Genomic DNA, 217,410 nt, shown 5'->3' with positions numbered 1-217,410 from the left:
AAAACTAACTTTTGTTTACAACTGCGTGTTGTGTGTGCATGTGGGGCATGCGCACACGTAGGTTGTGGGTGCACACATGTATGTCTACCCTGGCACGCGCACGTGTGTGAGTGTGCCCGGGTGTGGTGTGTGTACATGTATGTGTGCGCACACGCGTGTGAGTGTGCACGTTTATGTGTATGGCCTTGGCCCTACTGGGACACCTGACTCAGCTCCAGTCTGGCTGGAAGAAGCAAGGCCCAGGCCAGTTGGGTGCCTTTTCAGTGTTGGGTAGTGGGCGGGGCAGGGCTGGATGGGGGGCACAGCCGAACACACAGATGGTGACAACAAAGAACACAGCCTGGCGCACATACCCAGAGCCTAAGTTCAGCCTACAGTCACAGGCATGAAAGGCAGAGTACAGTGGATGTCATTATGTGGACGCTGGTCACAGCTTGTAGCGTGAAGGGCGGAGGTGGGCACATAGGTGGGGAACCCCATCGCTCTTGACCCCAGTGGTCCCCCAGTCCCCTTCAGGCCCAGAGCACCCCTCCTGGCCTGCAAACCCTCTTTGGTGTCCCCAGACCAAACCCCGATCCCAATGTCAGCCTGCCTCTGATGCCAAGAACACGCTGGGTCCCCTGGGGGAGCCCTGTCCCAGGGAGTCCCATAGAGCTATGCCAATCCAGATTCAGAGCAGAGACACACCTTGCATCTCCAAGACAGAAAGGGTCACGTGACCAGCAGTGTTGTCCTGGGGGAGTCAGAGTCTCTGTGTGTGGCTCAGACCTCCTCACAGCACAGTGACTCAAGAGTACCTGGCAAAGGCCAATGACTCTTATCAGCAGCCCCCAAGTGACACCATTTCCACTGCAGCCACAGGCCTGTGGGATCCAAGAGCAACCCGGATCCTTCTGGGACCACCAGGGTTACATTTTAAGAGGTACATGTGGGATAGGATCTCTGTGGCCTCATGGAGAATGCCATCAGCCACATGGACCCTGCAAGGCTTAATCAGCTATGCCCCCCCTCCGCCATAGATGAAGCCCCCTGACCCCACGCCGGGGACTGCTTTTGGGAATTTGCGGCCACTGACCCTTCTTAAGCCGCAACACTACCATCCTCCTATAAATCCTCTCAAGGGTATAGCCTGTACGATTTCTATATCTCAGCCCCCCTCCCCCCGCCCACTCTCAATTGGTCTAGATACAACGTGAGGCAGTTTGGGTCATCAGGAGGAGGACTCTTCCCCAGGGCGCTGGGGAAACTGGTTTGCTGTGGGTCAGGCTGAGTATCTGTGCCCAGTGGTTCCTGCCAACACCAGTCTAGATGTCACGGTGAAGGTGTGTTTTTAGATGAGATTAACACTGGCAATGAGCATTCTTTGGTAAGGCAGATCGCCATCCCCAGCGTGGGTGGGCCTCATCCAATCAGGTGACGGCCATAAGAGCAAAGACTGAGGTTCCTGAAGAAGAAGCCATTTATGTCCAAAGTGCTGCTGTTGGTAATATTTGTGTCATCCTGATTGGGCCCTAGGATTCCCAGAGTGAGCATAATTCTGGGGGTGTCTTTGAGGTGATTCTGCATGATATTCACACTGAATCTTTAGACTGAGTGAAGTCCCTAGTGTGGCTGGGCCTGACCCAATCAGATGAAGGCCTGAGTAGTGAAAGGGAACTCATTTTGCCTGAGTGGGCTGGGACATTGGTCTCCAACCTGCAGACTCACTCAGGCTGGGCCGACAACCCAGCTCTCAGGCCTCCAGCCTACCCTGCAAATTTCAGACTTGCCGGCCCCATAATGACATGAGCTGGTTCCTTAAAATAAGTGTCTCTCTCTCTCTCTCTCTCTCTCTATATATATATATATATATCTATATATATCTATATAAATATCTATATCTCCTATTGCTTCTGTTTCCCTGGAGAACCCCAGCTAATACACATGCTATCAGCCAGAGTGTGTTAACAGGGCATCCCGTTTCAAGGCTTGGGGCCTGCGGATACCACTGGGGGCCTTCAGTTTTGTGAATTTTCCATGGCCATGGTTTAGGTTCCCACTGATGCCATGCCTCACTGACGTCACGCCCTCTCCACTGATGTCACTGGCTGTCCCCAGCCTCAGCGGACCTGTGCATCACCCAGGGTCCTGCCTCTGACACCCTGTCATTGCAGACACAGCCCCAATGCCACGCCTGAACCAATCCTCTGAAGGACGCGGCATATAAGCTGCTTGGGGCTGGGAACTCCCAGAGGCGGTGCTTTATGCTCACTGTGCTACTTGGACAGACCCCTCTCAGTGCGTGCCTTGGTTTCCCCATGCACCTGGCATGGCATGAGGATGAAGGGCTGAACCCAAGGCACAGAGCCCAGGCCTCCCTGCCTCACCTCACTGAGTGGTGGTGGTGGTGGGGGGTGGTCCCTGAGCTGGGCTGGGGGGTGGCCAGAACAGGAGCAGACGGGATGGCCTTCTTGTCTCACTGTCATCCGTTTCCACGGCCGGAGCCAAACGGCCGGCTGTTTGGGGAGAGCGGAGGACCGTGGGGGGGGGGGGGGGGGCGGCTGCTTGTGCGCTCCCAGAATGGAGGCAGCTTCCTCTCTGCCTTTGGGAAGGGAGGAGACCGTGAGGGGAGAATAACAGGAAGCCACCCCTGGCCCAGTGGCATCTGGGAAGTAGGGCCCAGGACCCCCACGCCTGCTGGGTTCCCAGCTCTCCACCCCTCCAGGGCTCATGGCCTCAGAAGAAGCAATGGCACACAACCCAGGTCCACCAGTGCGGTTCCCTGAGAGGCTCTGCGGCCAGGCATTCCCCCGCTCCCCTGCAGCCAGGCAGACCCCAGCCACCGTCCCCAACAAATGCGGAGCTGAAGGCGCAAGGCAGGGGGCACCTGAGAAGGGGCAGCCCATGTGCAAGGATCCCCATTGCCAGGCTGGCCCAGAGATCTGGGAGGGCTTCCCGGAGTAGAGGGCTTGGAGAAGTGCTAGCTGGCAGGTGCAGGCAGACACTGGCCACGTGTGGTTCTGGGCACTTCAGTGTGGCTCTTGCGAGAAGCTGAAAGTTTCATTTAACTTGGTCTGAGTTGCTGTGCACTTGACCAGCCCTAGTGTGGGTAGTTGCTGTGCTGGACAGCGCCAAGTGGACTGCGCCAGGAAGGTCGGGACGGTTCCCGGTGGCGCCGGGCGGCAGTGCTGGTGGGAAGCAGACTCCTCTGCTGGCCAAGGGGCCGGCTGACGTGAGGCTGGAGGAACGCGCCCCCCCCCCCCCCCGTGTTGTCCTGGCTGCTTCCTCTCCATCCTCCCCAAGCTGGCAGCGACGTGCCGGGTCACCTGTGGAATGCCAGGCCAGGCAGAGGAAGACCTTCTCCATGAATGGCAAGCAGCCAGTGGCCAGCGGCCAGGGGAGCCACATACCAGGAATGGCAGGTCACAGCCAGGATGCCAGCCAGCCAGCCAGGAGGGGGACCGAGGGCCTGGGAGACACTAGGGGGCTCGGGGGGCCATCCGCATCCCTCACCATGCTGTCAGCCAGGCTTGCCAGGCCCGGCTGGGAGAGACCCAGTACCTCACAGGTTTGGGCAGCATGGCCTTGGGTAGGGCTGGACAGGACAAGGGGGAGTTGGGCAAGTAGGGGGGCTGAGCAGCCTGAGGCTCAGGGATGGGCGGGCACCTGGCATTGGCGCTCCGACTGTGTGCTGATGGGCCGTTCACGCTGAGATGGCCCATGTTACCCGTGCCCTGGGGATGCAGCAGGGAGCCACATAGGCACTCAGATCAGGTGAATCAGCAGAGTATCCAGGGCCTTAGGAGGAGGCCAGGGTGAGGGGCCAGTGCTAAGACCTGGGGTGGAAGGCCATGGGGTCACTAACCATGGAGCCGCAACCCCTTTATAGTGGGGTGCGCATTAGCATTCACAGTTGTTCTCACGTGGTCCTTCAGCATCCAGTCCTGAGAAGACCACCTGATCAATCCCAGGGGGATGCGCTGTGGGAGTGAGGTGTCACACAGCCACCCCACTTCCTGGATGCAGGTGTGTGGAGGGGAGGTGTCAGATATGGAGCTCTAGGGCCCCGGAAAGGGTGTGCAGGTCATGTTTGTGCAAACATGCTTGTGTTTCAGGAACAGGACGTTCAAGGGGGAATGCCCAGCAGGCTGTGGGTCTGGACTTTTGGGGAAATGCCCTGTGTGCGGACACAGACTTGGAGTGTGGTTGGGGGAATTGGTGACGTGGTGGGGACGCACGGAGCTGGGCCCAGGATGGCCCTGGAGCCCCACACCGGGGGCTGGCTCGGCCTCGCCTCCAGCCCTGTTTGCACACAGCGTTGGGACTGGAGCTCAGAGAGCTCGATCAGGACAGGAGGGGCAGTGGGCAGTGGAGCCCAGACTACACAGATCCAGGGTGGGGGCAGGAAGCCAGCTTCCATCTCCCACCTTGGCTGGGGCTCTGGGGAGTGCAGGAGGATTAAGAGGCAGTTCTTATGTAGCACATAGTCTCTCAGTTTCCCCCAAAGGGGAGCAAAAACAGGATAATAGCTGATGGGGGAAACAGGGCTCAAAAGCTATGCCCCCCAAATACCCACATGCGAAGCTCTGGTCCCCCGTGTGACTGCGTCTGGAGATAGGCCCTCCGGAGGTAATTAGGGATCCCCGAGCCCTGGCCCTGCAGGCCTGGTGTCTTCTCAGAAGAGACACCAAAGGTGACAAGGCACCATGTGCACCCCACGGAGAGAGGCCTCAGCAGACACCGGCCCTGTTCCTGGACCTCCAGCCTTCAGAGCTTTGAGAAACAGGTGTGTGTTGTATAAGCCACCCAGTGTGTGGCATCTGTTGCACAACTGATTCACACACGTAGGAAAACAGTATGGAGGTTCCTTGAAAAATTAGACACAGAATTACTGTATGAACCGGCAACTGCCCTCAGGGTACATGCCTGTGATAGTGTGATTTATAGTAAGAAATACGGACTTGGCCCTTGTCACTCTTTCCTGGCTCAGAGCTCCTAAAGCCCTTGGGTTTCCCAACTGAAGACAGCAATGAAGGTGTCATGGTGTTCATAACAAGCCCGAGTTCATGTTGTTGCGGTGACTTTGGAAAGCCCCTGGGGGGGCACCTGGGTGGCTCAGTCGGTTGGGCATCCGACTTCAGCTCAGGTCACGATCTCGCAGTCCGTGAGTTCGAGCCCCGCGTCGGGCTCTGGGCTGATGGTTCAGAGCCTGGAGCCTGGAGCCTGCTTCTGATTCTGTGTCTCCCTCTCTCTCTGCCCCTCCCCCATTCATGCTCTGTCTCTCTCTGTCTCAAAAATAAATAAACGCTAAAAAAAAAATTAAAAAAAAAAAAAAAGAAAGCCCCTAGGGATGGCGGCTGGTGGCCTATGGACCCCACCGTGGGACCAGAGAGTTGGAGGCTTCAGTCCTGCCCCTGACCTCTGGGGAGGGGAGATGGAATCAATCACCAATGGGCAATGGATTAATCAATCACGTCTATACAATGAAACTGAGAGGGATGGTCTTGGGGTTGGGGGGGGGCTTCCAGGCTGGGGAGCACGTGGAGATGTGGGGAGAGTGACATGCCTGGAGAGGCATGGAAGCTTCCCACCCCTTCCCCAGTGCCTCACCCTGGGCGTCTCTTCCATCAGGCTGTCCCTGAGTCATATCCTTTTGTAATAAACCACTAATCTAGAAAGTGAAATATTTCCCTGAGTTCTCTGAGCCCCTCCAGAACATTCATCAAACCTGAGGAAGGGCCGTGGGAACCTCTGATCTGTTGCCTGTGGCTCAGAGCACAGGTGTCATCTGGACTTGGGGTTGGCGCCTGAAGTGGGGGTGGTCTTGTGGGGCTGAGCCTGTGGGGTCTGACGCTGACTCCATGTGGACAGGGTCAGACTGGTGTGGCAGTCTGGTGTGGCAGACTTCCAGCTGGTGTCGCAGACTTCCCCTCAAGCACAGGGGGTGATCCTAAGTGTCAGAGAGAAGGGCAGAGTGTGAGCAGAGGACACACAGGAGCATGGTTGTACACACAACACCCAAAGGAACTGAGAGCAGGGTCTCTGAGAGATGTGCATACATATGGCAGCAACATCTACAACACCGAAGGGGTGGAAGTAACACAGACATCCGCAACCTGTGGGACATCCATACAACAAAATCTCACCCATCCTTCAAGAGGAAGATCGGACACCTGCTACCGAACAGACGAACCTGGAGAACTGGCATCAGCCAGTTACAGCACGACACACACTGTGCGATCCTACTCATGAGAGTCAGGTTCCCAGAGACAGAGGGGACTGGGGACCCCACGGGCTGGGGGCCTGGTGAAGGGGATTAGTGGTCGGCAGGAAGATGGCAAGTTCTGGATAGAAGTGGGGGACGGCTGTACACGATAAGCGCGCGCTGGCTGGGGCTGAACTGTGCGCTTCAGATTTCAGCGATGGAGACCCTCATCTTACATGCACATCACCATAGTAAAGCAAGAGGAAACCTCTTGGAGACCAGGAGCAGGGCAGGTGCGTCCTACGGAGGTGCCCAGCCAGGACAGTCAGGGGGCGGGGCAGGAGGCTGACGGATAGCGCCTGGCCACGCCCCTCAGGCACAAGCCCCACCTCATAGCCCCGTCCCCGCCCCTCGCCGGCACAAGTCCCGCCCAGCACACTTCGTTCCCGCCCCTCTCGAAGCTCCGTCTCGCGCGCAGGCCTGCCCTTCTCCACACAAGTCCCGCCCCGCACGTCTCGTCCCCGCGCACGCCCCGACCCCACGTGCAGCCCCGCCCACCGGCAGAGGCCGCTGTGGCGCCCACCCAGTTGCCAGCGCCGCCGCCCAGCCCGCCCCTTCGAGCCGCCTTACTCCTCCCTAAGATGGCGGCCGCGGCGCTGCTCCGGGGCGCGGCTCAGGGGCGCGGCAGCCGGGCCTGGCGCTGGCGGCTGCGTGCGACCCCGAAGCGCCGTCTCGCCCACGGTTCGAGCCGTCACGGCGGCGACCCCGCGGACGGAGCGGCCTGGGCCTGCTTCCCGCTGGGCGAGCGCACCCTGGTGCGCGTGCGCGGGCCAGACTCCGCGCCGTTCCTCCTGGGGCTGCTGACCAATGAGCTGCCGCTTCCGGGTCCTGCGGACGGCGCTACCCCGCCTCCGGCGCGGGCGGGCTACGCCCACTTTCTCAACATTCAGGGCCGCACGCTATACGACGTCATTGTCTACCGGTGAGAGCGGGCGTCTGCTGTACCTAAAGGGAGGGGGAAGGCGGAGGGGCGGGAGCCGGGGCGGGAACCGGGGCGGCAGCCGGGGTGGAAGCCGGGGCGGGCGGGGCCACACGGAGGAGGGAGGAGGGAGGTGGGAGGAGGGAGGAGGGGCGGGGACACCCAGGGGGAAGGAGGAGGGGCAGGCCTCTGGGGGAGGGAGGAGAGGCGGTGGCACCCGGGGGGAGGGAGGAGGGGCAGGAGCCGGGGCGGGGCCACCCAGAGGGGCGGGGGAGGGGCGGCCGCACTCAGGGGGAGGGAGGATGGGTGGGATCCGGAGCGGGGCCACCCAGGGGGAGGGAGGGAGGGGCGGGAGCCGGGCCGGGGACACACAGAGGAGAGAAGAGGCGGGGACACCCGGGGGCCGGGGGGAAGAGAGGAGGGGCAGGCCGCCGTGGCGGGAGGAGGGCGGGGACACACCGAGGAAAGGAGAAGAGGCGGCCGCACCCAACGGGAGGGAGGAGGGACGGGAGCCCGGGCGGGGCCGAGTCACTTAGGTGGAGAGAGAAGGGGCTGGGCTACCTAGGTGGAGGGAGGAGAGGCGGCCGCAGCCAGGGGGAAGGTCGAGGGGCAGGGGCACCCAGGGGGAGGGAAGAGGGACGGGAGCCGCGGAGGGGCAGGCCGCCTCACGGGTAGGGTGCGGATTGCTAGGGGTCACCCGGAGCCCGGGCACCTGGCGTGAACTCTCAGAGGCTGCGAAAGGATCTTCAGGGCGGGTCACTTGGGGAAGGACATGGGGGGCCTGGGCATCGAGGGGAGGACACCTGACCTGCGGCTGACTGGGCTGCTCTGGAGAGAGGGCCACCCTCCTGGGAGCCCAGCGCTGTCCAGCTTTCTGTCCCTGCCTGGTGTTCTCTGGAGTTTCTCCTTTTGGTTCATCTACTTCCTGCCTCGTGGCCACCTGTTCTGGTTTCCCAGGCGTAACACCTTGTTCTAGGGGTAGCTTGGGATTTTTGCTTTGAAAGTGGACTTTAGTTTTTGCAGCCCATTTAAGTTCACAGCATGACCGCGGGGAAGGCACAGACTACCTCACGGCAGCGTCCCCACCTGGGGGACCCGCACTGATGCTGCAGCACCCAGGGCCCATCCTTTCGTGGGGAGGACAAGTATGGGATGACATGGACCCATCACGTGATGGCTGTCACCACCCTGACAGCCCAGCCCCCCTGTGCCCAGAGTTATCCCTCCCTTCCCTAATCCCCGAAGCCACTGGGGGGGGGGGATCCTTTTCCTGTCTTCGTGGTTTTCCTTTTCCAGAGAGCTGGGCACTTGGAGTCCCACAGTGCACAGCTGTCTTGGATTGGCTGCTTCCACTTAGTGACATGTGGTTAAGCCATTTCTCTTCAGCGCTGAGTGATGTCACTTGGCGTGGATGGACCGCAGTCTCTTCACCCGTCACCTCGTGGAGGACGTCTTGTTTCTTCCAAGTTTGGGTGGTTGTGGGTAAGCTGCCGTAAACATCCGCGTCCAGGATTTTGTGTAAAGGCCCAGAAGCTCGACTGCTGGGTCGCACCATGCAACAATGTTTGGTTTTTTGAGAAACCACCAAACCCTTCCATGATGGCTGTGCGGTTTCGGGTCCCCCCCAGCAAGCAATGGCTTGTTTGCAACATGCATACTCTGTGGGGAGGTGCCTGTTAAGGTCTCTGGCCCATTTCTAATCGGGGTGTCTGTTTCTTGACCCTTGAACTTTTCAGTGTTCTTGTGTGTTCTGAGTGATGGCCCCTGGTCACATGTGCTGTTTCAGGTCTCCTCCCCCTGCTGTCCTCGTTCCCTCTGGCGAGGCTGTGTGTGTTCCTGTCCCAGCCACACATGTGCTGTCTGGGGAGCCTTCCTCAGGCACTGGCTGCATACAAGGTGCTCTGGGTTCCGCTACGGACGGTATCGCTGGCTCTTGTGGGAAGCTCCCCAGTCTGTGTCTGCTGCTCTGCGGATCGGGTCGGTCCTCTGCTCCCTTGTTTCCAGCAGGACATGCACCTCGCCTTCCCACCTCTTTCCCTTCGTGTGGATCTCAGCAGTTCCTGGGTGGTGCAGTCTGGCCTGTGTGTGCTCAGTGGAATGGGGGGCCAGGGACACCTACTTCCAGGAACCTCCCATGTGGCTCCCATGTGGCCTCCGCTCAGTCCCCCTGCCGTAGTCTCACTCCTTGGGGCACCTCTTGGGGACCTTGGAGGGCACTATGTCCTCAGTCCTCCATGGGCACCTGGTAGGCCACTCCCCCAAGTGCCTTGGAGCACACCAGTCAGCCTGACTCAATTCTCCAGGTACAATCCTGTTCCTGCTGGCCTCCTTGTGTCCCATACCTGCCCACACTTCACACCCTGACACCTGCCACGTCCTCGAGGGACTGTATTTGTGTGATCATAGGGTAGACCCCCTGTGTTTATGGGTGTCGCAGATGACAGGGTGGTGGGTGCTGTGCAGAGAGGACATCAGACTCTTGGGGGAGGGGTTTCCTTGTGCTCTGGGCATGGGGTTAGGCGGGCCCAGGCCTCCCTTTCTGGTGTTCACACAGCCTGTGCCCTGACAGCCAGGCCAGCTGGTGAGGCCGCAGCTGTTCCCCAGCCTCCCTCTTCCTGCAGCTGCACTTGTGACCCTAGGAGGGGCAGCCATGCTTAGCAACAAGAGTGCAGGGCACGACAGACAGTGGGTGACTTTTAGAGTAAGGATGTTCTCTGCAGTGTTTGGAAGGTGCTTTTTGCTAAAGACATCGTTCACTGTTTATCTGATAAATTTACCTGGCAACACTGGCCCAGAGGCAGTGCCACCAGGCATCTGGGGACATTTGTGCTTGTGACTCAGGGCTGGGGGTGTTGGTGCTCCTGACATCGAATGGGTCAGGCCTGGCAAGCAACCCTGGGTACAGGTGCACCTCCTCCCCACCACCCCCTGTTCCTCATCTGTAGCAAGTGCAGCAGACAGTCTGATTTGGGGGCACAGGGGGGCCAGGGTGCACTCTAGCTTTGTTGGTCCCCAGGGTCTGCCTGGCGCACAGTCATGGGCACAGGTGGCCAGGGAAGTGCCTGAGCCCAGAATGGGCCTGCCTTGATCTGCCTCAGCACCCCTGGGAACCTGGCTCCCTGGCCAGGACCCTCAGAGGCTGGTGCTCCCCAACGACCTCACATTGTGCCTAGCCCTGCCTGATTCCTCCCCTGCCATCTTTCATGTTGTCTCTGAGGGTGGTTTTTACCCGAGACTTAAAATGAAAACACAGGTGCATGTGGCAGAGAACCCTAATGGTGTGGGGCGGTTTACGGTGGGAGATACCCCTTTGCTGCTTCCTCCCAACCTGCATAGACATCCGGAGCCCCGTCCTCTGAGACAGCTTCTTTTCCTTTATGACTCTTTTGAAATAATGGTGGATTCACAGGGAGCACGGGAAGGAGCAGGGAGGCCTGTGCACTCTTGCCCCAGTCCCACAGGGTGGTGTCTTGCCTCCTGGAGTCTGGGGTCACGATCAGGGGTGGGACACGGGCCACTAACAGAGCTCATGCAGGATCCCCGCAGACTTGATGCGCCAGCACGTGTGAACACACTTGCCGGTGTCTGTGCCTTGGTCACACGTGTGGCCCCTGTGACCTCGATGAGGACAGCTGTTCCATCACCACCACTGGGTCCCCTGTCCCCTGTGCAGCACACCTGCCCTTCTCACCCCAGCTCCTCTCCTGGCTTTTTACCATTTGTCTGACCAGTAGGTCACCTTGAAGTCTGACAAGTGGAACTGCTTGGGATTGGACTCACACACCTTGATACCCTGTGGTTCTGCCCACTTGTATCAGTGTGACCCATGGCTGCTGTTTGTGGTGGGAGTGGGGGTGGGGAATGTGGACACGATAGAGTGTGCACTGTAGGGTGAGCCCCCAGAGGTGGGACCCCAAGCAAGTCCTTGCTTTTCTTTCCTGTGGGGGTAACTGGTTTCTCCAGGGCAGCACTTAATCCTGTACTGTCTGGGGGCACCAGCTGATGGGCTCTGAGGAAGTGGCCATGGACATCAGCTGGTGGGCTCTGCAGGGAGGGGTGGGTGGCATCAGCTGGTGGGCTCTGGGGGAGGGGTCAGGGGCACCAGCTAATGAGGTAAAGGGTAGAGGTCAGGGTCACCTGCTGATGGACTTTGGGGGAGGGGTCAGTGGCACCAGCTCGTGGGCTCTGGGCGAAGGGTTGGGGGTACTAGCTGGTGCCCTCTGAGAGGAGGTAGGGGGGCACCAGTTGTTGAATCTGGGGGAGGGGTCTGGGGCACCAACTGGTGGCTGTGGGGAAGGGTTCAGGGGCACCAGCTGGTGGACTCAGGGTAAGGGATCAATGCCATCAGCTAGTGGGCTCTGGGCAAGGGGTCAGGAAGCAGCTAGTGGGCTCTGGGGGAGCAGTCCAGGACCCCAGCTGGTGGGTGTGAGTGGAAGTTTCCGGGGTCACAAGGCAATGGGGTCAACGGTAGAGATTAGGGATACTAGGTGGTGATTCTATGGGACTGGTCAGGGGTACCAGCTGATGGCTGCTAGGGGAGGGGTCAGGGGCACCAGCTGCTAGGCTCTGGGGGAGGGGTCTGGGCACCAGCTGGTGGGCTCTGAGGAGTGGGTGACATCAGCTTGTGGGCTGTGGGGGCATGGTCAGGGGCACCAGCTGACGGATTTGAGAGGAAGGTTCTGGGGCACCAGCTAATGGGGTCAAGGGTACATGTAAGGGACACCAAGTGATGGGGTGGGATTGGGGTCACAGTAGGTGGGCTCTGGGGAAGGGGTCAGGGGCACCAACTGGTGGGCTCTGAGGGGAGAGGTGGAGGAGCACCAGTTGTTGACTCTGGGGGAGGGGTTGGGGCATCAGCTAATGGGGTCAAGGGTAGAGGTCAAAAGCACCAGCTGGTGGGTTCTGGGGGAGTGGTCGGGGGGCACCAGATGATGGGATCAAGGGTAGAGGTCAGCGACATCAGCTGGTTCCATGAACCCTCCCCCAAAAGTATACCAGCTGATGAGATAGTCCAATCAGAACCAGGTGGCCTCTGGGGGAGAGGTTGGGGGCATCAGCTGGTAGGCTCTGGGGGAGCAGTTGGGGGCACCAGCTGGTGGGCTCTGGGGGAGGAGGGGTCTGGGACATCAGATAATAGGCTCTGGGGGAGGGGTTGGGGGCACCAATTGGTGGGCCCTGGGGAGGGGTCTGGAACACCAGATGTTGGGCCCTGAGGAGGGGTCTGGGACACCAGATGATGGGCCCTGGGGGAGGGGTTGGGGGCACTAGTTGGTAGTTTCTCAGGCACGCTCATGGAAGGTGTTATCCGTTCCCCTTTCTGTTTCCACTGGGCTGGGGATCCTAGTCCTGTCCACATCTATGACCAGGATCTTGGTTATATACTCTTGTGGGTCCTGAACGTCTCCCCTGAGGTCCCTGTACCAGTCTCTTCTCTGTGCTGCGTGTCCCATGTGGTTAGCACACCAGGTTCCAGGGTTGCTGCTGTGGCAGTGGGGGTCCAGAGTACAGTTAGGGTGGTTGTGGGGCCCTGACAGGGTTCCAGGGCTCTCCTTGGGAAGTGGGAGGTGGCTCTGGGCAGACTGTATGTGGCCTCACAGCACATCCCCGCGGCTCTGTCCGCTGCTTGCTGTCCCACCTACCCCCCAGCCTGCCCCCCATCGTGAGTGCTGAGGGCACCACCTCAGACCCTTGGCTTCTGTGGGCCAGAGGAGGCAGGTCCTGGTCCTGTGAGGCTGCCTGCAGCTCTCCCCCTCACGTGGAGGACCAGACCAACAGCACTGTGGTCCCCGGACCTGGGTCCCACCTGCCCAGCCACGGCCTGTCTTCCACCAAGTGGACCGCTCCCTGTGGTTCGCACCCCGGGTGGGGAGGGTCCCGCAGCAGACCTGGGGTCTGGAGCACGGTGGGTGGAGAGTGGTGGCCCCAGGCCAACCCTCAGGAGCCCCTGCCCCTACCTGCAGGCTCCCAGAGCATGAGCTCGCTGAACAGGCGCCCGCTTTCCTCCTGGAGTGTGACAGCGCGGTGCTGGGCGCCCTGCAGACACACCTGGCACTGTACAGGATCCGGCGGAAGGTCGTGGTGGAGCCGTGCCCCGAGCTGCGCGTGTGGGCTCTGCTGCCTGACTGCCCCGAGGAGGTCTGTGGGGCCGCGCTGTTGCGGGAGCGGACCGACAGAACCAGCGTCCTCACCCCCGACCCCCGGACCGCCCGCATGGGCTGGCGGCTTCTCATCCGGGATGAGGGCCTGGTGCCGGTGCCCAGAGGCCGGCTCGGAGACCCCCGGGATTATCACAGGCACCGGTACCAGCAAGGTAGGGACGGGGTGGGGCTGTGCTGGTGGGGGCAGGGGGAGGGCTCAGGCGCTGTGTCCAGTGTTGGCCCTTCTCCACGAGCCCACCACACCCCAGCCCCCGAGGAGGCCTTAGCCCTCAGAGAGCTTCTCCCCTCCCACCCCACAGGCGTTCCTGAGGGGGTCCGGGACCTGCCCCCAGGAGTGGCCCTGCCCCTGGAGTCCAACCTGGCTTTCATGAATGGTGTCAGCTTCACTAAGGGCTGCTACATAGGCCAGGAGCTGACCGCCCGCACCCACCACATGGGCGTCATCCGCAAACGCCTGTTCCCAGTGCAGCTGTTGGGGCCTGTCCCTGAGGATGGCATCGCTCTGGGCGCCCCAGTGCTCACTGAGTCGGGTCAGGCCGCCGGCAAGTACAGGGCTGGCCAGGGGGATGTGGGCCTCGCCTTGCTGCGGGCAGAGAAGATTAAGGGCCCTCTCCACATCAGGACCTCCAACAGCGGCCAGGTGGCCCTGACTGTGTCTGTGCCAGACTGGTGGCCCACAGTCGCCAAGTAACCAGGACGTCCCTCTGCTCCTGCAGCCCTGGGGCTGCCAGGGTGCCCTGGAGGGCTCTGTCCATCTGCTGCACTCTGCAGGCTGGCCTCCTAGCTCCCAGGGCTGCAGGTGTGGCTGGCTTGTGTTTCGCGTCCACCGTGCTTCCCAAAGAGGGTCCCACGGGCAGCTGTGGCTGTCATCCTTTGCTGCTCTGTGGCTGTGAGCTGCAGGAGTCCTCCTGGGGACCCAGGAGGAGGAGCCAGCCCTTCACGTGCCCCTGTGCCAAGGTGAGCTGCAGTTTCCCTCCGATGGGGAAGGACAGGGTCCCAGCTGTGTGGGTTTGGAGGTGGTTCATCTATTGGCTGAGGACAGGACGGTCCAGAGCCTTGTCCCCAGGCTGCCTGCATTCCTCTCCATCTGGGGTTGGCTGAAAGGGCAGGTGGGCCCTGGGAACTGGTGTGCCATGTGCTGGCTGTGGGACACCCTGTGAATTTCACATGGGGGCCCCACTTGTGCACCAAGGTTTCTGCTGTGCCCCTCCCCCTCCACCCCAGGAGCTGCCCTGGGGTGGGACAGCAGGGCTCTGACAAGGAGGAGCTTCTGCTTGGTTTACTTGCTGCTTTTCTGAGGCGTGGCTATGTTTTCACAGTAAGAGGTTGACTTTCTTCTCTTCTTGAAACCACTGACTTGCACTGTCCCATGCAATGTGAATCTCATGGTTAGGGGTGTCCCGCGTGATGCCCCGGAGTGGCTATTAAAGTGTGATGCACAAGCAGCATGTGTGGAGCTCTGGTTTCATTTTGGGTGGAAGGTGCTGGGACTCCGTTTTGGGTACAGCAGATACACCGAGAGCACTCCAGGTGAAGTATGCCAGCAGAGTCCCAGGAAGAGGCCTTGTTCTGGGACAGCAAGGGAGCTCCAAGTCTGTGGTGGATGGCGTGGCTTGCCTTCGTATCCACGGAGGGGAGAGGCTAACAGGAAACCGAGTTAGTGCCAGCATCTGGGCCCTCACGGGGCGATTCACTGGCAAGTATGCACTGCCCTCCCTCAGCCCCCACTGGCGGGTCTCCAGGCCAACACTCAGACCTCACATCAGGACTTTGTCTCCTGTCCAGCTGCAGACTGTGCAGCGCCCCTCTGCATGTGACCTGGGGCCTGGGAGCCAGCCTTGCACAGTGGGTGTGTGCCTATGCCCAGCACCTGTGCTGTGCTGGACGTGCTTGGGCTCCTCACAGTCCGTGGACCCACCCGCCGAGTGGGTACCTGGAGTCCCATGCCGGGAGCCGAGAGAGTAACCGGGAGGGAGGCTGGCCACTGTGGCGGAAAGCTCCAGCAGCTGCCCAGTGAGATGCTGCCTTCCAGATCATGTGTCCCCTACTGTCGTCAGGCATCCAGGTCATTGGGACCTGAGACACTCTGTTCAGTCTGAGTTCTACCTCAGGGATCATAACCGAAAGCTGCTGTCCAAAACAAGTGTTCCTTTGCTGGACAGACCTTGTCACTCCTCACAGAATCACCAGGGCTTCCAAGAGTCTGCGGCTTTCAGAGGCTGTAAGGTGCGCTGCCCAGTGTACATGCCAGGGGACCAAGGGGTCCCGTCGAGGTTTGATGCTTACATCTGCTTGTCTCCGTGTTCGTCAATGTCGAGCTCCAGGAGGACGGTGCAGGCACTCGGGAAGCCCCTTGCTGGTTCTTGGGTCCGCCTCATTTTGTTTGTAAGAAGTACGGAGTTCCAGGAAGCAAGTGGTCTTATGCTCTGCCCCAATGCCCTGAGAGTGTGGCCAGTGGGCAGATGGCAGAGGGCGCTGGGTTCTGGGGACCTGGCCCTCCTGGGGGAGCCCCTTGCCCCCACTGTGAAGCTGGTTAAGACAGGCTTCCCCCAATGTTTCATCATGAGCACCCCGCACGGAACGTGAGAGTTTGCTGTGAGCACCGGTGCACGTGCCCGATGACACCCCACTTGCCAGACCCCATCACCTGGCCCTCCCTCAGCCTTGGTTGTGTTTTGCTGCATTTCCAACAAACTGGCAGACCTCACACCCTCACTCATAATGCCTTCCTCATCATCAATGTCTTTCGTTCCCTGGGAGGTAAAATTTGGCTACCATGAAATGCACCAATCTTGCTACTTCCTGGATTGTGCGGAGTGCATATGGCTGTGCACCCAAGACCAGAGGAAGGTCTGGAACATTCCATCCCCGGGCAGCACTCACTGGCCTGTCCCGGCCAGTTCCTGTGCCCCAGCTGCCACAGATGTGCAGAGCCTGGGGCTTCAGGTGGGGTGCTGCCTGGCGGGTGGCTGGACCATGGTGAGCATCTCTGAGTCCTCCTGTGGGAGTGAGCCCTTTGTGGACACATGCCTCATCTGGGGTGGGATCACAGAGCTGCGGGTAGGGGGAGGTCCCCAGTAAGGAACTGTCTGTGTTCTCTGGGTGACCTGGCGACTGTTCCGTTTCCTGCTCCAGCCAGCAGCATGGCCTTGCCACCATGTGGTGTGGTCAGCCTTCGTAATTTCCACGTGGAGACTTGGTGTTTAGATTTCAGTCATCGTGGGTGGATGCCTGCCTGTGTCTCAGGGACGGTGGGGAGCCCTGTCCACTCTCTATGGTCTGGGCACCCGGACAGTTCAGGGTCCCTGGCTCCACTTTCTTCCCAGAGGATGTTGATCTAGTGTGGTCATGTTCGTGTTTGCGGGAAAAATGAGTGATTTCCAAAGGTTTTGTTTTGTGTCAGCCCTCAAAGGGAGGAGATGGTCAGGGAAGGTCAGCAGCCAGCCAGCAGGGACCCTGTTGATTAACAGAATGTTCTGGAGACTGCTGAGTCCTGGGCTACCTTTCACTCTCTCATCTGTTCACTCAGAGGCTTACTAAGCGCCCACCAGCCATGAACTAAAGCACAAAGTATGCTGGGTTGTGTTAGCTTTTCTGTGATTAAGCTGGGAACAGGGCAGGCTGTGTGTGGAGGTGGGGTGCATTAGGGGGATGGGTGTGTGTGGGGTCAGAGCACATTGGGAGACTGGGTGCATTGGGAGGATAGGCTGTGTGCAGAGTCGGGGAGCACTGGGGCCCTGGGCTCATGTGCAGTGGGGTACATTGGGAAGATAGGCTGTGTGCAGGGTTGGGGCACATTGGGGGGCTGGGCTCATGGGCATTGGGACACCTTGGGAGCTTGGACTGTGTGCAGGGTCGGTGGCACTGGGTGGCTGGGTACGTTCAGCATGGGGTCAAGCATTTGTGGTGGCTGTGTCCAGACAGAGGGCCCACCGTGGGGGAAAGATCCTGACCAATACCGCACCTTGCATGCCCTTCAAAGAGCTGAGGCTAGTGTGGCTAGGGGCAGGGCTCTTGGGAAGGGGTGTGGGCAAAGGGCAGGATCCTGAGGCCTCAAGGGGCAGAGGTAGAGTAGGGCAGAGTTTAGGGGCAGTGTGGGAGAGGGGCTGTTGCCATGTAGGGCAGGAGCTGCGGGAGGGTTTGTGGCGGGTGGGGGCATGGGGACAGGGTTCCCTGGTGAGGAGTCAGGGGCTTAGACCTCATCTAAAGCATGGGGTTTGGAGGAATGGGGGACGCTGCCTAGGGCTGCCCCCTGGGTGGAGGGCAGTAGGGTGTCAGGTGGCCTGGAAGTTCTGAGCACAGGAGGTGTGGCAGGATGAAGACCAGTGGGGGCCATGGGACTCACAGGTCCTCTCTGGACCTGCCTCAGGTCCCCCTACACCTTGTGTGGACCTCTGGCTTAATGGGAACTGTTACGAGGTCATCGCCACCACCAGGTCCCACTTCCCTCTTCCCCAGCACCCCTCCCACGGGGACTGTTTGCACATCCCCCAGCCACCCCCTCCCGTGGAGACTGTTTGCAAGTACCCCAGACCCGCCCCCAGCCCCTGGTGTGGGGACTGTTTGCAGGATCCCCCCCTCCCAGTACCCCCCATGGGGACTGTTTGCAGGTCCCCCAGCCACTCCCCTTCCGTGGGGATGTTTGCAGGTCCCCCAGCACCCCTCCTCCCTGGGACTGTTTGCAGGTCCCCCAGCCTCCCCCCACCCCCTGAGTACTGTCTGCAGGGTTCCCCCCCCCCCCCCCCCCCGCCAGCACCTCCCTGCCCTGTGGGGACTATTTACAGGGTACTCCCCCAGCCCCGCAGTGGGAACTGTTTGCAGGCTCCCTCCCCAGCACCCCCCTTCTGCCCCCCGTGGGAACTGTTTGCACCCAGACCCCCGTTGGGGACTGTTTGCAGGGTACACCCTCAGCCTTCCCCCTGCCTTGGGAACTGTTTGCAGGGTTCCCCCCAAGCCTCGCGGTGGGGACTGTTTGCAGAACCCCCGCGGTATCACACAGGACCCGCTGGCCTCATGCAGCCCCTCTTGCACGCGCGGTCCGCGTGCCCGTGAGTTGTTAGTCTTATCACCAGGGGGCGCTGCTGTGTCTCGTGAGGTTGCTTTGTGTCCTTATCTCCTCGCGCAGCTTGGTGTAGTGGTCTGTCACGCTCTGTTCCAGCGCTGCGGGGGCGGGGACCTTTGGGTGGTGCATGTTCACCCCGGGTTGTGTGCGCACGGTTGCCGTGTCCCTGGGATGCGGGCCCGGGAGAGGCCAGGCTGCCTCACGTGGTGGTGGCGGCAAGCTTATTGTCCCGGGAGTTGCACGTTTTCCCAGCACTGCTGCACCGCAGTGCGCTCCGGGGAGGGGGGGGTCTAGCTGCCCGCATAGGTGTGTGGTGCTGGTTTTGGTCTGAACTTCCCCCGCGGCTCCTGGGTGCATTCACTGGTGGAACGCCTCCTCGGCACTGGGGTACAGGCCCTCCTCCCTTGTCCGAGGCCAAGGGTACTCACGACCTGCGGCAGGTGCTGCAGATACTGCCACCTTGCTCCTGGGGGACCATGGCCCATCAGTAGGCAACTTGGCATGCTGTGCGCTTGGTTCACCGACGCCTGATGTCAGGCACAACACTACCCCACCCGCAGTCAGCAGATGAGGCCCAGGGTGGCCTTCTTGCACTGAGGACCACCAGACGGCTCTGCATCCTTCGCGCTCCCGGGCAGTGTGAGTAGGGAAACCACCAGCAAAGGTCCAGAAATGCAGGCGGCATGGCCCTGAGCCAACCACCTTAGACGGGGAAGAGGACACTGGTTTCAGTGTGGAACAAAGCACCCGCCCCAGCTCGGTCTCACCGCTCTGAGCCTATACGCAAGGACGACTGATAAGGGGTCACAGACACACCGGACCAGTGGGCCAACTTGCACCTACAGAGGCCAGAGGAATGAGGGTCGGCTGTGGTTTGCAGATACTTTCTCCCTGGATAGCTAGACCTGCCATCCTTGCACACAACAGAAGCTTTAGGTTTTGACCTGGTGCAATTATCAGTGCTTCCTTTTTTATTTCCTTGTTTTTTGGCATCTCTGTTGTGGAGACAATAGTAGTTTATAGTTTCATTTTATTTTTTAAATTTACTTTGAGAGAGAGAAAGAGTGCGCACGTGCATGAGCGGGGGAGGGCCGGAGAGAGAGAATGCCATGCTGTCAGCACAGAGCCCGACATGGGGCCGGAACCCACGAACTGTGAGATCATGACCTGAGCCGCAGTCGGACACTTAAGCGACCGAGCCACCCAGGCGCCCTTGGTTTATAGTTTCCGTTGCTTTTGGCCTTAGGGCAATGCTGGCCTCACAGATGAGGTAGGAGGTGTCTTCGTGCTCTGCCTCCTGACAGGCTGCGGAGGTGGTGTTGTTTCTCCCCGAGATGTATGGTGGAATTCACCCATGAACCCCACTGGGCCTGGTGCTTTCTGTCGTGGAAGGTTGTTAGCTACCAGTAGATAGAGGCCCATTTGTGCTATTTGTCCTTCAGAGGGTGTTGGCAGGTGGCATGTCAGGCAATTGGCCTGTTATACCTGGGTTATCAGCTTTGGGGCACAGGGTTGTGCACCATATTCTTGTTGTCCTCTAACGTCCGTGGGGCCTGTAGTAATGCCCCTTCTCTCCCTCGCCTCTCATGTATTTGTTGATTCATTTGTTTAGCATATTTATTTTTCACCAAAGTGTAGTTGGCACTTAGCGTTACATTGGCCTCAGCTGTGTGCCACACTGATCCAGCTCCTCTGCCCCTTACACTGTGTTCCCCACTCCATCCACACTACCACAGAGCCACTGACTGTTCTCTGTGCTGTGCCTTTCATCCCTGTGACTTACTCGTGCCATACAGGAAACCTGGATCTCCCACTTCCCTTCACCCATTTTCCCCTCCCCTCTGGCAGCTGTCTGTGTGTTCTCTGTATTTGTGGTTCTGTTTCTGCTTTTTGTTTGTTTCTCAAATTCTGTGTAGGTATGAAGTCATATGGTATTTGTCTGTCTCTGACTTATTTCACTTAACATATTACACTCTGGCTCCATCCGTGTCCTTGCAGATGGTGAGATCTCATCCTTTTTTGTGGCTGCATACTATTGCACTGTCTGATGTATCCATCCCTCTGTGGATAGACCCTTGGGCTGCCTCCACATCTTGTCTGTCATAAACACTACTGCACAAGACACAGGGGTGCATTTGTCTTTTCTGATCAGTGTTTCACCCTCTGTGGGTAAACGCCCCATCGTGGTGTATCGATGTCCACTCTACCTTTTACGTATCACACTTCTGGGGTCAGGTGCAGGAGCTGTTTGCCGAGGCCCTAGATTCTGAAAGTTTTCTCCAAGATCTTTATGGTTTCTGTTGTGTGTTTAGGTCCATGGTTTGAACCAGTTTGGCGAACATGAGGTATGGGATTTGTGGGAAGGTGCCCAGCACCATCTGTTGAAAAGGCTCCTCCCTTGGGTTGTGTTTGCACCACTGACAGGGGCCAGGAGGTCATGTCCGCGTGGATCCCCATGTGGGCCCCCGTGTGTGCCCCATCCTGCTCATCTGTGTGGCTCTCTGCCACACCACGCCTCTTGATTCCTGTGGCTGCACATGTGCTGGACGTCAGGCACAACGGTTCTTCTACCTTCTTTTTCAAGATGTTTAGGCCTTCTAGGGCCTGTGCCTTTCCATATGAATTTTGGATTAAGTGTGTGCCTGCAAGAAGCCTTGTGGTGGTTTCCCTTCTCCCCTTCCTTTCCCTTCCCTTCCCTTCCCTTCCCTTCCCTTCCCTTCCCTTCCCTTCCGTCTCCTCCCCTCCTGTCCCCTCTTCTCCCCTCCCCTTCCCTCTCCTCTCCTTTCCTTTCCCTTCCCTCCTTCCCTTCCCTCCCCTCCCCTTCCCTCTCCTTCCCTTCCCTTCCATTCCCTTCCCTATCCTCTCCTTCTCCTTCCCTCCTTCCCTTCCCTTCCCTTCCCTTCCCTTCCCTTCCCTTCCCTTCCCTCCCCTCCCCTCCCCTCCCCTCCCCCTCTCCTCTCCTCTCCTCTCCTTTCCTTCCCTCCTCCCTCCCTCCCTGCTGTTCCCTTCCCTACCCTTCCCTCCTTCCTCCTGCCTCCTTCTTCCCTCCCTTCCTTTCTCCTTCCTCCCTCATCCCTCCTCCTTTCTTCTCCCTCCCTCCTCCTTTCTTCTCCCTCCCTCCTCCTTTCTTCTCCCTCCCTCCCTTCCCTACCCTTCCCTCCTCCTTCCTCCCTCCCTCCTTCCTCTTCCCTCCCCTCCCCTTCCTTCCTCCTTCCTCCTCCCTCCCTCCCCTCCTCCCCTTCCCCTTTTTCTCTCCCTCCCTCCCTTCCTTCTTTCTTGTCTTGAAGCATGGTGATTACTGTGTAAAAGAGGACTATGAATTTCTCTACCTACACTAACGAATAAATTCTCTTCAAGGCAGTTTTACTTCGGCATAGAATTCAGGTATGCACACTAGCTCATCTAAGTACCTTTGCAAACACATGGAGGAACTTCTGAGTGCAGGCCTTGTGCTGGGTGCTGGAAATCTAGCGGTGGACAGTTGGCACACGGTGGACAGTTTTCAGCCCATGCCACTTGTGAATGGACTCTTTGTATTGGTAGACTCTCTGTACAGCTGATCAGTTTGGCGCTACCTTATTTTGTAGTATTTGAATATTGGAAATTAAGAGGCTTGTCCGGTATCAGTAAAAATTTGTGTTGGGGGCACCTGGGGGCTCAGTTGGTTAAGCGTCTCACTCTTGATGTTGGCTCAGGTCATGATCTCATGGTTCATAAGCTTTAGCCCCGAGTTGGGCTCTGTGCTGACAGTGCAGAGCCTGCTGGGGAGTCTCTCCCTCTCTCTGCCCCTCCCCTCTCACTCTCTGTGTCTCTCTCTAAAATAAATAAATAAACATTAAAAAAATTTGTGTTGGAATGCATCACCTCCGTGCAGGGTCTGATGTTATCACCTGAAGCACTGAAGATGTCAAGCACAAGACAGAGTGACTGAAGGTCTGAAAGACTCGAGTGATGATTTAGGAAAATCTCTGACCCACAAGGCATAATTGTAAACAGTATTTTCCAGTATATAATGGGGAAGACTGTGAACTAAGTTTTTCAGCTTAGACTTTTCTGCTAAGGAACCTATCTATAGTATTCATGTAGTTATGTTATGTTATGTTATTAAGTAGGCTTCCCACCCAACGTAGAGCCCAATGCAGGCTTGAACTCATGGTCCTGAGATCAAGACCTGAGCTGAGATCGAGTCCGATGCTTGACCAACTGAGACTCCCAGGCACCCCTACCATATTTATTGTAAATGTAACTCATAGGAAAATTGTGATTCCTTCTCCAGAAATTTACTTTATGGCTAGAGGTAAGACAGGTGGTGGAAAGTCCATAGAGAGGAGTCCCCGATGGGGGGGAGGGGACACAAGGGAGATGGTGACTTGGACTGTAAGTTGGATCCTCACAGGCAGGTTTTGTCCTAAAGGGAAGGGGACAGACGGTGTGGATGATGGGCTGCAGCAAACCTTGAAGCTCTGCCAGGCTCTCAGAGGCGGAGAACCAGCAACAAAAATTCAGACCTAGAGCCATCCACTGAAACTTCACCCTCCTGGGGAGAATGGAGTCAGATGCCAAAGCTGAATTCTGTAAATGACATACAGTGCCATGTAGGGTGAGAGAGGGGGAGGGGGAGGGGGGTAGATCAAGCAGGGGTCAGGAGAGAGGAGGAGGGAGGGGAGGTGGATCAAGCAGATGGCAGGAGAGGGGTAGGGGCAGGGAGCTGGATCAAGCAGGTGGCAGGAGGGGGGTGTGGGGGCAAGGAGGTAGATCAAGCAGGTGTCAGGAGAGGGGGAGGGAGGAGGGGAGGTGGATCACGCAGGTGGCAGGAGGTGGGGGCAGGGTGGTAGATCAAGCAGCTGGTAGGAGGGTCGTGGGGACAGAGAGGTGGACAGGCACCTGGCAATAGCGTCCTGGAGAGTGCATGCACCTGTGTGTTATGAGCAGGGGCACAGAGGCAGGGCTAAGATGTGTAGGAATTCAGACTCACAGAGCATCAGTGTCAGGCTGCAATGGGTTAAGAAGCCTGCGGATCTGCAGGGGTTGTGCGATCTGGGAGTAATACAGTCTTCAGTTAGCTCTACCCACTTTAAGACCATGGCTGATCTTTCTGCCGCTGCATTGACTGACTGGTTTGGAGAGCATTGCTCTGTTCTGTGAAGCTAGGTGATGGCTGTGGCCCCAGGGCACACAGACAAGGAAAGGCAAGGGCTGGAAAAGATACTCTGTGGGAATGGGAAACGAAAGGGAGCCTGGGACAAAGCAGACTCAGGAGACCCAGAAGGCCACCGCGTGTCCTGTCAGGGGGCCATGGCACTGTTGAGTGTGTATGCACCCAGCACTGGAGCACAGAACAAGCACTAGAAGGTTCCCAGGGCGGGACACACAGTAAACACCAGTGGGGGCCTCATCTCCAAGCTCCACAGCGGACAGATGGTCCACACAGCAGCTGGCCTGCAAACAGTGCGCCTGGCCTGTTCCCCAGGCCACATGGATCCAGCGCACAGATTCTTTCTCCATGGTGCCGTCTTGGGACATGCATGTTTTACTGGGGCACAGTTAACTTTTATTAGCATCTTTAAGGTGTGTGCATTTACCATGCTTAAAAAATCGGCACCACCCTAAAGGTCATGACGCTGTGACCCTACTACATTGGTTTCTTTTCTTTCTTTCTTTCTTTCTTTCTTTCTTTCTTTCTTTCTTTCTTTCTTTCTTTCTTTTAAAAGATATAGAAGATTTTATTTTTTATTTATTTTTATACTAAATATAATTTATTGTCAAATTGGTTTCCATACAACACCCAGTGCTCATCCCAACAGGTGCCCTCCTCCCTCCCCATCAGCCACTTTCCCCTCTCCCCCACCCCCAATCTGCCCTTAGTATGTTCTCAGTCCTTAAGAGTCTCTTATGGTTTGCCTCCTTCCCTCTCTATAACTTTGCTTTTTCCCCCTTCCCCTCTCCCATGGTCTTCTATTAAGTTTCTCAAGATCCACATATGAGTGAAAACATAGTGTATTTGTCTTTCTCTGCCTGACTTATTTCACTTAGCATAAGACCCTCCGGTTCCATCCACATTGCTGCAAATGGCCAGATTTCATTCTTTTTACATTGGTTTCTGATACTTCTGCAGTTGTTCTTGCCATACTGACATTGTAGTTTTGGGGTTTTTTGTTTTTGTTTTAAAAATTTTTTTAATGTTTATTTTTGAGAGAGAGAGAGGGCGAGGGAGGGGAAGAGAGAGAGGAGACACAGAATCTGAAGTAGGCTCCATGCTCCGAGCTGTCAGCACAGAGCCTGATGTGGGGCTTGAACCCACGAACTAGGAGATCATGACCTAAGCCAACTAAGCCACCCAGGTGCCCCAGGATTTTTTTTTAAGTGTATTTATTTATTTTGAGAGGGAGAGAGCATGGAAGGGACAGAGAGGGAGACAGAGAATCCCAAGCAGGCTCTGAACTGTCAGCACAGAGCCAGATGCAGGGTTCAGACCACGAATTGGCAGAAGTTGGATGCTCAGCCAACTGAGCCACCTGGGTGCCCCCCACACTGAGGCTTTGAGGCTTTAATCTTCCTCAGACAGATGTGGGTGAGTGGTGTGAGGTAGGGGTCAGCTTTAACACAGACTTCCACATTGTCCCTTGTGGATGGCCACTTGTCCCAGTGCTGCCCACCGAACCATCCTTCTTTCCCTTGTCCCTGTGTCTGTCCGAACCTGGGCTGGTACCATGTCATCTTAATTTCTGCATCTTGGCGATTGTTCTTGGGAACTGGTGTGGCCCTAGAGCAAGCTAAGATGTTGAGAGAGCACCCAGGCCATTCTTTTCTAGAATCAAAGTATAACTGACATACAAGATGACATGAGTTCCAGGCGTACAACATGATGGTTTGATATTTGTAGGTACTGTGAAGTGATCGCCACGGGACGTCTAGGTGACATCATCACCACAGTTACTTACAGGGCTTTTTTCCTTGTGAGTAGAACTTTGAAGAACTACTCTCTTAGCAGTATTCAAATGTGCACTACAGTGTTCCTCCCTAGGGTCACCATGCTATACGTTATGTCCCCAGGACTGGTTCATTTCATGACTGGAAGTTTGTGCCTTCTGTCCACCTTCACCCATTTCATTCCCCTCCCCAACTTTTGTCAACTACCCGTCTGTTATCTGTTCTCTGTATCTATGCGTTTCTTTGTTTTTCTTTGCTTAAGGTTTTTTTTTTTTAAAGATTCCACCTATAAGTAAAGTCCTGTAATTGAGAACTAAATGTCTGTGTTAGACTTATATCACTTAGCATAATGCCCTTGAGGTTCATTCATGTTGTTGGAGGTGAAAAGTTTCCATTCTTTTTATAAATGAGTACTATTCCCTTGTATATATACACCACATCTTCTTTATCCATTCATCAGTCTGTGGACACTTGGGCTGTTTCCCTGTCTTGGTTGTTGTCAATAACGTGATATAAACATTGGGGTGCAGATATCTTCTCAATGTAGTGCTTTAATTTTCTTTACATAAATACCCAGAAATGGATACTAGGTCATATGGCATTTCTAGTTTTAATTGAGGACCCTCCATGCTGCTTTCCACAGTGGCTGCACCAGTTTGCATTCTTACCACTGGTGTGGAAGGATTCCTTTTTCTCCACATCCTCACCAATGCTTGGCATTTCTCATCTTTTTGGTAATAGCCACTCTAACAGGTGTGAGGTGATATCTCATTGTGGTTTTGATTTGTATTTCCCTGATGATTCATGGTGTTGGGCATCTTTTCATGTGCTGTTAGCCATCTGGATGTCTTCTTTGGAAAAGTGTCTATTCAGATCCTCTGCTCACTTTTTAATCATACTGTCTTTTTGTTTGTTTGCTATTGAGTTATATTTATTTTTTATTTTTTTAAATATTTATTTTTGAGAGACAGTGTGCACATACGTGAGGGCAGGGGAGGGGCAGAGAGGGAGGGAGAGAGAGAGAGAATCCCAGGCAGGCTCCACGCTGTCAGCATAGAGCCCGACATGGGACTCAATCCCATGAGAACCATGAGATCATGACCTGAGCTGACATCAAGAGTTGGATGCTCAACCAACTGAGCCACCCAGGTGTCCCAAGTTATATTCATTGTTTTATATATTTTGGATATTAACTCATTATCAGATATATGAGTTGCAAATAGCTTCTCCCCTATCATAGGCTCCCTTTTCATTTTGTTGATGGTTTCCTTTGCTGTACAGAAGCCTTTTAGTTTGATGTAGTCTATTCCCTTGATATGTGTCTACTTTCATGCCAGTACCATACTGTTTTGACTACTGTAGCTTTTAATACAGTTTGAAATCAGGAAGTCCAATGACTCCAGCTTTGTTATTTTTCTCAAAATTGCTTTGGCTATTTATGGTCTTTCATGCTTCCATACAAATTTTAGGATTGCTCTTTTTCTGTGAAAAGTGCCTTTGGATTTTTAATAGAGATTGCATAGAATCTGTAGATTGCTTTTGGTAGTATGCAGATTTTAATGATATTAATTCTTCCAATCCATGAGCATGGTATCCATTTCCATTTATTTGTGACTTCAATTTTTCTTTTCTTTTCTTTTTTTTAAATGTTCTTAGTCTTTATTTATGTTTGAGAGAGAGAGAGGGAGCAAGCAGGGGAGGAACAGAGAGAGAGGAGACACAGAATCCAAAGCAGTCTCCAGGCTCCGAGCTGTCAGCACAGAGCCCGATGCGGGGCTCGAACCCACAAACCGTGAGTTCATGACCTGAGCTGAAGTCAGATGCTCAACCCACTGAGCCACCCAGGTGCCCCTCATTTTTTCTTTTTTAATCAATGACTTACAGTTTTCAGTGTACACATCTTTCACCCTCCTTGGTTAAATTTATTCCTGAGTATTTTATTCTTTTTTGACTCAATTGAAATTAGATTGTCTTATTACTTTCCCTTTATGATAGTTTGTAATTAGTGTATAGAAATGAACAGATTTCTGTGTATTGGTTTTGTGTCCTGTGACTTCACGAATATCTTGGCTCTTGGTGCTTTGCTGCTCCATGTGAATTTGAGTCAGACTGACTGCTGTCTGTTCTCACACATACTCTTACACACACACGATAGCATTTGACCAGCATTGCATTAAATTTGTCAAGTTGAGAACTGTTACCCTAGTGCTACTGAATTTTCAAGCCCATGGACATCATGTATGTCTTCATGTATTTAAATCAACTTTAATGTATTTCACAACAGTTGTATCATTTTCCTAAAGTTCTTACATATTTGTTTTATTTATCCACGTACTCTTAAAAATGACTGCATTACTGGGGCGCCTGGGTGGCTCAGTTGGTTAAGTGTCTGACTTCGGCTCAGGTCACGATCTCACGGTTCGTGATTTCAAACCCCACGTCCGGCTCTGTGCTGACAGCTCAGAGCCTGGAGCCTGCTTCGGATTGTGTGTGTGTCTCCCCTGCTCATGCTCTGTCTCTCTCTCTCTCATTGCAGGGAGTATGGCTGGAGTCACAAAAGATGACTCTGCAAACAAAGTGCAGTTAAGTAAAGGTCCTCATACTTGAGTCTCGAGTCTTGTCTAGTCATCTGGGAATGATGCTCCGACTCCAGAATAAAGCTTCTTTTTATTAGGATAATTACTAAAGACTACATGCATAAAGTTAGCTAAGCAAGTGTGTTAATCAATTTAATGGTTTAGCTTTTCAAGGTTGAATTCCGAGTTAGTTGGTTTCTATAACACTAGGAAGGGTCAGGTGTGGAGGAGGATCTGGCCCTGGACAATGTTAATGGCTCTAGACGTTCCTTATGAGCCACAGCCACGCTTAGCTATGTAAACATGTCCTAAGGCCTTGCACCTTCTCCAGCCCTTCCCTTTTGAAGTCTTTTCCTTTGATGCTTCTCTCCTGCATCTCCCACACTCTCTCAAAAATAAACATTAAAAATTTTTAAAAAATGACTGTATTGCTGCCACAAATGGCAGCTTTGTGAAACTGCATTTATGTTTTTGTTCATGACTGTGTCAAAATAGATTTGCAAAACTGTAACTGATTCTTCATGACTCTTTTTTTTTCTGTACGTGGTCCAGGGCTTTTACTGTAGACAGTCCTATAATCTGAGATGAGCGACTGTTTTGTTTCTGGCAACCCTCATGCATTTACCGCCTCCCTGCCTTCCTGCGGTGTGTTGAGTTAAACAGGGATGAATGAGGTGCCCCCCCACCCGCCATTCTTGTTCCTCAGTGAGATGCTATTGCTATTTTTTTGGTGGATATCCTTTTTCAGGCTGAGAAAGTTTCCATAACTGGAAGTCTAAGTGTGTTAAGGTTTTTTTTCCCTTTAAAGTCATGAATGGTTGTTGGAGTTTATTGATTTTTGTGGGCACGTGTTGAAATAAATGATGCTTGTCCTTTCTGAAAACTTGTCTGTATCATCACATTTTCAGATTTGTTGTGAAAAACGTTGTTCGTAGTATCATTAAGAACATAAGCTATATTGGGGTGTAGCTGGTGTGCAGTAAACTGCATCCATTTAAAGCATACAATCCAGTGAGTTTTGGCCAGTGTCTTACTGTCTTCTGTTTCTTTAACCATGCTGCACATTAGATCCTTGGGACTTTCCATCTCAGAAGGGACAGTTTGTGTCCTTGGCTGACAGCGCCCCTCTCCTCGTCCCCCAGCCCCTGGAAGCACAATTTTACTCTCTGTTACTGTGAATTCGACCTTTGTTTCTTCCCCAGTGGGGCTGTATGAGTTCATTTTGGATGCTACCCCCTTGCCAGCGACTCAAATGTGAATTTGAGTCAGACTGACTGCTGTCTGTTCTCACACATACTCTTACACACACACGATAGCATTTGACCAGCATTGCATTAAATTTGTCAAGTTGAGAACTGTTACCCTAGTGCTACTGAATTTTCAAGCCCATGGACATCATGTATGTCTTCATGTATTTAAATCAACTTTAATGTCTTTCACAACAGTTGTATCATTTTCCTAAAGTTCTTACATATTTGTTTTGTTGGATGCTACCCCCTTGCCTTACAAATGTTTCCCCCGTTCTTTGGGCTGTCTTTCCCCACTTATGGATGGTTTCATTGCTGTACAGAAGCTTTTTCTTCCATGTAACCCTCCCTCCCTGTTAATTTTTGCTTTTGTTGGTGGTGCTTGGGTGTTATGTCTAAAAGATCATCGCCAAGACTGGTGAATAAAATCTTTTCAAATGACTTCTAAACTTTAGTTATTATTTTCCTACAAAGCCAGTTTAGTTTACTGGTAATACAGTTGCATCAGCTTTCTCTTGGTTGACATTGCCTTTTCTTTATTTTCCTTTTCTTTGTCTTTGAACTTTTTTATATGCTTATATTTCCAATGGTTCTCTAGTTAAAAAAAACAATAACATCATTTCAAGTTTTCTTTTTGTTATGCATGCCCCAGATCTTTTCTTGTTTAGCTGAAATACATGTCTATGTGTGTACATGTAAAACCACACATGTGTATGTGACTCTGGGTATATTCCTGCCTCTGGCACCAGCAGCTGCTCCTTGAAATCTGTTGCTCTTGTTTAATGCTGTTGCCTTAGGCTAATGTCCTGTGCAAGTCAGGGGTCCCTTGGAGCCTTGTGGCCTCAGAATTATGTCACTTCTTAACACTTTCACAGATGCCAAAGAGCTTTAGTCCCTGTAGGATAAGTCTACTGATATCAAAACAGAAAAACTGTGAATGTTTATTAATTAATCTAATAATAAGTAAGCCCAGGAGATGTTAATGTAAGAGACATATTTTTAATGAGAAAAGAATCATGTTTCCCAACAACAACAATGCACAAGTGGCATTTGTCACATCGTGCAGATCTCTCTAACAGCCAGCTTCACACACAATGCTGGGTTCTCTGTTCCAGAGCCCCACAGCCTCGGATGATGCCACAAATGTGGGAGCATGTGTAAAATGCAGATGACATTTTCCATGGGGACTGTCCTGACTGCCAGGTCTCTTGCAGGGCCTCAGAGACCCATGAGGTATGGGGACCCCACAGTGAGAGCCACTACCAGCTTCTTATGTTGAGCTCTGATTAAGATTTCATTGAAAGAAATGCTCTGAAGGCAGGTTGGAAAGTGCTTAGTGAAGGGGATACCTGACCCCAGGCTGGGCCTCACAGCTGCAGTGAGGCCACTCCTGCCCTAGCCCAGCTGGGCCTGCCTCGTGGCCTTTACTGAGGTCTTCCCTTTTGCCCTCACTTGGTCCTCACCATGGTCTTCCCCATGGGTCTCCCCATGGCTTTCTCCATGGCCCTCCCCTTGGCCCTCACCATTACCCTCACCATGGGTCTCCCCATGGCTCTCTCCATGGCCCTCACCATGACCCTTACCATGGCCTTCATCATGACTCTAACCATGGCCCTTACCCTGGTCCTCACCTTGGTCCTCATCTTGATCCTTCCCTTAGTCCTCACCATGACCCTCACCATGGCTCTCACCATGATCCTCACCATGACCCTCCCCTTGGCCCTCACCACAGACCTCATTTTGATCCTCTCCTTGGTCCTCACCATGGCCCTCACCATGGTCTTCCCATGGCCCTCACCATGTTCCTTACCTTGGTCCTCATCTTGATCCTTCCCTTTGTCCTCACCATGGCCCTCACCATGACTCTCACCATGACCCTCCCCTTGGCCTTCACTATGACCCTAACCACGGCCCTCACCATGGTCCTCCCATAGCTCTTGCCATGGTCCTCACCTTGGTCCTCACCATGGCCCTCACCTTGGCCTTCACTATGACCCTAACCATGGCCCTCACCATGGTCCTCACCTTGGTCCTCATCTTCATCCTTCCCTTAGTCCTCACCATGACCCTCCCCTGGCACCATGGCCCTCATGTTGATGCTTCTCTTAGTTCTCACCATGGCCCTCACCATGGCCCTCACCTTGATCCTTCCCTTGGCCTTCACCATGACCCTAACCATGGCCCTCACCATGGTCTTCCCATGGCCCTCACCATGACTCTTACCATGACCCTCCCCTTGGCCCTCACCATAGCTCTCACCGTGGCTCTCATCATGGCCCTCATATTGATCCTTCCCTTGGCCCTCACCATGGTCCTCATGTTGATCCTCACTTTGATCTTAAATTTGGTTCTCACCTTGGCTCTTACCCTGGTCTCATCATGGCCCTCTTTGTGGCCTTCATCTTGGTCCTCACCATGACCCTCATCATGGCCCTCTCCCAAGGCCTTCTGTCCTTGGACTTGGACTGGAACATTGGCTCTCCTGGGTCTCCAGCTTGCTGATCCAGATGTATGTATATGTATGGGCACCCCATTGGTTCCGTCTCTGTAGAGAACCCTAACACCAGTGTCTTCCCATGTGAGTGGGTGAGAACCTGCCACATTGCCTCTGTGGTGGTCCCCTGATTTATTGGATTCTCCTCAGGTGGTTGAGACATTGCCGCTGTGGTGGTGCCCTGATTTATTGGATTCTTCCCTGGTGGTTGAGCTTGTTGACAATGTTTTCTCATCGTGTGCCACCTTGAACATCTCTGTATTGTAGTGCACACATGTTAGAAATCCCAAAAGCCTTGAGTGTGGCAGGTGTCATTTCCAGTCTGTTTTTGGTGTCTTTTGTCAGGCAGCCATTCAAATTAGTTTTTTCTCTTTTAGGATGGCTGCTGTTTTGTGTCTTGCATAAGAAATGTTTGCATATAAAACATTAAAAAATTAAAAATCTCTGCATACACATGTTCTTGATTTTCTTCTAAAAGTTTTTTGTTTTGATATTAGAGAGCACGAGGGGGGGGGGGGAGAGAGAGAGAGAGAGAGAGAGAGAGAGAGAGAAAATCTTAAGCAGGCTCCATGCTCAGCATGGATCCCATGACCCTGGGATCATGATCTGAGCTGAAATCAAGAGTAGGATGCTCAATTGGCTGAGCCACCCAGGCGCCCCTTGTTTTGATTAAAATTTTTTTTAATGTTTATTCATTTTTGAGAGACAGAGAGAGAGTGTGAATGGGGGAAGGGCAGAGAGAGAGGGAGACACAGAATCTGAAGCGGGATCCAGGCTCTGAGCTGTCAGCACAGAGTCTGACGTAGGGCTCGAATTTGCCAACCATGAGATCATGACTTGAGCCGATGTCAGATGCTTAACTGACTGAGCCACTCAGGCGCCCCTTGATTTTGTAAGTTAGGTTTTAAAATTCAGCTCAGCTTGATTATTTTTTTGAAGTAAGATTCATATAACATAAAGTTAGCCATTTTATTTTTATTTTTAATTTTTTCATTGAGATATAAATGACATATGATATTATAATGATATCAGGTGCACACAGTGACTGGAAAATTAGCCATTTTAAAGTGTACAACTTTGTGGCTTTATTACATTCACTATTGTGAAACCATTACCTGTATGTAGCTTCAAAACATTTTTGTCTCCCCAGAATCAGGCAGTCATATCCTGCCCCCTTATCCCCACCCCACCCCCTCCCCTGACCTTGGTAACCGAGAACCCACCTTCTGTCCCTGGATCTGCCTGTTCTTGGACATTCACATGTGGCCTTTTGTGTCTGGCTTCTCTCACCAAGCATCTTGTGTTCAAGTCCAGCCATGTTGCACCAGGTGACTGTGCTTCTCTCCTTTTGTAAGGAGAGACCACACTGTTTATCCATTCATCAGCTGAGGGGGACGTCTGTGAATAGTGCTGCTGTGAGCATTTGTGTACAAGTTTTTGTATGGACAGGTACACATCCAGGATTGATGGGTCATGTGGTAATTCCTGGGATAAAAGTCATCTTGAATTTTATATGTGGCATTGTATTCACTCCCTAGGGCTTCTGTAATAAACTGGCACAAGTTGTGTGGCTCTAATCAGCAGAAATGTATTGTCCCAGCACCAAGGTGGGGGCAGGGCCACACTCCCTCCAGAGGTTCTGGGTAGGGGCAGGGGGCTTTCTTGCTTCTTCCAGATCCTGGTGCCCCAGATGGTCTCTCCCTCTGTCTTTACATGACCACCTTCTGCCTGTGTGTATCTGGGTCACCTTCCCTCTCTGTGCACCTAAGTTTCCCTGGATGCCATTTCTTGGGTTGGGGCCAATCCTGATTACCACATCCTAACTTGATTGCATTTGCAAAGATCCTACCTCTGTATAAGGTCCCATACATATTCTGGTGGTAAGGACTTTGACATATCTTTTTCTGGAGTCACCATTCATTCCATGCAGGTGCAAAGTAGTGACCTGATGTTTGTGTCTTCCAAGGAGAACTGATAGTTCTTGTTCCCAGGCTCTCTGTTTGTTCTATTTTCCATTCCATTCTATTCTACTTTATTATTCTATTCTGTTCTGTTCTGTTCTATTCTATTCTATTCAATTCTACTTTATTATTCTATTATATTCTGTTCTATTCTACTTTATTATTCCATTATATTGTATTCTACTTTATTTTTCTATTCTGTTCTATTCTATTCTACTTTATTACTCCATTCCATTCCATTCCATTCCATTCCATTCCATTCCATTCCATTCCATTCATTTGCCCACCCCTGAGCCACTATCTTCATTACTGAGCTTTCTGATAAGGTGTTAGCACATCTGAGAGTCAGTGTTTAGAAAGTAGGGTGTGTTTCTTGCTTGGACAGTAACAACTTTGTTGAGAGCATCTCTCAGTACAGCCCTTGTGTAAAAGACAAGGGTAGGCTTTTGAACGAGGTGACTCTGAGATTGTGATGCTCAGGGGATAATGAATGGGGGTCTTGAAGTTCTTTGGGAAGGCCAACAAGGCAGTGACTGATCGGAAATTATGGAGTCAGTTAGTAGCAAAGCTCTGGCCGTGAGAAGAGCCACTTTCTGATTATGACAGAAGGGGCAGGATTGCCAAATTAAGTCACCCGGTTAAATGTGGCCCTTAATTTCTACTCTAGGAATTTGCGCAGCCCTAATCTTAGCCCTTCCAGGGAGGGAAGGCAGCTGTTGGAAGGGCGGGTGGCTCCATGCTCCATGGCAACTCCCAGACCCTGTGGGCTCTAATTTTAAACCATGACAATGGTGGGGGGGGGGCACACAACTGTGCTGCTGACACCAGTACCAGGGTGCCCGGGGGCTTGTTTTCTTTGGGCACATCAACAAGGTTTTCCAAGAGCCTTTTCAAAGGTTTGGCAAATACTCTGGGCCAGAAAAATTTCCACATACATTCTCTGGCATTTGTTTTAGCAGACACAGTTTAGATCCTCAGAATCCTTGCATTTACTTTGTTAAAAGTCTTGCCTGGTGTTTGCTCCTGAAACTCTCTGTCAGATTATGGACTCACTTTTGGGTTTTTGCCCAAGTTAGTCGCTGCAGGTGAATTCCTCCTGAATGCTGTTCAGAGCATCTCTCTGCTCTGAAACTTTCAGGGTTGATGAGAATGTCTACACTGTACCCAGCAGCACTGCAGCCCCCCTCCTCCTGCAGGTGGGCTACCCGTCTCCTGCCATCCTCTGCAGGTGGCCTACCTCCCCCCACCACCCGGAGGCAGGCTACCCCCCTCCAGCACCCCCCACCCGCAGGTGGGCTACCTCCCTGGCACCCCCCCCCCACAGGTGGGCTATCCTCTCCCTCCCACCCCCACAGATGGACTAGCCTCTCTCACCCCCCCACACAAGTGGGCTATCCTCCCCCCCCCTGGTGGGCTATCCTCTTCCCACCCCCTCACAGGTGGGCTATCCTCTACCCCCGCCCCCCCACAGGTGGGCTATCCCTTCCCCCACACACACAGATGGGCTATCCCCCCCCACCGGGTGGGCTATCTGCTTCCCGCCCCGCCCATAGGTGGGCTATCTGTCCCTTGTCCCCCCCACTGGTAGGCTACCCCCTCTCACCCCCACCCGCAGGTGGGCTACCCCCTCTCCTGCCGCCCCCCCTTCAGGTGGGCTACCCCCCTCCCACCACCACCCCACAGGTGGGCTAAAGCATGTAAAGCAGCCTCCCCCCCCTCCCCCCCATAGGAAGCCTGTGTTGAGAACAGTTACTACCCTGAACAATAATAACAATTGAAAGCACACTGCATTTATTTTCGTGTTCTGACTCTACACTTTTTAGGATACCATTTGGCTGAGCTGCTGTTTCGTGTTCCACTGTTTGGGGGAGAGAATGAGTGGTTTTCCCAGGAGCTGTGCCCTTTGTCATGTACCTGGCCAGTGCCTGTCTCTGACCTTGTGGGTGGTCTTCTGCCCTTGTCCACTGGGCGTTGTTTTTACCATGTGTGTATTGGTGTGCTTGTTGGGTACCGTCCCGCATTTCCCCAGGACTCTCCGTTTCCCCTTATCCTTTATTCTCTCTGTCGTTTGTACTGCACGACCTGTTGCAATCTATCTTCAAGCTCACAGGTGCTGTCTTCTGCCACTGAGCCGCTCTCGCGAATGCTGACTTTTATAATTCCTCTGTCTTCGTTGGTGTTCCCTATTTGATGATGCACAGCATCACGGCCGCAGTCTCCTGGTGCTCTCAGAGCAGTAGAAATAGCAGCGATTGTTTCTGTGGTCTGCCTTCCCCTCCTGTGTTGGGGCCAGGCTTTCCTGTTCTTGGCATGTCTCCTGTTTGTGGTTGAAAACTGGATACTTCAGGTGATACGTTGTACAACAAGTCTGGACACACTCCAGTCCTGCTTGTGTGGGCTTGTTTTGTTTTCGTGGTTGCAGGTGGGCATGTGTGCTTGGACTGTATCAGTGGGGTCTCTGTGCCCTGCAGGGTGAAGCTGCTGGTGTCGGTGCCGAGTCAGCATGCAGCTTGAGTGTGAGCACCGCCACCGGGTGCAGGGATTTCCGGGGCCTCTCTGCCCATCGCTTTTCCAGTCCCTCCATTCGGAGGCCTGTCTCAGCTGATGTCTCAGTCAGCCTCGGGCCCCCTTGATTGCTGGCTGACTGATCTCTGTTTTCAGCAATGCTCAGCCTCGGGCAAGCAGCGCTTCTCAAGGCCAGTGGGTAGGTTCTGCCCAACCCCGGGAGGTTCTCTTGAGCCAAGTCTTTCCAAGGTTCAGCTTGTTGCTGTTAATTAAGACAAGCTAATGTTTTCAAGGGTAGCCTACAGCCTGAACTTTCCTGCGCTCTGTGTCAAAGGAGGTCAGTTCCTTTGGAGAGCCCCTTGACTGGCCTCTCCTCCCTAAGGCGGGGTCTCAGCAGGCCCTGGGCAGCGGTCCTAACCTTCCCCGTCTGCTCTCCTGGGGCAAACCCTGTGCTCCGCTAGTGCGCTGGACTGGGGGCAGCCAGGTCCCAGATAAGCTCAATCTGCCACGCCTCCGTGCATGGGGTACAGCCTCCAATGGAAGACTCTGGGCCACAGTGCTGCAGGGTTTAGCCCCCTTGACTTGGATGGGGAGCTGAGGAATGTTGCTCTGATACCACATCTGATCAGGAGCCCTGTATTGGCCACACCAACCACGAGTGGCACTGTGTCCCGCTTGAGCTGGAGGCAGAAGCTCATGGTTCTTACCAGGTTTTAGCAGATGTTCCTGAAGCGTTGGCTGTATGCACTGAGGACAACTCCGGAGATTAGAAACGTTTTCTCTAATTGGCTCTCATCACTTACACCTGGTTTGCTGCAGCGCTGTCCCCGGAAGTGGGCCTCTGCACCTGCTGTTTGCACTAAGGTCGATGCCCATGGTTATGGGACAAGGCCTAGGACCCCTGCTGCCTGGACTCTGCACCCCAGGTGTTGCGATCTGGTTGTCCCGGGCTGTGGCCTGCTGTAGGGACGATAATGTGCACCCAGGGCTACTACACCCAGGGTTGTTCAGCACTACATGAGCCACGCGGGGTATGTGGGATCAGGTTGTCCCGGGCTGTGGCCTTCTCTAGGGACCGTAATGTGTGCCCAGGGCTGACTGCACCCAGGGTGTTCAGCACTGGGTGAACCACACGGGGTTGGAGATGGCAACTGATGGGGGAGCTTCTCCATTGGTCTCTGGACACACCAGCCTCATCCCAGCGCCGATTGACCACATTCAGCCTGAGGACACAATGCACCTTTCAACATTCTTTACAATATGTGTGACCTCCCCTTAATCTTGGTTATAAAGTATTTTCAAAGGCCACAGGAGTTTTTCCAGTGACATGAGGCACAGTCTCTTAGCACCAGGTAATTTCTGCAAGTGGCTGATGCTTTGGAAAGCAAAAAAGCTGATTCATTAAAGTGCTCAGCATTTACAGGGGCACCTGACTGGCTCGGTCAGTAGCACATACAGCTCTTGGTCTCAGAGTCTCGAGTTCAAGCCCCACGTTGGGTGTGGAGCCTGCTTAAAAGAATGTTTGGCACTGACAACATCCATGCTACAGTAGTGGTTTCTCAGGATGCCAACAGGGTGAAGATGTGAAATTTGGTGTTTTTCAGTGGCTGTAAGGAGTGCCCGTGGGTGTGCAGGCGACAAGATCTGTTAGCTTATCTTCGCGGTTTTATTTTCCACAAGAGTCACACGTGTCCTCAGGGAAATTTTCTGTTACAATTGCAGTGCCCCTTGAGGTTTTACAACAGATGGGTGTGTTGGTGTTTTCCGACAACATCAACCAATTCTCTGATTCTCCACGGATGCCAGCTGGGGGTCCAGCAGTTTAATTCAGCTCTGGTCCCATCTCTGTGGGACCCACAGGCTCGGGGATCCATCCCACAAGACCACCCCACTTCAGACGCCAACCCCATGTCCAGACATCACCTGTGCTGTGACCCATGGGCGACAGATGAGAGGTTCCCACGGCCCCTCCTCAGGTTTGATGAATGTGCTGGAAGGACTCACAGATCCTAGGGAAACACATATGGAAAACTTAGCGGTTTCTTACATAGGAAAGGATGTAATAAAGGGCACAGATGAACAGCCAGATGAAGAGGCACACGGGTGAGGTCCGGGAGGGTCCTGAGCCCAGTGGAGGCATGCCCCAACCCAGAAGCTCCCTGAACCCCCCACTACTGGGATCTTTGGGGTCTTTGCCACATAGGCACAAGGGATTGTGATAGCTCCCTAGGGGACGGGGGTGGGACTGAACGTTCCAGGCTTCCAGTCAGGTCTCCATCTTTCTGGGGACCTGCCCCCACCCAGGAAGGAACCAGCCAGGAGTCAGTCGCCTGGTTACATCAAGAGACGCTCTGTCACCGGGAAATCCCAAGGTGGGAAGGAGCTTGGTGTCAGGACCAGGATGGAGACCAGATGTGCCACCTTCCTTATGCCACAGGTCCTGAGCTGGGCAGCAGCCCACACGCCGAGCACCTGACCGTGTGCACACCTGCTTTTCTGGAGGACTCAGTGATTGCCTCCGAGTAAACCCAGCAGGGGTTGTCTAACCCTTTAGAACCCTTTCACTGAATGCTTCACTGTGAGGATGTGAGAGTCATGGTTTCAAGCATGCGGGCGTGGCCTTTCCAATGCCAGGTCAGCCAGGGTGCTGTGCCCAGACACCACAGACCAAGGGTTGTGAACACACTTCTTTCTCAGGGCTCTGGAGGCTGGAGGTCTGAGACATGGTGTCTGGTGAGGCTGATTTCCTGGTTCATGGACAGCATCTTCTGGAGGTGTCCTGTGGTGGAAGGGGCAAGGGTGACTTCCTAAGGGCACTGATCCCATCATTGGGGCTCCACCCTCAGCACCTCATCACCCACCAAAGGCCCTGCCTCCAAGACTGAGGCCCTGGCAGTATGAATTCGGGGTGGGGGGACCAAGGTATCCAGGCTGTGGAAGCCGGCTCAGGTCCCAGGGTGGTGCTGGGTGCCTGCTAACTGGCCGCTTAGTCTTAAGCCCATGTGCCAGTCCCTTCGGTCTGTGCTGCGGCCAGAAAGGCTCAGGTTCCTTCTGGGATAAAGGGTCTCTAGGTTCCGCTCACACTTGAGTTGTCCCTGAAGAAAGGGTGTCTTGCCCCAAATGTAGATTCATTCACGCTCTGTCTGGATGGGAGAGGGCACGGCCGACCCCCAGCCTCACCCTCCCCCAGGAAGGTCAGCAGGGAAGCGGAGGCTTGGCCTGCCTCTGTGTTCGGCTCAGTGAGCGTTTTCCAGATGATAATGTTTGCTGCACACTTGTTTCTCGCTGGACATAACCATATGAGGCCACACTCAAAAGTTAGCAGGTGGATTCAAAGGGCCCGCGTCCTCAGCTAGGACCCCACGTAGCCGGCACTACTTAGAAACGCGTATGTATTGCCCAGGGGAGCAAGTCTTCCCAGAGGCCAAACCTACTTCCTTAGGAAGGGTCTGCCCCAGCGCATGTCGCGGATAAACTTTGCAGACCCCTGCGCACGGACTCAGCTCCGCAGACACGAGGCTGTGCTGTTTGGGGTGCGGCTGGAAGAGCCCAGGGGCTTGAGTGAGCCCTGCACGCACCTGCAGAAGCTCGGGTCATTTCGGTCGTGCCGCTGTGCTCCCTTCTCTCGGGGCCTCGCTGCTGGCAACAAGGGCAGTAACTTAGAAGATTTGGGGGCCTGCACCCTTGCTCTTGCTATGGAAACTAAAATGAAGTATCTTTGGGAGGAAAGGAGGGGGATGGGAGCCGGTATCCTCCACAGTCAGGGTTTCTCCTGTTGGACGATGCGCAGAGCCAGAGAAGCACACGGGCGGGAGAAGGAACGGGTTCAACGGCATCCATCAGGGGCTACCCAGAGGCACGCTGACAATGCGGGGTGGGGGGGGGAGTAGGAGCGGATGGGTGGGGGGGGGGGCTCTGCTCTCCCCACCTGAGTCGGGCTGTTTGCATGGGCTGGTGTCCCCCCCACCCCTTCCCCGGTGCAGCCTCAGCGCCCTGGGTGGGGGTACAGCCTCAGCGCCCTGGGTTGGGGTACAGCCTCAGCACCCTGCGGTTGGGGTCGAGCTCATTTGCTCCAGTAGATCTTACCTTGTTCCTGAAATACTCCTGGGGAAAGTACACTTGAACCTGACTGGAATGAGTGGGGGGGGGGGGTGTCCCTGGAAGCCAGCAGCGTGGCCCACTGGCGTTCACAGAAGCCTTGTGGAGAACTGCGTTCCTCGCCCCCACGGGCCGCCAGCAGGACAGGGGGGGGGACCCCCCCATACCCAGGTGACTTGCATCATCACCTGTTTTTCCAAGAATGGATTTTTGTCTCTCACTTCTTTCCTTGCAAAGAAATACATGCTCGGAGTCTGGAGTCAGGGTAACACGTGGGCATGTTGGGTTACAGCACAAGGGTACTGGTGCTGGCCACCATGGCCTACTGATGGCTTTCAGCTTCCTGGCCTTCTGGCCTTTTTCCCAGTCCTGTGGCTTCTGGCGGAGGGTCGGAGGCAGTGTGGGCTGTTGGGCTCCCTTCCTGCCCCAGTGGTGTACCCCCATGACTCTGGAGGCCATTCCTCCCGAGGCCATTCCTCCTAGGCCTGGGAGGGTTGGGACACAGCCTTCTGCAGCTGAGGAAATCACACGCTTCGTCAGGAATCAGACCAGCTGGAGGCCTCCCCTGGGGCCGAGTCTGGCCCCCCATTTCTTGCACACAGTGTAATTGTGTGACAACTTAGTTTTGTAGCCCTTGTGACCTCTCAGGCTTGCAGCTGCCCTGAGCTCCACTGCGGCATCTCCCCTGCCCTTGGTGGCAGGGCCCAGGCCTGGAGGTCAGCCGTGCATGTCCTGAAACACGCTCCAGGTGTGGCTGTGGGCATGGGTGGGGCCACATAGCAGTGTGTGCAGGTGCAGAAGGAGACGGGCCCCCACAGGGGTGTGCCCAGGGTCACACAGCAGTGCTGGCAAGTGCAGGAGATGGCCCCGATGGCTTTCCAGGGGAATTCTACCAGACATTTAAGGAAGAGTTAACACCTATTCTCTTGAAGCTGTCCAAAAAATAGAAATGGAAGGAAAACTTCCAAACTCTTTCTGTGAAGAGTTACCTTGATTGCAAAACTAGACAAAGACCCCACTGAAAAGGAGAACTATAGACCAATTTCCCTGATGAACATGGATGCAAAAATCCTCAACAAGGTATTAGCCAACCAGATTCAACAATACATTAAAAAAATTACTCACCACAACCAAGTGGGATTTACACCTGGGATGCAGGGCTGGTTCAATATCTGCAAAACAATTAATGTGATTCATCACATTAATAAAAGAAAGGACAAGAACCATATGATCCTTTCAATAGATACAAAAAATCATTTGACAGAATACAGCATCCTTTCTTGATAAAAACCCTTAAGAAAGTAGGGATAGAACGAGCATACCTCGAGATCATAAAAGCCATATATGAATGTCCCAAGGCTAATATCATCCTCAATAGGGAAAAACAGAGCTTTCCCCGTAAGGCCAGGAATGAGACAGGGATGTTCACTCTTGCCACTGTTATTCAACATAGTACTGGAAGTCTTAGCCTCTGCAATCAGACAACACAAAGAAATAAAAGGCATCCAAATCAGCCAGGAGGAGGTCAAACTTTCACTCTTTGCAGATGACATGATACTCTATATGGAAAATCCAAAAGATTCCACCAAAAAACTGCTAGAATTGATTCATCAATTCAGCAAAGTTGCAGGATATAAAGTCAATGCACACAAATCGGTTGCCTTCCCATACACCAACAATGAAGTGACAGAAGAGAAATCAAGGAATTGATCCCATTTACAGTTGCACAAAAAAACATAAAATACCTAGGAATAAATCTAATCAAAGAAGGGAAAAGTCTGTACACTGAAAACTATAGAAAGCTTATGAAAGAAATTGACAAGACACAAAAAAAATGGAAAAAGGTTCCATGCTTCTGGATAGGAAGAACAAATATTGTTAAAATGTCGATACTACCCAAGCAATCTACATATTCAATGCAATCTCTATCAAAGTAACACCAGCATTCTTCACAGAGCTAGAACAAATAATCCTAAAATTTGTGTGGAACCAGAAAAGACCCCGAATAGCCAAAGCAATCTTGAAAAAGAAAACCAAAGCAGGAGGCATCACAATCCCAGACTTCAAGCTATACTACAAAGCTGTAATCATGAAGACAGTATGGTACTGACACAAGAACAGACACTCAGATGAATGGAACAGAATAGAGAACCCAGAAATGGACCCACAAATGTATGGGTAGCTAATCTTTGACAAAGCAGGAAAGAATATCCAATGGAATAAAGACAGTCTCTTCAGCAAGTGGTGCTGGGCAAACTGGACAGCAACATGCAGAAGAATGAACCTGGACCACTTTCTTACACCATACACAAAAATAAACTCAAAATGGATGAAAGACCTCAATGTAAGACAGGAAGCCACCAAAATCCTTGAGGAGAAAGCAGGCAAAAACCTCTTTGATCTTGGCTGCAGCAACTTCTTACTCAACACATCTCTGGAGGCAAGGGCAACAAAAGCAAAAGTGAACTACTGGGACCTCATCAAAATAAAAAGCTTCTGCACAGCAAAGGAAACAATCAGCAAAACTAAAAGGCAACGGACAGAATGGGAGAAGATATTTGCAAATGACATATCAGATGAAGGGTTAGTATCCAAAATCTATAAAGAAGTTGTCAAACTCAACACCCAAAAAACAAATAATCCAGTGAAGAAATGGGGAAAAGACATGACTAGACACTTCTCCAAAGAAGACATCCAGATGGCCAACCGACACGTGAAAAAAATGCTCCACATCACTCATCATCAGGGAAATACATATCAAAGCCACAATAAGATAACACCTTACACCTGTCAGAATGGCTAACATTAACAACTCAGGCAACAACAGAAGTTGGCGAGGATGCGGAGAAAGAGGATCTCTTTTGCATTGTTGGTGGCAATGCAAGCTGATGCAGCCACTCTGGAAAACAGTATGGAGGTTCCTCAAAAAACTAAAAATAGAACTACTGTATGACCCAGCAATTGCACTACTAGACATTTATCCAAGGGATACAGGTATGTTGTTTCAAAGGGACACATGCACCCCCATGTTTATAGCAGCACTATCAACAATAGCCAAAGTATGGAAAGAGCCCAAATGTCCATCAATGGAGAAATGGATAAAGAAGTTGTGATATATATATAGTGGAGTATTACTTGGCAATGAAAAAGAATGAAATCTTGCCATTTGCAACTATGTGGATGGAACTGGAGGGTATTATGCTAAGTGAAATTAGTCAGAGAAAGGCAAAAATCATATGACTTCACTCATATGAGGACTTTAAGAGACAAAACAGATGAACATAAGGGAAGGGAAACAAAAATAATATAAAAACAGGGAGGGGGACAAAACAAAAGAGACTCATAAATATGGAGAACAAACAGGGTTGTTGGAGAGGTTGTGGGAGGGGGGATGGGCTAAATGGGTAAGGGGCATTAAGGAATCTACTGAAATCATTGCTTCACTATATACTAACTAATTTAGATGTAAATTTTAAAAAATAAAAAATAAAGTTAAATTAAAAAAAACAGGGAGGGGGACAAAACAGAAGAGACTCATAAATATGGAGAACAAACAGAGGGTTACTGGAGGGGTTGTGGGAGGGGGGTGGGCTAAATGGGTAAGGGGCAGTATGGAATCTACTCCTGAAATCATTGTTGCACTATATGCTAAACTAATTTGGATGTAAATTTTTTAAAAATACAAAATAAAACAAGATAAAAAAATTAAAAAAAAAAAAGAAGGAAAAGTCCCCGCAAGGGTGTGCCCAGGGCCACACAGCCATGCGGGCAGCTCCAGAAGGAGACGGGCCCTGCAGGGGTGTGCCCGGGGCCACACAGCAGTGCAAGCATGGCCCCCTCCCCTTGGTGCCTCCCAGATGGGCCTCTCCCCTCAGACGGACCACTCACAGCTCAGCCAGGCCCATTGCTCCTGTCAGAGCCATGAGGAGGACGGGACAGTCCCATGGCATGCAGCCAGCATGTGGATGGTCTGGCACACCACATGAGCAGAGTGTAGATGCAGGGAGCATCAAGGAGGCCAAATGTCCCACAAGAGCCCAGTGATGTATGGGCAGGGGCTGCAGCCGGTGGCCTGGGGTCTGTCCACAGGCAGCAGATGGGCTGGTGCCAGGGGTGCATGGCCGGGGGGATCCTGATCTGCAGGTGCCACTTCCTAGAGCCAAACTTGCCTGTCTTTGACAGGGCATAGGGACAAGGGACTCAGAGAGACTTATGAGTGTGAGCTATGGGGGGTTACAGGTCAGAGAGGAGGATGAGCATGGGGGTGAGCTATGGAGGATCACAGGTCATGAGGAGGACAGAGGAGGAGGGTAAACTATGGAGGGTCACAGGTCAGGGAGGAGGATGGGGGAGGGTCTCCAGACCCCTCTATGGAGGGTCACAGGTCAGGGAGGAGGACTGGAAGAGGAGGATCCCAGGACTACAGGAAGTCAGAAGTCAGGGGGTAACTGCTAATATGCTGGTGTCAGGGGATCATCAAAGTTGAGATCATTCCCGGTCCCCGTGTGGCATCAGTGTTCACAGAAGAGGAAGAAGGACCCTGGAGGGCTTGCCCTCTGTTGGCTACAGCGTGACTAGCTATCTGTGTCTGTACCACCTCGGTGTCCAGGATCTTCAGGCACCTTCTCAGAATGTAGCTTCCCAAACCCTGAGAAATGAATGTCTGTTGAAGCCTTCTATTCTGTGGTTTTATCATGGTGACTGAGCTCAGATTTTGGGCACTCTGGGTGCATCTGGTCTGTGCTCAGATCCTCGGTTTCCCCAGCAGACACAGGGGTGCTGGCTGAGGGCAGGGGTGAAGCTGAGTGTGCATAGAACTCCCATCTTGCTGGCTATGGTGGGTCTGCTTCCTCCCTACCCTCCTTCCCACCTCCCTGGGTGCTCTGGACCCCTGGCCCTTACACCTGGCTGTGGTGAGGGTCAACTGGTGGACACACCTGCAGGAAAAGTCCTCAGATCAAGCAGGTGCAAGGGGCATGCCTGCGTGTCTTCCCCTGGTCCCTACCCTCATCTGGGGTTCCTGAAGGGGGTTTCTCAGACCTGGGCTGCTGGAGGCGGGGATCAACCACTTCCCAGCAGGTGGCCCCTCTGGGTCCTGGTTAAGCCCCACCAGACAAAGGCCACCTTTCACCCAGGCAGGGCTGGCCTTTTGTCCCTGCTTGTCCCTGCATCAGGGAGATAGCCATGGAGTTGGGAACAGTCTTCCTGGGTCATTTGCAGCACACACATTGTCCTGCCGGCCCACCCTGGGGCCTGGGGCCCTCCCTTGTCCATGGCCAGCAAAGGCCCCTAGCTGGGTTCTCAGGGGTTCCCATTTAAAGGTGCCATGGACACAACAGCTAGGCCAGGTGCTGCCGGAAGCACCAAGGATACAATACCTGCCCTAGGCCTGTGTGTAGCTTCTGGCTGCCCACCTATACCCAGAGTCTGCAGGACCTTCAGACGGCCAGTGCACTTGGCATGGTCCTGGGACCCCTGTCCCCTCTGGGCAGTCCTGGGTGCCCTCTGTGTGGTTTCTGGTCCCCCTCTCCCCTCTGGCTGGTTCTAGTCCCCTCTGGGCAGTCTTGGATCCCCTCTGGCTGGCTCTGGGTCCCCTCTGACTGGTTCTGGATCCCTTTCTGGGGGAGGGGTCCCAGGTCCCTTCAAGGTGATCTTGGATATCCTCTGGGGGTCTCAGGTCCCCCTCTCTCCTCTGGGTGGTTCTGGGTCCCCTAGGCTCCTTCCTTCCCTGCACTCCGGGATATTAGTCTGAACAGGGTTCCCCACAAGATGGGGTCCCTGCCCTACCCACATCCCTGCTGTCCCCCACCAAACACCTGGCCATGCAGAGTCTGTGCCCTTTGCTTCCATGGGGCTGGGGGTGAAACCAAATCCGGGGCAGTGACACCCGGGCTATTTTGGAGTTGGGCTGGGTTGGGCTGGCTGGTGGTGGGGGCGGGCCCAGCCTTCCCCAGCTGACAGCGTCCGCCTGTCCTTTCGTCCCTGTCCAGTCTGAGGACCGGCTAGAGAGTGGGCTGCTGGGTGGGAGCCGTGTCGGTCCTGGGCCCGTGGAGGGAGGTGAGACCCAGCAGCCCCTGCCCTGCCGTCTGAGCCCCCCGCCTGGGTGCTGCTCCCAGCCTCCCGTAGAGACAGGTGAGGAGGCAGGACAGACAGGGGTGGGGGCCATCCTGGGCCTAGCCCCTCTCCTCCAGGACTGCTCTGTTGAAGGTCAGGGCTGTGGGGTACAGTTAGCCCTGGGAGGGGGCTGGTCTAGCCAGGCTGTGCCGCTCCTCTGAGGGTTGGAGCCCTGGAATCCAGTCCCTGCAGTGACCTGAGCCCTCATTTGGGGAGGGAGCAGCTGGGGTGTGAGGTCAGGGGGCCATGGGGTGCATCCACCTCCTCCTTCGCTGGGGGCTCCCTGCTGTGAGGCAGGCCTAGAGGTCTGGCCGGCCCTGCCCCCAGCTCTGCTGAGATGGATGTCCGCTGACAGCTGGGGCTATTTTAGGCCTGTTGGCTCAGCAGAGGGGACAGCCAAAGGGGCACTGACACCTGACTCCAGGAAAGAATTTCCCCAGGAGTTCGGGAAGCCGCCAGCCCAGGGGTCTAGGGGGAGGCACAGACTCCAGGAGCTGCCCTTGGAAGTCTTTTCTGGAAGGGTGGGGGCGGGGGCAGCAGGGATTCCCAGGAAGGGACCAGACTCTGCAGTCAGGCTGCAAGTCACTTCCCACCCTTGGTGCATCTGAGAAATGGCCCAGGGGCCCCTGGAAGAGGACCTGAGATTGGCCGAGTTCTAGAAGAGCCAGGATGGAGGGTGTGGGCAGGGCTCAGTTCAGCCCCAGGGACTCCTGGGCTCTAGAGAAATGACCCCAGGTGGGGGTGGGGGAGTCATAGTCTCCATGTGGAGGGAGGCTCCTGCCAGTGCCAAGCTAGGTCCTCCAAGGCATCAGGAATCTGAGTGGGGTCTACAGGGAGCTGCCTTCCCAGGCGGGCATCTGAGGAAGGAAGGGGCTTTTCCTGGGAGGCTGGGGCTGTGTCCCCTCCTGAGTCTCCTGTCTCTGAGCTCACTGCTGCATGTATGTGCCCAATGGGAGTTCTGGGGGCCCCCAGAGGGTGTTCCCGACTTGGCCTGAAGGACGGTGGGTGGCTCTGGAGTCCTCGGGCAAGCATTTCTGGAGCTAGGGTTCTACTGACCAGTGGGGATGCCTGCCTGGCAGGGTAGACTCGGAGGCAGCTGTATCTGTGGGAGCCCCCAACCCTGGCTTCATGGTGTCTGCTGCATTGAGGTGGGAAATACAGGCTGTTAAATGAGGAGACAGGCATCAGCACTGTCCCTGGGGGCCTCAGAGGATCTTGGAGGTCTCTGCCCACCCCTGCCAGGCCAGGGGTCAGCCTGTACACCTGCCAAGGTCCTGGGCTGGCTCCCCCTAAGCACGTGTGGTGATGGGAGCTCCCTGTCCTGTCCCTGTTGCTGTTCCTGCCCCCCAGAGGCCACTAGCTGTGGGGTGGCCCCTGCCCATGCCCACTCATGAGCTCAGAGGACCTATCTCCCATAGCTGCACCTGGTGTGTTGGAGGGAGGATTCAGTGTCCTGCTTTGGGGAACCCACCGACTGTGATTCAGGAGGGGGGCCCTGGGAGCTTAGATCTCAGGGGTGATCTGAGTAAGCCTTCTCCAGAGGGACATCAAGGCCCAAGAGGGCGTCCCCAGGGGCGGGGCTCTGGTGGCCACCTGCCCAGGTCCTCCCAGCTCCAGAATATGGCCAGGCTGTGGGGGGCAGGGGCCAGAGGTGCTGACCACACAGTGAGTCAGCAGGCTGGAGCGGTCTCACCTCCTAGAGGGGGATTAAGGGGGATTAGGCCCTGAATCACAGGACATCACCCCACTTGTCCCCCAGTGGGCAGCCCACGCTAGAAGCCCAGCTGTGGATTGGGGAAGGAGTAAAGGTGCTTGAGGCCAGCCCTGAGCCCAGTGAGCTGTTGTTCTTACATAAAGAAGCCGGGGGGGGGGGGGGGGGGTAAGGCCCAGGCTCACCATACCCACCTGTGCTGAAGGCCAGCTGGGGCCTGAGGGGGAGGGGAGGCTTAGGCAGAGACCTGTCCCCTGAGGCTTTTGGGTGGTGCCCACCCCATCCCCACAGGGTGCCTGGCCAGTGGAGCCACAAAGTCTGTAGAGTGACAGGGCTCCTGCCAGTCAACCTGGCCAGGCCCTTCCCAGGGGACTCTCTGCCTGTCCTCCCTGGGCTCACTGCTGACTGTGTGCCCTCCAGATCCTCCTGTGGCTGTTCACAGCGAGGGGGTGTGGGCAGCTCAGCCAGTTAGGAGGAAGTCACCTGGCAACAGGGTCTCTAATCCTTCCCTGCTCATCAGGGTTTTTTGGCAGGGGAGGGGAGGAGGCATCGCAGGACAGGTGCAGGCAGCTACAGGTGGGACAGGTCTCTGTCGTGGGCACTTCCTGGGGCGAGGAGGGTTGAGCTGCACCCGGCAGGATGTGTGGCCCAACAGCTTTGGAAGATGAGTCACCCGGAGGAGGAAGTGGGGGAACAAAAGGGGACATGCAGGGCCAAGGGCTCAGAGGAGAGCCTGCTGGGAGATGGGTCACCTTGGGTGCACTCCCGCCAGGGGCCAGGCCCCGTCCAGGTGTGGAGAGCTGAGTGGCAGTGATGTAAGCAGACTGGAGTTTCAGACTCCAGGAAGCAGAGGTGTGTGGGGGACGGGAACTGGTCACCAGGAAGCAGCTGGAGTGGGCAGGGGGGAACAGGCAGGTCTGTGTGGAGAGGTACAGCATGGCCCCCAGGGTAGGGAGGACCCTGATGCACAAAGAGGAGGGCCAGCCTGGCTGCTGGTGTGCTGTTTTGGGACAGGTTCTCAACTGGACCTGAGTTGGGGCGTAGGGCTAGAGCTGGGGGGACAGGAAGGAGATATGCTCACCCATTAGAAAAGCCCGTCGAGGGGTGCACCAGACTCCAGGTGCCCAGAAAGGGGTAAATCTGATTTTCTGCACCACTGTGCCTTCTGGTAGTTCTACCTGCGCGTGGAGGTGGGGGGTGGAGATAAGGCCGGGAGGTGTCCACCCTGGGTTAGACTGGGTTCTTCAGGGACACTGGTTGGGAAGCCGCGGAGGATTCAGACAGCACCTGCGTCTCATCCCCACTATGACCTTCCCCCAACCTGCTCTCAGGTCCGTCCTGCCGCCCCCCGCCCCCCACCATGGATCACTCATTCAGCGGGGCGCCCCGATTCCTGACCCGGCCCAAGGCCTTTGTGGTGTCGGTGGGGAAGGACGCCACGCTGAGCTGCCAGATCGTGGGCAACCCTACGCCGCAGGTGAGCTGGGAGAAGGACCAGCAGCCGGTGGAGGCGGGCTCTCGCTTCCGGCTGGCCCAGGACGGCGACCTGTACCGCCTCACCATCCTGGACCTGGCCCTGGGCGACAGTGGGCAGTACGTGTGCCGCGCGCGCAATGCCATCGGCGAGGCCTTCGCGGCCGTGGGCCTGCAGGTGGACGCCGAGGCCACTTACGCCGAGCAGGCGCCCCACTTCCTGCTGCGGCCCACGTCCATCCGCGTTCGCGAGGGCGCCGAGGCCACCTTCCGCTGCCGCGTGCGCGGCTCGCCGCCCATGGCCGTGAGCTGGGCCAAGGACGGCCGGCGCCTGGGCGCGCCCGACGCCCCCCGGGTGCGCGTGGAGGCCAGCGGCGAGGCCAGCGCGCTGCGCATCCAGTCCGCGCGGCCGCGCGACGGAGGCACATACACGGTGCGCGCCGAGAACCCGCTGGGCGTCGCCAGTGCCGACGCCGCGCTCACGGTAGACGCGGACCCAGACGCCGCCCCGCCGGGAGCCTCCACTGCCGGGCTTCTGGCGCACCTGCAGCGGCGTCGGGAGGCGATGCGCGCCGAGGGCATCCCTGCCTCGCCACCTGGCTCTGGCACGCGCACCTGCACGGTGACTGAAGGCAAGCACGCGCGCCTCAGTTGCTACGTGACGGGCGAGCCTAAGCCAGAGACGGTGTGGAAGAAGGATGGCCAGCTGGTGGTGGAGGGCCGGCGACACCTGGTGTACGAGGACGCTCAGGAGAACTTCGTGCTCAAGATCCTCTTCTGCAAGCAGTCGGACCGGGGCCTCTACACCTGCACGGCGTCCAACCTGGTGGGCCAAACCTACAGCTCCGTGCTAGTCGTCGTACGAGGTGAGCGCCTCGCCCGCGGGGGCCGGGAGTGCACGGTCCCGCCCAGGTCGCGGCCCGCAGAGCCCAGAAGCAGGCGCCTCCCCAGTCCCGCCCCCACCTGGAATGGAATCCGTGGTGGAATCCTGAGGCAGAGCTGTTGGCGGCTCTAGCCTCTTCGGGCCCAGGAAATGAGGGTGACACGGATGACCCTCGGCCTGTCCCATTGTCTTTGTGAGAGTCACATGAGTGAACAAAGCGCTTTGTCCTAAGCAACCCCTCCTCCTGAGACACTGTCGGGGTGAACCAGGCCCTCTACCCCAGTGACAGGTTGCCAAAGGGGTCTCCCAGGCAGAGTCGGGGAGAAAGGCAAGGGCTGGGGCTGGGGCCGAGCCGGGTTGAGCCAGTTCACAGGTTCCCGTTGAGGATCCCTGGAGGGGTCTGGGGCTCCCTCCGGGTTCTGGAGGGAAGCCCTGGTAGGCGACGTGATCAGGTCCCGCGGGCAAGTTGGCGAGGCTCCTAAGAGCAGAGACTGACCTCCACTTCTGACCCGCTGTAGGATCTCAGGGCGCTCCGACCTTCAGTGTGCGCCCCAGGCCATGGCCCACGCGGAGGAAACAGCCCGGTTCCTTGGGGAGGGAGGCTGCACAGGGGGAAATGCGCAGGGCAGCGGGGCCTGGCCCACAGCCGGTGATCAGAGACTGCAGTGATCTGGAGCTGGCCCCGCAGCCTGGCTGCTGCGTGGGCGTGGGCGTGGGCGTGAGTCCCCCGAGCTTTGCGCTGGGCTGCTGTCTGCGGGCCTCGGTTCTCCTTTTTGTCTTCAGGACATCTCCTAATGTTTAAGGGAAAGGGGCTCTTCAGGTTCTGTGCCCTCGCCCGCCCCTGTCCCACCTCCATCCCCCTACCTCCCTACACACTTCCCTGCTGCTCGTCTGCCTCTCCACTCCCCCCTGCCCCGTAGCCCCCTCAACCCTGCCCTGGTCCCCCGCCCCCCACGCTCCAGCCTCCCACTCCGAACCCCTTAACCTGCCCCCCTTCCTGCCCTCCGCCGCAGCTCACCGCTGCTCCATCCCCACGATCTGCCCCCTCCCCCCTCCTCTGTCTCCTCGGAGCTCTCTTCCCTGCCTCGCCTCTGCAAGCATCCCGCCGCCCCAGCACCTCTCACGCGCCTCCTCCCCGCAGAGCCCGCCGTGCCCTTCAAGAGGCGACTTCAGGACCTGGAGGTGCGGGAGAAGGAGTCGGCCACGTTCCAGTGCGAGGTGCAGCTGCCGTCCACGGAGGCCGCGTGGTACAAGGAGGACACGCGTCTGTGGGCCAGCGCCAAGTACGGCATCGAGGAGGCGGGCACTGAGCGCAGGCTCACGGTGCGCAACGTCTCGGCCGACGACGACGCCGTCTACATCTGCGAGACCACGGAGGGCAGCCGCACGGTGGCAGAGCTAGCGGTGCAAGGTGGGAGGGGTCGGGCGGGAAAGGGGTAGGGTCCTACGGGGGGGGGGGCAGGGGGTCATGTGGGGGTGAGGGCAGGGGTCCTGCGGGTGGCAGCATGGGTTGGGGGGGTAGGGGTCCTGCGGGTGGCAGCGCCATGCTGGTGGTGAGGCCTTGCAGGAGGTGGGCAGCGATCAGAAGGGGCTGGGCAGGGGTCCTGCGGGATGCGGACAGGGGTCCTGTGGGGGGGGGGTGAAGGGGCCGGAAGGGGCAGGGAAGGGGTCCTGGGGGGGGCAGAGGTCATGCGGGATGGGGCAGGGGTCCTGCGGTGGTGGGGGTAGGGTCCTATGGGGGGAGCAGGGGTCATGTGAGGGTGAGGGCAGGGGTCCTATGGGAGGTCAGGGGTCGCGTGGGGGAGGGCAAGGGTCCTGCGGCTGGTGGGGCCATGCAGGTGGAGGGGTCATGTGGAGGGTGGGGCCTTGCAAGGAGTGGGCAGGGATGGGAAGGGGCAGGGCAGGAGTCCTGGGGGATGGGGACAGGGGTCCTGGGGGGGCAGGTGTCTTGCAGGGGCACTGGGGGCATCATGCAGGGGGCGTGGGGCCATGTGGGGGGTGGGGGGATGGTGTCTTGCAGGGGTGGACAGGGGCCCAGAAGGTGTGCTGGAAGGAGGCTGGGGCAGGGGTCCTATCTGACCAGCCTCTCACCCTGACCACCACAGGAAACCTCATTCGGAAGCTCCCGAGGAAGACCGCGGTGCGTGTGGGTGACACGGCCATGTTTTGTGTGGAGCTGGCCAGGCGCGAGGGCCCTGTCCACTGGCTGAGGAACCAGGAGGAGATGGTGGCCGGGGGCCGCGTGGCCATCACCACAGAAGGCATGTGCCACACGCTGACCATCTCCCAGTGCAGCCTGGAGGACGTGGGCGAGGTGACCTTCACTGCTGGTGACTGCCGGACGTCCACCCAGTTCTTCGTGTCTGGTAAGGGCCTGGGGAGTGCCCTTGGATGGACAGTGCCCTTTGCCTCCTTCGTCCATGGGGCCCTGCTGTGCTCTCCAGCCCGCTGCACGGAAGGCTTTGGGGGACTGAACCAATGGGTCATAGCTTCAGTTTCCTAGGGCCCCTGGTTTGTTTGCGCCTTTCTTCACCGTGATCACCCCAGGTGACTGTGAGGTAGCAGTCCTGGTGGCCTCCCCACTCTATGAACCAAATTAGAAGGTAGGGATTGTTGTGGGTGGCATGGGGTGGGTGTGGGATTTCAGGTGTAGGCGTGTCCTCTTTCTGTGACCTTTGGTATCCCATTTGTAGATTGGGTGGTAGGTTCCCTCCCCCCACCCACACCCATTGGTCAGCCCTTGGTTGGGGTAGGAATGTGTCCCTGCACACAGGTCTGAGCACCCTCAGAGTGGTCACTGCACCTGCTTTGGTCACTGGTTAGCCTAAGACCTGCAGAAACGGATAAGCCTGGTCCCCAGGCCACGTGCACAGTTTGAGTGGCCTGAAGCCGGAGCACTCTTCCCACTGCAACCAAAGAAATGGCCACAGGGCTGGGACAGGGGTGGCAGGCCCACGCCCTCCCTGGGCCCAGCGTCCCCTTGTGCCATGGCCATTCCCAGATCATGAAAGTAGCTCCCCCAGCAGGGTGGGGTTCTGTGACACCTTGAAGGGCTGAGCTTGGACCCAGGGCTTTGGGAGGGAACTGCCGGTCAGTGATATTGACTGTGCTCTCTCCAGCCCCTAGGAGGCCGCCCCTGCATGCCCCTGAGACCCCTGTGGTAAAGGGAAGGACAGAGTGTTCTGTCACCCTTGCCTGGTCCCCACCACCCCATGGGGACCGCCCTGTCCCCATCGACGGTTATCTGGTGGAAAAGAAGCGGCTTGGTGCCTACACCTGGAGCCGGTGCCACGAGGCGGAGTTGGTGGCTGAACGTGAGCTGACTGTGGCCAGCGTGGCTGAGGAGGGGGACTTCCAGTTCCGGGTATCAGCTGTGAACAGCTTTGGCCAGAGCCCCTACCTGGAGTTTCCAGGGACTGTGCACCTGGGTAAGTGAGGAAGGCTCCTGGAGCCTGTCCCAAGGGCTTCCTGGGGGAGGGGGAACTTAGGCTCTGGAGGGGGAGCAGAGGAGGGCAGAGGCCGGCCCCTTCCTAAGGCCCTCACTCTGCAGCCCCCCAGCTGGCTGTGAAGACTCCTCTGAAGGCAGTGGAGGCGGTAGAGGGTGGCGAGGTGACCTTCTCGGTGGACCTCACTCTGGCCTCTGCTGGAGAGTGGTTCCTGGATGGCCAGGCCCTAAAGGCCAGCAGTGTGTATGTGATCCGTCACGACGGCACGCAGCATGCCCTCACCATCCGCTCCGTGTCCGCCAGCCTGCATGGCGCTGAGCTCAAGTTCGTGGCCAACGGAATTGAGAACAGCATCCGTATGGAGGTCCGAGGTAGGGGGACTCCAGCTGTGACCCCCCAGGCCTCTTCCCTAGGGGCAGGGTGGGCTCCCAGGTAGTCTCCTGGATGTGGCAGGCAGGGGAGGGGCGTGTGGCTGTGAACCCCCCAGGCATCTTCCCTAGGACCAGGTGGGCTCTGGGTGGTCTGGATGCGGTGGGCAGGACAGAGGAAGGGGGTGTGAGGCAGCTTGCCCAGGGCTGGGGGCGGCCTCGGCCTCAGCGTGAGTGGAGGAGGAGCTGCAGGACCTCACTTCTGCATCTGTCTGCTCCCCTCTCTCTCTGCAATCTTGTCTCTTCCTCTTTTTTTCTGTCTGTTCTCCCATACCCCACCCCCCACTGTGTCTACTCTTTACTGTCTCATTCTCTTGCCCATACATCCTCTCTGTCCGCTTTCTCTGTCCACTCTCCTCTGCCCCCTCCCCATCCCTGTCCATCTCCTCTGTCCCCCTCCTCTGTCCCCTCCCCCTCCATATCCATTTCCTCTGTCCACTCTCCACTGTCCCCTCCCCCTCCCTGTCCCCATCCGTCCCCTCTGTCTGCCTCCTCTGTCCACCCCCTCCCTCTGCCCCCTCCCCTCTGCCCCCTCTCCCTCTGTCCACCTCCTCTGTCCCCTCCCTAATGTCCCCTCCCTTTGTCCATCCCCTATGTCCCCTCCCCATCTGTCCACCCCCTCCCTCTGCCCCCTCTCCCTCTGCTCCTTCCCCTTCTGCCCCCTTCCCCTTCCCCCCCCCCATCCACCCCTCTGTCTACGTCCCCTGTGTCCACCTGTGTGGCCCCACACAGCCCCAGGGCTGGCCGCCAAGCGTCCAGTGGCAGCTGTGAGGGAAGTGCTGGCCCGGCTGCATGAGGAGGCACAGCTCTTGGCAGAGCTCTCAGACCAGGCTGCAGCGGTGACATGGCTGAAGGACGGCCACGTGCTGCCCCTGGGCCCCAAATACGAGGTCCAGGCGAGTGCCGGACAGCGGGCACTGCTGGTGCGGGATGTGGTGCGAGATGATGCTGGCCTGTACGAGTGTGTCAGCCGTGGGGGCCGCATCGCCTACCAGCTGTTGGTGCAAGGTGATGTCCTCTGTGTGTGTGTGTGTCCACGTCCTCGCCTGCCCACCATCACCATAGTCACGGCCACATATTATGTTCCCAGCTCTGGGCAGGCTCTAGGGGGTCTGGGCAGTGGGAGCCCCTGTCCTCTGTCCTTGTGGGAGGGTGGGGGACTTAGCTGATCTTGGGGAGCGGGAGGCTGGGAAACTGGTTCCAGTGACGCTATGGTGTGAGAGGTGGACAGCCTGTGAGAGGGTGGGGAGGGTCTTCCTAAGAGCAGGTGGTGCGTGAGTGGTTAGAGGTCAGCATCCCAGGCCAGTCCTGCCTCTGAATGGGACCCTGGTCAGTGAGGCCCTGGAGCTCTGGGCGTCTCCATCTGCTGTCTGAGTGGGTGGATGTGTGGCCAGGGCTTTGCCGGCCCCCTGACCTGCCCATGTGCCCTTGCAGGGCTCACTCCCTTTCTGCACAAGGACACAGCTGGTGGCTTGGTGGATGCCGTGGCCGGGGGCCCAGCCCACTTTGAATGTGAGACTTCTGAGGCCCAGGTTTGTGTGCGCTGGTACAAGGATGGCACGGAGCTCAGCCGCTCCAGCCAGCGCTTCCTGCAGGAGGACGTGGGAACGTGGCACCGGCTGGTGGCAGCCTCGGTCACCAAGCAGGATGAGGGCACCTACACATGCCGTGTGGGCGAGGACTCCGTGGACTTCCAGCTGCGTGTCAGTGGTGAGCTGCAGCCTCCAGGACTTGGTGGGTAGGAAGCAGGTCCGGCTGCATCAAGCACTTGTGAGGCCAAGCTGCCCGGCCCTTCCTTTTTTCCAAGAATGCTTGTGGGGGTGCAGTTGCTTCCGGAATTGGGGAAAGAAAGTGCCCACAGAACTAATGTTTAGATGAGAGAGGAGTGTGGGTATGGAGAATAAAAGATAAGAAATTTGCAGCCCTTTTTCTCTTTTTGAGGATGAAAAAGTGAGGCTGGCAAGACCCAAAAGGTGCCGGAAGCCACCTCGGCAGGTTAAATTGGGATCTTGATGGACGAGGCTCTGGCTCTTTCTAGAACCTATTGGTGCATCTTGGTGGATTCTCAGGATCTGGCTTTGCCTGAGTCCTGGCTCTTAGTAGGGTCTTGGCCACTGCCCCCCATGCCTCCCTCCATCTGTCCCCAGGCACCAGCCGGGGTGCCCATCATGCTGCTTAGAGGGGTTAGGGCACAAGCCCCACCCTGTGCCTGAGGAGGGTCCCACTGGCAGCACCTGACATGAAGGATTCCCAAGGTGGCCTGGAGTCTACAGCGTGTCTGTGCCTTGGCTCCAGGTCTTGGGAAACCTCACCTAACTAGGACCTCTGACCACCTGTCCCTCCCTGTCCTTAGAGCCCTCGGCCGTGTTTGCCAAGGGGCAGCCGGCATGCAGTGAGGTGCAGGCCAAGGTGGGGGCCAGCGCCATGCTGAGCTGCGAGGTGGCCCAGGACAAGACGGAGGTGACGTGGTACAAGGGCGGGAAGAAGATGAGTGCCAGCTCCAGAGTGCGCATGGAGGCCACGGGCTGCAGCAGGAGGCTGGTGGTGCAGCAGGCGGGGAAGGTGGACGCCGGGGAGTACAGCTGCGAGGCCAGGGGAGAGAAGGTCTCCTTTCACCTGGACATGACAGGTCAGTTGATGAGGCAGATGTATGACCGTATCCTAGGAACAGGCCTGGAGGAAGTATATAGGTGGGGACTGGGGCAGTGATCTGCAGCTTGGTCAGGGCCTGTATCAGTCAGTTATCTGGTGCCATGTAAGAAGTACCCCCAAACTTTGGAGACAGTTGGTTCTGTGGTTAGGAACTCAGGCAGGGCTCAGTGAGACCGTTCATTTCTGCTGGGACAGGAAGATCCAGCCTGGCTTCATCCATGCATCTGAGGTCCTAGTAGCGGTGGTTTCAGTGGATGCATCTGTCTGGGACAGCAAGCCTCTCTCTCCTTGTGATGCTGGCGAGGCTCACTCCTGTGTCTGGGATACCTTTCTTTCCTCATGATGCCTCACCCCAGGGCCCATTTCTCCCTGTGGAGAGCCAGCTCCTTCCCCTCAGGGCATAGCAGAGCTACAGGGCTCGTTAATGTCTGTGGTCAGAGTATGACCTCCGTCACCTTGTATGGTGGAAAGACAGGCATAAGGCCAGTCTGGTTTCAAGGTGGGGGAGAAGTAGACCCCACCGTTGAGGGGTGTGGACGCAGGGAGGCTTGGCTTATCAGGGACCACTTCTAACAGTCTATCACAGGGACATCCCGGGGACACAGTTTCTGTCTGTCTCTAATTCTCTGCCTTCCTGAACACAAGATAAGGATCTTTCTAATGCTTGTTGCCTCATGGTCACAAGATGGCTTCCACAGCTCTGGCCATCACATTCAAGGTGGGAAGAACATGCAAGGGGTGTTTTTTTATTCCTTTTTTGTCTGCTGTGGTTTCAAACACTCTGATGGCCACACCCCCCTGCAGATAGCCTGGAAAAATGTGCCCCTGGCCCTACTGCCTCAGCAGTGGGATGTCGAGGGTGGAGGAGGTGGGCCAGTGGTTACGTGGCTGGCCTGTGTGTGTGCTGGGACTGCCCTGTCCCACGGGGTGACTGCACGCTGAGATTGGACACCCTGTTCAAGGCAAGCAGTGCAGGGATCAGAGTGTAGATAGGGTCAGATCTAACCTCTGCTGGGTGACTGGGGCAACTTGTCAGTGTTGTGTGTCCCTGAAACTCACCTGTGCCCCCAGACCTCAGAACGTGGCCTAATGTGGACATGGGGTCTTTGCAGAGGTGATCAAGGTTGAGGTGGATCTTGAGGTGAGAGCATCCTGGATCAGGGTGGGTCCTTATGAGATGAGGGAGGGGGATTTGAGATGGCCACATGGAGACAGAGGCAGAGACTGGGGATATGGCCACAGCCATGAGCCCAGAATGCCTGGGGCCCTGGCAGCTGGGAGAGGCAGGAGGGACCCTCCTGGAACCTTCCAAGGGAGTGCGGCCCTATGGCACCTTCACCTGTCTCCTGGCCTCCAGACGTGGGAAAGAACAAAGCCTGCTGTCCTAGGCCCCCCATTTGTGGTCATTTGATCCTGCCACCTGTGACTCAGTTTCGTTTTCTGCGAAGTAGTAACAGAGCTTCTAAGACTTTGCTGAGAGACTCTGTCCATAAGACCATCCCTGGTGCTCTGTGAGAAGCACAGGCCTCCCGTCCAGACACTGTGAAATCTGGCCTCTGAACCAAGGTTCTGGGGGCGAGGTAGGGAAGAGAGGGGACAACAGCTTGCTTGGTGGGGCTGAGGTCCAGGCAGGAGGGTCCTGGCATCAGGTCCTGGAGGATGAGCCCAAGTGTATCAGGCGGGTGGCGCTCAGGGAGTGAGTGTACGTCAGGGTGCCCGGAAAGTTCTGGAAGGCAGCTGGTGGTGTGTTGAGGCTTGGGATAGGAGGCTGAACAGGAACTGGTGCCAGGTAATTGAGTAAAATGCCATAAAGTCTACCCTTGTACAGCATACAATTCTGTGGTTTTAGTACATTCACAAGGTTGTGTGATGGACCGCACCACCACCTAGTTCTAGAACATTGTCATAATGCCGTGACATGCTAAACCCACCATCACCCTGTGTTTACCCTCCCCCATGGACTCACGAATCCACTTTCTGCCTCTGTGGGTTTGCCTGTTGTGGACACTTTATTTAAATGGAGTCATACAGCATGTAGACTCTTAAGTCTGGCTCTTTCCATCGAGCACCATGTTTCCAAGGTCCATCCATGCTGTACCATCAGTGTTTAATTCTCTTATGGCCAGTAACATTTCCACCATGTGGATTGCGTCCCACATTTCGTCTATCTTTTTATCAGCTAATGCATATCATGGTTGATCCCAGTGTTTGGCTGTTACCAACAGTGCTGCTAGAACATTCTTACATGGGTGAACATATATTTTCAGTTCTCTTGGGGTTGCTTGGTCATAAGTAATTTTATGCTTAACTCCCTGGAGGACCATTCTCCACAGTGGCTGCCCCCTTTTACATTCCCACCAACAGTGTGCAAAGGTCTTTCTCCACATCCTTGCCAGTGCTCATTATTTTTGTTTTATATATTTGTTTTTTGCTTCTAGCCACACTAGTGGGCATGAGGAGGTATCTCATTGTGGTCTTGTTTTGAATTTTCCAGATGATGCATGATGTTGAGCATCTTTTTATGTACATGTTGGTCATGTGCATGTCTTCTTTGGAGAAATGTCTATTCAGGTCTTCTGCCTTATTTTTAAATTCTGTTATCTTTTTATTGTTGCATTGTAAGAGTTCCTTACATATTCTGGATACTATATCCTTATCAGATAAAATATTTTCAAATATTTTCTGCCATTCACTTTGTTGAGAGTGTCCTTTGATGCACAAAAGTTTTTTAATTGTGATGAAATACAATGTACCCTCTTTTGTTGCTTGTATGTTTGGTGTCCTAAGAAACCAGTGCCTGATCCAAGGTCACACCAGTTGACACCTGTTTTCTTCTAAGAGTTGTCTAGTTTTTGCTCTTACATTTAGGTCTTTGATTCATTTTGAGTTAGTTTTTCTATATGGTGTGATATAGGGATCCAGCTTCATTCTCTGCATGTGGGGATTCAGTTATTCCAGCACTGTATGTTGAACAGACGTTTCCCCCAGTGAGTTTTCTTGGTACATTTGTCAAATATCAGTTGATATTGGGGCATCTGGGTGGCTCAGTTGGTTGAGCATTGGACTTGGGCTCAGGTCATTATCTCACAGCTCATGCGTTTGAGCCCCACATCAGGCTCTGTGCTGACAGTGTGGAGCCCACTTTAGATCCTTTGTCTCCCTCTCTCTGCCTTTCCTCCACTACGTGTGCATGCGTGCTCTCTCTTTCCCTCTTTCTCACAAAAATAAACACTAAAAAAAATCATCTGACTGTCAATGTTGGGATTTACTTCTGGATTCTCAATTCTGTTCTATTGATACATAGAACTGTCTGTTCTATGTCAGTACCACAGTTTAGATCACTGTAGCTTTGTGGTGGGTTTTGAAATTGGCAAGTGTGAGTCCTCCAACTTTGTTCATTTTTCTTTTTTAAGATTTTTTTGAGTATTTGAGGTCCCTGCATTTCCACTTGAATTTTAAGATCAGCTTTCAAATTTTGCAAAAATGGCAGCTGGTATTTTGATTATTATAGTACTGAATGTGTAGATCAATTTGAGTATTGCTGTTTTAACAACATTTATCTTCTGATCCATAAATACAGGCTACCTGTCTATTTTTCAAGCTTTTTAATTTTTTTTCCAAAATTTTATAGTTTTCAGTGTAAAAGACTTGTGGAGTTTGTTGAATCTTCCGATCTATAGTTTTCAGTGTAAAAGACTTGTGGAGTTTGTTGCCATGCATTCATTTTTCTTGATGCTTCTTTAAATGGAATTGTTTTCTTAATTTCACTTTCAGATGGTTTGTTGCTAATACACAGAAACAGAACTAACTTTTGTATATTGGCCTTGAGTCCTACAACCTTGCTGAACTGGTTTATTCACCTATTAATTCTTTCATGGATTCCTAAGGATATTTAAAAAAAATTTTTAATGTTTATTCATTTTTGAGAGACAGAGAGAGACAGAGCATGAGCAGGGAAGGGGCAGAGAGAGAAGGAGACACAGAATATGAAGCAGGCTCCAGGCTCTGAGCTGTCAGCACAGAGCCCGACACGGGGCTCGAACTCATGGACCATGAGATCATGACCTGAGCCAGAGTCAGACGCTCAACTGACTGAGCTACCCAGGCGCCCCTAAGGATATTTTTTTTAGATACAAAAAGGTGTCACCTGCATGTACAGATAGTTTTACTTCTTTATTTACAGTCTAGATGCCTTTCATTTTGTTGTTGATTATTGATTGAACCTCTTTACTTTTTGTAGGTCTGTTCAGGTTTTCTATTTCTTCTGGGGTCAGTTTTGATAATTTGTGTATTTCTGTGAGTTTGCCCATTTTGTCTGGGTTGTCCAATTTGTTGGCATACAGTTGTTCATGGTATTCTCTTACCATGCTTTTAATTCTCTAAGATCTGTACTGATGTCCCCACATTTATTTCTGTTTTAATAATTTGAGACTTCAAACTTTCTGGGTCAGTCTAACTAAAGGTTTGTCAATTTTGTGAATTTTTAAAAATGTCCTTTGTTCTTTCTATTGCTTTTTTATTCTCTATTTCATTTGTCTCCACTCCAGTCTTTATTTCCTTCCTTCTTCTAACTTGGGGTTTTGCTTACTCTTTATAGGTTTGTTATAGTTTTATAGTTTTAAGCTTTATAATTTTATAGTTTATAGTTTTTTTTATAGTTTTATGGTTTTTTAGAGAGAGAATGTGTGTGCATGTGAGGGGGGATGGGCAGAGGGAAAGAAAGAGAATCTTAAGCAGGTTCCACACTCAGTGTGGAGCTGGACGTGGGGCTCAATCCCATGTTCCTGAGATCATGACTGAAGCTGAAATCAAGAGTCAGACACTCAACCAACTGATCCACTCAGGTGCTCCATAGTTTCTTAAAGTGCGAAGTTAAGTTATTGATTTGTGCTCATCTGTTTTGACATAGACCTATAATATACAACTATCAGTACTACTTTCAGTGCACCTTAGTAGTCCTGAGGTGTTGTGTTTTCATTTCCATCTATCTAAAAATATTTTCTAATTTTCCTTATAATTTTTTAAGAGTGCATTGTTTCATTTTGACAGGCTTGTGAATTTTCCAGTTTTCCTTCTATTATTGATTTCTAGCTTCACTCCACTGTGGTTGGAAAAGACTGTTTGTATTATTTCAATCTTTTTACATTTATTGAGACTTGTTTTATGGCCTCTCCCATGCTCTGTGCTTTAGTGAAGTGTGTTTCCTGTTGTGGTTGGGTGAAGAGTTCTGTAGACTCAGCTGGGTCTGCTGGTGTGCACTGCTGTTTATTTAGTGAGCTCCTGTCTGGCTGTATGTCCATTACTGAAAGTGGGGCATTGAATTATCCAACTATTATTGTACGACTGTCTGTTTCTCTCTTTAATCAGTTGGTTTTCACTTCGTGTAGTTTGGTCTCTCCTGTGAGTTGTGCTTATGTTCATAGTTGTCAGATCTTCTTGATGAGTTGACCCTTTTATCAACTTATGATGTCCTTAATCAATACATTATTCAACCAATATATAGTGTTTTGTAATGGTTTGCCTTTAAGTCTGTTCAGCCTGACAACATAAAAACCATCTTGTCTGGTTGCTCTTTGTAAGGAGCATATCTTCACTTTAAAATTATTTGTTTCAAAAAAACCCTATTTGTGTCTTTGGATCTAAAGTGAGTCTCTTGTAGACAGCATATATTTTTTTAATCTGTTTTGCCAATCTCCACCTTTTAGTTGGGGAATTAAATCTATTAACAGTTAAATTAATATTTACAAGGAAGGCCTTCTACTATTTTTCTCTCTTTAAAATTTTTAAAAAATGTTTCTTTATTTTTGAGAGAGAAGGAGAGACAGAGTGTGAACAGGGGAGGGGCAGAGAGAGAGGGGGACACAGAATTTGAAGCAGACTCCAGGCTCTGAGCTGTCAGCACAGAGCTTGATGCAGGGCTTTAACTCATGCGCCATGAGATCATGACCTGAGCCAAAGCTGGATGCTCAACCGACTGAGCCACCCAAGCACCCTGTATTTTTCTCTTTTAATATGTCATATCTTTTTTGCTCCTTATTTTCTCTATTACTGGTTTTTACATTTAACTTATTTTTTTCTATTTTCATTTCCTTCTCACTTCTTTTTCTGTACTCAGAACTAAGTATATATATTTACTATATTTAATTTAACATGACTTTATATATATTATATATATTTATGTACAATATTTACTCTTTTGTCTGTCTATATACCTTCCTACCTACCTACCTACCTGTCTAGTTTTTTCTTAGTGTCTACTGTCTACTCTTAGTGGTTTTGACAGTTAACATCTTAACTTTATAATAATCAAGTTTAAAATTATACCATCTTAGTTTAAATAAGAAATTGCTTCTTTACAGCTCTGTGTGCACACACAAAGGACAACTTTATGTTGTTATCATCATAAATTATGTTTTCATATACCAAATTTAGTCAGTTAACTTTATGGTTTTATAATTATTGCTCATGCATTTGCATTTTAAGTCATCTGGGAAAAAGGAATAGTTAAAAACTAAAAATACTGGCTTTTATATTTACCAGTGTCCTTTACTGGTAAATATATTTACTCTTGTCCTTTATTTTTACATATGATTTTAAGTTACTGTCAGTGTTTTTTCATCTAAACCTGAAATGCCTATTTACCATTTCTTGCAGGGTAGTTATAATGCAACAAAATCCTGTGTTTGTTTGACTGGGAATGTATTAATTTCTCCTTCACTCTTAGGGATGGTTTTGTCAGAGATTAAGTTCTTGGTTGATAGTTTTTTTTTTCACTGAGAAGTTTAAACACATCACCCATTAACTTCTGACCTCTATGGTTTCTGAAGGGAAATATGCTGTCACTCTTAGTAGGAGTCCTTGTATGTGACAACTGGCTTTTCTCTTTCTGCTTTCAAGATTCTTTTTGTTTTTGGCTCTTGACAATTTTGATATAATCTCTCCGTGTGGCTCTCCATTAGTTTGTCTTGCTTGGAGTTTGTTGAACTTCTTGGATGTTAATTTTAGAGATTTTTGATCATTTTTTTTCTTAAACATCTCGGTGTCTCTTCCTCTTGCCCTCTCCCTATAAATATCCCCCATGTGCATATATTGCCCAATGGGCATCTAAGGCTCTGTTCATTTTTCTTCATTCTTATTTCTTTCTGCTCCTCACGCTGGATAATTTCAAGAGACCTATGTTCAACTGTGCTAATTCTTCCTTCTGTGTGCTCAAAGCAGATGCTAAATCCCTCCAGTGACTTTCCATTTCAGTTATTCTTTTCAAATACAGAATTTCTATTTAGTTTTAGAAATATAACTTGTTATTGATATTCTCTACTTGGTGAGACATTTTCCTCAAACATTACTTTATTCTATGAGAAATGATTTCCTTCGGTTCTCTGAACATATTTTAAATAGATGACATAATGACTTTGACTGGCGAGATAGTATCTGGGTGTTCTCAGGGACAGTTCCTGTTGACTGCTTCCTTTCCTGTAACAGGCCATGCTTCTTTGCATGCCATGTCATTCTTTGTTGATAGGTGGAATGTTAAATAATATAACATGGGAACTTGAGTTCAGATTCTCCAACCCCTCCCCCAGGTTGTTGTTGTTGCTTTTTGTTATTGTTGCTGTTGTTTGTGTGTCCAGTGACTTTTCTGAATGACTTCTGTGAAGTATGCATTTTTGTGCTGTGTGAACCACTGAAGTCTCTGATTGGTTAGTTTATTGGTCAGCTAATGGTTTTGTAGTGATTTCCTTAGATGCTAGTAACCAAGAGGTCTCCCAGTTCTTGCCAAAGGCCATTATGTTGTTACATGCATATGCCACTCAGCAAGGCAGTTTCTGAATTTACACTTGTCTTTACTTTATGCTTTACAGCCTCAAGGTTAGCCTGATGTGTGACTTTAGGGCCTACTCAAGTGTTTCCTGAGTATACATATATATATGTGGACTTCTAGATGCCCAGGGATGTGCCAGAGCTTTCCAAAGCCCTCTATGGACATTTCATTCTTCAGCTTTTCCTTGTAAGCTGATTAGTTAGCCTCTTCTCTGCCTGACTTTGACCCCACTTCGAGCAGCCATGATCAGTAGTGCGTGTGATTGTTTTCAACAAATGCCAATGGGGAAAAGGCTGTTTGCATGGGATGGCCTTCTGTTTAGGTTTGAATAATAAGGAAAGAAGGAATGAAGACATACAGATAGACAGACAGACAGACAGGCTTGTGAGTGGAGTTTTCCAGTGAACCACCAATAGGTCAAATAATAATAATTCCCTGGGAATGGGCTGTGAAAGAGCTCTTGTCTCATTCTACTCCCTCATGTGGGTTCCAAGTGCCAGTGTTCCCTGTGATTGTGGACTATTGGTTTTCCAGGCTACCTCAGAGTTAGGGAGGAGAGTATGAGGATTGGGTATGTTAAAACACCACAAATCTTGATGTTCTTACTGAGATTCAGCTGTTTTCCTTGAGTACATGCCTCCTAGATTGCTGCAAGCCTTCCGTTAATTTCCAGAACACTAAAAAAGTTGACTGCAACAATTTTGCAAGGTTTATGCAATTTTTAAAAAGTTATTTTGCCATTTTTGCTGACATCTCTTTGAGTGATTTAAAAATATTTAACCATCATTGTAATCCTGGGATTAAGGCTACTTGATTGTGGTTTGTTATTCTTTTTACCTGTTTCTGATTCAATGTGATGCTGTTTGGTTGAGTATTCTTATATTTATTTTCTTAAGGAATTCTGGCTTGTAGTATTCTTAATACTGTCTTTGTCTGGTTTTGTCCCCAGAGTAATGCTGGCCTCACAAAATAGGTTGGAAAGAGTTATCTTCTCATCTGTTTTCTGTGAGAGATTGTGTAGAATCAATGTGATTTCTCTTCCTTCTTTTTTTAATTTTTAATTTTTTTTATTTTGAGAGAGAAAGAGAGAGAGAGAAAGGGCAAGTGGGGGAGGGACAGAGAGAGAGGGAGACACAGAATACGAAGCAGGCTCCGAACTGTCAGCACAGAGCCCGACACGGGGCTTGAACCCACGAACCGTGAGATCATGACCTGAGCCGAAGTCAGATGCTTAACCAACTGAGCCACACAGGCGCCCCTTCTCTTCCTTCTTTATTTTTGTTTTTTTAGTTATTTCCCTGATAAAGTCAGTGAAGTCTTCCTAACCTAGAAATTTGTTTCTTTAGAAGATTTAAATTTTGAAAACATTTTATTTATAGTGATGAAACTGTTCAAGTTACCTATTTCCTCTTGGGCAAGTTTTAGTAGTTTGTGGTTTTTGAGGAATTGTTTTGTCTCATCAAATTTGTTTAATTTATGTGCATAGAGTTGCTTATAATGTTTTCTTATTATACTTTTAATGCCAGCAGGGTCTGGGAGATGTTCTGTTCCATTCCTGACATTGTTAGTTTAGGTCTTTTCTCTTTTTTCTTTACTAGTCTTGTTAGAGATTTATCAATTTTACTGATCTTTTCAAAGAACCAGATATGGTTTTCATTGATTTTCTCTATTTTTTCAATCTAACTGATTTCTGTTCTTATCTTTATTACTTTTCTTTCTGCTTGCTCTTGGTTTATTTGCTTCTAATTTCTTAAGGTGGAAGTATAGATTACTGATTGAATTTTTTCTTTTCTATTAAAAATATTTAATAGTGTTAAAATTTCACTAAGCATTGCTTTAAATGTATCCTACAAATTTTGATATGTTGATTTTCATTGTTGTTCACTTTAAAATATTTACTAATTTCCTTTGAGAATTCTTTGACTTCTATATTTTTCAGAAGCATGCTCTTATCTTTCTGTTATTGACTTCCAGTCTAATTCCATTTTGGTCATACATACATACATACATACATACATACTTTGTATTACTTCAATTTAAAAAATGTTTTAGAAATTTCTTTTCTGAACTACTATGGCCTATGTTGGTAAATGTTCCATGTATAGTTGAAGGGAAGGTATATTCTGTTGCTGTTGGGTGGAATGCCTTACAAATATGAGTTAGGTCATGCTGGTTGATGGTTTGATTCTTCTATACCCCTGATGATCTTCTGTCTACTAGTTCAATCAATTGTTGTGTGAAGAGTGTTGAAAACTTCAGCTATACGTGTGGGCTTTCTATTTTACTTTCAGTTCTGTCAGTTTTTACTTTGCATGTGTTGAAGCTCTGTTGTCAGGGGCTTACTCACTTAGTATTGTTATGCATTCTTTGTAAATGTAACTCTTTAATCTTTATAATATCTCTGGTAATTTTCTTGGCTCAAAGGTTTACTTTATTTTAATTTTAATATAATAATATTAATATAAATTAATTTTAATATGATATTAATATAAATATTCCAGTTTTGTTTTGATTACTGCTTGCACTGTGTATATTTTTAAAATTCTTTTATTTTTACCTATACATATTTGAAGTGGGTTTCTTGTAGCTAACATAAAGTTGGTACATTTTAAAAAATCAATTCTGACAATTTCTATCTTGTAATCAGTGTGTTTACACTATATCCATTTAATGAAATAATTGGTATGTTTTGGTCTACTATTTTATTATTTGCTTCTATTTTTTCTGTTTTTCCCTTTTTTCACATTTACTGCATTTTTGGGTCATTTGGCATGTTTTTAGTATTCCATTTTAATTTGTCTGTTGTGGTTCTATGTATATTTTTGTGTGGTCACCCTAGGGATTGTGTTAAACATATTCAACTCCTTAGAATCATTATTTTACTACTTCAATTGGGATGTAGAACTTTTATCAATTTGTAGGTCCTTTTACTCTCACACCATTATGTTATTAGTTGTTTTATGCACTATGTCTACCATTGAAAACCTCATCAGACAATGTGGTAATTCTTGATTTCAATGATCAAATATATTCCAAAGATTTCAATGGAAGAAGAATAGTCTATTTTGTTTCACCAGTGTATTAGTCAACTCAGGCTTCCATAACAAAAGGCCACAGGGAAAGCCTGGGTGGTTCAGTTGCTTAAGGGTCTGGTTCTTGATATCAAGGTCATGAGTTCAAGTCCTACATTGGGCTCTGTGCTGGGCCTGAAGCCTACTTAAAAATACACACACACACACACACACACACACACGCACACACGCACACCACAGATTGTGTGGTGTATACAACATAAATTTATTTTCTCATAGTTCTGGAAGCTAGAAGCCCAAGATCAAGGTGCCAGCTTGGCCATGTACTGGTGAGGCCTCCTTTTCTGGCCTGGTTTCTGTGGGTTTATGGAGAGCAAGAGAGATCTCTGGTATCTCTCTCTTATAAAGGTGCCAGTCCTATTGTTTTAGGGTCTCACCCTTATGAACTCTTTTAACCATAATTAACTCCTTAAGGGTCCTAATGCCAAAATTGGGGGTTAGGACTTCAACAAATGGATCATGGGAGGGAAGACAGTTCATAGTCCATAACACCCAAATACTTACCATGTGTGTTGGTCTTCCTTAATTCCTGATGCTCTAAATCTTCCTACAATGTCATTTCCCTTAGTAATTCTTGTAGAGGCGATTGGCTGACAGTGAGTTTTCTTAACTTCCCTTCATACAGAATGTCTTTATTTTATCCTCATTCCTGAAGGATATTTTTGCTAGATACAGAATTCTGGGCTGATGGTTCTTTCTTTCAGCACTAATTTTCGATGAGAAAAATTCATGGTCACTCAAGCTGTTCCCCTACAAATCATGGGTTTGTATTCTCTGCCTGCTTTCAAGAGTCTTTGTCTTTTAATTTTCAGTGGCTCTGAAATGGCGTGTCTAGGTGTGGATTTCTTTGGATTTATTCTGTCTGAGATTTACTGGGCTCTCATAATCTGGTTAATGTCTTTTACCAAATTTGAAAAGGTTTGAACTACTGTTTCTTGAAAATATTTTTCTGACCTTTACTCCTCTCTTTCCAGGACTGATGAGATGAATTTCAGTCCTTTTGGTTTCATCCCATAGATCCCTGAGGCTCTATCTAAAAACTCCCTTTCTTGCTCTTGTTTAGATGGAATAATTTCCATTGATTTATCTTCAAGTTCAGTAAGTCTTCTGTTGTCTGGATTCTGCTACTGAGCCCATTCAGTGAGTTATTTCAATTATTTTATTTCCCCACTTGTAAAAGGTCCATTTGGGTTTTTATATCTTGTTTTTCTTTGTTGAGAGTTTCTGTCTTTCCATTTCTTTCAAGAGTATTTGCTTTCATTTGTTGGAGCATTTTTGTAATAGTTGCTTGAAAATCTTTGTCAGATATTTCCAGCATCTGTGTCATTTTGACATTGGTATCTGTTAATAGTCCTCTCCTATGCATGTGAACTGAGAGCTTCCTGGTTTTTCAGGGGGCTGTTTTGGATGGCATCCCGTATATACTGAATGGTATGTTTTGAAACCCTGAGTCTTACATTTAATGAGGGATGTTGATCTTAGTAAAGCTGGAAATAGGCCTTGTTGAGTTCAGGCTATGGGTTCCTGCCAACTCCCCGTAGATTGTTTTCTTTACAGAGACTTTGCAGTGCCATTTGAATCTGTCCTGAATTGCCCACCTAGTGGTAGGTGTGGCTCTGGACAGTGGCCTCTGCCCAGTTCAGAGTTCAAAATTTTTGGTTTGGTTTTTGGGGTCATATTCAATCAAATGTGACTCAATGGTGATCCCTGGCATTTCTGGACAACCACCTGTTCCAGATCTTCTGTCTTCTTTTTTAGTTCTTTAGTTGGGAAGCTGGAGCTCTAGGCATGTTATTGTGATACTTTTAATGGTCCCACCTGCACCGGTGTCCAGTGGCAGAATGATAGAAAAGAGAAAGATCAATGTACTCCTTCAGTTGCATAGGAATACTATATTCTATACCCTCAGTGTTCTAGGGGTCTCTAATCTTCATGGGCTGGGGCATGAGAGCATGGAGAAAAAATGGGGTATCTTCCATTCTCTCTCAGCACTTGGGGTTCTCTTCCCTAAGTTTTGGGAGAGGGATGGGGACCTGCTTCTGGATGTTGAGCTGCCTTGAGTGCAGGCAAGGGGGGAAAGGTAGACTCACTTCTGGTTTGGTGGACTTTGAATTCTGTTTTTTCTCCCCAATCTGCCTGCTGCTGCTTACTTGGAGAATCTTCATATGGCTGCTCCATGGCCCTGTGGCTGCATTTGGTGACTGAAACAGGGTGGAGTGTTTATGCCCAGAACTGGAACCAAGTGCAGGTGTTTTTGTAAAAATATGGGTTTTAATTTTCTGTAACTATGTAGATGGACCCAAACTTTGGCATTTCTAGTGTGGGAAAAATCCTAAGCATCCTTTCAGGGATATTTATAACTCATTCAGGTGAATTTTGAAGGCAAAACACTGTAGCTGGGGGCCTCATGGTGTGGGCTCAGCTGTGGGGTCAGAGTAATCATGGAGGGCTCCCACATGTGCTTCTTCCTGGGCACAGATAGTGGCAGGCCATCTCAAACACACACACATACACATGCATGCACATTTAAACACATACATGCTCATCCATACACACATGCATAGACATACATATACCCATGTACATAAACACATATACATGCTCACAACACACATACACACATGCATAGACATATATTCACATAAATTTCAATGCACATACACACTCACAAACATATATACACACAAACATACATACATGACACATACACACATACATACATGCATATTTTTAAAGTTTGCTTATTTTTGAGAGAGAGAGAGACAAAGTGGGGAAAGTGCAGAGAGAGAGAGAGACACAGAGTCCAAAAGCAGGCTCCAGGCTCTGAGCTGTCAGCACAGAGCCTGATGTGGGACTTGAACCCACAAACCATGAGATCATGACCTGAGCCGAGGTCAGATGCTTAACCAACTGAGCCACCCAGGCGTCCTCATACATGCACATTTAAACACATACAACAACATACACACGTTTAAACACATGTACAAAGACATGCACAAACATATATGTGCACATACAACCGTACATGCATACCCCCACATATATACACATAGACACACACACACACACACACACACACAGTGTGATCAGGAATGATTTCATGACATGCATATCAAAGAGACACAGTTTTCTTTAAGATTAGTCTGTGAGGACTCCTATGAGGTGAATGTCAGAAATAACAGAGACCTGGTGCAACCCCACCTTGGGGATGCAGCTGAGTCTGGGGCCACAAAATGAACATGAGGTGCCTCACTGTACAGTATGAAAGTTGTGTGTTCAGCTGGTTATGGATAAAGGTGACAATTGGCTGTGTGGTTAGGTGTTCTCTGCTTTCGCATGGTAGTGTTTGTGAGGACTCATCTGGTGGTAGCCTCACGGGTGGAGAAATGATAGAGAGACCATGATTCCAAAAGCAAAGCTGTTGGCTGGAGGGAAGATGTGGCAGAAGCTCAGGTGGGCATGGCATCCACAAGAAGCATGCAGACTCCACTTAACCCATCTGGTCCCCAAGGACATCTTACTGCAGAGGTTTTGCTTCTGGAGATGTCCAAGTCAAACAGAGGCTGTGGTTGAGGGGACAGAGAGGGATGATGAGTGCATGAATTCGTGCTCATGTGGGTGTGGGCTGAGAAGCAGGAGACATAGATGAATCTTAAACCCATGTGTGAATACATAGATCTAGGGGTCACCATATGAGACATGGCAGGTAGACAGGAGCATATTTGCTGGAAGAAGCAGGTGACATGCTAGCCTGGGATGTCCAGGGGTGGTCAGCTATCTGGGCATGGTACTCAGTTGACACTGGTCTGGGGTTGGAGATTCAGGATTTGTTGGCATGTTTGTGGTGGGAGGGACTGGGGGAAGAAGTGGTGTGGAAGGAGTGGATGATGATGGGACCTCCCCCTGGGACACTGGGGGACATGAGACCATGTAGGGAGGGGCTTGGGGTGGGAGGAGAACCAAAGAATATTGAGGCTGACCACAGCCCCTGCCAGTCACTGCATAGATTTTTGGATCATCATCACTGCCTTCCATCCAGACACCTGTCCTAGGTGGTATCAGGTCACCGAGGACAGGTAGGTGAAATTCAGCAACCTGGATGCCTTATCTTTTTCTCCATGAAAAATATATTTAAGGCATAAAAATAGAACCATTTTTACTTTGGCTATTTGAATTTTAAAAAAATATTAGAAATCCAATTAAAAATCTTGTAACTCAAGGATAGTGCCCATTCTTGGTGATAGCATGTAAAGAATTCTCCCTGAAAATACCAATGCTTTGATGTGCAGGCCAAAAACCAAGAGTTCCACTGACTTCTGTTGAGAAAATAGGCATTCCTGAAGCAGAAAGTCCCTAGTGCATGAAATTGAATAATCTCATGTGGAAAGGTAGACTTATAAACACCCCATCTGGATTTGGGGTTCCAGCGGTACTGTGGACTTCTGTAATGTGAAAACTCTCCCATCATAGACATCTTAAAATGTGGGACAGAATGTAATAAAGTCAAGTTAAGTTAATATCTGGACTGGCAAGACGAAAAAGGAACATTTCCAGGTTCTAGAAAGGAAGAGGCACTAAGAAACTAAAGCAATGGGTGATGAGTTGGTGCACCATTGCTGTGGGGGACTTTGGGTCCCAGGGATCTGCATCTGACTTACACCACCAGCTTGCAAATAGGCGGTGGGAGCAAAAAGGAAGTGGAACAAAAAACAGCATACAAGGATGGAAACGTTGTAAAACCACATCATTAAAGAAAAGATGGACCAATAAAGCAATATGCCTTGAGCTCAGGGAGATTATAGGGCACTTGTCTTTCTGCCTTGGCCCAGGTGGGTGGGTTACCTCACCACCGAGGCCACACTTAATACTACTGGCTAAGGAAACCATGCTAGATGCACTCACAATAAAATTCATCTAAGCACCGGAGGAATAATCCTACATAGAAGAGAGTTGGAAGTCACAGTAAAGATCAGGATTAGACCACCTGGGGACCTCAGATAATAGAACAACTATCTGAAAGAGTATTGAAATAAGCATACTTAAAATGAGTTATATGGGAGACTTGAAAATGTAAGAAAAAAGTAAAATAGTAAGAAAAAGAATAGGCAGATTCAAAAAAGAACCAAATGAATGGGAAGCACATTTGGGAAGCTTCTTGAATGGGAAACACATTTATGATAAACAATTTAGTGGAGCGATAAGTAGCAAATTAGACATAGCTGAAGAAAAATCACTGAATTGGAAGATAGATTTGGGGAAGTTACTCAGAATGAAGCAGAGATTTAAAAAAATGAGATAATGACAGATGTGGGGAAGAGAAGCAGAAGGCCACACATGTGTCTAAAAGGACTTTTAGGAGAGACTGGAGAGAATGAGGAAGAAGAAATAAAGAAATCACGTAGGTAATTTTTAGCACTGATTGAAGATGTGAATCCTAAACTTCAGGATTTACAAGTGATCATGAGGAATGTAGGGAACATAAGTCCACAGATAGACACATCACAGTGAACCACAGAAAAATAAAGATTAATGGGAAGACAGTTATCCTTCCTGCAGATTTGTCAACAGCAATGAAGAGCACAAAGAAGGGATCACCTTCAATGTACTGGGGAAGATACTGTCAACTGGAATTCTGTATCCAGCCAAACTATCATTCAAAATTCAGAATGAAATAGAAATATTTTAAGGAAGCAAATGGAGAGAATTTACCATCACAAAACCTTGCTGGAAAAAAATGCTGATGGATATATGTCAAAAGGAAGAAAATTTAGTCTAGAGTGAACAAGTGGGTCCTAGAAGTAATGTGATGTGAAGCAAAAGAAGTAAGTTAATAAAAACCACATCCAGTCTCAAGGACAGGGGTTTGATTATAGGAATGGTGATTGGCTTGCTAGAAGTTACAGATTGCATTAGAAGTCATTGTGTGTGTGTTCTTGTGCCTTGGGCATTACCCACTCTTGGTGACAGTGCACAAGAAATTCTCCCTGAAAATACCTGTGCTTTGATGTACAAGTGACAAGATATGCCTCCATTTGTTAGGATAATTATGGTATCACAAATGGTAAATGCCTAATCCTGTAACATGACACATACTGACCTGGAAATTATTTGACCTGGAGCCTTCAGATTCTGAGAAACAACCTGTTCTTTGCTTTATGCATCTCCTGAGTATGGAATCCTCTGTGTGGAGGGATCCAGGAGCAAGGCAGGCTTGTGCCCAAGGAATCCTGGTTTTGAGACCCAGAAGGTGGGCCCTTATTCAGTTCTAGACATTTAATTGTCCATTCTTATCCCCAGAACCTGTATTGGTGTTTGCCAAGGGACAGACAACACACAGTGAGGTACAGACCAAGGCGGGGGCCAGTGCCACACTGAGCTGTGAGGTGGCCCAGGACAAGACGGAGGTGACATGGTACAAGGACGGGAAGAAGCTGAGTGCAAGCTCCAGAGTGCGTGTGGAGGCCAAGGGCTGCAGCAGGAGGCTGGTGGTGCAGCAGACGGCAAAGGCGGATGCGGGGGAGTACAGCTGTGAGGCTGCGGGGGAGAAGGTCTCCTTCCACCTGGATGTCATTGGTGAGTTCCTTGACGTCTGTCTTATGCTCCTTAAGCTAGTTGTTAAGGATTGGGGTGGGGGTGCCTGGGTGGCGCAGTCGGCTAAGCGACCGACTTCAGCCAGGTCACGATCTCGCGGTCCGTGAGTTCGAGCCCCGCGTCAGGCTCTGGGCTGACGGCTCAGAGCCTGGAGCCTGTTTCTGATTCTGTGTCTCCCTCTCTCTCTGACCCTCCCCCATTCATGCTCTGTCTCTCTCTGTCCCAAAAATAAATAAACATTGAAAAAAAAAAAGGATTGGGGTGTGCACAGGTGACATCTAATGGTCTATTTTGTCATCATGCTTTCATATAGCTAGCAGTTATTAATTATATACCCATGGCAGCATTTTATGAATGCTTCTTGTCTTTTCACTTGTGCAAACATTACAACAACCTCAGAGGAGGAATTCTGAATATTCTCATTGTAATATGAACTAAGAAAATTCTATAACTTGCTGATATTCACACAGCCAGAAAACCTAAGAGCCAGGGTTTGGGCCCAATATTCTGAGATTATTTATTTACTTTTTCTGCTTGAAAAACTTTTATCATGCATACTTATTTTGGTAGGTATTCTGGTACTTTAATTTCTTTTTTTGCTTATTTGAAAAAGTATTTATTTTGTCTTCAATTCTGAGGCCTATTTTCTCTGGGTATCAAGTTACATATGTAAATACAGTGGACTCTTGATCAGCATGGGTTTACACTCCACAGGTCCACTTATATGCGGATTTTTTCTATAAATACAGTACAGTATGTAAATGTGTTTTCTCTTCTTAATAACATTTCTCTGTAGCTTATTTCGTTGTTAGAGTGTAGTCTATAATACACATATGATACAAAGTGTGTGTTAATTGATTATATCATCCGTGAGGCTTCCAGTCAACAGTAGGCTACTAGTAGTTACATTTTAGGGAAGTAAAAGTTATACATGAATTTTTTTTTTTTACTGCATGGTGGGTTGGCACCCTTAACCCTTGTGTTGTTAAGAGTCAATTTTATATATTTTCACATTTTAAAGATATCATTCCATTGTCTTCTAGGTTCCATATTTTCTCTTAGAACATCAACTGTCAGATCTGTTATATTCTCTCAAGGGTTTTCTTTTCTTTTCTTTCTTTTCTCCTGTTGCTTTTAAGATATTGTTTTTGGCCTTCAGAAGTTTTACTTTGATGAACCTGGATGTGGTTTTCTTTGTATTCATACCAGTTGAGGCTGTAGATCACCTTGAGTGTGTGGGTTTATGTCCTCATCAACCACAGGCTATCCTTGGCCTTTCTCTATTCTGTCCTATCTCTCTCCTTTGTCAGAACTCTCGTTATATTTTATTTGACCTTTTTATGTTTCCCCACATATCTTGTTGCATCTTTCTCTCTGCCTTCTAATTATTTTTCTCTCTCTGCTTTATTCTGGGTATGTTGTTTACCTGCCTTCCAATTTTCTAATATTGTATTCTGCTATATCTAATGTGCTGTCCAACTCACTTATAGTGTGTTTACTATTTTCAAGTGATATAACTTCCATTTTTTAATTTCTTATAGATTCCAGACTCTGTAGTAAATTTTTCATGTTTGACCTTTTTTTTTTTAAATTTCATTTTAAAACTGTATTAATCATGGCTGTATCCCAGTCTGAAAAAACATAATAATCAATCATCTGATATTGTACTTTTTTCTTGTTTAGTTTTCTATTTACTCCTGTCTGTGGCACATCAGCAATGCTTCGATTGACTGTCAGATATTGCATGAGAAAACTTGTTATATGGATGATGCTATCTTATTCCAGAAAGAGGGTTGCTCTTTCCTGTGATAGGCAGGGAGAGGACAATCAAACTTTGGCTCATTCAAGGACCATGTTGACTTGGGACCACCTTGTAGTTTTGTTCAGGGTAGTCTGACTCTGGTGGGCTCAGAGCATGGAATCCCTGAGATCCTTCCTGCATGTACATACTTGAGTTTAATGGGATATACACAATTTTTTAAAAAACGATGATCTCAAGTGTTGGTAAGGATGTGGAGAATCTGAATTATCACACACTGTCAATGGTAGAGTAAGTTGTCACAATCATTATTGAACACTCTTTGGAAATATCTATTAAAGCCAAATTTAGCCATATGTATGTACTAGCAGTTCTGTTTGTCCCCAAAGAGACATACAAGACTGTTCAAGGCAGCTTTACTCATCATATCCCCAAATGGGAAATAGCCCAGATGAATCACAAGAGGTAAAGCAAACACAAGCTGAGGTGTTCATACAGTAGAAAACTATCCATGCATGCAGCAGCATGGGTAGATCTCACATTCTGTCAAGGGGAGGAAGACAGACCCAAAGAACACCCAATGGATCATGCATTCCTGTGAAATCAAAGTCCAGGCAAAAGTAATTGATGGTGGCGGAGGTCAAGATAATGGTTACTTTTGGGCATGGTTAGTAGTGAGTGGGGAGATAGATGTTTTCTGTTTGTTGTTGTTTTGGTTCTGTGGGGACAGTCACACCAAACTCCACTGGACTGTGCAAATGAATTAGTGCATTAATATGGGAGTTACACTGTGGTAAGGTAGTCTGTGGTGGACACACCATGTGCTGGGGATATAGGAGTGAACAACCCCATCTGCCCACAAGGGCTGGCTGTCACCTGGGAAGGACCATGAACTAGCAGAGACAGGTGATGGAACAGCCTCTGCCACCTTGCACCAGCCTTAGAAATTGCTCTTGAGTCAGGACACATCCAAATGTACACTTGGGCTGTAGGACAGGAGGCTTATGTTTACAAACACACTCCAGCACTCTTCTGGGCATGTGATGGCATTTGCTCCAAGTAGAAAATTTACTGAACCATGAGGCTTTCATTCCTGTGACCTAGGCTGGTGACAGCTCTGTGTCTCTGAACCTGTGCATGCCTCTTTTTCCCCAGAGCGCTCGGCCATGTTTGCTAAGGGGCAGCCAGCATGCAGTGAGGTGCAGGCCAAGGCAGGGGCCAGTGCCACGCTGAGCTGCGAGGTGGCTCAGGACAAGACGGAGGTGACATGGTACAAGGATGGGAAGAAACTGAGTGCCAGCTCCAGAGTGCACATGGAGGCCAAGGGCTGCAGCAGGAAGCTGGTGGTGCAGCAGGCGGGGAAGGTGGATGCTGGGGAGTACAGCTGTGAGGCCGGGGGCCAGAAGGTGTCTTTCCACCTGGATGTCACAGGTCAGTTCTTATGGGACTGTCATAGCCTGTGTGGAGGTGATGGGATTGGCTTACATCCCCAGCCAACCATGGTGCTCTTCCCACCAGACCTCATGTGTTCACATGGCCCATTCTCCCAATGCCCTTACCCATGGCTGGGCCAAGGGAGGTTGGGTGGGAAGGGTATGAATAGAAGGGAGATTGTGCTCCCAGAAACCCCAAGTGCTGTTTCCACACAGTAATGGCAGTTGTAAGTTCCCTGTATCTGCTCAGAAATTCCTGGGTGTTCTTTGGTACCTGGACCTCTGGCTGTTCCCTGCACTTGGAGTCTGAAGTAGACCAGGCATTTCTCACCCATGATACATGCATTTTCCTCTGCTTAATGTCCTGGCAGCTCCCAGGTGCCCTCATCTAGCAACATGTTGTTTCACCCTAGGGAGAGATGTTTGAATTTCATTAAACCAGGATAAGGAGTAATTTATTCCAGCCAATCATAGTTGGATGTATCTCAGACAGAACTATGGACTATCAAAGTTTTAGGCATTCTGGGACACCCTTTCCTCCTTGCACATGGACACGGAAGTTATCTTGCACATGGACACGGATCTAGCAAAGTCTAGATCCCTGTTCTCTGCAATGTCTGCACAAAGCAAACTGAGAGCAGAGGGCTGACAGATATGTGATAGACACATGTGAAGTCTGGATTCTCTTTTTGAAGCAAATCTTGCTTCCCCTCTCTTAGAACATTCTGTGTCAGAATTCCCCTTGGGGTATGATTCATCGATTTAGAAATGGAAAAGAATAAGTGGCTTATCTTACACAAGCACACTTTGTTAAAGATGAGGTCTTTAACAGCTGCTGTCTGGTAAAGCAGCATTTCATACCATTTTCTAGAGACTTGCGTGTCTGTCCATTTCTGGCTGGTTCACAGAAAAGGGTCCGAACTAAATGTATTTTCCTTTCCTTATGAGTCTTTTTAAAAATTTTTAAAATGTTTTTATTTATTTTTTTTTTTTTGAGAGAGAGAGAGAGCAGGGAAGGGGAAGAGAGAGAGGGAGACACAGAATCTGAAGCAGGCTCCAGGCTCTGAGCTGTCAGCACAGAGCCCGACACAGGGCTCAAACTCATGAACCATGGGATCATGACCTGAGCCAAAGTCAGATGCTTAACCAACTGAGCCACGCAGGCACCACTCCTTATGAGTCTTAATGGCAAATAAAAATGGGCTGCAGTCCTACGTTGGCTTCTAGGTGCCACCACCTGACTGTTTGGTATTGTATCCGCAGAAAATTATTTGTTGGTGTATGCAGATACCAAAAAATCTACCATGTGTCTTTTTTTAGTGTTATTTTCAGATGATATAACAAATTATTTTATGGTAATACATATGAAAAGGTTTGACAAATTGACCAAATTCTTAGAAAACCAGATAAAAGTGACACAAGAAGATTTCAACACCTCAAATAGTCCTAGAATGTTTTAAACAAATAGAGATGTAGTAAATAATCTCACACCATGTGCACTTTCTCACTGGTAGATTATGTGAAATGTTCTGGAAAGAAGTTAGTGCCTATTCCTGGAGATTTTTCTAGAAAAGAGAAGAGGAAGCTATTTCTGATTTACTTCACAGAGACAGTATAATGTTGATAACCAAACTCTGAAAAGCAAAGGATGAAAAATTCAAATTACAGGTCAGTCTGTTATGGATTTTCAAGGTCAAAATCTTAAACAAAGCATTAGGAAAATAAATTAGCAAAGTATTTAACAGATAATACACCATGATGAAGGTCATAGTCTATGAGTTCAAGGCTTTTTAAACTGGAAATATTAGCAGATCAGTATAATGCATGGCATTAACAGACTGAATGAAAAAGAATGAAGTGATTACTCCATAAATGCAGAATATAGTAGCTGATAAAATTTAACATCATAAATCCAGAAGAAGTGTATGATAAAGTTCACATCAATTCATGACATAGAATTCTTAGGCAATTATAAATAGAATGGTTCTTTTTTCAGTTTATAAATGATGCTGCAGAAAAACCAGCTAATCACACAGAGTGATCTGTGAGACAGGGAACTACCCAAAGAAGCTAACCGCTATCACTTTTATCCAATGCTATGCAGCATAGTTAGGGGGCAAATAAAGTCAACAGAAGTTTGAAAAAAAACAAAAATAGAATTTATGGATAATATGATATATCCAAAAGATAAATTATTTGGCCTAGAAAGTTGATAAAGATTACTGTGTAAAAAGTCAATATTGAGAAAACTCTTGTATCTGTGCTGCCAAGAGACACTTTGAAAATGAAAACTTAAGAGTTATAAGAGCATCAAGACTATCATGGTTCTAATTCCTAGTTTGATAAAGAGATGCTGGGTTGCTCTGTGAGGGTAAATTATTACATGTTATTGAGAGACAGTCAAGAGATGGAAATAAATGGATAGAAAACCATGGAAGAAACAGGCATACCTGATACTAATAAACATCCAAGCAAATGGTCATTTTTGGTGGTGGTAGTGGTGGGGACTTTGAAAATTGACAAACAGATCATCAAGGCCACACACAGACAATATACCTCTTGAAGGAGAGCAAAGGGTGAGCATTTGCTGGACCAGGTATCAGAACTATTACAGATAGAGTGATTGAGAATGGTGTCTTGATGCCAGGAAAGATACACTGACCAAAGAACCAGAATAGTGATCTCAGAGACAGACCCATGCAGGAACTGATGACGCCATCCCCTCCACCTCTGTGTGTGTGTGTTTAATGTGGAACTGTCTACGAAGTAGAGACAGCATGGTTAAAACAAATGGTTCTAGGACCATTTAACCATATGGAAAAGGATTGGACTAGTAACTCATACCACTCACAGTCAACCCCTGGTGTTCTCCTCAGAGCAGAAGTGAAACCATATACTCTCAGGTGGTAATGTAGATGTTTTTAATTGCTTCAAGCTTAGGAATGATTGCTTAGAACAGAACACAAATGCACTAACCACAATGAAACAAATATGAAATATATGAGGACATTAACCTAAAAATGTTGAATCATCAGAAGACAGCACAGAAAAGACAAGCCACACAGATGTGGAGGATATTTACAGCACACGTAATCACCAAAGATATGCCTTCATATATATAAAAAGATCCTAAAAACAAGCATAGAAAGGACAGACAATGCTATTGAAAATTGGGCAAAAGCTTTTAGCAAAAGAGCAAACACTAATAACCAAAAACACTGGAAAAGGTAATTCACTTTGTGAATCATCAGGACCAGGTAAGAGACAGCCCTGGGAGGTAGAGCTCCACTGCCCACAGTTGCTAAGAGTTGACAACACAGAGTAGGTGACAGTGTGGAAGTGTGGAGGTTCAGGGACTGTCTTGCACTGTGGGTGACATGCTCTTTGCACATTCATGTGCAAGACTCTGTATCATCTGGGAAAGTTGAAGTGTGCACACATCATGACCCAACATCTCCTCACCCAGAAAAGCGTGTACATAGGAAAGTCTCTCGGAGTCCTCGCATGGAACAGGGATAGAATATATGGTCCCCACCTGGAATAGCCCATGAGGAGCAGTGATGGAATGTATGGTCCCCACCTGGAACAGCCCACATGGAGCAGTGGTGGAATGTATAAATAAATTGTGTTAGTTGTTGCTGAGAAGGTGGTGAGGCTTCTCCAGGCCACACAGCTGGTGCAGAGCCTGGATAAGATTCTACCACCTCCCCATTTATTTCTTCTTTCCCCTGTGCTACATCTTGAATTACTTTTTGACTTTGTGTGTCCTTCCCTGTCCCCAGAGCCCTCAGCTGTGTTTGCCAAGGAGCAGCCAGCATGCAGTAAGGTGCAGGCCAAGGCGGGGACCAGTGCCACACTGAGCTGCGAGGTGGCCCAGGACAAGACAGAGGTGACGTGGTACAAGGACGGGAAGAAGCTGAGTGCCAGCTCCAAAGTGTGCATGGAGGCCAAGGGCTGCAGCAGGCGGCTGGTGGTGCAGCAGGCAGGGAAGGCAGATGCCGGGGAGTACAGCTGTGAGGCCAGGGGCCAGAAGGTGTCCTTCCACCTGGATGTCACAGGTCAGTAATCTTTAGGGTAGTGAATTAGCCTTGTTTGAGAGAATGGGACTGACTTTGAGAGCAGATCATCCCTAGTGTTCTCACCATCAGTGATCTTCCATCTCACATCCTCCTACCTTCCTGTTTTTCCTCCCATGGTAGGGTCAAGGGTGGCTGGGTTGGACAGGTGTGTAAGAATGAAGGGGACCTCTTGTGTCCATCTTCAGTGGTGTTTAGAACACTGATGCTTAGTTATATATTCCTAGAACCTACCCAATTTCTTTGTGTCCTGGAGCTCTGAATCTACTTAGCATTTGGGTCTGAATTAGACCAAGTGCCTCTTGTAAATTTCCTCCTATTGGATGTTCTGCCAGCTATCAGGTTTGTTCACTCAGAATCACAGGCAGGTTATCACAAGCCAGATGTTTGGATCTCACTGACCAAGGATAGGAGGATATTTCAACTACCCATCCATACTTGTAAATACCTCAGACTGACTGTGGATTATCAAAGTTTAGATGTTCTGTGAATCTCTTCCCTCCTTGCACATGTGTAGAAAAGCTCTTTCTGCACCTGTGTGCTGTAGCATTTAGATCCATTCCATGTTGCAATGTCTGTGCAAAGTATACAAAAGCAGAGATTGGTAGATATGTGCCTGTGATATGTACCTCTGATGTACAGGATATTCCTTTTAAAGCATATCTTTTGTGTTCAGTTAAAACATTCTTTGTCAGAATTCCTCTTGGAGTCTGATGTATAAATTTGGAAATAGGAATAAATAGCTTAAGCTGTATCAGCACATCTTGTTAAAGACAAGTGACTGTAATGGCAGACTGACTGGTGGACCAGTATTTATTTTGTTGCATTATGTAGTGATTAGTGTGTATTTGTGCTTTCTTGGCTGGTTCGTAGAGAAGGTTGAGAAATGTATTCATTTTATTTTGTTAAGAGGGTCTTTTGTTTTGTTTTTGTTAGGAGAGTCTTAATGTTCAGTAAAGGTCTGACATTTGACTTCTAGGTGCCACCACAAAACAGTGTGGTATTGTATTTGTATTCAGTGGTTTGTGTGTGTATATAGATACAGAGAAACATGCTAGTTATCTTTGTGAAACGTTATTTGAAGAGGACTTGAAAACTTACTTCATACTAAACATTTTAAAAGTTTTAAAATTTGATAGAAAACTATATCAAAAATGACATGAGGAGAAATAGAAAACTGAAACAGTCCTATAACTTTTAAAGAAATGGATCCAGAAATATAAAAAAAAATATTTCATAGAAAGAGTCTATGTTCAGTGGATCTACTGATTAGTTATACCAAATATTTCTGGAAAGACATTATTACATTTTCATAGAGATTCTTCTAGACAACAGAAAAAGGGTGTATACTCTCCAACTCATCTTATGTAGATGTAGATAAATAATATTGATGTTGAAATCTTACAAGGAAAACATGTAGAGTTAAAATTACAGGCCAATGCTTGGGATTCTGTGTCTCCCTCTCTGTCTGCCCATCCTCTCTCTCTCTCTCTCTCTCTCTCTCTCTCTCTCTGTCTCTCTCTAAAATAAATAAACATTTAAAAAATTAAAGGGAGACCTGGGTGGCTCAGTCGGTTAAATGTCCGACTTCAGCTCAGGTCATGATCTTACAGTTTGTGGGTTTGAGCCCAGCATTGTGCTCTGTGCTGACAGCTCAGAGCCTGGAGCCTGCTTCAGATTCTGTGTCTCCCTCTCTCTGCCCCTCCCCTGCTCATACTCTGTCTCTCTCTCTCAAAATAAACAAACATTAAAATATTACAGGCCAATATCTTATGAATATCAAAGCTAAAATCTTAAACAAGATATTAGTCAACCAAGTAATCCGACACATGAGGCAGGCAATACACTATGATGGAAGTCATAGTTCAAGAATGTCTGGTTGCTTTAACATTAGAAACATTAAAAAAGCAAAACAGTACATGATATTAACAGATTGAAAGAGAAAAATGTTGTGGTTATCTCGATAAATGCTGAATAAAAATGTTTGATAAAATTTAACATAATCTCATAATATAAAATTATTAACTGACTATAGATAAAGGGTTTCTTCCTTAATTTAATTTGGAAAACAGTACTACAGGAAATACCAGCTAGAATCACCCTTAAAATGAAAGAGACCTGACTTTGTGATTGGAAACAAGGTAAGGAGGCTTTCTGTCCAACAATGGGCAATACAATAAGGAGGAAAATAAGACAAAGGTATAAAATATGGGGACAAACGTGGAATTTACAGATAATATCAATTTCAGAAAATCCAAAAGATTAATGATTAGACTTTAATAAGAGACTTGGAAAAATTAAAACTTAAAAAAAAAGCAATATACAGAACAGACCACACACACACACACACACACACACACACACACACATCAACTCCAGGTGGGTAGACCCCTGAGTGTAAAAGGTAAAACAATTAGCTCTTAGCAGGTAATGCAGACTATTTAGTGACATAAATGTAACAAAAGACTTAATAAATGGGTTAATCACAAAGGACAAGTTGGTATGTTTGTCTGTATTAAGAACTTTGATCAGAAGACACTATGAAGAAGGGAAAATGCAAGACACACAGATGGAGAGAATTTTAATAAGACATTTAATGACCAAACCCTTTAGCATTTAAAGCAACAAAGAGCTTGGGGTGCCTGGGTGGCTCAGTCAGTTGACAGTCTGACTTTGGCTCAGGTCATGATCTCACAGTTCTATGAGTTCGAGCCCCACATCGAGCTCTGTGCTGACAACTCGGGGCCTGGAGCCTGCTTCAGATTCTGTGTCTCCCTCTCTGCTCCTCCCCTGCTCACACTCCATCTCTTTCTCTCAAAAATAAATAAATATTAAAAAAATTTAATTAACAAAGAGCTCCTGAAAATGAATATAAGAGAAACATACAGTGGTATTGAAAATGGGGCAAATCTTGAACAGTGACATCATAAAGAGGAAATGCTAATGGCCAAAAACATCAGAAAATGTGCATCACTTTATCAGTAATGGGACCACAGGGAGGGACAACTTCAGTCCCACCAAGTTGCCAACAGTTGACAACACAGGGGAGGCAAGAGTGGGAACTTCCTCCCTGACAGTCCTGTGGAAAGACTCTGCATCATCTGAGAAGGCTGGGGTGTGCATGTATCACAACCCCACAGATCATTTCCTAGAGGAGCTTGTGCAGAGGGATGTCTCCAGTGTCCACACCTGCAGCAGCAACATGGAACAGTGATAGAATGTATAGATAGATTGTGGTTACCCATTTCTAGGAAAGGTAGGGGGCTTCTCCAGGCCTTACAGCTGGTGCAGAACCTGGAGAAGTTTCTGACCCCCTAGCTCACCATTCGGGCTCCTCTTACCAGAGCTGCCTTCCTGACTTGCAAGGTGACTCTGTCCCCAGAGCTTGCAGCTGTGTTTGCCAAGGAGCAGCCGGCATGCAGTGAGGTTCAGGCCAAGGCAGGGGCCAGTGCCACATTGAGCTGCGAGGTGGCCCAGGACAAGACGGAGGTGATGTGGTACAAGGATGGGAAGAAGCTGAGTGCAAGCTCCAGAGTGTGTGTGGAGGCCAAGGGTTGCAGCAGGAAGCTGGTGGTGCAGCAAGCGGGGAGAGCAGATGCCGGGGAGTACAGCTGCGAGGCCAAGGGAGAGAAGGTGTCCTTCCGCCTGGATGTTACAGGTCAGTACTTGGGGGTAATACTCTAGCCTTGATGGAAGGTGATGATGGGACCATCCAGGATTACACCCGGATGGACTTTTGTGTCCTTTTCCTTTAGACCTAATCTCTTCATGTCTACCATTTGTCCATATGCTGTTTTCATCTCCTTTTTTTCACATCAGTTTTGGGTCAAGGGAGGCCTCATGGGAAGGGTATGCATGGAAAGGAAAGGGGCCGTTTCTGTAATCTGGAATGGCAATTTGGTGCAACAATGCTCAGTCACATTCCTAGCACCTGCCCTGCTCTTTCTGGTGTTCCTTGGTGTCTAGGATTCTAGTTCCATCTTGTGCTTGGGCTCGAGGTCAACCAGATATCTCTCACCCTTGGATATGGCACATTTTCTCCATTATATGTTTTGACAACTACCCATGCCACCCAACAGTAGCTCTGAACAGTTTTTGTCAGTGAGAGGTGTTTCAATTCACTTGGGCCTAGATTAGGGGAGATTCTGGCCACACAATCATACTTGGAATTGAGATATCAAGAGTGAACCTTAGATTATCACACTTGAGGTGTCTGGGACACTCTTCCTTCTTTTTCACTGATAGAGAAGCTCGCTGTTACCTGTGTGTTGACAAAATGTAGGTGCGTGTTTTGTGACAGTGTCTGCTGTGCAAAGGGAAGGAAGAATGGGTGATTTGTAGATACTCACCTGTGACATTTAGGATTATTGTTTTCAAGCAAACCTCACTTTGCCCTTCTCTCCAGGTTGGAGATACACTCTCAGTGTCAGATTTACCCTTCTGGTTGCTTTTGTAAACTTAGAAATGGGAAGGAGTAGGTAACTCCTGGCACTCAGTGTGCTTTGTCACTGAGGTATTCCCACAGTAGCAGCCTGACCAGGAAAGCAGCATTTATTTTGTAGCATTTTCCTAATGTTTTGTGTGTATCTGCATCTGCTGGACTGGTACATAAAGTGTAAAAAATCAAAATTTTTTTCCTTTGTTAAGAGAACCTTGGGGAGCTTGGATGGCTCAGTGGGTTAAGCGTCCAACTTTGGCTCAGGTCATGATCTCGCAGTTCCTGAGTTCCAGCCCATTGTCGGGCTCTGCGCTGATAGCTCAGAGCCTGAGGCTGGCCCAGATTCTGTGTCTCCCTCTCAATCTGCCCCTCCCTGTTCACACTCTGTCTCTCTCTGTCTCTGTCTCTCTCTCAAAAATAAATAAACATTAAAAAAAGAGAGAATCTTGATACCAAATAGGGGTGGGCTCCATCCTACTCTGACTCCTAGTTGCCAGAACATAACAGTTTGGAATTTTATCAGCATATAATGATTCATGGGTGGGGGTAGGCACCCCAAATCCCATTTAGGTGTCTGTGAAATCTTATTTTAAGACAATATGACAAAAATATTTTATGGTAATAAATTTGAAAAGTTGTGACAATTTGGCTAATTCCTAGTAAATTGTGAGAATGGACACAAAAAGATACAGAAATCTCAAATAGTTTTATGACTTTTAAATAAGTGGAACCAATAATACAAAATCTTTGAAGTCAAGTAGTTCTCTGGTAAACTATGTTCAATATTCTTTAAAATGGTTATTCTATGCTTGAGGAAATAATTGTTCTGGGGAATATAAAAACAAGATATATTTCATAACTCATTTTAGGTAGTGTGAGAAATAAGCCCACCAACTCAATCAAAGGAGGGGCACAGAGACTTGGAGCACAGTGAAACAAGGCTTTGAGCAATGTTCTTGCAAGAGCAGTGTCTGATGGATAGGCACACTCAGGGCAGTTACAGCAGACAATTTACCTCCTAGCATGCAAGTCCCTCCTGTGTTTCCTCATTGGCTGAGCACTGCGGGTATTACAGTCTTACCCAGACATTGCTTGTGCCCATGGAAGGCAAAAAGTAGTCTGATTGGAACAACTGTACATTCCCTAAGGTGACGCAGAGACTTTCAGCCCCTCCTCCCTTTGTTCTTTGGCACGTGTTCATTGCAAAGCCTACCAAACGGAGAGGGGAAGAAGAGCCAGGAAGTGAAGAGTCTAAGGGTTTGGGACTCCACTGTGTGTGTGGGGTACATACATATTTCCAATAAGTTGTAAATCTATTGTTAACTAGACACAATGGCTTTTATTTGGTATTCAAAAATGAATCATCTCCCTTACTTCTCACAATCCCACCTCTTCTTTTCTAAGTTGATTCCATTTTCATTTATATTTCCTTCATTTTTGAGATCTTACTCAAACATGTTTAGTAGGTGTTGGCTCTCCTCCTCATAGTAAGGTTTATTTTTCAATAATAATAGGTCATTTTGGGCATAAGCACAAACATTTGTTCATTAATAGCAATGAGTCTTTGGACTCATTGTCCAAAGAGTTTAGAATCAAAGCAACCATTCCTTTCCATTTACTAAAGCATACTTCTAACCAGTCACTAAACAAGTCACTATTCCCTGAGTTTTATGCTAGTTCATTGGCTAGAGTTGGTAGTTCCTGCAAAGCTTTGGTGATGGTGCCGTCTGCAGCAATGTTGGGGAGAAAGGTACAGCACTGGTCTCCTAACATAACACAAAAGAAAGACTCCCTCTTTCTCTGCTAGCATCATGTCTAAGGCTATCCTATTTTCCCATGCCATTCGAGTGGTAGCATCTAACTTACTGGCTACTCCTTGGAGTGCAGCCCTAGTGAAATTGATAGACCTTTGCTGATTTTAGCAGATGTGATTAATCCAGTCCACATTCTTATCAATGGTAAACCACCAGAAAAGTGAGGACTGAAATCCAGCAGCTATCTGATTCCTGTCCTTAAGTTCATTGGAGACACCCCTGTAGGACTCCTATTGCACCAATGTACACATTGGAATAAAAATATCACTGTAAAGCCCTCTGGTTTCTGTGGTGAATGTCACTGTCTTTATCGGTTTGATGGAATGCCAAAGTGAATGAAATGGCCATTTGGACTAATGCACAAGTTCCACTCCAATTGGACAGAAACTGGTTAAGTAGGCTCCTCTTCCCAAAGTATCACCAAACATCTGCTCATGGGATGTTCAAGTTAGAATAGTTGTGGCTCTGTTCACCAGTGGCATTTAGGATGTGCATGTGGGTCAGCCAATATCCCACAGGTTTGTTGAATTGTTTCCCTACTCTTGAGAGACAGGAGGAGTGATTCCTTGTCCCTATGAAGGAAGAGGGGATGGCCCTTGGGTCTGACATTTGTAGTGCATGAAAGAGCAATGACAGGATCTTGCAGGTCTCATTTCCCCAAACATCCGTGACTGATGGAGAGCTATCATGCAACTCATTCCTGCAGGGTCTGTATCCCATCCAGAGGGAAATGGAACAATTTGCCCCTGTGGCCTTTCTGCACCACAAACATAACAATTGCTTTTGTTAAACATCTGCACAGAGAAGTAAACACATTACACCCATGCATTAACATCTCCGTATCCAGTCTAGATCTTAAGGGTTTGTGTCAGGTCTTTGATTTCAACTTTGCTTATCTTCTTTGGATCATTAGTGGGAGAAATTAAATACCCCCTTGGATCTGTGGTTGGTTGAGGCATACTACAGATGAGGTTATCAACTGACTTAAGGGACAGTAGTCCCTTAAGTTCTTAAATTCTTGTAACATCTACTCCTAATCCATATGTTCCAGGTGCTGCCCTTGGGTCCTGATCTGCAGTGAGGGGGCTGTTAATGGTTAGAAGCATGGGGTCACACTTTAAGTTCTGGCAATTTTTCAGTGGGATACCCTTAGATGGATGTATTTTAACTGTTAAAATGTCCATGGGTTTGGCTGTCCATTCCTGAATCTGAGTAGTCTACGATGCCAAGTCCCAACTCCCAAACAAGGTTTGAGGTCCAGATGACTGTAAAGATCAAAGGTATCAATACAAAGATATTTATCTGCCTGTGATAGCCACCTCTGTTTTTCTAAATTCCCACATGATAGGATGAGGCAGGCATCAAATTTCAAAGTTTGAGGGGATTCAGTTCTAGTTACATTAATTAGTAAGCTAATGGGATAGGCTTGAGGCACTTCCTTTTTGGAATTTTCTCATCCTCTGGTGGTTGCCTACCCAAGCCATAGTATTCCCCAGTTGCAAGGCCAGACTCTAACCTTTATTGTACACTCTGAACTTCCTTTCTTAAGGGTAACTTTAAGGGGTCCTTGGTTGTCTTATATACCTCCCATCGTCCCTTCACCTTACTGTCTAGAGTCCGCGTTACCAGCCCCTTGACCTGAGTGTAATGAGTCCGTCCCCTTTCAGCAGTCACTACAACAGTTTCAGTGGTTACAAGGACTTCATAGGGGCCTTGCCAGCTAGGTTGGAGTATTTTCCTCTTTCCAACATTTGATTAATGCCTGATCCCCCAGTTGAAAGTGATGGGCTGTGAAGTGGCAGGGTCTGTGTGAGAGCCCTTTTACCCTAAGGGAAAATAGAACAGAGGATGTGGCCAGTACATATCTCTGAGGAACTGACCTTTAGTTTCCAGGGTGGGTAAGTCCAAGTCCAATGCCCTCCCTAAATAAAGTAGCCTATCAAGAAGCTCATAGGCAGACAACCCTGCTAGGAAGTTAAGCAAACCTATTGTGGCCTTGGAAACTTCGGCTCACTTTCCCTTGAAATCAGGAATTCATCTACATATTGAAAGAGTTGAGTGTCTGGCGGGGGGGGGGGGGGGAGAACATTTTTATTACAGATTCCATATTTGACTAAACAAATTGGAGGCCTCAGTAAAGCCCTGTGGCAATACTGTCCAGTGGTATTGTTGCTTTCTCCTGCTTACAGGATTCTCCCATTCAAAGGCAAAGAGATCTCTGCTCTCTGGGTCTAGTGGACATGCCCAAAAGTCATCCTTCAAATCTACTACACTAAACCATTTATGCCCATAAGGAATTTTACTGAGGGGGTAATAGGGATTAGGGACTGTAGGGTGTTGGGTCCAAACTATCTGGTTTACTGCTCCCAGATCTTGCACCAACTGGTAGGACCCATCTGGATTTCATACTGGGAGTTCCAGAGTATTGTATGGGTAAATACAGGGTTCTAGCAACCCATCCTTGATAAGACCCGTGGTCACTGGCTGGAGTCTTTTTGTTCCTTCTATTGGAATAAGAGACTGCTTCCTGCACACTGTTTCACCTGGTTGTTTTAAGCAAATCTTCACTGGGAGAATTTGAAGCCCTCCTCTGTTTCTCTCTTTGACCCATATCTCTGGATGTATCTTACTTTCTTCTTCCTCTATGAGGTAAGCTATGAGAACTTTAATTTGGCTCCTCTCTATCCCTATATCCAAACCCAGCTGTGTAGTGAGGTCTCTGCCTAGGGGGTCGACTCCTGCTTCAGGAACGAACAAGAAAGACACCTCTGTTTCCTCAGTCTCAGTTCTTACAGTCATGGTTTCATATATACAAACCTGAAATTTTTCTCCTTTTATTCCTGAAACCAAAAGTTTTTGTGGTGAGAATTTTGTCCCCTGTGGCTTAAATGTTAGGGAGGAATGGGCAGCTTCTGTGTCAAACAAGAAGATTGTATCTTCTCCCTTGGGCCCCACCTTTGAATGTATCAAGGACTGCTGCTGGAGTCTAGCAAAGGGGAACCCCTAACCCCCTTTATCTTCTTCTTCCAGAGCCATAAGGGGGTCAGTTCCTCTTCCTTCTTCCATAGAGGACACTCCCTTTTAAAGTGGCCAGGCGGTCTGCATTTATAACATTTCCTTTCTTCTCCTTCTCGCATTCCTCTCGTTTTACTTTGTTCCCTATGATCCCTCATTTCCCCCCTGGGGATCTCTATTTCCTCCTTCCCTTTCAACCATTTTCTCCACAGTAGTCACCATAATTTTTGCTTTCTGTTGTTGCTTCTTTTCATCCCTCTTTACAAATACCTTTTGTGCCTCCCTGCGCAATTCCTCTATCCACCTTCTATAACTTTCTGGCAATATCAGGCCAACTTCTGGAGACAAAATTAACCTTCAGGAGACCCTGCCCCACTGGGTACTCCGGATCAAGGCCTGAATATTTCCTCATTTGATCCTTAAGCCTCTGTAAGCAAGCAGTTGGGGTTTCCTCCTTCTCTTTCTGTATCTCAAAAGCCTTAAGGGGCACCTGGGTGGCTCAGTTGGTTAAGCATCTGACTTCAGCTCAGGTCACAATCTCATGGTTTCTGGGTTTGAGCTCTGCATTGGGCTCTGTGCTGACAGCTCAGAGCCTGGAGCCTGCTTCGGATTCTGTGTCTCCCTCTCTCTCTGACCCTCCCAGCTTGCACTCTGTCTGTCTTTCTCTCAAAAATAAATAAAACATATATATATATTTACAATTCCTTGATGATACTCTGAGATCTTAGAGCTGATCCCCTGATCCCTCTGATGATTGGTTTTCTTAATTTCTGCTTCCTCCTAACTCTGTGCCCAAGATCATCATTGTCCTAACCAGGATCTAGGTTAGGAAACTTCTGTTCCGCTGGCTGAACTCCTGGCCAGGTGGGTGCTCTCTCCACCAAACAGACATTGCACCTCTTCTGATTATTCCTCTTTGCTCTCCGGTAAATAGGATATTCATGATAGACATCAGCCTAGCCCAGGAATAAATATTAGGTCCGCAAAACTAATCAACCTGATCTACCAAACCTAGTGGATGTTCCAACAGTGGTTTCATTACCTTCTTGAAATTCCTCACCTCAGTACTGGTGGTGGTGGGCATTGACAAAACCAATCTCTCCTTGTCCCCTTTAAAAGGACCTTCCTTAATGGAAATAACTTAGGGCTGCAGCAATCTATCCTTGATAAGATCTGCGATCACTGGCTGGAGACTTTTTTTTTTTTCCTTCTATTGGAATAGGAAACTGCTTCCTGCAAACTATTTCACCCAGTTGTTTTAAGGAAATCTTTTTTAGGGGAATGAAGAGCTCCCAGAGGGAAGAAGGAAGTTCTCTATGTGATTTTTACATTTTTTCAGTTCCCTCCTGAGGTTTGTATACAAACCAGTAAGGCATAAGGTTCCTCCTGTCCACCCAAATTCTCTGTTTTGTTCCCTCCTACCCCCTCCTGTGGGTTGACCTGGGGATTATAAGGAGGAGGAGTACAAGAGAGGGCATCCCAAGGCTTCTCCTTTAGAGATTCCTAGTACTTTCCGTTTTTGTGTTAAGAAGAAACATAGAAGAGTTCTTGGTAGACAGCAGAGAGCATATTCCTTCACCTACAGTGTACTGGAACTTTGTCATTCACATAAAGGACTAGAGCCTGGCAGACCCAGTCTTTCTCTGAGACAAACTGAGGCCAAAAAACAGAGGGACCTTTAACTGGGTCTCTTGTCCAAACAAAGCAGCAGAATTTGATCATTTTATGTTTGTCCTTGTTCCCTGTATAAGGAGCATCCTCCCAGTACTGTAACATTCGCCCCAGTGGACTATCTGGGGGAAGCTGAAGAGACCCCACCTATTTCTGGGTCTCTTTCCTTACCCCTAGGCCTAGAATTTTTGTTCCCAATCCTTGAAAAGGCTGGTTCCTGCTCCTGAGCTTCCCTGGGGTGCTCGATCCCCCCACTAATGGAGGTTTCCTGCACTCTCCAGAACCCACTTTGTCTCCAGCCATTTCCCTCATAGGAGAATGGGACTGCAGATCTAGACTCTGCATTGTCTTCATATCTAGGGTATGTCTCAGTCATACACACTCAGCTTCTAAGGATTTCCTGTCCCAAGGCAGTACTTGTAGTCAAATTTTCCTACCTTGGTCTGGGTGATGAGGTTTTGGGATGATGGTAAGGGTTCATGGGGTCTGGAGCTGAAGACCAAGAAAGAATTCTTGAATACGTCTTTGGTGCAAAAAGTTGATTTTATTAAAGTACGGGGACAGGACCCACGGGCAGGAAGAACTGCACCGGGGTCATGACGGGGTAACTCATTCTATACCCTCAGGCTGGGAAGGGGTCAGGGATAGAGTAAGTCTCTAAGGAATTTTGGAGGCAAGGTTTCCAGGACCTTGAAAGGCTAGCTGTTGTTAGGAAAATGCCATTTATTACCATTTAGTAAAACCTCAGCATGAGACCCTTCAGATGTACATTGGGGGCCATAAGCTTGGAGCATGATTGCCAGCATGTATCTTGGGGCATTTGAGATAAAGGAAATAGACTTACAGGATCCTTGAGGTTGGGGATAATGTTCAGCCAAGATTCTCTTTTGCCCCCAACAAAGTGTCATCATTGAGGCAGCTGAGCTCCTAGAGGAAGGTCACTTTGCCTGTGTCAAGGACTTGTCAACGGGCTGTAGGCAGGAAGGGAATTTCATTTTTCATTTGCTGTAGTTTCCCCACATCATGGGGGCCAGCACTTAAACCCCTTTCCTTTGTTCTTGGGCAGCCAAGAGTGTCCGAGCAATATCACACATTCCACCTGGGGGTGGGTGGGTGCTGGCTTATACTTTGCCGTTAGCCTGCTTTATGCTCCCTCATCACATGCACAGTTATGGGTCACCGCGGTGCTGTCTTTTACCCTTTCCCCAGCATCACTTCTTTCTCCAAAGATAAAAAGTCTTCAGCTCCACAGATACCACAGAGGCCAGGAGCCCTCCCATGGAAAGGCCACCCTAACTGGGATGAGCCAGTTAAGTCCTCACCCACAGGAGGACTTGGACCCTGCAGGTTGAGGTGAATCCTGGGACCTCTCACATTTGTTCACCTTCTCTCTTTGTTCTTTGGTGCAAGCTCATTGCAAATCCCATGAAAATAAGTCCCTGAAACAGAGACAGGAAGAAGAACCAGGAAGTAAAGTTTGGGACTCCATTGTTGGGAGGGGGTCGAACATATTTTCTCTAGATTGTAAACCTAATGTCAAATGGACAGCACAGCTTTTATTTGAATCATCATGATGAAAATGAATCATCTCCCTTACTTCTCACAATAGCAAATGTAACAGTGGTACCAAAATCTTACAAGAAAAGTAGGAAGAATTAAATTACAGACCAACCTATTGGGGATATCAAAAACCAAAATCATAAATGAAATATTAGCAAAATTAATTCAACAATATAGCAAGAGAGTACCACATGGTGATGGAAGTCATTGTCCAGGATTGCAAATTTGGTTGAATGTTAGATCAATGTAAAGCCTGACATTAAGAAACTAAGTGAAAAACGGTGTGATTATCTCAACACAGAATAAAAGTGTTTGGTTAAATTTTTATGTCATAAATTCAGAAAATGTGTTTGATAAAATTCAGCATCAGTCATGCCATAAAATTCTTAACACACTGTATGACAGTGCTCTTTCTTGGTTCAGAAAGTGAAGTTACAGAACACATGAGGAATTTATAGGAGACACTGAAAGCTTTGATTTGGGGACCATACAAGCAGGCCACTGTAATTACTGAGCAGTGTAAGGAGGAAAATAAAATAGATTCCATAAAGATGGAAGATACAGTGATAGAATGTACACTGATGATGTGATTTCCAATTCAAAAAATCCTAAATATAAATTACTAGGCCAAATAAGATTCTTGAGGAAGATTACCATGCAAAAAAACATGCAGATTACCATGTAAAAAAATATTATATGTGCTAGCAAGAAACACTTTGAAATCGAAACCTTACAGTTATAATAGCATCAAAAATGTTGTGTTTCTAATTCCAACTCTGATAAAAGGTTCTAGGAGGCTCTGTGGAGGGAAATTATTAAACATTTTTGAGACAGCCAAGAGATATAAATAGATGGGTAGAAATCCGGGAAAAATCAAATATTTTCATTAATCAAAATCTAAACAAAAATTGAGGGGAGGGTTGAAAAATAATAAGTGGATTCCAAAGGCAAAGTATAGCTGATACACTTTTCTCTTGAAGAGAATCCAAGTGTGAGCATTTGCTATACCAGATGTCGAGAATTATCATAAAGCAATAGTATGTAAGACAACGGGATCTCAATGCAGGAATAGTTGCCAGATCAAGGAACAAAATAATAAAACACAAACATATTCTTGCATAAATGGACTCCTGTCACCCCCAGTTTTGGTTCTACTGCGATGTATAGCTACCCTATGACCCAGCAATAGCACTGCTAGGAATTTACCCAAAGGATACAGGAGTGCTGATGCATAGGGGCACTTGTACCCCAATGTTTATAACAACACTTTCAACAATAGCCAAATTATGGAAAGAGCCTAAATGTCCATCAACTGATGAATGGATAAAGAAATTGTGGTTTATATACACAATGGAATACTACGTGGCAATGAGAAAGAATGAAATATGGCCTTTTGTAGCAACGTGGATCAAACTGGAGAGTGTTACGCTAAGTGAAATAAGTCATACAGAGAAAGACAGATACCATATGTTTTCACTCTTATGTGGCTCCTGAGAAACTTAACAGAACCGTGGGGGAGGGGAAGGAAAAAAAAAGTTAGAGAGGGAGGGAGCCAAACCATAAGAGACTCTTAAAAACTGAGAATAAACTGAGGGTTGATGTGGGGTGGGAGGGAGGAGAGGGTGGGTGATGGGTATTGAGGAGGGCACCTGTTGGGATGAGCACTGGGTGTTGTATGGAAACCAATTTGACAATAAATTTCATATTAAAAAAAGAAAAAAATGAAAAGAAAAAAAGAAATAAAAAGAAGTAGAGAAGTTTGTTGTTTTCATAAACGGCATTTGAATCATTTAATGCATGAAAAAATTAAATTCTGGGAATTTACACAACACACAAAAGTCAAGTACTGGTGGGTTAGAGACCTCAGTATAAAAGCTAAAACCATAAAACCCATAGAGGACCAACACCCTTGCTTAAAGATTTAGGTAAAGAAAGTTTCTTCAACAGAATGCAGATGCCCCAAATGCAGTGGGACAAAATAGACATATTTGCCTACATTAAAACTAAAAATTTCACTCATCAGAAGACTCCATGAGAGAGTGAAAAGTAGTCACAGCATTCGGAAAACACCTATAAAATACATAGTTGTCATTCTCTAACATTTAAATATGTAAGGAGTGCTTTACAACGATAGAAGAATATACTGTTGGTATATGAGCAATGACTTGAACAGAGTCACCACACAGGAGCAAATAGTAATGGTCAGACCAGTAATCTTGGGGAAGGTACTCAGCCTCACTGGTCTTCAGACAATGGCAAAGACAATCATGAGGAAGTACAAGGACTCCCACCAGAGAGTCAGTAGTCAACAATACTAAGGAAGGAGCACTGAGTCTCAGCAACTTTGAAGATGACAGGTGAAAGCATTCCCTTCAAACCATAAGGAAAAAGCTGATGTCTTCTAGGAAGGTTGAGGGACACATCTCTTATGGCCCCACAGAGTCCATGTGCATGGGTAGATTTCCCACAGTCCTCACCTGGGAAGGCCATGTGGAGAAGTGACAGGATGTATGATAGAATGTATGGTCCCACCTGGAGCATCCCGGGGGGCATGGATAGAATGTATGGCCCCACCTGGAACAGCCCAGGAGGAGCAGGGATAGAATGTATGGTTCCCACCTGGAACAGCCCAGGAGAAGCAGGGATAGAATGTACAGTCCCACCTTGAGCAGCCCAGGAGGGGCACAGATAGAATGTATGGTCCCACCTGGAACAGACGAGGTGGAACAGGGATAGAATGTATGGTCCCACCTGGAACAGCCCAGGAGGAGCAGGGATAGAATGTATGGTCCCACCTGGAACAGCCCAGGAGGAGCAGGGATAGAATGTATGGTCCCACCTGTAACAGCCCAGGAGGAGCAGTTATAGAATGTGTGGTTCCACCTGGAACAGCCCAGGAGGAACAAGGATAGAATGTATGGTCCCACCTGGAACAGCCCAGGAGGAGCAGGGATAGAATGTATGCTCCCCACCTGGAACAGCCCAGGAGAGCAGGGATAGAATGTATGGTCCCCACTTAGGACAGACAGGGTGGAGCAGGGATAATATATGGTCCCCAACTGGAACAACCAGGAAAGTGGTAGAGTGTGTAAATAAATTGTGTTAGTTGTTGCTGAAAAGGTGCTGAGGCTTCTTGGCCCACACCTGATGCAGGGATTGGAGAGAATTCCAGTCCCCCTGCCTCCTTGTTTATACCTTCTTTCCCAGACCTGCATTCTTCACATGGATTGTATCTTTGACCCCATGCATCCCTTCCTCTCTCCAGAGCCTGCAGCTGTGTTTGCCAAGGAGCAGCCAGCACACAGTGAGGTGCGGGCCAAGGCAGGGGCCAGCGCCATGCTAAGCTGCGAGGTGGCCCAGGCCCAGACAGAGGTGACATGGTACAAGGACGGGAAGAAGCTGAGTGCGAGCTCCAGAATGCACGTGGAGGCCAAGGGCTGCAGCAGGCGGCTGGTGGTGCAGCAGGCAGGGAAGGCCGACGCCGGGGAGTACAGCTGTGAGGCCGGGGGCCAGAAGGTGTCCTTCCACCTGGATGTCACAGGTCAGTTATTTCAGAGTACAAAATTAGCCTCTTTTATGAGGTGAGCTTGGAACAGATTTATACCCAAGACAGACTCTCGTGCTCTTTCAGTCAGACTTTTCCATTGACATCACCCATTCACCACCTCCATTTCCACATCTCAGGTGGGACCATGGGAGGATGGCTGGAGGGAGTGCACAGGAAGGAGACAGGTCATTCTCATACACCATGGGTTGTGTTTCCACGTAATAGTGCTGGTCACATGTTCCCAGCACCTGCTCAGAACCCACTGGTGGACCTTGGTATCCAGAAGTCTGAATCTCCCTGATGCATGGGATTGAGGTAGACCAGATATGTCTCCACTGGAGTTGTTCTGAACATCACAAATGTCGTCCTCCAACACACATGAGAGTTTCTGGTGGTGCAGATGTTTGATTTCACTGAACCAGGATAATGGTAAATTTGGGGCACACAATCATCCTTGGAGTTTTCCCAGGACTGTGCTTTGAGTGTCCACAGCTATAGGTGTTTTGGGAGACTTCCCTGTTTTCACAGGGATCTACGAGTTCTCTCTGCACCCATATGTAGCCAAATCTGTATCTGTATTTTATTGCAATGGCTGTGAAGCTTTCAAAGAGAGCAATTACAAATCAATCAATTCCTAAGGAATTATATTGAAACTGGCACAAGAAAAAATGGACAACTTGTACAATCCTAGCACTTAAAATAAATGGATGATTATATAATTTTCTCACAGAATAATGTCTAAGACCAGTGACTCTACTGTCAAATTCTACCACATATTCTGGAGAGAAATTACTCCATATTCATAGGATTCTTAGAGTGTTGAAAAGAGATGTAGTCATCAACTCCTTTTACATAGGTAGCATATCAATACCAAAATGTGACAATGTAAATATGAAGAATTTTCACAGGCCACCTCTCGTTGATGTGAAAGTAATATCTTCCATAAAATATTATCCAACTGAATTCTGCATTTTATCAAGGGGACAATACACTAGGACAATAGTCATATTCTGGGAATGCAAGGCTGGTTCAACACCAGAAACATTAGAAAATCAACACAAAGCTTGATATTAACAAAATCAAAGAAACAATGATGTGATTTTCCCAATAAATGAAGAGTAAAAGCTCTGGATAAAATAAAGCATCAGAAACACAGGCAGAATATTCCATAATATTTGGTATCAATTCCTGACACAAAATTCTCATAAGCTTTAAATAGAAGGTTTTGTCCTTAATGTAATAACTGGTGGTATTGAAAAGGCTAGCTGACATCACACTTCACGTCAAACTTTGAAAGCTTTGCCTTTGAGATGGGACCAAGACAGGGAAGCTGAATGTCCTCACTTTTATGCAACGTTCACAGCACACCATGGAGGAAAATAAAAGTAAAGATATGAAAGTTGGAAAAATGAAAACTGAAACTAACAGAAGATATGATTATCAATGTGGAAAATCCCAAACAGTTTCGATTTTTTAAGTTAAATTAAAAAAAGTATTATTGTAACCCTACAAGGGTATTTAAGAATATATATCAAAATAAAAAAGAAATCAGAGCATCGCTAAGTTTGAGTAGTTTGGGTATAAAGTAACAAATTTAGGGGCACCTGGGTGACTCAGTCTGTTGAGTGTCCAACTTCAGCTTAGGCCATGATCTCATGGTTTGGGAGTTTGAGTACCACATCGGGCTCGCTGCTATCAGCATAGAGCCTGCTTTGGATTCTCTGTTCCCCTCTCTCTTTGCCCTTCACCCACTCATGCCCTCTCTCTCTCTCTCTCTCTCCACAATAATAATAATAAAGTAAAAAATTTAGTAAACATTGTAATTATAGTTATTGTGTCTACTTTTCAAGGTATTTATATTGTTCAAAAGTTTTAGTCACATTAAAATTTTAATTGTAATTTGCACTTTCTATGAGATTTTAACTAATTGCATTTGTAATAAATTGTATTTTATTTATTTTTTATTTTTATTTTTTTTGCCTATTCTGGAAATTTCATATGTAGCGTTTTACTTTTTTTAAAATATGAAATTTATTGTCAAATTGGTTTCCATACAACACCCAGTGTTTACCCCAAAAGGTGCCCTCCTCAATGCCCATCACCCACCCACTTTCCCCTCCTTCCCACCCCCCATCAACCCTGTTTATTCTCAGTTTTTTAAAAATTTTTTTAACGTTTATTTATTTTTGAGACAGAGAGAGACAGAGCATGAATGGGGGAGGGTCAGAGAGAGAGGGAGACACAAAATCCGAAACAGGCTCCAGGCTCTGAGCAGTCAGCACAGAGCCCGATGCGGGGCTTGAACTCACGGACCACGAGATCATGACCTGAGCTGAAGTCGGACGCTTAACCGACTGAGCCACCCAGGCGCCCCTATTCTCAGTTTTTAAGAGTCTTAAAAACCATTACTTTTTGGACACCAAAGAGCGTGAAGAGAGATTAGGACATATAAAAATCAATATATAGAAAACATTTATCTATCTATACACCAGACACCAAAAGCTGGAAGGTGACATTTTAAAGGGGTTACAACAGCATCAGAAAAATCCTGTTATCAATTTCTGGTCTAAGAAAGGATTTTCAGATGCTTTGTGGGAAAAAAAGTATTCAACTTTATTGAGAGACAGAAAAAGATCTAAATCATGGATGGAAATTGATGAAAGACCCAGAGGCAGTCAGTCCTCATCAAAACCCAAATAATAGCTCTTATGTGAGTGAGAGTATTGACAAGTGAGTTGTAAAACTAGAGAGAGGAAATCCACTTTTGACAAAAACCAGCAAAACCAAAACCAAAAGAAATCCCCAAAGCAATGACGTTGACTTTCTTGGCTTTTGATAAAACGACAGCAATTCAAACAATTGGGGCTTTAAATAGAGACTGAGAGGGGCGCCTGGGTGGCGCAGTCGGTTAAGCGTCCGACTTCAGCCAGGTCACGATCTCGCGGTCTGTGAGTTCGAGCCCCGCGTCGGGCTCTGGGCTGATGGCTCAGAGCCTGGAGCCTGTTTCCGACTCTGTGTCTCCCTCTCTCTCTGCCCCTCCCCCGTTCATGCTCTGTCTCTCTCTGTCCCAAAAATAAATAAACGTTGAAAAAAAAAAAATAAATAGAGACTGAGAAACTTCTCAGGGAAACAGGAAGTGAGTCCAGAAACAGCTTTGTATAAAACCCAAGTCCCTTCTCTCTCTCTCTTTTTTAAATCACTCTAGAGCTCTCAGTGTGACTGTAGTAAAGGGTTGGTCTTTCACAAATGGTGCTAAGATCATTAAACATATGGAAAACTGAAATGAAGTTGGATGTCTATTTCTTGCCATGCAAGAAACTGAGCTGCATGTGAGTTAGAGACCTCGGTGAGAAATGTGGTTCAAGCTCTTACCAACAATGTCAGTCATTCATGACCTCAGCATAAGGAAAGCTTCCTGAGACAGAATGAAATGCACAAAACACAAAGGAGAAAGTAATATATCTGCCTATAACAAAACTCTTGCTTAACATTTTTTTTTCACAAAACAGTATGAAGGGGTGGAAATGCCAGTCACAAGATGGGGAGGGTATATAAATACACATAACCACAAACACTGACATTTACTTAAACAAAGAGCTCCCAAATGAATATGAGTAAGAGACAGTGCTGTTGTAAATGGGGCAAAACACTTGAGCAATGACACCACAGAAGATCAAATTATAACTACCAAAAACTTCAGAAAGGGTGCTATACTTTGCGAGTCATCAAGTCAATGCAAAAGACAGCCACAGGAAAACACAGATGGAGCAGTGATAGAAAGTATACTCCCACCTGAACAGCCAGAAAAGTGGTAGAGTAAATATTTGTGTTAGTTTTTGCTGAGAGGGTGGTGGGGCTTCTTGGCCACATACCTGATGCAGAGATCAGAGTGAGTTCCATTCCCCATGCATCCCTGTTTAGACCTTCTTTCCCAGACCTGCATTCTTCACATGGATGGTATCTTTGACACCATGCATCCCTCCCTGTCCCCAGAGCCTGCAGTCATGTTTGCCAAGGAGCAGCCAGCACACAGTGAGGTGCAGGCCAAGGCGGGGACCAGTGCCACACTGAGCTGCGAGGTGGCCCAGGCCCAGACAGAGGTGACGTGGTACAAGGACGGGAAGAAGCTGAGTGCCAGCTCCAAAATGCGTGTGGAGGCCAAGGGCTGCAGCAGGCGGCTGGTGGTGCAGCAGGCAGGGAAGGCGGATTCTGGGGAGTACCTCTGTGAGGCCGGGGGCCAGAAGGTGTCCTTCCGCCTGGATGTCACAGGTCAGTTCTTAGTGCAAAATTAGCCTTTTCGTGAGGTGAAGGTGGAACAGGTTTATCCCCAAGACAGACTCTCGTGCTCTTTCAGTTAGACTTTTTCCCTTGACATCACCCATTCACCACCTCCATTTCCACATCCCAGGTGGGACCATGGGAGCATGGCTGGAAGGAGTGCACAGGAGGGAGATAGGTCATTCTCATACACCAGAGGTTGTATTCCCACATTGTTCCCAGCACCTGCTCAGAACCCATTGGTGGACATTGGAGTCCAGGACTCTGGATCTCCCTGATGCCTGGGACTGATGTAGACCAGATGTCTCTCCCCTGGGGTTATTCTGGGAGGTCGCAAATTTCTTCCTCCCAACCCATATGAGGGTTCCTGGTGGTGGAGATGTTTCATTTCACTGTATAGGGGAAAGGGAAATTGAGGCCACAGAGTCATACTTGGAGAGTTCTCAGGACTGTGCTTTGAGTCACAGTTTTTGGCATTTTGGGGCAAACTTTCCTGTTTTCACAGGGATATAGAAGTTTTCTCTGCACCCATATGTAGCCAAATCTAGATCTGTATTGTACTGCAATGTCTGTGCAGTTTACAAAGACAGCAGACAATTAAAAATCAATCAATTTTTAGGGAATTATATTGAAACTCATACAAGAAAAATTGTACAACTTGTACAATCCTAGCATTTAAGATAAATGATGATCATAAATAATTTTCTCACAGAATAATGTCTAAGCCCAGTGACTCTACTGTCAAATTCTACCAAATATTCTGAAGAGAAATTATTCCATGTTCATTGGATTCTTATAGAGTATTGAAAGAGATGCAGTCATCAATTCCTTTTACATAGGTAGCATATCGATACCAAAATGTGACAAGGTAAATATGAAGAATTTTCACAGGCCACCCCTCATTGATGTGAAAGTAATATCTTCCATAAAATATTATCCAACTGAATTCTGCATTTTATCAAGGGGACAATACACTAGGACAATAGTCATATTCTGGGAATGCAAGGCTGGTTCAACACCAGAAACATTAGAAAATCAACACAAAGCTTGATATTAACAAAATCAAGGAAACAATGGTGTGATTTCCCCAATAAATGAAGAGTAAAACTCTGGATAAAATAAAGCATCAGAAACACAGGCAGAATATTCCATAATATTTGGCATCAATTCCTGACACAAAATTCTCATAAGCTTTAAATAGAAGGTTTTGTCCTTAATGTAATAACTGGTGGTATTGAAAAGGCTAGCTGACATCACACTTCACGTCAAACTTTGAAAGCTTTGCCTTTGAGATGGGACCAAGACAGGGAAGCTGAATGTCCTCACTTTTATGCAACGTTCACAGCACACCCTGGAGGAAAATAAAAGTGAAGGTGAAAGTTGAAAAAATGAAAACTGAAACTAACAGAAGATATGATTATCAATGTGGAAAATCCCAAAGTTACTTTTTGGATGGCAAAGAGAGTGAGGAGAGAATAGGACATACAAAAATCAATATATAGGAAGCATTTTGTATCTAGACATCAGACAGCAGAAGCTGGAAAGTGACATTTTGAAGGGGTTATAACAGCATGAGAAAAATCCTGTTACCAATTCCAGGTATAAGAAAGGATCTTCAGATGCTTTGTGGGAAAAAAGTATTCAACTTTATTGAGAGACAGAGATCTAAATCATGGATGGAAATTGATGAAAGACCCAGAGGTAGTCAGTCCTCATTAAATCCCAAATAATAGCTCTTATGTGAGTGAGAGTATTGACAAGTGAGTTGTAAAGCCAGAGAGAGGAAATCCACTTTTGACAAAAACAAAGCAAAACAAAACTGAACAAAAACCAAAAGAAATCCCCAATGCAATGGCATTAACTTTACCTGATATCAAGACTTCTGATAAAAATACAGCAATGCAAAAAATTGCGTGTCTATGTAGGGCCCCAATGAAGGGGTAGAAATGCCAGTCACTAGATGGGGAAGGTATGTAAACACACATAACCACAACAGTCTGACATTTACTTATATAAAGAGCTCTTAAATAAATACGAGTAAGAGATAGTGCTCTTGTAAGTGGGGCACATCTCTTGAGCAATGACACCACAGTAGAGCAAATTATAACTACCAAAAACTTCAGAAAAGGTGTTGTACTTTGTGAGTCATCAAGACTATGGAGGATACAGCCACAGGAAGGCAGGCAGATCAGTGATAGAATGTACGCCCCCCCCCCACCCCAGAACAGCCAGGAAAATGGCAGTCTGTAAATAAATTGTGTTAGTTGTTACCGAGAAGGTTGTGGGGATTCTTGTCCACCCACTTGGCACAGAGATTGGAGAGAGTTGCAGTCCCCCTGCCTCCTTGTTTATACCTTTTTTCCCAGACTTGCATTCTTCACATGGATGGTATCTTTGACTCCATGCATCCCTCCCTGTCCCCAGAGCCTTCAGCTGTATTTGTCAAGGAGCAGCCAGCATGCAGTGAGGTGCAGGCCAAGGCGGGGGCCAGTGCCACACTGAGCTGTGAGGTGGCCCAGGCCCAGACAGAGGTGACATGGTACAAGGACGGGAAGAAGCTGAGTGCGAGCTCCAAAGTGCACGTGGAGGCCAAGGGCTGCAGCAGGCGGCTGGTGGTGCAGCAGGCAGGGAAGGCCGACACCGGGGAGTACAGCTGTGAGGCCGGGGGCCAGAAGGTGTCCTTCCACCTGGACATCACAGGTCAGTTATTTCAGAGTACAAAATTAGCCTCTTTTATGAGGTGAGCTTGGAACAGATTTATACCCAAGACAGACTCTCGTGCTCTTTCAGTTAGACTTTTCCATTGACATCACCCATTCACCACCTCCATTTTCACATCCCAGGTGGGACCATGGGAGGATGGCTGGAGGGAATGCACAGGAAGGAGACAGGTCATTCTCATACACCATGGGTTGTGTTTCCACGTAATAGTGCTGGTCACATGTTCCCAGCACCTGCTCAGAACCTACTGGTGGACATTGGAATTCAGGAATCTGGATCTCCCTGATGCATGGGGCTGATGTAGACCAGATATCTTTCCAGGAGAGTCGTTCTGAAGGTCACAAATATCTTCCTCCAAATCACATGAGTGTTCTTGATGGTGGAAATGTTTGATTTCATGGAACCAGGGGAAGGGAAAATTGGGGCCACCATCATATTTGGAGTTTTCCCAGGACTGTGCTTTGAGTCACAGTTTTTGGCATTTTGGGACACACTTCCCTGTTTTCACAGGAATGTAGAAGTTTTCTCTGCACCTATATGTAGTCAAATCTAGAACTGTGTTGTATTTCAATGTCTGTGCAGTTTACAAAGAGAGCAGACACTTACAAATCAATCATTTCCTAGGGAATTATATTGAAACTTACACAAGAAAAATTGGACAAGTTGCACAGTCCTAAGACTTAAGATAAATGGAGGATCATAAGTAATCTTAGAGAATAATGTCTAAGCCCAGTGCCTCTTAAATTGTATAAAATGTTCTGGAAAGAAATTATCTCATGTTTATAGGATTCTTATAGAGTTTTGAAAAGAGACACACACATCAATTTATTTTACATATATAGCATATCAATATCAAAATATGACAAGATAAATATGAAGAATTTTCACAGGCCACCTCTTGTTGATGTCAAGGCAGTACCTTCAAGAGAATATTATCCAACTGAATTCTGCAATTTATCAAGAGAACAACACACTAGGACAACAGTCATATTCCAGGAATGCAAGTCTGGTTCAACACCAGAAACATTAGAAAATCAACAAGTAGCAATCATTAAGAATGAAATCTTGCCATTTGCAACAATGTGGATGGAACTAGAGAGTATTATGCTAAGTGAAATTAGTCAGAGAAAGACAAATATCATGACTCACTCATATGTGGAATTTAAGATACAAAACTGATGAACATAAGGGAAGGGAAACAAAAACAATATAAAAACAAGGAGGGAGGCAAACCATAAGAGACTCTTAAATACAGAGAACAAATTGAGGGTTGCTAGAAGGGTGTTAGGTGGGGGAATGAGCTAAAGGCAAGGGCTTTAAGGAGGACACGTGTTTGGATAAGCACTGAGGGTTATATATAGGGGATGAATCACTGGATTCCATTCCTGAAATCATTATTGCACTATATGTTAGCTAACTTGGATGTAAATTTAAAAAAATAATTAATAAAAAAACTAACAGAAAAATCAACAATAGCTTGATATTAACAAAATAAAAGTAAAAGCAATGTGATTTCCCCAATAAATGATAAATAAAAGCACTAGATAAAATATAACATCAGAAATCCAGGGAGAATATTCCATAATATTTGGCATCAATTACTACCAAAAAATTCTTCACAAACTTTAAGTAGAACTTTTTGCCTTTAATGTAATAATTGGTGGTATTGAATACCTGACATCAAATTTCACATGAAAACTTGAAAACTTTGCCTTTGAGATGGGACCAAGACAGGGAAACTGAGTGGCCTTACTTTTATGCAATATTCACATCACACCATGGAGGAAAATAAAAGTAAAGACATGAAAGCTGGAAAAGTGAAAACTGAAACTAACAGAAGATATGGTTATCAATGTGGAAAATCCCAAACAGTTACATTTTGGATGGGAAAGAGAGTAAGATTAGGATATACAAAAATCACTACAGGAAACACTCTGTATCTATACACCAGACACCAGAAGCTGGAAAGTGACATTTTAAAGGGGTTAACATAGCATCAGAAAAATCCTGTTACCAATTCCAAGTCTAAGAAAGGATCTTGAGGTGCTTTGTGGGCAAAAACTATTCAACTTTATTGAGAGACAGAATAAGATCTAAATCATGGATGGAAATTGATGGAACACCCCGAAGTGTTCAATCCTCTTCAACACCCAAATAATAGCTCTTCTGTGAGTAAGAGTATTGACAAGTATATTGCAAAGCCAGAGAGAGGAAGGCCACTTTGAAAAATACAAAACAAAACAAAACAAAAAACAAAAAAATCCTTCAAAACAATGATATTTAGTTTACTTGATATCAAGACTTTTGATAAAACTACAGCAATTCAGGCAATTGGGTCTTTATGTAGGGACTGAGAAACAGCCCAAGAGAACAGAAAAGTGAATCCAGAAACAGGTCTGTATAAAACGTGAGTCCCTTCTGCTTTTTGTTTTTTAGTTTGGTTTTCACCGTGGTGCTAAGTGTAACTGTAGTGGAGGGTCAGTCTTTCACAAATGGTACTAAGACTATTAACCATATGGAAAACAGAATTGAAGATGGATGTCTATTTCTTCCCCATGCAAAATCTCAGCTCAATGTGGGTTAGAGACCTCAGTGAGAAATGTAGTTCAAGCTCTTATCAAACAATGTGAGTCATTAATGACTTGAGCATGAAGTTGTCCTTAAAAAGAACAAAGTGCACAAAATAAAAAGGACAAAATAATATATCTGTCCATAAGAAAGCTCTTAACATTTTGTCACTAGAAACATGAAGGTGTGGAAAGGCAAATCACAAGATGGGGAGGGTATATAAACACACATAACCACAAACACTCTGACATTTACTTAAATAAAGAGCTCCCAAGTGAATATATGAGTAAGAGACAGTGCTGTTGAAAATAGGGCAAAACACTTGAGCAATGACACCACAGAAGAGCAAATATTAAGGTCCAAAAACTTCAGAAAATTTACTGTGCTTTGTGAGTCATCAAGTCAATGAAGGAGACAGCCACAGGAAGGCACAGGTGGAACAGTGATAGAATGTATGGTCTCTACCTGGAAGAGCCCGCAGAGAACAGTGATAGAATGTATGGTCCTCACCCAGAACATCGCTGATGAGCAGTGATAGAATTTTTGGTTTCCACTGGGGACAGCCCAGGCAGAGCAGTGATAGAATGTATTGTCCCCAATTGGAACAACTAGGAAAGCAGTAGAGTGTGTAAATAAATTGTGTTAGTTGTTGCTGAGAAGGTGGTGGGGCTTCTTGGCCACACACCTGATCCAGGGATTGGAGAGAGTTCCAGTCCCCCTGCCTCCCTGTTTAGACCTTCTTTTCCAGACCTGCATTCTTCACATGGATGGTATCTTTGACCCCAAGCATCCCTCCCTGTCCTCAGAACCTACAGTGGTGTTTGCCAAGGAGCAGCCTGCATGCAGTGAGGTGCAGGCCAAGGCAGGGGCCAGCGCCACACTGAGCTGTGAGGTGGCCCAGGACAAGACAGAGGTGACATGGTACAAGGACGGGAAGAAGCTGAGTGCGAGCTCCAAAGTGCACATGGAGGCCAAGGGCTGCAGCAGGCGGCTGGTGGTGCAGCAGGCGGGGAAGGCGGATGCTGGGGAGTACAGCTGTGAGGCCGGGGGCCAGAAGGTGTCCTTCTGCCTGGATGTCACAGGTCAGTTCTTAGAGAATGCAAAATTAGCCTTTTCGTGAGGTGAAGGTGGAATAGGTTTATCCCCAAGACAGAATCTCGTGCTCTTTCAGTTAGACTTTTCCCTTAACATCACCCATTCACCACCTCCATTTCCATATCCCAGGTGGGGCCATGGGAACATGGCTGGAAGGAGTGCACAGGAGGGAGACAGGTCATTCTCATACGCCAGAGGTTGTGTTTCCACTTAATAGTGCTGGTCACATGTTCCCAGTACCTGCTCAGAACCCGTTGGTGGACGTTGGAGTCCAGGACTCTGGATCTCCCTGATGCTTGGGGCTGAAGTAAACCAGATGTCTCTCCCCTGGAGTCATTCTGAGAGGTCATTGTATCTTCACCAAACACACCTATGGGTTCCTGCTAGCAAGAGATATTGGCTTCACTGAGTCAGGGGAAGGGGAAATGTGGGCCACACAGTCATACTTGGAATTATCTTGAGACTGTGCCTTGGGTTTTCAAAGTCTTATGTGTTCTGGGATACTTCCCTCCTTTCACAGAGGTGTAGGAGTTCTCTCTGCACCCATACGTAGCCAAATCTAGATCCATATTTTGTTGCCATGTCTGTGTTGATTACACAGAGAGCAGAGGACTGGTGTGTATGTGCCCCAACAAACACCTGTGATGCTTGGAATTTCCTATCAAAGCATATCTTATTTTCACTTTGTCATAAGTTGGTGTTTTGCCTCTGAATTCTGTTTGTAGTTAGACCTATACATTTGCCAATGGAATGCTGAGTAGCATATTGTCTACCAGCATGCCCTGCTAAGAATGAGGTCACAGGAGCAGGCACTGAAAGTAATTTAGCATTTATTTCACAGCATTTCCTAATGATTAGTGTGCATCTGTGCTTCCCTGGCTAATCAATAGAGATGTCTGAGAACTGACTTTATTTTCCTTTCATATAATTCAGATATGTACAGTTACATGTGGCTCCTGGATGCCAGCACATAACATGTTGGTATTACATTGGGGTTTAATGGTTTGTGAGTGTTTACAAATGTTTAAAACCCTATGTGTGTATTTGTGATGTGATTATCTGAGAATATGATATAACATTATGCAAGTAAATTTGGAAAGTTTTGACCAATTGATCAAGAAAGCTATATCAAAACTCATGGAAGAACACATAGACAATTTGAGTAGTCCTATAACCTTATAAATTATTGGAACCATAATAAACAATCTTGTCACACAATACTGGATAAGCCTAGCGGCTCTACTATCAAATTGTACCAAGTATTCTGGCTGTAGGAACATTCCTGCACTGCAGGGAGGATGTTCTTAGGCAGTCATGTGGTAAAGTCATGTGGTTTGCATCATCTATAAATGTTGAGGTGTACAGGCATAATGACCCCACAGATCCCACGTGCACAAGAGTCTCTTACAGAATTCCCCCCCCCCCACCACAATACCTCAAGCAGAGTGGTGGTAGAATGTAGTCCCCACCTGGAACAGCCCACATGGAGAAGTGGGGTAGAATGTACAGATAAATAGTGTTACTTGTCCTTAGGAAGGCAGTGGGGCTTCTCCAAGTCACACAGTTGTTGCAGAGCTAAAAATTGTGGCTTATATACACAATGGAGTACTACATAGCAATGAGAAAGAATGAAATATGGCCCTTTGTAGCAACATGGATGGAACTGGAGAGTGTTATGCTAAGTGAAATAAGCCATACAGAGAAAGACAGATACCATATGGTTTCACTCTTATGTGGAGCCTGGAGACTTTCAATTCTCCTGCCTCTCCATTCAGTCTTTTCTCAGTGCTGCCTTCCTGATTTGGACAGTATCTTTGACCCTGTGCATCCCTCCCTGTCCTCAGAACCTACAGTGGTGTTTGCCAAGGAGCAGCCTGCACGCAGTGAGGTGCAGGCCAAGGCAGGGGCCAGCGCCACACTGAGCTGCGAGGTGGCCCAGGACAAGACAGAGGTGACATGGTACAAGGACGGGAAGAAGCTGAGTGCGAGCTCCAAAGTGCACGTGGAGGCCAAGGGCTGTAGCAGGAGGCTGGTGGTGCAACAGGCGGGGAAGGCGGATGCTGGGGAGTACAGCTGTGAGGCCGGGGGCCAGAAGGTGTCCTTCCACCTGGATGTCACAGGTCAGTTCCTTTTGATACTAACAGTCTTGTTTGGACATAATGGAGGAATTGCATTACAGATCCCACAGGCTCTGATGTTCCTTCCCTTACTCTTCATCTTTTCCCCTCTGCCATCCTGTTGCCTCCTATTTTCATAGCCAAGGTTAGACTGACAGAAGTTTAGTGAGAAGGGTGCTCAGGGAGTGAGAGGGGCCATTTTTGTGTCTTTGAGCAGTTCTCTCAGTCATGCATCTGAGCACCTGCACAGGGCCCTCCTGGAGTTCCTCAGTGCCCAGGACTATGGCTGTTCTTCATGTTTGGGTTCTGAAGTAGACTAGGCATCTCACACCTTGGTTATGTGCCTGTGCTTTCCTGGGCTCCCTAGATGCCCCCTTCAGTGCTGTAAGGAGTTCTTACTAGTGAGAGACATTTCAGTTCCTTTAAACCAGAGTAGGGGAAATTTTGATGATACAATCATACTTGGAATGATCTTAACTAAACTTTGGATTATTAATGTTTTGTTTGTTTTAATGTATTATTTTGCACATGAATATATGTTATCTGTGCACCTGTATGTAGCAAAATCTAGACCGCTGTTTTCTTGTAGTTCCTGTGCAAAGTAAACAGAACTAGAGGGTTGATAGATTTGTGCCTGAGACATGCACATGTAAGTTCTGGAGTTCTTTTTCTAAAGCACATCTTGTTTCCTTGTGTCTTCAGTAAGGCCATTCTGTGTCATAATTCCTCTTGGAGTCTGATTTATAGATTTAGAAATGGGAAGGAGTAAGTATCACCATGCTCTGCTATAGATGAATCCTTGTGGTGGCAATCACTGGCTGGTATAGCAGTATCTCATAGGATTTCCTAGTGGGTATTGTGTGTTTGTGCCTCCTGGCTGCTTCATGGGGAGGTCTAAGGACTAAATTTATTTTGCTTTTGTTAAATTTGTCTTAACATCAGAGGAGGGTGGGTCATAGCACCACATTAATCCTAGCTGCCAGCCCATAATAGTTGTGATGGTATATCAGTATATAATATTTTGGGGTGTGTACAGATACCAGAAATCCTACATTTTTCCAAAATGTTTTTTTGAGAGCATATGGCATATTATTTTATGGTATCAATTTGAAAAGTTTTGATAAACTGACCAAATTCTTAGAAAACCATCTGAAAAAGTGACACAAGAAGAAATATATAACTCAGGTAGTCCCATAAGTTTAAATAAATGGAAACAGTAATAAAACTTTTTTTTTTATTAAAATTTTTTTTTCAACGTTTATTTATTTTTGGGACAGAGAGAGACAGAGCATGAACGGGGGAGGGGCAGAGAGAGAGGGAGACGCAGAATCGGAAACAGGCTCCAGGCTCTGAGCCATCAGCCCAGAGCCTGACGCGGGGCTCGAACTCACGGACCGCGAGATCGTGACCTGGCTGAAGTCGGACGCTTAACCGACTGCGCCACCCAGGCGCCCCAATAAAACTTTTTTTCATAGAGAATGATCTAAGCCTAGTAGCTCTGCTGAAACATTATACCAAATATTATGGAAAGTATTCATGGAGATTATCCTAGAGAATAAAATAAAGATGTACATTCTTTTTTGATTCATGGAGCTAACATAACATCAACACCAAAATCTGACAAGGAAAGAAGGAAGGATTAAAATTATAGGCCAATCTCTTATGGATATCAATATCCAATATCTTCAACAAAACATTGGCAAATTCATCTAAGCAAGATGTCAAAAAATATGCTTTGATGAAGTCATAGTCCAGGAATGCAAAGTTGGTTTAATATTCAAAACAGTAGAAAATCACCACAGTTGATCTCAGTGATGTAGGGATTAGGGGTGGTAGTGCCCAATGCAGTAAAAAATCCACTTATAACTTTTGACTCCCCCGGAACTTAACTGTTAATAGCGCACTGTTGACTGAGAGTCTTGCCGATAACTTAAATAGTTGATTTTGCATGTTATATGTATTATACTCTGTATTCTTACAATAATGTAAGATAGAGGAAAGAAATGATATTAAGAAAAGAACAAGAAAGGTAAAATACATTTATAGTACTGTACTGTATTCATTTTAAAAACACCTGATGCGGGGATTGGAGAGAGTTCCAGTCCCCCTGCCTCCCTGTTTAGACCTTCTTTCCCAGACCTGCATTCTTCACATGGATTGTATCTTTGACCCCATGCATCCCTCCCTCTCTCCAGAGCCTGCAGCTGTGTTTGCCAAGGAGCAGCCTGCACGCAGTGAGGTGCAGGCCAAGGCAGGGGCCAGCGCCACGCTGAGCTGTGAGGTGGCCCAGGCCCAGACGGAGGTGACATGGTACAAGGATGGGAAGAAACTGAGTGCGAGCTCCAGAGTGCGCGTGGAGACCAAGGGCTGCAGCAGGCGGCTGGTGGTGCAGCAGGCGGGGAAGGCGGATGCCGGGGAGTACAGCTGTGAGGCCGGGGGCCAGAAGGTGTCCTTCCTCCTGGATGTCACAGGTCAGTACTTGGGTGGTGGTGGCGTGCCATGTTAGCCCTGTTTCAGCATGATGTGTTGACTGACTGACAGCTATGAAGAACCTGTGGTCTCTCCAGTAGATGTCCTGTCCTCACATCTCCCATATCCCATCTTCATGCCTGTGGCCAAGCCCTGGGAGAGTGGATGGGAAGATCTGTGTACAGCACACCACCCCTGTTGTGCACCCTGCATGATGTTTCCATGGAGTAATGCTCCTGGAGTTCCTGTGTCCAGTACTCTCGCTCCACCTGGCTTCACTGCCTAAAGTAGAGCCAACGTCTCTCACCCCAGGGCATGCGAATTACTTCTAGAAGCTCCCAGATGACCTCACGCAGCACCACATGAGGGCTGAATATCTTTGAACCTGATACAGGTGCATTTCAGATACCCAACCCAGTCATCTTAGAGTTGTCTTGAGACTGAACTTGGCATTACCAAAATTTCAGTCATTTTGGGACACTCTTCCTGCCTCACATGTGGACATGGAAGTTACCTGTGCACCTATGTGTACCCAAATCTCGATCCCTGTTCTGTCGCAATGTCCGCACATAGTAAACCAGGAGCAGAGGGCTGGGAGATATGCGACTTGGATGTGTATCTGGCATGTGGGACATTATTTACTTATTGATAATTTTTAAATGTTTACTTATTTATTTTGAGGGGAGAGAGAGAGAGAGAGAGAGAGAGAGAGAGAGAGAGAGAGAGCATGAGCAAGGGAGGGGCACAGAGAGAGGGAGACAGAGAATCCCAATCAGGCTCTGTGTTGACATTACCCGAAGCAGGGCTTAATCTCAGGAACTGTGGGATCATGATCTGAGCTGAACTTAAGACTGAGATGCTTAACCAACTGAGTCACCCAGGAGCCGCTGGAACATTCTTTTGAAAGAAAATTTCAGTTTCCTTTTGTCTCTGTGAGAATGTTCTGTGTCAGTATTGTGCTTGGAGTTTGATTCATAGATTTTGAAGCTGGGAAGAATGAGTAGCTTCTCTGAAATCAGCACACTTTGGGACAGAAAAGTTACTATAGTGGCAGCCACTGACTGGTGAAGCAGTATTTATGTATTTATTTCATAGCATTTGCTAGTGGTGTGTGGGGGGGGGGTGGGGGGTGCACGCGTATGCCCATCCCTGGCTGGTTCACAGAGATGTCTGCAAACTTACTTTAAGTTATGAGAGGTTAAGCTCAAATAGGTGGTCTGTGGCCCCACATTGACTCCTAATAGCAATGTGTGATTCTTCAGTAGTGTATCATTACATGATTTGTAGATGTGTATAGATAGTAAGAAACTTACTAGGAACACTTTTGACCCCGTCATTTCAGTAGAACGTGATATTATTTTACTCAAGTAGAGTTGAAAAGTTTTGGCAAATTGTCCAATTCCTCGAAAACTGTATCAAAACATCCACAAGAAGATATAAACAATGTGAACAATCTTATAACTTTTTTAAAAAATGGAACCATCCCAAAAAACCTTTTCATTAGACAAGATTAAATTCAGTGGTTCTGCTGGTAAGTTACAATTTACGAATTATAGATTACAAATTACAAATTCTGGAAAGAAATTGTCCATGATCATGGAGGATTCTTTAAGAGGACAGAAAAGGGATGTACACTCTTAACCCATTTTACGCCGCATTGATACCCAAATTGGACAAGTGTGAAGAATTGCAATTGGAGGCCAGTCTCGGATGCATGTCAATACCAAATTTTACACAAAATATTGTCCAAGTAACAGTGCAATACTCAAAGTGCAGACACACTGTCTGAGCTCATCTCCTAAGAACATAGGATTGGCCAACACCAGAACATTAGAATATCAGTATAATCTGTCATATTTAGAACTTAAAAGGGAAAACACATTTTTTGTTTTGTTTTATTCTCACATGACTGCTTGATAAAATTTTTACATTATATGCAGAAGAAGAATTTCATAAAATTCTTCCAGGAGCATACATTCAAGGTAGTCAAGTCCTTGATTAACTATAAGAGGATTGTTCCTTAATTTGACACAGGATACAGAAAACTACAACACATCACATTCACAGGGTGTCTCCTTCTAACTGGAGCTCGTACATGGCTCCACTGGTACAATTGTGTGCAACACTGTACAGTGAATCAGGAGAAATATAAAATGAAGTAATATAACTGATAAAGCTGTAGTAGGAAGACATCAGGTTGCAACTTGGGGATAGGTGCATAGCACAAAGGGACAAGTGGTAAGGTTCAAATAGACCATGCTGTGACCAGCTTCACCCACCCATCCTTTTCCAGTTTTTAAAAGGAGATTTTTAATGTTTATTTATTTATTTTCAGAGAGAGAGAGAGGGAGCTAGAGCAGGGGAGGGGCAGAGAGAGAGCCCAGGTGGAGCAGTGACAGAATGCATGGTCTCTGTGCTGCTACTGCAGAGCCCAGTATGGGGCTCACACCCATAAGCCGTGACATCATGACCTGAGCTGAAACCAAGAGTTGGACACTTAACTGACTAAACCACCCAGGCACCCCCCCCCACCTTTTCCATTATTTTTATTCTGTAATTCTGGCACATGGTATAGAGGTAGATTGTCTTTTCATAAATGGTGCTCAGACTATGTAACTTTGTATCTATCTATCTATCTATCTATCTATCTATCTATCTATTCTATCTGTATATCATCTATCTGTGTCTTACATCTCTCCATCTTTCCATCATCTATGTGGATTTTGTCTCTCTCTCTCTGTCTCTCTCTCTCTCTCTCTTTCTCTCCATCTTTCTGTCATCTATCTGGATCATCTATCTGTCTATCTATCTATCTATCTATCTATCTATCTATCTATCTATGTATCTATCATCTACTATATCATCTATCTGTATCTATCTATCTATCTATCTATCTATCTATCTATCTATCTATCATCTATCTGGATCATCCATTACTCCATCTTTCCATCATCTATCTGGATCATCTATCTACCTACCTACCTACCTACCTACCTATCTACCTACCTACCTACCTATGTGTGTATCTACATATATATGTATCATCTATCTATATATATCCATCATCTACCTGTATTATCTATCTATCTATCTATCTATCTATCTATCTATCTATCTTTTATGTCTCTCTCAAATGATCTATTTATCTATAATAAAAATGGGGGGCTCCCCCACATCATGCATAGGTACCAACTCCAGCCAAGCTAGGATTCCAGTGTGAAAGACAAAACACGCTCTTAGCAGAGAACACACAACATTTAATGGCCTCAGGGTAATGAAAGATTTCTGAAACAGAATATGAACACACCAACCACAAAGGACACATTGACATACCTGCCTAAATCACAACTGAGAGCTTTACATCATCAGAGGACACAAAGGGATGAAAAGGCAAGTGACAATGATGGATAAATTATTCACAAAACCATGATTATCAAAGCTCTAATGCAAGTGCAAGAGCTCCTAAAAACGAATATGTAAAGGACAGGCCATAATTAGCAATAACTGATAACCAGACAGGGCATTGCAATGATACCACACTGCAGAAGAGAAGAGTCAGAGAAACCTCAACGGTGCTCCACTGTGTGAGTCATCAGGGACTTACGTGGAAAGACCACAGGAGGGACATATCCAGGTGCCAGCAGTGGACATCACAGGGTAGGTGAGAGCAAGGAGTGGCAGCAGCTCCCTGCACAACCGTGAGGAAAGACTGCATCACCTGGGAAGGCTGGGGTGCGTGTGCATTGCAACACCCCTGCACCTCTCCCAGAGGTATGTGTGCACAGCGAAGTCTTTTCCAGCATCCCCATGTGGAACAGTGGTAGAGCCTATAGTGAACTTTGGGTACTTGTGCAGCCAGCACAGAGCCTGGAGGGGTTTCTGTGGCCCTGCACCCTCATCCAGGCCTGCTCTCCCAGTGCTGCGACCCTAATGGATATGGTGTGTTTGATGCTGTGTGTCCCTTCCTGTCCCCAGAGCCCTCGGTCATGTTTGCCAAGGAGCAGCCAGCACTCAGTGAGGTGCAGGCCAAGGCAGGGGCCAGTGCCACACTGAGCTGCGAGGTGGCCCAGGCCCAGACGGAGGTGACGTGGTACAAGGACGGGAAGAAGCTGAGTGCCAGCTCCAGAATGCGTGTGGAGGCCAAGGGCTGCAGCAGGAAGCTGGTGATGCAGCAGGCAGGGAAGGCGGATGCCGGGGAGTACAGCTGTGAGGCCGGGGGAGAGAAGGTGTCCTTCCACCTGGACGTCACAGGTCAGTTCTGGGGCTAATACTTTATCCTTGATTGCCAGCGATGATGGCACTAGTGCGCAGCCCAGACAGACCCTGATGCTCTTCCCAGATCCCAGCCTTCTGCCTTCCATTTCACTCTGGTGGCTGAACCCACGGATGTGGGAAGGGAAGAGTGTCCAGACAAGAGAGAGCTCCTCTTGGGTACTCCATGGTGTGTCCACATGGCCATGCTCAGCCACTGTCCCCAGCACCTCTTCAGAACATACTGTGGCTCCTTTGGCGTCCGGGATTCAGGCTCTATGTGCTGCACTGGGCTGAGATTGACCAGACGTCCTCACCTGCAGATGCTCTAGTGACTTCCATAGCCTCATTTAAAGGTTCTCACTATCAAGAGATGTTTGGGTTTCAGTAAGCCAGGATAAGAGGACGCTTCAGCCTTCTGATCATAGCTGGAATCATCTCGAGGCTGAACTTGCATTATTGAGGTTGTAGGTATTCTGGGCCATGCTCACGGGTGTGGAAGCTCCCTCAGTGCAAAACACAGATAGATGTTTATTGCAGCATCTCGGCAAAATAAATAACGAGCGGCGAAGTGGTAGTAGCTGAACACCTGTGATGAGCACCTGTGTGGTTTGGAGCTGTTTTCAAAGCAAATCTTGTTTCTTTTTGTCTTCAGTTAGGATACCCTGTGTCAGAATTCCCCCTGGATGAGGTACAGGTTGAGGGAGGGAGAGGAGTAAGTGGCTTGTGGGACATGAGCACACTCAGTGGTAGCAGCCCCTGACTGATAAGGCAGTATCCATCCCACTGTGTTTCCAGATGGTGCTCAGGGACACTGATGCCTCCTGACTGGTTCCAGACAAGTCTGTGACCTATCTTTATTTTCCTTCTTGTGGGAAAATTGAACTTCAGAGCAGCCCCGCCTGACTCCTGGGGGCCCCCATAGCAGTTTGCTGTTGTATCAGTACATCATGGTTTGTGGGTGTGTATGGACACCACAAAACCTGTTGTGTGTCTTTCTGACAAGTCACTTGAGAGAATCTGGCACTCTTTAATGCCAGAAAATCAGAACAGTGGTGAAGTATGGTCCTAGTGGTTGTAGAAAAGCAAATCTCAACGGACGTAAGAAGTGGACAATGCCCACAGCGTCATTGGAACAACAGAAGCAGGAACCAAAGTGTCTTCATGGAACAGTATGGAAGCCTGGTGACTTGCCTGGTAAATCCTTCCAGGCATTCTGGAAATTATATCCTGTTCACAGACATTCTTGTAGAGAAAAGGAGATACACTCTTATCCCATCTTACATGGTAGTGTAGCTTCTGTACTACAACACGATGGGACAGGGGAAAGAGTGCAGGCCAGTGTGTCATGGCTTTCCAGGCCTATATTTAGACAGAATATCAGTGAACTGAAATCAGCAGTGTATCAACAGAATCATGCACTGATAGGAGGTACAGTTCCACTCTCCCTGCATTGCCAGCAGATGCTGACACAGAGTAGGTTGCAGCAGGGAGCTGCGGGGACTCCGTGCCCACATGGGAAGGACCCTGCAAGCCATGCACGTGCAGAGCCTGGAGACTATTCCAGCCATCCCGTTTACCTCTTCTTTCCCAGTGCTGCCTTCCTAACTTAGATGGTGTGTTTGTTCCTGTGTGTCCCTCTCTGTCCCCAGAGCCCTTGGCCATGTTTGCCAAGGAGCAGCTGGCATGCAGTGAGATGCAGGCTGAGGCGGGGGCCAGCGTCACGCTGAGCTGCGAGGTGGCTCAGGACAAGACAGAGGTGACGTGGTACAAGGATGGGAAGAAGCTGAATGCAAGCTCCAAAGTGTGCATGGAGGCCACAGGCTGCAGCAGGAGGCTGGTGGTGCAGCAGGCGGGGAAGGCGGACACCGGGGAGTACAGCTGTGAGGCTGGGGGAGAGAAGGTGTCCTTCCGCCTAAACATTACAGGTGGGGGCCAGCATTGGGAAGAGGGTATAAACTCCTGACAAATCAGGAAATGAGCCCTTCTCAGACAGGGCTGTGTGTTGTACCTGTGTTGGGGTCTCTGCTGACGGGCCCGGCCCAGGGCTCTGTCCACTGCCCAGGTCCTTGGATTGGAGACACTCCCTGTAGCCCCTGTTCTGGGACATTCCCGACATTTGCGTCCCCCAGTTTCTGCCCCTCTCCGCCACATCCCCACCTTACCCCCACACAACCTGACCACCAAGGCCTGTGGTCTGTGGCCATAGCCATTCTGTCTAGGGTTGGTAGGCAGACACGTTTCCCATTGCAAACGCACCATGCACAGTTTTGGAGCCCAGCGCTGTTCTGGGAGACTTACTTGAGGGGTTTGCCCTCAGCGGGGCTTGGCTCCCTGTCTCTTGCCTTGGGATCCCAAGTGTCCAGCTGATGTTCAGTCAGCCCTGCGGGCTTGCCCTGCTCTGATGCCCATCTTGGTCTGGGCCAAGCTGTCTTCTCCTGCCTCCTCTCCTGACCCTGCTCCAATGTCTTTCAGTAATGTGGGCCCAGGCCCCAGGCTGTGGTCTCTCTGACCTGCCTGCTGCCCACTGTCTACAGTGTCTGCTCATGAGGCCCCCTCTTCCCTGCTGGGCAGGGATGCTGGGCTCTCAGCTCTTGGCTCCCGGGCCCGTGACCCCAGGTGTCTCTTCCTGGCCACCCTGTCGCACCCCCGGGAGCCTGGATAGTGACCGTTAGGTGGCATGGAGCCTTGCTGGATTAACTCTCAGGCTTGTTCAGCAGAGTCTCAGCAGAGGAGGACTGGACGGGCCAGGCAGCGGCAGAGCAGTGGAAGTTTGGGTGGGGTGTGTGTGTCCCATTTCAGATCTCGTCCCCCGGTGCAGCCCCTAGGTGGGATGAGCGAGGCCAGGAATGCCCTGCTCTCATGCTCATTGATCTCCCCACAGAGCTGGAGCCTGAGACCCCCACGGTGGAGAGACCTGGCCGCAGAGAGCCTCTGGTGGTCAGGGAGCACGAGGACATTGTCCTGACCGCCATGCTGGCTACGCCCTCCGTGGCCGCAGTGACATGGCTCAAGGATGGCGTGGAGATCCGCCGCAGCAAGCGGCACGAAACGGCCAGCCTGGGGGACACCCACACCCTGACGATCCGCGGCGCGCAAACCCTGGACACCGCAGTGTACAGCTGTCGCGTGGGCGCAGATGGGCAGGACTTCCCAGTGCAGGTGGAAGGTCAGAGGGACTGGGGTGTCCTCTGGGAGCCCCGTGTGCACTGGGGTGCCCGTGGGGCTGGAGGGTCTCCCATGAGGTTGCGTAGGCAGCATCCCGGCGTGGAGCTGGAGTGGCACTCTGGGCGCATGACTGGTTGGCACAGAGTTTGTCCCCTGGCCCAAGCCCCGCGGCTGACACCCCCCTTCCATCCCGCAGAGGTGGCCGCTAAGTTCTGCCGGCCCCTGGAGCCTGTGAGCGGGGAGCTAGGTGGCACGGTGACGCTGGCCTGCGAGCTGAGCCCACCGCAGGCCGAGGTGGTGTGGCGCTGCGGGAGCACGCAGCTCCGGGCTGGCAAGCGCTTCCAGATGGAAGCCGCAGGGCCCCGGCGCTCGCTCACCGTGTCCGGCCTGCGGCTGGAGGATGCGGGGCAGTATGCGTGTGAGACCCGGGATGACTGCACCAGTGCGCAGCTCTCCGTCAGTGGTAGGCAGGGGCGAGACGCATCTGGGGACCTTCCTGGAGAAGGTGTGTGCTCTCTGTGTCTGCATGGGGCGGGGGGTCTCTGCCTCTCCTACTCATCTCTCAAGCAAAACTCCTGTCTGTAGCCCCTCGCGTGGTCAAGTTCATGTCTGGGTTGAGCGCCGTGGTGGCGGAAGAGGGCCAGGAGGCCACCTTCCAGTGTGTGGTGTCCCCCAGCGATGCAGCAGTCAGGTGGTTCCGGGACGGCACGTTGCTGCAGCCCAGTGAGAAGTTCCTCATCTCACAGAGTGGCGCGAGCCACAGCCTGACCATCTTGGGTCTGACCCTGGACGACCCAGGCCAGATCACCGCAGAGGCCGAGGGGGTCTCCTCCGCTGCTGCCCTCCGGGTGCGAGGTACGTGGGAGGGCCTCCCAGGGGGACTGGTTCGAAGGCCGCTTTCTGATGCCAACCTGTGTCCAGCTGGTTCGGGTGACCTCGAGGGACACTGGGCTTTGTTGGCTAAGGAAAGGAGACTCAGGTGGGACCCAGGGGCCAGATACCTACTCTGAAGGGGACAAAGTAAACCTCTGTAAGGTGCGTCTGGTTGTGGGTGGGCAGAGGTTTAGGCCATCAAGGGAGACTGCCTGGAGGAGGCATCCCAAGCTGAGTCCCATGGTCGGCAAGGTGGGAGGGAGTGGAGTTAGCCAGTGCAAGCAGGGTTGGGGGTGGGGGGGTGGTGGTGCTGGGACCTCACCTGGTGACCTGCTGCTGGTTCTGAGTGAGTTAGTAACATGGACACCTGGAAAGGTCATCCAGAGCCTGGGACTGGGAGGTGCAGCTGACTGGCTCCTTTCACTCCTTCACGTAGAGTGTCCAGGGTCTCCTTGGGGCAGACTGGCTGGGGGCTCAGCATCTGTGTTACCTGCCCCCCCCAACCGTGCCCCATTGCTGCTGGTCATGGTGGGCTTGTCCTGAGTAGGAGGGTGGGAGGTGAGAGACAGGCTAAGGAAGAAGCAGCTCCCGGGGCCTCTGTTCCCTTCTCTACAGTTGTATCTGTACAGGTGTGCAGCTGGGCCTAGTGTGGAGTGAGAACATGAGATCACGGTGGGGGCAGCTGTGCCGACTGTGGAGGTTCAGGCCCCTCTGTGCCCTGGCTTTCCTGGGAGTGGCAGTGGCTGCGATGACCTCCCTTTCTCATGACCCCAGAGGCTCCAGTGCTGTTCAGAAAGAAGCTGGAGCCACAGACGGTGGAGGAGCAGAGCTCAGTGGCCATGGAGGTAGAGCTGACACGGCCATGGCCCGAGGTCAAGTGGACACGGAACGCAGTGGCCCTGGCACCAGGCAAGAACGTGGAGATTCACGCCGAGAGCACCAGGCACCGCTTGGTTCTTCACTGCGTGGGTTTTGCTGACCGCGGCTTTTATGGCTGTGAGACTCCAGACGACAAGACACAGGCCAAGCTCACCGTGGAAAGTGAGTGGCAGCAGCAGGCTGGGCGTGGGGGTTGGGCGTCAAGGAAGGAGGATGGAAGGGGGTGTCCCCCTGGAGGGACAGGCCCTGGGGGGTGGCGGGAGGCAGGGAGGATGGGAGAGAAGGAAGGGAAGGGCTGGGCCTTTCCCTCCAGGATGCCTGGCTGGCTCTGAGGCTCCTGGGGAGGTGAATGGGGGATGGCTGAAGGGCCTGGGTCTCACAGCGGTGCCTCATGCACCCCCACGTTTGTCCCGCAGTGCGCCAGGTCCGGCTTGTGCGGGGCCTGCAGGCGGTGGAGGTGTGGGAGCAGGGCACAGCCACCATGGATGTGGAGCTGTCACACGACAACGTGGAGGGCAGCTGGACGCGAGACAGTGTGCGGCTGCAGCCAGGGTCCATGTGCCAGCTGGCCGTGCAAGGCCCCATCCACACCCTCATCCTGTCGGGGCTGCGGCCGCAGGATAGTGGCCTCATCGCCTTCAAAGCCGAGGGGGTGCACACGTCTGCACGGCTCACGGTCACTGGTGCGTGGGCACGGGGGGGGCCACTCCTGAGTGCACCTGCCTCTGTCCCCAATGAGGCCCGGGGAGCCAGGCAAGGGCAGGGTGGGGGGTGTCATTCCCAGAACTGGCTGTGTGAGACCACACATCTCAGGCCCCGCTTCTCACCTCCCCCTTCCTGCCAACCCAGAGCTGCCTGTGAGGTTCAGCCGCCCTCTGCAGGATGTGGTGGCCACAGAGAAGGACAGGGTGACCTTGGAGTGTGAGCTGTCTCGCCCCAACGTGGACGTGCGCTGGCTGAAGGTGGCTTGGGCTGCTCCCGCCTGTCACTGTGGGCTGGCAGGGGTGGGACTGCTCTGTTGGCCACCTCCAGTGCCTGACCCGACCTCGTTCCTCCTCAGGACGGCGTGGAGCTTAGGGTGAGCAAGACAGTGGGCATGGTGGCCCAGGGCGCCTGTCGGAGTCTCATCATTTTCCGCTGTGAGCTTGGTGACCAGGGCGTGTACGTGTGCGACGCTCGTGATGCTCAAAGCTCAGCCTCCCTGAAGGTGCAAGGTAGGCAGATTAAGGGTCAGGGTCTGCTGGGCCAGAGCCTCCTGGCCACCCTGCATCCCCCCAGCAAAGTGCTTAGCCCTCTGGCTCTGCCCCGCCCTGCACCCCTCAGCAATCTGGGTGGGAGGGGTAAGGAGGAGCTCTGGGCATCCACAAATGGCACGGCCTTCTTGCCACCCCAGGTCGTAACATCCAGATCGTGAGGCCCCTGGAGGATGTGGAGGTGATGGAAAAGGAGGGCGCCACCTTCTCTTGCAAGATCTCTCACGATGAGGTGCCAGCCCAGTGGTTCTGGGAGGGCAGTAAGCTTCGGCCCAGTGACAATGTGCGCATCCGCCAGGAAGGTGAGCTGTTGGGCAGGTGTCAGGAGGGCTCGTCTTCCATCCTGCCCCCAGGGCCTGTTCCCAGTACTGACTGGCCTGTGTTTCCAGGGAGGACATACACCCTCATCTACCGGAGGGTCCTGGCAGAAGATGCAGGAGAGATCAGATTTGTAGCCGAAAATGCAGAGTCTCGAGCTGAGCTCCGAGTCAAAGGTGAGGGAGCCCAGGGGAGGGTTTTTGCTGGACAGTGTATGTGAATGCACAGTTTTGCAGCCTTACAGGGACTGACAGGGCAGCTGTCCCAGGACACCAATGACCCAGAAGGAGGAAAAGGAGGTATTGCCTCCTCACCAGGAAGACAGGGGTCTTGGAGAGGCAGCTCAGGAGGTCACAGTAAATCCTTCCTCCTGGGACTTAGCAATGGAGAGAAAGCACTGTGGGGTCCCGGCATGTGGTGAGCATGAGGCCTTAACAGGTGGCCCTAGCCACAGTCAGGGCATAGAGGAGGGAGGGTCTGCCACAAGTTGGGAGGAAGGTATATGAGATTTGGAATTGCTTGATGCAGGATTGTGCAGGGCGAGGGGTGTGGATGTGAAGAGGCAGGGCAGGGGTGAGGCCAGGGTGCTCTGGATGAGCTTGTCAAGGGCGCACAGTGCAGTGGTGTGTGTGTGGGGGGAGTGGTGCGCCCACCCTTCACCTGGTCAGCTCTATGCAGTGGGTCTCAGAGAAGCTGAGGGTGACACCTGGCCTCGCCACCTGCTGGCTCTGGCAGAGAGGTTCCAGCCCTCTGGAGGCTGCAGAGGCAGAGCACTCAGACCCGGGTGGGTGGATGGGTGGGGGTTCAGGTGGGGTTTTTGGGGCACTGAGCATCCCTTATCCTGTCCCCTCACCCCTGGTCACACCTCAGAGCTGCCGGTGACCATCCTGCGCCCACTTCGGGACAAGATAGCCATGGAGAGGCACCGCGGTGTGCTGGAGTGCCAGATGTCCAGGGCCAGCGCCCAGGTGCAGTGGTTCAAGGGCAGCGTGGAGCTGCAGTCAGGACCTAAGTACGAGATGGTCAGCGACGGCCTCTACCGCAAGCTGATCATCAACGACGTGCAGCCGGAGGATGAGGACACCTACACGTGCGATGCTGGCAACGTGAAGACCAGTGCCCAGTTCTTTGTGGAAGGTGCGGGCGGGGCCACCCTGGCACCTCTCCACTGTGCCTGTGGCTGCTGGCGGCCCTCCCTGTGGGACTGCCCCAGTGACCAGCCCCTCACCCACAGAGCAATCCATCACCATCGTGCGGGGCCTGCAGGATGTGACTGTGATGGAGCCCGCACCTGCCTGGTTCGAATGCGAGACCTCCATCCCCTCGGTGCGGCCGCCCAAGTGGCTCCTGGGAAAGACAGTGCTCCAGGCCGGGCCCACCGTGGGCATGGAGCAGGAGGGCACGGTGCACCGGCTGACGCTACGACGAACCTGCTCCACCATGACTGGGCCGGTGCACTTCACCATCGGCAAGTCGCGCTCCACCGCACGCCTGGTGGTCTCTGGTGAGCACGCAGCTGGGGCGAAGGGGCGCAGACCTGGCAGGTCTGGTGGCAGACCTGGCACAGGGTGGGTTCTGGGACCCCACGGTCCCTCCGCTGACGCAGCGCTGCCCTCTCCCCTCCCGCGGCAGACATCCCCATGGTGCTCACACGGCCCCTGGAGCCCAAGGCGGGGCGCGAGCTGCAGTCGGTGGTCCTGTCCTGCGACTTCAAGCCGGCCCCCAAGGCCGTGCAGTGGTACAAGGAGGACACGCCCCTGGCGCCCTCCGACAAGTTCAAAATGAGGCTGGAGGGCCACATGGCAGAGCTGCGCGTCCTCCGGCTCACGCCCGCGGACGCCGGCGTCTACCGGTGCCAGGCCGGCAGTGCCCAGAGCAGCGCTGAGGTCACGGTGGAAGGTAGCCAGGGCGCACGGGGTCGCCCCGTGCCAGGGCGAGGGTCTCCGCCTGGGGGATGTGTTCCCGGGGTAGAGGAGGGAGGGGCGGGGAGAGGGTCCCGGAGGGGAGGGTCTGGGGGGGAGGGTCCCCAAGGAGGAGGGTCGGGGATGTGGGGAGGGTCTTTGCCGTGGGGCGGGGGCTCCGGAGGGGGAGGGTGGGGGGAGAGCATCCTCAGGGGGTAGGGTTTGGAGGGGAGGGTCCTCGCCGGGGAAGGGGAGGAGCGTCCCTAGGGGGGAGGGTCTGGGAGAGGAGGCGAGGAACCCCCTCTCCCCCCGGGGAAGGGTCTCCTGCGGCGGTGCTGAGTGGCTCTGTGCTCTGGCAGCGCGCGAGGTTACAGTGATGCAGCCGATGCAGGACGCAGAAGCCACGGAGGAGGGCCGCGCCTGCTTCTCGTGTGAGCTGTCCCATGAGGACGAGGAGGTCGAGTGGTCGCTCAACGGCACACCTCTGTACAACGACAGCTTCCACGAGATCTCCCACGAAGGCCGTCGCCACACGCTGGTGCTGAAGCGGGTTCGGCGGGCCGACGCCGGCCTTGTGCGCGCCTGCTCCCCCAAGGTGTCGGTCACTGCCCGCCTGGAGGTCAAAGGTGAGGCGTCGCTGTGGGTCCTTGGCGTACTCCCAGCGCGGGGCGCCGGGGTCCTTGCAGGCCGAAGGTGGAGCTCGCTCACCTGCCCACGACCTCCCCGCAGCAAAGCCGGTGGTGTTCCTGAAAGCGCTGGACGATGTGTCCGCGGAGGAGCGGGGCACGCTGGCCCTGCAGTGCGAGATCTCAGACCCCCAGGCCCGCGTGGTGTGGCGCAAGGACGGGGTGGAGCTGGTCCCTAGTGACAAGTACGACTTCCTGCACACGGCGGGCACGCGCGGGCTCGTGGTGCACGACCTGAGCTGGGAAGACACCGGCCTCTACACTTGTAGTGTGGGCTCCGAGGAGACCAGCTCCAGAGTCAGCGTGCACGGTGCGTGGCTATGCGGACTGGGTCCAAGGGGAGGGTCCCGGTCCTGGAGGCGGGGGCGGATGCAGGGGCGGGTCCGAGTCCAAGGGGCGGGTCCGGGTCCATGGGGCGGTCCGGGTCCAGGAGGCAGGGCCGGGTCATGGGGCGGGGCGGGTGCAGGGGTGGGGCTGGGTCCAGGGGGCGGGTCCGGGTCCAGGGGGCGGGTCCGGGTCCTTGGTGGGGAGGCGGTCCAAGGGATGGAGCGGGCACCAGGAGGCAGGGCGGGATCCACGGGGCGGGAGCGGGTTCAGGGGCTGGTCTGGGTCCATGGGGCGGGTCCGGGTCCAAGGGGCGGGTCCGGGTCCAGGAGACAGGTCCGGGCCATGGGGCGGGGGCGGGTGCAGGGGCGGGGCTGGGTCTAAGGGGCGGGGCCAGGTCCTTGGGGCGGAGCCAGGTCCAAGGGGTGGAGCGGGCTCCAGGAGGCAGGGCCGGTCCATGGGGTGAGGGCGCGTGCAGGGCGAGTCCGGGTCCACGGGGCGGAGGCGGGCCCAAGGGATGGAGTAGGCACCAGGAGGCAGGGCCGGGTCCATGGGGCGGGGCCGGGTCCAGGGGATAGTCTGGGTTCAAGGAATGGAGCCGGGTCCAGGGACGCGTACGGGTTCATGGGGCGGAGTTGTCGCTAGGGGCGAGGCCGTCTCTAGGGGCGGGTCCGGGTCCAAGGTAGGGCCAGAGTCCATGGGGTGGGGCCGGGTCCAAGGCATGGAGTAGGCTCCAGGAAAGCTGGGTCCATGGGCGAGGCCATCTCTAGGGGTGGGGCCATCTCAGGGGCAGGCTGGTTGCAGGAACAGGGCCGGGCCCAGGGGCGGAGCCGGCCCCAGGGGGCGGGTCTGCGTCCAGGGGCGTGTCTGGGTCCAGGGGGCAGACAGAGCTAGGTCTAGGGATGTATCTGAGTCCAGGGGCGGAACTGTTTCTAGGGGCGGGTCCGGGTCTAGGAGCGGGTCTGGGTCCAGGGGCAGAGCCCTGTCCACTGGTGGGTCTGGATCCAGGGGGCAGGCGGGGTCGCGGCCAGGGGCGGGGCCGGGCCCAGGGGTGGGTCTGGGTCCAGGAGGCGGGTCCGGGTCCAGGGGGCAGGTGGGGCCTGCCACTGTGGTGCCCACCCGCTCAACCGTGACAGGAGCTGCTTTGTAGAGCCCAGGAGGTCAGGGGCAGGCTCCTGGAAGACCAGGCTTGATGGTCCCTAAGAGGCCTAGGTTGCAGACAGTGGGGCGGGGACGTTGAAAAGAAGAGCTCTCGGGGACACTGGGCTGGCCATGAGTGATAGAGTCCCAAGATGCCAGGGATTCAGTGCAGGCTAGTGACATTCAATCTGCATCAGGGGATGTGTGTGGTCAGGTGTGGGAACCACAGAGGGAGCACAGTCAAGGTCGCCTTTTGGGGGTGGCTAATGGCAGAGGCCCAGATGTCAGGCATAGGATGCTCTGGAAGGACTTCCAGGCCACAGGAATAGCCTGGTGAAGGTGGTTGTTGGCAGGCCACATTTCTGGTTTATCAAGTTGCCTCAGAAAGGTTGAGCTGCACCATGGGTTACACAGCCAGCAGGGCAGCATTGCCCCCCCTTCCCCCTGGCTTGGAACACACGGTCCCTTCAGAAGTCACTGTCAGCCTAGGCCTGGCCTCCTGTGTGCACTGCTGTCCTGGCCCACTCCTCTGGTCCTATTCTCTCTCCTGCATGTGCATGGCAGGCTCGCTCCGCAGTCACCCTGGGACGTGTCCCTGGTCGGCTGGCCAGGGTTTGAGGTGAGACAGGGAATGGGGCAGGGCAGCATGGTGAGTTTGTTCTGGAGCTGGATGGCTCCTTCATTCGGGCCTGTCCTTCACCTCCTGGAGCTTTGAGCTGGCCACCACCATGGACAGTGAATGTTCTCTGCACAGTGAGTGTTCTGTAGCAGATAGGAGGGTGGCCACGCTGGTTTACACTCACAGCTCTCTGTGATCCATACAACAGGGTTCTGCCAGCTGGAGACATTTGCTTAGCGGGGAGTGGGACTGGGGAGGGAGGGAGTGAGGTCTTGCCCCTTGTGGGGTCTGACCTGGGGCAGCAACGGGCTTGACAGTGCTGGTGTTAAGAGGCTGGTGTCCGAGGGCCTGGCCGGCATGACCACCATCTTCCGTGGCCCACAGACCTGCACGTGGGCATCACCAAGAGGCTGAAGTCGGTGGAGGTGCCGGAGGGCCAGAGCTGCACCTTCGAGTGTGTCCTGTCCCATGAGAACCCCAGCGATGTGGCCATATGGACAGTTGGCGGGAAGACAGTGGGTGGCTCTGGCCGCTTCCGGGCCACACGCCAGGGCCGCAAATACACCCTGGTTGTTCAAGATGTGGCTCCTGGAGATGCTGGGGAGGTGGTGTTCTCCGTGCGGGACCTCACCTCCAAGGCCTCCCTCATCATCAGAGGTGGGCACCATGTGCAGGGATGGGGGCCTGTCTCCACTGGGGTGAGGGTGGAGTGGGGCCTCGGGCCAGAAACGGTGCTTCTGGGGACAGTCCCCCAGTCCCCGGGGAGCTCCCCTGTTGGAGGCCCAGAAGCACCTGCTGGGGTGCAAGGGGTGTCTGGTCATCTCAGAGAGCTCACTCTGTGGAGCGAGAGCCTCCAGTCTGTGGGCAGGAGCAGGGTTGGGGGTCTGACAGCATGGTGGCCCCTAGGGCTCACTGCTCACTGAGCTAGTGAAATCGCCATTGGCATTCCTAAGCTTGTGTACCTGGTATAAATACTGGTGCAGGTGGGTGATATTCAATTCACAGCTGGCAATGGCGGTGGCCACACTTTTGAGTCTTGGGGCTCTGAGTGATACCAAGGTGTGAGGGTCTGTGGTCTCATATCTCCCCTCCCAGGCCCCTGCCTTGTGACTGTGGGGCCTCTTGCACTCCAGACCCTGAGGCCCCAGAAGGTCCTGTGGTCTCCACCTCTGTAGTGCTTGCCCTGCCCTCACCCTAAGCACGGCTGGGGTGTGGCCATGCCTCACGGGGGCTGTTCTGCTCTCTGCTCTCTTCAGAGAGGCCGGCAGGTATCACGAAGCCTCTAGAAGACCAGCAGGCTGCTCCGGGTGAGGATGTGGTGATGAGCTGTGAGCTGTCTCGGGCCGGGACCCCGGTGCGCTGGCTAAAGGACGGGAAGGCCATTCGCAAGAGTCAGAAGTATGACCTGGTCACGGAAGGCACTTGGGCCACTCTGGTGGTCCGTGTGGTGTCGCTCAAGGATTCAGGAGAATACACGTGTGAGACAGAAGCTTCCAAGAGCACAGCGAGTCTCCGTGTGGAAGGTGACCCCACAGGAGACCCTGGGATGGGTCCCCTGGCCTCTGTCCCTCCCTCCCTGCCCATGGTGGGGGCTGTTCCCTGTCCGGAGGGGCTGGCATGGGGTCTGCACAGCCCTCAACCCCCACTTCTTCCCACTGCCTCACAGAAAAGGCCAACTGGTTCACAGACGAGCTGACCGACCTGCATGTGGAAGAGAAGGGCACAGCCGTGTTCACGTGCAAGACAGAGCGTCCCGCAGCTGTGGTGATCTGGCGCAAGGGCCTCACGGAGCTGCATGCCTCTGGGAAGCATGCACCCAGCCAGGAGGGCCTGACCCTGAGGCTCACCATCAGCGCCTTGGAGAAGGCGGACAGCGACACCTACACCTGTGACATCGGCCAGGCCTGTTCCCAGGCCCGGCTCCTGGTGCAAGGTGGGGCCTGGTGCCATGCTGGCCGGGGGTGTGGTTGGGAGTAAGCTTTGTTCAAAGTGGGCTTGGAGGCTGTCAGGGACCAGCCTCAGTTTCCCCATCCCTGGGAGCTTGGCCCTGGGTGGTCTCGTCTCTGAGGTCCTGCTAAAGGGACACAGTGTGAATGAGCATGTGTCCTCATGAATTCACGCAGTTGTTTGCTCGGAGCCTGTGTGCTGGAATGTGCCTGGCCCCCACACCGGGGCTCTGCAGGGAGTGTGGCCTGGGGATGCCTCCAGGTGTCAGGAGTAACAGTTGCACCAGCCAGGCGGCATGAATGCTATTCTCCCACCTCCCAGATGGGGAAGTGGGGGCCCGATGCAGTCCATGGTTGGCCCAGAATCATAGGGCATATTGATGTCCAGGCGGGATGGTGCACTCCCCTCCCAACGCCAGGCTCCAGCATTCAGGGAGGTCAGGAGGAGGGCCCTCCCAGGGGCACGGGGCTCTGTCCGTGGGAAATAATGAAAGAACAACAAAGAAGCCTTGCTGTGGTTTTTTTCCTGTCCTCTTCTGTGAAATCCAGCAAGCCCAGTGAGCTCACACCACATCCACTCTGTAAACTCGTACTCATGCTTAATCCAGGAAACATCAGCTAAAGTGAGAAACACGCTGTCACACAGCATCCTCTTCAGAGACAATACACACTTGCCCATCTGGCTGTGCAGCCAGAGCCTTTTCTTTGCGCACCAGTCTGTGACTCAGTTTCCTTGTCTGCCCTGCACACGTCACCCACCAATGGGCCATCCATGAGTTCTTTTTGTGGTCCCATAGATGTAAAACACCTTCAGGTGCAGAAGAAGGCTGGAGACAGTCCCTCTCCATCATTAGGACTTCTCTCTGAGCCTTTCCCACACCTAGGTCAGCTGCAGAAGTGGGTTTTTTCATGTCGCCAATCTTCCAAAGCATTTAAGTTTTCACATGGCCACAACTGTTTTCACACTCCTACTTCTTTTTTAAAAAATATTTTTTAATGTTTATTCATTTTTGAGAGAGAGCGAGCGAGCATGAATGGGGTAGGGGCAGAGAGAGAGGGAGACACAGAATCCGAAACAGGCTACAGGCTCTGAGCTGTCAGCACAGACATGGGGTTTGAACCCAGGAGCTGTGAGATCATGTCCTGAGTCAAGGTTGGATGCTTAACTGACTGAGTCACCCAGGGGCCCTCCTATTTCTTCTTTTAATCTATGATTTAATTGCATTCTGTGACCTTGGGGATGGACGTAGGCAGGTGTGGAGAAGAGTTTGGGGAGAGGAGGGCTCGCTCTGACCCACCCCATGTGCTCTGAGAAGGACCCCAGAAGTGGGCTTGGGGTTCATTAGTGGAGCCAAAACTCTCACGTGTGGACAGTTGAGCTCTGATACATTTGCTGTGCTCTGGGTTTCATCATTCTGAGCCTTACTCAGTCCAGCTGTGAGCCCACCCCCAGTCTTGGGGAGTGCCCCTTTCCCTTGGCAGCTGGCTGCAAGGGACCGTGACTTGCTGGTCTGTGCCTTGCAGGCCGGAAAGTGCTCATCACAGAGGATCTGGAGGACATGGAAGTGCGTGAGGGCTCTTCGGCCACCTTCTCTTGTCGCATCTCCCCTGCCGACTATGAGCCTGTCCACTGGTTCCTGGACAAGACGCCCCTGCACCCGAATGAGCTCAATGAAATTGAGGTTCAGCCAGGTGGCTACCACGTGCTGACCCTGCGGCAGCTGGCGCTCAAGGACTCAGGCACCATCCACTTTGAGGCAGGGGACCAGCGGACCTCAGCTGCCCTTCGGGTCACAGGTGGGCTGTGTGCCCAGTGCCGGCATGGGGCCTGGCCCATAAGGCTGAGAGTGCAGCCTTGTAGAAGGCAGATCTTGGCCATGTGCAGAGCATGGTCCTGGGGCTCACAGACAAGGTGCCCGGCCCACAGATCCCGGGGAGGTGGGGCTCTTTGAAGGTGATTGCGGCATGTGGTATGCAGAGCTGATCCCTCAGTCTCCAAAGTGTGGGCTGGGCCATGCCAGGCCTTCTCTGTATCCCTGGCAGCCCGTTTGTGACCCCAGCCTCATGGGGCAGGGGCCCACACCTCCTGAGCTTTCCTCTGCACCTCCAGAAAAGCCAAGTGTCTTCTCCCGGGAGCTCACGGATGCCACGGTCACAGAGGGGGAGGATCTGACCTTGGTCTGTGAGACTACCGCCCCGGACAGCCCCGTGTGCTGGACCAAGGATGGAAAGACCCTGCGGCCATCAGCCCGGTGCCAGCTGAGCCAGGAGGGCCACCGGGCCCTGCTGGTCATCAAGGGTACCACTGTGCAGGACGGTGGGCGCTACAAGTGTGAGGCCGGGGGCTCCTGGAGCAGCTCCATTGTCAGGGTCCACGGTGAGTTCCTGGGCTCATGTCCTACTCTCTGTGTGGGGGAGGCTGTGGCCCCCCTTGTGCATGTCCAGGTGTCTGCTGCTTTGGTAGAGTTGACCATCTTCCACCTGTGTCTCCTGACCAGCAGCGTCTGACTTGCTTCATTCCTATGTCTTGTTTTCTGACATCTCTGTGTCCCCTCATCCTAGCTTGGTTCATCTCCAAGTGTCTCAGCATAAACCACATGACAAATACCATGGATCCACAGACCAGTTAAACCATGGACATTTACTGTGTCCCAGTCCTGGGGGGGGAAGTCTGAGATCCAGGTGTGGGCGGGGCTGTTTCCCCACTGAGGCCTCTCTCCTTGGTTTGCACACACCGCCCCCTGCCTATGTTCTGGCTTTGTTCTCCATCTGTGTCCTCAGCTCCTATGTGATCGCTCAGATACGTGGGATTCGGCCCATCCCAATGACCTCAGGTTACCGAAATCACCTCTGTAAAGACTCCATCTCCAAACACAGTCACATCCTGAGGTTCTGGGGGTTGGGGCTCCAGCATATGAATTAGGGTGGGGGACACAGTTCTCTTCCCAACCGTTTGCCACCCCCCCAGAGGACAGAGTTTTGGAGTTCGCTGCCCATAACCCCCAGTGTAGAAAGAGTGAGGTGGGCCTGCCTGAGCCCTCTGGCTGCTGTGTCCTCAGCTGTCCCCAACCCCAGGGGCCCTCAGCTGGGGTGCAGGATGGAGGGGTCAAGCCAAGCCTGTGCCTGCTTACAGCACGGCCGGTGCGGTTCCGTGAGAGGCTGAAGGACCTGGAGGTGCCGGAGGGTGGAGCTGCCACACTGCGCTGTGTGCTGTCATCCATGGCCGCGCCTGTGGAGTGGCGCCGTGGAGATGAGGTTCTGCGGCCCGGAGGCAAGTACAGCCTGCGTCAGGAGGGCACAGTGCTGGAGCTGGTGGTCCGGGACCTGCGGCCCCAGGACACCGGGCAGTACTCCTGCCACTTCGGGGACCAGATGACTTTGGCCATGCTCACAGTGAAGGGTAAGCATGCGTGCCTGCCTTGCCCACATGCTCCTTTCATTCCTGTGGGAGGTCAAAGGTGACATTCCCTGTTGGCCCCTGTTGTAGCCCTGCCTGCTGAGTTCATAGGGAGACTGAGAAGCAAGGAGGCCTCAGAAGGGGCCACAGCCACGCTGCGCTGTGAGCTGAGCAAGGAGGCTCCCGTGGAGTGGAGGAAGGGGTCTGAGACCCTCAGAGCCGGGGACAGAGTCAGCCTGAGGCAGGACGGGACCATGTGTGAGCTGGAGATCCGTGGCCTGGCCATGGCAGATGCTGGGGAGTACTCGTGTGTGTGTGGGCAGGAGAGGACTTCAGCCATGATGACCGTCAGGGGTAAAGACCACGTGTGGCCAAGCAGTCGTGATTTGGTGTCCAGTTGACTTTGTGATGTCCATCTGCTCTCATTCCATGTTCATGTTCTTTCTCTCCCACATTCTCTGGTGTCACCCTCCACCCGTTACTCTGTGGAATCTCTCCCCTTCCTGGGCTGTTGTGTGAACTGTGAGAAGCCAGTATCCCAGCCACTTACCACTCCTTGGTCACTGCTGGTCCTGTTGTTCTGTAGAAGTCTGTCTTGTCATCTGTCCCATCATGTACCACCACCCCCCAAAATCTCCAGAGAATCTGATCTTCTATGTCTGACTTCCCAGCCCTGCCTGCTGAGTTCATAGGGAGACTGAGAAGCAAGGATGCCACGGAAGGGGCCACAGCCACTCTGCACTGTGAGCTGAGCAAGGAGGCCCCTGTGGAGTGGAGGAAAGGGTCTGAGACCCTCAGAGCTGGGGGCAGAGTCAGCCTGAGACAGGATGGGACCATGTGTGAGCTGGAGATCTGTGACCTGGCTGTGGTGGACACTGGGGAATACTCATGTGTGTGCGGGCAGGAGAGGACGTCGGCCACACTGACTGTCAGGGGTAAGGATTTTGTGTGGTCATGTGGAGCAGTGTCTCCATGTCTCAAAAAGCTGTGTCATGTCCTGTTGTTCTGCCCTGGTCGCCATAGGGTCCTTCTGCCTCTCTGCCTCTGTCTCCTGCATCCTGCAGCATGAATCTCTAGCATCTGCTTGTGTGAGGCTCATCCCAAATAAACTGCAGAGAATGAGGTTCTTTCTGCCCTCAGGGGGTTACATCTCAGGGAGAAATGGGGGGCATCCTACACTACAACTGAGGATTACAGACTTCATGAGTTCTCTGGAGGGAACATGCCGCAGAGGAGCTAGGAACTAGATCGAAGCTTGGCACTCAACGCAGCGATACTGAGAGGCTGACTGAGGAGGGGAGCCAGGAAACACATGCAGGGACATGGAAGAGATGTGGGGGTGAAGTGTGAATGTGGAGGGTGGATGGAGGCAAGGTCAAGGTGTGCAGAGTGAGGTGGGGTGAGGTGAGGTGAGTTGGGTTTGGAGGTAAGATGTGGTGAGGTAGATGTAGACTATGAGGTGAATCATGTGAGGTGGGTGTGGAAGGTGAATGAGGTGAGTTTATGTAGAAAGTGTGTGAGGTGAAGTGAGGTTAGATTGGGTGTGTAGCGTGAGTTGAGGGGAGGTCTGTGTGTGGGGGGGTGAGTTGAGTTGAGGTGACATGAAGTCTGGGTATAGATGCAGAGATAAAGTGAAGTGAGGTGATAGGTGTGGAAGTGAGATTAGATGGGTGTTGAGGTAAGGTGGATGGATGGGTGTGAAGGTGAAGGGTGTTGAGGTGAGGTGAATGAGAAAAATGAGGTGAGGTGAGGTGATTGTGGAGGTGAGGCAGGTGTGGAGGTGAGGCGAGGTGGGTGTGCAGGTGAGGTGAGATGGGTGTGGAGAGAAGTGAGGTGGGTGTGGAGGGGAGGGGAGGTGATTGTGGAGGTGAGGGGGTGTGGAGGTGAATTGAGGCAGGTCTGGAGATGAGGCAAGGTGGATGAGGTGAAGTGGGTGTAGTGGTGAGATGAGGAAGGTGAGGTGAAGTGGGTGTGGAGGTGAGATGAGGTGATTGTGGAGATGAGGCAGGTGTGGAGGTGTGGCAAGGCAGGTGTGGAGGTTATGTGGGTGTGGAAGTAAGGTGGGTGTGAAGGTGAGGTGAGGTGATTGTAGAAGTGAAGTGGTGTGGAGGTGAGGTGAGATGGATGAGGTGAGGTGATGTGAGGTAAGGTAGATCAAGAAGGTGAGGTAGGTGTGGACATGAGGTGAGACAGGTGTAGGAGTGAGGTGGGTGAGGAAGGTGAATTGAGGTGGATGAGGTCAGGTGAGGTGGATATGGAGGTGAGGTGGGTGAGTGTGGAAAGTGAGATGAGGTGGGTGAGGAAGGTGAGGTGGGTGTGGAGAGGTGAAGTGGATATGGAGGTGAGGTAAGGTGGGTGTGGAGATGAGGTGAGGTGGATGAGGTAAGGTGATGTGAGGTAAGGTGGTCAGGAAGGTGAGGTGGGTGTGGACATGAGGTGAGGCAGGTATGGAGGTGAGGTGAAGCAGGTGTGGAGGTGACAGTGGGTATGGATGGAATGTGGCGGGTGACGGAGGGGAAGGTCATGTGTGCCATGCCCAGGAAGGCAGGGGGACATCCATGTGGAGGTGGGGTCCAGGTCTGATGCTGACAGGTGGGTAGGTCTGCTCACAGCATTGGCAGGAAGTCTTTTGGGAGTGGGGCATCTCAGACATGGTGGGATTCAGGATGCAGGGCAGGACAGGAGGGCTGGTCCAGGGGTTAGGGATGACAGGCCCTGTGAGGGGCAGGTGGGAGTCCCTATGCAGTGGAGCTGCCTGCCATGGGTCATCCTGCCTGCTGTCCCCGAGGCCCTGCCTCCAAAAGGCAGCTGTGTTGCCAGGTTGATATCTGTGGCCATTTCTCATTTGCTCTCTGTGCGTGTGTCTGCTCCTCTCAGGCCTGACAACCCCTACACCAAGGTCCTGGGGCCTGAGCAGGCTCTGGGAGGAACTTGTGCAGTGGTGTGAGGGGCCCAAGACCCTTGGGAATGGGGGCTCAGAACAGGCCCTGCCATGGTGTGGCTGGTGGCCTCCTGATGGGGCCCGGGTCCTCAGGGGCCCTTATGGGGGCCTGGTCACTTCCTGCAGGGAAGCAGATGAGACAAGGTAGGATGAGGCCACCCCCCACATCCCGAGGGTATCCTAGGAGCACTCGGGCCCCTATGGTGCTTGAACTGTGTGGATGAACATAGCATCTTTGCCATAGGAGCACCGGGTGACCTCATGGAGCATGGGTGCCCTCTAGTCTGGGAGCAGTTGTCAGAGGCTGCAGCCATGATGTGGTCCAAGCAGGGCAGCCTGGGGTATGCGAGGTGGATGAGGGACCTGGGACCTTGAATCTAGCATCAGGTACAGTCTAAGACAGGATTGACCATGGAAGATGCAGGCAGATGTCCCCGTTGGCCACTATGTCTATCTGTTCTGTGGGCACTATGACCATTCCCATGCATGTGTCCATGTCCTGAAGTCCACTGTGGATGCCAGCTCCTCTGTCTCCCTGCTGCCCAGCCCCCACACACTGATCCACCCATGTGTCCATGTGTCCATTCTTTGATTTCCTATTTGCTCCAGGGTGCATTTCATTGTTGAGTGTCCACATCCTGACTTCTTCAGTTACTTGGTCTGATGCTCTCTGTGTCACCTTGTTCCTCCCCAGCCCTGCCCGCCAAGTTCACAAAGAGCCTGAGGAAGGAAGAGGCCATGGAAGGGGCCACAGCAAAGCTGCACTGTGAGTTAAGCAAGGTGGCCCCCGTGGAGTGGAGGAAGGGGTCTGAGACCCTCAGAGCTGGGGACAGAGTCAGCCTGAGGCAGGACAGGACTGTGTGTGAACTGGAGATCCATGGCCTGGCTGTGGCAGATGCCGGGGAGTACTCATGTGTGTGCGGGCAGGAGAAGACTTCGACCACGCTGACTGTCAGAGGTAAAGATTGAGTGTAGTCATGTGGCCCTGTGGCTTGGTGTCTCCACACTGTGACTATGTCACCATCTTCTCCCTGTCAGACTCCGTGGGCATCTGTGCCTCTCCAGCTGTGTCCTCCTGGGGACTCTAGCCTTCATCTTCCCATCCAGTATTTGTCCTGATGTTTGTGTCTGGGCTTGTGTCTGTCTTTCCTGGGCCATTTGCCTCCTATCCACCCTGTGCTCCATTCACTCATTCATGCTGTGGCCCTGGGCAGTTTGTGTGGTACTTGTGGGTGTCTTATCCTGGACATAGAGTCCCCGAGACAGTCTGGAGTCCTCCTGATCCTTGGCTCTCTCCAGCCCTGCCCGCCAAGTTCACAAAGAGCCTGAGGAAGGAAGAGGCCACAGAAGGGGCCACGGCCACTCTGCACTGTGAGCTGAGCAAGGAGGCCCCCGTGGAGTGGAGGAAGGGGTCTGACACTGTCAGAGCCGGGGACAGAGTCAGCTTGAGGCAGGACAGGACCGTGTGTGAGCTGGAGATCTGTGGCCTGACCATGGAGGATGCTGGGGAGTACTCGTGTGTGTGTGGGCAGGAGAGGACATCGGCCACACTGACCGTCAGAGGTAAAGATTGTGTGTAGTCATGTGGCCCTGTGGCTTGGTGTCTGCACATTGTGACTATGTCACCATCTTATTCCTGTCAGACTCCGTGGGCATCTGTGTCTCTCCAGCTGTGTCATCCTGGGAGACATCTCCCTTCATCTCCCCATCCAGTATTTGTCCTGATATTTGTATCTGGGCTTGTGTCTGTCTCTCCTGAGCCATTTGCCTCCTACCCACCCTGTGCTCCGTTCACTCATTCATGCCGTGGCCCTAGGCACTTTGTGTTGTGCTTGTGGGTGTCTTGTCCTGGACATAGAGTCCCCGAGACAGTCTGGAGTCCTGATCCTTGGTTCTCCCCAGCCCTGCCTGCCAAGTTCACAAAGAGCCTGAGGAAGGAAGAGGCCACAGAAGGGGCCACGGCCACTCTGCACTGTGAGCTGAGCAAGGAGGCCCCTGTGGAGTGGAGGAAGGGGCCCAAGACCCTCAGAGCTGGGGACAGAGTCAGCTTGAGGCAGGACGGGACCATGTGTGAGCTGGAGATCCGTGGCCTGACCATGGAGGATGCTGGGGAGTACTCGTGTGTATGTGAGCAGGAGAGGACATCGGCCACACTGACCGTCAGAGGTAAAGACTGTGTGTGGCCACCTGAGTGACTTCCCCCTGCCTCTTGGTCTTTGCTTCCCTATGTCTCTCAATGTTGCTGTCTCTCCAGGACCACACGATAGCCATGTGGAGCATCCCACAGTCTCACACTAAGAACACACTGGTCAGTCCTGTCCAGGCCCCGGGGTGGATGGTACAGGGACCCCCAGGAAAACATGTACAGATGGGCATCACAGTCCAGGAGAATGGCCCGGGGCTCCTGGCCTGTGATCAGGCTGTGGATGGTCACGCATCCTGGGCCCAGGTGTGGGGCTGGGAGCATGTCACACACATGACGAATGTGTGAAGGAGGACTGAGGGCAGCATTGGGGTGTTCAGGGATAAGGTCGCCAGACAGGCCAGGCCCTCCTTTGTCTGGTGACAGGGTTTGATTGCCCTCTGAAGGGCTCTGTCCCACTTGGCTTGGGCTGCAGGACAAACACTGTCACGGGTCCCACACTCGTAGTGGCTGGAAGTCTGAATCCAGGTGTTGGGACCCAGGAGCATCTGTCCTTAGAGTGTACACATTGTCTCCTCCCATGTCCTCACGTGGCTGTCCCTTTATTTGTGTCCTGATCCCCTCTTGTTAGGATGCCAGCATGATTAATGACCCGCCCAGTGACCTTCTTTACCCTAATTACCCCTCTGAAGGGTAATCGTATTTCCATATGTGCTCATATTCTGAGGTCTCGGGGGTACAACTCCAGGATAAAATTTGCTGGTGGGACAAGTTTGTGCGTGACACTCTGCCCTCTTACATCCCTGGAAATGCATGTCCTTCCCACGTGCAGCGTATGCACACCCCGTCCCCAAGGCTCCAAAGCCTTACCTGAGTCCAGTGTCACCACAGAATCCAGAGTGTGATGGAAGCATGTGCACCAGGTTTGGGTGACACTCAAGGTGGCTTCCTCTCAGCCATGAACCTGCGAGGTCAGACTGCACACCTCCCAAACGCAGCTGCAGGACATGTACCAGACGCGCATTCCTGTTCCGAAGGGGAGAAACGGAAATGAGGGAAGAGGTCCCTGGTCCCTGGAGACACGACACTGGGCAGGAAAGACTCCTGGATTTTAAGGCTGGACAAGGAGCCTCTGGCTCAATGCTCTGTCCTCTGGGCCCACAAGTGGTGCCGTGGGCCGTGGGTAGATGTGGCCTGGCCTGTGGATCCCATGCCGTGGCAGTCCTGCAGCCTCTGAATTTCCCTTGCTTTCCTTCTTGCCCTTCTTGACGAGTGATACGTGCCCACAGTTGGGCAGCTCCATGGGCGCATCCCGTAGGACCCCTGGAAGTCTGATGGTTTCCTCCATTTCAGCCTTCTCGTCTCTGATGCAGGTGTGGCTGTAGCATTTCTGCATGCTCTCCAAAACTTCGTTGGTCTCCCATGCAGCTCTCAGGAGTGTGGCTCATCAGACCAGCCTTGCGCACACCCTGCCTGGGCGACCCTACCTCTGTTCCCGCTTCTGCCCTGCTCTTACCTGTGTTTCACCACAAGGAGTGAGAAGAAATCAGGCTGCTCCCTCAACTCTCTTCTTGGAGATCTCTCAGCTAACCAGTGCAAGTTCACTGCTTATGAGGCCCACCTTCCACAGATTCTGGGCAGAATTCATCCACCCACAGACTGGGCAGAATTCATCCAGGTTCCTTGCTACTTCCTACAGATACTACTTTTCCTGAAAGTGTCCAGTCAGCTGTTTCTCATTGCCGATTTGGGCCTCACCAGAAGTGCCGTAATGCCTGTACTGACCCCTGCTCCCATGATCTACTCCAGGCAATCTAGATCTATCCGGCTGTCTGTCAAAACCCAGCCTTCACTCAACATCAGTTCCAAAGCTGGTTCTAGAACTTGAGGTCTTTGTTATGGCAGGAACCGCTCCTGCTATCAAAACAGGCATGACTGAGATATAGAGAAGTGGCCTTGACATTGGAAATGTGTAGTCTCCCAGTCCTGGAGGCTGGAGTCTGGGATCCAGTCAGGACAGGGCTGGTTCCTCCAGAGTCCTCTCATTGGCTTGCAGATGACTGCCTTCTCATGTCCTGTGTCTTCACGTAGCTGTCCCTCTCTGTGTGTGTGTGTATGTGTGTGTGTGTGTCCCGATGTCCTCTTCTGATAGGGATCCAGTCATATAAGATCAGGGCCCACCCTAGTGACCCCCTTTTACCTTAACCACCTCTTTAAAGACTCCATCTCCAGCCCTGTTCTGAGGCCCCCTGGGGCCTTGACATGAATTTGGGGTACGGGAGTCACCCCACAACATGGTGTGACTAGGGTGGACACTGGTCACCTGTAACTTTAGGACCTCATTGTGCCTACAGTTGGAATTCAGGTGACAAGGGCCCAGGGGTGTGGTTAAAAGGCCATGGCTGCATCCATCATAGTCTTGGAAATCTGAGCAGGAGAGTGAGTGTCTGGTGGAGTCTGGACAAGAACATGTGAGGTGGAGCAGAGAGGGCCTAGTGTGGGTGGGGATAGTGTGCAATGAGCCCAGGTGTGGGCAGCAAGAGATGGATGCCCTGCTTTGGCTGGGAAACATGGGGTGAGAAGCAGCAGTGGAGCAGTGAATGTCATGACCACGAGGTGCCTCATGGGCATTCTTCCATGAAAGAGCCATAACGTCATGTGTGAGTGGGGGGAGCCTGGCTTCAAGCTCAGTGCAGGTGAGGCCAGAGCTGGGCTAGTACGAAAGGTCGGGGTATGAGGATATTGAGAAGACATGACACCTGGAAGGAGGCAGTCCCTGGGTAAAATGCCCCTCAGGGCAAGATGCCAGAGACCATTGCAGTCGAACATGAGCTGATCTGCCTGTCCTCCTCCATACTTCTGCTTTGTTGATCCTGAGTGTTCACGTCATGCCCTAAATCCTCCAGAGGGATGGATGACTTCTATCCATCTGACCCTCCACAGCACTGCCTGCTCAGTTCATCCAAAATCTGAAGACCCAGGAAGCCATGGAAGGGGACACAGCCACACTGAACTGTGAGCTGAGCAAGGCAGCCCCTGTGCAGTGGAGGAAGGGGTCCAAGACCCTCAGAGCTGGAGACAGAGTGAGCCTGAGGCAGGATGGGACCATGTGTGAGCTGAAGATCTGTGGCCTGGCCGTGGCAGATGCTGGAGAGTACTCATGCATGTGTGGGCAGGAGAGGACGTCGGCTATGCTGACCATCAGGGGTAAAGACCACGTGCGGCCAAGCAGAGCTGTGATCTGGTGTCCAATTGACTTCCTGACATCCATCTGCACTCATTCTGTTTTCACGTTCTTTCTCTCTCACATTCTCTGGTGTCACCTGCCCTGTTACTCCATCGAATCTCTCCCCTTCTGGGCTGTTGTGTGAACCACCGGAAGACAGCATCCCAGCCACTTACCCACTCCTTGGTCATTTCGGGTCCTGTTGTCCCATGGGACTCTTTCTTGTCCTCTGTGCTATTGTGTCCTGCCCTCAACAATTCTCCATTCTGTGTCTGACTCACCAGCTGTGCTAGCCAGAATCATACACATTATGAGGCTTGAGGAGCAACCAAAGAGGCCATGGCCATACTGTGCACAGGACAGCCTGAGGGAAACCACAACCCATAGTGTGTGCTCAACACACTTAGTACATGGCCCGTGTCCATTTATTTGTCTTTTCTGTGTTGCTTGTGTCCTGTCTCGTCCATGTGCTCAGAGACCGTGACTGTGTCTGTGTCTTTCTGACCATCCCCAGCTGTGCCTGCCAAGTTCACAAAGAGCCTGAGAAAGGAAGAGGTCACAGAAGGGGCCACAGCAAAGCTACACTGTGAGTTAAGCAAGGCATCCCCTGTGGAGTGGAGGAAGGGGTCCGCGACCCTCAGAGCTGGGGACAGAGTCAGCCTGAGGCAGGACGGAAACATGTGTGAGCTGGAGATCTGTGGTGTGGCCATGGAGGATGCCGGGGAGTACTCGTGTGTGTGCGGGCAGGAGAGGACATCGGCCATGCTGACTGTCAGGGGTAAAGATCATGTGTGGCCACGTGGGCCAGTGTCTTGGTGTCTGCATGTTGTCCATTATCGCCACCTTCTCCCTGTCAGACTGTGGGCATCTGTGTGTCTCCAGCTGTGTCCCCCTGGGAACTCCAAGCCTCCATCTCCTTGTCAAGTATTTGTTCTGGTGTCTGTGTCCAGGCTAGTGTTTGCCTTTCCTGGACTGTTTCCTCACCCACTCTGTGCTCCATTCACTCATTCGTGTTGTGGCCCTGGGCAGTTTGTGTGGTGCTTGTGGGTGTCTCGTCCTGGACATAGAGTCCCCAAGAGAGCCTGGAGTCCTCCTTGGCTCTCCCCAGCCCTGCCCGCCAAGTTCACAAAGACCCTGAGGAAGAAAGAGGCCACCGAAGGGGCTACAGCCATTATGCACTGTGAGCTGAGTAAGGCGGTCCCCGTTGAGTGGAGGAAGGGGCCCAAGACCCTCAGAGCGGGGGACAGAGTGAGCCTGAGACAGGATGGGATGGTGTGTGAGCTGGAGATCCGTGTGCTGGCCTTAGTGGACACCGGGGAGTACTCGTGTGTGTGCAGACAGGAAAGAACATCAGCCACGCTGACTGTCAGGGGTAAAAACCATTTGTGACCATATGGACCAGTGGCTCGATGTGGGCACATTGTCACCATATCACCATCTTCTGTGTAGGACTCGTGGGCATTTGTCTCTATTCAACTGTGGTTTCAGGGTCTCCTGGATCCTTATTGTTATCCAGCACATGTCCTGCTGTTGGTGTCAGTCCTTGTGCCCCTTGTTTCTGCAAGGCCATTTGCCACCTCCTGTTGGTGCATGTGTATCTCATAAGCCCCACGCCCCTCTGCAGTTGTGGGATCCTTGTGTGGGTACCATCTTGGACACAAGTGCCCAGAGAGCCTACTGTGCTCCCTGCTTCTTGGCTGTTTCCCAGCCATGCTGGCCAGAGTCATACAAAGTATGAGGCCTGAGGAGCCACAGAAGAGGCCACAGCCACATTGTGCACAGGCTGGGCTGAGGGAAACCACAACACACAACACATTTAGCACACTTAGCATTTGGCCCATGCCCAGTTGGATTTGTGTGTTACCTTCGCTGTTCATGTCGTGTCTTGTCTAAGTGCTCAGACAGTGATCATGTCTGTGTCTTTCTGACCATCCCCAGGCCTGCCAGCCAAGTTCACAAAGAGCCTGAAGAAGGAAGAGGCCACAGAAGGGGCCACAGCAAAGCTGTGCTGTGAGTTAAGCAAGGTGGCCCCCGTGGAGTGGAGGAAGGGGTCTGAGACCCTCAGAGCTGGGGACAGAGTCAGCCTGAGGCAGGAAGGAAACGTGTGTGAGCTGGAGATCCGTGGCCTGGCTATGGTGGATGCCGGGGAGTACTCGTGTGTGTGCGGGCAGGAGAGGACATCAGCTATGCTGACTGTCAGGGGTAAAGATCATGTGTGGCCATGTGGGCCAATGTCTTGGTGTTGCATATTGTTGCTATGTCACCACCATCTCCCTGTCAGACTCCGTGGACATATGTGTGTCTCCAGCTGTGTCCCCCTGGGAACTCCCAGCTTCCATCTCCTTGTCAAGTATTTGTTCTGGTGTCTGTGTCCAGGCTTGTGTTTGCCTTTCCTGGACTGTTTCCTCACCCACTCTGTGCTCCATTCACTCATTCATGTTGTGGCCCTGGGCAGTTTGTGTGGTGCTTGTGGGTGTCTCGTCCTGGACATAGAGTCCTCGAGACAGCCTGGAGTCCTCCTGATCCTTGGCTCTCCCCAGCCCTGCCCGCCAAGTTCACAAAGAGCCTGAGAAAGGAAGAGGCCATGGAAGGGGCCACGGCCACGCTGCGCTGTGAGTTGAGCAAGGCGGTCCCCGTGGAGTGGAAGAAGGGGTCCGCGACCCTCAGAGTTGGAGACAGAGTCAGCCTGAGGCAGGACGGAAACATGTGTGAGCTGGAGATCCGTGGTGTGGCCATGGAGGATGCCGGGGAGTACTCGTGTGTGTGCGGGCAGGAGAGGACATCGGCCATGCTGACTGTCAAGGGTAAAGATCATGTGTGGCCACGTGGGCCAATGTCTTGGTGTCTGCATGTTGTCCATTATCACCACCTTCTCCTTGTCAGACTGTGGGCATCTGTGTGTCTCCAGCTGTGTCCCCCTGGGAACTCCCAGCCTCCATCTCCTTGTCAAGTATTTGTTCTGGTGTCTGTGTCCAGGCTAGTGTTTGCCTTTCCTGGACTGTTTCCTCACCCACTCTGTGCTCCATTCACTCATTCGTGTTGTGGCCCTGGGCAGTTTGTGTGGTGCTTGTGGGTGTCTCGTCCTGGATATAGAGTCCTCGAGACAGCCTGGAGTCCTCCTGATCCTTGGCTCTCCCCAGCCCTGCCTGCTGAGTTCACAAAGAGCCTGAGGAAGGAAGAGGCCACGGAAGGGGCCACGGCCACGCTGCGCTGTGAGCTGAGCAAGGTGGTCCCCGTGGAGTGGAAGAAGGGGTCTGAGACCCTCAAAGCCGGGGACAGAGTGAGCCTGAGACAGGATGGGACGGTGTGTGAGCTGGAGATCCGTGACCTGGCCGTGGCAGATGCCGGGGAGTACTCGTGTGTGTGCGGGCAGGAGAGAACGTCAGCCACGGTGACCGTCAGGGGTAAAGACTGTGTGTGGCCAAGTAGAGCTGTGATCTAGTGTCCAAGTGACTCGTGATGTCCATGTGCACTCATTCCATGTTCACGTTCTTTCTCTCCCCCATTCTCTGATGTCACCCTCCACTGTTACTTCGTGAAATGTCTCCCCTTCCCTAGGTGGTTGTATGAACCAAGAGAAGCCAGCATCCAAGCCACTTTTGACCTCTCAGTCCCTGCTAGTTCTGTTGTCCTGTGGGAGTCTGTCTTGTCCTCTGTGCTACTGTGTCCTGCCCTCAACAATTCTCCATTCTGTGTCCGACTCTCCAGCCATGCTAGCCAGAGTCATACAAAGTATGAGGCTTGATGAACCATCAAAGAGACCATGGCCACGCTGTATATAAGCCAGTGAGGGAAGCCACAACCCACAGTGTGTGCTTGGCACACCCAGCAAGCACATGGCACATGTCTAGTTTGGTTTGTGTCTTTTCTGTGCTGTTGGTGTCTTGTCTTATCCATGTGTTCAGAGACTGTGATTCTGTCTGTGTCTTTCTGACCATCCCCAGCTGTGCCCGCCAAGTTCACAAAGAGCCTGAGGAATGAAGAGGCCACAGAAGGGGCCACAGCCATGCTGCGCTGTGAGCTGAGCAAGGCGGTCCCTGTGGAGTGGACAAAGGGCTCTGAGACCCTCAGAGCTGGGGCCAGAGTCAGCCTGAGGCAGGATGGGACGGCATGTGAGCTGGAGATCCGTGGCCTGGCTGTGGAAGATGCTGGGGAGTACTCATGTGTGTGTGGGCAGGAAAGGACATCAGCCACTTTGACCATCCAGGGTAAAGACCGTGTGTGGCCAAGCGGAACTGTGATCTGGTGTCCAGTTTACTTTGTGATGTCCATGTGCTCTCATTCCTTGTTCACATTCTTTTTCACATTTTCCGGGGTCACCCTATACCCATTACTCCGTGGAATATCTCCCCTTCCTGGGTTGTTGTGTGAACCATGAGAAGCCAGAATTCCAGCCACATATACTCCTTGGTCACATCTCATCCTGTTGTCATGTGGGAGTCTGTGTTGTCCTCTGTGGTATTGTGTCTTGCCCTCAAAAATGCTCCATTTTGTGTCTGACGCCCCAGCTGGGCTAGACAGAGTCATACAAAGTATGAGGCTACAGGAGCCACCAAAGAGGCCATGGAAACACTTTACATAAGCCAGTCTGAGGAAAGCCACAACCCACAAGCACAACCAGCATGTGGCCCACATCGAGTTTTGTTTGTATGGTCTTTGTGCTGCTAATGTCCTGTCTCATCTAAGTGGTCAGAGACAATGATTGTGTCTGTGTCTTTCTGACCATCCCCAGCTGTGCCCGCCAAGTTCACAAAGAGCCTGAGGAAGGAAGAGGCCACAGAAGGGGCCACAGCCAAGCTGTGCTGCAAGCTGAGCAAGGTGGCCCCTGTGGAGTGGAGAAAGGGGTCCAAGACCCTCAGAGTTGGAGACAGAGTCAGCCTGAGGCAGGACGGAAACATGTGTGAGCTGGAGATCCATGGTGTGGCCATGGAGGATGCCGGGGAGTACTCGTGTGTGTGCGGGCAGGAGAGGACATCGGCCATGCTGACTGTCAGGGGTAAAGATCATGTGTGGCCACGTGGGCCAGTGTCTTGGTGTCTGCATGTTGTCCATTATCGCCACCTTCTCCCTGTCAGACTGTGGGCATCTGTGTGTCTCCAGCTGTGTCCCCCTGGGAACTCCAAGCCTCCATCTCCTTGTCAAGTATTTGTTCTGGTGTCTGTGTCCAGGCTAGTGTTTGCCTTTCCTGGACTGTTTCCTCACCCACTCTGTGCTCCATTCACTCATTCGTGTTGTGGCCCTGGGCAGTTTGTGTGGTGCTTGTGGGTGTCTCGTCCTGGACATAGAGTCCTCGAGACAGCCTAGAGTCCTCCTGATCCTTGGCTCTCCCCAGCCCTGCCCGCCAAGTTCACAAAGAGCCTGAGGAAGGAAGAGGCCACGGAAGGGGCCACAGCCACGCTGCGCTGTGAGCTGAGCAAGGCGGTCCCCGTGGAGTGGAAGAAGGGGTCTGAGACCCTCAGAGCCGGGGACAGAGTGAGCCTGAGACAGGATGGGACGGTGTGTGAGCTGGAGATCCGTGACCTGGCCGTGGCAGATGCCGGGGAGTACTCGTGTGTGTGCGGGCAGGAGAGAACGTCAGCCACGGTGACCGTCAGGGGTAAAGACTGTGTGTGGCCAAGTAGAGCTGTGATCTAGTGTCCAAGTGACTCGTGATGTCCATGTGCACTCATTCCATGTTCACGTTCTTTCTCTCCCCCATTCTCTGATGTCACCCTCCACTGTTACTTCGTGAAATGTCTCCCCTTCCCTAGGTGGTTGTATGAACCAAGAGAAGCCAGCATCCAAGCCACTTTTGACCTCTCAGTCCCTGCTAGTTCTGTTGTCCTGTGGGAGTCTGTCTTGTCCTCTGTGCTACTGTGTCCTGCCCTCAACAATTCTCCATTCTGTGTCCGACTCTCCAGCCATGCTAGCCAGAGTCATACAAAGTATGAGGCTTGATGAACCATCAAAGAGGCCACGGCCACGCTGTGCATAAGCCAGTGAGGGAAGCCACAACCCACAGTGTGTGCTTGGCACACCCAGCAAGCACATGGCACATGTCTAGTTTGGTTTGTGTCTTTTCTGTGCTGTTGGTGTCTTTTCTCATCCATGTGTTCAGAGACCATGATTGTGTCTGTGTCTTTCTGACCATCCCCAGCTGTGCCAGCCAAGTTCACAAAGAGCCTGAGGAAGGAAGAGGCCATGGAAGGGGCCACGGCAAAGCTACACTGTGAGTTAAGCAAGGCATCCCCTGTGGAGTGGAAGAAGGGGTCCGCGACCCTCAGAGTTGGAGACAGAGTCAGCCTGAGGCAGGACGGAAACATGTGTGAGCTGGAGATCCGTGGTGTGGCCATGGAGGATGCCGGGGAGTACTCGTGTGTGTGCGGGCAGGAGAGGACATCGGCCATGCTGACTGTCAGGGGTAAAGATCATGTGTGGCCATGTGGGCCAATGTCTTGGTGTCTGCATGTTGTCCATTATCACCACCTTCTCCTTGTCAGACTGTGGGCATCTGTGTGTCTCCAGCTGTGTCCCCCTGGGAACTCCCAGCCTCCATCTCCTTGTCAAGTATTTGTTCTGGTGTCTGTGTCCAGGCTAGTGTTTGCCTTTCCTGGACTGTTTCCTCACCCACTCTGTGCTCCATTCACTCATTCGTGTTGTGGCCCTGGGCAGTTTGTGTGGTGCTTGTGGGTGTCTTGTCCTGAACATAGAGTCCTAGAGACAGCCTGGAGTCTTCCTGATCCTTGGCTCTCCCCAGCCCTGCCCGCCAAGTTCACAAAGAGCCTGAGGAAGGAAGAGGCCATGGAAGGGGCCACGGCCACGCTGCGCTGTGAGCTGAGCAAGGCGGTCCCCGTGGAGTGGAAGAAGGGGTCTGAGACCCTCAGAGCCGGGGACAGAGTGAGCCTGAGACAGGATGGGACGGTGTGTGAGCTGGAGATCCGTGACCTGGCTGTGGCAGATACCGGGGAATACTCGTGTGTGTGCGGGCAGGAGAGAACGTCAGCCACGGTGACCGTCAGGGGTAAAGACTGTGTGTGGCCAGGTGGAATGCACGCATGCCTGTCCTTGTATATGTCTCTGCATCACCACTGTGTCTTGGGCTCTTACCTGCTCTGTGCCGTGTCCACTCACTTTGCCAGTCGTTTTTGTCTGCTCACCTACCCCCATCCTCGTGGCCTCACGTGGTCATCCTGCTGGTGGGGTAGAATCCCCACCTGGTGTCCCCCTCCCACCTTACACCAACCTGTCCAGCTTTCCTGCCCTCATTGGGTCCAGTTGGGTGTGGGTGCTCCCCTCTTGGGCTGACTGTATCTCCCCTCTGCACCGCTTCCCTGCAGCCCCACAAGTGGTGTTCAGAGAGCCACTCAGGAGTGTGCAGGCTGAGGAGGGTGCCTCGGCCACACTGCGGTGTGAGCTTTCCCAGCCCAATGCTGCTGTGGTCTGGAGCAAAGGTGGCCTGGAGCTGCAGGCTGATGGGCGCTGGGAGCCTCGGCAGCGGGGCTACACTGCGGAGCTCGTGCTGTGGGACCTGCGCAGAGAGGACGCGGGCGAGTACACTTGTGCCTGTGGACCCCAGGCCACCAGTGCTACCCTCACCGTTACAGGTGGGCCCCAAGGCAACACCTGTCCCAGGGGCAAGTCCCTTGTGCTTTGGGCTGGGCCTCTGGGATGCAGCGCCTCCCTGGGAGTCCCTTGGGGGATAGGGGCTCCTGTAGACATATCAGGCCTGGCAGGAGCCTCAGCCCCCATGATTCCTACCCTGGTAGCTGAGCCCCTGAGGTTACCCCTACCCCCTGCAGCCACACCCCTGTGGTTCCCCCATGAACCCTTGTGAGAACCCTGGGTCTTGCCCTCACTTTCTCCCTAATCCCCATAGCTGTACCCCTGTGGTCTCCCTGCACTCCACAGCTGCACTCCTGTGGTCTCTCCCTGCACTCCCTTAGCTGCACCCCCGTGGTCTCTACCTGCACTCCCATTGCTGCACTCTCATGGTCCCCCTGCACCCCATAGTTGTACCTGTGGTCTCCCTGCACTCCCATAGCTGCACCCTCATGGTCCCCCTGCACCCCATAGCTGTACCCATGGTCTCCCTGCACCCCATAGCTGCACCCTGGGTCCCCCTGCACTCCTATAGCTGCACCCTTGGTCCCCCTGCACCCCATAGGTGTACCCGTGGTCTCTCTGCACTCCCATAACTGCACCCCCATGGTCTCCCCCTGCACTCCCATAACTGCACCCCTGTGGTGTCTCCCTGTGCTTCCATAGCTGCACCCCTGTGGTCTCCCTGCACTCCCATAGCTGCACCCCTGTGGTCTCCCTGCACTCCCATAGCTTCCCCTGCACCTGCCCTCACGCTGCCCTGCTTCCCTGTAGCTGCACCGGTGCGCTTTCTCCGGGAGCTGCAGGCCCAGGAGGTGGATGAAGGTGTCACTGCCCACCTGCGCTGTGAGCTGAGCCAAGAGGGTGCTAGTGTGGAGTGGCGCAAGGACTCCCTGCAGCTCTTCCCTTGTGCCAAGTACCAGATGGTGCAGGAGGGAAGGGCTGCCGAGCTGTGGGTGCACCACACTGAGCAGGAGGATGCTGGCCACTATACCTGTGACACGGGCCATGCGCAGAGCACAGCCAGCCTCTCTGTCCGAGGTGAGCTGCTCAGCGGCTCCTGCCCTCCCTGGGGTCTCACCCCCACCCTGGGAGCAGTGGGCACTGTGCTCACCAGCCCTAAGCACCCCTCCCTGGCCCCCCAGCCCCTAGGCCCACATTCCAGATGGAGCTGCAGAGCATGGAGCAGGAGGCCGGCAGTGTGGCCCAGCTACGCTGCCAGCTGAGTGAGGCAGAGCCTAGAGTCCCAGTGCAGTGGCTCAAGGAGGGTGTGGAGCTGCATGTGAGTCCCAAGTATGAGATACGGCGTGTGGGGACCATGTGCGAGCTGCTGATCCATGGGCTGGAGGCCAAGGACACGGGCGAGTACGTCTGCATGGCCGGTGGTCAGAAAACCATGGCTTCTGTCATGGTCAAAGGTGAGCCATCCATGCCACACCCACTGCCCCGGGGGAACACTTGGCCTGGCACCCACTAGGGCCAAGCGCCCCTCTGGACGTGGCTCTGAGGCCTTTGCAGTTACAGGCTCTTCTCCTTTCTGCTCACTCTGGTGTGGGTGGCCCCAGCATGCAGGGGGACAGCATGTCCTAGGACTTCCTGAAGGGCTTGCCTCCCTGCTGGGGTTGGCCACAGGGTGGGGGTGGACAGAGGCAGCCCCCCACCCCACAACCCCTCTGCTTCTTCTGAGTGCCCAGACTTAAGTGTGATGGAGACAAAGGTTGTGCGTGGCAAATAGAGGCAGAGTGGGAGGATGTTCAAGAAGACTTGCTGGAGGAGGGGAGTGGAAGGTGGGCCTGGTGCACTGGTGTGGCTGGTAAAGGGACCCCATCGCCTACACCCCCCAGAGCCCGAGGTGACCATTGTGCGGGGGCTGGAGGATGCCGAGGTGCAGGTCGACGGGGAGGTGGAGTTCAGTTGTGAGGTGTCACGGGCTGGGGCCATGGCTGTGGAGTGGCACCTCCAGGGCCTGCCACTACAGAACAACGAGGTGACAGAGCTGGCCGTGCGGGGTGGCCGCACCCACACGCTGCGGCTGAAGGGCGTGACCCCTGAGGATGCGGGCACCGTCTCCTTCCACGTGGGCGCCCACACATCCTCTGCCCAGCTCACCGTTCGAGGTAATGGGTGCCACACAAGCTCAAGCCCTCTGTATGCCAGAGACAAATGCCGGGGTCCCTGCCCCTGGGTCTGAGGGACGGGTGGGGAGGCGGCCCTGTGAGGGGTGATTTGGGGACAGTGGAGGTGTGATGGAGGGGTGCCCCACATGCTTGTGTTCAGGAAGTGGGATGGGGTGCTGGGAGGCACCCCTGACAGTGGGCAGTGGCATCCCAGATGCTGAGGCCCACACTGTGTGTCCGCTGTGCAGTCCCTGATGTGAGCATCCTGGAGCCCCTGCAGGATGTACAGCTCAGTGAGGGCCAGGACGCCCACTTCCGGTGCCAGCTATCCAGGGCCTGCGGCCAGGAGGCCCGCTGGGCCCTGGGAGGGGTGCCTCTGCAGGCCAATGAGATGAATGACATCACCGTGGAGCATGGCACACTGCATCTGCTCACCCTGCACAAGGTGGCTTCTCTGGGTCCTGCCCCATTCATGGTGCTCCCTGGGGAGTGGGGGGAAGTCTCCCACTCCATTTGGACCTGGCTGGGGGCCAGCCACGGTGCTCCCTGGGGAGTGGGGGGGGGATAGATTACCACTCCATTCACACCTGGCTGGGGGCCAGCTGGGTTGCTCCCTGGGGACTGGGGGAGAAGGCTCCTACTCCATTCAGACCTGGCTGGGAGCCAGCCACGGTGCTCCCTGGGGAGTGGGGAGGAACGCTCCCACTCCATTAAGACCTGGCTGGGAGCCAGCTGGGGTGCTCTCTGGGTAATGGCCGGGGGGAGGTTCCCACTCCATTCGGACCTGGTTGGGGGCCAGCCATGGTGCTTTCTGGGGAGTGGGGGGGAAGGCTCCCACTCCATTCGGACCTGTTTGGGGGCCAGCCCTGGTGCTCCCTGGGGAGTGGGGGGGGGGAAGCTCCCACTCCATTCAGACCTGGTTGGGGGCCAGCCATGGTGCTCCCTGGGGAGTGGAGGGGAGGTTCCCACTCCATTCGGACCTGGCTGGAGGCCTGCAGAGATGGAATAGACCCCCTCTCTCCTTCAGGTGACCCTGGAAGATGCGGGAACCATCAGCTTCCAAGTGGGCTCATGTAGCTCAGAAGCCCAGCTGAAGGTCACAGGTGGGCAGCCCCCTCTCCTAACCAGCCTCTTGCTTGCGGATGTCTGTATTTCCTTAGTTGGGGAGCTGTTGGCAGTGGTGTGGCCAGAAGCCAATGCCTTCCAGAGGTGATCTTACCTTGGGATGGTTACTGTCCACCCCTTGATGGCTAAAGTCACACACCAGAAGGATAGTGTGTGGGGAATCCCAGTATTGGATTAGTGCTGCCCACAGGAGGGAGATGTGGGCCTGGGCCTTTGGGATTTCTCCCCTGTGAATGTCTACTCTTGTGGCACACGCCTGTGTGTGCCACGTAGATAATCATGTCTACATTGATACATGCCTGCACATCCACAGGTTTCCAAGTGACACATGTGGTTTTATACAACAGCATACAAGGTCCCAGGCATATAGGGAGGACCTAAAGACCTTCAACTTGGGTTATACTTTGTCCCCAGAGCTGGTCATCTCTCTGAGTGCCTGACCCTGAGAGCTTCTCCTGTGCTGTCTTACTCCTGGTTGTCAAGCTGGCCCCATGCATCCACCATCCATCATTTATCTACATGTCCATCCACTACACGTTCACCACCCATGTTTTTGTCCATGTATCATCTGTTTACCTATATGCTTATCCATTCATCTACCATTCACCCACCTACTATCCATCCATCCATCCATCCATCCATCCTTTCATTTACCATCCATCTATCCATCTGTTGTCCATCTACTCTTCCATCCACCACCCATCCATCTGTCCAATCACCATCCACTTACATATTTGCTCATCTACCATATATTCATCCATGATTCATCCATCCACCATCTATCATTCATCTACACATTCATCCATTACACATTCACCACCTGTCTTTTTGTCCATTTATCATCCGTTTATCTGCTCATCTACCCACCCAACATTTATGCATCCACCATTCATCCAACCATCCTTCATTCATCCATCTATCTACTGCTCATCTATCTGTCCACCATCCGTCTGTTCATTTACTGTCCATCTGTTCATCCATTATCCATCCACTCATCCATCTACCACCTATCATCCATCTGTTCACTTACCATCCATCTGTTCACCCACCATCCATCCATGGACATCCATCCATCCACCTGGCATCAATCTACCCTACATGCCTCTACCTGGAGAGGGCCTGAAGCTGTGCCATCAGGGAGTCCCCAGTCTGCTGGTAGAGTTAGACATAGAGATGGAGTGTGTCCTGAGTCTCAGGTGCCCCACCAGCCCAGATCTTGAGAGGGTGGACAGACGCAGTCAGCTCTGTGAACTGTGGGGCTGAGAAAGGCACCAGAGTGCAGTGCCCTCCATCTGAGTGATGGGAGAGGGGAAGTATCTTGGGTGTTGTGATCCAGGTGGGTCCAGGAAGCGCCTGTGTGTTCTTAAGAGTGGGTGTCTGTGAGGGGGCAGTGTGGGAGTGGATTGAGCCTTACAGGTCCCACTGAGGGCTGTGCCTTGGCCCCTCTTGGCCTGGTGTCCCCAGTTGAAGTGTGCTGAATGATGTAAAGATACCTGGCCATGGTCTTATGGGAGGGCCATGAGCATGGGGGTGGGGTACAAATGGGTGTCCTGGTAGGTGGTATATGGACAAGCTTGGGCGCTCTGTTGGGAGACGAGAATGGGGAGATGATGCAGTAGGGTGGGGACATGGTCAGGTGTGCACTTTTGGGAGAGGATAGGAGGGAAGGTGGGGGCTGGAATATCAATGGTGTACCCTGGGAAGGGTATGGGGGGTCTTCTGCAGGAGGGCCCAGCCATGGTGGGTACAGGGGTACACAGCAGGCATCGTCTGCATCTGGGAAGCCCCTGGGTTCAAGCCCCACTGTGTGACAGGGCAAGGGTCAGTTGCCATGCAACATTAGGGCCCCAGAATCTGAGGGCTGGAAGGACCTCGGGGCACGTCTGGGTAAATGGACCTCTGGGGACAGGAGAAACATCTACTTCCAAACGCCCAGGGATGGCAGTCTTACTTCCCAAGGGAGATCCCGCACTTTATGAGAGCAGGGGGCCCCATGACTTCTTCCCACCCCACACCCACCCCCCAAGGATTGGAGCCTTAGGGCTTGTCTGCTCTGCCTCCTGAAAAGGGCGTGGATACAGGTGACCAGTCTCCTGTGGTGAAACAGGACATGTCCCAATGGGGGTGTTGGGTACAGGGGGCTAAGCTGCCCTCCCATGGGCTTGCTGTGGGTGGTTTCTGTGTCTCATTCTACAAGCAAGGTGGGTCAGCTGGCCTGGGTGGACCTCTTGTCTCAGCCCCAAGGCAACCTCTGCAGACCCCAGGTTGGCTCCACAGACCCAGGGTGCCTAGACCCCCTCCTTTTGCCCTCTTGCACAGAGGCAGTACCACGCCTGGTACGTGGCTTGCAGAACGTGGACGTCTTTGCGGGGGAGGTGGCCACATTCTCCTGTGAGGTGTCCCGTGCGGGGGGGCCGGAGGCCCGCTGGTGGCTGGATGGCACCCTGCTGCAGGATGGTCCCCAGAGTGCTATCTCCGTGCGTGACGGGACCTTCCACTCCCTCACACTCTCGGGCCTGGGGGTTGCTGACTCAGGCACCGTCACCTACCGTGCAGGGCCCCTGGTTTCCACGGCCAAGTTGTTGGTCAAAGGTATTGGCCAATGGGACCCTGCCCTGAGCTGACGCTTCTGTACCTGCTGACCCTGAATGCTTGCTGCGGGCTCCCAGGGTGCCGGGTCCAGGGCTGGCCCCAGGACTCGAGCTGGGCATCGCTCTGTGTGTGCAGTGGGCAGGCATGGTGGGAGGTCTGCTGTCCCGATTTGTGGAGGAGGAGGCCAGGCTGGGGAGAGGTGAAGCCAACCCCATGCCCACCTCCCTGTGGGGCGCCAGGCCTGGCTTCCTGCCTGGTCACCATTCTGTGGCTGTCTATCCCTCGCCCAGAGGGCAGCTGGGGAGTGAGAGCCCCCTTCCTGGTCCTGGGCCTGGCCTGCTCTGTCCCTGCTTGCCACTGCTTCCCTTGCTGTGGGCTCAGTTGGGGTCCTGTGACCATCTGGGAAAGATCCATCTTTGGGGAGGATGACAGTGGGGTGTCCGGTCCTCCAGGATGGCTGGCCAACAAGACTTCACTCAGTGCTTCTGTGGAATAAGTGCAGACATTCACCCATGTCCAAGGGGCAGATCAGTTGTTGAGTAGGATTTCAGCAGGCTGAGATGGGACAGGGACCCCGAGGTTGGCGAGGCCCCTGGGGGTGCCATGGGCCCAGCAGAGTTCATAGACCCTGAGCAGGGGTGTTGTGCCCCTGCTGAGGCAAAGCATGCCCTGGGCCAGGGCTGGGGAGGGAGGCAGAAGGTTCAGGAAGGGCCCAGCCCCGACAGAGGCCAAGCCTCCAGTGCCACCTACCCCAGGGAGAGCACAGCTTCCCCCATGAGGAGGGCCCTGGGCTGCCGCGATGGGTTCTCCTCCTGCCGCAGCCCCCCCCCCCATTCCCGCCCAACACCGCTTGCTTGCTGCTGAGCTGCTGAGAGCAGAGGGTGGGTGGGGTGCAGCCACGCTGCACCAGCTGACACATGACCGGGGTGTCGGCCGACAGATCCCACGGTGGAGGTGGTCAGTGCCATGCAGGACCTGGCCGTGGAGGAGGGTGGCCCAGCCGAGCTCCTCTGCCAGTACTCGAGGCCTGTGCAGGCCACGTGGAAGATGGACGAGCAGGAGGTGTGCGCTGACGGGCGCCGTGTCATCATAGAGCAGGACTGGACCGTGGCCAGGCTGTCGTTCAGGCCGGCCTTGCCCTGCGACAGTGGCATCTATTCTTGTGAGGCTGCGGGCACCCGTGTGGTGGCCCTGCTGCAGGTGCAAGGTGAGGCCTTGCACGGCTCCAGCGTGGCTGGGGCCATCCTTCCTGGTGCAGAGGCGGGTGTGACAGTCAGCATTATGTGGCCGTGCTGGAAAGACAGGGCCCCAACAGGCAGGCCTCTGCTTCTCCTGGAGCTGCCTGATGGGACAGGAGGGGGGTACTGGGCTGCATGCCCTGAGTCCCTGATCTTAGGTGGGGCACTGGAGCCCTGTGTCCCTGTCTGCACACAGCAAGGATACCGTGTGGGGGACCAGGGGTGGGGGGGGCAGTTGACTGCAGCCCCCAGGGGAGGGACGTCATTTGGCCGCTGCCAGTTCCTGGTTGGGAAGATCGGAACACTGCCCAGTGAGGAGTGATCTGGAGGCATTAGTGAGAGGGCCATCCAAGCCAGGACAAGCAGGTCCTGGTTCTGTAAACAGTGACGTTTTTAAAGCACCTTTTTCCGGTCCCAGGAGGCACAGCTCGGAATACACAGCAATCCCTCCCTCCAGGGGGCTGTCCCTCTGGGAGCTGAAGTTAGACGTGACAGCAGCTATGGGGAGGGGCTACCCTTTGAACCCAGACCTGAGGGAGGCGGGGGTGCAGCTGAGGCATGAGACCATCTGGGATGGGTAGGGTACAGTGGAGCCCAGAGAGGCAGAAAGGGCAGGGGCTCACTGCTGCTTTGACATCTGGGATGTCTAACCCCCATTGGTGCTGTTGATTCTGATGTGGGCAGGAAAGGAGCTGGGATGTGGGGAAGTCTGGTCTGTGGTATGAGGAGCCCGGGAGTGGGACGGTGGCCAGAAGAGAGACATGGGTGGGTCCTGTGGGGGTGTCTGCTCTGAGATGCCCTGCCCCATTCACTCCCTGGGGCTTCGTGTCCAGAGCAGATGCCCCTACCTGCAGGGCATGTGTACTCTGTGGATAAGCTGGGATTGAGCACTAGGGCTGTGAATAGGTTCTAGTTGGGTATGTATCCCAGAGAGCAGTTGGGGCTGTGGTTGCCCCATCCCCCATTGCCCAGGTCAGGCTCTGTAGCGGCTTCCTAAAGTCATGTGGGTCAAGGTCACACCCTTCCCAGCATCCAGACCAGTCCTGGGTCACCTGGTTCTCCTTTCCTGCCTCACATGTGCCCTGCCCAGCTCAGTCATGCCCAGCCTGAGATTCTTCCTCCTCCAGGAAGTTGCTCAGACTTCCCACTGGCATCACTTGCTGTACAGGTGGTGTATCATGGGAATGGGCCGTGGCAGGTGGTAAGCCTGGGCTGCTGTTGGGGCCAGGCAAGCCCAGTCCTGAGCTCATGGCTTAACACATCAAACACACATCCACTTATTAAGTCTGGTGTACTGTGCGAACGAGAGAGCTGGAGAGGGGTGGGGAAGTAGGGCAGGGGTCTCTCTGGTCCCTGTGAGTGAGGGGAGCAGCCCAGCATGTCTGATAGCGCTGGCTGAGGATTGGGAAGAAAGGGGGCCATTTTCAGAGTCCCACGCTGCAACCTGGGCAGGGGCATATAACTCTTGCTGGGGGCAGGGTTTGAGCCTGGCTGTGGGCTGGGCAGCTTTGGGAATACCTGTGAGGCTTCTCACCTGTCTGGTGTGGAGAAGCATGCCCTCCCTGGCCACCAGCCAAGGCAAGCTACCAGCGTGGTGATGGTATGGGAGTGGGCAGGGCCTCGAGAGGCCCCCGTGGTGGCCCCATGTGGACACCGTGCACTGCCCTCCACTGGGCCACATGCTGGTCAGCCCTTAAGCCCTTCTAATGGGGGTGGGCTCTTCCACATAACTCTGCAGGGGGCCCTGGGGCAGAGGAGGCCCCAGCGCACCCTGAGCCGCCGCCTTCCCCGCAGCCAAGAACACAGTGGTGCGCGGCCTGGAGAACGTGGACGCACTCGAAGGCGGCGAGGCGCTGTTCGAGTGCCAGCTGTCCCGCCCCGAGGTGGCCGCCCACACCTGGTTGCTGGACGATGAGCCTGTGCGAACCTCCGAGAACGCGGAGGTGGTCTACTTCGAGAACGGCCTGCGGCACCTGCTGCTGCTCAAGAACCTGCGGCCGCAGGACAGCTGCCGGGTGACCTTCCTGGCAGGGGACGTGGTGACGTCCGCGTTCCTCACAGTCAGAGGTTAGGGGTGCGGGGCGGGGCTGAGGCCTCGCGGGGGGCGGGGGGCGTGTATCTGGAGACCCCTCCCACCGGCTGCCGCTCAGCAGGTGTGTGGGGTCTCTGAGACCCCTCCCACCGCATCCTCCGCTGTGGAGGTACAGGGCTGGGGGCTGAGGACGTTGGCAGTGGAGGGGGGGGGGGCGTCGGTCTTTTGAGACCCCTCCTGCCAGATGCCGGGCCTCCTTCTCTGCCAGGAGCAGGGGGGCGGGGCTGGCGGGACCCGGTGGCCGGGAGGTTTCCCAGACCTGCCTCCAGGCCGGAGCACTCACCGCATACCCCGGCCCCCGCAGGCTGGCGCCTGGAGGTACTGGAGTCCCCGCAGGACGCGGCCGTGGGAGCCGGTGGGCAGGTCCGCTTCAGCTGCACGCTCAGTGAGGCGGTGCCGGTGGGCGAGGCGACGTGGTACATCAACGGAGCCGCCGTGCAGCCGGACGACCGCAACTGGACGGTCACCGCCGACGGCAGCCACCACACCCTGCAGCTGCGCAGTGCCCAGCCACAGCACGCTGGCGAGGTCACCTTCGCCGCCCGCGACGCTGTGGCCTCCGCGCGGCTCACCGTGCTAGGTGGGTGGTTTGGGCCGCCTGCGGGCAGGCAGGTTGCGACCAGGGTTCTGCTGTTCCAGCCCCAGAGGCTGCCATCCAGGTAGGCTCAGGGTACACTGTCTCCCTGGCTCTGAAGTGCACGACTTTTGCGCTCTCAGACGGTCGGGGCCACCAAGTACAGGGGCTCACGGGCCAGCGCCCACTTCTCACCCCAGGATCAGAAACCAGGCAGGCAGGGCTGGGCACCCGCGGGCGCGGACCGAGAGCCTCCACTGACCAGCTCCGTCCCCGCAGGCCTCCCAGACCCTCCAGAGGACGCAGAGGTGGTGGCGCGCAGCGGCCGTTCGGTAACGCTGTCCTGGGTGGCGCCTGCAAGCGACGGTGGCGGCGGTCTCTGCGGCTATAGGGTGGAGATGAAGGCGGCGGCCACAGGCGAGTGGCGGCTGTGCCATGAGCTGGTGCCTGGGCCTGAGTGCGTGGTGGACGGCCTGGCCCCCGGGGAGACCTACCGCTTCCGTGTGGCAGCAGTGGGCCCAGCGGGGGCTGGGGAGCCCGTGCACCTGCCGCAGACAGTGAAGCTCGGTGAGTGGTTGGCCTTCCTAAGGTTGGTGGTGGTAGTCCCGCCTGGAGCGCTCCAGACCTCCCCAAGCTGGAGAGCCCCAGCGCGTCCTTTCTGAAGTGGCTTTGTTTCTGGCAGAGCCCCTGGAGCCAGTGCCTGCGGCCAGCGCCCCCGTGCCTGCGGTCCCCGCCCCCGTGTCTTCAGTCCCCGTGCCTGTGGCCCCGGTTCCTGCGCACCCAGCTCCCACACCTCCCGCTCCCAAGAGCCGGCAGGTGGCTGCCGGCGAGGACGTGTGTCTGGAGTGTGAGGTGGCGGAGGCGGGCGAGGTGGTGTGGCTGAAGGGGGCGGAGGTCATCCAACCCAGCGGGCGCTTCCAGGTTCTCTGCCAGGGTCAGCGGCGGACGCTGGTGATCCGGGGCTTCTCAGCGGAGGACCAGGGGGAGTACCGCTGTGGCCTCACCCGAGACCCGGCCTCCTCTGCAGCTGCCTCCTTCCAGGGTGTGTCCTTGGGACCCAGCTAAGGCGGGGGTGGGGGTGGGGTGGGGCGGGGCAGGTGGGGGTAAGCCAGCCCCTCCTCTTCATCAGCTCCTTGATCCTCTTGGGGAGCCCCTCTCACACCAAAGAAGACTGAGGTCTGGTGGGGAGATGCACAGACCCGTGTGGCTGAGTCTCTTGTCACAAATCATAGAGCTGGTACCTCAAGCCACACTGCTCCCTGAGCACGTCCTGGCCCACACATCCCTTGGTACCCACTGCTGGTCCCCTAAGCTCTCGGACCCTGCCTTCTGAGCCTCCTCCTCATGCATAGGGACTTCTTGTGCTCTGAGTCCTCCCACTATGAGCGTCCCCACTCTGACCACATTCCCCTGTGCTCTGAACCCCCCACTATGAGCCTCCCCACTCTGACCACCTTCACCTGGTGCTCTGAACCCCCACTATGAGCCTCCCTACTCTGATGGCCTCTCCCCTATGCTCTGAGCCCCCCACTATGAGCCTCCCCACTCTGACCACCTCTCCCCTGTGCTCTGAAACCCCCACTATAAGCCTCCCCACTCTGACCACATCTCCCCTGTGCTCTGAAGCCCCCACTATGAGCCTCCCCACTCTGACCACCTTCCCCTGTGCTCTGAGCCCCCCACTATGAGCCTTCCCACTCTGACCACCTTCCCATGTGCTCTGAACCCCCCACTATGAGCCTCCCCACTCTGACCACCTCTCCCCTGTGCTCTGAACCCCCCGCTATGAGCCTCCCCACTCTGACCACCTTCCCCTGTGCTCTGAACCCCCTCATACTATTTGTCCCACTGCATCTGCACTGATCCTGGCCCCGTGCTCCCCTGGGCTCACTCCTCCTGTGCAGGTGCCCAAGGTAGGGTGAAGTCTGGCTTCAGCAGGGGAAGCTGAGGCTGAGAGGGCAGTTCAGAGCCTCTGAAACTTCATAAAGACTGGACCTCCAGAAAACCCTGGTGGCCCAGGGAGGTGCCAGAGGCCTACTGAGAAGAACCACACAGCCGCCATGGCCAGCCTGGGGTTGAGGGTCTGTCCCGACTCTGCTGATCAGTCTCCTGTCCTTCTTAGTGGTGCTGACCACGGGATCTGAGGATGAGGCCCCTGCACAGCCCAGCCTGCCCCCCGAGGCAGCCCAGGAGGGTGACCTGCACCTGCTGTGGGAGGCCCTGGCCCGGAAGCGTCGCATGAGCCGTGAACCCACACTGGACTCCATCAGTGAGCTGCCCGAGGAGGATGGTCGTTCACCACGCCCGCGGCAGGAGGTAGAAGAAGCGGCCCCAGACCTCTCTGAGGACTACTCCACAGCAGACGAGCTGGCACGCACTGGCGAGGCCGACCTCTCGCACACCAGCTCTGACGACGAGTCCCGGGCAGGCACTCCCTCCCTGGTTACCTACCTCAAGAAGGCTGGGAAGCCCAGCACCTCACCACTGGCCGGCAAGGTGAGTATCCAGTGTGGCCTTCGAAGAGAGGCCTGGATGTCTCAGATCTTCATCAGCCATATGCCCACCCATTTCTCCATTATCCATACATCTGTCCATCTAACATCCATTTATACAACCACCTATCCACTCACCACCCATCTGCCATCCATTCTCTGTCCATGCATCCATCCATCCACTACCAACCCACCCATCTATGCATCCATCGATCCACCATTCACCATCCATCCATCCATCCTTCCACCATTCACCCACCCATCCACCATCCCCCCACCCACCCATCCATCCATCCACCCACCCATCCATCATTCACCATCCATCCACCCATCCACCACCCATCCATCCATGCATCCACCATTCACCCATCCACCACCCATCCCTCCATCCACCATCCCCACCCACCCATCCATCCATCCACCATTCACCCATCCATCCACCACCCATCCATCCATCCATCCATCCACCATTCACCCACCCACCCATCCCTCCATCCAACATCCCCCACCCACCCATCCCTCCATCCACTATCCCTCACCCACCCATCCCCCACCCACCCATCCACCATTCACCATCCATCCATCCATCCATCCATCCACCACTTACCCACCCATCCATCCACCACTTACCCACCCATCCATCCACCATCCCCCACCCACCCACCCATCCATCCACCATCCACCCACCCATCTCCCACCACCCATGCATCCTCCCACCCACCATCCACCTGGCTGTTAAGAGCTAAACTGGTCTCTCTGTGGTGTTCCTCACAACCTGTCAGTCCCTGTCCAGGTAACCATTAGAAATGATTTCAGGGAGGGTGGGCTTGCCTCTCAGTGGCAATAGGAGTCATAAGGCATCCAGCCTCTGTGAAAGTTATGCAATTTCAGGCAGGCAGAAGGCAGAGCAGCATGGTGAAGTGAAACATGAGCTTTGCTTCCAGCTTCCTGTATGTCCCTGCACTGTCTTTTCTCTATCACGGGCCTCAGTTTCCCTGCCTTACCTGTGCACACAGCTTGGGATCCCTGCAGTTGGGAAGCCACCGAAGCATCAGGAACAGCCACCTGCAGTTCACCCACCCCCGGGAAGCCTGAGGGCTGAAGACCTGGGTGACCCGTCCATGGACAAGGCAGCGGTGAAGATCCAGGCTGCCTTCAAAGGCTACAAGGTCCGCAAAGAGATGAAGCAGCAAGAAGGACCCGTGTTCTCCCGCACATTTGGGGACACTGAGGCACAGGTGGGGGATGTCCTGCGTCTGGAGTGTGTGGTGTCCAGCAAGGCGGATGTGTGTGCTCGCTGGCTGAAGGACGGCGTGGAGCTGACTGACGGCCGGCACCACCACATCGACCAGCTTGGGGACGGCACTTGCTGTCTGCTGGTGACGGGCCTGGGCCGTGCAGACGCTGGCCGCTACACCTGCCAGGTGAGCAGCAAGTTCGGCCACGTGGCCCACAGCGCCTGTGTGGTAGTCAGCGGGACGGAGAGCGAGGCGGAGAGCTCCTCGGGGGGCGAGCTGGATGACGCCTTCCGCCGAGCAGCCCGGCGGCTGCACCGCCTGTTCCGCACCAAGGGCCCGGCCGAAGTATCGGACGAAGAGCTCTTCCTGAGCGCAGACGAAGGCCCGGCGGAGCCGGAGGAGCCGGGGGACTGGCGGACGTACCGCGAAGAAGAGCACTTTGTCTACATTCGCTTCGAGGCGCTTGCCGAGGCCCACCGTGCGGCCACCTGCTTCCGGGAGATGTTTGGCACCATGGGCATCGGCGTGGACATCAGCCTGTCAGAGCAGGGGCCCCGGGGGGTGGAGATGCGCATCAGCAAGGTGGCTCCTGCCCCCACAGCAGCTCAGGAGGTGGTGCCCCGGCCGCTGACCACAGACGCCGGTGAGTCTGCGCGCTGTCTGTGGCGGGGCCGGAAGGGGGAGGGGCGACAAGGGAGGAGGGGTGGGGGCAGGGTCTGGAGGGGAAGGGCGGGAAGGGGAGGGGCGGGACCAGGAAGGGGGAGGGGCGACAAGGGGGAGAGGCGGGGTCAGGGCCTGGAGGGGGAGGACAGGAAGGGAGAGGGCGGGGCCTGGAAGAGGAGGAGCGGGGCTGGAAAGGGAGGGCGGGGCAGGGAAAAGAGGGGGCGGGGCCTGGAAGGGGGAGGGGCCTGGGATGAGGAGGGGTGGTGCGGTAAAGGGTGGAGCCTAGAATGGGGATGGGGCGGGGCCTGGAAGGGAAGGTGGGGCGGGGCCTGGAAGGGAGGGCGAGGGGGGGGCCTGGAAGGGAGGGTGGAGCAGGGCCAGGAGGGGGAGGGGCAGGGCCGGGAGGTGGGGGGGCAGGGCCGGGAGGTGGGGGGGGCAGGGCCGGTGTGACCTGGGTCAGCTGAAGACTCAGGGAGCTGGCTGGGCTCCAGCTTGGGGCCACTGCGGATGCAGCTGCCCCGAGCTGGAGGAGCCCTGAATTTGGGGTTAGAGCTCGGTTTAAGTCCAGCTCTGTCTGTTACGTGCTAGCTACTCTGAGCCTCAGTGTTGTCTATGAAGTGGGTATAGGAATATGGACTTTCCAGAGTTTGTGTTTGCTCCGTGAGGGTTTGGGGTAAAACCAGTATAAAAGGTGGTATTCCACGGCCCCCATCTTCTGCCCCAGCAACTAAAATTACTTTTAAAGCTACTCCACCATTCCCTTGTGTTTCCCTAGGAGTAAAGAAGGTATATAACCCCCATGGCCTCATGTCTGGAAACCTCCCCTGTGCAATTATGGGCCATTCTCATGCTTGCAGCCCACACGACTTCTGTCTCTCTTTACCTGCCCCTCCTACCTGTTTCCTGCCCACTATCCCTCTGGCTTCTCAGTGGCTTGAGATGCAGGCTGGCAAGGAGAGGATCCTCCTAGAGAACAGGGGTGAAGCTGGCAGACGCAGAATTGTGTTTAGCCCCGGGGTCTGCAAGCACTCCCACGTGAATGGGTGCCGTGAACTGGATGCACGTTGAGCCGCTGGCAGCTGGGCTGACTGGTGGAGACCCTGGGGCCAGCTCATTGCATACCCTGCCTGACCCTCCCAGCCCCAGTGTTCCTGACTGAGCTGCAGAATCAGGAGGTGCAGGACGGGTACCCCGTGAGCTTCGACTGTGTGGTGACAGGCCAGCCGGTGCCCGCCGTGTGCTGGTTCAAGGACGGCAGGATGCTGGAGGAGGATGACCACTACATGATCAGTGAGGACCAACAGGGCGGCCACCAGCTCATCATCACTGCAGTGGTGCCTGCAGACATGGGTGTCTACCGCTGCATGGCTGAGAACAGCATGGGTGTGTCGTCCACCAAGGCAGAGCTCCGTGTGGACCGTGAGTGTGGCAGCCCCCAGAGAGCACTGGTTTCGGGTCGGACAGGATGTGGAGCCTCATATCTTGTGGCTGGGGTGGGGGCAGAGACCTTATCTCCTTGGGAGGTGCCTAGGCTGGGGAGGGTCCTGGGACAGTTTGGAGGTGTCCGGCACACTTGGGCGGTTAGCTATGGCACAACAAGAAATATGTACTTGGTCTTGTTCCGGGTTCCTAGCACACAGTTCTTAAATCCCTGGAAGTTTCCTGAGTGATATGGGACCAGGAGGCATGTTGTATTCTAATGCCGAGACTCCTGGTGGGCCTCAGGACAAGTACATCCATTTGATTGTTGACAGAAGTGCAAGGGCAATTAAGTGGAGGCAGGATAGAATTTCAGATTCAAGGATAGAATCTCAAGTAGTGCTGGAGTCATTGGGACATTTATAGGCAAAGAATTAGACCTTGGCTTTATACAAAAATTAGCTCAAAATGGACTATATATGTAAATGTTAAATACAAAACTATGAAGGTTTCAGGAAAAAAAATAGGGAAAAATATTTAGGATCCAGGAGAACACTCCTTAGATTTGATACTAAGCACACCCATAAAAGGGAAAATTGGTAAAGGTTATGAATGTTTGCTCTGAGAAAGACCCCGTGCAGAGGGTTGTCAGAGTACAGGATGGGAGAAGGTATCTTCAAACCACATATCTAGTAAAGGACTTTATCTAAAAATATATACAATAAATTCTACCTCTGAAACCAATAAAAATAAGGAAAGCATGAAATATATGTGCAGGAAAACTTGGGTTTGTGAGCATAATTCATTCCGGAAGCATGTTTGTAATCCAAAGTGCTCCTATATCAAAGCAAATTTCCCCATAAGAAACAATAGAAACTCAGATGACTTGCTCCACAGCCCCCAAATACTCATATAAAAATGATTACAATACTGTAATATAATGCAAAATAATCAAGAAAATACAAAATATAAAGAAAAATTAACATGTACTTACCCTGAAAATGTTTGTGGCTGGTGTAAGGGAGACAAGGGAGAGAAGGATTATTGTGTAGGGCAACCTTCACTATCACTAATGGAATCACTGCTATCTATTGGTTCCATGGAACCTTCTGCATGGGGGCCATTTTATACACTCACACGGATGTTGACCTCACTACAGTATTAATAAACTCTTGTCATGTATTGAATGTAACTGTCAATAAGGCGGCAGAGGAAATGATCTATATCTGCAGGCAGCCCGACCTAGAATGAAGCTAAGCATTCCTACCTAAGCTCACTCTTGTATGGAAAAGCAAAGGGCTGTCCATAGGTGATTGGAAGTGACAAAAAAAAAAAAAAAAAAAAAACCACAAGTGCCAGTTGTGGGCACCTTCCAATGTTTTGAAAAACCACTGATTTCTGTGAAATGCCATGGTCTGAGACTGAGCATGAGCATCTGAGCATAGAAGACAATCACCCACAATCCTGCAGTGAGAGAGAAAGAGAGAGAGAAGAACCATTGGCTCAGTTGTAATCATGTGACATTCAGTGTCACGTACTACTCATATTGCAACACATCGCTCAGTTTATCAAGTTAAAATTTATTAGAAATGTTTGCTCATCTTGTGGAATGCTCGCAGAACAAGTTGTTCACAATCCACAGTTTTACTGTGTATATAAAGAATGGTCAACAGTAAACAATAAAAAAAAAGAAATTAAAAATCCAGTTAGAACAGAAGCAAAAGACATGTCCAGATGTTTCACACCAGAGGACACCCTGAAGGCAAATAACATGGAAGATATTCACCATCATTAGCCACCAGGGAAATGATGATCAAAACCCAGCGAGACATCACTCTACACTTAGCAGGATGGCTAAAATAAAAAATAGAGACAACACCCAGTGCTGGCGAGGAGGCAGAGAAACAGGATTGATTATGCATTGCTGGCAGGAATGTAACATGGTACACTCCATCTGGAAAAGAGGGTGGCAGTCAGTTACAAAACCAACCGCATAGCTAACATGTAATGCAACAGTTGCTGTTTTTGGTGTTTATCCCAGAGAAATGAAATCCCAAATTCATAATAAAACTTGTACCCAAAGGCTCTTAGCAACCTTATTCTCAACAGCCAGTAACTGGTCACAACCCAGCTGTCCTTCAGTGGGCGATGGTTACATAGTGGTACAGCCATTGTAGGGAACACTGCTTGGCAAGGAAAAGGGATATGTCAGTGTCACCTTCTGTAGTTATGACACAAGCGACCTCGGTTGCTGGAGACTGAAGGGTATATAAGGTCTGAGAAAAACTAGGTTATCTCTAACAGATTCACGGGAGGCCAAAGCAAACCTCCCCCATCCCAGTTTTGGTGGGCACTTCTAAGACCTGTATATGAGTTTCCAAGGGGCCGGGAACACAGGGGCCCAGGAGAGGTCATCAAGCAACACTAACAAGATGTAGGACCAAATGTGGAGTCAGTATCATCAGCACAACTGCACACAACAGTAAGTCAGTTACCTCGAATGAGACCAGATTGTGTGTTTACCCAGTAGGAGATATTTCATTCTGCTGTGTAGATCTGGATTTCCATCTGCTCTCACTTTCTTTCTGCCTGAGGGACATCTTTCCACATCTTTTTTGTAGTCTGGGTATGCTAGAGTTCTCTCAGCTTTTGTATGCCTGAAAGAAACGTCTATTTCTATTTTGGTTCTGGAAGGTATTTTTGTTAGGACGTTTTTTTTGTCTCTTTTTCATTCTTTAAAGGTGCTGTTCCACTGTTTACTAACTTGCATTGTTTCCACCTGAGAAATAGGATGCCATTCTTACCTTTGTTTCTCTGTGCAAAATTTTCCTTTTCTCTTGGGATTTAAAATGTTTAGATATTTACACACCATCGAAGTTGTTTAAAAATGTGCAATTCAGTGGATTGTAGTATATTCATAATGTTGTGCGACCAGCATGACCATCCAGTGCCAGAGTGTTGCAGACTTTGAATCTGAAGTTCTCTCGTGTCCAGCAAGAGAGCAGATGCAGAATTGCATATGAGAGAGGCTAATGTCCGGGAGGAGACAAGAACCCCAAACAGGGGTTTCGTCTCTGTATTGATTGAGCTCTCAAGGTTTTACATATGTGGTGAACTTGCTGAAGAAACCAATAAGCTAGGGACCAATAACTTGTGTGTGTAACAAGGAAAGGGTTCGGGGGGCGAGTGGCATTAGAAGTTGAGATTAAATCTGAGTGTGGTTTTGATTTGTATTTCCCTGATAAGGAGTGACGTTGAGCATCTTTTCATGTGGAGGTTCCTCAGAAAATTAAAAATAGACCTACCCTATGACCCAGCAATAGCACTGCTAGGAATTTACCCAAGGGATACAGGAGTACTGATGCATAGGGGCACTTGTACTCCAATGTTCATAGCAGCACTCTCAACAATAGCCAAATTATGGAAAGAGCCTAAATGTCCACCAACTGATGAATGGATAAAGAAATTGTGGTTTATATACACAATGGAGTACTACATGGCAATGAGAAAGAACGAAATATGGCCCTTTGTAGCAACGTGGATGGAATTGGAGAGTGTGATGCTAAGTGAAATAAGCCATACAGAGAAAGACAGATACCATATGTTTTCACTCTTATGTGGATCCTGAGAAACTTAACAGAAACCCATGGAGGAGGTGAAGGAAAAAAAAAAAAAGAGGTTAGAGTGGGAGAGAGCCAAAGCATAAGAGACTCTTTTTTTTTTTTAATTTTTTTTCAACGTTTATTTATTTTTGGGACAGAGAGAGACAGAGCATGAACGGGGGAGGGGCAGAGAGAGAGGGAGACACAGAATCGGAAACAGGCTCCAGGCTCTGAGCCATCAGCCCAGAGCCTGACGCGGGGCTCGAACTCACGGACCGCGAGATCGTGACCTGGCTGAAGTCGGACGCTTAACCAACTGCGCCACCCAGGCGCCCCAAGAGACTCTTAAAAACTGAGAACAAACTGAGGGTTGATGGGGGGTGGGAGGGAGGGGAGGATGGGTGATGGGTATTGAGGAGGGCACCTTTTGGGATGAGCACTGGATGTTGTATGGAAACCAATTTGACAATAAATTTCATATATTGAAAAAAAAAGTTGAGATTAAAGCACAATGATACACCAGATGGACAGTGTTTCTCTGTGGGTGATACAGCCAAGCAGCTCCTATATCCAAAGTGTAAGGTTGCTGGAGCAGGGTGCCTCAAGGCTAACAAAGCACCTTTTCTCTAGCTAACGTCGGGTGCTTCTACCCTGTAGTGGCTTTCCGCCTCTAACTGGTCGCGGACACTTTCATCCTGTCGAGGCGGCTTTCCATCCTAAGCCTTGTTAACTCGTTAGTGCAAGCTCAGGGAATTATTATTTTTATTTTTTTAACATTTACTTATTTTTGAGAGACACAGTGCGAGTGGGGGAGGGGCAGAGAGAGATTGAGAGACAGAGAGAGAGAGGGAGAGAGAATCCGAAGTAGGCTCTAGGCTCTGAGCTGTCAGTACAGAGCCCAAGGTGGGGCTCAAACTCTAGAACTGCGAGATCATGACCTGAGCTGAAGTTGACACCTAACTGAGTCACCCAGGCGCCCCCAAGCTCAGGGAATTCTTATGCTTATTTCCCACACCAGAGCATTTCTGTCATCCCAGAAAGAAACCCTGTGTCCATTCACTGTCAATCCCCACTCTGCCTTCCCTGGCCCCTGGAGACCACTAAGCTACTTTCTGTCTCTGTGACTTTGCCTGTTCTGGACATTTCATATAAATGGAATCATATGATACGTGGCCTTTTGTGTCTGGTTCCTGTCACTGAACATGTCCCAGAGATCCATGTGTGTTGTAAAATGCATCAGTACCTCATCTGTTTTTCAGGTTGAACAATACTCCCTTGTATGTGGACTGCTTATCCATTCATCAGGTGGTGTTTATCCATCAGTTGTCTTGGGTCTTATAAGTAATGCTGTTGCACACATCTGTGTACAAGTAATTGTTTTTTGTGACATACGTGTTCAGTTCTCTTGGACACATACCTAGGAGTGGAATCACGTGGTCATATGGCAATTCTGTGGCTAACTCTTGGAGGAATGGCCATGCTCGACAGGGGCTGTGCCATTGTCAATTCCCACCAGCAATGGATGCAGGTTCAAATTCCCTACATCCTCATCAGTACTTGTTATTATTCACCTTTTTATTTATTAAAAAAATTTAATGTTTATTTATTTATGAGAGAGAGAGAGCGAGCAGGGGATGGGCAGAGGGAGGGAGACAGAGGATCCTGTACTGTCAGCACAGAGCCAGATGTGGGGCTCAAACCCACGAACCTTAAGATCATGACCTGCGGCAAAGTTGGACACTCAACCAGACTGAGCCACCCAGGGGTTTTTAGTAATTGCTGCCCTAAGCAGTGTGGTTTAGACCTGCATTTCCCTGGTGACTAATGATGTTGAGTATCTTTTCATGTATCTTTTATTGGATATTTGTGTATGTTTTTTGGGAGAGATGTCTACTCAGGTCTTTTCCCCATTTTCAGATTGGGTTTTGATTTTGAGTTGTAGGAGTTCTTTATATATTCTAGGCCATTATCAAATATATGATTTTTGAACATTTTTCCCCATTCTGAGGGTTTTCTTTCCACTTTCTTGATACACAAAATTTTCAATTTGATGAAGTCCACTACTTTTCCTTTGCTTGCTTGTACTTTTGTTGTGATGTCTACAAGACCATCACCTAGTTTTTGCTATACACATTTACAACCATGCTTTCCTCTAAGAGTTTTACAGGTTTATCTCTGACATTTAGGTTTGCTTTCTGTATATGGTGAGAGGCTAAGGGCCCAAATTCATCCTTGTCTTGTGGAAATCCAATGTTCCAGCACTGTTTGTGGAAAAGACTATTTTCCTCCATAAGATGGTCCTGGAACTCTTGTCAAAATCTCATTTCCATGAAACAAGTGGGTTTATTTCTGGGCTCTTCATTCTGTCTCATTTATCCATGATCTGACCATCATGCCACCACCATGCTGTCTTGATGGCTGTAGCTTCATTGTAAGTTTTGAAATCTAGACATGTGGGTCCTCCAACTTTGCTCTCGTTGAAGACTGTTTTGAGCCTCTGGGTCCTTTGCATTTCTACATGAGTTTTAGGATCAGTGTGTCTGCTGATCACATTTCTACATGAGTTTTAGGATCAGTGTCTCAGACCTTCTTGAGATCCTCCTCAGAGGTGGGGCCCAGGAAGCTGGGCTGATTCCCTCCCTCTACTGAAAGGAAAGACTTCCTGAGCACCTGATCCACAGACTGTGAAAGTTTCCAGTCTGACTAGAAACACAGTATCCTCCGCACTGTGTCCATGGCCCCTTCAGAGGTCTCTTTCCCCATGTTCACATGCCAGTCGGTGCTTTGCTGACCCTCCAGTGAGAGGGTCCCCACTCTCTGTGTGCAGCTCTCTCTTCTCTGGCTTCCGTCCTGTGGACTCCAGCAGCCTTCATCTCCCAGGATGCCAACTCTGTCTCCTCAACTCAGGGTCTACCTGGCTCTGCCAACCTCAGTTTCCCTTCCTAGACCTGGACACTGAAGGCAGGAAGCTGGGGTGATCACAGGGCTCACCATTATTTCCTATCTGTAAGGGATCAACAGGAAATTCTCTGACACCAGCTGGGGGTCCTACAATTCACTCAGCTCTGGCCCCATCTATGTGGAGATGGCATCAGACCCCACAGGCTCAGCCCCACAAGACCACCCCCACTTCAGACGCCAACCCCAAGTCCAGACATCACCTGTGCTCTGACCCACAGGCAACAGATCACAGGTTCCCACGGCCCCTCCTCGGGTCTGATGAATGTGCTGGAGGGACTCAGAGAGCTCAGGGAAATGTTTGACTTGCTAGATTAGTGGTTTATTACAAAAGGATATAACTCAGGGATAGCCCGTTAGAAGAGACGCCCAGATCAAGATGCTGGGGAAGGGATGGGAAGCTTCCATGCCTCTCCAGGCATGTCATTCTCCCCACGTCTCTATGTGCTCCCCAGCCTTCAATCCCCCCCAATGCTGAGACTGTCCCTCTGAGTTTTCATGGGGGCTTCATTGCATAGACATGATCGATTAACCCATTGTCCATTGGTGATTGATTCCATCTCCCCTTCCCAGAGGTCAGGGGAAGGACTGAAGCCTCCAACTCTCTGGTCCCACGGTGGGGTCCACAGGCCACCAGCCGCCATCCCTAGGGGCTTTCTAAAGTCACCACAACAACATGAATTTGGGCTTGTTATGAACACCGTGACACCTTCATTGCTGTCTTCAGTTGGGAAACCCAAGGGCCTTAGGACCTCTGAGCCAGGAACAGTGACAAGGGCCGAGTCCGTATTTCTTATAAATCACACTATCACAGCCATTATCCCACATTCTGTATGGGGGAAGGGGAGGCTGTTGGGGCTACTGCAGCAGGGACCAGGTGGTAGAAACAACAGAAGTGTACTGCTCGTGGCTGCAGTCAAGCTCTTCCTCGCATGGGGTTGCTTCCTGTCAGGGCACTAATGCCATTGCCATGGTGGGGGCTCCGCTGTCAGGAGCTCCTGACTCCCTGACTACCTCCCAGAGCACCCGCTTTTGACACCAGCACACTGCAGGTTTCCACATTTGAGGTCAAGGGGACACGAACATCCTGCCTACAGCAGAGGGTGAGTCCAGACCCTGTTACTCCTTCACGGCTGGCTGTATATGTCACCCCTTGTTCCCTAGTGGGGAAGACTGGAGGATACAGCTGTGGCTGCTCTCTGCCAGTCACAAGGCCCAGCATCACCCAGTATTGACAATTTGTTGGGACTTGCAGTTAGATACAGGCCTGGAAACATGGAGACAGCCTGGGGTGTGGAGGGGACACCGTCTACCATGTGCCCCATGGCCTCTCCCCCAGGAGTGTCAGTGGCTCCTAGGGATGGCCTCGCACTGAGAGCCGGGTGGGGGGCCATGCCTGGGCAGGTGGGGCACAGAGCTCACTCCAGCCACTGTTCCTCTCCCAGTGACCAGCACGGACTATGAAACTGCGGCCGATGCCACGGAGACCTCCTCCTACTTCAGCGCCCAAGGCTACCTGTCCAGGTAGAGGTCCATATAGACGCAGGCAGCACCCAGCAGGCTGGTGGTGCAGGCCCAGGGGGGGGCGGCAGTGCTGGCCTGGGCAGACGGAACCTGAGTCCTGGAGCTCTCAGCCAGGCCCTGGAAGTGTCCTGCCAGCAAGCAGGGGTCTGCAGGAGCCATCCAGGCCTGACCCCTTGCTGGTCCACCTCATGCCCCTTCTCTGTTCTCCCACCAGCCGGGAGCAAGAGGGCACGGAGTCTACCTCAGAGGAGGGGCAGCTGCCCCAGGTGGTGGAGGAGATGAAGGACCTCCAGGTGGCCCCTGGCACACGCCTGGCCAAGTTCCAGCTCAAAGTGAAAGGTGAGGAAGAGAGACAGATGGCCCGGAGCGCCATCTGGACAGTGGAGGCTGGGTGGGCATGGGGGCCGGGGGTTCTGAGAGCAGGGCGCACTGGCCGGGGGCTGTGTGCTGACCAGTCCCCTGTGGTCCCAGGCTACCCAGCGCCACGGCTGTACTGGTTCAAAGACGGGCAGCCCCTGACGGCTTCTGCACACATCCGCATGGCTGACAGGAAGACGCTTCACACCCTGGAGGTTGTATCTGTCACCAAGGAGGATGCTGGCCAGTACTCAGCCTACATTAGCAACGCTGTGGGCGCTGCCTACTCATCAGCCCGGCTGCTGGTCCGAGGTGGGTGCGGGGGACTGGGTGTCCCCACCTGGGCAGTGCAAGTGGCCTGGGTGGGGGCAGGCAGGCAGTGAAACAAACCCACAAGTGTGGGAGCACCAGGAGACTGCAGAGGAGGTCAGGAGTCACTTTTGGAGGATGGGTATGAGCTCCTTTGTCCCAAGTTCTGAGCATCGCAAGGTGCTCCCAGGTCACGCCAGAGGGAGCGGCCGAGGGACCCAGCTCTGCCCAGGCTTCACTCACCCTTCGGTGCCACCCCACGTGCTGGCTCCAGATCGACGCCCACACTCTTGGGGCCGTGGAGGGTTGTGTGTATGAGAGTGGGTGGGACACCCCTACAGACTCCCACCCCTAGCAGGTGCACAGGCCCAGAGGAGGGAGGCCCCCTGGTGCTACAGGCCTGACTTCCATTTCTTGCCTCTTTCAGGCCCCAAAGATCCCGAAGAGAAGCCAGAATCAGGTGAGCCGACTCGGGTGGGCAGAGGTGGGTGGGTGGCTCAGCAAAGTGAGTGAGGGACACAGCGTCGCAGGTGGAGGAGGGTGCACTGTAGGCTGTGGAGACCCAACCTCCAGATGGGATGGGGCTGGGACCTGGGAGGGGGGCCTTGGTGCCCCGAGGATGGGGAACAGGGGTTCGACATGCATTCATCACCAATGCTTGCTGTTTCTCCAGATGTGTACCAGCAGCTGGTGCCGCCTCGATTCCTGGAAAGATTCACCTCCAAGAAAGTGAAGAAAGGCTCCAGCATCACCTTTTCAGTGAAGGTGGAAGGTGGGGCCCTCCTACTGTCCTGCCCCTTGACAAGGACAGCCAAACCCAGGATCAGAGCGGGCCCCGCCCCCTTCCTACCTAGGACTCCTCCCTCAGGATCAGAGCAGGGCCCCTCCCTCTTCCCACCTGGCACTCCTCCCCCAGGCTGAGGGGGGGGGGCCCTCCCTCTTCCCACCTGGGACCCCTCCCCCAGGATCAGAGAGGGCCCTGCCCTCTTCCTACCTAGAACTCCCCCCAAGGCCCTTCAGTCTTCCCATCTCCCCAAGTCTCCCTCACTGTTCCCTCCTGCCCACAGGGTGCCCGGCCCCAGCCGTGCACTGGCTGCGGGAGGAGGCTGAGCGAGGCGTGCTGTGGATTGGCCGTGACACGCCAGGCTACACGGTGGCCAGCTCTGCACAGCAGCACAGTCTGGTCCTGCTGGATGTGGGCAGACAGCACCAGGGCACATACACCTGCATCGCCAGCAACAGCGCTGGCCAGGCCCTCTGCTCCGCTAGCCTGCACATCTCTGGCCGTGAGTGGGCGTGGGTGACTGCGGGCAGCTGACCTTCACTGAGCCCCCGACCCAGAGCCCTCTCCTGTTGGCCCCCTGAACACAGAGCCCCATGGGCCAGCTCCCACCCCTGTCTTGTAGGCTCTGCATAGCTGGATGAGACCCTCCTAGAAGCCTCCTGCCCCCCTGAGTGTTTTCCTCCTGGGCCCCACTCCACCTTGGGGCTCCCAAGGGCCAGGGTCAAGGTCCCTGCTGGGGGGTAGACACCCTGGGTCAGGTCCCCACCAGAATTGTCTTAGGGCTGTGGGGCGTCATCCTGAGGCTCACCCTGTTCTCCTGACAGTGCCCAAGGAGGCAGGGGCAGCAGAGGAGCATGCTGGGGTGAAGGAGGCCCTCATCTCCACCTTCCTGCAGGGGTGAGTAGGGGAAGCAGGTCAGCAGCAGCAGGCCTGGGAGTGGGGCGTTGCCGCCCTTGGGAGGGAACCCCATCCAGACTGCAGCCCAGCCTTGCCCCTCAAGGACTCTGTGGCTTGGGCCAGGCCCTGTCCCTCTCTGTGCCTCAGTGTCCCCATGTAACACCAGGGCTTCGGCTGAAGCATTCCCTCAGGATGCCCCTCCCCTTTAGGACCCAAGCCGTCTCCACGCAGATGTCAGAACCTGCAGGTTTCACTGATCTTGCTGGGCAGAGGAAAGGTATGGGCTGATTGGGAGCAGGGAGCAGGGTGGGGGTCGATGCACCCAGTGCAGGGGTGAGGCATGGAGGAGGCTGCTCCAGGCCCACAGATGCTCCAGAAATACCTGCTCATCCTCTCTGGGCCAGGGCTTCCTGCCCTCTCCTGGGCCTGATTCTGAATGCTAGTTGGTGTCAGGGCCATTTCTGAGCCTTGCAGATCTGACCCTTGACTCACAGCTCATGCCCAGCGGGCTGTGTGGATGCCTGGCCTGGACACAGGTGGCAGTGATGGCTAGGTGAAGGCAGTGCAGGAGGCAGGTGCTGGGCATGCCAGCATCCAGACCTGATCTGTCCTGGATTCTCCCCCGTCCCCAGCAGGGTCCTTCGGTTCATTTCCTGGCCACCTGCACAGGCCCTTCTGGCACCTTGGGGTATTTGTAACTTTTTAATGGAAAGCAGGGAGTCTGCACAGAAGTAGAGAAGGGAAGGCCATGTGCTCTGTGTGCTGGTTGCCCACCTTTGGGGTCACTTCTCGGCTGACCCCCACTCATCCAGGCAGCCCTCATTCACTCTTGACCTGACCCTGCAAAGCTTCCAGCAGTGATGGCCCCAAGTCTGTGCATTCCTCTGCACTGCTGACACTTGAGCCCAGGTCCAGGCCTGGAGAGCACAGGTCTGCAGGGCCTGCAGCTAGCTGAGCCAGCTTCTGGTCCCCAGGAGAGCCCATGGCGGTGGAGGCCCATAGCCACTTGTCCCTGGCCGAGGTGGGCACAGAGGAGTTCCTGCAGAAGCTCACCTCCCAGATCACAGAGATAGTGTCGGCCAAGATCACGCAGGGTGAGGGCGCCGCTGGCTGTGGGGCGAGGGTAGGGGCAGTGACTGAATTCCCTTGTCCACGCACCCTGGGGACCCACGGGGAGGGGATATGGGCCAGGCCCTTCCTGGGCATCACATGCCCTATGCCCCCAGCCAAGCTGCAGGTGCCTGGAGGTGACAGCGATGAGGAATCTAAGACACCGTCTGCATCCCCCTGGCATGGCCGTTCCCGCCCCTCCTCCAGCGTCCAGGAGTCATCCTCGGAGTCGGAGGATGGGGACTCTCGTGGCGAGGTGCTCTGATGGGGCAGTGGGGGGCAGGCAGTGGGCAGGGCACCAGTAGGGGGAGGAGTGGAAGCACAATACTGCCACCTGGGATGGCCTGGACCCCTGGGCCCTCTGGGGTGGCCTCACTGCCACCCTGATGGGATTTCCATCAGCAGAGTTGGGTTGAGCTTGTCCTGGAACTTCTGGAACCTCAGGATGGCTTCTCCCCCAACGTGATGCCAGGCACCCCGCAGCCTCAGGAGGCCCGGCTGGCTCCAGTCTGGGTTTTCCCCGCTCTGGGGTCTTTGTGGGGGCTGTGGGGGTCTTGGTAGGTCAGGCTGGCATCCCTCTGGTCTGACTTGGCATCATCCCCCCCAGATCTTCGACATCTATGTGGTCACGGCTGACTACCTGCCCCTGGGGGCCGAGCAGGATGCCATCTCACTGCGGGAGGGCCAGTATGTGGAAGTGCTGGACTCCGCCCACCCGCTGCGCTGGCTTGTGCGCACCAAGCCCACCAAGTCCAGCCCCTCACGCCAGGGCTGGGTGTCCCCTGCCTACCTGGACAGGCGGCTCAAGGTACCAGATGGCTGGGGCGGGGTCCTGGGATGGACCCCTGGGTCCTCCCACAGGGCAAGGCTGGGCCAGAGATGGGACCACCTGCCACCATCCCCCATTTTCTCACCAGCTGTCACCCGAGTGGGGGCCCACTGAGGCCCCCGAGTTCCCAGGGGAGGCCGTGTCTGAGGATGAATACAAGACAAGGCTAAGGTGAGGGTCCGGCAGGCAGGGGCAGGAGCGGCTTTGTGGCCTCCAGGTAGCCTTGGGGGTGCTGCCCACATTGCCGGGCTTGTTCTGAAGGTGGGCGGCGGTGGGCTGCATGGGAGGAGGAGGCCGCCCGCCCCCCTCAGGAGCTCCTTGGTCTCTCCTCACCCCATCCCCTCCCAGCTCCATCATCCAGGAGCTGCTGAGCTCTGAGCAGGCCTTTGTGGGCAAGCTGCAGTTCCTGCAAAGCCACCACATGCAGCACCTGGACCGCTGCCCCCATGTACCTGCGGCTGTAGCCTCCCAGAAGGCTGTCATCTTTCGAAACGTGCAGGACATCAGCCATTTCCACAGCAGGTAGGTGGGTAGGCAGGCCCCACGGCTGCTCCGGAGGGTAGGCAGGCCCCACGGCTGCTCTGGAGCCCCCAGGTGTGCACACAGATACATGCACATGGGCCAGCCAGGCATGCACAAAGGTACAAGCACACGTGACAGTCACAAGTGCACAAAGACGAATGCATGCATATCAGTGATGCACGCGCACACATGCTCACGCATGCCTGAGAGAACTTCACTGACTGGGTTTACCCACTGGCGCACCACACCCCTGTTTAAGGGCACAGATGTCCCTAGGAACACAGGCATGTATACCTGGCTCGCCCACAGAAGCGCCTGTAGTATCCTTGCCTGCTGCCGGCACCCATATGTGAGAACGCTCCAGAAACTTCTCCAAACACATGACAGGCACGTCCCACGACATGCACTTCTGTGTACACAGACACAGGCGTGCATACCTGCATTCAGACGCACACTCTGACACGTGTGGGCATGCATGTGTACACGACACACACACGTCATGTGTGCAGATGTGGATGCCCTCACACACCGCACCTGCAGCCTCTCCAGCCCAGACCTGGGCAGCAGCCTGTTTCTCCCCCAGCCTGAGGGCTCGCCATCCCCCTGACCACTGTCCCCTGTTCTGCAGCTTCCAGAGGGAGCTGCAGCAGTGTGACACGGATGACGATGTGGCCATGTGCTTCATCAAGAACCAGGCGGCCTTTGAGAAGTACCTGGAGTTTCTGGTAGGCCGCGTACAAGCCGAGTCTGCGGTGGTCAGCACAGCAGTGCAGGAGTTCTACAAGGTGCCCCCCAGCCCATGCCTCATAGTTTTCTGAGAAAAGCAGGGCCCCTGAAGCTCTGGGCTCAGCTTCAGAGGGTGACACCGCGGGGGGCAGGAGGAGGGTGTGAGGCCCACCGGAGGGAGGAGCAGTGCACATGTATGCACATGTGCATGTACCCCACGCCCCAGCCCTCCAGCTTTCCGCCCTGGTAACACTGGCCATCGGGGGTGCACATGTGTGTCCCCAACCCCGTGCTGCGGTTCCCACAGAAATACACGGAAGACGTGCTGTCAGCCTTAGACCCCTCACAGCCACCACCGCCACCCCTGCAGCACTTCCTGGAACAGCCTGTGGAGCGGGTCCAGCAGTACCAGGCCCTGCTCAAGGTACAGGGCCGCCGCGTGGCCGCCCTCCCTGGCCTTGGTGGGCGGTCAGGCAGACGGGCGGGCGGTAGGGCTCGGGCCTGACGCCTTCTCCCCCAGGAGCTGATCCGCAACAAGGCGAGGAACAGGCAGAACTGCGCGCTGTTGGAGCAGGCGTATGCCGTGGTGTCGGCCCTGCCGCAGCGCGCTGAGAACCAACTGCATGTGTCGCTCATGGAGAACTACCCAGGCACCCTGCAGGCCCTGGGCGAGCCCATCCGCCAGGTGCTGGGCACGGTGGAGGGCCTGGCGGGGCCACGTGGGTGGGGGTAATGGGGCACGGTGGAGGGCCTGGTGTGGGGCCATGTGGGTGCGGGGTGTGGGGTGCTGTGGAGGGCCTGGGCAGGGCCATCGGGTGCGGGGTGTGGGGCATGGTGGAGGGCCTGACAGGGCCATGTGGGTGCCGGGTGCAGGGCAGGGTGGAGGGCCTGACGGGGCCACATGGATGCGGGGTAGAGGACATGGTGGAGGGCCTGGCGGAGCTATGTGGGTGCTGGGTGCTGGGCGCGGTGGAGGGCCTGGGCGGGGCCATGTGGGCGCCAGGTACCGAGCTGACTGAGAGCCAAATGCTCCCCAGGGCCACTTCATCGTGTGGGAGGGGGCGCCGGGCGCACGGATGCCCTGGAAGGGCCACCATCGGCATGTCTTCCTGTTCCGCCACCACCTGGTGGTCTGCAAGCCCAGACGGGATTCCCGCACCGACACCTTCAGCTATGTCTTCCGGAATATGATGAAGGTTTGCGGGTGCCCATGGAGCCCAAGTGGGGCAGAGGGGGTGCCGGCTGGGCAGGGAGTGTGGAGTCCTGCTTCCAGACAGTCAGTTTGCATCCCGCCTCCCCCCACAGCTGAGCAGCATCGACCTGAATGACCAGGTGGAGGGTGACGACCGCGCCTTTGAGGTTTGGCACGAGCGAGAGGACTCTGTGCGCAAGTATCTGCTGCAGGCGCGGACGGTCATCACCAAGAATTCCTGGGTGAAGGAGATATGCGGCATCCAGCAGCGCCTGGCCCTGCCCGTGTGGCGTGAGTGTCCTGGACATGGCAGTGCTGCCAGATTGGGAGCCTGAGCCTGACCTGAGTACAGGAAGCCTCGGGGTTCACACAGCCCTCCACTCCAGAACAAGACAGGCACCCAGACTGTTAGGGACGTGAAGGACCTGGTAACCCCAGGTCGGCTTCCCCACCTAGGACAGGAGAGAGGATCCCCTTTCTCCGCGGTTCTTTGTTACCCATCCAGCTTGCCTCACTCACCCTGACTCCCATCGGACCCAGGTCCTGGATGGAAGGTCGCAAGGGGTGGTGTCCATAACAATCTCACTCTTTGACCTTGAGGCTTCTGGCTGTGCCAGGGACGCACCAAGGACTTGGGGGGGGGGGCTATCCCACCCACCAAGAGCTCAAAGCCTGTGTGTGTGTTGTGTGTGTGTGTGTGTGTGTGCACGCGTGCACCTAGAACCCCCAGATTTCGAAGAGGAGCTGGCAGACTGCACAGCCGAGCTGGGTGAGACTGTCAAGCTGGCCTGCCGTGTGATAGGCACACCCAAGCCCATCGTCAGCTGGTACAAAGGTAGGCCCCTGGGGCTCAAGGGATGTTGATCCTGCACCAGGAAGAGGCGCTGGGAGGGAATCCATCCCGGGCAGGGGCTGGGGAATGAGGGGCGGCCTGCTGGGGGGCTGGGCACAATCACCGCCAGCCTGGGTGGGTGCGTGGGTGGACGAGGTGGGACAGAGTCAGAGGGTGTGCACCCATGATCCCGACACAGTGATCGTACCCACCCCAAACTCACTCCTTAGCTCTCCGAGGGCTCACACCCTGTCCCAGGTCAGGTACCAGGCCCTGCCAAGGGGTGCTGGTCGTCTAGGGGAGGAGACAGATGGCAAACCAGGAGACAAACATGTGGCATGAAGGCGACACGGCCAGCTAGAGAAATGAGGCAGAGGGGGCAGCTGGCAGGCCTCCCTGGTGAACATTCAGGAGCTCTGAGTGGGCAACCAGGAGGCCAGGAGCAGGGAGAGGGCACTGAGGCTGGCTCTGTGGTCAGGGTTCCCAGGAATACCCCCACTTCTGGCATCAGCTGCACTTTGGGGGTCTCTGGGAGCACCTCCACTTCTGACATTCTGGGGGTCCATGGGACCACCCCCACTTCTGACACCAGATGCAGCTTGGGGGTCCCCGGGACCACCCCCACTTCTGACACCAGATGCAGCTTGGGGGTCCCATGACCACCCCTACTTCTGGCACAAGCTGTAGTCTGGGGTCTCTGGAACCACCCCCACTCTGGCATCAGCTGCAGCTTGGGGGTCCCTGGGGACCACCCCCACTTCTGGCATCAGCTTCACTTTGGGGGTCCCCATGACCACCCCCACTTCTGACACTGGCTGTATTCTGGGGGTCCCCAGGGACCACCCCCACTTCTGGTATCAGCTGCACATTGGGGGTCCCCATGACCATCCCCACTTCTGACACCGGCTGTATTCTGGGGGTCCCCGGGACCAGCCCCACTTCTGGCATCAACTTCACTTTGGGGGGGTCACGACCAGCTTTGGATTCAATGAATCACCTGAAGGACTCACAGAACTCAGCAGAACATTCCGCTCAGGGTGTGCTTTATTGAAGGAAAGGGAAAAGCAACATGGGGAAGGGTCCCAGGGTTCCCCCACCCAGTGGTCATGCAGACTGCATGTTCCTCCCACATGCATGCGTGGCAGCACTCAGTCTGGCCCTTTGGGGACATCCCTCTGAGCCTTGTGGCTTGTGGCCTTGTGTCCAGGGCCTCTGTTCGGGGTCACTCATGCAGGCACAGGTGACCTGTCACGGCCCCTGCAGAGGTCAAGCTAATGACATGTGACCTTAAGCCCCAGCCCTAAACCACAGTGTAGTACAGCCATCTGACATGGTCCAAGGCCCCCAGGTAAACTGAGACACTCTCACTGTGGGTCACTTGGGCTGGCAGACAGGTCTCCAAGTCCTCAGTTCAGTCTGAATAACCAAGTCCAGTCCCAGTTTTGGGGAGCTGTCCCAGGGGCAGGCCCTCGGGTTGAGCAGCCAGGGGCACTGGTTTGTCCTTCATGGCTGAGGATGGGGCTAGAGCGGATACTGGTGGTGTTGCTGGGACACAAGAGGGGCCTTCCTCGTGTCCTGCGGTCAGAGCCACAGGCTGAAGCTGGGGGACACAGGGACTGGTTCCCGTCAGCAGTTTGGGAGAGCGGCCCCAGGGTCGTATTCTGGAGGGAGGCCCCGCAGCCACCTCGTCCTGGGGTCTGAGGAGATCCATCCCCAGCTGCCTCCCCTGCACAGAACCTGGGAGGGTACCTGTCCGTCCCGCTGTCCCCTCATGGCCAGACCTTTGACCTGTGAGGACGGGTTCATACCCTCCATCCTGGGAGGGGCAGAGTGGTTCATACAGTTTCCTGGAAGCAAGAACGAACCCCTGGGGCCACCTGTTTTGGCCAGGCTGCCTCCAGGAGGGCGTGCTGGCCGGGGCCCACGTCCAAGGGGAAAGGGGGACGTGCTGCCCAGGAGTGGACAGTGAGTGCTCTGGAGGGGATAACTTGGCTGGGGATAGCTGTGTCCAGTGACCAGACTGCCTCCCCAAGGGGTGGATGGAGGAGGTGGGGGCAGCCACATGGTCAGCCCGTGTTGACACATGCTGTCACAGTACACGCAGCGCACACAGTCATGTGGTAGGGACAGAGCTGCTGTGACCCAAAGCAGCGTCATGGCAGGAAACCCCACCGGTAGCTGACGGAGACACTGATTTGCCAGGATGGGGAGTCCGCCCCCAGCCTGGCCTCTGAGCGGTGTCCCATGCAAGAACCTCACCTCGTTCACCGCCCCAAGGAGGGGTCTTCAACTGACTGGTCTGTAGCCTCTCAGGCTGTGTCTTTTGCAACAGCTCAAGGCTGGTGGGCACATAGCAGTCTTCACTGAGAAGAGCATCACCAGTGGAGCCACACAGTTGGCCCTGAGCTCTGCCCATGGAACTGGGACCCGGCTCCCCGCCATGTGGCCTGGACTGCTGCTGTGCTCACTGCATAGCCTGGGTCTCCCCTGAGCTGGATGACGGGGCAGGGGAGGGGGAATTGGAGGGAAGGTCCCCTGGGAGGTTCTGTCCCAGTACATGAGTCTGTAGGTGGGGGTCCCCTTTGTAGGCGTCAAAGAGGTAAAGGTTGGTTATTGCAATGGAGGAACTCAGCGTGGGGAGACTTCTGACTTGACAGCCAGCAGAATGGCAGAATGTCATGGGTGGACGCTTCCCATGTTAGGAGCAGAGAGGGGCAAGTGCTGACCCACCCACAGGGGCCACATGTCCAGAATGGAGGGCCCCGGACACGAATCAGAGACCTCGCCTCGAGAATGCGGAGAGGTCCTGGTGCCTGCGTGCCTGAGGGTGGAAGAGCAGGATCCATTGCTCTGCACGGGGGATCCCCTTACAGCAGCCTGTCTACACCTACTGGAGCCATAGGAGCAGTTGCCTTTGCCCAGCCACCTGCTCCCTCTGGTGGCTGCTGCCACATCTGCGCCTGGAGAGTCCACACTGGAATGTCCCCTCCCCACATTCCCTCTGGCCCACGAACTGCATACCGCAAACATTGGGTCCAGAGGTAGAAGTTGCAGCCACAGAACTCTGACTTGGCCTCAAGGTGACATTCAAGTCCTGTGAGTGGATGCAGGTGCTGTGAACATCCTACCTCTCCCTGCCTGGGGTCTCTGGGCACAGGGGACCAAGGCTCACCTGTCAGGTCAGGGTGGAGGAGCAGGAAGACACAACACACTTCCGCAGCTCAGTAATGTCCCGCTTTTGGGGCTCACCCAAAACTCCGTCTGGAGCAGCGTCTCTGCAAATACTGTTTTGGCTTCGGGGATGTTGACTTAGCAGCCACGTCACATCACCGTCCGAGGCTCTGTGCCCCTTGGTTGGCTGGGGACCCCCAGCAAGGTGGTGACCTTGCTGATGGGGCTCCTTCTGGCCCAGAGCAGCAGTCACATCCCCCAGCCTTTCTCAGGGCCACCTGTCAGAATGCTCCTATAGCCCTCCACTCACCTCCGCCTCCTCCAGCCTGTCACAACATTATGGATGCCACGCAGGTTCCACCAGCCCACAGGATGGGCATCAAAGGCTCCCTGTGGGGACATGGCTCCTCTGCTGTCATCCAAAGGAGTCCTTCACAAACTTCCGGTGCCCGGCCTCCCAGCCCAGGTGCTGGCCCTCCTGCCTTCTGCCCATCCGGACTTGGTGACTGCACCCAGCATGGGCTCTCGTGTTTGTTAGGAAGCCAGTCAACGTCAGGCGTCAGGAGGGAGCGTATCAGCCAAAGCACCACCCAGAGATCTGCTTTTGGCCCTGCTTCTCGGTGCCCAGACTGCAGCCTCCGGCCCCACGGCTCTTCCTCCACAGGCCACAGCGGTGGCGGGGGGTGGGGGGTGGGGAACGGGTGGGGGGTGGTTTCCTGCCCAGTGGACCTCGTGCTGTCTGCCACCGACTCCACAGACCTGTCATGGGTCCTGTTACCTGGCCCAGTGGGGCCTTCTGTTTATCTTCCTCCTCCTCTCGCTTCTGGAACACCTCGTCCCTGACCGTGTCCCTTCTTGTCACCGAAGCATGAAGGGTCTGGGGTGTTTCCCCACTTGGAAACCACGAAGCCAGCCAGATACAGATAGAAAACAAGGCCTTCTGGCTGGAGCCGCATATGTCAGTCCCCACATTTGGGGGCCAGATGTTAGCTGCAGGCAGTGGGTTGCCCCCCAGTGGAGAAACCTCAGGTTCTAGGAGACGCTGGACTTCTATGGGGCTGCTAGCAGGCCTGCCTGTGTCCTCTTCCCCAAAGTGACTGGGTCACTTGACGTGGCTTAAAAACAGTTGGCATGGGTTCCTCTGAGTTAGGGGTCATGATGCTGCTTATGAACTGTTATTTAAACAGCCTCATTCGGCACACACAAGGTCCCCTGTGAAGTTTTAGGTATTTGTGGAGGACACAGTTCCTTGCGGGGAAAGATGCACCTCTCCTGGCCTCCACGCAGGGGAGAATCGCATGATGGCTGGAGACATTCAGTTGGGTAGTGATGAGGGACATGGGCAGTGTCTGAGCATGTCTATTGGGTGGGGTCCCGGGGAGTAGTGGAATCAATGGGCAGATGAGTGAAGGTCTGCGTGCCAGAATGAGACATCGTCTGTTGGGGCCAGGTCCCTCTGCCCGGCCCCTACCTCCAGCTAGGAGCCTACTTTGCAAGGCTGCACATGGGACATGGAGGTCTGGGGAAGGAAATGGCACTCTGGGTCAGCTTGGCCAGCCAGGCTCCCCGCCAGGGGTCCATGCTCCAGAAGTGCTCCTCCATCACTGCCCCATGACTGCAACCCCCCAGGCAGGCCAGCCTCCTGTCCCCAGCAGGGTCCGCTCTGTGACAGCCCTGCCTTCCTTTCCAGACGGGAAGCCAGTGGAAGTGGACCCTCACCACATTCTCATCGAGGACCCCGATGGCTCATGTGCTCTCATTCTGGACAACCTGACTGGCATGGACTCCGGCCAGTACATGTGCTTCGCGGCCAGTGCTGCTGGCAATGCCAGCACCCTAGGCAAGATACTGGTGCAAGGTGAGCCCTGGGAGGGAGGCTGGGGTGTGGGGCATCTGGACCCTGCTCTACCTTGGGGACTCAGTGGGGGGCACAGGCCTGCGGGTGGGGCTGATGGTGGCCATGTGGATTCCGACCACATCTGGGGAACTCACCGGTGAAGTAGGGTCCCTCTCCATCATGGTGTCTCTCTCTATATCTCTTCCCCTTCCACCACTCGGTGGCCCCACAGTACCCCCACGGTTTGTGAAAAAGGTCCGGGCAGTGCCCTTTGTGGAGGGAGAGGACGTTCAGGTCACCTGTACCATCGAAGGTGCCCCACACCCCCAGATCAGGTAGGCCAGGCAGTGTGGGGGCTGGGACAGGGTCTGCTGGATGCTGGCAAAGTGTGGGTGGGCTCCATGTGCAAGCCCAGACTGCAGGGGGGGCGAGAGGAGGGTCTCAAGTCGGGGAGGCTGGGGTGGCTCTGCCTCACACTGTAGGGTTGGCCATAGGTGGTACAAGGACGGGGCCCTGCTGACACCCAGCGGCAAATACCGAACCCTGAACGAGCCCCGCAGTGGCCTGCTGGTGTTGGAGATCTTGGCGGCCAACAAGGAGGACCTGGGCCACTATGAGTGCGAGGTGACATGGGCAGACATAAGGGCAGCTGAGGGGACTAGCTTGGGGCCTCCCATCACCCAGTGTCCCTGATGAGGGAGGGACCCCGGCTCCCCATCACCCAGTGTCCCTGAACCATGATGAGGGAGGGACCACAGCCCCCTATCACCCAGTGTCGCTGATGAGGGAGGGACCCTGACCCACCATCACCCAGTGTCCCTGAACCATGATAAGGGCAGAATCCTAGTCCCCCATCACCCAGTGCCCCTGATGAGGGTGGGACCCTGGCCCCCCATCACCCGGTGTCCCTGATGAGGGAGGGATCCCAACCCACCATCACCCAGTGTCCCTGAACCATGATGAGGACAGAACCCTAGCTCCCCATTACCCAGTGCCCCTGATGATGGAGCGATCCCTGGCCCATGATCACCCAGTATCCCCAGTGAAGGAGGGGATCTCTGGCCCACCATCCAGTGTCCATGACAGGGGACAGGGACCCAGATGGGAACCCTGGGTGGCATCCTCTTTTCTCCCAAAGCCACTTGCCCACCTGCAGGGCCAGAGGTGGTCTGTGGATGGTGTGTGCAGGCTGTGGCTCTTCCTGGCTACAAGCCCCCTCTGTGTGGCTGCTGTTGGTAGCCTAGGTGGGGCCTGGCCCCTATGGAGGTTCCTGTGGGAACACACAGACCTGAGCCAGCTCTGGACCCATACTGTCTGATTCAGTCACTACTGGCCACATGCAATTTGAATTGAAATGAATAAGTTACCTGTAGGTAAAGATTCGGTTCCATGCATGTGCTTGGGCCCATATGGCCACCACACTGAAGTGTGTAGACAGTGTCCCCAGTGCCTAGGAAACCCTGGGCAATGCTGGGTCTGTGTGGGAACCCTTTCTTTGGTGATAGGCTCTATGCCTCTGGGACACAGCCAGGGAGGGCCCCCACTACAAACGACCTGCATGGTCCCCAGGGAGCCACAGGCTCTAAGCAGGCTCCTGCCATCTGCCCTGCAGTTGGTGAACCGGCTGGGCTCTGCGAGGGGTGGGGCAGAGCTGTGCATGCAGAGCCCAGCTGTGCGAGCCCGGGAACAACGTCGCAGAGAGCAGCTTGCAGCTGTGGAAGGTGAGTGCTGTGGGGCTGGGTTGGGGAAAACTACCAGCTTTTCCAATCAAGGTGTGCTTCTTGGAGGAGGGGCAGTGAGGGCCAAGGAGGGGTCTGGCTGGGAGAGGAGGGGATGCAGAGGCCATGGAGCAAGGTCTGGGTCCCAGCGCCCTACTGGGGCAGCATGAGGTGAGCCATGAGTCCAGAGCTTCAGCAAGGCTGAAGGGCTGCCCTGGGGGTGGCATCTTCCTCACCATCTCTGGGGCAGTAATGAGTGCATAGAAAGGTCCTATCTGGGCCAGGCAGGCTGCTGGACAGTAGCCAGCCAGGCCTCGTGATAGGTGGCAGCAACATTAGGTAGGACAGCTTTGCCGTGTGCAGAGCGCAGGGCTGCCGGGTCTCAGCTTGGCTCCCAGGAGAGGGAGTGGTGTTGGGGTTGGGTTGTTCATGGGAAAAACAGAATGCCGTGGCTCTGCCTCCCTAACCTGGCCGGGCATGGCCCCTGGGGTCCTGGGATGTGTCTCACTAGGGGGAGATGTGCTTTGGGGTGGGAGGTGAAGGGTGGGCGGCAGGGCACCTCACGCCTCCACTCATGCCTGGGTCCAAGATCCCAGATGGGCCCAGCCCAAGAATGGCTGGGATGGGGAGGGTAGCAACTGGAATCTGTTCTGGGCCTGCTCAGTCCCAGAGAGCAGCCTGATGGGGCAGGGTGCAGCCCCAGGGACAGCTTCTCCCAGTGCAAGTATCCCCACCTATAAGGTGGTAAGTCTTCTGTTCCTGGAGGCATACAAGCAGAGGCTTGACTAATACCTGGTGGAGCTTCAGGTCCCACAGTAGGAAGGGCTGGAATACATGTCCTCCCAACTTCTGAATGTTGGCTTCTGTGATGCCTTGGGCTACTGGATCCAGTCCTTCCTGGGGCCCCATGCCTGGGCGCCTCTGTCTATCTAGACCCTCCTACAGTCAGCCTACTTGGCACCTGAAGTTTGGCCTCACAGCCTTTGAGACCCTCCACAGCCATCACAGAGGGCAGGGGTCCTTGTTCCTGCCCCCCAGAGGATCCTGTGATGTCTGCAGGCACCTGCACTTCCTGCAGTGTAGCATCTTATGTAGGGGAGGTGCTACATAGGGACTTCAGTGCTCTCTCTCAGGCTGGCAACAAGCATGTCCTACAGAGGCATTCACTTCATTGTCATGATGGGTCACTTTCTGTCAACGTCCGACGGCTGTGGAGTCTGGAAGAGGGGCAGCCTCCTGGTGCCTCACATCCAAGAAGGCGGGTTCTCACAAACCCAGGATTGGAGCCCAGCGCCTACCGCTTCCTAACCCTATCCTGCCGCTTCATCTTTAACCTGGTGGCTCTATGGCCAGCACGGCCCTGGCCAGCCTTGTGGGGTGGGGGCTGCCCCCTCGCTTGTGGAACCGCACTGGGCCAGGAGCCTCGCTTAGCACGGCTGCACCTCTCCAATAGCTGCCAGTACTCACTGGAGCTTAGGGCCCATCAGGTGGCTGGCCAGTTCAGGAACAAAAGCACCAGGCAGCCAAGACATGTCATGACTACCACCCCATAGAGCAGCAGGAGGGGACCCCAGTCATGGGGGGGGGGGGCGAGGAGAGGAGTTCTGCACACAGGGTCCAGTCTGCAGGTGGCAAACAGTCTGGCTCTCTCTGGCCCCAACTTAATCCTCACACACAGGGCATGTTGGTGCATTCCATTCTCTCTCCCAGGGGGCTTCCCTCTCCAGGAGGCAGCTAGCACAAACACACACATGTACATACATACATGCATGTGTGCATGCACATGCTTGTGTACACACATATACACAAATAAATGAGGCTCCCAAGGGCCATACGGATACAACTGGTACATTTAATTCATGTGCATCCAATTGGAGACAAGTTTAAAATACTCTTGGTCATCTAAAAGGAAAATCCTTTTTCTATATGGCACTGTGGCAAAGCCTGAAATCCCACACACGAAGCCAGGGTGCTGTGTGCCCCAGGCCATGCCACTTGACTTTTTTGAGCATCCCACTCAGCTTTGTCCCTAGAATGGTAAAAGGGACTGTTGAGACCTAAGGGTACTGGTAGCCGCTGACTGCCTGCTGTCCAGCAGGGTGTGGTTGGGAGGGGGCATCTCTGTGGCAAACCTGGCCCTTCCCAGAAGTTGCAGAGGAAGAGACCTTGAGACAGGTTGGAATAGGTGCTGCTTGGTCCCAGATGAGTCTTATCCTGTCTCTGGGACTCTGATCCTCCATCTGCTGGCTCCAGAGGGGTAGAAAGGTAGGGTAATCAAGGCAGTTGAATTTGTAGGTAGCTTCTATGGGGACACCTAAATTTCTCTACTCACTTAGAGCTCAGGACCCTGTCCAGGCATTTCTGGTTGCTCCTGATGGGATTTTCATGGCCTCATGCTACAAAGCTCATATGTTCCACCTCCCTGGATAGATGCCTTTGTTCTTTAGGAATTTTTATAAAACAGGCACCAGCCATCCCAGTCGCAGTTGGATTCCCATGAGCCATTCCTTTCCCCACGCCTAGCCTTCAGTTTTTGTCTGAGCAGTGGGACCTTAGGTTTGACAAACTCACAGGGCTCCCTGGCACATGAGCTGAAGAAAGAGCTGGAATTTCTGTGTGGACTGCCCAGATGGGGCCCCTACTCTTGCTACGGTCCCTGAAAGACCCTCATTTCCTCATGTTAGACACATTTGATGTTCTACTTCCTTATCCCCCAGACACTCAAAGAAGGCTCTGTCATCTCCATTTCAAAGATGACAACTGGGGCTTCAAGCTGAGACAGATAGGCCAGGCAGGGCTTGGATCCAGTGCTCCTAAGCCGAGCAGGTTACTACACTGCCATGCCATTCAAACAGCTCAGCTCCTGAGCGCTGGCTGATCTGTAACCCTGGCTATTCCGACTGTTTTCTTTGTAGTCACTGAGCAGGAGACTAAAGTCCCCAAGAAAACCATCATCATGTAAGTGCAGGCGTGTTCCTAACTTTCCTTCTGACTGCAGTGCCCCCTGCATGCCCACTAACCCACCTGGACCTTGCCTGTGTGGCCCGGACACCTACTTGTCTGACTACCTGCCCATATGGCTTTTGCTCACCACGCAGACTGCCAGCACTTTGCAGAAGCTCCAGAGGGGACCCACATTCCCCTGGGGTCTTGACTACCTTCATACTTCACAGCTCTCTCTTACAGGGCCTCCATGGCTCCATTGCTTCCGCAGGGTAGACTTACTCTGTATACTTCACAGCAGTACACCCAGCTTGGACCCAGAATCACACCAGTTAGTTTGGAGCCGGGACTGAGAGCTGTTTCCCACAGTGGGCCAGAGGCAGAATTCTACTCAAAACCCTAGAATCTAGGACATTTCTGTCCAACAGAGCTTTCTGTGATGTTGGAAGTATTCTCTATGTTGCACACTACAAGAGCATCCACTAGCCATATGTGGCTGCCAAGTATTTCAAATGTGTCAAGTGTAACTGAAGAACTGAATGCTAGATTTTAGTTATTCTCATTAACTTGCATTTAATTAAAATAGTGTAACCCTAGTGGGCAGCACAGCTCTAGGTCCCTTACATGTCTCCGAGCCCAACCCTAGCATTAGGGAGATGGGGAGACTCACGTTCAGGGAAGAGGCTTGCTCAGGGTGTCTCATGATTGGAAGCCAACTGATAACCCATTTCCCCGGTGCCACGCCCGCCATCCCTTTCTTTGGTGCCTTCAAGGCTGGGGTTGTTGCTACTTAAATTACACAAGAGGTTTGGAGCTGAGTGAAACCACAGAAGGAAGACTTGGTTTTGACCTGGATGATCGGGAGGACTTCCACTAGAGGGCGTGTGCAGGTGGAGATTGTGGAAAAGCTTGCAAAAGCCAGGAGGCAAGAAAAACTGCTCTAGACCAGATGGCTGGGAAACTCTGGTTAGTCCCCATGGACCTATGACCTCCTCAAGGGGCCTGAAGTTGTCCAAGTTATGGAGAATCTTATCAGACATTTGGTCAGATCCTGGGTTAACCCTTCCTCGACTTCCTCCCTCCTCCCCCAAGGCATGTTGCTGCCCCACAATACATGGGGTAGTAGTAAGTACCCCATCCCTGGAGCTATGCGACTGTGTCTGAGCTTTATACAGATTAACTCTATGTTTCATCCATGAAAGGAGCATCTCTATTATTTACATCTTATGGATGGCTCCTGCTCTCTGAGGGCTCACTGGGGTAACCCACATGATATAAAGCATAAGGCACTGGTGGGATGGACAAGGAAGGCCATATGGCTATGTCCCTGCATACCTTCCCATTAACTGCACAAAGAGCACTGGGATCTCCGAAGTGAGATGGTCATAAATGGAGGAGAGACTAGCACACAGAGACATTGTAATGTGGGTTTTGAGGCACCTTGTAATGTGGAATGGCCCTCCCCTGATGCCTCAACTCTTGTTTTGAGATATGCACACTAGAGTTTGAGGTTAGCCAGATGGGGCTTTGTGCTTTGTTTCTTTGGTTCTCTGTAGGTTCCAGAGGTTGGGCTCAAGCACATGTGTAGGAGTTTGTGCAGTGTCACCACTTGCTTGTGAGGACACTAACCCAATCACTCATGTGGCCCCTGCATGTGCTTATGGCGCGGGCACTGAGCAAGGCTGCAGGTCTCTGTGCCCATTTCCTCTTGGCCCTCTCCCCGCAGAGAGGAGACCATCACCACCGTGGTGAAGAGCCCCCGTGGCCGGCGCCGGTCCCCCAACAAGTCCCCTTCCCGCTCGCCTTCTCGCCGCACTGCCAGCCCACCCAGGCCAGGCCAGTTGGCCCCTGAGGTGCTCTACTCACTGGGGGCCAGCCAGCCTCAAAAGCCTGAGGTGGAACCAGGCTGGAGGCCCACTGTGCCCACGCTGTACGTGACGGAGCCTGAGTCCCACACACCAGCCCTGCCCCAGGGCACGAGGCCCCAACCCAAGTGGGTAGAGGTTGAGGAGACTATTGAAGTCCAGGTGAAGAAGACGGGCTCCAGGGGTGCATCTCCTGCCAGAGAGGCACCTGACAGCTCCACAGGGCTCCTCTTCACGATGTCAGGTGGGACACCCACAGGAGACCCCAATGCAAACAATTCCAACAACAAGTTACTGGTTCAGGAGCCCCAGGCCCAGGGCAGAACCATAGTCAGTGCTGGACAGCCTCTCACCTTCTGCATGGACGCTGGGCCAGAGGAGACCCCTGAGCCTTTCCCTCCCCAAGCAGCTGAAGAAGAGGCTCCCCTCGAAGAGATGGAGGAAGGAGGTGCCCTCCTGACAGAGGAGCCTCAGGGCACCAACAGCCTTTGGAGCCGTGACCCCAAGGTCCTCACACACGACGGCCGAGTGCTGACGCTGGCTGACCTGGAGGATTACGTGCCCCGGGAGGGGGAGACCTTCGGCTGTCATGGCCCAGTGCCCAGCACTTCTGATGACCCACCCTGCGAGGTTTCTGTGCTTCAGAGAGAGATCAGTGAGCCCACTGTGGGGCGGCCTGTCCTGCTCAATGTGGGGCGTCCCCTGGGCCCACGAGGCCCATCCAGCTTTTTCAGTCACCGGGAAGTGTCTCCGTCAGGGCCTCAAGTCCTTGGCCCCAGTGGAGTCTCCTTCTGTGTGCAGGAGGTGCGGGCTGGGGGTGCTACCTCCTGGAAGCCGTCCTTCTGCACCCAGGTCCAGCGGTCTGCAGACAGTGGCCAGAGCAGCTTCAAAACAGAGGTTTCCACCCAGACAGTCAGCTTTGGGACAGTGGGTGAGACGGTCACTCTGCACATCCACCCAGATGGGGACAAGGCCCCCAGCCCCTCCCAGGGTTGAGGCCATAAGCGTCAGGGGCTTGGCTGTCAGGCACCCTGATGCAGCCAGTGTGGCTGTGTGGAGGAAGCCAGTGCCCCATGGATATGTGTGCTCTGATCCTCCCCTCCACTCTCCAAGAACTCAGGGCTGGAGCCTGCCTGCCCCTTCTACCCCAGGCACTTGCTACCTCACAAGGCCTGGTCTGGCTGAGGACACTGCACACAGATCTGGAGTCTCAGAAAGTACAGAAGCCTCTGAAGAGTACAGGCTGGAGAGACTCATGGACTGCAGCTCTGGGCTCAGGGCTCTAGACATAAGTCAGGGACACTGTATCTGTCTGGCCATGTTCACAAGGCCGGGATGTCAGGTTTGTCCTGTCTGCTCCAGGCTAGGGTCCTGGTCTTCCTCTCAGGTGGGGGCTACCCAGCCGCATCTTCACCATGAACATTTGTCTTGGCCTCTGGGAGGCCTGTGCGGGGCACAGCCCTGCAGGCCCTCCTGATCCTTTCTGCAGGGTGGACCAGGGTCTGTGCATGGGAAGTGGCCCATCAGATGGCCCCGATGATGATAATAAACTGGTTCCCTGCACTGTGTCTTCTCTGCTTTCTTGCTTCTCTGCCTGGTGGCTCCGGCGACTTGTTGGGGAGGGCCTTCTATGCCTGGTCCTGGGGACCACCAGTAGCAGCCCTTGGTGGGCACCTGACACCAGCCTGTGGGTTCTGGCCCATCCTAGGGTCCCTGGGTGGAGGCGTGACAGCTCGCCGGTGTAGCTTGCTCACACAGGCTGTGTGGCTGGTGACAGGTGCTACCTTGTGACAAGACTAGTGGTCATTCCCAGCCCTCTGGAGGCTGAGCAGCCCTCCCTACCATCTGTGCTGGGGGGGTTGTTGGTGAGATAGGCACAGAGGCTGTGATGTGTTCGGGGTCTGTTGACCTCCTTGGACTGGGGAAGGATGAGACGCATGTCCCAGTGCCATTGAGGGCACACAGACAGCAGACTGACTAGTCGCTTCTCCAGCTTGGAGGGTATGAGCATACAGAAGATGAACAAGAGAAAAAGTCTGGGGTGAGGGGAGAGCTCCAGGCGGGGGGACCTGCTGGGAATGGAGTGGTAGGCATCCCTGGGCATGTGTGAGGCTGTGGTGTGACCATAGGAAGAATGACCCCCAGGTGGGGGAGGAAAATGCACCAGGAGCTAGAGGCAGGGAGCCAACAAGGATACAGTGGCCTCAGTGGGGCTAGGCTGCAGGTGGAGGGGAGGCCACTGCCATGCATGGCTGGCCTGGGAGGGCAGGAAGGACCCCTTGGCCCCTGACAGCATCAGGCTGTTCCCAGGCTTCCCTAGAGTGTGGGGCTGGGTTCCCTTGGGCCTGGGTGGCCCAGTACCCTGGGGTCTGGAGTGGACCATGGTGAGGAGGTCAGTCCCAGGGTGAAGGTATGGGATGAACTGAGACTGAGGGGCAGGGCCAAGACAGAGGGCAGGTGTCCAGACCCACCTGTGCCCAGAGGAGCCCCCATGTTTTCAAAAGTCCTGGGCTCACTGCCTTGAGTGTGTGGTGGGTCAGATTGGTGGGAAGGGCAGCTTGGAGTCAGCTCACTGGGGCAGCCTCTGAGGACTGGGACAAGGTTTCTGGAGCCCTCTTCTTGGGCCCAGGCCACGCTTCACCCCTACACGCTGACCCGCCTCTCCCACAGATGCTGCTGCCCCTCCCCCAGTTGCCCTGGAGCCAGCAGACAAGGAGATCACGTCTGTTCCAAGGACGCTGGTGTGCCCCGAGGCTCCAGGACCCTCCACAGGGGACCACGCTGGCCCCATCCCTGGCCCTGGGGGGCCACCCAAACTCCAGGAGGCTGGCCCCAAACTCCTAGGCACGGAGGTTGCAGATGCATCTGGTGAGGCCCAGTGGCCTCAGGCTGACCACAAAGTGCCACCTGCTCTCAGGGTCCCCCCTGTGCTGGCTTCAACCTTGGCCACCCCAGGTATCCACCCTATTCAGGTGAATGGGAAGAGCCCTGGGGACCCTGACATCCCAATGGCCCCATGCACTGGGGGACCTGGACAAGGCCCAGTTTAGCTCAGCCTCAGGCTCCCCAACTGTGAAGCTATAGGCAGGAGGTGGGTGCTGGGAGGTTCTTCCCACCCTGAGTACATCTGTCCTGGAAGCCAGAGGCTTTGGTGGTTAGCCCTGGGCACAGAGCCTGAGTGCCCTGTGCTTCTGGGTAGGTGAGAAGGAGCGGGGGAGGAGGGGGGGAAGAGGAGGAGTGGGAGGATGGAGGAGAAGAAAAAGGAGGGAGGAGGAGGTGAGGGAGGAGATGGAGAGGAGGAGGAGGAGGGAGGGGGAAGAAGAAGAGAGAGGAGGAAGAAGGAAGAAGAGAGAAGAGAGAGGAGGAGATGGAGGAGGCAGGAAGGGGGAGGAGGAGGGAGGAAGAGAGAGGAGGGGAGGGAGGAGGAGGATGAAGGAAAGGGGGAAGAGGGAAGAAGAGGGATGAGAGGGAGGAAGAGGAGTAAGGAGGAAGAGGAGGGAGAAAAGAAAGGAGGTGAGGGAGGAGGAGAGGGAGGAGAAGGAGGAAGAAAGGAGGAGGAGGGAGAGGGAGGAGGAAGGAGAGGAGAGGTAGACCCCCTCACCACCACCCTGGCCTGATGAGACCCCCCCCCCTAGGGATGCTGCCTTGGGGCCCCTCCCCCCCAGAAGCTGCTGCACCTGGCTGTCAGAATGGCCCTTGTCTGGGTAGCTGGGACCCTGTTGCGTGGCTGCTGGCCCAGGCCAGAAGCTAGGACAGGAGGGTGCACTGGCTCCTGGGCTCTGCAGGGAGGTCAGGACCCCTGGGTTTGGAGGAGGGTAGTCCCTGTCTGTTCTTACCCACAGGGGCCCTGCGCTCCCACAGTCCCTCCTCCGCCTTGTGCTCCCACCCTCTGGGCCTGCAGGATGACATGGGGACACATAGTGAGAGGCAGTCCCAGCTCCATCCCAAGCTCCCTCTCACTAAGCCCCTGTCTCCTACCAGCTGAGCCTCAGAAGGTGCCAGAGCCTCTTCCCCAGGAGGGCCAGGAGCAGGACTTGGGGGCCCATGCTGAGGCCCAGGGACGCACTGTGCCCATCCGGTAACCTCTTTGGCGTGCTGGGTAGGGGCAGTTCATGAGGGGACATCCCAGGGTCAGGGCACAGAGGAGAGACTGCTCAGGGTGAGGGGTGGAGCCCTCGCCTCACCCGGGCCTGGGTCCCCTCTTTGTGCATCCCCTAAAAGTCTGCTGTAGTACGGGGGGGGGGGGGCAGAGCTGCCCACACTCCAGGGGTGTAGGAGAAGAGCAGACACTCATCCAGCTCCATGACCACAGGATGGAGGGTACAGCCTGGCCCGGAGCAGGAGCAGTGGACCTATGGGACATCCACAGCCAGGTGTTCATGGAGACCACGCATCGGACATACATGTACCAGGCCAGCGACACGGGTGCCACAAGTAGGCGGGGGCTTAGTGGGTCATGTCTGTGTGTGCTCCCAGTGCCCTGGACCGGGGGAGGGACGCTTGTGCAGAGGAACCTGCAGAACCACCTGGCCTGTCCCAGCCTTGCTGGGGCGGGGTAGGTGTGGGGAGCTCTCTGCCCCTGTGTCCCCCCAGGGAGAGGTGAGGGCTGTCACCTGGGAGGGTTGAGGGGCTGAAGGTAGTGAACTGTTTGCTGGGGGCCACCTTCTCCAGCAGGCGTCGACATGCTCTGCACACCCTGCCCTTGGACAGCTAGGAGAGACAGAAGCTCGTGGGAAGGAGGCACTTCCTGACCATCAGGGGCCTGGGCAGAGTCAGGAGGGGGGCGCCCCCATTAGGGAGGCAGGTGGGCTCTTGTTGCCCCAGGGAGTATCACAAGGCTTGGGGGTATCAGGACAGGTGTGCGTGGGTGGTCAATGCTGGCCCACTATAGGGGGGCAGTCTCTGACGGCAAGGCCCAGCTCCAAGACTCAATGTGGGCTGAGGACACAGCCTGGACCTCTCTCCATGGGCTCCCTCCTGCACCCCAGGGCCCCCATCCATGCAGGTCACCATCGAAGACGTGCAGGCACAGAGGGGCAGCACCGCGCAGTTCCAAGCGGTCATCGAGGGCAACCCGCAGCCCACAGTGACCTGGTACCGGGTAGGGACAGGCACCGGGCTGGGGGCCGGGACTGGCGAGTGTGTAGCATTCCCACCCGCCAGCAAAGCACTCACAGTAGGGCGGGGGCGGGATAGAGTCCATCCCCAGGTTGGGCTGACAGCCGCCCCGCCCGCCTGTGCCCCCAGGATGATGCCCAGGTGGTGGACGGCGCCCGGCTCAGCCAGCATCGGGAAGGGACTACCTACTCCCTGGTGCTAAGGGACGTGACCCAGCAGGATGCAGGCGTCTACACCTGCCTGGCCCAAAACGCTGGTGGCCAGGTGCTGTGTAAAGCGGAGCTGGTGGTCCACGGGGGTGAGTCCGGGGAACCCTCCTCGAGGGCATGGGACGGGTGTGGTCTGCAGACTCCCTCAGGCTCCAGCATAGTCCGTCCAGCACAGAGACGCTCCAGTTGGGGGTAAGTGGACATAGTTACACCTACGACTCCCGTTCTTCGACTACAGGAGACAGCGAGCCTGACACTGAGAAGCAAAGCTATCGAAGGAAGCTGCACTCCTTCTATGAGGTCAAGGAGGAAATTGGAAGGTATTGTCCACATACGCAGCCCCAGGAGAGGGCCGCTCCTCGACACCCCCGCGACCCAGAGCCCCTTCCCCCCACTCTCCACCCTGGGAGCCCCCAGCACCTCCTGGAACCCCTGCGCCCCGCGGACCCCTGAATCCCTGGAACTCCATCCCTCAGCCCCTGCCTCCCAGAGCTCTTTCCTCCCAATCTCCGCCCCTGGAACCCCCAGGATCCTGGAAACCCTGCGACCCGCGAACCCCTGCACCCCAGGAACCCCGCCCACCACGGAGCACCTGCCTTCTCCCCCGGGAGCCCCCAGCACCCCTGGAACCCTTGGTCCCCGGGGACCCTTGCTTCCCCTGAACTCCGCCCCTCCACCTCCACCTCCCAGAGCCCCTTCCTTCAAGTCCCCGCCCCCAGCCCCCCCGGAGCCCCAGCTTCCCGGGACCCCGCCCCCACGGAGCACCAGCTTTCTCCAGGGAGCCGTCAGTATCCTCTGGAACCCCTGCGCCTCGGAACCCGCCGTCCACGAAGCACCCTCTTTCCCGCCCCCCTGTTCTCCGGAAATTCCGCCTCTCAGGAGCTCCACCCCTTCCGCTGACCCAACGGCACGGGCACCCCCACCCAGAACCCAGTCCCCCAGAAACCTCCTTCCCTGGAGGACCCTCGTGAGCACAGCTCTCCGGAACTCTACCGCTCCTCCAACCCCGTCCTGGGGAACCGGCGCGCGCCCTCAGCGTGGCTCCCCTCCTCCCAGGGGCGTGTTCGGCTTCGTGAAGAGGGTGCAGCACAAGGGAAACCAGATGTTCTGCGCGGCCAAGTTCATCCCCCTGCGGAGCAGGACGCGCACCCAGGCGTACCGGGAGAGGGACATCCTGGCCACGCTCAGCCACCCGCTGGTCACTGGGCTGCTTGACCAGTTTGAGACCCGGAAGACCCTGATCCTTGTCCTGGAGCTGTATCCCACAGCCAGGCCAGAGGCCAAGAAAAGGGGCGACCACGCAGACCCTTGGCAGGCATAGGTCGGAGGGCCCCAGCAGGGCCTGTTCTGCTATTCCTGGACACAGCCCTGGCCTTGTAGCTCGCGGTCCCCTGGCTCAGGAATTTTGGCAGAGCTGTGTCACAGGGTCCAAGACAAGCCCTCACTGGGCCATCCCATGCTCCACGGGGCCTTGCCCAGCAGGGAGGTCAGACTTATGGGCCACACTCAAAGCTAATGCTGAGGGTCCTCAGGCAGCCCATCCGAGCTCCAGGGAGGGGTGCACATGCCCTACTCACCCATCCCACTCTGCTGCTGTCCACTGACCTTGGTCCCCCTCCTTGGGGTCCCTGTCCCTCCCACCCTCCACAGTCTGAGCACCAACCTCCCCAGCTTGGCCCCCACCCCCACCCCAAGATAGGAGGTGTGTGTGGGGCCAGGTGGGTTCCAGACTCCAGAGCTTTCCTTGACCTGAGCCCCAGGTGCTCCTCAGAGGAGCTGCTGGACCGGCTGTTCAAGAAGAGTGTGGTGACCGAGGCTGAGGTAACTGCACGGTCTCCTGTTTTCCCTGGCCACACCCAGCACACCCCAGCTTGGAAACTTTCTGGGGTTCCCCCGGGCCTCATGGGGTGTGGCAGTTCCTCACTAGGGCTCTCTAAGCCCTTCCATGCACCCCCCTTCCCCGGGGGGCCACAGCTTTCCTCTCCCAGTCACCACCTGGCTGGTGGGGCCCTCCCTCCTGAGACACCAGGTGCTTCCGGCTTTAGTCAGGCCCATCTGCTTTCCGGGCTGGAGGAATCCTCTGGCCTTGGGCTCTGGGAGGCTTTGCACACCACCTGCCCTGCGGGATCCGTGCCCAGCTCAGATCTGGGGGCGAGTGGAGCAGTAGGTGGAGGATGGACCTCCTCTGAGTCCTGGCCTCGGTTCCAGGTCAAGGTGTACATCCAGCAGCTGGCAGAAGGGCTGCATTATCTGCACGGCCAGAGCATTCTCCATTTGGACATAAAGGTGCTTGACCTTCTTGGGGCCCCGCAGGGACCAGGGAGGGACCCTGAACATGGGGGGGGGCGGGTAGATGCAAGTCTAGCACTTCCAGACTCTCTGGGGATGCAGAGTGATATCAGGTGGGGTACAGCTCAGATGAACTGGAAGCTGTCCCCAAATAGCACTAAAACCTACCCCAAGACTGCCCACTGTCCCACCAGCATCACCGTTGCCTTGGGAAAGCCCTTCACAGACCCCTGTGTGTTCCCTGCGGCCCTGGGAGCCCCCTCCTTAGGGCATGGCCTCCCCTCTCCCTGACTGTGTCTCGCAGCCCCCAAATATCCTGATGGTGCATCCCGCTCGGGAGGACATTAAAATCTGCGACTTCGGCTTTGCCCAAAAAATCACCCCAGTAGAGCCACAATACAGCAAATATGGCTCCCCAGAGTTTGTATCCCCTGAGATCATTGAGCAGACTCCTGTGAGCGAGGCCTCGGACATCTGGTAAGTGAGTGGCCAATGGGGATGCCAGCAGCCCCGCCCCACACACAGTCGCTGCCCCTCCTCCCACACCCCCCAACTCTGAGCATACCCTTTGCCTGAAGCCCAGGCATGGGATGACTCAAGACTGTGCTTTTGCTCCTGCAGGGCCATGGGGGTCATCTCCTATCTCAGGTAAGCAGACACCTGCCTCTGTCAACCACCCCCTCTGAAACCAAGCGCTGATCCCTTCCCCATCAGACCCATGACAAGCCACGTGCACTACTGGCTGCTTCCCAGATCAAAGACCCAAGACCCACAGGGCAGCTATTATGGGAACCAGCGGTCAGCCAACTCTGATAAGTGGTTTCTGCTGCACTCTTTTCTTACACACTGTTGCCCAGAGGAGCTTGGCCGGGTCACCAGGCAAAGCACTGAGCTGTTTCCCTAAAGGGTCTGCCCAGAGCCTCCTCATTACAGTTACAGCTGCCCTCGAGGAGGCTGCTGGTGTAGATTGAGCCTGGATCCCACCTCACGCTAAGGCTGGGTACATACTCCAGGTTGACCCTTGATCCCTGTCCCAGGCTGAGCGTGGATCTCTGGGCAAATATTGGCCATTTCTGGGACTCTCAGGGCTGGATGGGAGTGGCTCTGTGGCCACTGGGGGCCTTGTAAAAGACCCAGCACTGTTTGCTCTGGCCACCTGCTCCCTATGCATCCAGAAATCCAGGTCACTTCTGAAGGCAAAGTCATGTCTCTGCTTTCAGCCTGACCTGCTCGTCACCGTTTGCCGGTGAGAGTGACCGAGCCACCCTCCTGAATGTCCTGGAGGGGCGAGTGTCTTGGAGCAGCCCCATGGCTGCCCACCTCAGCGAGGATGCCCAGGAATTTATCAAGGCTGCCCTGCAGAGGGCCCCAGAGTGAGTGTGCTACCCTTTCCCTGCCCCGGGTTCTCACAGGCCTGCCCCTGGGGCAGCTGACCACCTGGCCTGACCCCTGGCCTTCTTCTCCTCGCAGGGCCCGACCCAGCGCAGCCAAGTGCCTGGCCCACCCTTGGTTCCAGGTGAGCAGGCTGAGCCCAAGCAGGCCTGCACAGGGAGGGAAACAGGCCATGGGGCTGGGGAGGCGGAGGTCTGCATGGACCACAGGGTGCACCAGGGTCTGCCCTCACCGTCTCTGTCACCTGGGCCCTCTCAGAAGTCCATGCCCGCGGAGGAGGCCCACTTCATCAACACCAAGCAACTCAAGTTCCTGCTAGCCCGCAGCCGCTGGCAGGTGAGCAGTGCAGCCTCGCGGAGGGGGTGAGGGTTAGGGTTAGACCCCCCAAAAGATGCTGAAGAGGGGGCAGAGCTGCGAGGTGGGGGCTGGAGGCCCGCAAGGAAACCAGGCCCCGAGGGCTGGCTGTGCGTCCCCGCAGGGCCTGGGAGAAAGAGAAGCCAGGCTGGGGCATGCGCTCTCTGAACCCCGGGGGCGGGTCTGGGAGGAGGTGCGTGCCACGTGCAACGTCCCAGCCTGGGCAGGAACAGAACGACACAGCCCTAGGGGATGAGGAGTGGAGCTTGTAACGCGCTCCAGTTCCTGGGTGCCCCTTCAGGGGCCACTAGGAGCCGCAAAGCGGGCGGACACACGGCTGACGTGCCCCTGTCCCCCGCAACCCCCAGCGCTCCCTGATGAGCTACAAGTCCATCCTGGTGATGCGCTCCATTCCCGAGCTGCTCCAGGGCCCGCCCGACAGCCCGTCCCTCGGGGTGGCCCGGCACCTGCACGAAGGCGCCAGCGCCGCCTCCAGCAGCTCGTCCTCATCCTCCGACAACGAGCTGGCACCCTTCGCCCGGGCCAAATCGCTGCCGCCCTCTCCGGTGACCCACTCCCCGCTGCTGCACCCGCGGGGCTTCTTGCGACCGTCTGCTAGCCTGCCGGAGGAGGCCGAGGCTTGCGCGTCTGCCGCCGCCACGCCTCGGCCAGCATCGCCCCCAGGTGCAGAGGTGCCTGCTGCCCCGGGCTGTGTTCCCCGGCAGAGCGTCATCCGCAGCCTCTTCTACCAGCAGGCAGCCGAGGCCCCAGAACGCGGAGGCCCCGCCATGGGCGGCAGGCGGCACCCCGCCCGGCGGAGGCACCTGCTCAAGGGCGGCTACTTCGCAAAGGCCCTGCCCGGCCTGCGAGAGCCGCTGCTGGAGCATCGCGCGCTGGAGGAGGAGGCCGCCCGGGAGGAGCAGGCCGCTCTGATGGCCAAAGTGCCCTCCTTCGAGACCGCCCTGCGGCTGCCTGGCTCCAGCGCCCGAGTGGCACCCAGCCGCAGCCGATCCCTGGAGCTCGACCAGCCACACTCCACCAGCTCCTCCACTGAGGCCTGTGGCAGGGGGCAGTGCCCTGCCCCAGGCCTCTCAGGCCTCCAGATAGCCTCAGAGGAGAGCCTGCCAGGAGGGGTCACATGTGCCCAGGAGAGGCAGTGTCCAGAGGGATCCCAGCAGGGGCCAAGACTATTGCCATCCATCGGGGGCCTCCCAGAGGCTGCTCAGCAAGAGGGGTCATCCCAGGACAGCTGTGGGTGGCAGCCCGCCCCTTCCTTCCAGCCCCAGTGGGGTCCAACTCCCCTGCAAGGCTGTGGCCCCCCTAAGGCTGTTACACCACAACTTTCTGGCTCCTTCCCTTCAGAGCAGTGCACGGGGCCCCTCTGGGCATCCTCCAGCCCCTTCCTCTCAGGGGAGACCCAGGGTCCCCTCTCCCCAGCCCAAGAAAGCTGCCAGCCAGGCTCTATGGAGAGTCCAAAGGACACTTGTCTCCCTGGGAGGCTGAGTCCCCCTAGCTCCTCAGGGCTGGCTTCCCAGGTGGGCACGGGGCCTGGTCCCTCCCAGGATGCCACCCTGGAGCTGGAGGATGCATCAGAACCGGAGCCCAGCCCACAGCGGCCTCAGGAACAGGCCACCATGCGGAAGTTCTCCCTGGGGCAACGTGGGGGCTACGCAGGAGTGGCGGGTTATGGCACCTTTGCCTTTGGTGGGGATGCAGGGGGCATGCTGGGGCAGGGTCCCCTGTGGGCCAGGATGGCCTGGGCCACCTCTCAGTCCTCAGAGGAGCATGATGACACTGGGGCTCAGAGCCCACCCCCCCAGGCCAGTGCAGCGCCCCTTCCCGAGGGCAGCAGGGCACCCCCAAGGGCCTCCCCAGAGCTGAGCTCATGGGAAGACTTCGGCAGGGGCTCCCAGGTGTCCCTGGTGCAGATCCGAGACCTGTCTGGGGACTCAGAAGCAGCAGACACCGTGTCCCTGGACATCTCAGAGGTGGAGCCTGCCTACCTCAACCTGTCCGACCTGTATGACATCAAGTACCTCCCTTTCGAGTTCATGATCTTCAGGAAGGTCCCCAAGCCTGTGGAACCAGAATCACCTTCCTCCCCGGAATCCGAGGCAGAGGAGGAACTGGCTGAGTTCCCAGAGGCCGCGTGGCCCTGGCCAGGCGCACTGGGTCCAACAGCCAGCCTGCAGATCACAGAGGAGCCAGAGGACATGGAGACCCTGCTCGGGGAGGCCACTGGCAGTAGGAAGCGGAAATGGTCACCCCCCTCCGGTGGCCTCTTCCACCTCCCCAGGAGACACACGCTGGAGGAGCCCCTGGAGCTGGGACTGCGCAGGAGGGTGAGGGCCTCGGTGGCCCACATCTCCCGCCTCCTGAAGGGCAGGCCGGAAGGTGACTTCCCCACCCCACTCCACCCCCTCCCTGCAGGTAGTAGGTGTCTTGTTTGCACTTTGGGGCACCTTGCCGCCTCCGCGGCTGGGAATTGCTGGGTGGCACAGAAGCCACTCTGCTCCAGGGTCCTCTCCCCTGCCCCACATGGGGGCCTCTGTTTCTGAGGTCTCCTGTGTGGCCTCAACCCGCAACCCCCGTGTGCATCTGAGGTCCCTGTGTTGGGACCTGAGAAGGCTTGGAGACACTGGTACAAAGAGAATCAAACCAGTCCTGGCCTCCCCAGGCACCCGTGGCCCCCAAGTCTTACCTGCCCCTGGTGCCCTTGCCCAGGACAGGCTGATCCTGACAGGGGTCAGAAGGGAGCGGTCTCTGCAGCAAGTTTAGCTCATTTGCAACAAAAGTCTGTGGGATCTGGGCTCTTGTGCCCCGTGTGGGAGTCCACTGTGGGTGGCAGCTGGGCCCCTTAGGTGTGACTTCTGGAGGCCTCCTCCCTGCAGGTCTGGAGAAAGAGAGCCCCCCCAGGAAGAAGGCAGGCCTGGCTTCCTTTCGGCTGGGCCTGAAAAGCAAGGACCGAGGTGGGTGTGCTGCCCTGGGGGGCCGAGCCGCACTGCAGCTGAGGGGACCCAGCTGTGGGGGACGGGAGCCCCTCCTCAGTGCCCAGACCAGTGTGGGGGACAAGCTTACATCCACGGGGGCTGGAGCCCAGATAGGTGAGGGGGGGTGCTCTGGTCCCATTATTGGGGCAGTTCTGGAGGACTTTCTGGGGCAGGTGCTAGTGTTGAAGATGAGCTGAGTGAGGGTGGGCTTCCCCAGCATCCCTGCCTCAGGGGTCCAGGTTCTCAGGTTGGGGATCATCTCTGAAGGCTCCCCTGCCTCCCTTCCTGCTCCCCAGCGCCATTCTTTCTAAGGGAGCTCTCAGATGAAACGGTGGTCTTGGGCCAGTCAGTGACTCTTGCCTGCCAAGTGTCAGCCCAGCCAGCTGCACAGGCCACCTGGAGCAAAGGTAAGGAGGTGTCCTGGGGCTGGGGTGCAGGAAGGAGGAGGGCACTGCTCTCACTGTACAGAGGGAACCTGAGGCCCCAGGAGGGCACGGGTCTCCAGGCAGGGTGCATATTCGAGCTGCTCCCCAGGTCTGCTCTGTCCTGCTGCAGATGGGACTCCCCTGGAGAGTAGCAGCCGCCTCCTTATCTCCTCCACACTCAAGAACTTCCAGCTCCTGACCATCCTGGTGGTGAATGCTGATGACCTGGGAGTGTACACGTGCAGCGTTCGCAACACGCTGGGGACTGCGGCCACCACGGCTGTCCTCCGGAAGGCAGGTGAGTGCACCGTGCCAGGCCCTCTGGGTGGAGACAGGGAGAGGGGCCACCCCACATGCCACTGCCTCCTTCTGGAGGTTTCCTCCAGGCCCACGGAGGCGAGGGAGGGGATGAGACTCTTCTGGGGTGCCTGGAGACCCCTTATCACTTTGAGGGTGGGTTTATGCCGGGCCCCTCTGCTGGAGGCCTACAGAATGTGACGCTCACCAGCCAGTTGTGCACACCCCAATACACTGGCAAGCCTGGAGGGGCCACAGAGGGTAGGAGTCCGCTCTGCAGGCTGGAACCACCAGGATGGGAGGCAGAAGGCAGGAGGCAGGGTGGCCCACCTGGCCCAGCCCTCTCCCTTGCCCTTCTGGGCGTGGGGGGGGGGGGGCTCCTCTCCTTGCATTTCACACCCATTTCCTCCCAGTTCTTCTAGCCAATGGAGGACCAGCCTGCTTCCCAGTTTGTATTTCTATTAAGGTCAAACTATGATCTCAAAAACAGTGCAGGGGACCCCAAACAGGGGCTGTGGGTGCAGCCCTCGGGCCCTGGCTTAATTCTCAGCGATGGCCAACCAGCAGGTATTTGTCAGGTGAACCTGAGCAGCCAGGACAGGCCTCCCTGTGGGGGGCCTGGCACTGGCAGAGGGCTGTTCCTGAGGGCCACTCCACGGGCTTCCTGAGTACATGGTGGGAAGGTAGCCTGGCAGGGTACACACCTACCAAGGCCCCCACCACAGGAGGCCCTGGGCCCTTCTACCTACTGGTCAGTGCTGGAAGGGGACCCCGAACAAATGGGACTAGGGGATGGTGGGCTCAGGGTCCTGGCTGCAGGTGTAGAAGGGCAAGGCGGGGCGGGCAGGGGCTCTGAGCTGCATCGGAAGCCCTGGAAAGGCCCCCCCACCCTGACTGCTGACTGTGGCCCCGCAGAGCGCCCCTCGTCTTCCCCCCGCCCGGACATCGGGGAGGTATATGCCGACGGGGTGCTGCTGGTCTGGAAACCCGTGGAGTCATACGGCCCCGTAACCTACATTGTGCAGTGCAGCTTGGAAGGTGCGAGCCGTCCCGGTGTCCCCCGGGTGCCCATCGGGGAAGCCTGCCTGGCTGGGGGGCCTCAGGCAGAGCCCAGCCAACTCCGTGCTTCCTCTGGGAGGGGTCTGTCCACCCCCTGGCCCTGGGGAGGGGGGCCTTGGGCTAGTGCTCACCCATGCCCCTCCTGTGTGGCCCAGGTGGCAGCTGGAACACCCTGGCTTCTGACATCTTCGACTGCTGCTACAGCGCCAGCAAGCTTTTGAGGGGCGGCACATACATCTTCCGCACGGCCTGCGTCAGCAAGGCGGGCATGGGTCCTTACAGCAGCCCCTCAGAGCCGGTCCTCCTGGGAGGGCCCAGCCACCTGGGTGAGCCTGCTGGGCGGGGCGGTGGCCATGCGCTATCACTCCAGTCACACGTACTCTCTGGGATGCTTTTTAAATTTATTTTTGTTTTATTTATTTTTGAGAGAGAAAGAGCATGAGCAGGGGAGGGGCACAGAAAGGGAGAGAGAATCCTAAGCAGGCTCTGAGCTGTGGGTTTGAACTCACCAACCATGAGATCATGACAAGAGCAGAAATCAAGAGTCAGACGCCTAAGGGACTGAGCCCCGGGGACTGCCCCTGGGAAAGTTTGGTTTAACCTGTAGGTTCCTGCATCTCCATGGCCCAAGGAATGAGGTCAAAGTGTGGGGATTCACAGAAGGGCCCCTGTCAGGGTGCCTGGGAAGGGGGAGAGGAGACGAGGTGGGGGGAGCTGGGGCTGGAGGGGTGCCTCCGTCACTGACTCCTTCTCCGGTAGCCTCTGAGGAGGAGAGCAGCGCCTCGCGGCCAGCCCAGCCCCTCCCCAGCACGCAGACGTTCGCCTTCCAGACGCAGATCCGAAGGTAAAGGGAAGGCGGACCTCCCCGCCACAGCCCACCACCCCGCTGGCCCAGCCTCCCTCCCCACTTGGCGCCTCCACCCAAGTTTGGTTCAGAGCCTCTGTGCCGTCCTCTCCCTTCCCGGAAGGCTCTGGTCACCTCCCCCTGGGCTTGCTTTACTGATACTGGGAAGGAGGGTGCGTGGGGGGTGTCCTCACAAGCCTGGCCGGTGCCCCCTCGCCCAGGGGCCGCTTCAGCGTGGTGCGGCAGTGCCGGGAGAAGGCCAGCGGACGCGCGCTGGCCGCGAAGATCGTTCCCTATCGCCCCGAGGACAGGACTGCCGTACTGCGCGAATACGAGGCTCTCAAGAGCCTGCGCCACCCGCACCTGGCCCAGCTGCAGGCCGCCTACCTCAGCCCCCGGCACCTGGTCCTCATCTTGGAGCTTTGCTCGGGACCCGAGCTGCTCCCCTGCCTGGCGGAGAGGTGAGGGGTGGCCTGCCTGCTGGTCCCGGGGCGGGAATGTAAAGAGCGTCGGAGCGCGGAGGGGCGCGCGGTGCGTACCACCTCCCGGCTCCGCCTCCACCGACCAGCCCACGTCCCGGAGCTTTAGCAGAGCGGGGGTGCCCCTCCCAAGCCCACGGGCAGGGCTCGTGTCTCCGCGCCCCTTCTGCCGTGGACAGAGCCGAGTCCCTCTTCTCACGCGCCCCCAGGGTCTCCTACTCAGAGTCGGAGGTGAAGGATTACCTATGGCAGATGCTTAGCGCCGCCCAGTACCTGCACGCCCAGCGCATTCTGCATCTGGACCTCAGGTCGGAGAACATGATCGTCACCGAATACAACTTACTCAAGGTCGTCGACCTGGGCAACGCCCAGAGCCTCGCCCAGGAGAAGGTCCTGCCCTCCGAGAGGTTCAAGGACTACGTGGAGACCATGGGTGCGCGGGGAGCGGACGCCAACCTGACCTAGGGGGAAGGGTGGGCCAGGAGGAAACCCCGCCCCCAGGCCTGCGTCCCTCCCCAGCCTCTCACCTGTGCCCTGACCTGTACTCACTCCCAGCTCCCGAGCTCCTGGAGGGCCAGGGTGCCGTCCCACAGACCGACATCTGGGCTATAGGCGTGACAGCCTTCATCATGTGAGTTCTCCAAGCGCAGGGGCGGGGGGGGGGGGGGGGGGGAGGGACTGGGCATCCACGGAGGGTTCTCCCAGATCCCCCGCTGTCTCCCCCCCCCCACACACACCCGATGGTTACCTGAGTCTCCTGATCCCCACGCGCGCAGGCTGAGCGCGGAGTACCCGGTGAACGGTGAAGGGACACGCGACCTGCAGAAAGCCTTGCGCAAGGGGCTCATCCGTCTGGGTTGCTGCTACGCGGGGCTGTCCGGCGGCGCGGTGGCTTTTCTCCGGAGCACGTTGTGTGCGCACCCCTGGTAAGGTGGCCGTCCTGTCCGTCGCATCACCCTGCGCTCCGCCCCGAGCCCAGCCCTCCACCCCGCCTGGCCCACGCCCTACGTCCCTTCTCCGCTCGGCCTCCGCTCCCAGAGCTCAGCTGGTACCGTTTCCCCCTCTCCAGGGGCCGGCCGTGCGCTACCAGCTGCCTACAGTGTCCATGGCTAACCGAGGAGGGCCCTGCGGGCTCCCAGCCCGCGGCTGTCTCCTTCTCCACCGCGCGACTTCGAGCCTTCGTGCGCGAGCGAGAGAAGAAGAGGGCGCTGCTGTACAAGAAGCACAACTTGGCCCAGGTGCACTAAGCACCCGGCCTGGCAGAGAGGGGGTGTGTGTGATGGGGGGTGGGAGGTCGCCCTTCTGGGCTGCGCCCCTCAGTCTCCGCTCTAGGACTCGCTGTATATGAACAGACAGGCCAATAAAAAAGCAGAACCGGATGAAGTGTTATCTCTTTCTTTGTGGGTTTGTTTGGAGAAGGAGGAGAGGGTTCCGCCACCTCACTTGGAGGTTGGGGGCCAGACAGCAGAACTGCCCTTCCCTGTGGAATGGGTGGAAGTCAGGCATCCTGGTTCATGGAGTGGGGCAGCCAGGGCACCCTCAATGGAGGTGACCAGCTCATCCAGCTTACAGTCCTGGGGAAACTGGGACAGTTGGTCCCCAGCCTCGCCCCACCAGCTGGCCCCCAAGGCACCTCTCCTGGGCTCCTGGATGCTCCAAAGTGCATGGATAGAAAATCATCAGCTTGGCCCCCATTGTCACCTCCCTGGCCTGGTGTGGCCTCCAGAATTGGCCATAGCAGCTCTATCTCAGTCGGAGGCAGAAAGGAGCCTTGTGGGTGACCAGCAGTCCCTCCCCCCCAGAGGGAGGCAGAGGTGGATTCTTATACAGGAGGGCCGGAGAGGCTGAAGAGGGATCCTGAGCAAGAGTCCCCCCCAACCCCCTGCCTCCTGCTCCTGCTAGATGTTCTGGCCACTCTTACCGGGAAATCTCATTTGGAAAGAATGTGTGGTTCTGATGTGCCATGAGCACTTGCTGCCTTGTTTGATCTCTACCAGTTCTAATTCTAGTTTCGGTTAGGAATGGCCTCCCTCCAGCACTCCCTTCTGGAACAGGTCCACTGTGCCCAGGGACTCTGAGCCCTCTACTGAGAGTCCCTCCACAGTCCTGTAGCCCTGACCACTCTTGTTCAGACACACAGTGAACACACCTCTAGTCTCAGTCCTCATGATCTACATCTGAGCCCACTCCTTCCTCTCCATCACATGCTCATCCAGCCCCAGCTGGCTTGGCTCTGCACATGGGGACCCAGGTGAGACTTTGAGCAACCTGTCTTCTGAGACTGCATTTCTTTGGTAACCTCCTCTGTGTGATGTTCTGGGATGATATGTCCTTGTCTAAGCCTGTTTAGATCTAATTTTGCAGGGTCAGCCCAGCTCCGACTGGCACATGTTGAGAGATACTCACGGGGGCTGCAGAGAGGCAATGTCTCCTCCAGTGGCTCAGCTTCCCTCGGTCCTTGCTGGTGGCTGGCCTAACTTCCCAGCAAACCCAGGTGTCCTTGAGAGTTCTACCTTGTTACTCTGCCCCTGTGCTTAGTGCACAGTGGCTAGTGCGTCCTCACAGACTTGTTTTGGACTTGCCCTTTCTAATGTCATGTGGCATGATCCATGACCCTTTTCCCAGACTGAACCCTGTTGAATGAACTCACTCAGCCCCAAAGTCCCTGCATTTATCTGTTATGACTATTTCGTTGGTAAGCTGTTTCTAAAGATCAAATCTAGGGGCGCCTGGGTGGCGCAGTCGGTTAAGCGTCCGACTTCAGCCAGGTGACGATCTCGCAGTCTGTGAGTTCGAGCCCCGCGTCAGGCTCTGGGCTGATGGCTCAGAGCCTGGAGCCTGTTTCCGATTCTGTGTCTCCTTCTCTCTCTGCCCCTCCCCCGTTCATGCTCTGTCTCTCTCTGTCCCAAAAATAAATAAACGTTGAAAAAAAAAATTTAAAGATCAAATCTAACACAACTTGTTTTTAACAGTTGTGTTGTACTTTAGGATGTGGTAACTTTTTAAAATGATTTTTTAAAGTCTATTATTTTGAGAGAGGGACAGAGTGGGGCAGAAGAAGAAAGAGAGACAATCAAACAGGCTCCACACTCAGCAAGGAGCCTGACATAAGACTTGATCCCATGACCCTGGGATCATGACTTGAGCAGAAATCAAGAGTCAGATGCTCAACCGACTGAGCCACCCAGGTGCTCCTGAATTTTGAAGATTATGTGTGTATTCTGAATATTAATCCTTTGTGAGATATGTGGCTTACAAATATTTTCTTCCACTTTGCAACTTTTTCCCCCATCCTTTTAACAAGGCCTTTCAAAGAGCAAGTTTTAATTTTTTAGGACAGTAATTTTTATTTTTATTTCTTTTGTTAGCACTCTTTATGCCCAGCATGGAGCCCAATGTGAGGGACCCGAACTCATGACCCTGAGAGCCAGACCAGATCAAGATCAAGAGTCAGATGGCTAACTGACTGAACCACCCAGGCACCCCTAGAATGATTTATTTATTTATTTATTTATTTATTTATTTATTTTAAAACAAATAGACATGGGGGGGAAAAGAGAGGCAAACCACAGTCTTTTTAGTGTTTATTTTTGAGAGAGAGAGAGGGAGAGAGAGAGAGAGAGAATGAGCAGGGAGGGGCAGAAAAAGAGAGAGAGAGACAGACAGACAGAATCTGAAGCAGGTTCCAGGCTCCCAGCTGTCAGCACAGAGCCTGATGCAAGGCTGGAACTCACGAACCCTGAGCTCTTGACCTGAGCCAAAGTCTGACGCTTAATTGACTGTGCCACCCAGGCGCCCCCAGATTGGGTAAATTCTATTGTCATATCTTCAGGTTCACCAGTTCCATTCTCTGTCCCCTTCATTCTGCTGTTGAGCTATATTTTGGTTATTGTATTGTTCAGTTCCAAAATTTCCATTTGGTTATTCTTTATGTCTCTACTTCTTTCCTAAGACTCTTGATTTTTTTGCTGAAACATTTGACTTATACCTTGTTTCATGTGTGTTTGTAATTTTTGTTGAAGTATTTTTATCATAATAGCTTTAAAACATTTATCAGATAATTCCAACAATATTGTCATGTCGATATTGGTGCCTATTCCTTGTCTTTTTTTTTTCGTTTTCCACTCATTTTGGGATCTTCTTAGTTTTTGGTTCTTAGTTATGACAAGTTATGACTTTTTACTGATATGTGGACACTTTCATAACATGTTATGAGACTCTGATTCTTTTAAGGCTTCTGTTTTAGCTGCCTGTAATATAAGAAGAAGTATATGTGGTCTTTGTCCTACATTCCTGGCACAGAGTCCCTAAAATTCCAGGCTCCTTGGAATTTCCTGAGTGATGCAAATGTTTTTTTGTTACTCCTGAAGAGTTCCTTTAGAGCATACCTTAGTTTATGCTAATGAAGTGACTTAGGATGGGAACCATGGGTGGCCTCGGGATGACCAAAAGAGCCAAGTGCCTAGAGGATTGGAACTTCCATCTCTATCCCTGATCTCTGGGGAGGGGAGGGGGCTGGAATTTGAGCTCTATAAAATCACTTGAACAACGAGATTCCAAGAGCTTCTCGGTCGGTGAACAGGTCAACTTGCCGGAAAGGGTGATGCCCCAGAGAGGGTATTAAAGCACCATCCTGCTCCTGTACCTTTCCCTGTGCCTCTCTTCCACCTGGATGTTCCTGAGTTGTATCCTTTGTAGTAAACTGGTAAACCTAAGTGTTTCATGAATTCTGTGAGCCACTCTAGCAAATCATCAAACCTGGGGAGGAGCTTGTGGGAGTCTCCAATTTACTGTTGGTTGGTCAGAAGTACAGGTGGCCTAAGACTTGCACCTTGCATTGTAAGTGGGAACGACTTGTGGGGTCTGGACCTTTAACCTGTGGAATCCGATGTTAATTCTAGGTATGCAGTGTCAAAACCAAATTGAATAGTTGGCTGCCTAGCTGATGTCCAGAGAATAAGAGAATTGGTTGTTGGTGATGGAAAGCAGCCCTGACTGGCTGTCTCCAACACTACTCCAGCAGGGGAAGGTTTGATGTCACCTCATTACTGCCTGGCAGAGGGAGAAGGGGTACCACTGACATTGCTGGCAGGGTGGGGGCTCTAGTTACTGTTGAACAGAGGTGGGCATTGCAGCTACCCTCTGGTCTCCTCTGACTCCCAGGTATTGCACAGCAAGGTTGAAAGTCCAGCTCCCCACTTGGTCTTTTATGGAACTCTCCCAGAAGGGGTGGGTTTTAGAAGGCTCATTACAGCCTGGCTGGGGCCAAAGTCTGGGATATTCAAGTTTTCTGTCCTGCTAGGCTGTTCCTGTCCTGGTCCTATGGCTAGAAGGAGTAGGCTTTTGGTGGACATTTTTTTTGTCAGTGCTCATTTGTGTTTCTGAGTTGTTGGCTTCTTGTTCTCCAAGTCTGGGATACATGAGGGAAAAAGAAAATGCAGGAAAATCACCATGGTGTTGTTCCTAGGATCACAAGTTCCCTACGGTCCACCTTGTGTCTCTACCTTTCAAGGTTGTTGTAGGCTTGTGCCCCACCCCCCAAATTATATGTTCAATTCCTAACCCCCCAGACCTCTGAGGTGACTATATTTGTGGCAATATTTGGAAATAGGGTGTTTAAAGGGTTAATTAGGGTACAATGAGGTCACTAGTGTGGGCACTAACCCCACAGGACTGATGTCATTATAAGAAGGGGAGATCAGGACACAGGCTGGCACAGATGGATGACCATGTGAGGACACACCAACGAGAGAGGGGCCTCGGGAGGAACTATCTGTGACCATACCTGGATCTCAGACTTCCAGCCTCTGGGAGTGGGGAAAAGTAAATGTCTGTTATTTAAACCTCCTAGTGTTTATTATACAGCCTGAGTTGACTAGCATAAGGGTCTTCTTATGTTTGTTTTATATGCAATTTCTGAGCTCTTATTTGTATCTAGTGAAGGGAATAGTAAGAAGCTCACATACTCTATTGTCTTCAGAAGTGAGGGTCCTTTAGTTACCTTTTTAGAGTATCTCACTTTCTTTAACCCAGGTGTTCAACCACTGATTAACCGGTAAAGAAGATGGGGTCCATGCATACAATGAGATATCACTCAGCCTTAGAAAACAAGGAGAGCTTCCCATTCACTTGTGACAACATGGAAGGGCCTAGTGGGTATTATGCTAAGTGCAATAAGTCAGAGAAAGACATATAAGATTTCACTCATATCTGGAACTTAAGAAACAAAACAAATGAACAAAACAAAGAGAAAAGAGACAGACAAAATAACAGATTCTTAAATACAGAGAACAAACTGGTGGTTGCCAGAAGGGAGGTGGGGGGGGGGGCGGGAATGGGTGAAATAGATAAAGTACAAATTTGCAGTTACAAAATAAAGAAGTCGTGGAGATGAAAAGTAGAACAGTAAGATTTTAATAACATTGTTTGGTGACAGATGGCAACTATACTTATTGTGATGAGCACTGAGTAATGTATAGATTTGTCAAATCACTATATTGTACACTTGAAACTAACATAAAACTATATGTCAATTATACTTCCATTTAAAAAAGAACAGAAAAAAACACCTAACTAGGCACCTGGGTGGCTCAGTCAGTTAAGCATCCAACTTGGTTTCAGCTAAGGTCATTATCTCATGGTTCATGAGTTCAAGCCCTGCACTGGGGTCTGTGCTGATAGCAAAGAGCATGTTTGGGGTTCTCTCTCTCCCTTTCTTTCTGCCCCTCCCCTGTTTACTCTCTCTTGCTCAAAATTAATAAACTTTCAAAAAAAAGTTAAAAAAACCACCTAACTAAATATGAGCAAATAGAATCCCACAATATATAAGGATAACCATGATGATAATGTAAAACTTACCTTAGGAATAATAAGTTGGTTTACGATTCAAAATTAATCAGTGTAAGAGAGTGACATTAGTCAAATGACACATTAGGAAGCTCCATTTTTAAAATTTAAATTATAGTTAGTTAACATACAGTGCAATATTGGTTTCAGGAGTAGAATTCAGTAAGTCATCATTTACGTACAGCACCCAGTGGTCATCTCAACAAGTGTCCTCCTTAATACCCATCACCCATCTAGCCCATCCCTCACCCACCTCCCTCCATCAACCCTCAGTTTGTTCTCTATCATTAAGAGTCTCCTGTTGTATGTTTTCATCTCTCCTTTTCCTCCTCTTTCCAAATGTTCATCTATTGTGTTTCTTAAACTCCACATGAGTGAAATCATATGATATTTGTCTTTCTCTGGCTGACTTCTTTTACTTAGCATGATACATTCTAGCTCCATCCACATCTTTGCAAATGGTAAGATTCCATCCTTTTTGATGGCTGAGTTATATATATCTATCTCCTAAGGAGAAGCTAGATTTCTCTTTGAGAAATTAAGACATTCAAAAGCAGCCATGTGAACATGAGAATTTAAAAAGTCAGTGAGTTCCAGGCAATATGTATCAGAAAATTCCCCAAAACACCTTGAGAAGATCTCTAGGCTTGGAGCATGTTCAACTAAACAGTAGAGAACTGTACCAGCCAAGAGCCAACAAGAAAAGACATGAGGAAGTGACTGCTTTTGTCAAATGTCTGCTTTTCTAAAAAAACAAATATCACAAGGCATATAAAGAAGAGGGGAAAAAATGGGTCATCCAATGGTACAAAGTAAATTTCCAGAAACTGTCCCTGAAGAAGCACAGGCATTGGATTTACTAGATAAAAACTTGAAGACAATTGCTTTAAGTATAACCAAAGAGCTAGAGGAAAACAAATGCAAAGAACTAAAAGAATTCAGGAAAAAATATATGAGCATAATGAGAATATCCACAAAGCGATAGAAAATACATAAAAAACTGATAAGAACTTCTGAGCTGAAAATACAGGAAATATATTGAAAAAGATAATTTATTTTATTGTTTATATATATTTTTAGATTGTATGTTTAAGCAATCTCTACACCCAACGTGGGGCTCGAACTCACAGCCAAAGATCAAAAGTTGCAGCTCCTCAGACTGAACCAGCCAGGTGTCCCCCAAAAAAGAAGTTAAACAGCAGATTTGTGCAGGCAGAATAAAGAGACCGTGCATTTGAAATTATGTAGCCCGAGTATCAGAAAGAAACAAAATGAAGAAAAGTGAATAGAGCCTAAGGGATTGTGGCACAACATCAAAGGTCTCAACACAGGCATTATGGGAATCCCAGAGGGAGAAGTGAGAGAGAGACAGAGAAAGGTCAGAGAGATTATTTGAAGAAATAATGGCTAAAAACATTCTAATTAATGAAATATAGAAATCCTAAACTCCAAGAATCTAAAAAAAATCTATTATCAGAGAAATACAAATCAAAACCACACTGAGATACCATATCTCATGCCAGAGTGGCTAAAATGAACAAATCAGGAGACTATAGATGCTGGAGAAGATGTGGAGAAATGGGAACACTTTTGCACTGTCTGTGGGAATGCAAACTGGTGCAGCCACTCTGGAAAAGAGAGTGGCAGTTCCTCAAAAAATTAAAAATAGATCTACCCTATGACCCAGCAATAGCACTGCTAGGAATTTACCCAAGGGATACAGGTGTGCTGATGCATAGGGGCATTTGTACTCCCAATGTTTATAGCAGGACTTTCAACAATAGCCAAATTATGGAAAAAGCCTAAATGTCCATCAACTGACAAATGGATAAAAAAGATGTGGTTTATATATACAATGGGATACTACTTGGCAATGAGAAAGAATGAAATCTGGCCATTTGTAGCAACATGGGTGGAACTGGAGGGTATTATGTTAAGTGAAATAAGTCAGGCAGAGAAAGACAGATACCATATGTTTTCACTCATATGTGATCCTGAGAAACTTAACAGAAGACCATGGGGGATGGGAGCGAAGTTACACAGAAGGAAGCAGACAAACCATAAGAGACTCTAAAATACTGAGAACAAACTAAGGGTTGATGGAGGGGGAGGGGGAGGAGAAAGTGGGTAACGGGCACTGAAGAGGGCACCTGTTGGGATGAGCATTGGGTGTTATATGGAAACCAATTTGACAATAAATTATATTTAATATTAAAATAACTAAAAATTAATGAACTCCTACAAGGTAAACTAAGAACTGAAGCATAGTATAATCAAACTGTTGAAAGATAAAGACAAAAAAAAAGCAGCAAGAGAAACAATTAATCACATACAAGGAATTCTAAATAAGATCACAAGTCAATTTTTCAGTAGAAACCTTGTAGCTCAGAAGGCAGGATTGAAAAGTTGTAAAAGAAAAGAAAACTGTCAACTAAGAACTCTATAGCTGGCAAAACTGTCCTTCAAAACTCAGGGAGAAATTAAGACCTTTCCTTATAAACAAAAGGTGAGAGGGTTTATTTTTAAACACATTTTTCTTAAAGTATAACTAACATACAGTGTTAATGACTTTCAGGTATAAAGGTTAGAGAGTTTATTACCACTGCTCTACACACACACACACGAGTATGGGAGTCCTTGAGGTTGAAATGAAAGGAATTAGATGGTAACCCCAAACCATATATCAAGACCTATGCAGCATCACTTTGACCCCTGGAGAGACTAAAGTACTGAGGTCAGCACTGCAGACCATAAGCCAAGTCTCTGTGAGCA

The 217,410-nt window shown here is 52.8% G+C and overlaps 2 protein-coding genes across 40 annotated transcripts; both read left to right on the top strand.

Moving 5' to 3' along the window:
- The first annotated feature begins 6,734 nt into the window (after window positions 1-6,734).
- IBA57 (iron-sulfur cluster assembly factor IBA57) lies at window positions 6,735-14,766 on the top strand. Its single transcript, XM_043584519.1, has 3 exons — window positions 6,735-7,166; window positions 13,124-13,473; window positions 13,621-14,766. Exons 1-3 carry the CDS (start codon window positions 6,826-6,828, stop codon window positions 14,010-14,012), a joined length of 1,083 nt encoding a protein of 360 aa, XP_043440454.1. The 5' UTR covers window positions 6,735-6,825; the 3' UTR covers window positions 14,013-14,766.
- A 29,135-nt stretch (window positions 14,767-43,901) lies between these two features.
- OBSCN (obscurin, cytoskeletal calmodulin and titin-interacting RhoGEF) lies at window positions 43,902-209,171 on the top strand. 39 transcript variants are annotated; one of them, XM_043584505.1, is made up of 118 exons: window positions 43,902-46,326; window positions 49,351-50,358; window positions 51,517-51,786; window positions 52,481-52,741; window positions 53,495-53,803; window positions 53,926-54,192; window positions 54,982-55,257; window positions 55,684-55,959; window positions 56,603-56,878; window positions 74,113-74,388; window positions 77,321-77,596; window positions 81,381-81,656; window positions 85,057-85,332; window positions 97,438-97,713; window positions 101,713-101,988; window positions 104,422-104,697; window positions 108,093-108,368; window positions 110,226-110,501; window positions 112,694-112,969; window positions 116,943-117,218; window positions 118,871-119,146; window positions 120,103-120,387; window positions 120,583-120,849; window positions 120,972-121,241; window positions 122,034-122,300; window positions 122,555-122,821; window positions 122,988-123,100; window positions 123,199-123,352; window positions 123,532-123,693; window positions 123,781-123,885; window positions 124,580-124,846; window positions 124,944-125,213; window positions 125,342-125,608; window positions 125,970-126,236; window positions 126,340-126,606; window positions 128,764-129,036; window positions 129,636-129,902; window positions 130,046-130,312; window positions 131,850-132,122; window positions 132,436-132,702; window positions 133,459-133,725; window positions 133,813-134,076; window positions 134,394-134,657; window positions 137,358-137,621; window positions 137,963-138,226; window positions 138,566-138,829; window positions 141,750-142,013; window positions 142,547-142,810; window positions 143,141-143,404; window positions 143,971-144,234; window positions 144,573-144,836; window positions 145,173-145,436; window positions 145,977-146,240; window positions 147,365-147,628; window positions 148,769-149,032; window positions 149,349-149,615; window positions 150,385-150,651; window positions 150,756-151,028; window positions 151,455-151,727; window positions 151,976-152,172; window positions 152,755-152,830; window positions 158,477-158,749; window positions 159,079-159,354; window positions 159,628-159,915; window positions 160,031-160,390; window positions 161,471-161,844; window positions 162,857-163,721; window positions 164,882-165,160; window positions 173,166-173,244; window positions 173,459-173,583; window positions 173,716-173,913; window positions 174,338-174,370; window positions 174,584-174,682; window positions 174,978-175,196; window positions 175,519-175,591; window positions 175,801-175,868; window positions 176,566-176,685; window positions 176,818-176,957; window positions 177,309-177,509; window positions 177,619-177,701; window positions 177,879-178,052; window positions 178,681-178,837; window positions 179,086-179,202; window positions 179,299-179,463; window positions 179,816-179,974; window positions 180,084-180,261; window positions 180,692-180,805; window positions 185,664-185,831; window positions 186,043-186,145; window positions 186,305-186,434; window positions 187,423-187,524; window positions 187,652-187,664; window positions 195,028-195,291; window positions 196,318-196,414; window positions 196,649-196,770; window positions 197,325-197,437; window positions 197,584-197,752; window positions 197,902-197,983; window positions 198,720-198,920; window positions 199,424-199,484; window positions 199,872-199,949; window positions 200,257-200,429; window positions 200,574-200,600; window positions 201,173-201,325; window positions 201,423-201,468; window positions 201,603-201,680; window positions 202,067-204,092; window positions 204,590-204,667; window positions 204,985-205,095; window positions 205,244-205,411; window positions 206,326-206,448; window positions 206,625-206,795; window positions 207,229-207,313; window positions 207,535-207,774; window positions 208,002-208,225; window positions 208,348-208,423; window positions 208,569-208,718; window positions 208,862-209,171. In XM_043584505.1, exons 2-118 carry the CDS (start codon window positions 49,380-49,382, stop codon window positions 209,037-209,039), a joined length of 27,144 nt encoding a protein of 9,047 aa, XP_043440440.1. In that variant the 5' UTR covers window positions 43,902-46,326; window positions 49,351-49,379; the 3' UTR covers window positions 209,040-209,171. The 39 variants fall into 39 exon arrangements, with proteins under 39 accessions (XP_043440440.1, XP_043440197.1, XP_043440178.1 ...); XM_043584202.1 differs by lacking the exons at window positions 85,057-85,332; window positions 101,713-101,988; window positions 104,422-104,697; ... (1 more) ...; window positions 143,141-143,404; window positions 187,652-187,664 and adding exons at window positions 146,765-147,028; window positions 148,169-148,432; window positions 155,172-155,444; window positions 156,385-156,651 and having other exon boundaries at window positions 43,903-46,326; window positions 187,423-187,531; window positions 195,007-195,291; XM_043584191.1 differs by lacking the exons at window positions 85,057-85,332; window positions 101,713-101,988; window positions 104,422-104,697; ... (1 more) ...; window positions 143,141-143,404; window positions 187,652-187,664 and adding exons at window positions 146,765-147,028; window positions 148,169-148,432; window positions 155,172-155,444; window positions 156,385-156,651 and having other exon boundaries at window positions 43,903-46,326; window positions 149,349-149,627; window positions 187,423-187,531; window positions 195,007-195,291.
- Window positions 209,172-217,410: the final 8,239 nt, after the last annotated feature.

This window comes from Prionailurus bengalensis, chromosome A1 (assembly GCF_016509475.1).
Source record: "Prionailurus bengalensis isolate Pbe53 chromosome A1, Fcat_Pben_1.1_paternal_pri, whole genome shotgun sequence".
Classification (NCBI taxonomy): domain Eukaryota; kingdom Metazoa; phylum Chordata; class Mammalia; order Carnivora; family Felidae; genus Prionailurus; species Prionailurus bengalensis.
This window is presented reverse-complemented; position numbering and strand designations above follow the sequence as displayed.

Bases quoted from the DNA above. Each gene is read 5' to 3' on its own strand.
- IBA57 (XM_043584519.1), top strand. From the start codon at position 6,826: ATGGCGGCCGCGGCGCTGCTCCGGGGCGCGGCTCAGGGGCGCGGCAGC. The intron at 7,167-13,123 runs GTGAGAGCGGGC...CCCTACCTGCAG, and splicing joins TACGACGTCATTGTCTACCG to GCTCCCAGAGCATGAGCTCG. The intron at 13,474-13,620 runs GTAGGGACGGGG...CCCACCCCACAG, and splicing joins CAGGCACCGGTACCAGCAAG to GCGTTCCTGAGGGGGTCCGG.
- OBSCN (XM_043584505.1), top strand. From the start codon at position 49,380: ATGGATCACTCATTCAGCGGGGCGCCCCGATTCCTGACCCGGCCCAAG. The intron at 120,850-120,971 runs GTAGGCAGGGGC...TCCTGTCTGTAG, and splicing joins TGCGCAGCTCTCCGTCAGTG to CCCCTCGCGTGGTCAAGTTC. The intron at 173,914-174,337 runs GTGGGTGCGGGG...TGCCTCTTTCAG, and splicing joins AGCCCGGCTGCTGGTCCGAG to GCCCCAAAGATCCCGAAGAG.